Source organism: Ixodes scapularis, unplaced genomic scaffold (genome assembly GCF_016920785.2).
Source record: "Ixodes scapularis isolate PalLabHiFi unplaced genomic scaffold, ASM1692078v2 PGA_scaffold9__187_contigs__length_104089568, whole genome shotgun sequence".
NCBI lineage: Eukaryota > Metazoa > Arthropoda > Arachnida > Ixodida > Ixodidae > Ixodes > Ixodes scapularis.
This window is the reverse complement of record NW_024609884.1, coordinates 59,722,653-60,009,802: the sequence shown is the minus strand read 5'-3', so window position 1 is coordinate 60,009,802 and position 287,150 is coordinate 59,722,653. Positions and strand designations below refer to the sequence as shown.

The following is a 287,150-nucleotide window of genomic DNA, read 5'->3' as shown; positions in this document are numbered from 1 at the left end:
ATTACTGTATAAAATACTGAGCAAGCACCCAATCTAAATTGGAAGATGATCGTGGACAACTGGGGGATGGGCGCTTGCTAGGTCCGAGAGCAAAAATACGGAAGGTGCACGCTGTCGGGTGGGCCCTTGCTTGGTCCGACCACTAAATTAAAAAGCGCCGTCATTTGCCAAGCTAATCGATTGTGCCAACGTGTAAAAACAGAATGTCACCGTTATTGTCACCGAACAAAAGGGTAACCCATCCACCAATATTTATCTCCTTTCGTCTCTGCACACCTCATCCACCATCTCCTGCTTTGCCGTTTCACCCGTGCTATTAATTCTCACGCTGTCCGCCGGTCGTGGAGATAACTGCCGCCCACGGCGACTGGCCGCTTGATGTCTCTTTCGAATATTTTTGAACTTGCTTAAAATAAGGAAGTGGGCATTTGATATGTCCTTTGATAAGTTTTGAAATGTTTCAAAAGTAGGGGATGGGTACATACTGTGACATGGGTGCACGCTCGGTATTTTACGCTACCACAATGAGTGAACAATCCGATGAGCCGGTCGTTCATCTCGCGATGAGAGCAAGGTCATTCAGCACACCTGAAAGTACTCTGGCATATTTCCTTCAGTAAATGTCGTTGAAAAGCTTCAGAGGTTGCTTCACAAAATAAATCGTAAAACACTAGAAAATACCTTACACTGTGTATAGACATCAATAGCCCCACTTTTCTACATTCTTTACATAGACTTCTATGTGTAGCCTGGTATCAAGCCAGGCTACACATTTAGATTGAATGTTAGCAATCCAGTCAATCATAATAGAGTGTGAGGGCCACACAGAGCAAGCATATTTCTTATCCAAATGGCATAAAAAGGTGGTAGTTGCCCGCTACTTGCCTGGTTTCAGCAGCAACAGATGACAAGCTTTATGTGGACTTCATTTAGTAGACAGTTCAAGCATATTTCAAAACTAGTGCAGAGTTAGGTGTAGGATGTGCAGAGTTTGCACATGGGAATTGCAAAGCAAAGTCAGCATCACACAGAAGTGTGCCCAACAGGAGTGCAATATTTAATTTTGTAATAAAATGCATAATTTATTCAAAGAGTGGCAATATATTTTTATTTCAGTATGAAGTAAATACACGTGATTACTTGCTCGTGTAACACAATATCTGAGCATTGTCCCCATGTCTCTGCTGGCACATTCTTCATGTTTGTACGTAACTCTCAACGACATCTCCGCACACCTGCAGCTCAATTTTGCCAACGACACGTTGGGTTTTCGCTTTGAGCTTAAGAATCGCTTGTGGTTTGTCGACATAGACATGAGATTTCACAAACCCCCAAAGGAAAAGGTCACACTTAGTCAAATCACACGACGCTGGTGGCCAATTCTGGTCCCCACTGCGTGACATGACACAGCCAGGACATTATTCTCGCAACAGAAAACGCATGTCGGCAGGGTCGGGGACATTTTGACGAATACCGTGTTGCACATGTTCATAAGCTCGAATATCGACACCTTTTTCATAAGTTATGCGTTTTCTTGTGAAAGTGAACCCGTCATTGGTGAAGCCCACACTCGAGCTCGTTGGCAGTCCACACCCCAAGCGTGATTCCCCGGCCAGCCGAGACGGGCACTCACCAGGCTCTCGTGCAGTTGTGCAAGCACACGCAGCTGGGCCACATCTGCCAGGATCTCGTGCTGGGGGATGAGCGTGCCACTGGCCAGGTTCCCAATCAGGATCTCGGACTCCTTCTTGTTGCGCAGCCGCACCTCCTCGGGCGACTCCTGCACGTCGCTCTCCTTGGGCTGCTGCAGGTTGGCCCAGTTGGGCAGAGACCTGCACGCCACAAACCCAGAGGAAGCTTGCCAGCCGATGGGAGCTAGTGGACAACCAACTGACGGCAAACCTTCTCCTCAAGCTCTGCTGCTTGTCGGCTGCAAACCACTTTACCAGCCGGCTCGCTGGACTGGCACAGTAAAACGCCTTTAGAACTAAGGGTTTGTTTTTTCCGTGTACACCAACAAACAGCGAAAGTAAAGTCCCAGCTAGTTTTACTAAAATCGAGGAAAGCCAAAAAACCTTGAATAGGAAAAGCCCAAGCTTCGTGGAACGAAATCTTCATTTGCACGTTTATTTTGTGTTACCCGGAACAGAGTCCCCCATTGGACTGTCCATAAGGATGCTACTTTCATTGGGAACCCCTTACGTCATTTCCTTTTCTCATCAGTACTGGGAAGTTTTCTAACTATTTGGGCGACGCGCAAGTTTCCCGGAGGTTGAGGAATCTCACGCCCGTGTCATGCCTGCGGCCCGTTTTCTTCAACGTACGCCCCGATAAATGTAATTTTTTTGACAGACACCGAAAGCTGACACTGAAAAACATCAAATATGGGAGGGGAGAGGGGGGAATTACACTCCCCCGAAACACCTTAAAACTCGAAGAAAAATAAACCCTGAAAACGCAGAACCCTATTTATATCTAGGGTTTCCTGCTTTCAGGGTTTATTTTCTTTCACATTCGGGCCTGTTCTCTCTTTTTTTTTGCCGTGCATTAATTTGCGTGACATCAGAGTGCCACAACAGGAGTGCGCGTGCCGCTACAGCACACGACATGGGAGCGTGAAACCAGTTGAGCGCGAGACATTTGAATGCATGTGTGCGCTGTGGAAAGTTTCAAGAATATTCGCCACTCCAGCAACCTAAAGGTGTTATTACAATCCGTTTAATTCTTAGCGTGTAACGCTGTTAAAGCTGCTTGCACCGAAGTGCGGCTTTGTGTTGCGGTCCATTTGCATGTGCTCTCACACAAATGAGACGCTAGATGAAGCCCCATGCTTGCACCGTAAGCTTTGGCACTATTATAGAAGAAGTATGAAAGTTAGCATTCAATAAAAAAGGTAGCTTTTAAGAGGTCGTGATTTGCCGGTTCAACAAAATATTCCAGGCTTTTGACTCATTCGGGGCTGGAACTGCTTATACTCTGTTTCACTTTATGTGCGAGTGAAGCCGAAGCTACAAGCACAAGCAGGTTGCTCTGAACAATGCATACACCGCACGAGTGAATGTGCCTGGCAGAGAATCTATGTGCGAACGAAGCTGAAGCCACAAGAGCAAGGCTAGAGCTTGCTCTTGTAGCTTCAGCTATGCTCAAACTTTAAGTAACTAACCGCTCCTTGTTTTTAAGGGGGGACATGGCCTCGGAATTCAAAATTTTCAGAAAAAAACCTTTTTTTCAAAAATGATATGTTTATGCTTATTAACTTCCAAAGAAGGGTTTCAGAAACCTTCATTTATAAACATGCAGGATTTATCTCAGAATAAAATATTTTCGACATGTTGGCAGCCCTCAGAGTCAGCAGGGAGCAAGTTTTTTGAGTTTTTTATTTACCGCTGCTTCATACTCGTTTAACCTAGCCAGAACATCTTACCCTCATTGGAAGTGCCATTTACTCCAGATTTAGCCCGTAGGAGCTTTCCAAGTTTACAAGTATCAATGGCCAGGAGAACCCAATACATTGAAATAGAAAAAATTCAGAAAATTTGGTATGAGCAATCTTATTGGTTGAGACCTGAAACAGGGTTTACGATTGGTCCTTCCCGGTGACGTGATATTGTGTCATCTACAGTAACGCCCCTTTACAGTATTTTCCACTTCAGATCCTATTCCTGCTTTGCTGCTCTTTCTCAGTGTGATTTGCCTCTTAGTTCTTGCCAGTTTATCTGTCAGGGAAGGCCCGCTACAAAAGTTAGCGTGCCTACAAACAACAGAAACTGGTAGCTATTGCCAGGGGAACAGGGAAGTCTCAAAGAGGAAGGTGCTAACAATGCGTCGGGTGAATTTTGCCTACCTCGGACTCACAGAAAAGAGAGAAACCTAAAGTTGAAACTTCAAATGCATTTTTCTCAGTTTCACTTTTTGGCAGGAAATGTGGTATGAGGAAATGTATCATCGGACATTTTGAAAGTGTAAAGATTTCATACAGTGGTGTCCTGGACTGAAATTTTCTGAGGAACAAGTTAACGTACTCATATTCTGAAAAAGCTAAATTCTTCATGACAAAAATTGAATATTTTAGAACGCAGAAATTTGTTAAAATTGTTTGCTCTTTTTGGGTGTGATTGTTTTTCTCTAGAATTGCATTTTCTACAATTAATTTTTACCTTAACTTGCACTACGGGTAATCTACTTCACATTAGACCAAACATTTTGTGGATTGCAATTATTATTTTTCGTTAATACATTTCCTAATAAAGTAACTTTTTTCTGGAGCTTGTTAAGCATAGTATGTTGTAGAATTGGCCTATAAGACTGCAACTTTAGGTGTCATCAATCCTAATGGGGTTCAATTCACCCTGAAAGTTTGAATCAATTTAAGACATTGGTTCAAAAGTTGACCCTCCCAGGCCATGTCCCCCCTTAAGACATTGCTCGTAGAAACTGTACATTTGATGATATTTTTTGCATTTTGCAAAACAGCCGTTTTTGCTTTTTATCATCCAAAATTGATTAGGTGATATCAAATTTAGGGGTTTTAAGAGCCAAACCAACAAAGGGCATCGGAACGTCCCAGCAGAGGACTGAGGATTAATGCCGACCACCTAGGAATATTTTTGACGGGCAACCGAGGTATCAGCTGCACGTCAAGAAGCCTTGCAATAAGCCTAAATCAGATTGCAGGCACCTCGGCCAGGATTCGAACCTGCCACCTGGGAATCCGCAGGCCGGCGCTTTGCCTCAGAGCCACCGAGGCGGCTGTTGGGGGATATGTGCTGCCACTTCCAAACGAGAACTGAAAAGGGCCTAAAAGTATTGCCATAGGCAATGGCCACCCAGGTCCGAACATAAATCAGGGGTGGAAGCAAGCTTCAGCCTTTTGCAGCAGGTCTGGGAGCAGCAAAGGTGCCCCTTTGGAGCAGCTTTGGAGCAGTCGAATTTCTGCTGTGGAGCAGCTCAAAAGCCACGAAAGTCGAGTTTTGTAGCAGTATTAAGTAAACCTTGGAGCTGCTCCCGCAGGTCAAACTTGGGGCTATAAGCGCAAAGATGTTTTGCTAAATACAAACATATATCACAACGAAAAAGCCTCTCCACGTGACGTTCCCGAACCATTTCCAAACGTACCCTTTCCTTAAATATATTCCAGCCCATAGCATAAAAAGTAAACAGTGTAATTGCAATTTATCTGAAAAGCAGCTATTGAGAATATGGATTTCCAATAAAAGGCATGAAGCGAAAAATAGGGACTCTAACCAAAAATTTAATAAACATTTACCCGACGTTTCGAGACCAGTTCGGTCCCTTGTTCATGGGCGAGCGACGAAAAGAAACACTGAAATGCCAGTTGTGGAACTACAAAAACCGTAGCAGAGTTAACAGTTACCATTGACAACACTGAACACAGGAGCCGACATAACAATCTTATTATTCATGGATTACACGAGGCAGAATCGGAAAGAGAAGATATCCTAGCTAGGTATGTTACGGAGGAAATCTTCCTGAAACAACTAGGTGAAGAGATCAAGAGCATCAAAAGGTTGCACAGGCTTGGAAAAAAACTACAAGGAAAAACAAGACCTATTATTATTAAATTCATCGACTACAGAGAAAAAATTGCAATATTAAGGAACTGCTCAAGCTAAGGGGAACGGCTTTACTAATTTCTGAGGATTATTCTAAACTTGTCAGGACGGCACAAAATGTCTTTGGGAAAGTTCTCAGCAGGAAAGAGATAACGGTGTTCAAATTACCGTAGAATACCGTGCATCCGCCCATACCACATTAAGCGCCCATACCCAAATTTATAAAATCTGAGAAAATATGCACAGTACATTGATATGTAGAATTGATGACCGGACAAGCACCCATCCCCCATTTTTTCATGATTATCTCAAAATTTTTAGTGGGCACTTGTTCAGTATTTTACGGTAAGTTGAGATTTGATAAAATGATCGTGGGGAATGAAACTTACGGTTGGAATCATGTTAGTGATGAGAGATATAAATGTAATACAGTGCCACCCACTTATAACGATAATGAGAAAACCCACAATTTCAATCGTTATAACCGGTTATCGTAGTATATGAACTAGAAATTGATCATTTCCAGTCTAGAAACTCTAGAAACTGATCATTTCCAGTCTAGAAACTCTAGAAAGTGATCATTATAACAGCTACATCATTATATCTGGTATCGTTATAAGTGGGTTACACTGTAGCCAGAATAATAAATAACATAGCCCACAAAAGACCCAGGGAAAGTTACAGACGTTGAAAGTTATAAAACTAAATGCAAGAAGTATTATAAACAAGGTGTCGGAGCTGGAACACATTCTGTTAACGTACGATCCAGATATAATCGTAATAACTGAAACCTGGCTTAACGGAAATATAGCGAGCAACGAAATCATGCCTCCAGGGTACGAAATTGTTTGAAAAGATAGGCAAACTTTGGGCGGAGGTGTTGCAATAGTATTTAAATCAGGAATTTCTTTTGTTGAAATGGAAGAACCAAAACAGGCCGAAGCACTTTGGTGCAAGGTAAAAATACATGGCTCCTGTCTAGTATCGGGAGTGCTATACAGGCCTCCTAATGTGCCTCTTTCAATCTTAGATAACACAAAGTCATATCTTTTAAAGCACTGTAAAAGTGACAGTAAAATTCTGCTAGCAGGAGACTTTAATCTGTTATCGATAAGTTGGGACTCCTTATCGGCCGGTTCTAAAGAAAGTGACAGCGTGGAATGCCTTTTAGATATCATGCTCACGTTCTACCTAGTGCAGATAGTGCAATCTTATACTAGAATTCAGGGAAATTCAATGTCTATACTTGACTACATACTGCTTAGTAGTGAATACAAAGAGTTTACCGTTTAAGTACTAGACGGAATCTCTGATCATAGACTAGTGCTGCTAGAGCTACCCTTACATTTCCCCGGACCTCAAATTACGAAGACTAAGGTGCTTGATTTCAATAGTGCAGATGACGTTAGTATTATAGATACATTGGATTGATCCCTTGAGAAGTTCATTGATCATTCAGAGCATTGTAACGTGAATATAGATGAGCTTTGGCATCATTTTAAAACTATTGTGGAGAGGTGTCTAACTACAAAATGAAGATTATTAAGCGTGAATGGCCTTGGATTATTCGGGAAATAATACATTTGAAACGTAGGATTGCGCGTGCTTGTAAAAAGGCCAAAGCCACTGGATCAGAGATAAGAAAACAAGCTGTAACAACTCTGTCCCGGGAACTAAAACATATGTTATCTGAGGCAAGGTTTCGCTATCATAATACAGTCAAACTTCGATGTAACGAAGTCGGTAAAATTCGGAATTTACTTCGTTACATTGAAATTTCGCTACATAGAAATTTGAGGCTAGCGTTAAAGAAAGTTTCCACAAATGTTTCTTGGGTGAACAAAACTCAACGAGGACGCCTCTATTTCAGTTGAAAGTAGTCCATCACCTTTGTCTGAGCCACTCTTGGCATTATTATCGGCATCACACGACGTTTGCATTGCCAGACGGCCTGCATTGCGTCTTCGTCTTGGTGTGGGATCTCGAACCGCCTCAAGACATTCATCGCGTTCACCACTTCACGGTTACTGGGCACATCGCAGGTGCCTTGCTCATCAGGCTCGAAGTCGTCCCAGTCTTGCGAATTCACACGAACATCGCTAGCTATCGCCTCGTCGGTCACCTTCTCCGTCGCAATGACAGCAGAGTCGGCGTATAGAAAGTCGTCGTAATCGACGTTGTCAGGGGCGGCTCAATCGCCTTCGAGGCTCCATCGCCCAGGACAACGAGAAACGCACGCTTTTAGTTAGGCCTCGAAACAAACTACTCAGCGCGAACGAAGCCGACGGACCAAACGGCGGTGGCTCTAGTGTCCTCTCGTAGCCATTCTGTACACCACACTCGCCAGATTCGGCCCGTTTCACCCTTTGCGCTTTATCGGGGGCCCATTTCAGCCCATGTGCTTCCCAAAATCTCCTTTGGGACCCCTAATTTGTGACAAATTGTCCACGAAATTTCGTTCTATCGAAATTTCGGCAAACGGGATTTTGTTACATAGAGGTCAAAAATACATGGCGTGCATACACTTGCGGCTAGAAAAAGTTATGTACTTCGTTACATCGGGGGTTTCGTTGCACAGAAGTTCGCTACATCGAGGTCTGACTGTAAATACAACTCTGGAGAGATTCCTTAAATCGTCTCCAGCGAAGTTTTGGAAATATTTATCAGCCAAACAAGCCCAAAAAGATGGCCGCCAGTTTTAATGAACATTTTAAATCTGTTTTTACTCGTTATGATGGACACTTGGGAAATTACACTGTTGATCAGGCTCTGCTAGAGTTGTATGACCTTATTGTAACTGAAGAAGGCATCCTTAATCTGCTTCTTAACGTCGATCCTAAAAAGTCAATGGGGCCAGATTTAATTCCAAATGCTTTTCTGGTGCGTTACTCTGAGTGGATGGCTATAATGACTGTTGATAATATTCCGAAAATCATTAGAATGGAGCGCTGTTCCTAAAGAATGGAAAATAGCTAAAATTCTACCCGTTTTTAAATCGGGCGACAAAAAAATGTTGCAAACTATAGGCCCATTTCTATAACTTGTCAGTGTTGTAAACTGCTAGAACATATAATTTCTAGGCACATTTTCGATTATGTTCAAAAGGTAAATATCTTAGCGGCAAGTCAGCATGGATTTAGAAGAGGCCTGTCTACAGTAACCCAGTTGATAGAAATAACGCATGATCTTGGTAAGGTAATGAATAGCAGAAGTCAGGCAGATGTTTTATTCCTGGATATTAGTAAAGCCTTCGATAAAGTTCCTCACAACAAGCTTCTTCTAAAACTGAATACCATACTTAACTCAAACAAATTAGTGAAATGGTTAATCTCATACCTAGAAGGAAGAGAACAGTATGTTTGTTTTAAAGGTTATGAATCTGATTCCCTTCCCGTTGACTCCGGCATGCCCCAGGGCTCTGTCTTGGGGCCCTTACTTTTCCTATTATATATCAACGATATCACTACAAACATAGATGTCAACGTAAGATTATTCGCAGACAATTGCGTTTTATACAAAGAAGTTAAGTCCTATAAAGACCAAATAGTTCTAAATAACTGCTTAGAGAGGATACAGTCTTGGTGTTAGGAATGGCAAATGAAGCTGAATACCTCAAAAACTGTTTCAATGTCCATTATGTGGAAAAAGTGCCCTCTGGAGTTTTCCTATCGCCATTGATGGTCAACCTATTCAACGTGTCTAAGAATATAAGTACTTGGGGTTATATTTTAGTAATAAACTATTATGGGACAAACACATTGATTACATTACAACAAAAGCGACCCAACGGCTTTGGGCCTTGAAACGTCTCTTGAAGCACTCTTCCCCCATTGCAAAACTATGACCCGTTCACTAAAATTAATATTAATAAGCTAGAAGGTGTACAAAGGAAGGCAATACAGTTTGTTTACAACAAATATGAAAAGCAAAGCTACCCTTCAGAAATGTTGCAACAAGCTAACCTGCTAACATTAAGCGAAAGAGCGCGAATAGATAGATTAAAGATGTTATTTTTAACGATTCAGGGTAAATTAAATATCGACACTTCCAGATACTTTACATTTTCAGGCAGATTAAACACCAGATCATCTCATGCACGTTCAATACTGGACTGTCAAGCATAGCCGTAGACTACGGGGGGGCAACGGGGCTCGTGCCCCCCCTGGTGCCCCCCCCCCCCCCCCGGGCCATGATCCTTACGTGCCATGTAACGAGCTTTTAGAAGTGACAGGTAAACAAAATAACACCCACGTTGCCTTTATTGACAAAATACATGGGAAGTGGAATCCCAGCATGCTTTCGTTACCTTCAATCTCCAGTTCTGGCGAGAAGGTAAATAATGTACCCCCTAAAATAAACTACTGATAACTGACGGTGTGAAAAAAAATTGTGCGAAAAAACACCCCCCCCCCCCCCCTTCCCGGGAAAATGGAAAGTCTACGCCGCTGCTGTCAAGTATGATTGGACACCTTCAAATACTCCTTTTTCCCTAGGACCATTGTTGAATGGAACAAGCTGCCCGCTGATGTCGCCAATTCAGACTCGGTTGACTATTTTATCGATAAAGCAACTCTCTTCTTTTCAAAATAGACTGAAATTGATTTTTCTCATGTTTAGATGACTTGTTAATAGTATTGTTTTGTATGCTGGGTGCTATATATATTGCATAATGTTTTAAGCCACATTTCTGCACGCTGATGTCACCAATTCAGACTCTGTCTTATTAATATTTATTGTTTTGTATGCTGGGTGCTATTTATATTGTATAATGTTTTGGGCCGCATTATCCCTGGTGTGCAACTGTATTCTTCTTATCATTTGTATTTTTGTGCCTCTCCTACCACGGCCCTTGGGGCCAGGTAGTATTGATAAATAATAAAAAAAAAGAAAAAAAAAAAAGAAAAAGAATTTGCGTAGCTCAGCAGGACATTCCCACTGTTCTTCATGCCCTCCCACCGGCTTGCTGTTTGTGTGCCACCACGTGTATTCGCCACGCACGTCACACCACCGAGATACAAAGCCTATGCGCTGATGCTTCTGGGTCACCAAGAGAAGGGAAGCGCACTATCCTGCCCTTTCCATTTTTCCTCATTCCGCACTCTCTTTCTCACACCACCTGCTTTTGCCTCCCGTTCCTACAAGCTGGGTCCATAGCTCAGTCAGCAGTGCATTTGGCTTCCACGGCGGTGACTGGGGTTCGATCCCTGGCACCGGTTGGGCGGTGACTGGGGTTCGATCTCTGGTACCGGTTGCCGTTCTTTTCAAGATCATTAGCGATTATGGACTGACCAACTTACACATCTCGTGCTTACACGGTTCCTGAGGTGGGTTGGCCCTATAAAGCTATTGCTAACATTTCTGACAACGCTCCAACTCACCCAACAGCACTCTTGTTTCGCAAGCTCAACTGGTTGTGCACTCTCTTGACACATGCTCCAATGGCAAGCGCTCCCGTGACACGGCGCTTTTGTGTCGCATCCTTTCCCATTGGCGCTCTCCTGTTGTGCGCTCTCTAAGCGTTCTCCCTTTTTTATCGAGGTAGATTTACTACACACTCTGTGTTTGTCAGTGCCAATTTTTGGCGCCGGACAAAAAATTGGCGTTTATCAGAGCTCATGTTGAAGAAAACGGGACACAAGCATGATATTCCCCAACCTCCATGCAACATGCGCATGAACCGAATGCTTTGAAAACGTCCCAATGCCGATAAGATAAAGAAACAAGATAGGGGTGCTGTTCCCAAAAATGAAGCAGCAGCCTCGCAAGCAGTTTCATGGAGGCTGTGTTCTGGGTGAACGCAAAATAAAGCTGTAGATAAAGGTTTCTTTCCGTGAAGCTAGTGTCTCCTTTTATTCGAGGACAGCTCCAATTTGGGGTTTTTCGGTTTGCCCCAATTTTCATAAAACCGGCTCGGGGACTATTTTTCCGGGTTCATCGGTACACACTGAAAAGACGGAACTCCATCTATAACAAATGTATATATTTTTCTAAACTAACGAATGAGTACTCATCTAAGATGCAGCTTGAATTTCAACTATGTTTTCGAACCTAAAATAAATTTTACACAGAATTAACAGTCCTCCATTTGCAAATGCCAAGGAAGGCAAGTGGGTCTTAGATGAGTGGTAAACCACTTCTCAACAAGGTTGGAAGGAGGTTTTTTTTTTAATCTTTCAAACTTCTGAAGAAAAATGACATGAACATCTCAATCATCTTTATGTCTTCCCAGATAACCTCAAGATGCGTTCAACCCGACCGCCCCTTTCAGCAGTGACCTCATGTAGCTACGGTGGAATGGACGGGTGTTTTCTTATCTATTTGTTGCAACTGAATAGAGAAACTCAACTCTACCCCTGCCCATGCATATGGAAAGAAAATGTTATGCCTCTAAAACTCGTGCCGCTGGCACTTTCAACTTTGGGAATCTATATGAACAGACGACCACCGTAAGTGGTGGGGGAAACATCCATTAGCTTTGCAGAATACAGAAGGGGGTCACGTATGGTCAGAAACAAAAGTTCCAAAGAAACCTTGGTCTGCACAGTAATAAAGTCTCAATGTCCCCTTCATGGCAACCTCTATCCCTTTCGAGCAAAAAAAAAAAAAAAAATTGCCGGAACTTTTATTTGAAGGGCGGCAACAACTCCACAAAATTTGTAACGAGATACCTCGACCCGATGGTGTTGCAATATCAGGAATGAAGTGAAAATTGTATTTTGACACAAAAATGAAAATAGTACTGTTGAAAAATTGCATCACAATACAAAAATTAATAAAAGAAAAACTGAATTTCTGAAATGCTATTCCGATACTGCTCAATCCTGATCTACAATATGATAAGCATATTCTTGATCGATAAGCATATTCTTGATCGACTGATAACCCCCCTCCCGAGATGCCAAAATCTAAGCGAAAACAACAGAACCGTACAGAAACAGCCTCAGTGTCGTGAAGGTATGCCGCTACGCAACTTCCCTGCGCGACTCCCATAACAAAGCGACTTGACCAACAAATATCTTAGCCGCTTCCGCAGAGTTTGTTACAAAGCCGTTTGACTGCACCCTTCTGGCAACTCGAATAAAGGTATGCAGCCTCCGAGATTCCTTTGGATGCCAGTCCATGTGCAGCTGCCTCTCCAGCTCTAGAGTGGAGGCATGTGCCAGTGGTTCTGTTGCCTCACACTACTCCGCAACAAGTGACTGCGACACACTTCGACCGAATGCCTCGTAGGACTGGGAGAGTTGTTCAGTCCAAACAATGATGCTACTTTTGCCAGTAACTCTGGCCCACTCACATGAGGAATCGGCTGATGTCCTCATCCTTGGCCCAGGTGGCACTGATGATCCGCTTATCCTCAGACTCAGGCTGAACAATGCCTGTAACCCAGGCAACGTATCAGCAAGCAGACATTGGGTCAGCCCAATGGCAGAAACACTACTCCAGCCCTAGGGTGCCGCGCGACAAAGAAGCTTCCGAATCAGTGACGGTCCGTGCAAGTATACTAGGGCCAGACTAGGACCAGTATGCCTTAGTAAAGTCCTGAACATTCCAACCCGATATCGTTTTATGACACCTTTAAGGTATCGGCATTTATCGAAGTCACACATGTGTGCAGCTTTTGTCGTGGGACAAATTAGTATTGCCAATGGCAATGGCACCAACACAAAGTCCAGCTGAAGAAATATTAATTGATACACGCGCGTTTAAATTTTTTTTTCTAGCTTATGTTTACGGCCGGATATCATATATTTATTTATTTATTTTTCACAGAAAACGCTGCGAAATTAAACTCAGAATTTCGGAGAATTGGGAATCAAACAAAAATAAACTCCGATAAACTCAGAGTTTTCAGCAAAAAATAAACTCCGAAAAACACGGAATCCTATGTATACACTACAGTGGAGACACTAGAAAAATGCTAGCTGCGGGCCACTACTAAGTATACAGCAATTTGTAGAATTTTCCCTTTGTTTTCACTAACTTCGTAACATTGCTGGTGGGCGAAATTGAAACTAGAGCACGACGGCCCCATAGCGGGTAAAGGAACATATTCTAAATGTTGGCTATATCCTTGGTACCCCGAACTTGTTTTTTCGTTTTTATCCATACAAACTCAGAAATCACCATTCTTGGGGCGACAAAAGCTTCACCTGTCCACAACACAAAATTGGGTCCCACAACAGCAGCGTGTGCTGAGGCATCGCAGCTTGGGTGAAGTGGAGCCAATTAGCTCCTCCTACGCTGTCAAACAATTTCCCCTCCTGCCAGTTGCGATAAGAAGCAGCAGCAGTATGAGCGTGTCGTCACTACTGAGTGATGTCAAGGACTGCACCAAGCTCGACACCCCTCTACAGTGCACGTCTTTCCAGGAAGGTCCTGCCCAGCAGCCCCATGTAGTGTGCCCACCTCGGTAAGCCACCTGGCTCGTCTCCTTGTAGTTGTGCAGAATGGTGCATGCGAGGCCCAGAAAGTGCTCCACATACATGGGCAGGGCCTGCATCAGTTCCTCCAGGCCCTGCAGGCTATGGTCCACGCACACGGTGCTCTGCAGTGTGAGGCAAATGCATTCACAACATTCACTCGCAGATAAGGCCAACGCGGCTATAAGAATGACACCAGGGAAGAGCTCACATCCTTTGGCAGGATTTGTGCAGCAACGTTACCATTTATAAACCAAGGACAAAAGAAGTGACATCTCAATGTGCTACTTTCAACCCCGGTGCAAGAAGGCTCAGGTGGAGTAACGTCGTCTTTTGGCTATATGCAAACACCCTTGCATCAATCTAGAATTTGAAAACCAAAATAGAAAATCTTGAATAATGAATGCAGGTTGTCAGGGCATCTCTGCCTAACATATATTCTTGTATAATAGTCAGTTTAGTTTTGAAACTTTTACTGTTATCAACATTCATAAGTTTCCGTTTCTTTCTGAATACACCAGGCGCGTATGTGCGCCACCTCACTTTGGAAGTGTGCTTTTCTACTAAGTATGCGAGCGTGATATTTCTACTTTTTTAAGACCGCGGTGAGTTAGCCTTGTTGAACGCACTTCTTGCTTAGAACCGATGCACTGCAGAGAAGCAACACCCACAGAAGCAAGCTCCACGGCTGCTGCTTCTCCGCAGTGCACCGCTGCTCGGTAAGAAGCGTGCTCAACAGGGCTGACCCACTGCGATCAAAACTTCGAAAAATACCAATATTTCAGTTAACCTCAAAACTAACATCGAATAGCATATTTTTCGGAGCTACTAGTCAAAAGTTTGCAAAATCCTAGCGGTGAACCTTCTTTTATCGGGTTTTGCCGGCGTTTTTCGTTTGTAAGTCATCTCCCCACTAGCCCACCTACCGTATTTGCACGAATATAACGCGAGTTTTTTTCCGAAATTACGTGCTCCAAAACGCACCTCGCGTTATATTCGGAATCGAGTTCAGCCACGAGGCGCGCGAGTCTGGAGAAAGCCAGAGGAGAAAACCATCCCTTCGGCTCAATGCAAAATATCCGGTGGGAAAAGAAGTGGGAGTGTGGAAGAGAATTTATTAGCTATTGGGCCACGTGAAGGGACGAATAGAAAACATAAAAAAGCATTTTTATCATTTTTGTGTTTGTACAACGCGCGCACGCCGCAGAAACTCAGCGCGCGCGCGCGCGCACACACACCATGCGGGAATGCGGGCACCGGCCAATTCGAGCCAAGCCAAGCCGGGCCAAGTCAAGTCAACACAAGCCAAGCCAAGACCACTAACCGCGTTTACGCCAAGGTTTACGCAATCGTGCAACACGAGGCATTTGTTTATGCAGAGCACGTGATGCAGAGGGACCAGAACAAGAAGTATGATCGTGTATCGGATTCAGCAGTCTTTTTTTCTGCTGCGCATTGTTTAGTTTCTGCTCCAGAGTGATCCGGTGTTTGTGTGTTGGTAACTTGGTGCTTCTGCTTCGTGCCTTGTTTGGATTGTGGGCTGCCGACGAGCTCGCACGGAAGAAAAATGAATTACCAGACAAGCAGGTGCCGTGCTGCTGCTTATCTGCGTAGTCGCCAAGTGGATTGTAAACGGAAGGACCTGAACTGTGAGGATGAGTGCAGTCAAAACATAAACTGATATTTCTTCTATTTCCATTGACTTTTCACATCTGCTATGTCCCCGAGTGCGAGAAATAGACGCGGCCTCGGTTCGCGTTATAATAGTAATAATATTTTTTTTTTCTTTTTGAGGGCATCAAAACCTGCCCTCGCGTTATATTCGTGGTCGCGTTATATTCGTGCAAATACGGTATTTGTTTTACTGCAACACTAGCATTTTTTTTTTTCAATAACACCACACAAACTTGCAAGCAGTTGCAACCTGTGCCTTGTGATGCTAAATGGGAATAAATCCCGTGGATCTAGAATATGTCACTTGTGCTATGTAAAAGGTATCTGGTTTTCGGTGAAATTGAATGTCCTATTCTTATGCAATATTATTTACACTTTACCAGCTACCCCTAACTTTGGCAACACTGGGCATATGAACTTCACTCTACTCACCTTGCTGAGAAAAAGTGAGCAAGATTTGCAGCAAGGTTTATAAAAGTGATGAAGCCATAAAATCATTTCTGAATACTCGCATAAACTTAACTGGGTTTCCAGGACATCAGGGGGCTGCCCAGAGCACCCTCAGAGGTTCCACAACCATCAGTACGCATGAGGGAAGCGTTGCTCTAGTTTAAGCAGACTTGATGTATACCGATGAGCCAAACAGCCTTTTCTGCACCATGCGCAGTATTGCTAAGGGACCTCTGACATGCTATTTATGCGTGCCTAGATTTCCACACAAACACAGCCCTGCAGCGGCCCAACTCTATCGAGAAAACAAAGGCAGTGGTAACAAAGAATGTGTTATAAGTTGCTTCGTGGTGATGTAGCACAGATAAACCTGATACACACTTTGTGCCTCAACGATGCAAACATTGTCATATGTAGCGTAGAGTTTCTGAAAGAAAGCACTGCCAAAGCCAGTGCTCGAGCGGGAGCGGAAAGTGAATTTTGTGTCTTTTGTGGTAGCCACGGCTTGGACCCTGCCACTTGACATCTTCCCATTCCCTCCAAAGCACATGTTCCAAAGCTCGCGCCCGCTGCTGAAAAATTCTACCTGCTCTGGACTTCAATCTTGAGACCTCTCCAAGAGCAGCAGAGCACTCTACATGTGTTTGGTCTACTGAAGCCTAAAGGTCCGTTCACACTCTTGCAACCGAGTACGACCGAGAGAGACTAGACCTGTTTTTAAGCCTTTTGCGACCTCTTAGAACCGGATGCGCGGCAGCGGAGCTGGTCCTAAGCGATCGCAAGAGGCTTAAAAACCGGTCTGGTCTATCTCGGTCGTACTCGGTTGCAAGAGTGTGAACGGGCCTTAATGCCTGGTTAGAACGGTTGGTAGAGCACTATGCTTGCAAGGGATGCAAGTCAGGTGAGAAGAAAGAGAGGGAGTGGTCAACCAGACACCAGTGACAAGTCTATCAATGGTAGACTCATCGGAATTCATTGAGTCTACCATTTGAAAAGGGCTTACCTAATGGTGGCACTAATGGCAGACAGCTGTAACCGAATGGGGGGCCTTACCAATCAAAGTGTAGAAGAGAAAATCAAGGCAAAGGTAAAAGGTAAGAAGGTTTCAGACTTTAAGCAGAAAGGAGCTTTAGCTTTTGACCAACTTGCCCGCTGTCCCCTGATGCATTACCTGAAGCAAAGGCCGAAGAACTCCCAATGACTTCAAAATCTCGGGTTCTGAAGTCACTTTCCATGTCTCCAAACCTGGGAGACAAACAAAAACCGACCTTGAGCTGACACCCTCTAGGGCTTGCTGCCAATCAGGACTCCCTTTCATAGCTAGTAGTGCACGGTGATGTCCGAGCTACCGGTGAGAGCGCATGGCTTCATTTGGCGTCTCACTTGCACAAGAGTGCGTGCAAACCAAGCACTAAATCCTGACACTTGCTCGGACCAGCAGCTTTGACAAATGTACACCAACTAGAAAACAGAGTAGATAGTGGTAAGCATGTCCTGGTGTAGTCCCGTTTGGCTAAGCAATAACAGCGCCAAAAACCAGCGAGTCAAAACACTCCTCCACACGTGCCCCAGCCGGCATCCCCGAGCCTCCCAGGCACATCACCTAGGCTCAAATAAACCACCGTTGACGGGCGAGTTCTTTGCTCCAACGCTGGTGCTGCCAGAGAGCTGAGCTCCTGGACAGCACTTCCAATCCCAGGCACCTAGCCAAGTGGCTGGACTGCAGCTCTAAAATTGAAGCATGTCTTCATCATACCCGACAAGAGACACAAAGAATGTGTTGCGAATGACCTGGGACGTGTAGATTAGGGCCCCATGAGGTCGCATGACGTCATGAGACCAGATGGCATTCATTGTTAGGTCACGTGATCCCACGACGCCATGAGACACCGTGACATCATGTGACTTGGCAAATTCAGATGTCAAGTGCCGTCACGCTGTCAGGGGATTGTGTGACACGCTATTATCATGGTCATATAAGCAATATAGCCCCATAGGAGCTATATTTAGGGTTCCGTGTTTTCGGGGTTTGTCTCTCCAAATTCTAGGGTGTTTTTTTGGGGGTTTATTTTTTTTTCCCCACAAATTCAGTGTTTCTCGGTGGCAATTTTCGACATACAAAAAATGGGCGTTTGTCGGGGCTCCCGTTGAAGAAAACACGACACGGACATGGGATTCTCCAACCTCCAAGTAACATTTATACGACCCAAATACTGGGAAAATGTTTCGGTACTCGGAAACGGAACAATGGGCGTGGTTCTTGAAGAAAGTACCGTATTTACTCGCATAATGAACACACTTTTTTTTCCCGAAAAATCGATGCAAATTTGGGAGGAGCGTTCATTAAGCGGGGTAAAAATTTTTGCGTCTGTATTTACTCGCATAATGAACAGACCTTTTATCGCGAAAAATCTATGCAACTTTGGGGGAATGCGGGGTAAAATTGCAAGCAAGTATTTTGGAAAGCTGAAATGGGAAATACGTTAACCGAAACGCTGCATCTTAAGACTCACCTTTATGATAAAAAGACAGGTACCTCTCGGCCAGAATTGACGCTTTCAATTTATAGTTTTTTTTTACTTTCACTTCACTCCGAGTCGGAAAGCTCAGCGATGTCACTAGCCGCGTCTTTATGATGTCACTGGCAGCGTCCTCGTCCTGGTGGTACCAAAGCAGAGGGTCCTCAGTACCGTCAAGCTTGTTGGAAATCCCAGTCTTCTTAAAACTCTTGACGGTGATATTCCCGAGAATCATGTTCCATGCCTCCAAGACCCACTCGCAAAGCATTTCCATTGATGGCCTTTTGATTTTGACCCCCGGGTGTCAGTGCATAGTTGCCAGCTGCCATCCACTCAGTGTAGAGCCTCCTCGCATTGTCTTTAAATGGCTTGCTGAAAGAAACATCCAGAGGCTACAGCACCGAAGTCAGGCCACCCGGAAAGACGGCGATGTCAGTACGGAGCTCCTTCAACTTGCGGCGAACACTGTCCATGAGATGCCCGCGAAAGCTGTCCAGCACAAGAAGCGACGGAAGAAAAAGGGCACCCGGCCGCAGGCCCCACATTGTCGTGGTTCGGTACACCATCAGGTCTGCCGCCAACCACCCCTTCTTTTGCACACAAATGTGAATGCCACTGGGAAACTTGCCCTATGGAATTGTCGTTCTTTTGAAGATCACGTATGGCGGCAGCTTACGGCCATCCGCCATCACTGCTAGCATCACAGTACACCTTTACTTCTCGGCTCCTGTTGTTCTGATGTGGACACTGCGTGCACCCTTCTGCTCCACCGTCATACTTCTTGGCGTGTCAAATTTGAGGGTGGTAAGTCTTTTTCTTGGCGCATCCGTATGAGGTAACGGTGAAAATCAACGATCTTCTCCTCATAGCTTGTGGGGAGCCGCTGGCACATTGTCGCACGCCTTCCGAGACTCAGTCCGTTCCATCGCATAAAGCGTGTCGTCTAGCCATTACTGGCCCTGAAATCCTGCGCTGAGATGCCAGGTCTTCTCGCAACGGCCCGCGCGTGATTCTGTATCGGCTCATGTGACACAGCACACCCCTCCTTCCGAAGGTTTGTCACATAGTCGAGCACTTCCTCCTCAACGCAAGGAAACTTTCCCTGTTTCAGTCCTCGGAAGGCCTGACGCGTCTTGTTTGCGGCTTGCAACTTTTCACGCTGCGGTTTCCCATACCGGACACGCACTTCGTCGACGCCAAAATGTCTTGCGGCCGCGCGGTTGCCATGTTCAATGGCGCGCTCAACAACTTTAAGTTTGAATCCGCACGTGTAGCTGGTGTAATGGCCCATCCCTGTATAGTCAGTCAACACGAAGATGAACATGCCGCCAGAGCCGTTGCAAAATGGTGGAAATGAAAAACTTCCGCAGAAACTTTCTTTCACTTCTTCCCGCTGTCGTCGCGCGCTTTGTGATTGGTTTAATTCTTCTTTTCTCTTCCCTTCTTTTCTTTGTTTACAACACAGCCCTAGAAGTTGCGAGGAGGAGGCAAGGGCAGGGTGCCTTCATTATGCGCTCTGCTTAGGCGAGAAATTTCCGCTTCTCTTTTTTATCTCTTTGCACGCGGCGCGCGACCCCGGCACCAGACTGCACTGCGCAAAAAAAAATGCTCCTCTCCATGTTTTTTTTTCTTGCTTTAGTGGGATTTTTTTTTTTTTTTACTGCCTTTTGCAAGGCGCTTTGTTCACCCACGCTGCCCATGCATTCGTGACCTCGCTGCACCAGAATACAAAGTGCGTTCATTTCGCGCGCGCGGGGGTTGGGATCAGGCACCGACAAGCGGCAAGCGTGGAAAGGTCCCGGATGTAAGCGGCATCCAAGTTGGGGGTGCATTTGATATATGAGGGAAAAAAAGTATAGAAATTTTGAGAGCCGACTTGGGGGATGCATTTATTACGCGAGTGCGTTCATTATGCGAGTAAATACAGTAGAAGTTTTGGGGAATATTTCAGTGTGGGCTGTGTTCTGGATGAACAAGGAATTGAGCTGCAGATAACGATTTCTATCCACAACGCTTCGGTTTTTTATATTCAAATACACTCCGATTCGGGATTCGGTTTTCCCCAAATTCGATAAAACAAGTTCAGCGGTTAATTTTCAGGGGTTTATCGGTATTTACCGAAAACAAGGACCCTAGCTATATTGCCTTCATGTCCTTGAAATGTGTGTCATTCGAGTGTAACGCTCGAGTGTAACCTGTCGCTTTTCTCATGAAACCCAGCCCTATCACGAAAAAAAGAATGTTCTGAATCAGCACAAAGTACTTGATACAGTACACCAACCACCTTCGTTTACACTCCCGAGCGGACAAAAAGGAGCCAAAAGCACAGTCAAAATCGGCCTACTCAACAGCTGTTGTGCTCTCTCCAGGGTCAATTTGGAAAACCAGAATAAAAGCGACTAAAGTTCTTTGTTTTGCTTGGGGGCTGAGCTAACAGGAGGTGCGTACAAAGGCATCAGGACGGCACGGAGGTGAGGTGGTGAAAAGAATGGGGGTCTCAGAGTCATGGTTACCACAGTTGGTATTTGTTATTTTTTACCGACAAAAAGACTGAAAAGTCAGGCGTGCCGATAATGAAACATTCACAAGGTTACCGATCCACAAAGTGGATGAAAGCCGCTGTAATTATGAATCAACACCGATTCTAAGCGTTTTCGACTGAGGAAAAAAGTGCACCCATGACAGGCTTTGTCTGTTGTGGTTTAACATTTAAGCAATGCCCCCGCCAAAAACAAACTATGTCGTACATCTTCGTTTGTCCATGTGCTTCTCACGGCAAAGAGTTGGCAAAAGACACACTGGTCTCTCCCAGCACTGATGCGAGAATAATGCACACTTTTCCTAAAAAACGTTCACTAGAGGTTGGTCTTATTAATAAAAATGCGTTACTGCACGCTTAGAGTAATCCCCCATTCAAACAATCATAAAGGTTCCTTTAGCTAAGGGTCCTTTATGGTCGGTGGCGAATCATCTCGTGATTCTCCATGTGTGGCACCTGCTCGCGACCCAAGAATGCTGGGTGTTTCGCCGATTGCAAAGAAACCTATGTAAAAGGTACCTTTATGCTGGCCGTGTGAATGAGGTGTAAGGTCTTAAAGGAGCTGTGCAACAATTTCAGGGCTTTGCTTAAATAATTGTAGAAGTTGATGCCTGACACCTCTGCAGTGAACTACAGAAAACAGATTTTGCCTGGATACCCTAGTTCTCATTTAAAAAAATGAAAAAGATCCAGGTTTTTGCCACCTCTCAACTCGTACATAGTCTTCCGGATCACGTGCGCAGTGACGTCACTTGACTAGGCGCGGGGTTCCGGAAAAGTTCTCTCTTGAGAGCCATCAGCGAGCAGCGAGAACTCATCCGCTCGCGACCGCGTGACCACGTGCTGGCGGGCGCCCCGCGAAATATACGGTGAAAGGAGGAAAGTCTCATCCAGGTCCGGCCATACCCGTCCTTGCCCTTCCAGCGCTGTCCCCCTCCCCCTCCGGCTTCTGGCGGCTATTCGCGGTTTTGTGGACCTAGGATAGATGGCGCCACTAAAACTCCGTGTAATAAAAGTTTTGTCGATGATACCAGGGTTTTGACGCATTTATATATATGTTGGAATGACAAGATTTATAGAAAAGTTACCTTTTATCGAGCAGGTATTCGCACAACTTGCTATCTTTTTTACAACTACCCAAGTGACGTCACGCCGCTTGTTTCTCATGGCCGCCGCTCGTGGCTGCAGGTCGGGAAATATTCCAAGTTTTACCTCGCTATTACGCGGCGGAATCGCAACATTTCGATGAAAGGATGTGTGTTTTCTGCCATTTATGACACAGTGAACAATATCAAAAGCAGAAAATGCTAATTCTTTCAACGTTAAAATCGTTGCACAGCTTCTTTAAAGTAGGTAGGTCAGATTAGTGAGCACTAGATTAACAAGAGTTCCTTTCAGGTTCACTGTGCCCAAAGCACTTCCGCCAATTTAGGAGGAAAGATCAATTATAGCCCGGCATTCTCCAACAAGTAAATGCTCGTTCATCCCCTAGACGGAAACCAACAAGACTTGACCCCCGTGTTTCCCCCTTCTACTCGGACAAACCTCGGCCACACACAACCAAAAAAACAATCCGACAAGCAAAAAGCAAAAGAGCCACAAACACTTCAAAAGATGCACTGCTGACCACGTTTCGGGCTCGCAAGTCTACAGCTGCCGCGCATTCCCTCAGGCCCCCTCAAAAGAAGACAGGGGCCTCACTTTTGGTGGCTGCGTCGATGGCGTTGTCCAGGTCATTGTTCACATGGGCCAGGAACACGTCCACCCAGTGCAGCAGGTGCCCATAGAGCTGGCAGTGTTGTCTGCCAGAAAACGCCACAGCTCAGAGCCTGGGCCGCAGGACCACGCCACACTCACCCGTTGGGCAGGCCCAGGGCAGCCTCCATCTCACCCACAAAGGCCATCAGTGGCTTGAAGATGTCTGCCGGAGACCCCCCCACCCGCATGTAGGTGTGCAGGGATGCAACTAAGTGTGGGCAGACGATGCGGCCTGCCCCAAATTGCTACCACCAGTCGCACTTTTGTCCCTCGACAATGTTCGCTGCCGCACAAATGAAATGTGGCCCTCCAAACACAAGGTTGACCAAGTTCTAGTTCAAACACACAAGTCCTCACTCCACCAATTGATTCGAAGGTGAAAGGCTTCGTCTCTGTGCCAGGAAAGGGTGAACCTTTCCTCCTTTCTATGGCATCTGGGTGAGGGGCAGAATAGAGGGGAAACCAAGGAAGGATTTCCAGCCTGGCTGAAAAAAAGACATAGTATGTCTGCCTCTACGGTAATGGAGCACAGTCGATGAATGTCGCCCTTTTGCCTCGGGACTTTCAGGCTCTTGCCTGGCAATGATCTCCAGCCCACTTGCAGCCCTGATGGCCACACCAAGTTAAAGGCTTCAGAGCAACAGGCTCGTGGCAGTGCTTGGTGGGTGACCCAAATACAGATGAATTGTGACTTTGGAACAGGAGGTGTAGAAGAAGGTCCGACAGAAATGGCTTCACTTTAAGTTGGAGAACAGTGAGAGGATCAAGGGCACACAAGCACATACCCATAGACAAGGAGTACAAGGTCACATCACACTCTCTGCAGTTCACTAAATTAGCTGGCAGTAGTATGAGCACGAGGATAACAAATGCCATAACATTGCACTTTCAGCGCTGCTTGATTGGGCCCATAGGCTTGTAGCGTCAATTGAGCTAGAACTTGTGCTGGAATGAAGTATAAGCACTTGGGCTTATGCCTTTTTCTTCAGAAAAAGAGTAACACTGCAGCCACAGAGCAGCCATTCTCGCAGCTGCTTTTATTTCTCTCGAGTCATAGGCCTACTTTCAAAAACCCATTTCTGTGAGCGGCGTACGTAAACTGGGATGAAGCGTGTCATCAGGACATGCCTTGGTACACCCTTTTCTCCTTCCCACCATTCGGCGACACTCGGCAGCTTTCAAGTAGCTCTATTAATGATCTAGCCAGCCACAGTTAAGGGGGATATGGACTGGGAGAATCAACTTTTGTATCTTTCACTCAAATTGATTAAAATTTTCAGGGTCAATAGATTTCTATTAGAAATGATGACATCTAAAGTTGCAGCCTCATGGGCTAATTCAACAACATACTATCCTTATCAAGCTCCAGAAAAAAATGACTTCATTAAGAAATGTATTAAAAATATATTAATTGCAATCTATAACATTTTTGTTTTAATGTGCAGTAGAATATCCATAGTGCAAGTTAAGGTAAAAATTAAGTGTAGAAGATGAAATTCAAGAGAAAAACAATAACACCCAAAAAGTACAAAAAAAAATGATCTGCATTTTAAGATATTCAGTTTTCATCATGAAGGAGAGAGATTTTTCAGATTATGAGAAGTACCTTAACTTGTTCCTCAGGAAATTTCAGTGCAGGACAGAACTCAATAAAGTCTTTACACTTTCAAAAGGTCAAATTATACATTTCCTAGTACCACATTTCCTGCCAACAAGTGAAACCCAGAAAAATGCATTTCAAATTTCAACTTTAGATTTCTCTATTTGCTACGAGTACCAGGTACACAAAATTAATGTGGAGCATAGGAAGCACCTTTCTTATTAAGACCTCGTTGTTCCCCTGCAGCAATAGCTACCAGATTGCCTTGTTTGTAGGTGAACTAACTTTGGTAGCAAGCATTTCTCGACAAACTGCTGAGAACTAAGAGGCAAATGATATGAAAGAACGGCAAAGTATGATCTGAAGTGGAAGATATATTGTCAAAAGGGCACTGCTGAAGATAACACACTACCACGCCACCGGGCAGGACTAGAATTAATTTAAGCCTTGTTTTGGGTCTCAACCAATAAGATTAATCGTACCATATTTTCCATATATTTTATGTTTGGGTGTATGGAGTTTTCCTGGCCATTGATACTTTAAAGTTGGGTAGCTTCTACAGGTTAAATCTATAGTAAATGGTGCTTCCAATGAGGGTGAGATATTCTGGTTATGTCAAACGAGCATGGAGCAACCCCAATTTAAAATATTTGAAAATTTGTACCCTGCTGACTTTCCACTCTGGTGAAAACCAAAGTGGAAAGGCTGAAAAGGTTGCTGCCATCTATGAGCGACGGCGGCAACCAAACAACCGGCAAGCCGGTTGTCTGGTTGCCGTCGTCGCTCATAGATGGCAGTAGCTGTCCAGAGTTTTGTGTCGACATATATTTGTCCACGGACATGAAACCGGGGAAATTAGCCCTTAACAGCTCTACTGTAGAAAACTAACGTCAAAGTTGCCCAGTTTTCTGATGGTAGACAACAGCGTACCGACATGGGTCATGAAGAAAAAGCGCTATGGGCGGAACAGAGAGGGGGCATTTCCTCACACGTCACGTTCCTCGAGGCCGGAGTACACACCAGTCCAGGGCCCGTGTCATCGACCTCCACGTAGCCACTCTGCAAGGGACAAGGCCGTCGGTTCAGTAAAGACCAGAGGGGCACCAATGACGCTTTGCATGTCTACATACCTCTTGCATGGGCCCCCAGCTCCGCAGAGCAGTTCTTAGCAATCTCGCAGCTTTCTGCGATCGAGGATGTAAGGCCCGAGCTCCAAAACCACCTACGGCAATCATACTGCCAAGACACTAACTTAGGGGTCTCAAACTCATTAGAGTGTGGGGGCCAGATTGCTCACCCCCCAAAGGGCGGGGGCCAACGGAGAGCCCCCCCCCCCCCTCCCACCTCCCACCCTCTCAGTTGGCCCTCGTCATTTAGGGGCAATCTTTTTCTATTTTGGGACGAAAATATGAACAATGAGCAATCAGCAGTTTTGTTTCACGCTGCAAACGTCGACTGTCCCAGTAACACCCCAGAGATCTTCTAGAGAAGGAACCTTGTGTTTTCTGCTTTTTGCTAAGCTCACCGTTTTGCCATCTTTAGCTTTCATTTGCATACACGACTACTTTGGGCGCACTCCTGATGTAATAAGAAGATTTAAAACATGAACATACTGGCAGTTTTTACTAAATCGAAAAAAAACACACCGTCCTTGACCCATCGCACAATTCACTAAGCTCAACGGCATAAAAAAAAAAATCTTCATATGGCTTTTTTTTTTTTTTTCAAAGGAGAAAATACGTGCATTTCAAATGTTTTTTGTCAGCTAGAAGCCCCAGCTCATAGCTTTATCTTCGGCAGTTGCTTCAGCTCAGCAGCAGTTCATTCAGCCGAAATGCCTCCCTGAGCAAAGAGCTCGCACTTGTGGCCTAGTAGTGGTAGTGCCGTTCCGGTTGATTTACAGGAGAAAAGGCCGAGAAGCAAATATTAAGACGAACTAGTACTCCGTCCAAAAGAAAACAGAATAATACAAAACGTGTGAACATGTTATATGAGCAGAGATTTTTTCGATCGAAAATGAATCGACAGTATAAAACTATTATTAATGGCGCTCGAGGCATGGGAATTGAGGATTGAATCCGTGGAAAGCTTGCGGGCCGCATCCCAGAGAGTCGCGGGCCGCGTGTTCGAGACCCCTGCACTAACTAGACAGAGAATGTTTGAGTGCTATCGTGCATTCTTCCCTACTGCCACTCTCAAATTGTCTCACTACGCAGGAGCGACTAATCACTTCTCGTCGAAAGCAATATTCCACACCTAACTCCCACGATTATGCTGAAAAAATTAATTGAAATGAAAAAAATTAGGATAAAAATATTTAGATTAATTTCATTAAAAAGATTGTAGATTGTTTCCATTTCACGTGAAGATGGAAAACCAGCAAAGCTCTTATCTTTACGACGTCTAGGACGATGCCTAGAGGACAACCTCAAGGACGACTTCTCGGATGACTTCTAGGATGACCTCAAGGACGACATCTAGGACCTCAAGGACAACACCTAGGACTACCTCTCGGACGACATCAAGGACGACTTCTAAGACGACCTCGAGGACAACTTCCAGGGCAACCTCGAGGACAACTTCTATGACGACCTCAAGGACGACGCCTAGAGGACGATGCCTAGGAAGACCTCTCGGACGACCTCGAGGATGATGCCTAGAGATGATAACAAGGGATCAGGACCTCACTATCTAATAATGCCAAGGAAGGCTGACTGACACTGGTTGCTCCCTCTTTTTCTTTTTATTTATTCATACTTGACCCCTCTTTTTGTTTTTATTTATTCATACTTGCCACGACCAAAGGGGAGTTTTCTGTCGACATTTGATTGTCTGCAGACACACTAGTGGGGGAACTAGCCCTTAACAGCTTTGCTGTAAAAATCGCCATCGAAAATGTGACATATTTATTGCCAGCAGTTTAAACGCACTTAAAGGGGCCCTGTAATCATATTTAAGCATCTACCTTTTTTGCAGTTTCCACGTCTCTAGGGGTTCAGGCAAGCCAGCGGGCACGGAGAGAGTAACTAAATATCAGTGTGTCATATTCTAACCGGACGACGCGGAAACCTCCTCACCCTACGAGGGCGACCCGCGTTGCCGAAAGCGCGCGATATGTGACATCTTTGGTCCTGGCCTTACTACTGGTCAGAGCCGCTAAAAGCTTTTTTTTAGTCGCGATAGAAAAAACAAGTGTCGCGAACCGTTTCAATTATGTATGAAAGTAGTTTTTCTTTAGTATTTTAGATCAGAAAAGAAAAAAATGCAGTTTATAAAGTATGGAAACAAGAAATGACCCGTCGACATACCCTCTACCAAGCGGCGGAAAAAACTGCGCATACTAGAAAGAACTAGTGGGATGAGGCACCGACAAACGGTGAGCGTAGAAAGGTTCCGGATGTACGCGGCGGCGCTGCGGTCGTATACCGGCTCGAGGATCCGACCGGTTCCGAGCGTTCCGAAGGCCTTCAGCGCAGGCCCTGCTGGCGGTTTGGCCCTTTGGCGGCATGGCAGCGCGAAGTGGCTCCCATTCTGAATTGATATTTACCCCGTGTTTGCTGTCGTTTTTGGTCAATGAAGTGTTAATGCCGAAATGCAATGCGAGCCGCCCTGGCCGCTCGCTTCATACAGCCTATCCAACACATGCTTTAGTGGCGCCCTCTCGAGCCGTCGACATGGAGTGCGGCAGCCGTGAGCGCTCGATGAGCTCACTACGCCTCCTCTAGTTCATGGCCACTCAAGCCAGGACCTACAACATCACAAAGGAAGTTACTTTTTGCTTGTTTTTGTAATTATAAATTGCCTAACTTTTAAGATAAAGCAAAATTTGAGAAAAGAAAAGTTTCATTAAGTTACTACGTTCAGTGCGCTCAGGTTCGGTGCAAAACCAGTCAAAAAGTTGTTGCAGGGCCCCTTCACAAATTACAAATTAGTGAATTCACAAATTACTTGGAAGAGTAGTTTGTGAATTCAATTACACCGTAAAGAACATTTAAACTACAAACTCTTCCTGGTGAATGTAATCCATACTGTGCATTTTTTTTGTTGCAAGGGGAAAAAGAGAGACATGAACCCGGGCCTTACAACCAAGAAATATTGAAAACGGGTGTCTAAAAAAAGAAAAAAGATAAACAAACTATTCCATCAAACTTATACAGTGATAGGTTGTAGTCATTTTGGAGCAGCTATTGGAGCAGCCGAAAGTTTATTTTGGAGAAGCAAAAAGCTTTTGGAGCATAACCACATACTTCATTTTCATTTATATCACTGCAAATGCGAGGAGGAGAGACGGCAAATATTAGAAGAACAAACACTAGTTGTTTAGTCGCATGTGGAAGCACCAGACATGGTAAAAAGAAGACGCCTGATGAAGGACAGCGGAAACTACCGTGAATGATTATTTTAGGTATGAAATCCCACTGAACAAATGTTAAAATACAATCAATTTGAGCACCTAGATTTATGTGTCCTTCAAGTTCTAGGGCGGGGGTTGTAACAAAACTGCAATTCTTAATTCAGCCAGAAAACAAAGCATAAAAAATAAACCTACAAAAGAATCCATATATACCTTCTTGCACCACGTCTCGCTCTGGAAGAGTACCTTTCCCCTTAGCACGCGGGTGCACTGTGGCGAAACAAGACATGTAACATCGCGATGCCTAGTTCGCAATCGTCGCTTCACTGCAGTACACCAGTTTGCGGTGAGAAGCGCACTTAACAAAGCTAACTAACTCACCAGAATAGACCACGAACACGAGACTTGCTGCGAAACTTTCGAGTACTGTCAGTGCTTGGTGCAAAATCAAATCGAGTAGTATGTTTTTTGAGGCAATTATCAAAAGTCCTGAAAACCTGCACGAGCCTACCCTAACGGTTTGCCCCGGTAGCAAGGTCTGCAGCTGTTATATTTTCCGTATTATTTAATTTTGAACTTAAGTTCTGGCGCAATGTTGGCGCATATTCCTCACATTTTGGTCAAATGTGGCAGAGTGTTGCAGGGTAAGCACTTAGGTGCAAATGTTGCAGCAATCACATCACTGCTTATACTTCGCAAAACCTTGAGAGTACCAGAGACCGAGAGGAACTCCAGCCCAGAATCTAGAAACACTGGGGTAAAGACAATGGAAGCCGAACAAAAAATTATGCAAACTACTCCACAGAACTACACGAGACTTGTATTGACATCTAAACAGCAGTGTTTCACTTCGCCGGCTCAAGACACACTTTCTTCTCTCCATGATGGAGGTGAGGCAGTAGTTGCGAGCTGTGGCCATGGGCAGGTGGTGCAAAAACGCACTCCGATAAAATGCGAAAGCATGAATGTCGTTCTTATGCTCCCTTAGTTCGTCTGCGGCGTATTGGTGTGGACGGCCGCGTTTCACTACTGCTGAGGTAGTGGCCGACAGCCCAGTGTGCGCTCTCGTGAAGTGGCCGCGCTGCAAATAAGCTCGGCCGTGCAGCCTCTCTGGAGTTTGCCCGTGCGGGCGCTGCGGCCAGCAGCTCCCTCTTACCGGCGACCGGGCCACTGCGTGTGCTGCGCCGCCATGGAGGGCTTCTCTGGTGGCGTTCCTTGGAACTATGCCGCGCAAGAGCCAATGGACGCCTCAATCCTTGAAACTATGACGCACGCCAGCCAATGGGAGCCTATCCATCAGATTTTTGCTACAGGCCACAGGCTTTGCTCCATGTCCAAATTGAATGTTTTTTCAGAACACCGCAAAATGCTCTGCATGCCTTGCATCTTTTTAAAGTTGGCCGATTTATTGGCTTTTGATGATGCCCAGGAAGTTTCTAATTGAAGCCATACCATTAACCTTACTAATTAAAAAGTTAATTACTCAAAAGTAATTACTGTAAGAATCTAATTATACCAAACATTATTAATTTTTCGTTGGCACAACCAATAAGACATCAACTTTTTTTTCTCTGTGCGATGCATACTTTTTGCGGGAGCAATTTGATCCGAGTTTCAAAAAAATCCTGTATACTTTGGAGCAGAAATAGCAACTCTACGCAAAGAAATCTGTAAAAACATGCAAAAGAAGGTTCACTGGTAGCGAGTTCCGAGCTGTTGCGGTTCTGGGAAGCAGAAGAGCATGTTTGCAGAAAACTGTTTTCCTCTACCCCATGTTCTCTATTCCATGCCCATTCAAATAGGGAATTTTCGGTCCAATAAAGTTCAGCTCCGCTTGACACGTCAATGAGGTTGTGTTGTCCACTAAGTCATCCCACACTCCTTCACTTTTCACCATATTTAGCCTCCACTAGCTATCCTGCACCATGACAATCTGGTCAGACAGTCTGTAATTCACCTCCTTAACTATATAACAGCCTTTTTTTTTTTTTCTTTCGAAGTAATTTGAGAAGGCATTAGTAATGCCTCCTCGATTTACTTCAGGCGTCACAAGAATACTGCCACTGCCGCAGCACTCCACTTTGTTCCAAAGCAGCCGTAGAATGTTTAGCGTCTCTGCAGTCATCGCTATTTCTCAAGGTGCTTCATACGACGTCTCTTTTGTGTCACCTTGGCCACGCACAAGGTTTACCGTCTCAGAATCCGTGGCAGGACCACTAACGTGAATGTCCGCATCAAGAAGTGCGAACAGATCGAGGTTATCCTCGATAGCTTCACCAACGTGTTTGTGCACACTTCTGTACAGATCGCTGCAGCTCAGAGAATTATGTGCTGGCTCAGTAAGTATGCACGCGTGCAGGAGAAAACTTTGTGTACACAAAGCAGTTGGTGGTCATCAAATCACGGGCAGGCTTTCTCTTGCTTTTAGAAACTCTTCTTGAACCCATCCAGTACATCTTACTTGCTCCGCAAGATGATAGACAGTGTCTATGCTGGGACTGCCAAAATGTTAAATTTCTTAGCGATTCCCAAACTTTGGCAAGTCACCTTTTTCATCACCGGCCAAGGCGACTTTCAATAAACACTTATGTCGTGCATGCGCACGACATACGCGCTTGCATCGAGGCTCCCGGAGGAATGGATTCATTCGGGCTCCTTCATTTCCCGGACACAATTCCGACGGGAGTAAGGGCGCGGCAGTCACGGGTGCAATGTGTAGCGTCAGAATATGAACACTGCTCCCTGGCTGCATCGCCGGATTAAAACATTGGCAAGAAAATAAGAAAAAAAAAAACGGTGCTCCGACGCTTTTATTTAGTCATCCCGTCGCTCTGTGGCTATTTTTTTTTTGTTTGTAGTTTGCCTTAGAGGAGGAGTGAGGAGGAATGCAAGAGTCTCTCATGCGCCTCCATGTAGACTTGCATGCTTTTGCCAGCTTGGCCGCAACCTGTGCTATAAGCATGGTCAGCTGCCGATAACACTTTGAATTATTCGGTTCAAAATACATGCACTTCGGTCAGGACCGCATTGAACTTCGAAAGGAGCGATAACTCAAGTAAAGAGATTTCTTTATAACGAGAGACTACTGTCAGTTCACAAGACCAACTTAAAAAGAACTCGCGACCAAGTGATTGTTAACCTGATATTACCAACTGGGCTAAGCGGCACAGCTGTTTGGAGAGCAGCTGCAGAAAGAGCAAGTGTGTGAGTAACAGCTGAGCTCTGAAGTGTGTGGTTTGCATTTGACAATTTCTGTGCTCCCAGCATAAGCAAGCTCATATATTTTCCTTCTTTCCAGAAGAAGCTTGAGATTGCAATGTGAAAGTCAATTTAAGTTTAAACCGCAATCCCCTCAACTCTTTCGTTTAGAAGAGATCAGTCGTCAGCGTTATCTGCTGTCCGCCTTCTAGGGCCAGTGCATGGACAGGGCCCCCTCCCCTCTCCCTATGGCCCAGGCACCCACCTCGTCCCTGAGCTCCTCCATCTGCTCTTTGAGGTAGGTGCTCATGCTGATGGCGTGCGAGGAGCAGTCGAAGCGGAACAGGGCAAACTGCAAGGCAAGCACAAGCCCTTCAGCACCTGGGGCTACGGCCAGCCCCTGCCCCAGCCAACCTTCTTGGGCTTGGCGTTCCTGCGGCGAGTGAAGCACGACGCCAGGTCGTTGTTCGCCACCAGGTCCGTCAAGGCAGGGGCGGCCACCTGCTGGGCGCCGCTGCTGTTGTGCACATCCAGGTACTTGCCCACAATGTACTCCACCTGGGAAAGCAGACGCACACTGCACCACTCCCCAAGGGGGATGTCCCTTCGCGCTACTGCCCCGGTGTCGATGACCCCCTGTGGCGGCTATTTTTAAAAAGGCAATTTTCTCTGCCATAATGCTCGCTATATTGGTCCATTTCTGCGAAGTAAATAGCACACGGTAGAATCTTGTTGATAGATTGTCCTGATATGCTCATGAACGCTTGTCCCACGAAAGGTATTCATTTCCCATTTGCTGCACGTGCCTTCCTCGTTAGATCCGAACACTGCCACCCGATGCAACTGACTTGATGCATTAGGCAGCCTCCTCGTGGCTGCTCTTTTTTTTCTTTCATCTCTCTGCTGCACTCCTCGCCCAAGTGGGCACGGACTTAGATTAGGCTTCAAAGAGATTCAGGTTCTTGCAAAATCATCTTTTCATTTCTTTCTGCGACACACGTGCATGCTTCTGCTGAGCTCGGTTTTCTTGGTTCTGCTAGTTTCATTGTGCATGGAGATTCAAATTTGTAATCGTACACTGTTCAACTGCTCACAGCACTCACGTGTTAACTGATCATTGTTGTTCTGTACTGATATGTATGCTTTCTTAGGAGCAGTGGCTATTGTGGGGAAGCAACTGGGTTAGCGCGCTGGGCTCAACTTTTGCGCACTCTTACAGCTCAACGTTCTTTGGTTACGGTTAAAGAACACTTTAGAAAAAAGAGTTGACCGCTGTTTTAATATACACAGTAGTTCTTTATAGTCGTGAAAGCCCATATAAAATAAGCATGAAAGTTGCCTTTTCAGTTATGGGTTCTTACATTTTCCTGAATCATGCAATCTCTCACAGCGGTCTCCTGAAAAACCTATCAACAAGGCTCTGCTGTATTACAAGGTCAACTTCATTAATTAACTATATAATGTGAACCTGCAAGGTATTTTTGTTTCGTTTGAATATTGAAAGAAATGAACCTAGCTCCTATACATCCATATCAGCTACTCAGCTAAAATAATTCATTGGCCTTCTGTCACTTTTCACCTTTATCACATGATGCCATTCAGTTATGTCAGAGGTTGGAAGTAGTTCAAGTACATTGTGAAAACTGAAATAGCCGCAGTGAAAACACTGCGGCTATTACTCGAGTAAATACGGTATTTCTTTCATATGTTTTGAAAGCAACTTTACTCCGACTGCAGCAAAGCCAAGCGTCAAAGTAATGCACTTAAATAAGACGCAAGTTTTCTTTTTTGTTTTTTCCTCAGAAAAGGCAACCCTAATGTCACATGATAGTTCATTTTTATTGCACAGCCTTTCTTAACTCAGCATACCGGGTGTTTCAGCAGGCTAAAAGTCCTACCAATAGGGTTGAGAAAAAAATTGACTCATTACGGGACAGCTACAGCAGATGTTAGGGATTGGGAAAAATATGTAAAAAATTAATTAGCCAGGTAATTAAAAAAAATTCCCTAATTAACTTTTTAATTAGTGAAAATACGCATGGTTTCAATTAAAACTTGCCAAGTGTCATTGAAAAACCCCTAAATCACTCAATTTTAAGAGGACTTCATTCTTATGTAAAGCGTTACATGAATGTTACAACTCATGCAGCAGGCACAACGCTGGCGATGCAAAAACGCGGATGACAAGAATATCATCCCCGTTTTCGCAAATGATATTCTCATCAAGTAGTATTCTCAGAAAATAAAATCTTGCAGGAACACTGTAACTCCTTCATTTCGCTTAATAATCTCCCCACGATTATAAGACAGCGTCCCAAGATGTCCAAAAACTGATGTTATAATGGCGACAGAGTTACAAATTGGCAAGTACACCAAAATGTGCTTCCCCATAAAAAAAAAAAAAAAAAAAAATGTAAACCCGCATATTTGAGATGGCAAACACGAGGTCACAGCCCCATAGTGTCAGCCTGACTGCGTGGCTCCACACCGACCGCATCTGCTCCTGAGGTACTATCTGTCGGCGACACCGTCTGCTCGACGAGCCCTCCCCGAGAGGTCTGTCTCCCATTCCGAACGGCTCGAGTCAATCCGGGTCCTTACCACAGACTGCATATGAAACCAGACGTCCGAGACGCCGTAGGCTGCAGCGTCGTACTCCAGGCCTTGACTGGCCTGCACAGTGAGAACAATACGCCTGTGGGGAGGTCCCAGGTGGTGCCGGGAAGGGCACGTCCCCAACCACCGACCACTAGAGCAAAGCTGTCCCGAGAAGGTTCAAAGGTGCCGCACCACCGGGCATTCCTTGCGGCTATCCGCACAATTGGTATAACCGGAGGGCCCTTCTCGGTTCTTTGTGCAGCTCGCCTGTGCGGCTGCTCTCAACCATACTCTATCGCACCCTGAGACTGCAGCCAATGCCACAAGCGCGAGAGCCCGAGATTGTGACTTTCAATTGTTCTTCCGCAGAACAAGTGCTTCCGCTAGAAAGGCACTTTTCAAAGCCGGAAGAGTGGGCAAGCTCGCGCTTGTAGCTTCGGCTGCGGTCTCAACTGAAGGGTGAACGGTGGATGGGGTAACAAAGGCATCTGCTTCTTTGCTCCAGTGCACTAACTTTGCTACGCATTTCCCCATCCTTTCACCCTTTTCCAATGGTCGCTCTTCCCTGAGCAGACCACCAAAGGAAGAACCACTCAGAAAAGGGGGGGGGGGGTTAAGGAAAAACTATGGTTTTGGAACTTTTCTTATTATTATTCGATCAAACCCAATGAGAGTGCACAAGTTTGTTCAGTTTTCCTTGCTGATTGCATATATCTGGTCAGTTTTTCAGTCAGCAGATCAGTCCTCAAGATAATTAAAACTCACCTGCATTTGTTTTCAAGAATAATAAATAGACAAACATCGACTTAACAAAAAAATTGTGTTTAATGCATGGCTAGATACTACAAAGTATAAGAAATACAGTGTTGGGAGTATTTTTGAGATTGAACCATTATTAGGGATTTTACAATGCATTCAATATCAGTGTTCGATGTGTGGCAACAAAGCAATAAAACAAGAGATCAGTTAAAACATTTCCTAGGCTTCTAGTGAAAAATCTGCTCTCAACATTGTATGCTTCACATATTTAGCAACATATTGTAAAAGAGTTATATTTCTATCCGCACCAGATGCAAATCTGCAAGGAACCCAAAATTGGTTCTTTGAAAAAATGACATTTGAACATGAACTTTAGTGCACATTCAACCTGCATAGATATTTTAAATTGATATTATAGCACTAATATTGATCCATAAAATTAGAAACTTAGCAAAATAACTGCAGATATCAAAATCACTATTTAAAAATAAATTAATTCTTAGAAAATTATTAGAAATACCTCGGGGGTCTAACAATGCTTCACAAATTTCTAGAGCCCACCTGACAAGGCAAAGCATGTTTCAAGTGAAAAAAATAGGTGCCAATCCGAAACTACTCTATGATCCGTCCACTTTAATAGCTTCTATCAAAGCCTCGTGAGGAAAAAAAGGAATTCATACTATTCACCACTTTTGCAGACCTTGGCTCAAGGCATAAATGCCCACCCTCACAACCAGAGGCGACCTGCACTACAACCAAAAGGCAAGCCCTCAGCTATGCTCAATGCCTACCAAGACCAGCTGTAGCAGCATTTAGGGGCCATGCCATGTAAAAAAAAAAAAATCAACTTTGGTGTACTAGCATGGCAAAGGCAGTGGTAACACAGAATATGATGTCTGCTTTTTTTTCTCTGCTTTTCTGTTGCCCTCTCTTGCGCTGCGGCAGCGTTCGGTTGGCAGTTGGCCTGTCAATTTCTCTTGCTGGTACCCAACCGGATAAGGTTAGGTGCCAGCTATATAACACATTCTATGTTAAAACAGAATCTAAGATAACTACCATATGCCTCTACAACAGATGAGACAATATATTGCTGGAAACTATTGTTAGATTCCTAAGTACAGAAGGCGGCCATATTTAAAAATGGCTATAACGTAACCTGCCAGAGCTTCTTTAAAATTTTATCAGTGTCAGTTATTACTGGAGCCTGAAAAATCATTAACCTTTACGGGTACATCAACCCTTTGATGGTCGAGTTTTCTTTACAAAAAATGTTTATTTGTGGTCAGGTTTTGTTTCCAAAAGAACATTACAAAGGGCCAATGCACGGGGTTTTCCTTAATTATTTAGTGGGAGTATGTACAGTTCTTGCAAGCTGTTCAGGTTTAGAAACATCAAATGGAAATATTGAAGGCAAAAAGTTGCCACCTTTCTTGCATTCCTTTCCTTTTGGCGTGTCTGCTTCCGCGACATTCCGGCGGTTTCAGATTCGAAAACAGAGGTACTTTACAGAGCTTCTCCATCGTATGGTAAGCTCTCATCCTCTGAATTCATTTTTGAGAAGCGTTAAAAGCCCGAATCGAAAGAGCCGGCACACAAATTCCCACTACCGCCAGAGCAGCCGACATGTGAAGCAACCATCTCACACGTATCACGTGTGCGGAGAGTCTCTAATTTCAGTACTGTTCAAATAACCCCAGCAAAGCGAAACAAGAAAAAACAAATAGCAACACCTCCCACGGTTAGCTCGGTTTTGTGTTTAAGCGGGCAATTTCAAATGTACAATTGACAGCGTAAATGTACAGCAACAACCATCAAAGGGTTAAGCAGCCCACAACTATTTCCTATCGAGGCTAATCTAACTGCTCAATTCTTCTATCGTGATCCCCTTAAACTGGCCGAGTGAGTGCCTCAGAACAGAAACCCCATTTAAAGCAGGAGGCCCACCATGAGTGCCTGCATGCTGCCCAGCGCAGCCCCGTGGGCCGCCACCACCCAGCGGAACTGCTCAAAGAGCAGCTCCAGCAGCTCCACCAGCAGGGCCGGCGTGGGCCGGTTGTTGTCCACCAGGAACTGGCTTGACCGCCACACCATCGACAGGAGCTCCGATTGGCAGCGCTCCTTCATCACCTGCACAATGGCCCGTCACAAGGCCGCTCACACCCAGGGAATGACTGATTGCACCCCCCTATCGCTCGCCGGGAAACCCGAGGCAGAGCGGAAGGAAAAAGGACCTCTTTTTGAAATAGTCAATTCGCTTCCCTTCTCGAGTTGACAGAAATGGCCAACACGTTATATTCTTCTTAGTACAGTCAAGCTCATTTCTAAGTCATGTTTCTTTTTACAGTGTATGCAAAATGCAACATGGATGAAAACGTGATGTATGCAATAAAGGTTAAATCTGGAGAAATAACAAAAACATGCTAAAATTACCCAAAATGAGCAAGTGCTGCAAGAAAGACTTACCTGTAAGCTGTGCAAATGGAGAAAAGAGCAAGCTGTGAGGACAGCGGGTGGGAAGCACTCTCAGCTCGAAAGGAGGCCGACACTACGGGCTGACGCGGAGCGGTGTCACAGGGAGCCTCACCTGTAGAGTGTCCGGAATGCGCTGCAGCAGGGCCAGGCAGTGCACCAGAATGGCCAGGAAGGGCGGCCCCTGGCGTTCGCCCCCTTCGTCCAGCCGCAACAGCTCACCTGGGCACAGCGCCGTCGGCACCGATTGGCGCAAGTCCGCTTGGGTCACGAGAGGCCACATTCTCAAAGACTAGGGCATCTCTTTCAACCGACCCAAAACCAACCGAGCAGGATGCAGAAATGACGAATTTGGGATACCCAGAACCCAAGCCACATTGAAATATTTCGGAAGTATCTTTGCAAGACGAATAAACACAAAGTCTTGCCCCATCTTCTGCAACATTAGTACCAATACGGGACTGCTTGGAGCCCCAACACTTACAAACTTCATGTGCAGTGCTCATTCGACGTCTCCGAAAGCGCAAGTCCGAACATGCCGCGCATCCGTGTGTTTGCCCTGCTTTGTTTCAGAAGAATCAACAAATTTCTTCAGGGAATCTAGTAGGTGCTGGCAACATAAGACTTCTTTTCGCCCATCTCCATGAGCCAAATTATTAAATCTGTTAGCATATATTGCCCTAGTGCATGCAGCCATCTTTCATTTGGACCGTAAAGGTATGGACTCGACTCGTCTGGACTGGATTGAACTGGGCTGAACTGGTCTGGACTGGTTTCGTCGTGCCACGGTCCCGCCGTACTCTTTTGCTCTGGTTATTTGCTTGTTACGTCTACTTTCCCACTCGAGTCTTTCGTAAGCTATGCCATGCTCTTTTCCACAGTTCGTTCCTTCGTTTTTCTTCTCAGTGAATGGTGATGATGCATGCATGGTGTTCATTGCGCATTTACACCGGAAAATCACACCAAACGGAACAACTTTTAGGTCGGCCGCATCTGAACATGGCTTAAACCCCCCCCAAAAAAATTTTTTTGAAAAGAAACCATAAAAAATGGGTTTCATCTTTTTTTCTATTTTTAATATTGAGTGTGTGCCTTCAATGACCTACGACTTTTAATAAATTTGGTGGTTGTGTCTAAACCTTAGAAAACAGCCCGTGACCACAAAGAAGAGAGTGAGCACGACTCAAACCGGCCAGTTCTCGATCGGCGATTTTCGGGCGGGAAGAAACCAAATTTCGAGCCACAAATTCTCTACTGGGTAGGTGGGCTCTCATATGTCCCGTACAACTAAAAACCTCGGAGAGCATGAATACCCTGACAGTGTCCCTTTAGGAGATGCGCCTCTTAAACCAAGACAAAATCAGGGATAAATGCTAACGCATTTTGTCAAGAATCAGCATAACAACAACAACAGTTTCCGCACCTTTCTTTTTTTTTTTTTTAATTTTAATTGCAGAGGTCAACGTTGCTTTCTTTTTGACAGTCACAGTCACAATGATGGGTCATACAATGGCTGACACCACACCAAATGGCCGAATGTGAACGTGCAGACCACGACCGGCCACACTGCTCCGTCCTATGTGGCACTTTTGGTGCCACATGCATGTGCCTCAAGTGCGTGCTAGAGTCACAAGCTACTGTCACACAACCACTATGCACCAGTGTACTGCAGGAAAGCCTATCGCATGTGTCCAGAGCACACACAGAATTTAAACTGCACATAATTTGGACGAGAATTAGGCAAGCATTCAATACAAGCAATAATTCATCTGTCAGTGTTATATATAATTGGATCCAACTGTACAATAGCCAGTAATGACAATTGAAGTGGTTTTTGAGTTTGTCTTTGTATGGCACAAACTCAATCTATGTGCTCTAAGAATCTTAGAAAAACACAAAATTACAAGCATGCATGTCTTTTTTATTTATAAAAATGTAACCAAGTGTCCTAACATGCCCCTATTTCTGAGCTCAGAAGAAGGGCGTGTCAAGATGTTTGGTTGCGTTTTTATATGGAAAGATGTAAATTAAATTGTAAATTAAGATCACACATGATCTTAATTTACATTTTACTTTTTAGGACACTTAGGGCACATAGAATGATCTATTTCAACAGAAAGACGAATGCAAAATCCCCTTCAGTGCCCCTTTCAAAACCAACCTATCTGCAGACTATTTATTCATAATTACAAAAGCCCGAGATTGAGGAACACATAGAAGAGGTGAGAAACTCTGCACACCTGCATTGGCAAAAACTATTAGTTGGTACGACAAGTTTGTACTTCCAGGCAAAATTTCTAGAAACGGAAGCACAATCCCACTGCATAATAAGGTTGCACCTAGAGCGCCTTGGTTGGCTTCATTATGAATAGGGTTCCCCGTTTTGGGGGTTAATCTTTTTGCCCAGATTTATACTGTTCGTTGGTGTCGATTTTCAGCATCCATCAAAACATTGGCATTTGTCGGGGGCTTAAGTTGAAGAAAACAAGACACAGCCAGTACCGATAAGAGAAGGAAACGAAACAGGGGGGCGCTGTTATCCAAAAAAAGTTGCAGACAATTCAGTTGAGGCCGTGATGAGGGTCAATACGTGATAAAGTCATACATATAAATTTCTTTCCGTGACATATATTCAAGAACTTCAATATGTTTTGTTTTGTTTTTTTACCCACAATTTTGATAAAACTGGCTGGGGGGGGGGGGGGGTGTATTTTTTGGGGTTTATCGGTGTACACCGAAACCACGGAACCCTACTTATAAAGTGCTCCGGCAGCATCTCCGGCTCGGACCACAGAGAGTGTCCGACTCTGCCACCCACTGACGAGCACCGTGAATCGGCGCAGCTTGCCAGGTCCCCTCACCGAGCGTGCCAAGGAAAGGCTGAGGGGTGGGAGGCAGGGGCCTGCGGAGCCTGGCCTCCCCACGCATGTACAGCTGGCGGTGCAGCTCCTCCACTAGGTCCTCGTGCAGCCGCTGAAACAGACCCAGCCACCCAGTCAGGGGCGTGCAATGCAGTCATTTCTATAAGCACCCCCAACAGTGCCCCTGGGCCGCGTCAATACCACCTAGAAAGACCAGATCTGCACTTAACGTTTGAATGCAAAGTGGTCTACAAAGCAATTGGCAGTGCACAATGTGAATGCGGAGAGCAAGTCGTCTGCTTCTTGCGCGGTTCTGGTGACGTCAGAACGACGCCGAGCTCTGAATGGCTTTGATTGGAAGGATAGTAGATGGATCTGAATGCTAGATGCCTTGAGGTCCACCCACTCCTTTCAATCAAAGCCAATTGGAGCTCGGCGTCGTTCTGACCACTTGCTCTCTGCATACAGCTACTAGGCATGTGCGAATAGTGGATTTTGAGTTTGAGCCGAATTTGAATTTTGAGTCTGAAGCCAATCTAATAGTTTCCCCAGTCCTTTCACTACTGCAAAAGTGCTTAAATAAAAACCCAGCTGAAGTTGTCAAGGTTCTCTCCAGGCTTTCAGTTGTCCATTTCTAAGCTAAGTTAAAGAGGCACTGACACATCAAAATCTTTTTTTTTTTTATTATCCGAAACGATTGATAACGATGCCGGGACATTGCCTTCAAAATTCGAAACTTGGAAATTCAGTACTTGTGAAGTAAAAAAACAATTTCCAAATACAGAATTTAAAGTTCCCGCATGATCCGCGCCAGTGCGGTGATGTCGAATATTGCGGAGTCCTGCGAGTCGACTTTCTTTCACGCCTCCACTCCAAACCGCCGCTGGCCGTTGCCACCACGACCCGAAGCGAGGAGGTGAGGAGCGGAAGCGAAGGGCGCCAGCTTACCGGGAAAAACCTGTTTGGTTTCCTTCATGCGTGCTACGCCGCCTGCCTATCAGTGCAAGCAGACGACGCTTGACGTCTTAAGGCTGCCCGGCAGAGTCACAACCGAAACTATGATACACAGACACCAAACCCAGTTGTTTTGACCGTTTGACGCTTTCCTTTTCCAAGTCTGAGAGGTCGTCAGGCACCAAAAAAAAACACTGTCCGATACCCCGACTCTCCGATCATCCTCTGCTATGTGCATCATGCGCTGCCATGTTTTCCGAGGGAGGATACAAACCCAGGAGGCGACATCACACTGGACTCCGATTTTTGGTATTTCAAAAAGAAGGGCCGTAGTGCGTTCGCAATTGCATAAAAAAAATATGTTTTACGATTGCCTTTATTAAATGGTATAGACATGTCGCCTACAATGCTTCTCAATTTCATGATTTTTGACGTCACAAATCAAAAGAAGCGAGGAGGCGAGGAGCGGGGAGAAGGGCGCCAAAAAGTAAAAAGGCACGCGCGTATGTGGGAAAATTTTTATGCGCAATGCGGTATTTTTTTGCGTGTCTATGACTACAACTTGCATTGATTTAGACAATAAAAAAAATAGAACCTTCGGGGTGTCAGTGCCCCTTTAATGTTAATCTAACTAAATTTATGAACTGTGGCCTCAGAAAGTACAACACATATATTGGGATGGCAAGTTAACGATACACTTGGCACAAAGTGAAACCTACTAATAGATGCCCAGCTATACTCAATCGAGAGGATTTATAAACCTTTTCTCTTAACGCAAATATCCTTTCTTCAATCATGAATATAAAAAAAGACAATCACGAATGATTAATGCGGGTTGTCAGGACATTTCTGCCTAACGTATATCCAACAGTTTAATTTTAAAAATTTTACTCCAATGTTGATATATCAACATTCGCAAAAGTTTCCGTTTATTTTTGAGTACACCAGGTGCGTGCGTGCACCATCCCACTTCAAAAGTTTTTCCATAAGCATCTAACAGCAATATTTGTACAAAGTGTCCTCCAAATAACTTTACAATTTTTTTTTTGTTGTTGTTGTTAAAAAACCCAAAAACTATGCATTGCCCTATGCTCACACTCTGGCCAAATGTAGCGCTAGCAGTCCGACCCAGACACCAGTTTCAGAACCTCTATTAAAAAGTTGTGTGCTTTTCTTAAATTTTTAATGGGAAATTGGTGGCCAACAGATCCTGCAAATACTTGGAGGTAAATGGTGTTAGTTACTAAGAGCAGGCCCCCTTTTCCCACTGAAATTTTCAGAAAATCACTTATAACTTTTGAATAAGATAAGGGTTAGTTCTGATATTGACTCTGGTTCGAACTGCTAGTGCTACATTTGGGTGGAAACTAAGCATTCAGCAATGAGTCATTTATTTTTGCAGTGAAAAAATGAAAGACGTCTACAATATTTTGTAACGCTGAATTAGAGCGCAGCTCTTGACGAGGGGAGGGTATGGAGGGGAGGGTATGTCCCTCTTCCTTCCTTGCTAAATTTTGCGGGGAAATTTTTCTTCTACTGAATTTATCGGGAAAATTTTACCCTCGTGACGTCACGAGGGTAAATTTAGGGAGAATATTTCTCCGCCAAATTTAGTGGAAAAATTTTCCTGCTAAATTTACCAGGAATATTGGCAATGTTAGATGTGTGTGACGTCACGACATCCTAAGTCACGTGTTTCCTATAATAATGTCGCACGTGACATCACGAGGGTAACATTGTGACGTTACCCTCGTGCGGGTAACCTTCGTAAACCTAACGAGGGTAACCCTCATGACGTCACTATGGGAAACGTCTTATAATGCAACTCGCGGTTCCGCCGACGCTGATGCTCAAGCCGGAAACGGGTGCCTAAAGGCCCGTTCATGCACTTGCAACCAAGTACGACCGAGAGTGACAAGACCTGTTGAAACCTCTTAAAAGCGTGCCAGCGTGCCAGAGTACACACTGGCACGCTGGCGCCCTCAGTGCGGTGACCCTGGAACTGCATTTCACGAGCGAAGGTCTTGTGGGATTTCCAAGATGAAATGTGCTTAATACCTATGAGAAAGGCTTGTTTATAACATTGACAAAAGTTTTTCGAGTCAAGAAAGAAAGGACAATGCACGAGAGAAATAGAAAATATGCCGGACCACCAAGTTTACACTGCTACCCAATAGATGGCGCCAGTGTGTCCTCTCGTCTGTGTCGTCGTAATGGTAAAACAAAATGGCTAGGTGGTGTAAGCTACCGCCCGATCCAAAGGGCTCAGCCGTATTCATCCATCCATCCATCCATCCGTCGTAACAGATATTAAGAGGTTTCAAGGCACCCGGTTCTAAGAGGTTGCAAGAATGTGAACGGGCCTTAAGAGCTGCACTCTAGAAACCCTGTAAATATTTTGGGGGGACACGCTGTGCCGTGGCGGGCTAGCCCCACTGAGTGCGCTTCTTACCGAGCACTGGTGCGCTGCAGAGAAGTAACATCCGCGGAGGCAAGCTCTGCAAGTGCTGCTTTTCCGCAGTGCACCGGTGCTCAGTAAGAAGCGCGCTCAATGGGACTAACGCATTGCGATCAACACTTCGAAAAAGAGGATTATTGCAGTTCAAATAGAAGCAAATATTGAGTAGTGCATTATTTAAAACTACTATATACAATTCGAAAATTTGAATATTGGCGCAATCCTACATGTATAGTGCCAGGAGTGTGCAAAGAATATTAGTTAGTTATATCCAATACGTTGCTCTTTTCGCGCTCATTATGAATGGATTTGACCGTGACGGAAGCAAAGTAGTCTGACAAACTTAAGTGAACTGCATTCTTAAACTTCTCGAACCGAGACGTCACTGGTGGGGTTCTGCAACGAGGGGGCTAGACTGCAGCTCATCAAAATTGGGCAGGCCGACCGCACCCACCTCCTTTTTGAAGAGCAGCTTCGCCCGAACGTCCTTGAGAGCCTCGACCCCTTCCAGGCTGCCCTCCACCAGGTGCACTGCAACCGGACAAACAAGTCCTCAAAAAAGTTTTTTTAATTTTCAAACACACTTTTTAAATTCAAACGTGAGACACTCGTCGCCCGGATACGACTCTGCGACCCCCCCATCCTGCTGCCAGTTTTTGAGATGGGTGTGTTTTCCGAGAAGAGCAGCCGGTGCCTGAAGGGAGTGCTCCAGCATCCACCTACCGGAAGAAACCAGGAGCTGTGTGGCGTGCAGGTACTGCCTCTTCTCCAGGAAAGCGTCCACTTTCTCGGGCACTTCCACCAGTGACTCGCTGAAAGGAAAAACCACATAAATGCAGCTTCCCCCTCACCTGCCTCTAAGGTCACTTAGAAACCCCAGAGTGACTTGACAATTGTTGCGGCACTTGACGGCCACCGCCAATCGCCTGCAACAATTGCCCAAGCGTTGCAGGCGATTGGCGGTGGCTGTCAAGTGCCGCAACAGCCGTTCGACAGACAACAGCAGGTATCCAAACGGTAGAAATTGCCATTCCCCAGTACAGTGACTAACTGGTAGCGTACCTGGTATGAGCAAAGACAAGGCGATCTACAAGACGAGTACATACCAGAAAATCCAGAATCATCTTTCATCCCTGGAAGATTGCTCGTCCCATATATCAGGCTAAAAATCCGTGGCACAAAACTACCCCAATGTCACCCATCCATTCATGCAATGTTCGATGAGACTCCCTCCAGCCACCAAGCTACCAGTTAAAATATAAACTGAGCTGGGATTACAAGCTGGCTCGATTTAAGGAAAATGTGAACCGTGCCTCCAACCAGATTAAGAGCTTCTTTGTTTTATCTCAATGCAGCATAACAAAAAATGCAACGGACTTGTGTGAAATGAACAGGAGTCGCAAGCGAGTCCCCAACATTTTATAGTTATCCGTGCTGTCTTTTTTTTTTTTTTTTTGTTGCCAACCTTCTTTGAATAAAGTTGAGAGATGCAGAATCTGTTGCGTCTTAGCCTCCGATTTTAGAACTTTTTCATATGCATTTCTCTCCAGTGGCATCACTAACAGGAGAGGGGGGGGGGGGGGACACCTTGGCAGCCAGGACTCAGGGGGATGCAACTGGGCAGTGAAAGGAAGGGCTGTCGCGGCAGGCCACTGCCCCAGGTACCACTGACCTTAGTGACGTCACTGCCTCCCTCTTCAACTTTTTGGGGCTTTTAGACTCGTTAGAAAGACTAAGACACACATAATGCATTCTGCATCTCTCAACATTGTGCAGAGAATCAAGGTAAGTTGCAAATTTTCCTTATTAAATCACAATTAGGATCATATAACTTTCTCTTGGTCGATAGGAAGCTATGGCACGGTTTACTGGCCTCCTGGTGCCCACAATAAGCTTTCAAACATTCCACGTCCATTTTCCTAGCAGGAGCCATGTGGGTAGATTGATACAGGCCAGCCTCTATAAGTAGCTGCCTGTCTGACCTGGCAAAAAGTCACATGACGTGATCACCAAACTCTGTTGGATCACATAACACCTACAGTGGCCCGAAGGGACACTACCATTTCTGACCAATGCCTGAAAAGTAATTTTAGAAATTACCCGATGACTAAAAAGTAGCTCAGATGATACCAGTGCATAAGAAGGGACCCAAAGTGGAGTTACAAATGGGAGGCCAATCTCATTAATATCTATTTGTTGTAAGTTAGCATTAGGCACAGTTTATATTTGCCAGATAATGCAGCATCTTAGGTTTCACAATTACTCGACAGACTCAACATAAATTTAAAAAGGGCTATTCACATATCACGCAGTCAATTGAGCTTTATTAAGATAATGTTACGTCCATGAATAGGGTGAACCGGTTTGTTGTGTATTTCTGAGTTGCAAGAATGTTTTTAATACCGTGTTGCATTCACTCTTAAGTTTGCAAATCAGAGTGCTTTGAACATAGACCCCACCATTAAAAAATTGGAGACAGTATATTTGCGTTCGCATCGGCAACACATTTTTATATTGTGACACATCCTATTTTGTTGAAGTAATGTCTGGCGTACCACAGGGTTCGGCAGCAGGACCTTTACAGTCTTAAATATTTTAATGATATTCATGCCATGTAATGTCTTAGATAAGATTATTAGCCAGTGATGTGTTGCTTAAAAATGCAAAAAGAACAAGGAGGGTCCCACGTAGCTGCAAGATGATTTAAGGCTGGTTGTGTGCTTGAGTGTATTTCATTCGCTTGTAACCACTTAACACACTGATGCCACCTATCGAGAAGCCCTGGAACACTTCTGACTTGTGCATAATTAGACTGAAGGTAGCACATCGGTAGTTTTTCCTCATGTTGCAGTAGAAAAAAACTTTGCCCAAATCGCAAGCTAAAAACATACTTTTCATGTAAAGCTCATCTAAATATTAGACACTGGATAAAATCAGCCATCTGGGTGAAGTCCTTGTTTCTAATTCTTCTTGTTCTATTCGTTGAAAGGCACGGCGAAAAAGCCCAAGTAGTCACCTTATCTTGTCACTCCGCTGCCCCCTCCCGCACGATAAAGTCCGTCTGCTACTGTCAGTGTCGCTATGGCAACAAAGTGTCTTCTTTATGAACAAATGCATTAACGAAGCGGCTGAAGCCAGCAATGGCAGACATCATCATTCGAATGTTATCTGCTAAAGTAAATGCAGCAACACTAGCGAAAGTCGGATATGTAGTTATGGAGGTTGACACAAAGAGCGGGGAGTGGTGACCCGGCAACACTTTGTAGCTCCTACGAGGCTTGGTGCCACCGATCTCTATTGTAGCAGGCTGGTTCGTGGATCGGGTCCCCGACAGTGGCACCGGTGGTGGCCCTCGCTTGACACCAGACATTACATTCAAGTCTATGGGAGGAATGAATAAAAATTAACTTTTCGAAGCTTGTGTGAAGTGTGTTGTAGAGAAAATTCTAGGAGGTTTCGCAGGAATAGTAAAACATAATTTGCAGTCGTAAGTAACTGTTGAGAAGGTTATTAAATTACATAAACAGCGTGTCAATCTCTGTCGTCTGCTACCATCGATGGAATTCGTCTGCTCGACTGTTCCGAATCATTGTCGTCATGCTTAGAAACTCCCATTTTTGCTTAAAATAACTCGCAACACAAACACAGTTTCTTATGAGAATGTTCTAAAAAGAGAGGTTACTTTACAAAGCAAGATAAGATTTGACATAAGACAGTGTCTGCTTTGATTTGGAAAAAAAAATGATGCCTCAAATGCAATCTGCAACCCTTCGTAAGTGAAAATATAAGAGTAAGCATCCCAGGCGAAAATCAGTCCACTTCCACCTGGATTATGGAACTGGAAATGAGGCAGTCCAGCTGGATTCCAGCTGGGTCCAGCTGGCTCCAGCTGGGGTCCAGCTGGAATCCAGCTGGACTGCCTCATTTCCAGTTCCATAATCCAGTTAGAAGTGGACCGATTTTCGCCTCGGATGGCATCGAAGCTAACCTTTCTGGCTGGTTTCGTGATGGCGTGCCTCCCACTCGCTGCTCGCGCAGCCCGTGGAGGATGTCAACGGAGGATAGAAAAGGTCATTTCCCCCCCTAGAACTCCAGCATAGGAAGTAATAACATCACAACACTACATTTTTTCACTTTTCCTAGAAAACGTTGTTGAAGTTTGGTCGTCCACAGTATGATAGAAATTTGCTTTTCCCATTTGGTTCAATGCATTTGCTGGTGTCAAGCAATGGCAGCCGGTGGTGCCACTCGACCCCAGAAAAACAAGCCTCGATCTACGATCCAGCCTTCTACAATAGACATCAATGCTTCAAGCACGCTCTGGCCTGATATTATAATCAATAATTAGCTTGGAGCCCAATCGTTAGCATTGCCGCGTTGGCAGCAGACAGCATTCGGGAGATGGCACGGCTGTAGCCGGCTACAGACACTGCGTTCGCGTCAGCATCTATAGGCATTCGGTGTCAGGCAGAAAAAGACAATGGTGTGGTGAAATCAAAAGCATACTTTGGCTTTTTCGTCATGCTTTTCCATGGGCAGAACGTGAACATATCAAAATAAGGACTTAAAGGGACACTGACAGGGTATTTACGCTCACCAAGGTTTTTATTTGTACATGACACATGAAAGCCCAACTATCAAGTAGTTGGGAGAGCCCAACGACCAATTTGCAACTTGAAATTTGTTTTCTTTCCGCCCGAAAACCGCCGATCGAGAACTGGCCGGTTTGAGTCACGCTCACTCTCTTCTGTGTGGTCACGTATGGTTTTCTATAGTTTAGACACAATCACCCAAAGATGACCAAAATTGTGGGTTATCAAAGGCACACATTCAATACTAAAAATAGACAAAAATTAAATACTTATTTTTTGTGGCTTCTAAAAAGCTGCAAATACCTTGACTGAATAAAAAAAAAGTATTCTTCCTCCCCAGTCCGTTACAGTTTCGGTATTGAGCAGTTGCGTTTTATTTACTTAATTAAAAATATTTGTGACGCTGTAGCAAAATATTGATTGGGGAGGGGATTCTTCTGACACCATAATAGATTGCCTGGCAAAAAATAAATACAAATTTTTGGGGGGTGTCAGTGTTTTTTTAGTGCAGATGGGCGATATTCGCAACTAATATTTTGACAAGCCTTACACAAAAAGCATGTTTTTTTGTTGGCTGCTCTTTCCTCCCCGGAACATAGGGCTAGAGTATCAAACTACCTTTAAGGTTTTTGCAGTATTTGCGAGATTAAGTCTACGCACTACTTATGAGAAATAGTTGCTCATAACATCATCAGGATTATTTCAAGATCACAGTGAAAGAATGATGTGCAAAAAATTATAAAAATCTATACACAGATTGCAAATGTCCCAGAGCTACACGAGAGATGCCGCCAGTGTGGCTATGGGAGAACCCAACAGCTCATTCAGATGTCGTCCTATAGACCTTTCCAGTGGAAGTCTCGAACAAAGAGAGTTACAGAGTGCGTCTCTGGTTTTGAGAGTGTATGTCAGTGTTGACCGATTGCACGGGGCTGTGGATTTTCTCGTCGGTGGGGTGTGGCAGCCTGCGTAGGCGCAATTCCGGGCACTGGTGGCGGCTAAGTTGTCTGCTTTTATTTTACAGCAGAGCTGTTAAGGGCTAGTTTCCCCAGGATCGTGTTCACCAGATTAGAAATGATGACACCAAGCTCTGGACATCTACCGCCATCTATGAGCTACCGCAGCAACCAGACAACTGATTGCCGCCGTCACTCAAGAATGGCGGCAACCTTTCTTCGGAGGAAGAAGAGTGGGAGCGGAAGAAGCGGCGATGTGCGCAGCAGCACGAATAGTTTCACAACCTCCGCGAAGCTACTATTGCCTAAAGTTCCACTGCATCAAGCGCTTCAGATTCCCTTGCGAAAAAATAGCAGATCGCTCGCCTGGAAAGCCACCGCCGAGAACAGAAGCTACAGCTCTGCTGCTCTTCCTTCTTCACCAGAGTCGAAAAACTGAAAGTTTTTTCTTTTGTGTTCTATGGCACATACAATTTATTGAGGTGTTATGAAAGCCTTGTGCTATTTTTGGGAACAAAAACAAACAAATGAAAAACATTTTTGGTGAGTTTGTTCTTGACAGAACAAATGCATCTGGAATGCTGGTTTCATTTTATGTTGATTTCTTTTACAGCACCATACACTCACCCATGTCAATCTACAAAGGCCTTAACTACCGAAAATATTTGACCACACCACAGGATAGCTGAACTGCATCAGTATCCCCCGCTCACAACATGAAATTCAACGAGTCTCATCAACTGAGCAACATATATTGTACGTACCCCACAGTGCCACGTTATCCGAACAGGATTTGAGAAAGGTCTGAAATAACACAGCATATCCAACATACACTGCCAACGATAGTCAATTTATGACGATCGAATAGAATCGGGCTTGTTTTGGGGCACGTTTTGAAGAGAGCTGCTGTTTTGCACAGCGCCAAGGCAAATGAACAAACCTATCTCTTCCGTCCCCGTACCCCGGACCCTGTCAGCTATTTTTTGCAAAGACCAGGAACATAGCTGGGAAGGCTTTTCGGAGATTATCTCAACAGAAATATTCCACAAAGAAAGTCGAACGGCCTGAGTCGCGGGCTGCTTGACGTTCACTCTCTTTGTTCATTTCCTGCGAAAGCCGAGCAGGCTATGAGCCCTGGTATTCCCTGGTTCTCACAGTGGAAGATAGCAGAAAGAGGGTAAGCATCCTGAACAGGCAAATAAAGTAAACACTTCCAAGAAAAGCCGGCGAACTCCAAATGCACAATGCAGGTGGGGAGTTGCGCTGACCGGGTTTCCACAGCTCAGGCAGGTGGCATAAATTTCTGGCTGATAGGGGTCGCTCGATTCGCAAAATGGGTGCGGCCAGGGAGCTCTTTTTGCAAAGGTCTATTTATGGCTTGCATTGATGTCACGTCAGCCGCCATTGCTCTGTACCATGTTCCTGTGCCTGTAACTTCTGCAGCATACATTTGGCATCATCGAATCTGTTCTTCTCGGCAAGGCTTGCTAAGAACAAAAAATTTGATGGTGCGAAATGTACGCCGCAGAAGGTACGGGCACAGGAGAATGGCGGCTGGTACAGTGCCATATGACGTCACATGTAAGGCATGTAGAGGACAGCACACACAACCAGACACGATCCATTTATAGATAAGCAGTATATAAACAATGATCTGGTACAAGTTGGCATGTGTACCGACAAGCAGGTACCGAGAAGCAAGACGAAGGGTGTCGGGACCCGGTTCCGTCTGTTGGACAGCGTTTCTGATGAGCGGCCCGAAAGAGAGGAACTACTCACATTTCTTCAAGAAGCTCGAGAACGCGCTTGTGTTCCACAGCCTCGAGCCAGAGCTTCTTCAGTTCGTCCCGCTTACAGTGCAGAAGTATTTTGCAAGTGGTCAGCTTCTCCTTGATGCACTGAATCTTGTCCCGCGACACTGCGGTCGGAAACGGCCATTGGTTCCAGGCGCGGAGGTCGAGGCACGGTCACACTCACCGGTGATCCTCGACGAGATCTTGCTGAACGCCTGCATGGCTCTCGTCAGGTCTTCCTTGTTTTCTGGCGGAAAATGGAGTCGTGAGGCGACGCGCGAAAGTTCAAGTGGGCCTTTAAGTGGGGCTGCACTCACGCGCCACCATGTCGTCCAGTTTCTGGTCGCTCCGCTTGAAGTCCTTCTCGAGCTTGGCCTTCTCGCGGTCCCGGTCGGCGCTGTTCTGGCTGCAAGAAAAACAGGGTGACCAAGGGGCCTCCGACTGCCGTCTCGCTTACCTGGCCGACAGCGACCGGATCACCGAGATCAGCAGGCCGTTCTGCAAAACGAATCAGTTAGCATCGGACCATCGGTGGCAGATCCGCCTACCGAGTCTTTGCTGGTCTTGAAGGTTCGCGGAGGCCGTACGGGCCCACCGGGCCCGCTCGTATAGTTGGCCATGCGATGGCGTGCAGAGGAGCCGACCCGAGGCTCCCAACCACGCACCACGCTTGTCGTGATCGAAGAGCGTCGCGGAAGTCCTGACCCAGGGTAACCGCGGTCGGAATCGCGCCCCACTCTACGAACTTGACACTTTCCCCGCTTTACCACTTTACCCACTTTACCCCACTGCTGCCACTGCCAGCAAATTGGATTGGATTGGATAATTTCGTCCAAAATTCCTTTAGTAGGCTCTAGCCGTAAAGAGTTGTTGCATGGCAGGAGGGCAGCTACGGACAGCTACTTGGTTTTATTTATTTATTTTGCGTTGTGATTGATTACGTTAACCGAAGTAGTCGGCAACATAAAGGAACGTCAACCGGTAATCACTTTTTATGCATGTCGGCTTTTCTAGGCTTTTCAAGGGACGTGGGGACATTGCAGCGTGTTGGTAGGTGGCGCAAGCCACCACCTAACCCACAGGTAACAGTCGTTATGCACGCATCCACCCGAAGCGAACATCTTCCACTTTTTGGCTTTTTCCGGGCGCGCTCCGCGTGCGAACCTAACCCTCTTGGTGCGAACCGTGCGAACTTTCGTGCGAATGCGGAAGCACAGAAGGTCGAGGCGCCTAGGCCGACGCGTGAGCAGTTTCTGGGTTGTGCAGCTTTAAGACGCTGGAAGAAATCGGGAGGCGGTCGCACACTCCCATAATAAAATCCATCGGAACTTTTTTTCAGAAAATTGGCCGAACAAATCGACGGAAGGTGCGACAGTTGGACGTCGAACCTAGTCGAATCAGGCCTCAGGCAGCCTCAGGTTCGGAAAACGCTAGCGACGTCCCTAACCATGGGCCATGGCAGGTCCAAAGTGGACGCAGGGGGACCCGGTTAGGGACGGGCCCCGTTGCTTCGACGTCGGTCGTCCAGCGTGCCTGGCCAGCTAGTCTGCACGACCCCGTGGCACAGCTGATGCACAGCCTCCTTGTGCTGCCAGGGTACCTTGCCCTCGGCTGCCCCCTCTCCCTCGGCGGTGATCCCAATAATGGATGATGGCGACCCGAAGGGTCTCTCCGGATGTGCCACACACCAGCGCCGACGCTGGCCGAGAGCTCTTTGAAGCGTGCAGGAACGGAGACGTGGCCCGCGTCCGAAAACTGGTCACGCCCCAGAACGTCAACTGTCGCGACACGACGGGCAGAAAGTCAACCCCTCTGCACTTCGCTGCAGGTAGGCCTCACTCCGTACGGGCTCCCCTGACCCATCGGGCCCACGGCCGTACCTGCGGCCACGGTCTCGCGACCCTCGCGTGCTGATCGGGCGGCTTGTGCGCAGGCTTCGGGCGTCGCGACGTGGTCGAGCACCTGTTGCAGAGCGGGGCGAGCGTAGACGCTAGGGACGACGGCGGCCTGATCCCCCTGCACAACGCCTGCTCCTTCGGCCACGCAGAGGTGGTGCAGCTGCTGCTGGCGCACGGCGCTGACGCCAACGCTCGGGACAGCTGGAACTACACGCCGCTGCACGAGGCCGCCATCAAGGGCAAGGTGGACGTGTGCATCGGTGCGTGAGCCCACGGCCGGCCAGTGGCTCAGACGCGGGGTGTGCTGGGCCTGGCAGCCACCGTGATCGCACTCTCTAGGGAGAGACTACGGTCGAGCTGTGACTGTTTGTGTGAATGCACGATCACACTACCAGAACGGCAGCTCGCCGCATAAACCTGGTTTTGCCGGAGAACTGCGAGATTTCTGTGCCGCCCAGCAGATCGGTTGGTGCACGATTTAAGCTGCAGCACTCAACAAAAGGGGGCCAATCAGATGCGGCGCCTGTAGTCGTGATTATTGGGATGCCATGGTAACACTCAACACCTGGCAGCCAGCGCATTTGAAAGGAGCATGGCTCAGCGAATTAGTGTGACACCACAATAGTGGAAAGGCTGCTCTCGGGTCTCATGCCATTTGCCTGACACCAGGTGTTGCCAAGATTGTTTTGCCGCAAGATGGCTAGATTTCCCTACCACTGAGAGAATTGTCTGTGCTCAATTTCTGTTTGCCATGCTCCACAAAAAAATGGCACTAATGAGAGGCGATGGCTGTACGATGCAGTGGTGCCATGGCAATGCGCAACTGCCAAGTGTGCCATGCTTTTACTTTCAAAACTAGAGTGACTGCGACCGTTGCTACGAGCCATTTTACCCAACCCAGCGACAAAAGCGTGCCATGTGACCTCACGCACCGCGAGTCGCTAGACCCCACCAGAAAGTTGGGTCTTTGGCGCTAGTTTGGCTTTGATAGCTTGTAGCATCCGTCTTGTGTTAGTAAAGTGCATGCACCACTGCATCGCGCAACATGAGTGTTCAGATCATACTTTGTTTCGTCGTAACTGCATTTAAAGGCAAATGCACGAGCACAGTGATTTTATAGCGCTACTTCATGTTCCTAGTGCACCAACTTGGTCAAACCCAGAACCTACGTTGCCTAACCGTCTGAGCTCGGTGACTTTGAAGAATCAAAAAGCAGAGTAGGATAGTTATACTAACGGTTGTCACGAAATCATCATCAACACCTGCCACGGTTCGGGCAATATATACGAAAAACAGTACGGTACTTCGACGTGGGTAGATGGAGAGCCAACATAAAATGACCCAACGAAGAACAGACGCCAAAGTTTGGTGCCTGGAACATACTAAAAGTGGCAGGAAGTCCTAGGTAAACGGGGCTGTAGTGGTGGGATTTCTGCTTCACCCTCGAAGGCTGTCACAGGGCACACATCTGACACGAGTTGAAGCTGAACACTAGCGCAGCACTCGTGTGATGCTCTTCTGTTGCAGTGAGGGGCTAGGATATACCACTTTCTGCATTAAAGGGGCGATGCAACAATATTAACTTGAAAGAATTTGCCGTTCTAAATTTGTACATTGTTTATCTTACCAAAGGGAATGGAGAAATCGCCTCATTCTTTTGAAATATTGCAATTCCGTTGCATAATAGCAAAGAAAAGAACGGGAATATTTTGCAATTCGCAGCCGCACGGTGGCGCCACGGGAACTAAGGTGTGACGTGCAATGGGAATAATGCAATAGGTTGGCCAAATGTGCCATTATATGTTTAACCTAATGCCATATTTGATAAATAACATAAGTAAATACGTCAAAAACCCCATGTCATCGACAAAGTTGTACTATATTCAGTTTTTGTGGTGCCATCTTCCCGAGGTGAAAGAAACTATTCCTCCCTTGAGCCTCGCCTTGTTGTGCTACTACGTCAGTTGAATTTCCTTACAAAAAGGCAAGCTCTTTGCTCTCCCCCCCCTCCTCCCCCTCTCCACATCGCTTAGTCTCAGACCAACCTTCAAGGTCGCCGTGTGAATTGCAAGCAGAGGCCGCGCGCACTGAAGGCTTTGAAAGAGATCCCAACCGGATACTCTCTATCCGCATTGGGCGTCACTGCGCACGTGCGTCCTTTTGCGTTCGCATACCAAGATGTTTAACCAACATGCTCTCACAATTCTATCTAGGAAAAATCTGGTCCCAACATTGAGTGCTTTAGACATTTATTTATATGTTGCAAAAACATTAGTTCTTACTGCCCTATATATTTCCTTGTCATAAATTTGCACAGTCCAAATTTTGTGTTTGGAGAAAACTTCAGTTCAATGTCATCTTCAATGAAAATTGAGCTTGTGTAAATGTTAAATAAATTAATATTATGGCTCAAATACAGTAGAAGAAAAAAATATTGCGAATTCCAATTTTTCGGGGGGTTATGTCACACTATCATTGAGTGTTTTGGGGCAATAAAAAAATCGGGATTTTGTTTGGGGTGGGGTGCATAAAAGGAAACCTGCACACGTCTGAAAGGGCAATGAAAGTGTAGTCATGTCACATAGGGAGGTGAGCATTTACTTTTACAGCTCAATTTTTCCTAAAATACCCTATTGTCAGATTTCATGTTTTGCGTATGCCATCACTCTGTTCATGTCTGTCATTTGGCACCTCTAAGATATTTAAGATTTCGGGGGTTGAAGGCCTTTCTAGAAATTGCACAAAGCACATATTTTTTCTAAACTTGTTTCAAATCCCCAACTTGTTACCTCGCACAATTTCAGATGAAATCGCGCACTCGGTAAGTTTATATTTGTTCTTGATTCTCTACATCCTCGTAAAGTAGCTGAAAGATAACCGGATTGTCATTTGTAACTACGAGGGGCGATCAGTAAGTTTTGCCTGCTGGGCTGTAATTTTTTTATTCAGTGTTGGAATGGAAAGATATTACATTTGAATGAATGTTTGCAATCTTCTCTTTTCTAGGAGCACATAACTTTTTAATGTAGTCCCCACCAGTGACGATGCACTTCTGCCACCAGTGCACTGTTCTCCACATGCCGTCGTAGATGATCGAGGACGGCTGTTGACAACCCCAATGGTGGACTACATCAGTAACGTCATCGTTGGACGCAAACTTTGTGCCCTTCAGATTTTCTTCTATCCTGAAAAACAGTCAAAAGTCTGAGTGCACGAGGTGCAAGCTGTAAGGTGGATAAGGCAAAACATCTTGGAACTGCAGATCCTCCAGCGTGGCTTCAGTGTCGTCAACAGCCGCCCTCAATCATTGACGACACTAATTCCATTCTTTCAGTTCCATCACTGAATAAAAAAACTACTGCCCAGCAGGCAAAACCTATTGATCGCCCCTCGTATAACGAGCGGTGGATGCACCGGAAGGCAATTGCGCCAGAGGCACCATACACAGATGAGTGTGGGGGAGAAGCCTGCTCAAAAGACGGCCCTTTCCCCCATTTGTGCTGCAGTGCTGCTGCAACACGGAGCAGACGCACTGATCCGCAACACGGACGGCAAGATTGCCCTGGACCTTGCGGACCCCTCAACGCGGTCGGTGCTCACGGGTGACTATCGGAAAGACGAGCTGCTGGAGGCAGCCCGCAGTGGGAACGAGGAGAAGCTGCTCTCCCTGGTGACGTCTGCCAACGTCAACTGCCACGCCAGCGATGGGCGCAAGTCGACGCCCCTGCACTTGGCGGCGGGCTACAACCGGTTGCGCATTGTGCAGCTACTGCTGGAGCACGGCGCGGATGTACACGCCAAGGACAAAGGGTGAGGACCACTTGGGCTGATGCTCTGGCAGGGCCCCACGGGTGTCTCGGAGGCTCGGTCGATGCCACACATCGGGACGACAGGCACTGACAGATGGTGTCTTTTGCAAGGCACGCCCACATGTCGCATTAATTCTCCGGGGTAGTGCAGAATGTGAAACGCGGTCAGGTGGGTTTGATTGTTTACGGGGCCTCGTTGCACAATTACGGAAGTTTTAGAATTCGCTAAAAGTTCCAGTGCTCTGATTTTCAAAAAAATGTCAGAACTAGAGTTATGATTTCACCTAACGAAGCTCAATTTAATCAAATTTATGATGTAACAGATATATTTTCTATTTCTATTGTGCCCTTAGTGAGGACCATCTACCTTTTTTGCAATTTAGCAAAGCGGCAGCATGTGAGCTTATCAACATGCATAATATTCTAACATGCTGCAAAGTTCTGGAGCCACAGTATTTGCTGGAGGATTTTCGACACGGGTGACGATTTCCTATTTTTGTGTCAGATCTCTTACTTATTGATTGTATGTAACATCAACCATTATTGGTGACCCTTAGCTTTTGAGGGACGTGTGGGAAGGCACATTTTTATAGAAACATGAGTTGCTGTCACAGGAATAATTTTAACCGCTTGTTTTATAGGTTGTCTTTGACAATCGCCCAAATTCATATATCATAATTGTTTCTGCTCAATGTCTTTCACAAATACTGCATTTGAATTCTGCCACGAACCTGCAAAGCACGAGCACCGATTGGCAATAGTTTGAACCGGAGTGCACATTTTTCTGGCCTTCTGTGCACCGCAAAGGATCCCCCTTTCAAGCCCCAGTATGACAGCCAAAGTTTTTCTAAGAGACTTTTTGAGGGTGTTCTGTTGAACCAAGCCCTAGTGAAAGTGACCCCCTTGGGCCCCCCTCTTCTTTCTATGTGCGCCGCCTGAACTGGAGGGGGCGAACATGAAGCTCTCTGAAGCAGCACTGACCTGCAGGCCCCTTCTGTTTTGTTTCAGGGGTCTGGTGCCCCTGCACAATGCCTGCTCTTACGGCCACTTTGAGGTAACGGAGATGCTGATCAAGGTAGGCCTCCTGTGGGTTCCAAGTCCCACCCAGTAGGGGGGCACTGGGGGGGCTCCATTTTGAGGTCACTCGACTTCGAGGACAGGCACACTTATAATCGGTGACAGATTAAGAGTTCGTGGAGGCTCCTCCCGCCTCTTTCCGCTTTGGTAGAGCGAACGCTGGCGAGGAGGTTGCCTCCTCTCCAGCGTTTGCTCTGCTAAAGTGGAGAGAGCTGGGAGGAGCTTCTCCTCCACTCTTAATCTCTCACTGATTATAGAGTAGTCTGTTGCAACATAAGATCTGCAAGATAAGCTCCAGCTTCTGCGCATGCTCGTTGCCTTCCGTCGTATTTAGCTGCGAGTGCTTGCAAGACACCAGAGTGTTGTAAAAAGCTGGAAAGCTTGTGCTGGAGGTGGAGCTTTTCCTGCTGATCTCACGCTGCAACAGAATACGGAGTGAAATAGCGCATGGTCTCAAAGCCCTAGAGTTAAAACTCAGCTTTCATTTTTTTTTTTTTTTCTTTATCTGTTTTGCGGGTTTTCCTCGCTGGGGGCAGAGAGAAAGACGTGATGTGTGGCAGAGCCTCTGCCGCCTACAGTTGAGCGGCTCAAAATAAGTTTGGGGTTATGAGTACGCGATATTATATAAACATTACTGGAAAACAAACCATTACAGAAAGGGAAAGTACCATAAGCAAGTAAGAAAATCCTTTGCAGGCAGTCAGTACTAAAAAAAACAATTATAGTAATAAAAAAAAAAAAAAGTTTTGAAAATTTTAGTTGCATAACTGTTCTGCGAGATCACAACCAATGCGACAACCTTGAAATACAGTTATAATATTGTAACACTTTGAGGAAAGTTTAGGAAAAACACCCAATCTCTCACACTTGAACAACAACAAAATACACAAAATTAGAAGAAGAAAAAAAGCTACTATGATGCCTATTTTGAGCATATGGAACACTATCCAAACCACAGATTTGTTGCAGCTATCCTAATCGAGAGGATTTATAAATCTGCTCGCTAGTTGCAAATTATTTTTCTTTTTCAAGTTTGATTCCCAATAAAGCATGAATGATGAATGTGGGCTGTCAATACATTGCTGCCTAACATAACTCCTGCTAATACTTTGCAGTGCACAAAATCGCAGTGGGTTAGCCCCATGTAGTGCGCTTCTCACCGAGCACCTGGTTACTGTGAGGAAGCCATACCCTCAGAGCTCACTGGTTCTGAGGGTTTTGCTTCCCTGCAGTGAACAGGTGCTCGGTGAGAGACATACTCAGTGGGGCTAACCCGCTGCAATTAAGCAGCAATGTCTTGACAGCCCACATTCGTCATTCATTCTTTTCTGGGAGTTAAATTTGAATTAGAAGAAAGAATATTTGCATATAGCAAGCAGATTCATAAACAGGGACTCAAACCGAAAAATATAATGTTTCGGTTACGGTTACTGTTTTCTGTTGACATCGGTTTTGTTTCAGTTTTTTACGGTTTTAATGTTTTAATATGGACTACACTATAAGTAGAACTAGCTTGTAAACATAAATCTTTGCACCTAAAAATTGTGAGAAAACATATCAAGTGATCAATCTGTACATTGTGAGTGCTTTTGAACCTTCTCTTGAACATATGTCCTACTCACGAGAGCAACACGGATGTGAGCCAACATCCGTTCATGCCTGCTCCGAACATTGGCACGGGTTGCATTATTCGAACGCCAAGCGCCGGAGGGATTAAAAGTTCGGTGCCTCATACTTTACGCACCCTCCAGCCATTTAGTGCACTGAGTAACAGCCCAAACGGGAGGCACATAGCCTCCAGTTCTTGTCAGTGTGTGGGCAGGGGTAAGCTTCCTGCGAGTTCCCCTATCAGGAGCGGGAAAAGCGCACGTTCGGCCATTGGGAAAATGCCGACGGTGACGAGCAGAAGGTGCTCTCTGCGACCTCTTACGATGGCGACTGGCGTGCAGCACGGGGCCAACGTGAATGGCACAGACCTGTGGCAGTTCAGCCCGCTGCACGAGGCGGCCTCCAAGAGTCGACTGGAAGTTTGCTCCCTGCTGCTAAGCCACGGGGCCGATGCGGGCCTGCTCAACTGCCACTCCAAGAGCCCCCTGGCGGTGGCGCCCACGCGGGAGCTGCACGATCGCTTGCTCTGTGAGTGCCACGGGAGATTGGCCCGGAAAGTCTCCCGACTTTGACCAGAGAGACGTCTCACTTGTGAGCAATTGGCGACGGGTGTACGAGAAAGCACGAGCCTTGCAGCCCTTTGGGCACTTCGCCAGCTGCCATAAATGCTGAGGAGACGGAGGGAACGAGCGATGTCGCTCTGCAACTGGGAAATGATACCATGATGATTTTAACCCAAGTCTGGGGCACAAGGAGGAAATCTTTTTACAGGGACAGACAGCGTCTCTATTAGAAATGGTGTCTGTCCCTGTTACTTTCTCTTCCACTGTAGAAATTACCGCATCTCCACGTGGTGAATGATATTGAATGGGGCGAAGCTCGGGTGGTGCTGATGATACTGATTTTGGTCTTAGCTGATGGTGCCGTTTTCATTCATGTCAATAGGAGAATGTGTGGTTTTCTTCTTTTTCTTTTTGTAAGAAGACAGATGGGATGGCAACTCAGAAACCCCTACTATTTTTTTTCTTCTTTTTCTTGATACTGATTTTGGTCATGGGTAGTGCTGATGGTGCCGTTTTCATTCATGCCAGTAGAAGAATGTGTGGTTTTCTTCTTTTTCTTTTTGTAAGAAGACAGATGGGATGGCAACTCATTTTTTTTTTTTTTATTTTATTTGATGTAGAGAAAGGAAATCAGAGATGTTAGCCTGGAGTTGATCTCCTGACTGGCTACTCTGAGTGGGGAGGGGAGTTAGGGAATGAAAGATATAAGTATGAAAAGAAGGCGTTCCATCTCAGGCCCACACACACACTCACACGCACGCGCTGTACATAAATTAGAAAATAAAAAAAAAAAGGCGGGCAACGTTTGCGACCTTAGGTCAGAGTCTTTTGTCAAGGCCTGTTGCTGACAGGAACTTTAGAAGGGCATTCGTTGACTTCGCAGCGTGGCTTTCGTCATCCCATGGTCCGAGAAGATGTTGAAGAGTGAGGGCTGATCCAGTTGTCTGATGAATGTCTTTGTAGAGCTGGTGCCGATTATCAGTATACTTAGGGCATTCAAGTAATACGTGTTTGATGTCTTCAATGGTTCCGCATAGGGGACAGTTGGGTGATTCGAGCTTTCCGATGAGATGAAGGTAGTAGTTTGTGTAAGACACTTTTAGGCGCATTCTATGAAGGACTGCCTCCCGTCGCCTCTTGAGACCGCGTGGAACTTGGAACGTTAAATTTGGGTCAATTATTTTTAAGGACGAGCTCTGGTGGGCGACCGCTTTCCAATGACGCGCTGCAGTAGACCTCCCCAGGAGTGCCACAGCTGCACGAATGTCTGATCTTGTAAATGGAGCCATAACTTGCTGAACGTGGTCATGGCCACGTGCAGCCATAGCATCAGCCATTTCATTTCCTTGTAGGCCACAGTGGCTAGGTATCCATTGGAAAGAAATTGAATGTCCTAAAAGGTTAGCATCTGCATGAACTTTCAGAATTTGTAGAACTAATTGCCTATTTGGACTCTTTCTACGTGGAGACTGCAGCGATTGGAGAGCTGACTTAGAGTCAGTAATAACTGTCCAAGTGCGAGGAGACACATCTAATATGTAAGAAAGCGCCTCACGAATGGCTACCAACTCTGCCGCAGTGGAGCACATTCTGTGAGACAACTTGTGGCCCGCGCTCAGACAGAGCGCCGGGGACGCCAATCCAATCGATGATCCTTCATGTGTAGTCGATGCATCTGTGTATAAATGGCAGGAGGAAGAGTGCCGCGTATATAAAACAGACAAAGAAAGCTGACGAAGAACAACTGGAGGGAGCGCTGATTTTTTAATTATTCCTGGGATGTCTGTGTGGAGCACAAGAGGGGGCAACAACCAAGGAGGCGTAGCGAGGATGAGAGAGTCCTGATATGCATCTGGAATGTTCTCTTTGTGATCAATAATGGCCTGTGCAATGCGGCTGTAGAAACACCTCTCCGGTATGTCCGCTAGGTGGTGCGAGTCATGCCGTGTAAGGTGCCTTATGTGATTTCGTAGAGTCTCCTGAACGCGAATGGCTCTGATAGGTAGGCAGTGAGTTTCAGCTATTGTATCAATGGTCGAGGTTGAACGAGGTACCCCAAGGCATACTCTGAGCGCCTGTGCTTGAAGAGATTCAAGCTTTTTCATGTTTGTGGGACTTAAACCATGCATAACTGGCAAGCTGTAGCGGAGAACGCCAACGAATAAGCTGTTATATAAACGCAGAAGTCCAGCTACGGATGTCCCCCAGGTTGTGCCGCTTATAAACCTCCCTAAACTAATAAATGCAGAAAGCTTCGTCTTAAGATGTTTTAGTTGCGGATTCCATGTTAGGCCCTTGTCTATATAAACTCCGAGAAAAAGATGATTTGGAGTGTAAGGAATGTCTGTACCATGGAGGGAAAGAGGGTAACGGCTCATTTTCATCCTCGTGAAAGCTACAGCTGCTGATTTTGTTGGAGCAATTTCAAGCCCCCGATCGTAAAGAAATTGGGATACTTGAAAAAGTGCCTTCTGTAGTTGAGCATGTACCTGCTTAAGAGAGGCAGCGGTTGCCCATAGGCAGATGTCGTCGGCATAAAGTGTAAGGTGCACGGAATCTGGTACAGCCTTCGTAAGCCCGATAAGTGCGATGTTAAAAAGAACCGGACTAAGAACGCCCCCTTGGGGTACGCCCTTCGTTAAAACATGATATGAGGTGTCGCCTTCTTTGGTGTGCATGTAGATGGTTCGATTATGGAGGTAGTCAGCAACCCAGTCAAACAGTCGCCCACTAATTCCAACTGATTGGAGTCCTTGTAGAACGGCTGAATGTCGGATATTGTCGAAAGCTCCACGTACATCGAGAAACACTGCTATAGTAAACTTTCCCCGAAGCTTCTGGTCTTCAACATGGGCTACAAGATCGATGACGTTGTCAATCGAGCTACGGCTTTGCCTGAACCCCGTCATTGTAGCTGGATATGCTGAGCTTGATTCGAGGAACCACTCCAGCCGTGACAGAATTAACCGCTCCATGCATTTGCCGACGCAGCTAGTTAAAGAAATTGGCCGGTAAGACTTCAAATCAAGAGGAGACTTACCCGCTTTGAGTACGGGAACGATGTTCGCAATTTTCCACGCTTGTGGAACACGACAGTTTGTCCATGAGTCATTAAATATCTGAAGCAGCAGCTGGCGAGCTGCTGGTCCTAGGTGGGCAAGTGTACCGTAAGTGATTTTATCTGGACCAGGCGAAGAAGAGTGATCAAGGGAGGCTAAAACTTCATCTAGTTCTGGCGCACTGAAGATGGCATTCATGGGAGCTGAAAAAGAAGTATGTTCAGCGCTTAAATGCAGTGAAACATCGTCGTTTAAGGCTGGTAGAACGAGTGAAGCGCAAAACTCTTCAGCGATGTCACGTGGCGAGCGACCTGTGTGGAGTGATAACGCAAGAAAAGGCGTTTTTTGTTGCGGTTTGGATCTTAGTCCGCGAGCAACGTGCCATATTTTTGACAGTGGAGCACGGGGATCAAATGAGGAAGCACATGTTCTTCTCCACTTCTTCCGACCTAGTTTATCCAAGTTACGGCGGATGTGTTTTTGAGTGCGCCTGTCTACTCTTACGTCAGCAGCTAATTTGGTTCGTCGAGCGCGACGCTCTGCCCGTCGACGAATCGCTCGAAGTTTTTCGTATTCCGCATCCACAACGGTGCGCGAGGCTGGGAGACGGACAGTCCTGGTCGCTTCCGTCGCTGATAGCTCTATCGTTGAGACAAACTTCTCGTAAGTGCTTGTTCCTTGCAGGCGCAGTTCCACATTGTCTCGAAAACATGGCCAATCTATATATGAAGTGAGAACATGATTATAATAATTTGCTTGGAACCCTCTGACCGTTATGTAGGTAGGCATATGGTCACTGCCATGAGTCTCGATATCAACAAGCCAGGAGTTTTGGGACAGGAGCTCGCGCGACATGAACGCAACATCTAAACAACTACTGCAGCGACTACCTCGAATGAACGTAGGTGAACCATCATTCAGGAGACATAGGTCGTATGAGTCCGCCAGATCGAGTAGCTCTCGTCCCCGTGGCGTCGTCCTTACACTGCCCCACGCCACATTATGGGCATTGAAATCACCTACTAACAAAATGTGGGATTTGCATTGTCGAATAATATTATCTAATCTCGAGATATCGAAGCCGCAGGCCGGAGCTATGTATACAGCAATAACGGTGAATGTAACTTTCCCCTTTCGAACTGTGACACTCACATACTCATTGTCCGGATGAGGGGTGATATCATGTGACACATAGGTTAGGTCTTTCCGGAGCGCAAGAAAAACTCTACTAATGCCATTAGGACGAACCGACTGAAATATTTCATATCCCGAAAGTCGAAAGTCGGATGGAACGCGTGATTCGCTGATAGCTAAGATAGGAAAGTGATATTTGAACATGAGCTGTCGGAAGTCGGAAAGCCGAGGACGAAGTCCTCTCGCGTTCCACTGAAAAACCGTCGCATTTTTAAGACTCTCTTGGAATGACGAAACGTCAACCATTATTCTGATGCGAATTTCCTGCCATCGCGATAACTGCGGGTTCGAATACTAGGATTCCTTGCAGAATGCTTTTGAAGGCACATGGTGGTAGTTGTGCCGTGAAACTTCGTAGGGCAGAGAAGACAAGGCAGATGATATCGCCAATTGTCATGGAGCAGAATACGGAAGGTGCAGGTTGCTGGGGACGCTTATCAGCTTTGACAACGTCGCTGTATGTGCGCCTGTTGGTCGTGCGGGAAGATACGTCTGTAGCTTTGAGCTCATCTGTAGAGGTAGCGGGCTTGCGAGGAGGTCCTTGGTTTGGCGTTGGTGGGATTGTTGTAGATGCCCGAGTCTTCTTCTTGGTCTTCTGTGGCGGCCCCTTAGGCTTCGCACCTTGTTCGGCAACGCTAGGCGTTTCTTGGGCATCTGCAGTGTCCGTTGCACTAAAAGTAGCGCTTTTTGGAATTGTGTTCTCGTTCGATGGCGAAGCGAGCTTTGGTCCATGAACAAACTGCTTTGTTCTGGCTAGGGCTCTGAGGCGCACCTTGCAATTTACATAGTCTGCAGGGTGTTCACCACCGCAGTTTGCACACTTGACTGCCGTTTCTCCCGGGCAGTCCCTCGTTAAGTGTGGTTGAGCACACTTCTTGCACTTGGCGTCTCCTTTGCAATATTTTGCAACATGGCCAAGCACTTGACACTTGAAGCACCTGGTCGGCGCTTCGATGTACTCGCTGACCTCGTGTTTGGTGAATCCGAGGCTTATTCTGCATGGGCGTTCTGTGTTGGGGCGGAAAGTTAAGACTGCCTTGTCTGTTGGTTGGGCAGCTTCCCCAGGTTTACCTCGACGTCGGTAGAGTCGACGGGCTGCAATGACCCCGTCTTGCTGCAGGAACGTGGCCAGCTCGGCGTCCGTGTGCCAAAGGGGTACGCCTCTGATTATGCCACAGTTCTGCAGATATGTTCTGGGCACCGTGGCTTGAACGGGAACTCCGCCGAGGCAGCGAACCTTCAAAAGGCGGTCCACGGTGGCGGCTTCAGCGACTTCTACTAGAAGTCCGCCTCTGGCAGTGAAACGATGTCTTATTATGGCAGCCGCCGCCTCTGCGTTTACCTCGGCGCTCAAGCTCAATGGATTTTGATGTTGCAAACGATGTCCTTCATTTGCAGGCACAAAGAGGACAGGGATTCCAGTTGTTCTCTGACGGCGATGCTCAACGAGAACGAACCCCACAAGATCGCCCTCGATGAGCTCTTGTTCCATCGAGTCGCTCTCCGCCGCCAGTTGTTTGGCAGGTGTTAAAGCAGAATTGTCGCCTTCACCGCCGCGTCGTTTACCGAGAGTAGAGCGCGCGGATGGAGTGTCTTGAGTGACGTACGTGTCTTGAGTGACGTACGTGTGGTCTTCGTTTGGAGATGTCTGTGAAAAACATGAAGATCCGGTCGCAGATGCCAGTGCAGAAGTACCGGGTTGAGAGGTCATGTCGTATTTCGGGTTCCCCGAAGGGACCCTGCCGTGAGGAGCTGCAACCGGTTGACCCTGGCCACGGCTGGTGCTTTCGGGTCTCTTCTCCTTATGTCCGAGCGTATCCAAATGTATTCAAAGCTTGAAATACTCAAAAACGTGAGGGCAGAGAAAAGAACGGTAATTACTTCTTGAATCGTCGTCTTCCTCCTGCATTAGTATTATTCTCCTTTCGATGGCAACTCAGAAACCCCTACTCTTTTTTTTCTTCTTTTTCTTGATACTGATTTTGGTCATGGGTAGTGCTGATGGTGCCGTTTTCATTCATGTCAGTAGAAGAATGTGTGGTTTTCTTCTTTTTCTTTTTGTAAGAAGACAGATGGGATGGCAACTCAGAAACCCCTACTCTTTTTTTTTCTTCTTTTTCTTGATACTGATTTTGGTCATGGGTAGTGCTGATGGTGCCGTTTTCATTCATGTCAGTAGAAGAATGTGTGGTTTTCTTCTTTTTCTTTTTGTAAGAAGACAGATGGGATGGCAACTCAGAACCCCCTACTTTTTTTTTCTTCTTTTTCTTGATACTGATTTTGGTCATGGGTAGTGCTGATGGTGCCGTTTTCATTCATGTCATTAGAAGAATGTGTGGTTTTCTTCTTTTTCTTTTTTTAAGAAGACAGATGGGATGGCAACTCAGAACCCCCTACTCTTTTTTTTCCTCTTCTTTTATTTTTTTCTTGCTTTTGCTGCTAAACTCACGAGCAGGGGCACGCCGGACGGTGGACGGACATACGGACATGGCTAGCCCCTAAGGAGCTTCGCCTCTAAAAGATTTCCTCCTTCTGCCCCAGTGTCGGGTTAAAATCATCAGGGTAAACTTCCACTAGCTCCCTTGCATACTGACCGTAATTTCGGAAGTGATGTGAGAGTTGCAGGGCATCGGGATGAAAGACCTTTTGGATACAACAGTCCTCGTCGTTGTTGCGCAATTAAATTCCTTTTGAGGAGACTGGAGTTTGTGGGGTTCCTTCTGAAGTTCTGAGCATATTTTTGAAATGCCCGAAGTTTATTATAAGGACCCTGAGATATCTGTCCATTCATCTCCTTGCAAATGTTGGGTGGGGGATGGCGCCGTACTAGCGACAGACTTGTCAAACCCAAGTTTAGCTTGGGTTCGGCATTTACCGGACTTTCAGAGGGCAGTTTGACAAATGTTGCTGTGGGAGCATTGGATGCCGAAGCAGTTGTTGTGGCGTACCTAATAAAAAATTCCGAGGACACCTAAGCACTTCTTATGAGTTGTGAATGCGAAAGCATCCCTGGCTTGCTGGTGACTGCTGCGCCGCTGGGAGTGCGAAGCTCGGCGCGGCACGTGCTGAAATCCCGGGTCCTTTCATCATCGTCGTTGGTCTAGCTGCGGGTAACGGTTGACGACGTTAGACCTCAAAGCGTAACGTTAGGCCTAATGTCAGGCCAGCGCATACCCGCGTCCCCCCTCTCACGTCGAACAGCTGCGCGTACCGGTTAAGAATTTAGGTCCCGCTTCACTCGGGGGAATTTAGGTGTAGTTTATCGCTGGTACAGACAACGATACCGCCGGCTTTACTCGGATAATGCCGGATCGCTGCATGAGCCATTCAATGCTTTTGCATTAAAAACCATGGTCAGTTTTTACATTCCACATTGCGAACACGGCCAACAGAGGCGTGAGTATCCAGTCGCTGCGGCATAACACGAGACACGCAATGAGGGCCAGCTGGCCCGGCGTTTGGAGCGTCGGGTCCTTGCACCCCTAAAGCATGGGCAGCAGCGTTCATTTCTTGTTAAAGGCTCGGCATTAACTGGGTCCCCATCTCAGGGTCTGGGACTAGGTTTGCCTTCTAGAGGGGCGGCACGTCTAGGCCCCCGTGCAACAGCCGTGTTGCCGTGTGGGCCGCTCGTCACTCTAAGGCCCGAAGTGTCGATGGGGTCCCTGAGCCCGTTTGCTTTGCAGACGAGTCCCGGGGCCACGCCCTGCTGGAGGCTGCCCGACTGGGGGACCTGGCCCGGCTGAAGAAGGCGCTGACGCCCGACCTGGTTGGCTTCAAGCACCCCTTCACGGGGGACACGGTCCTGGTGAGTTTCCGGTCCTCTTCGGGGGCTCTGACGCTCAGACAAGGTTCTCGGCTCCTTCCTGCCAGACAAGGGGAGCCTTTGTTAAAGGGCAACTCCGGCCAAAACTCAAAATGAATTAATTAACTGGTATCGCTTTAGTGACACAAAATACGACCCCAGCCAAAATTTCACGTCCGGGGGATGCCGCATTCTCAACTAATGCCGATAATAAAAACGCGACCCGCCGCGAGCCGCTGCTCCTTAGCGGGCGGCCAGCGGGTTGCCGATCGCTAAAGCAACATTGGGTCGTGATGTCAACATCGTTCTCTTTTTCCTCCGTTCCGGGCGGGAGCACGGCGCAGCCGTCGCGCGCGCTTCTTTGTGCCGCTACCACCGCTACTTCGGCTTGTAATTGCGTGTTTAGCCGTTGCTTTTACCCGTAGCCCGCATAGCTTCGGTATAGCCTTTTGTTTATTTGCTTGTGAGGTCTCCTAGACTCGTTTTAGCGAGCAACTCGGTGCGCCCAAAACTGCCCAGCTGTTCCTCGAAAGATGCCAAGTACAACTTAAGCGCTGTGGGCTGCTCAAACAAGCCGCTGCGCAACCCGGAGGTGCTTTTTTCACAAGTTTCCAATGGATCGGAAATTGGAGAAAGTGTGGGTGAACGCTGTTCGACGAGTGGACTTAGGAAAGCCTTGGACGTCGACCCCCAGATCGAAGCTCTGCTCCGATCATTTTTCGCCGGAGAGTTACGAACGAAACCTACGGGTGTTGGTTGCTTGTGGCTTGTCAGCGAAGGGGTCGAGGCTTAAAAAGGATGCCGTGCCGTCGCTCTTTGCCCATCGTACATGTACAGAAAAGGTAAACATGATAACAGTATCCTGATCAATAAATAAAACAGTCATTGTGAAGTGCAGTGTTGAAGATTGAGCATACATGCTCCATTGAATGTCTGTTGAATGGGGAATGGTGGGCATGTAGAATACAACCACTAACTAGCTCCAAACACTGAAGTTTGTAATGAAAACGAAAACAATGTTCTGCTTTGCGTCACTGCTTGTTTACTACGCAATCTCGTGCGTAGTATTCAGGTCCGTAACGACTACTAGCGAACAGCCGGCGCGTGAAGCTCATGCAATATAAACATTTGCCTCCCAATCGTTCCAACCCGTTACGCAGCAGTATTAATTAACACAGGGGTGGAACGGCTGCGCCACTTGCGCCATTTTGCGCCAGACGCATATGTCTGCGCCATCCTGCGCCATCTTGCAGAAACTGCGCCACAGCCAGTACCTCGCGCCATTATGCGCCAGATCGCAAAACGTGCGCCAAGAAACTTTTTATTTTGTCTTGGTTTCGGTTTTATTGACTCGATTGGCAACAATGAGCGCGTTCAGCCTGGTCGGCCTTGCAATCCTTTGTTCTGTTTATTCTCCCTGTGTATCCCGAGTCGGAAGCGCGCGAAAAAACTCGGATTCTAAGCGCCACGCCACCTGCGACTGGATTGTTATTCTTCAACCATAAGCGGTTAAGCAAGTCGGCTGAGGTGAGGTCGAGTCGTTAAGCGTCAGATTGCCCGAGGCTCTGCGGCCCGGGATCCTGACGTCAGCCAGTTGAAAACAAATGAGCAAGATATTCCTTTTAGTGCTTCATCGTTAGAAGTTGGAACCGCATTCTCGCAAGATAAATCGTGATTTGATTGAACTGAAACGCGGTCCGATCCGAAACCTTTCAGGCCAGCAGCTCTTTTGCGAGTGATAGATCTGCTCGGCGTACCTTGCTCCTGCTTATCGCTTCAAATACGATAACTTCGTTAATCGTAGTCTGCTGCTTCGTAATCGAGTTGCACAATAGGATAAACGCGAAATTTGTTGCCCTGTTCCTCCGTGCAACTGCACGTCCATTGCTTGCGCACGTCATGGGGTTCGCACATATAATTACTATGTCGAGCACGTGTGGGTTGTGCGATAAGCAGTGCTGGTTTGCATTTTGAGCAGCTGAAAGCCGCTCGGAAAATATCAAGGACGCTATCTTGAGAAACAGGGTACTGGCTTTTTGATTCTCATTAAGGCTCACCAAGTTTCAAGTTTTCGCATCTGTTACACTGTTATCCCATCTATCTAGGTCCCTAACCATTCATGTTCATCTGTTCTGCTAAGTATGATTGAAATTGCTCCCGTGCTTGTCTAAGACGCAAGCTGAAGTGCAATGAAAACTGATCTGAGCTGCTCCTAGCCTGCTCCAGAACGTAGTTTTAGCTGCTCCGAACCTGCTCCAAAACAGCTGTTTCAGCTGCTCCCGTGGCTGCTCCCAGGTACATTTCATGAGTTCCACCCCTCTTAACATTGCGCTTGTGAATACCACAAGGAACTTTAAAGAAATCGTGAAAGTTAGGATTTGAAAGTTACAACTCTCTAATTTGCCCGAGTTCGACTGGAGGTAAATATAATATTTAAAAATGCAAAAAAAAAGGAAAAGGAAAAAAAACTTACCTTAGTCAAAAGTTACGAAGGAAAACTTAAAATCCTATGTATTCTAATAAAAAAAAAAAATTGTTGTGGGTGGGGGTGGGAATGCGGAAGGGAAAGAAAGTGTTCTCACCTTGCTAACGTTCTCTGTTTTCCTTTATCACCCACAAAATCTTTTGCTAGCTTTGAGAAGAAAATTACTGCCCAAAGAACTTTTTTTTTTTTTTTTTAGTGCGGCAAGTTTTTTTTTATTTGTACAAAGATTCACTACCTGGACGAACTTATGTGGTGAATTAGTGTCGTAGCTTACAAACTCGGCTTTTGCGCGCCTGAGGAAAAAATAACGAAAAAACGGACGTCTACAGCTTGACACACGTCTGTTCGGTTGTTGCGGAACGCGCCGGAGAGCCTCAAAGCTTCGTGTCTGGGACTGACCCGCCGCGCGAAAGCGCCAGCACTGTACGTCACTGGCAGCGCGGCGTAGAGCAATGCCGCTCCATCTACGGAGCCCCGATGACAATTTAGGCCTAGCGACGAGTGCGGGAGACCGCACGCACGCTGACAGCTGCCGAGTACGGCACCGAACGAGTTCACTCGTTTTCCAGTCGCTAGCTTTTGGGTATACAAGCAACGAGTACGGCACGACATAGAGCACGCGCGGCGGCGGCCGCCGAGTACGCCACCGAACGAGTTGACGGGTTTTCCAGTCGCTAGCTTTTGGGTATACGCACTAACTCTTGCTACATATGCTGGATAACTACCACATATACAGAATTAAAAGAAAATCAGTTTACCTTCTATCTTTAGACGACTAGCGCAACAGAGGTAGGTGCCGCTTGGACTGCGTACTCGCTGAACGAGAACGATCTTGGCGTCACGTCCACATAGCGGCTGATTTCCAGTGTTGCCGGAACCTCGAGCGGCTAGTTTCGGTTTTGTCGGCCGCGCCCCAAACAAAACTTTGAGACGTCGATATCTTTAAAACTACGCACAATAACGAGAAAAAAATTACACCTTGCAACTCAGGGGCGCTAACTGCACTAAAAACAGCCATAATCCCAAAATCGAAAGTATGGACCGGAGTTGCCCTTTAAGGAGCTCCTCAATCGGCACATAAAGTAACTGCTTGTCTGCCAAAGGTGTTTCCTCTCTTTTTTTTTCGTGCATTGGACATTAGATTTTGTGGTGATAGCCAAAAGGTGCTATTTGCACGGGGTCACATTGGTACAATTGAGCCCCATTAGGCCTTCTGTGCGGCGTGCTCTTAGAGGACTGCAGGGTGAGCGAATCATTGCTTCTCGCAAGGCTGACGTGAGTGATGCAGCGTCATCGAGCTCCGATTGGAGGGTCGCTCCGAAAGGGTGCAAGAGGGCAGGATCACGAGCACAAAAATCTTTCTGCTTCTTTAACTGTAGCCACGCTTGTTCGTTGATTTAATAGATGCACACTTGTCATTGGGGTGATATTTTTCAACGCCTTTGCGGGGACATGAAGAAATCTGATCACTCGCAACAAATAATAGGCTTTTTAAATATTGTACCTTATTCTTGATGTTTTTTTTCAATAATCAGCATATGATTATTATATATGTCACAAAATTACAGTATGTATATGTATTCGGCTGTTGTTTTAATTTTTTTTTTTTTCAAAGCCTTTTCGAAGATTTTAAATCTTTTTTAAACTTAAAGGGGCACTGACACCCCAAAGGTAGTATTATTTTTTATTGTCTAAAACGATGCAAGTTATAGTGATAGACACGCAAAAAGAAAACGCAACGCAAAAAAAAATTCCCCGCTCGCGCCTTTTTATTTTTGTTGTTTATATTTCCCACGGTCACCTCCTTGCTTCTTTTGATCGGTGACGTCAAAAACCAGGAAATTTAGAAGTTTTGTAGGCAACATTTGTATAACATTTAATAACGGCAATCGTAAAACATGTTTTTTAACGCAATTGTGAACGCACTACTGCCCATCTTTTTGAAATACCAAAAATCAGATATCAGCGTGATGTCGCTTCCTGGATTTGTATCCTCCCTCGGAAAACTTGGCGGCGCTCGAGCAGAGGCTTATCGGCGAGTCGGAGAAGAAACGGGTTTTTTCCCGTATTGGCGCCCTTCTATCCTGCCTGATCATTTCATCCTCGCTTCGGGTCACGGTGGCAACATGGAGCAAAGGTCCGAAAGAAAGTCGTCGCAGGAGACTGCAAAATTTGACTCACTGCACTAGCACGTATCGCGCGGGAACTTCAAATTCTGCATTTAGAATTTTTTTTTTTAATTCAGAAATACTGAATTCCCAAGTATCGAATTTTGAGGGTAATGTCCCGGCATCGTTTTCAATCGTTGCAGATAATAAAAAAAAATATGATTTTTATGTGTCAGTGCCCCTTTAATTTATTGCACTCATACAGTGCTCTGCCTTGACTCGAGTACAGCATGTTCCCAAAAAAATATTTAGTGTTTTTTAATCGCAAAAATAAACTATGCATTGCCGAATGCTCATTTTCTGCCCAAATGTAGTGCTAGAGGTCTGAACCAGACGCCAAAGTTTCAGCCCTAACCGTTGTCTTAGTTTGAAGTCATAAATGATTTTTAGAAATTGCAATGGAAAGTGGAGCCCATTTTTGTCCGTTTTCGATAACTGGTGCCATAGAGCTTCACATGTTCGAGAGTTTGGTCGGTTGCCATGCCATAGAGCTTCACATGTTCGAGAGTTTGGTCGGTTGCCATTTTTCCATCGAAAATTTGAGAAAATCACTTATAACTTTTAAATAAAATAACGGCTAGTGCTTAAACTCGGGCACCTGGTTCGGACCGCTTGAGCCACATTTGGATGGAGAATGAGCTTTCGGCTGTGCATAGTTTATTGTTGCAATGAAAATAATGTCATAAAAGTTTTTGGGGGACACCCTGTAGTTACCTGAAATCCAATGGTTATTACCTCATTTTTTAAAAGAAAACATGGTTCAGTTAAACAAGTACAGTACAACCTCAGTATTATTTTCGAGGGACCAAGATAAACACCACGTGATCCCAGACGGTGTAACCGACGAAGCAAGTCACACCGAGCAAATTATTTCACATGAACTTTGACAGCACGCAGGACTATTATATTTAATCAAATAGAAGTCTTCCTTTTGTAATGGTAATTTAAAATTAGGAGTCTATCTAAATTGCAATCAAAAAATGTTGACGTATAAGAATGAGCAATATTTCTGAGCCCATTGAGCTAACCCAAATGCTGCCTCGCATTAGCCACTGCTCCTAGCATGCCAATGAAAAGCGGGGAAGCTGAATGCTTGCGCCGCTATGCAGCAGGGAAGTTCGAGGTCTGTGCACTGCATGTGGTGCATGATTATGAACTCGGAACTGAATGCAAAATGAAACTAGCAGCGGGGGAGGGGGGGAACCAAACATAGCATGACTGGGGTAACCAAACCTTCGAGTTCAGCAGAAATGGTCAGCCTCAGTTGTTTCCAAGCCTGATTGAAGGTTATGGCCAAGAATCAGCAAGCGTGGTGCAGAGAGACAAAGAGGTGAAAATAAGGGGAAGCGGAGAAAAAGTAAGAGGGCAGCCGCAGCCTGGCGGCCCAATGCATGATTGTACAAAGGTGATGCTCGACGCGCTCACCGGTGCAGTACGGTGAAGCTTGATGCGATGACGCCGCCCAGGCCCTGACATGAGGATATGTGATTTACATGGTAATCGCAATACTATTAATAGAAATGGAAGACTCTGGCTCTGTCTTACCATAGTATTTGTGAAACAGTCGTTTTGCAGAGTGTGCTTTTGTGACTTCTTACCTCACAACAATGGCAGAGTCATTGTCTCTAAGATCAGACGACGGCACGGCGGTGCGGTCATTGAGTGAGTTTTAGCTAGGGTGACTAGGAACGCTGTGAAATAAATATTTATATGCAACTTTTCCTAAAAATGAGAGCCTCCTTTTTCCATGATGCCTTACTTGCATTGTCATCCAGGATTGTAATGCCGTGGATCAAGTGCAGAGTGACCACATACTTGCGATCATGACAGATGTCATTTCAGAAGTGCGGGTTGTTATTTTTGTTAAATATTCTTACTAGAAAAGTTTTCCGGACCAGACAACATCCCCTGCTAATTTCTTAGGCGATAGGTAAAGTAGGTTGTCCAATATTTCATCATTATATTCAAAGCGTCTCTTTCAAAAGACACTGAACTTCCAAGGTTCCCAGAAACGCTCTTTTTAAAATGCCTGGATAGGATACATGAAAAATAAAAAAAATAATTAATCCCCTCTCTGCAAAGAAAAAACAACAAATTCTCGTTCGCTTGATTATGCTGACAAGGACCGAAAAGCGCAATCTTATCCAGACACATAAAAAAAATATATATATTGTTTTGGGAGTTCAGTTTTTCTAGGAGCGATTCCGAAACATGCTTCTATTTTGGGGTCAATGTCTCAAAATACCTGTGGTCAAAGCTACCCTTTGGAATGTGCAGGTGATGACTGCTGGCATTTTGAGATGTTATTAACACTGAGATGAAAATCCACATGGGGTAGTAAAGCTTAGTCGCAAACATCATCAGCCGCTGTCACTCTTCTGCACGCCGCTTTAAGCCAGAGCGTGTAAATCATCTTCTAATGTTTGATGTGTTTCAAAGTTTGTCAAAAAATTTGCTGTTTTGCAGGTTTTAAGGGTGGAAGTCAAAACTCACACACAGTAAGACTAGAAAGATTAGAAATTTTAGAAGTTTGGTTGTATACTGTGCAACATTATGTTTTGAAAAGGCTCGCACCATCTCTAGTTAGTGTGATCCGCCGTTCACAGTTAATAAAAGAAGAGAAGGTCTGGTGGCTTTGCTGTTTGTGTTGCAAGGTTGTGTCCAGACGCTCCCCAGGGGTCCTTTACGTTGGTGGACCTCAATGGGGCCACTTTGGATGTTCCTGCTAAATGGACTGGGGCCTGTTTGCAGCACTTGGCCGTGTCCTGTGGGAGCCCCAAGCGCAAGCAGGTGGTGGAGCTTCTGCTCCGCCGCAACGTCCCGGTTGATGAGCCAAACAAGCTGTGAGTGCGCTCCCAAGTCCCCTGAACTGCCAACACTAGCAATTTTTGGCTGACCTAAAGTGAATGTTCTGCCTGTTAGCTAAGGTGTCAGCATAATCATATGCTTTCTGCAAGGTTTCCATGCATTCTATACCTGGGACCATTCTTGACCAGTCTCTCCGCGCTTCTTTTATAATGGCCCAAGTCTTGAGGCTTCCTTCAAATATGGCCGACTGTTTTCTTCTTTTCATTCCAATGTTTTACCGCACCTTGTGGTGTGTGTCGTCTTGGGGCTTCTATAACGAAGTCGCACAGAGAAATTGGCACCGACGTTTCCGTTACTTAAAGTGCCAAAACCTTTGATGCCAACGCCTTGGTATTGAGTCCCATCTTTTATGAATGAACAGACGCAGATGGATAATGATGAGTATGTTAACCAGTAGAACATAAGTGAACGTAAAGTGCAATGGGCTAGCTTATTGTCCTGTTTACGTCGTGTCCCTGTCTTTTTTGCATTATTTTATATGTTTAACTATGATGAATCAACTAGCCCAGCAACGTACCTTACTAAGTTATTAAAACATTTTCTCAAAGAAAGTTTTTTGTACTCACTACATTCTGGGCATTGATTCTTGGTGACACATTTAAGCATTTGTTACTTGACTGCGTACTTGACTGTGGTCGAATATTTAAATAGTACCAAACCGGCATCTTTCGGATCAAATGCGAGTGAGTTGCTCGATCTGGTTCGTATTAAAAATTGGGAGTATTTGCTCACCCTACCTTGGAACGGCGTTGAGAGTTGCGTGCCCCCGAGGCTGAGGTGGGGCACGTGGCCGGCTGCAGGTCCCTGACGCCCCTGCATGTGGCCGCGGACAAGGGCCACACGGACGCGGTGGAGCTCCTGGTGAAGAGCGGCGCCAAGGTGGGTGTCTTCGAGATAAGGGCGAGCTTTTCTACAACGGCGCTCTTCCCGGGGGCAGGTGAACGGCGGCCAGGCTGCACTGGACCGGTGCTCTGGAGACGCGTGCCGACTGCTGCTGATGGCGTGTGGCTCCGAGTCGGGCACGGCGGGCTCTCAGCCGGCAGCGCCTGGTGAGCTTTCGGGTTGTCGGAAGTGGGTAGACCTCCTTGGTACGGGCTGCCCCCGAAATTGGAAGACGGATGTGCTTGAGCCTGGAGAGAAACTACAGTGTGCTGTTTCGTTATTTTCTATGTGCCTTCTGGGGACGGGCACTTTCTCTCCGGATGCTCGAAAGCAATTCTAACCTTTCTGCTGCAGCCTTGCCAAACTCCACGAGATGAGGTATTCTTGCTTGTCGTGCCTGCCCCAACAAAAGGTTGGCCCGTGCAACGTAAAAGTGTAACGTAATTTGGTGTTGTGGCCATACTTGGGTAGTAATTCAATTTCAGTAATTGAATTACTCTAATTTAATTACTTTTGCAATTGTAATTAATTACTTTTGGCTAAAAGGAATTGCAATTTAATGGTACTTTCTAGCGTCAGTACTTGGAAAATTTCCAGCAGAATTACAATTACTTTTGTGAGACTTTGCGGTGCCAACGGAACCTCTCTCAAAGCCTTGGCGCTCGCGCAAGTGACCTAGCTTTTGGTGAAACACTCGCACACAGACACGCACTCGCCCAGAAGCACAACAAAAATAGCATCACTTTGTTTGTTGTTTTGTTGCTTACACTGCGGGCTGGGAGAGAATCCTCTTTGGAGCCTACTTCAACAGTGCCGTGTGGCACCGTCTGCAGTGCGAGCAGAAAACAATATCGTAAACATGCCAAAATATTGAAAGAAGCAAAATTGGACTTCAGCTTTCAGCCAAGGTTGGGCATTTTAATTGTCTATTAAGATATTTTTCTTTTTCTGCCACTTTTTTATGTCTCTCTTCCAGTACTGTTGCATATTTGTTTCTTTCTATTATTTTCAAGCTTATTTCCTTCTGGTTTTACTTCGTATATTATTTACTTAAGCATTTCGGAGACTAACCTCACACCCGTGAATATCGTCACCATTAATTCGGGAGCTCCGATTCGGTTCTGATATATTTCTAAGCCATTATAATTTCAACTCAATGTAAATAATTTACAATAACATGAAACATTTGTATGGGAACGTGGTCATATTAGCACTTGTGCATTGTAGTAGTTTTATATTTACACTATTAAAATATTCAGATAGGACTAATTGTTACATTTTTATTTTTCTGGCTAACAAAAGTGTGTCAACCCAATATTATTTTAGCGATCTGGCGTCTTCGAGTAAATGAACTAATTTATTATTATTTATTGAGAATATAAGAATGCAGGACTTCATTACCTCAAACTGTCAAGTTCTATCATCAATTTAACGAAATTCACAAAAGGAAGGTACAATACATGGAAGGTACAATACATATACAATGAACAAATGCGTTGCTTTCTAAACAACTTTTTTAAATTTATATGGCCCAAGTGGGGTCGCTCTCAGAAATGAGTAATTGTAAAGTAACTGCATTACTTTTGAAAAGTAATTTGTAATTGTAATGAATTACTTTTCACATAGTAGTTAGTTGTAATTGTAGTTAAACTACTTTTGGAACAAAGTAATTGTAATTAAATTAAATCTTGGCAGTGCTTTACCCTTGTATCTGTTGTGTGAAGAAAAATGAGTGGCCGGTAGCATGTGCCACCATTTAAACTGAAAGGCTCTAGCTGTGATCACGTATTTGGTCTGGAATAATGGCGTCAATCTGCACATTTGTTAGAAATGCATGTAAAGGTCAGATGTGTAAATTTTTTAAAGTCATTCTAGGCAGAAAGGAAGCCCTGCTATACACCCAACGTTTCACTCGTCTTTTTTTAGGCTTATAGGCTTATGATGGTGTGTCATTGGACTTTGAGAAGGGCACTAGGCTGTTTGTAAGAGGAGCACTAGAGATTTTGGCGACAGATTGAGGCACGTGGCTCGCTTGTCACTTTGACATCGACATGAGGCGGCTCCCCGAATGGGGCAGGCTTTGACGTTGGTGGTAATGGGGCGAGAGCCTCCGAGGGGGCGGTGGGCCTGCCTGCCTGACGCTTGGCACATGTTGCCTGTGCACAGAGCGAGGCCCTGCTGAGATGCAGCTCCTGGAGGCGGCCAAGGCGGGCAATCTTGACCTTGTACGGGTGAGTGCCCCAGTGTGCGGGACCTAGGCTATTCCTAGGCAGGTTCTAGGCTGCCAGGGTGCTTGTGGAATATCCTCAGATATTGTGAGTTTGACTGGGCTTTTGCAGCAGGAGACTGCCTCTTCTTGAAAGTTTTAAAATCTAAACCAGTTAGTACTGATTCACAAAAAAAGAAGAAAAAAAAAAGAAAGACGTTTATAATTCTCTGTAATGCCACATTAGAGCACAGCTCTTGAGGAGGAGGAGGGGAGGGTATGCCCCTCCTTCCCCTCCTCTCCTCTTCTTCTGCACCCCTCCCATTTAGCAGGAAATTTTCGCTAAATTTCCCGCTAAACTTGGCGGGCAAACTTTTCTGCTAAATTCAATAGGAAATTTTTCCTGCTAAAATATTTTTCCATTACATTTATTTGGGAAATTGTTTTGCTAAATTTAGCAGACTTTTTTTTTTCTTTTTTTAAGTTAAGCGGTAAAATTTTTCCTTTAAATTTAGCGGCGAAATTTTACGCTAAATTTAGTGGGGAATTTTTTTTGCTAAATACAACTCAACATTTTTTTCTCCAGCCGGGAAATTTTTTGCTAAATTTAGCAGGGACATTTTTTCGCTAAATTTAGCAGGAAAATTTTTCCACTAAATTTAGCGGGTAAATTTTTTCCTCATTAAGTTTAGTGATGAATTTTTTTTGGTAGATTTAATGAGGCTTTTTCTCTGCTAGATTTAGTGGTAAAAGTTCTCTGTTAGTTTTAGCGGTGAAAGTTTTCCACTAAATTTGGCGGGGGAAATTTTTCCTGCTAAATTTAGCGGTTAATTTTTTCCGCTAGATTTAGCGAGGAAATTTTTCCGCTAGATTTAGTGGGGAAGTTTTTCCTCTAAACTTAGCGGGGAATTTTTTCAATCATTTTTTTACGCTAGATTTAGTGGGCAAATTTTCCCGCTAAATTTAGCGGGGAAATTTTTTCTGTTAAATTTAGTGGAATTTTGAAGTTGGTCGAGACAGTTGGCAACTTCCACGAGATTGGCGGCATCCTGTGGCTAGAACAGAAAGCTGTCGAAACGGTTAGCCCAGCAGTGTGTTTGAGTGCATGAGATATATACGGCATGTGTTGGTGAAAACACACAAAGCCGCAGAAGCAGGTTTGAAAACATGCGTCGAAAATTGCTGATGGTAATATGCCACATGACACAGTCGGCATGAACACGACACTGGTGCTTTTTCTTATTTCATCAATAGCCGTTTATAATCTGAAACTCATTCATTATTTACCGCCTAGGTTAGTGCCCAGTATAAGCACGTTACACTACTATAGTAGTCTTGGTCACAGCTCTCTAGCTGCAAAAAAAAAAATAACAGGAGGACACTCAAGACCGCTTACGTGTGGGAAGGCAAAACGATTATAGTCCCGCAGGAGAAATGCTGTCGAGTAATTTTTCTACACGTATAAAAGTTTAGGATGACGTCCTAGAGATCGACGCCAGGTACGGCGTCTAGGACGACCTCTAGGACGAGGACGTTCTCAATGACGACTTCTAGGACAACCTTAAGGACGACATCGAGAGTGATGCCTAGAGGCAACGTCTAGGACGACCTCTAGGATGACATCAGAAACTATGTTTGGGGCGATTTCTTGGATGACCTCTAGGACGACCTTAAGGAAGACGCCTAGAGGACGTCTAGGACAACATCGAGGGCGACGTCTAGGACGATGTCGAGAACGATGCCTAGAGGACGACGTCTAGAGGACGTCAAGGACGGCGTCGTCCTTGAGTATACGAGTGAGGTTGCGCGTGCTTGATGACATATTTTTATGGCCATCTTTCGTGCACAAAGACACCGCTTTTTCACACAATGGGACAAGTAAGGCTTTCACCTTGAAAAAAGGACAGTTTCTTGTTTGTGCCTTGTCTTCTTCTGTACGTTTCGAGGCTTACCACACTCGGGCTCGAATTGCAAAGAAAAGGCTGGGATGTGGAGAGCTTTGGCTTGTCCGGAGTATCCCCACAGAGTGAGTGTCCCTCGAGAAAGCATGGCACCGAAGCTGTGTAACCTGATCGTGCACTTGCGGTACCTGCAGAGCCTGGTGGAGGCGGACGCGGATGTGGTGAACTGCCGCGACGTGGACGGGCGCCAGTCGACGCCGCTCCATTTTGCGGCAGGGTACAACCGGGTGCCTGTGGTTGAGTTTCTGCTGCAGCGGGGTGCAGACGTCCACGCCAAGGACAAGGGGTGAGCCCGCCTTGCAACAGGCGTACATGTGAGGCAGCCATTGAAGGGGCACCTCCACCTCCGCACTGCGTCGGTTTCCAGAAATTGCATTTCTTGGCTGTTTTTCCAACGGTAGGTACTGTAAATATTGCTTTGCGTGGGTCTGACCAGCCGTTGCAGCTGTTATCTCTCTCGTACTACGTCGTACGGCCAAAACATTCCTGGTACTGGGTGTCGTGCATCGATTGAGTACAGCCTCTTTGATTCATGTCCAGAAACTTAACTGATGTTGTGAATGAGATCTCGCCACGAATCGTCTGCTGTGGCTACGCTTTTTGTTGGCTTGTGTGACATGTGAGGGGTCAGTGGTTTGAGGCCTTGGCCACGGAGGCACATTTTAGACGAGGACAAATACAAATTTCTCCACTTCCATCCTGCTAGGAGTTTGTGACACTCCCCTGCATGGTCCTATGCTCCGTGCAGTTCCAGCTTTGCCTGCAATGACTCTTTGCTGAAATAAAAAAAACTGGTGCAGGACTTCTTCAAGCGCATGAAATTTTAGAGTAAGAGTGCTCATGTACATATCAATTACCAGATTGCACTTCGCAGACACGTGTGAAGCACTTGTATTAGAGTTTTGCTTATCTCTTTAACAAGTCTGGAGGAGTGGACAGACTAGTTGGCTCATGGGAGAGTGTGCCGTCTATGAAGCGCTTGGGAAGGCTCGTCCTGCTGCTTCTCGCTCCTGTATACCATAAAGTCCTGAAAGACAGTAAGAGTGGTTTATGAACAGAATCTGTGGGTTTCCTTCACTGCAGAGTTTGAAAATAACCAATTGCTGTCATTTATGGGAAGAAGCCAGCAAATGGCAAGGCAGAGATAGCATAGAAATCTCAGCAGAAATCCCATTTCTAAGCCAGAATGGTATCAGTGCCTCATTGTTCCCTGCTGTCCTCCCATAAATGCCACCGATAGTTTGCTATGTGCCCTGCGGGAGAGTTAGACACTCGAGAAGGCTCTTTACCCTTTGCATTACTTTACGGTAAGTTGCTCCATATCGGCGTGGTTTTTCTTGATCTTAATCCTCCGTCTTCATAGTGCAAAGATTTTCACGAGTTCCATCAACGTTCACTTCTTGTAAGCAATTCCCTGGTCATCATCATCTATAGCCAGGCAAAATCTCAAAGACTGACTCTGACTGGTGTTGGTTTTAAGGCAACTGACTGGCTAGTGATTAGAGTTGGCAACAGTACGCCCTGCACACTTCCTCGTCGCCGCCTTTACGACTCTTGCAACAAAAGAATTCCTGTCTTCTTTCTTTTTTTTTTTTTCTTTGTATTTCTTGCTGCCAAAAATTCAGTGTCCTCCTCATGCCTATTGTAACTTTACGCCTGCCTAGACAAGAAGCACATGAGAGGCTAGGAGATTAAAAAAAAAGAGGGGTACAAAGCAAAAGAAAGGAGGCTGCCACGGCCAGGCAGCCCAATGTGCCGCGTCAGTTTTATCTTGTAGTTTTTGGACGTAAAAACTAGGAAGGCAGACGCGACGAACGGGAAATTAATTCAAATACAGGCAATCCTCTGCAATTCAAAGTCGCTTTATTCAAATTTTTGGTTAGTTCGACACATAGATGCACTCCCAGCAATCATACATACAAGTCTAAGAGAAAAAAAAAAAGAAAACAAAATGCACGGCAATTCAAAGCTTGACTTCTAGGTCTGGCTAATTTGAAGGATTTTTTTGTGCGGTCCAGAAGTCTCGTAACTTTGGAAGCACAAAAAGGCCTCATGATTATGCCGGCCACTCCTAAAATGCAGCCATGCATGCTTTATTGCTTTATCTACTGTTGGCGTGGTCAAGAAAAGAACAAAGAAATGCGGCCAAGCGAAGCCAACATGGCAGCATGTGCACCTTGGCATCGTCTCTACGTAAAGCATCACCCCCTTGGCCGCACATGCACATGGCCAACAAAGCTGGAATTGAGTTGGCTAGACCTTGGAGGTGTTTAATCCGTCTAATACATTGATGTTAACAAACACGTGGTCTGTGATCTACTTTCGGAGAGTGAAATTGTGCAAGTGGTTAAGCTTCGGAACGATTGTGTTGCTTTTCATGCCGAGTGCCGCTGATGCATGCAGAGGCTGCGTTGGCCATGCTAGAAGTAGAGCGTTTCTATAGAACAGAACTTTGACGACACCCATACATAAAGAGCACTTTTCGTAACACTCCCACATCAACAAAAAAAAAAAAGTCACAGACTTTATATTATAAGTAGGGTGTGTATTTTCCGGTTTTAACCGAAAAACACCGATAAACATCCGTCGGTGACGAAAATATAAAATCGGCTAAAACCGAAAAACACCGGTGGTTGGATATTTTTGCTCTGGTTAAAACCGAAAAACACCGGCCGTTGCTAGTTTCCGACCTAGCGCAACTCTTTCCCCATAGAGGTTTGTCAAACGTGTTATCTCGTGGATCCTGCATTCTTCCAGTGTTTATACATGGCTTGCAGGTGGCGTCAGTCCGCCCTCCTTTCTGGGGGTCAAAAGCGTCTGGTGAACGCAGTGGAAGCTAAGCTCTCATGCGCCTTTCCCTTATTGTGTCTCCCATGGCCCCCTTTTGTGAAAAAATTAACACAGTGGAGGGTAGGCTCTCACGTGCCTTTTCCTTATTGTGTCTGGCCAAGTGATGTCGGTGCAAGCCATATATTCAGAGGTTGCTGTGGTTCCTGGAAGACACTGCCAACGTCCGTGTCGCACAGGAGCGTGCGTTTTCATAATTGCGGGTTGCGAACCGCAAGAAACGTGCTGCCATGACAGCAGCACGTTCCTTGCGTGTAGATGCAAGCATGAAAGTATACTTGCATCTACTATAATAACCAAGTGTGAGAAATAGTTGCTTCCTAGAGAAGAAGCGTATGAACTATGTGAATTAAGTTGGAACTCTCTGTCTGTGATCAATCGCTTTTTTTTTTTCACCGATATTCACCGATTTTAGCCTCGTCGCGAGACGCTTCACCGAAATACACCGGTGTTTTGAAAATAAATAAACACCGAAAAACATCCGCCGATTTTTCTCACAAATAAACACCGGAAAGTACACACCCTAACTATAAGCGAGTACTCCGTAAAAAAAATAAACATGATTTCATAATTTTTTTAAATACTTATTTAATTTAGTTTGAAGCATTTTGGTGTCCATGTCCACTTTGAATTCCCGAGGGTCGACTGTATCCCCATGAATTCCCTATGGAACTTATGGGGATACAGTCCCATGAATTCCCATAGGATGCTGGTCCCATGAATTCCCTATGGGAATTCATGGGACCAGCATTTGTGAACGTAGTGTAACAGGCGGGGAAACGAGTAAACTGATAACATATCAGCGGGAAAGTTTCCTGTTGGGGGCAGACTGGGCATTGGGCCTCGCATGATAGCGACATTACAGATTTTTCACAGTTGCTTCTATTGCAGAGGCCTGGTGCCCCTACACAATGCCTGCTCGTACGGACACTACCAGGTGGCAGACCTGCTCGTCAAGGTGGGTACCTTCTTGTTTGTCAACTTTGGAGCCCTTCACATTCTCTCCCGCAGTCTCCTGTCACTGCTCACCTTGAGTATTTTAGGCACGAGATTGCTGTTCACTCAAGAATCCTTCTCTATACGCACAACTATTCCGGAGAATAACTCAACATTAGGAAGTGTCTCACGTTTAAAAATGAAGCAATGAAGCAAGTCTTCATTGCTTCAACGAACCTTCGTGAAAATACTCTGCAGAAGTTGGCGGATCTAAATGTGCCATTTCCCAGTCTCTAGTTTTTCAGAAAAAGGAAGTAATTTTTGGGGCCAGGTCCCTCCTCAATCTCGCTAAACTTTTGGTGCGGGTAAAACTCCAGGAAAGAACGCACGTGCGCGACTCAGACGTTGGCTGTGGATGGTCGAGACGAGAAAAGCCAGCGGACCGGCTGCACCCCATGTTTCTTTTCCCGATTGGACGTGGGGTGTGCTGCAAGTGGAGGCTTGGTCAGAGTAATCCACATGGGCTGTGCCCTCCTTGCAGCACGGAGCCAGTGTGAACGTGTCGGACCTGTGGAGGTTCACGCCGCTGCACGAGGCGACGGCCAAGGGGAAGTGCGACATTGTAAGGCTGCTGCTGGAGCACGGGGCAGATGCAGCCAAGAAGAACCGGGACGGCAACACGCCCCTTGACCTGGTCCGGGAGGGCGACCAGGATGTAGCAGACCTGCTGCGAGGTGGGTGCCGCTGCACGTTGGATGCACAGTCGGAGCAGTTGCTTCCCCACACTTCATTCCTACCGTCGTGGCTTGGGAACGGGGGCTCTTAAACTGGGCTCTGAGGGACGTTAGCCAACCTCATGGGCCTCCCGAGCTCCCAAATTTTCTCAACCGTCCCTGCCCCTAACTAAAGTGTTTCTCCACTTTAAGTACTATATTAGCATATTTGAGCCACCCATTGATGCATACTAGCCAAACGCATCCCAGTAAGTGCATTACCGTTTACGATATTTGTAGGTTTCTCGGCTGCTTTGCTGCCTCGGTGCCGAAACTGGATGCTTTGGAAAAAACAAAAGGGCTGCATCTTGGTTGGGAGAAAGGGGGCCCCTAACCTTACCCCTACATTTCGGTCGGACGAAGGATACGAGGCTAAAACACAAGAGCCGGGAAAGTTGGAGGTGGCAGCCGGAGATTGGGACGGAGAAAGAACGACGAATCAGGTCAACAGATCTTGTTTCCTAGCCGACCTAGTTGGGAATCTCTCAAACGGGGAAACACGGGAATCAAGTTGGTTTGGTATACTTGTGAGGGTCCATTGTATGCCAGTGTTGTGCATTGAGGTGGTGTTCCTGGGGCATGCACTTCTGAGGCCTCGAGAGCAAACTGATGGGACGTTGCAAATAGCGCTGCCTTGTCCGGTCGTAGTGAGTGGGGGGGTGTGTGTCTAGGCGACGCTGCCCTGCTGGATGCAGCCAAGAAGGGCAACCTGGGCCGGGTGATGCGGCTGGTGACTGCGGACAACATCAACTGCCGGGACGCTCAGGGCAGGAACTCGACACCCCTGCACCTGGCAGGTGAGTTCTTCCTTGTGTGGGGCCAGTGTGCTCGGCACAAACAGCCCTTGCTAGAGCCACCAAAGCGATGCAGTGGAGGAAGTGGTGCTGCCCAGAATTAAAGGAACACATTTTAAATAGCAATTAAATTGTGGTTTACTAAATAGAAGGCATAAATTGGCTACATTTGGGAGACACAGACAGCTGGTCATGTAGTTAAGTGTGAATAGAGGGTACGAAAGAGAAGCGACAGACTTTGGAGCAGCGGTCTCATCCCCCCCAGCGGGCTACAACAACCTGGAGGTGGCGGAGCTGCTGCTGGAGAAGGGGGCCGAGGTGAATGCGCAAGACAAGGGGGGCCTCATCCCACTGCATAATGCCTCCTCGTATGGCCACCTGGACGTAGCTGCCCTGCTCATCAAGCACGGCACGCTGGTCAATGCCACGGACCGCTGGGGCTTCGGCCCACTGCACGAGGCTGCCCAGAAGGGGCGCACCCAGCTATGTGCCTTGCTGGTGAGTGCTGACCTCGGACAGATCAAAGGGCACCCCCGCCGGAACACGCCTGCTCCTCTCTGCAGCTGGCCCACGGTGCAGACCCCACCCTCAAGAACCACGAGGGACACACGCCACTCGACATAGCCGTCGTAAGTGCCCACGCTGGATGACCTGGCTTCTGCTTTCTGTCATGCGTGTCGAAATCTGAGGCAATTATTGGAACCTGATTGCGAACCGTGTTGAGTACTTTGTAGAAATGGGTCTTGCTGTTCGTGTACCTTGGAGGAACACCTTCAGACTATTTTGCTTGCTCGAAGTTAGCTTGTGCTCCTCACGACAATGACCTGCAACTCAGCTTTCTTGTCAAGCGATCGAGGTTTCACGATTAAGAGAAGCATGTGCCGGGGTACTGGCCACATTTGCAAGAATGCCGCCTGCAGTGGGTATTAAATAATATAAAACACTGTGCTCATTGTTGCTAGGCAGATAGGATTCGTACAAGGAATTTGGTCTCGTATTGCGCAAAAAAACTGGATCTCGAGTTTCTATTTGCATCATTATAATCTTGTTCAAAGGCAACTTTTAAAAAGACCAATGACTGAGAGATTTGAAAAAGTATCTTTCTTGACGAAATTTTTTTAATGGACCAACGGCTCGAGCTTTATTTTGTTCTCCTAATTTGGACGCGGGGAATATGCAGTCCGAAAGAAATGACGGCTAATTAATGGGCTTTGCGAATCGTCGGTGGTTGCTGCTGGTCGTGAAAGTATATCCCAAATAAGTTGTGATTTGGGAGCGTGGATGCAGAGCTCTGGGAACCTCGCAGGCGGAGGATGTGCGCTGCCTGCTGACGGACGCCATGCCCGCACCAAGCCCCGTGTGCACCCCGGTGCCTGCCTCCAGGTGGGCCTCGCAGCTCTCCTCTGTCGTTCACTCTGCGGTTTCTGTCAGTACCACCTAGAAGACAAAAAGGCCTTTTTTGACGTCATCACTAGAGGATCCATGCAACTCAACCTTGCTCACGTCTTCATCGCAACGACACCAAGATGCACGCGTTTGCCTCTTGGGTTGGGTCGTGGATCCACTAGCGACGACATAATGCATACTCTCTCCTACATTGGCCCCATCAACAATGTAGGAGAGATTTTTTCTGTTCGGCGGCACCAACTGGTTCGATCTAGATGAAAGCAGCCCTGTGCCACGCCTTGCGGCCTTTCAATGAACTACGGTCTTGGCCCAACGCGATTATGTCCCACGTGGTCGGAGCATGAAGCCTTTCGTTTCCCGACGCATGGGCTGGCAGCGTGGCACCCTCGTTGGAGGGCCTGGAGGCGGAGATCCCTGGGGCACTACAGCTGCTGGTGACGCAGCGGGCTCCGCGTGATTCTCTGGGCCCCCCGCTGGCGGACCTGGCGACGCACCAGCACGACTTCATGCAGTTCCTGGCCACCGTCGGCCTGGGCCACCTCTGCGAGCTCTTTGACAGGGAGCGGGTGAGCGTCCCTCGGACACCCCGCGTGCGGGCCAGAGCGCCAGAGACCCTTTCACATTACCTCATGGCTCGTTGGCGTCGTCGGCGCCCAAAGCTGCCTGCCGAACTTTAGGTGGAGCCAGAATGGCACGGCTCGATGACGGGAGTAAGACTGGCGCAGAATCCTCGTTTCCGAGGACGGAGGCGCCGAGGGGGTTTCGATCTCGAAAAGGTTGGGTCTGTCCTCATTGCAGTTCCCCATGAAATTTTGCTCCTTGACGGTTCTCGGAACAAACGCTACTTGCGTCAAAAGGATCTTAGGGTATGAGGGAAGTGCAAGTTTCGGGGGCCGGGGGTTTGCAGATCACCATGGACATCCTGGCCGAGATGGGTCATGAGGAGCTCAAGCAGATTGGTGTGTCGGCGTACGGCCATCGGCACAAGCTTATGAAGGGCATCGAGAAGCTGGTGACGAGCCGAGGTGAGGAGCAGCCCGGTCTTCGTATGTGGCGCTATAGATAGTTCATAGAGAGGTGCGTTTATTTGACGTGTTTTCTGGCTACAGGGACGTCCAACGCCCCCCTGGCTCCAGGCACGGTGCTGCTCGACCTGTCGCCCCACGACAAGGAGTACCTTGCAGTTGAGGAGGAGGTGGGGCCCGTTGATAACCACCGCGCCCCAATTGCCGTGCACCGGCATAGACTCGGTACTGTCGTGGATAGTCTTGGTGCCCCGTCGCCACAGAAGCGTGGTGGCCGCATCACCGCCACTTGTGAGCGGGCCGAGGCACACCTCGGACGCATTTCTGCACAAAGAGAGTCGTGGCGATGTTGCAAGCGAGGGTGTCTGGTGTGGGAGCCCAGGGACTGACTTCCGTCCTCTCAGTTGCAGGCCACGGTCCGGCAACACCGAGACAACGGCTATGCGGGTGGAGTATTTATGCGCTACAAGATCCTCAAGGTGAGGGCCCCTGGATGCGACTCTGTTTGGCCTGCATTACCTAGGCTTGGCCAACGCCTCATGAGCGCTTGTGGGGAGCACCCCTAGATGGATGCTTACTCAGGCTATGAAGCGGACAATTTACGGTACGTAATCGTGAGCTGAGAAGTGTGAAGGAAGCGCAAGTGGAGAAGAAGCTATGGCTCTGCAACCAGCATATAGCCAAGCTCCAGTTTAGTTCCAGGCAACAAGCAGACTAGAGGCGTCGACTGGAGGGTAGTGCAATGGAGGTACTCGGGGCAATGGTGTTCCTAAATTTGGTGTGGCATTACCAGTGCTCTGTTTTCTGCGAGATTGGACTGGTAAACACTGCACTTCTGAGCCCTTTCCCCTTTGGCAGGCATAGTGCATTCTAGATACTGTAAACAACTAAATTTTTGTGGGCTCGAATTTTCGTGAATCGGGCCAAAGCTGAAAATTTGAAATCTTTTGCAGGCTCAAATTTTCGCAAATTGGGGCGGTGTGCTGTGTGTTTGCTACCATAAAGAAACATATTCGTGGGACCTATTTTTTGCAAATCGTGGGCGATTTGAAGAAATTAGCGAAAATTAGCTCCTCGTGAAAGTTAAGTCGTTTACAGTATCTGATATACTTGGCTGTTGCATTTACAAATGATGATCCCATTGAACTCCCATAGAAATGTGCGTACATAATCAATCTCCCAATTGTTGCATTTGCTTTCCCAGTTATTACGTCCAAAAACTGCCACCTGATACGATCAACACAACGCGTTAGGCTGCAGCCAACCTATTTTTTTTTGCTGTGGTTCCCTTTTCTTCCCTTTACCTTTCTGGGCTGTGCCTCTTGTTTTGCTTACTCGGGCGGGCATGATCTTGGGAAAGGGATTCAGGTTTTTGCAATTGTCCATTTATCTTCATTACAAAAAGAGAATGCACAAAAAAGAAGGAACCCAAGGAAGACTTGTACGACAGACGAGTGGAGTGATTGTGTGTCATGCATGGTTTCCACTGGTCTTTGTTTTTTACAGCGGAGCTGTTAAGGGCTAGTTTCCCCAGTTTCGTGTCCTGTACCAAACAAATGTTGACACAAAACTACACAAAACTCTGGACAGCTACCACCGTCTATGAGCGACGGCAGCAACCAGACAACCAGTCTGGTTGCTGCCGTCGCTCATAGATGGTGGCAACCTTTCCAGCCATCATAGAAGAATGAATAGTTGGGCGGGTTGGTGGGAAATCATCGTAGGAAACAGCGCGCAAAACAGACGAGGACGAAGAAGAACCACACGGGACGAGCGTACAGTTTTGCTGGTCTTCCTTCTTCACCAGAGTGGAAAGCCTGAAAGATTTTTTTGTGTGCTGTTTTTATAATGAATCAGTACCACCTAGCCCAGTTTTTAACACTTCTGTCTGTTTATCTTGTCATCTCTTATCTAGATGCACACTCACGCTTCTGTTGTGCTCGCTCCTCGGTGTTCTGCTGGTTTCGTTCTGCATGTACCGTAAGATACAGAGCATCCGCCCATTCCACAATAAGCGCCCACCCCTCAATTTTGTAATATTCGGAAAGTACCGTACAGAAAGGACATAACATATTGTTAACCTAAGGAGTGTCCATCCCCCAGTTTTTCATGATTATCTCCAAATTTTCAGTGGGCGCTTTCTCAGGGTACAGTGACATATCGTTAATATGGACACCTCCGTTCCCCCCGAAAATTGTCCATAACGTGAGTTGCTCATAATAACAATACAAAAATGCATGTATTTCCCCAGTTAGTCACCAAAAATGGTGTCCATATAGCGGAGTATCCACACTAACAGGGTAAACGAGACATGACTGTATTACGGTAGTTGGGAATTTGTAATTGTTCACCGCACATGCGTCGAGCTTCACTGTTTTTCACCGGCATGCTAGGAGCAGTAGCTGACAGGGGGAGCATCTGCATTAGCTCAGTGAGCTCGGCAATTTTGCTCACTCTTAGTGGTCGGCATTCTTTGATTCTGATTTTTGATGGGTCCCTAGTTTTAAGTAATAGATCCAAAAGAAAATTTGACCTGTGTTTGGATGAATAGCTACTCCACAGCTCTGGAAGTCCACATTAAGTAAATTTCTCTGTGACAGTTGCTTCCTGTCTCATCTATAGGCCCCCCCAAAAGAGTTATTGGTTATGTTTTCTCGGATAATTTTTGTATGATGGTCCGTTAAACGTGTCAATGCGCTCTACAGTACATTGTAGAAAGGCCCGTTGAAAAGATACACCCAATAAACTTTTTGCGCTTTGTTTGTATATAGTATATATACGTTGCAAATGTACTAATCCTTATATAAAAATATTTTTAAAATCTTTTTAATGCGCAGGTTTCTGACCAGGAAAGTGATTGATATTTCCTGATATACTAAAAAGAATCTGCATCACTGAGTGCTCAAAGTCTCTCCATATATTGCACCTTCGGTTGGGACAAGATGCCAAAGTTTCAGAAATCACCATTATCTGATCCCAAGTTCTAAGCAATTTTTTTTAATTATTTTTAATAAGAAAAATGGTACCAGACTTGGGAGGACTAGGAGGGTCAACTTTTGAACCATTGACTAAACTTGATTAGAATTTCCAGGGTGACTTGAATGCTATTAGGAATGATAACATCTGAACTTTCAGCCTTGTATGCCAATTCTACAACATATTACCGTAATATCCCGATAGCCCAACCAAAAATGAATCCAAGTAGGGTGAAAATAAGGTATGGGTTTTCTTTTGGTGGACGATAAAAACAAATTTGAAAAAATGCTAGGTTTAGGTTTTGTGACCTGCAAAACTTGGGATCGCAGGGCCCTCAGCATAAATGGCGTTACTTAGCCGCGACAAGAGCTAAGTGAGCATTGCTGACTGTGAAAGACAGTCATCTTTGGGTCATCGGGGCAATGAACCAAGGACGACTGTCCTTCCCAGTCAGCAAGGCTCGCTTAGCTCCCGTTGTGGCTATGTAACAGCATTTCTGCCAAGGTCACTATTGGCCAGGGCCCTGCAGTTACTAAAAATGGGCTATCTTTCGGCGTTTCTCAAAAAATGGCAAATCGTGCCAAAAATATGGGTGGGTTACCTTTTTGGGGGGTGGGGCATCTCTCGGGATATTATGGTAGGCTTAAGAAGCTCCTGGAAAAAGTTACTTCATTAGGAAATGTGAATGTATTATAAAGAAATAATAATTTCAATCCACTTTCTTTTTTTAAGTTAAAGCAACAACTAATTTTATAAAATGTAATTCTACACCTTTGTTCCCGTAAAAAATTGTCACTAATGCGAGTTGTCCATAATAAGGAGACAAAAATGCATGTATTTTTCCAGTTCGTCCCCGAAAGTGGTGTCCATATACCGGGGTATCCATATTAACAAGGTCCATATCAACGACAGCGAGACATGACTGTACTCAAAAAGAACAAAACTTTTCACATAATTTTTGTGTTTTAAAATATTAAGTTTTCATCATGAAGGAGAGAGATTTTTCAGACTATGAGTAGTACCTTAACTTATTCCTCAGGAAATTTCAGTGCAGCATAGAAGTGAATGAAGTCTTCATACTTTCAAAACGTTAAATGATACATTTCCTCGGCTGTAAGACTATTCATCGAAAGACAATTCGTAGCAGGGCAACTCATAGCAGGGCAATTCGTTGCATAGGGCTATTTGGAATAGGGCAATTGGTCTAGATGACGATTTATTACCCTATTAAAAGCACACTCGCTGAACCACTCAAACTGTCGGCCGTGAGTGATAAGATTGGCCCAGCGAACACGTAGCCTCCCGTGCGCTGTCAGCTTAAAAGCCGACGACGAGACTCGAGATTTTGCAAGGCAGAACATCCTCCTCATTATGGGGAAGGAGGAAACAGGCAACGGTGGACAGGGTTGGGGGGGGGGGGGGGGGGGGGAGAGGAGGGAGCAGGGGAAAAGTGGAAAGCGCGAACTGGTCGGTCGGTCTTTAAGGATGAATAGAGTATAGAAACCGGACATAGGATCGTGAAATATCCAAACAAGATACAACACAGCATGCATGTTTAAAAGAAAAGCCTCTGACCTTTCTGAAACTTCAAAAGAACACAGACAACAAGGCGGTGTTCAAACTTTTCTTGGAAGGCTTCTGAACTTTATACATAGGTACATGTTCCATGCACCCCCCCCCCTTCCCCCCCTTGGCCGAATTCCGGTAAACTGTTAGCCTTGAATAGTTTATTCTAAGCTTTCCTAAAAAAAAGATTACAAAAAAACTTTCAGCCTTTCCACTCTGGTGAAGAAGGAAGACCAGCGAAGCTGTACGCTCGTTCCGCGTGTTTTTTCTTCGTCCTCGTGTGTTTTTCGGGATGAATGATGTCTGCTGCCAAAAACTAATGACATCTTCTCTTTGAAAATTTCTCGAAATTGCTTTAAACTTTGTAATTTAACATTGATATCTGAAACTTTGACAGCCTGCCCCAACCACCGACGCTACATTCGGGCCAAGTCTGAGCTTGCAACGATGCAGAATTAAAAGAGACCTCATGAACGGTGGTGACACTGCCCTCGAGGCTCCCTGGAAGCTAGATTCTTCAGTGTTGTCAAAGAGGGGAATGACATAGTACTTGAATTGGGAGGTATAGCTTCAAAAGCGCACCGTCATGGCGTTCGTCATCTTTCTGTACGTGCTTCATCATCGCTGAACCAATCGTAAAGAGAAAAGGCCCAGTGATTTGCTCTTTGAATTCTGCTTGATTGGTCCCATTATCTCCTGCCTAAGCGACACAAAAGTTTTGCTTTCCTGCTCTATTTCAAGGCACTTGAATCATCTTGTTCTAATGGTGCCAGGAGAGAACTACACCATTTACAATGGGATGAGCACTTCATCGACCTTTCGGGGCAATTAGTGCTTATCCTTGTTTCCGTTCCTCCACCGCCTCGTCAACACATTAGAAGCTTTCTCCTGGACATCAAAATCTGAAGAGGATGAGGGGGATGCAAGAGGCCATGGCTAAGAGCAAATACTTCTGATGTTCAAAGCACCGATTTGGATTTAATGAGGAGCCTTCAATGCACGACTGATAAGCAAACATACCTACTGATATCCGACACATGCAGAATTATTGAAAATTTTTATTTTTGAGTGGTCGATGTTTGACATAACAGCCGACACTCCTTCCATCGCTCAATATCTTCCAGATAAGCATAAGCCTCGGTTGCTTGAAGTGAATATAAATCTAACAGTTCTAACTAGACTGAAGGACAAATAAATTTGGTTAAGGTTAAGTGACGTGAGAGGTGCCTCTTGCAGATTTTGTAGGCCTGCGGGTGTCCGACAGTAGCCCAGGGTGAACCTGTTTTGCCAGTCACGCTGCCCAACTGCGGGGGCAGGCCGATGGCAGCAGCGCTTGATCCCTGCGGACCCCTCTGTGCAGATCCAGCGGGTGCGCAACCGGAAGCTGCTGGAGCGCTACTGCCACCGGCGGAAGGAGGTGGCTGAGGAGAACCATGGCCAGTCGAATGAGCGCATGCTCTTCCACGGCTCGCCCTTCATCAACGCCATTGTGCAGAAGGGCTTTGACGAGCGGCACGCCTACATCGGCGGCATGTTCGGGGCAGGTGGGTCAGGCTTCCTTGCGGGCATGCGCTCATGCAGGCATGAGCTCGTGCGGGTGTGCGCTCATGCAGACCGTGAAGCCTGGGGGCCGCATTTCTTACGGAGTTTCGCCAGAGTTGCTTGGGTTTACTTGTGTCCCCTTTACCGATTGTCTGTCGAGCCAGACACTGTGGGAAAAGGTTGGACACAGGGTCGAGGAATTCACCATCACCGATTTTGCCAGGTACTTGCACCGAAATTTTAGAAACAAAAATGATTAGATGTGAGTGAAGCGATGCATAAACTCTTTAAATATTGTTTTAAGGATAGTTTTTGGGGACTTCTTTTTTCTCTCTTTCATAAAAGACTGAACTTGAAGCAGGTGATTAAATGCAGCAAGTCAGTCTCACAAATAGGCCACACTTCCCAATGAGATCCACCTCGTCACCCAAGATAGCCGCTGTTGCAGCACTGACACACACATATTGAAAGAAGCCTCATTGATTTTCCACAGATTTTAAATATGATAGCATTTATGAAGAAACTACATCCTTTTGCATTCGTGGCTCGCTTTGTAACCAACGAAGCAGGTGGCATGCATCTGTTGTACGGTCAAACCTGTTTATAACACACAGCAGGAAGTGCTACGATCAATTCGATATACCAATAATTTGGTATAGCAAAAACCATTTACAACGAACTTCCATGATACGTTCGTTGTTAGGCGAGAGCTTCTCTTTCTTTCTCATCTCTTTGCCTCCGCCTTGTAACAACGCTCTGGAAAGTTTTTTTGTTTTGTTTTTTTGCATGCGTGCAGAGTTAGTTCTTTTAGCTTATCTCCCCTTGTGAATCACTTCTCTTCGTGGACAACCATTTTGGGATGAAGCTTTTTTTTCTGTGTGTGTGCAGAGGGTATTTTTTTTTAGCTTCTCTGAATTGCGTCTCTTCGCTCAATTTTGTTTGCAACTTGAGCTTTTAGGATTTTCTTTCTCTCCCACTTTTTTTTTTTGGGGGGGGGGGGGGGGGGGGGGGGAGGGAGGGGAAGGGACAGGCTAGAAGACGACTGTTTACGCGTTTTTGAAAGCCTTCCCAAGGGGAAAAGTTCGATATAGCCAATATGTTGTTTGTTACAAAAAGTACTTCTTAAGTGCATTTTTATTTAAATTTTACGTGAGCTCAATATCGACAATAATTCGCTGTACGTGGGTTCGTTCTAAGCGAGTTTCACTGTACATGTTGTCTCTGGAAACACGGGCCAAATCATTCCTGCAAAAAGTGTGCATTGCACCGAAAAAAAGGTTACTGTTGTGGTCCACGCCAAAGGGCCCATTTGGGAAAATTAATGATGTTCAGTATAATTATATTAATAAATTTTAAGTAATTAACTTTTTGATTAGTAACTTTAAAGGTATGGTTTCAATGAGAAACTTGCTGGGCATTCTCGAAAACGTGTAGATCCACTAATTTTAGAAAGATATAAGGTGCGTACTGCACAGCATCTTACGGCGTTCCAAAAAAGCTTGCAATTAGGATGCATTTTAGGTTTCAGTTTTCTATTGGAGCACATCTTTGTGCCATGGTCTTCCCCCCCCCCCCTCCGTGGTCAAGGCATGCGATGCACGTGCCTTGCCACTTCCTTCCCTTGTACAAAGGAGGTGAGGTGGTAGCTGTGCACTTCCTTTCACTCTCTCAGCTGTGTTCTGGAGGTTTTTATTTATTTTTTAGTTAAATTTTTGCATTGATCACTCCCTTCTGGCTGAAGGGAAGACTGGGAGGTGTGTTAACGTCAGCCAGAGCATATTCCCTATCCCTCAGATTCTATGTTTTCAGGGCTCTTCACAGTTCACTGTAGTAGATGTGCTCACCATTAACACTTTGGCATGCCATAAAAACAGAAATACAAGGAAATTCAATTAGGTGTTTTTTTTTGTGACACTCATGAAACTGATACATACGTGCAGTACCGCATCGGTGGCTCTCACGGTGACTAAGTGGATTTCATTAGCAGGTGTGGCACGTTTGTGTGACTTCGAGTTGCTGCATTTGTGGGCGTGGTGTGCGAGGGACAGTGGACCGTCTCTGTTTGATTACCCGGTTCTTGTACTTCATCAGCCATCGCTGTGCGAGTGTGCTTCATTCCTGTTCCTGATTTTTTTTTTTTTTTTGCATAATTTTTACTTTAATTATGCACCAACTAGTCCAATTTCGTGCATTGTTGAAGATTGGAATATCTTTAATATCCATTTTTTTCAGTTTACATTCATGTAGAATTACCTTTCTTGTCAGTTTTTGAGCTTGTGTACCATTTGTGGAGTCAAAAATCAGCTTTTAGTCAATTCATAAATTTGTGTTTCGTTTATGTTAAAAAAAGATGTGATTTGTAAGGGACCATTTTCAGAAATGGCCGGTTTAGGGGTATGAAAATATGTGAGCATGTGCCCAAGCAAGCGCGGTCACTCTCTCGACCAAGGAAGCGTGCAGAGAACGAGATGGCACGTGCACTGCCGCCTACCTCCTGTGAACTAAAGTTATGGTGGCGTCACGCATGCGCTGAACGCTTGGCGAGATCGGTCCATTGTGGCTTATCTTTTTGCCCCGAAGTTCATTCATTCCATGACGCTTCTTCCTTCTCCTTCTTAATCCGCACATTGTTTCATCCTCCAAATCCTCAAACCCCGTTTTCTGCCAGGCGGCACCAATAATTTCTTTGTCATTCGTGAATCTTAGATTTAATATTTCTTCTTATGTCCCAGCGCCTACTATATACTATACAGGGTGTTTGACTTTAATTCAAACTGATTTTTTAAAAATGGGGGGTGAGAGTTAGATGAGTTCTGGTTTTCACCACGTATTTGTCAGGCTCAGCGGACACTAGATGAAGGGGTAATCGTCACGGTAATTTGACTAATTGACTAAAATCTCTCGATTAACTTTTTAGTTATTGGTTTTAAGGGGTCATGCTGAAATTGCAGTATTGACGGCAATTACTATTAAAGGCCAGACCAGTTAACAGAAATTTCGAAAATGTAATGGTTTTTTATTTATTAATTGATCAATTCTCGCGTTTTGCCACCTGATTTAAAAATTGCATCCATAAAGAGTGTTACAAGCCCTGGCCACAATGAAGCTTGAACGAGTGACGTCTTTTCAATCATGCCGTCAATATCTCGGCAGCGTGTCCTTGGGGGGTGCACCAACGACACAACTGAAGATGTGACCTAAGTGACTACATCACTCCCAGTTCTTGATGCACTTTTTTTGCACGCATTTCTTTTAAATGGGTAATAAAGAACTGAAAATTTATTTTAAAAAACTTATTACCTTTTGGCAAATTGTTTAAATTGGTCTGACCTTTAACCCCTTGCCTACTAATAACGAGTGTCACTCGTGCCGCCATTTACGGACCATAAAACCCGACCACGAGTGTGACTCGTGTTTCGGTTTCAGAGCTTGTTTTGTGAGCTCTGCGGCAGATGGCAGCACTACCTATGTTGCTCCTGTTTACCTTGGGTTCTTTTCTTGTTTGCTTTGCCTTTTGACAGAGAGAGGGCGCTCCATTGACAAAAAATAAGCGCGCTATTGTAAGCAAGCGCGCCAAAAACATGTCTTCGGCGCGGAGGTCTGCTTTGGCGGACGAAGATATACAAAGGCTTCTTTTTGAAAGTGATGAATGCGCCAGTATTTCTGACGACGAATCCTGCTGCCTTTCCGATTACTCGGAATTCGATGAGGGTTCAACGGACAGTGAGAAAAGTGTTGAAAACGATGCGAATCCTGGAAGCATTTCATCGACTTCGGCGTCTGCACGTCAGTGGAACTGGGAGAAGAGGGACAACCAGCCTGCTCAGTTCACCTTTGTAGAAACCCCAGGTGTGTCAGCAAGGGTTCAACGCAGTCTTGGTGAGAAGACAAGCGCCTTGTCGACCTTTTCCGTGTTTGCAAGTCATGATTTTTGGGCGTCTGTCTCTGCTGAGACAAATCGCTACGCCGAACAAGAGATGGGCGACGAGGATCGTCCCAAGAAATGCTATGAGGAGCAATGGTTTAACACCACTCCGGATGAGATAAAGGCATACTTTGCCTTGTGCATCATTATGACGCAAGTGAAAAAACACACAGTCAAAATGAACTGGTCCAAGAGGTCCATAGTGGAGACCCCAATTTTCGGCAAAGCGATGTCCTGTGTGAGGTTTCTGCTAATCTCTCGATTTCTATCATACTGTGAAAACTACTGAAGAAGAGGAGACGACCAGAAGTCCTGGTATAGAGCACGATACTACGCCTGAAAGCCAAGGAAACGTTTTTCTTTATTTTGACGCAAATTTCTTGATTTAAATCAAGCTTTCTGTACAATCTTTAAAGAAAAAAAAATGAGTAGGCAAGGGGTTAATAGTAATGGCCATCAATACTGCAATTCCAACATGACGATTATCCCCTGATAAATACATAGTGAAAACAGAACCCGCCCAACTCTCACCCCCTTTTAAAAAAAAAATCTCTGAATTAAAATCAAACACCCAGTATAATCACCAACGTTGGTTGGCACTTTGTAACAGATAAATTGTTGTCAAGGGGTGTGAGTCGTGAGGGCAGTGCACCATCCGAAGAAGTTGTTAGACATCTTCTTTGCAATTTGTGATGCGACTCTGCAGGCATTTACTTTGCGGAGAATTCTTCCAAGAGCAACCAGTATGTGTACGGAACCTGCGGAGGAACCGGCTGCCCCATCCACAAGGACCGTTCCTGCTACATCTGCCACAGGTGAGCTTCTCGGAAGACTGGCAATGGGGACACCTGCCTGGGGTGCACTCACTTTACGAGAACAATTGGTACAGTAAAATCTCAAAAACTTGAATCTGAGGGGGACCAAAACTTTGTTTGAATAATGCAAAGTCTCAATTACTGGGAGCTGACTCCCTAGAAACATATAGGACGGGACCCGCATGTTAGTTTGAATTATCCACGAGTTTGAATTAATGAGATTCCACTGTCGAGTGCTCCACTAGTCTTGGAGAGGTCCCTGGATCGAAGCACGTACCAGATGGATATTTTCCGCAGCACCAGTCACCTAGAGCAGGGGTCAGCAACTGGCGGTCCGCGGGCCGTATACGGCCCTCGAGGCCTTCATTCAGCCTTTGAGCAGGGGGTTACGTGACCCCCCCTGAGGTCACGTGACCCCCGTGAAGTCACGTAACCTCACGGTTACGCCGACGCCGAAGCCGCTTGGAGGGAGGAGTAGCAGGCAGGATGAGGACGTGAGGAGGAGGGAGGAGGGGGTATATGCTCCTCTCAGTACCCTTCCCTCCTCCTCCTCAAGAGCTGCACTCTAATTCGGCGTTACAGGGAGTCGTAAATGGCTTTCATTTTTTAGGGGCAAAGCTCCTTAGGGTCTAGCCTTGTCCGTCCGGCGTTCGTGCTCACATCGATCTTGCTGGTGCTCGTGCTGCTGCTCGTGATCGTGCTCGTGAGCTCACGTGCTCGCATGCTCGTGTAAAGCAAAAAAAAAAAAAAAAATTATAAAAAAAAAAAAAAATGTTTGCACAGTTGACAGGATTCGAACCTGTGTGGGGAGACCCCAATGGATTTCTAGTCCATCGCCTTAACCACTCGGCCACGACTGCGGGACTAGTAGGGGGCTCTGAGATGTGGTAGTAACTCAAGAGCTGGGGATGTCATGGATGAAACGTTGCATGTAGCCGCTCAACGTCTATACAGGAGAGGGCGCTGCGGTCAAATGCATATTTAATCGCGTTAAACTTTGCATGCATTGGCTTAACGTTTATAGACGAGAGGGCGCTGCGGTCAAATGCTCAAGTGCGTATATAATCACGTTCCATACCACACAATCTTTCTGACATGGATGAAAACGAACGAAAGGCTCGGCATGGCTACGGCTCAGCGTCTACACAGACAAGCAGTACCAGAGCTTCGCCCCAATCAACATCATTCACCACGTGAAGATGCGGTCATTCTTCTTTTTTTTTTTAATCTTTTATTGGTATGAATTAATCCCCCCCCCCATCATCTCAATTTCTCCGTCCGTCTCACTCCGTCTCTGCTTTGTGGCAATTTTACCCGCTGCAGCAAAAGGTTGCCGACCCCTGACCTAGAGGGCTTAAGTTGTGCTCTATCTCAGGTGGAGGTCAACTTCTTCGCGTGTAAATCTCCTCCACCTTGGGGCTTCCCCTAAATCATTGACATTTCAGAGATTCACATTCATTTAGAAATGAGTGAGGGCCAATAGACGTTACTTCATGTAATGAGCGTCAAAATCTTGTAGCGCTCCATGCACCACGACAGGGCGGCCAACATGCATAGGATAAAATTAATCTGGAAAAGAAACAGACTAAGGCCTAATTTTCTTCTTAATTTGAGGTAAGTGGCTCACTTTGCATCAAGTGGACAATGCTTCCGAGACAAGCTACCTGCGCTGCCAAGACAAGGGGATGCAACACTGTAACAAAACTAGCTCGACTCGTTCCAAAGTTTATTTATTTAACAGTTTTTGTAATTCATTCCTCTTCTCGAACTTGCACAATTTTAAACACGAACTGATGCTGTAAAGACAAATAATTGTCGCACAATCTTGTCATCAAATCAGGAGGCACCTTTTAAGGCTTGTATGCTGCTTTGACATTTGGTATTGCGGTAATCGAGGGTAAAAGGACTTTGAAAATCAGTTCAAAGTATGTGTTGCACATTTAGACCCCTGTCTGCGTGGTCTGTTTGGCTAAAGAAACAAAATTGAGCTTACAGATACAGACCCGTTAAATGCAAAGAGCACAGTCACGGCGTAAGACAAGACATGAGGAGCACCGTTCGGCGGCAGTTCGGTCTTGCCAGGAAAGAAGTGCAGCGCTTCCCCGACCCCCCGTGTACATAGAGGCATTGGCGATTGGTTTCTGCAGGCAAATGTTGCTGTGCCGGGTGACGCTGGGCAAGTCCTTCCTGCAGTTCAGTGCCATGAAGATGGCCCATGCGCCACCGGGCCACCACTCGGTCATCGGGCGGCCCAGTGTGGGTGGCCTCTCTTACCCAGAGTATGTCGTCTACCGGGGCGAGCAGGTGAGACATCCCACCGCCGACTGGCAGATGCTCTCAGAGGCATGGGTCCCCGGGTCGATTGGGATACCACGCCACACTTGGGGCACATGCGCGGCAGTTAGCGGGGCAAGCCACATTTCTGTCCCAATGCAAATGTCTTTTGTAGTGGGCAGTGCAGAAAAGGCACCATCTACCGTAGACTCCACCTACTGTGGGCATTCAGGCAGGAGAGGTTTTGTACATAAAAATTTTCTGGGCACGCTGGCACGATGCTGAACCTGGCTGTCAAACGAGCGTCGTCGGCAGATCGACAAACTCGTTTGCTCTCTTTCCCGCACTTCCTACCAAATCTCTTTCTCCGACGGTTTCCTTCCTGAATGCGTGCATAGGTTGTCAAGTTGCTTCTCATTCTTTGTTATAGGCATTCGGTCTACTCACAGCCACTGTGTGTAGTGTTCCCGTCACCCCACTGAAGGACACTTGCGCTCTTGTCATACTAACCGGGCTGTTTGTGGAGCTCGAGGGTTTCTTGTGTCACATCGTCAAGACCTGTTGTATTCAGCTTGTGCCCCGCTGTTGTATTCAGTTTGTGCCAGGCCCAGACCCGGCAAGACTTTTTCAACAGCACACCAGTTGCCTCGGGGTGGGAGTTGCACACCAGCTCGGGTGAAAGCATAATTTATCATCTATAAACCTTCACCACCTTGGGGACCTGTAGATTATCATCATCTAAGGATCAGATTTTTTTTTATTCTCTTTCTCATGCAAGTTGAAACGTGGTGGCGCCTGTGTGAAAATAGCCCCTCAACACTTCCGGTCCTGAACTAGACTGCAGATATTGCCGTATTTGCAATATCAAATCCACAGGTTATCTTCGAGAAATGGTTGCTCGTAACATTGCCAGGATTATTTTGTGCCTTTGTTGAAAGAGTAATGCATAAAGGATGATGGAACGTATGAAGACCGGAAGTGTGCCAGGGCTAGTCATTAGATGGCACCACCGAGTTTGTTTACCAAAAACAAAAAGAGGGTGGGGGAGGGGGGGGCAAATACAACGCTTTTGCTCACCTTAGCTCTCGTGTGTCTCAGTGGTTTCTGCCACAGTTTAAGACTACCCATTTTCTCGTGCCTCTCTGTCACGTTTTGATGGCTCCATTTGACATACTATACAGGGTGTTTTACAGAATGCCAGTCAAATAGCACCTGCAAAGACTCTGCATCAGATAGAAAAAAGTTGATGCCGTGTTGGCTTCTGCCAAAGGGCTTGTGGACGCAGCAGATTCGCATTTCACTGGGCAACACACGTGGGAACAACTCGCGTGTTACCGGAGCCGATATTGCGGCCGCGCAGACAAAAGGGAGTTTTCGTAGATAGTTTTCGGCGTCCCGCAACGCTCTCTGCAACCTGCTACGATGCCCAGAACTCTACAGTCAAGGCTATCGGCGCGCAGACGCAGTAGCTGCTTATTCGTTGCGGAGGGGTTAGCGGAGGGGAAAACGCGGTCTACGAAAACTCCCTAAAGACGTGGGAACCCACTATGAACTCGCTTGTCAGACATGCCGGTAACAGCAAATTCCGCGGTTGATGCGATTCCCGTCGGACATCGAGTGACGTCGGCGGGAAACGCGGGGTGGGCGATGTTTCGAAATTTTTATGTTGCAGATATTTAGCCAGAAAAACGGGATGGGCGATCTCTCGGGGGTAGGCGTTCTCTCGGAACTTTACGGTAATTAAAAATATCACTCGGAGGTAATTAGTAAAGCAATTATATCGGACTCTACTAATTTTATGAAACAAGCCCTCTGGCAGTGACCGATAACAGCAATTACCTTTTTTCTGTGCAATGCATACTTATTGCAGGAATGATTTGGCTGTCGTTCTGAGAAACATCCTGTGTAGCACAACTTAGGAGCAGACGAAATGCGCGACCTTGGAGGCCTTGACACGGGGATGCCCCGCCTGTGGATGACCATGTGACGGGGGCTCCCTCTTGTTGCAGGCGTACCCCGAGTACCTCATCTCGTACCAGATCGAGAAGCCCCAAGAGCCACCCTCCTGAGGGCTCCAGGGGGGCCGACTGGCTCCGGCCGCGAGTGTGAGAGAATGTGTGGTGGATTCCTTCTCTGGACTGGTGCCACCCTGCTGGAGTGAACAAGTGCTTTGTACATTCATTGTTTGAGGATGAAAGAATGCCTGCTTGTTGGGCGAACAACGGAGACCTTTTCTCTGCTCTCTTTCGGTTGTGCCAACACCTGCCTTCGAGGTCCAGCTCCTTCGTGCACTCGTGGCACCGTTTCGACCTCGAGGCGAGGTGAACGGTTTGTATCCTGGGTGGTCCCGTCCCCGAGGAACACAGCCTTCATTGCTTTGCAACTATAAGCATTTTTCCTTTTGCCTTCGAGGCTTTATTCTGGACAAGCACTCTGAAAGTGCTTGCCAGTTACGGATTACTCGTTCGAGGGTTCGACCCCAGCCGAGGCGCTCGCTATATGATGGAGGTTTGGCGCAGAGAAGGCGCTATGTAGCCGAGATTTTAGTTGTACATCAAAAGATCCTCGTGCAATCTAAATTAATCTGGTCCTTCGCTGGGAGGAGGCAGATGCCCTGCGTTGGTTTAATGTGTAAACCTGCAAAATTTACTTTTGTTTAGGGTGCTTCCTGACGTAGTATATTAATTTTTATAATATATTTCGAGCATCGATACTGACCTCTTTTTCATGTCAAAATTATTGTTGACCCTAGCTTGTCGGCACGTAGACTTGTAGGATTTTAATCGGGGCTGTTTTTGCCGTTTCTTTTTTGGAAAGGAAGGATAATTGGGAAGCAAAGGGGCGCATTTCAAATTTAAAGGGGATGTGGGGATCAACTTGCAGAAAATGTGGATGATATTTTTCTTCCGGGTTTAATTTTTATATATTTAGGGCCCTTTGCAATCTACAATTTCTTTTTGCTGAAGACTATTTATTTTAGGTGCTACAAATAATAATTTACACCAATTACTTTGAAGATGGTTGTCAGAGCTATATTTTTTGCATTGTATTTTTCTCATGGATCTGATATCTTTGCAACCATTATGATTATTTTCATTCCGTATTTTCTTTTTTCTCCTACTCTTGAGTAACACTATACTTCGTGACATTTCTCTTTTTTTCCCCCAAGTTATTTTTCTGCAATTTATAATGTGGTCCTCCACCTGGCTTGCCATTTGTGTCCCTCCAAACCAGGTGACAAAGGATTCAAAATGAAAATAATTATGCAAGCAAAATAAAAAGCGCCCAAATGTCACGTTGTGTAGCGTACATTTGGGAATATACTGTCCTAGTCTAACGAGCCTTCTATCACATTTTCAGAACTCTGCAGGCTCTACTCTAAGTTCAAAGCAGAGATGTGATTTAAATGAAAGAGTAACTGAGATGTGAATGATATTTTGGTTGTTTCACCATACAGCCATTACCAACATCTTAGCCACATTTTATCAAAATCCTTCGAAAACTTAAAAAAAAAAAAAAAATTTTTGTTGATCCCCACTTTATTCTTTAACCCATTCATTGCCGCGCACAAGTCGCATGCTGCCGGGCCCTCCGTACCGCATGTTTTTCCCCTAAAACGGGGCCACACTAGGCGTGACTGTTTTGCTTGTATAATAAGCTTTTACGGTGAAACTTAGTGCAGAAAACAAGAAACATCTTTATTCACATGCCTAAAAACCGACGACCAGTTCGCGCTTTCCACTTTTCCCTCGCTTCCTCCTCTCCCCCTTCTACCCTGTTGACCGATGCCTGTTTTCTCTTCCCCCATGGTGAGGAGGATCTTCTGCCTTGCAGAATCTCGAGTCTGGTCGTCGGCCTTTAAGTGATAGGTTCAAGTTTATAAATAATAAATCGCTAGGCCCTCACAGATTCTTCCTCGTATGAAAGATCTTGAAGCACTCCATCCTCGGTCGCTTAGGTGTCATACAACCAGTACGCTCTTGTTGTGATTCGGACACCGAACTGCTGACAGAATCTCTCCCGTCATCGACAGAAGTCTTTAAAAACTCGCTATCCTTACCAGACGTCCCGTCATCATCGCTGTCGAAGAGGATATCCATGATTTCATCGTCAGAAAGGCCACACTGGACACTGGCATCTTCTCCAAGCAGGCAGTGGTCGAGCGGGAAAGACGACACACAAAAGAACAAGCTCAAACAAACACAGTGAACAGAACGACCCTCGCCATCTGTTGGTAATGTATCTAACTACACTACCCCAAGTCTACATAGCGTGCCATCTATGAATGGCTCTTTAATACGAAAATGTATGCAGCCCGGCGAATCATCGGCTTTAGCTATCTGGCCCCTGACGGCATGCCCGGCGATTCGCCGGCTTTGGTAGCGAATGGGTTAAGAGTCTAAAAAAACTGCACATATTCACAAAAATTATCTTGGGTTTCAATGTTCCAGGGGCTTTGTGTTGTCCAGGTAAGTACTGTCGAGACCGGTTATAACGAAGTCAACGGAATCATAAATCACTTCGTTATATCCGACATTTCGTTATAACCGACTTCGGTTAACGAAGTGCAAAAGAGAATGGAAAATTGTGATCGCTTCGCTGTAGCCGCTATTTCGTTATGACAGACTTCGTTATAACCGGTCTCGACAGTACTTCAGAAATGGGAACCCTCGACCTTTCAGGTTTTCAGTTGCATTTGTTTCGAGTGGCCATGGATGGTGAAAATGAGCACACTACCCAATGCAGCGCAGGAATGCGAGCAGTACGTGTTGCTTTCAAGAAAGCTTCCAGTAGTGAACTTGAGTGGCAGTTTATGGCAGTAGCCGTAAAATGTGGCCCACCATCTTGACCGAAAGGCGATGTGCGACGCTAAATTTGGGTACTCTGCCACGGCAACGAGCACGCACCACCGTCACAATCCAGCCCACTGCATTACGCTGTGGTGCCTGCAGCGCGTCTCTGACCGCTGCATTTACCATATCCAAAAATGTGGTTTCTCCGTTTCTGCCAGACGACGTCGCAGAAGTGGGACGCTGTTGCCGGCCGTAATCCCGGCGCGGTCGCAGCAGCGGTGGTGGATGTGGCAGACGCCTGTTCTGCCGCAGGTCACTCTCCAGCTTGACAGACCACGGGAGCTTCGGCATCCCAGAGTTGGGACGCCGCAACGATGGCGGCACTTGGGTTTGCTAGTACATTTTGTCGGAACTTCTACAACCAACCACCAGGATCGCGACGTCCCACAACATGACACTCCGGTTTTTGCAATGTCACTTGTTGTCACTTCGAGACCACTTCCGACGCATGAGCAGAATGGGACACTGAACACGCCAGTCAGACACGCATTTCAGACACCCCACCTGTAGTGTACCGCTGGATTGCGATGCAGCACACTCGCGGCGTCGCACGTTTCGTGCGATCGGGGAGGACTGACGTCGAAAAACACTGCGGCTACTGCTACCACATTTTCAATATATACAGCAGTGAGCCTAATTTTTTTGTTGTTTGCGCAGTGCACGCGAGTAGAGTACATTGTGTGCGAGGGATCCTCTCTTCTACGGAGACGAGCAGGAATACCTTGGAATAACAGAGTGCCACCAGCCCATGCCTACATGCAGCTAGATCAGAGGCAACTGTGGTTGGACCAGTGGGCAATGGCAGCTAGGACCTGTATTCTATACTTGCAAAGCTGTTTTCACAGCGGGTTCTACGATCATCATCAAGATACTTAAAACATGACAAAACATTCTTGCTATGTAAAGTTTGAGGTTTGAGCATAGTGACCTCAGATATGCGCTCGAAAAAGATTGCTGCACTTCTGTGCGACGGACTGAAAACGGCTATCAGTTTGTTGAACTTTGCTTTGACAGTTCCTTAGATCAAAAAGCTTCCCGCGTTCGTTGCGACGTTTCGTTGAGCACAAACCTGCTGTTCGCAACAAACTTTTTGCCATGTCAAGAGTTTGGCTTGAGAATGTGTTTTTTGAGTGAATACTATTTGTGAGTAACAATGTATTTTTGAAACTATGTTCTCGTAACTATGGCTCCGGCAAAAATTATGCGAAATGGAGCTAAGTTGATAGTAGTTTCTACAGGCGAGCATTCACATCGTGACTGTGGACACTCACTGGTGACTGACATCAATCTGAGGGCCCTGGTAGCATGGCCTGAACTGCCAGCCCCCGCTTGGTGGATGACATAGAGATCTGCCCAGGTTCGGGCAAGCCTGAACTCATCCCGACTCATGTCAGGCCTGGTTTGGGCCTATATATTTCATGGTCCGTCGGGCTCGGGTCAAACCTGGATTGACGTGTCGGGACCCTACATCCCGCAAAAAGTGTTGGAAAGCGAGAGCAAGTTAATGACAACGCGGGTGACTCACCACAATCATTAGCTTCGTTTGATTTACCCGCACCTCCTGCACCGGTGCAGAAAAGTGTAGGGCGGCGTACTTCCGGTCGTATCTTGATTCAAATACCGGAAGTACACCGCCCTACACTTTTCTGCACCAGTGCAGGAGGTGCAGGTAAATCGAACACAGCTATTATATGCTTCATGCAAATTTTCCATTTACATATTTTCCTTTCCTAAAATATCAATTAAACGTAAAATAAATTACTGTGTGAGGTTGACTCCCCCTTTTAAGGTGAAAGCCTTAATTGTCCCATTACGCAGAAAGGCATCGATGTTGTGCCCGAACGATGGTCAAAAATATGCCATCAAGTTTGCGCCGCTCAAGGTCGAAGCGGACATGCCTCAGAAATAAAAGAAAAGCACAGCAATGCAGACTTTGTCACGGAAGCCCGGCGGGGTTCGTCATGCCGGCACAAGGGAGCCGCGACGCGCTGCTTGTAGGAATGTGCCGCATGTAGGAATGCTTTTACATTCCTACATTTGAGCAGTCTTAAGTGTATCTTCCGAATTTTTTTTATTCACTAGAAGTGATATTTCGCAAACAAATTCTGTCTTCTGATATCCACTCAATCATAAGAAGGTGCCCGAGTGCAAATACAATGTGGCTTCGTCGACATTTTTGTGAAAAGGAATCTAAATATAAGCTTACGAAAATATTGTTGCTGTGAATGGTGCCATGTAAATTGAAGGAAGGCCTAGAGAAATGTCAGTGCTCGAGTGTAAGAATAAAAAAATTGTCAGCCTTTCCACTCTGGTGAAGAAGGAAGACCAGTGAAGCTGTACTATGGTGGGAATGAAGTATTTATAAATGTAAGCATTAATGTGTGATTGGATAATTGGTTATTTAAACGATTAAAAAATCAGACATATATATAACGACCCAGGGTTGTTATTTATTTCGTCGCCACAGTGACCATGGCCTTCCGATCGCTGTGGTACACCGCCATAGGGTGTACGCTAACGGCAGGCACGTTCTTCATGAAGACGAGGTCTACACGTCCGACGCCTGGTCGTGGGCACCGTAGGTTCGTTCATACACGCAAGCCCGAAGCGCTCGAGCATAAACGAAGTGAACCACTTTCCCTCCTGGCGTGCAATGTCAACGTTAAAGTCGCCCGTCACTACAGCAGACGTGCCAAGCATGACCCAGCCGAAAACGTCCATCATGAATGCTTCAGTGTCTCTCTCGGGTGTCGCGGGGGGGACGTACATGACGGCAACCACCGGACCATCGCGCACCTTGACGGAAAGGCCGGAACAGTTGCCCCCATCTATGAGCGACGGCGGCAACCAGATTGGTTGTCTGGTTGCTGCTGTCGCTCATAGATGGCGGTAGCTACCCAGAGTTTTGTATAGTTTTGTGTCGACATTTGTTTGGTACCGGACACGGAACTGGGGAAACTAGCCCTTAACAGCTCTGCTGTAATAATAATTATTATAATAATATTTATTCCGGCTCGGGACAGCCGCAACGTCGCAGACAAGCCAATGGCCCATACCGTAGAGATCCCGCACTATTGTGGCTAAGTCACCCAGGCTAGCAGTGGTCCTGCACTGGCTAAATTTCTCCTATTCAGACCCCATGCCCATTGGGAATGAGGCAAACATTGCGTGCAAACCAACTTTGCAGCCCTGTAATATATGATAATCAATCCTAATCACTCGGTGCACATGGTCTCGTATATTTAGCTATGTGGGACAATAAAAAAACCAGAAAATTGCTGGGCAATTGTGTTGCACGCAAAACGTGTGGCATCTACGCTCTCGGTGCCCTTCATTGGTTAGTTTACCGACTGGCTTAAAGGAACAGACACGCCCCCAAACATTTTTTTACATTTTTGGCCAGCCGATTTATTATGATGTTTGAAGACTACCCAATCAATATTTTGCTACAGCGTCACACATATTTTTAATAAAGTCAAAATCTGCAACTGCTCGAAACTGAAACTGCACTGGGGAGGAAAATGAAATATAGAGGACGAGAAAGTTACCGGAAGTAACGTGACTGTGCCCTTTTTTACAGCGGAGCTGTTTAGGGCTGGTTTCCCCAGGATCGTGTCCCCACACAAAGAAATGTCGACACAAAACTCTGGTTGCCGCCGTCGCTCATAGATGGCGGTAGCTGTCCAGTGTTGTGTTTGCCGGTTATCCAGTGGCGTACCAACTTGTTAGTGAGTGGGGGGGCAATCCAGACCCCCCACAGCCGGGGGGCGGTGCCCTTGGTATCCCTTGGGCATTAGGCAGTGTTTGCCCTGCCCAGTGGCGGCTGTTTCAGGGGGGGCAAAACACATGCCTTGCCCCCCCACTCTGAAAACTGGGGGGCAAGCGCCCCCCGGTTCGTACACCCATGCGGTTGTCCACTTGCCGCCATTGCTCATAGATGGCGCAACCTTTCGAGCCTTTCCACTCAGGCTTGCCGACTTGCGGCCGATGAATACTTCATTCCCACCATAGTACAGCTTCGCTGGTCTTCCTTCACCAAAGTGGAAAGGCTAAAAGTTTTTTTTTTTTTTTGTCAATCAACGTATTTGCAGCTTTTTAGGAGCCACGAAAAAATGGGTGTCATATTTTTTTTTTGTCTAGTTTTAGTAGATTGTGTGCCTTTAATGACCCGTGGTTTTGATCATCTTTGGGGATTCTGTCTAAACCTTAGGAAACGACACGTGATTACGGAGAAGTAAGTGAGCGCGACTCAAACTGGCCAGTTCTTGATCAGCGGTTTTCAGGTGGAAAGAATGAATTTCAAACCCGCAAATTGTGTTCTGGGTAGCTGGGCGTATGTCATGTACAAATAAAAACCTCGGCCACCATAAATATCCGAAATCTAAATTCCACAAAACACGGTGGCAGAAGTGTGCAATGGGACGCTACAAACATCAAAACATCACTCATACAGCGATATCTCAAACGGATAACATATTTTTCTAAAAAAAAAAAGGAGGCGCATTTGACAGATGTGTCGACGTCGTTTCTCTAAGAAGAGTCGAGGCAAGGAAACAGCCTCATGTCTTCTCTGCCTTGAGGTGGCGAAGTGACGAGAGGAGGAAAAGAGATATGGTTGACCTCATGCGCCTCGTCAGCCTCGTTCAATCTCGACCCCTTTTTCCAAAAATATGGCCGTCCGTTCGAGATATTGCCTTACGAGTGGTGTTGTAGGGATTGTAGCATCCCGCCTACAGCTCTTGCATTGTTTTCTGAAATCCAAATTTTGGTTCACCATCCCTTTAACACGTGGCATGTACACTCACTAGCAATTCCTGGAATGGAGACACCGGCGCTAACCCGGGTTTTAAAAATGTAACAGGGTGTCAAGTTGCTACCTGCCAAATGCAGAGTGGATGCCCCACAGGGCTTTCCCACCAAATAGCACCTACCTGTGGTGATGCGTCTTGACATGCTGGAAAGACGGTCACTTAATAACCTAAATGGTGTGGATTCGATTCCCTCCTGGCACAAATGCTTCACTGCAGTGTCGAGCTTCGCGGCCATGCTATTATCCAGGCTTCACTTTTGGGCTTTATGAAATGCTGAACACCTAGCCTAAGAATATTTCACAATAAAAAGTTTTAGTGCTCGACTTGACTGATGGTCTAAGGCTTCGGGGACCCCAAGACCTTCAGGTATCCCCAAGGGTCTGCAGACCTCATTTTAGAACACTACCATGTAAGCCAATACTGGCAACTCCCGCGGAGCACGGGCGAAACGTTATTGCGGCACCCCTGGCGAGCTCAGTTTCCACTAGCAGACGAATTCTCTACAACACATTGCTTTTGCCTATCTCCGAACGAGGTGACCAATTTTTAAAAAATTGTCACGGGTATTTGCTGCTCTGAACGTTAAAAAATAGGTGCCACCTCACGAGTCAAGGATATTTTCTTTGCGTGGGAAAGATGTTACAGCTTTCAAGGTGCAATTTTGGGGGCACTCCTGAAGAAAACACTGCCACAACTTGTCAGACAAAACACGAATGTACCTCTGCACTGTTTTTTTGAAAAAGGGTAATGTACAAAAATTTCAGAACATAACTACGTTTTAATTTTACTGTTGTTATCAATCATGTCGTTTTGTTGCAATTCCCATTTCTTATGAATGTCTTGTTTATATACTAGGTTGTATACTTTCTGGTTCTAACCGAAAAAGACCGATAAGCATCCGCCGGTGTCGAAAAGAAAAAAATCGGTTAAAACCGGAAAACACCGGTTTGTGAATATATTTTCGTACAAGCGGCAGTTTTTTTTGTTTGTTTTTTTTCACAGTAAAAGTCCTGAGTAAATATTCCTCAAACTTGTTCATATTTTTTCTTTTCGGTTGTCGTTTAGGTTTTCTAAGGTCTCTTAGTAATTGAGATGAGTTATTCTGTCGGTGCTCATTACTTTGACCATCAATTTATGTCCCCAAGTTTGTCCTCATTGTGCCCTTTTGTAGATATATCCCCGTTGACGGTTGCCCTCCTCCTCTATGGACCCTAGTTGGGGGGTTTGAAGCGTCTTTCATATTGTGTGGCTCGAAGCGTGTCCGGAAGCTGCATTCGCCGGACTTGCCAGTACTGTCCCAAGGCTCTTTGGACATTTTGCGACTTCTCGCGTCTGCAAATGTTGAACGCGCACTCTTGAAATTGCACGCAGTCAACAGGAAGGAGCAGGCGGGAAGGACAGGTGTAAGCCTTAGAATGTATGCATGCATATATTAGAGTAATGAAGTGTGAAGAATATTGAGTATCAGATGTAAATGAAAACTCAAAACTGTTTCTTGTCTTGACTGCTTGTTTCTATTCGTGATTTCCTCCGTCGATAAAAGTCGTTTCAAGCGTCTGCACGAGACAATTCACTGAAATGCACCGGTATTTTGGAAATAAATAAACACCGAAAAACATACGCCGATTTTTTACATAAATAAACGCCGGAAGGCATACAGCCTACTTACGACCGTTTTGTCGAATGGGCGAGCTGGCTAATCCCGTTAAGATCGTCTCCGGATGAAGGGGCAATTTCGAACCATGTACGTTACTGCAATGTCAGTATGCTCCGAAAGAAGACGATTATGCACATGCAAAATTTGAAGCAATTACTGAAATTAATAAAAGCAGAATTGCAGAAAAAGCAGATTTTTTCGCGCTTACAAAAGAGACTAGCATCGTAGCGCAAATAAAGTTGATTTCGGTCACGTTATATACGGTCCACAAATTCCGATTGTTAGCACCGGGACGACTAATGTCTTCTACGCCTTTTACAATAAAAGCTGGCCACCCGTTTGGCTCTTTGAAACTCATTCATTTTTCAAAATCCCCTTTTTTGTTTGAGGAGACGCTACGCTGGCGCGTTCTCTCTTCCTCCTGCTTTTATGTTGTTTTTTTCCGCTCACTTGACATTGGACGTATTGCATATTTTGCTTTGCCTTGTTTGCCTAGTTTTTACTCTTTCCTTCGCTTCAGCACTCGCTACCACCGGTTTGTCTGCTACGCTATGCTCAGACTGAGGGCCATCTGCAACTTTGTTGCCGTTTTTGTTTTCTATACCGTCGTCTGCGATAACCTCCTATTTTCGGCTTCGATTGAGCTTCTAATCCGAAATATTCATGATTTTTTATATTTATTAAATATATCAATAAGTGTAAACTCGTTATACTTTTCTATTAGGATTTTATTTGTGTACGCGGGGATACCTGCTATGGGTCATTGTTTATCAATCGGCCGCCTCTGGGCATACACCAGTGCAAACTTGGAGATGGCAGGCATGCAATGGGCTGCCTATCACTACAAAAACAAGTTGCTGCGATGTGGTGGAAAATCCTTCAGTTTTCCGAAGACCGAACAAACGTGAGTAATTTTAAGTTGCTGCATCATTCAAATTAAACTGGAAGAGCTATCCAAGTCTGGCTTCAAAATCGCCACTGACGCCTCAACAGACAATTATGACAATTCCGCGGAGAACTTCACAGACGACAGACCAGACGCACAACTGGACACCCTGTTCTATGTAGCCGGGTGGGCAGCCAGTCAGATCTGTCATCATGCTTGCCAAGTCCAACTGCAATCGAAAACATGGTACACCTCGAAAGACATTTCGTTGAAGAACGAGAAATATCTGCATGCGAAAATGATGCCACCTTTCCACTTAGCTCGTTAACTAGCCGGTAACATCTATTGTGCCTTCAACACACCAGACAAGAGTTAATCCGAAGGCGGACTTGAGGCCGCTGATCAACGAAACAAAGACGCAGTGTGCAAAGCTTGCCTGGACACATACGTCAACAAGGTACACTTGAATGTACTTTTGAACTGATTCGCCAAGCGAGCAAACGAAAAACCTGCCAAAGTCACTGGGAAAAGAAATACAAAAGCAAAAAAGGTCACGCACTGCTTGCACATACCAGATTGCAGCGTGCGACTCTTATTTTACGGGCAGTGTGAGCTGGACTACGTTATTCCTTTCTCTTTGTTTTTAGTTCCTAGCAACACCACGAAAGCAAATAAACTAACGTGTAACAAGCAGCTGAAAAAAAAAAAAAAAGTGAAGCTTTCTGTTTTTGATCAGTTTCGTTGTGTTGCTTCTTTGTTGTGGACTCAACACCGACAGCGACCACCACCTGCGCAACGATCGTCGTGGTTGAAGGAGTTTCTTTGCTGGGTGATTTGCATCTTTTTATCATCTGCTAACTTTTATTTTATTTGCGGCTGTGCCCCCTTTTCTTTTTATTTTCGTCTGGGATGGAGACCCCATTTTTCCTGCAAAGTTCGGAAAGTGTTTGCACCGTCATTTTTATCATTACTTTTTTTTTGTTTTTGTGCTGCAATGGCAGATGCACTTGCTCTAGTAATATTAACATGTTGTTAGCACATGTTTTAATGATCACATATTCAAGAAGAAACTGTGACAACTCAGTTTGTAATGGATGAACAGTAACCTCTTGAGACGTAGTTAGAGTAGCTAAACGGCTTTTCTCTGCTTCTCAGACGAGTTTCAAACGAGTGTGATCCCCTGAGAGGCGTTCGAGACCACTAAATAAACTGCTCTATCTTTGTTTATACGCGCATTGTTTGTCATTGCAGTTGCAATCAGTGGATTCCGCTTTGCAAGCAGACCGACCATAATGAATTGTTTCAGCTGCTGGGGTGACGAAACGGGTCTCGCAAAGCTCGAGGACGTCGCAGAGCCTATACTTTTCGATAGGGCCGTCTGCTTGTTAACTCCGAGTCCATTAGAGACGCCACTGTCACATTCGCTGCTGCTCCCATTGGTTTTCGGAGTAGTTTCCAGTATTGGTGAAGCTATATAGTATTTGGCTTTAGTTTGCCAATAATACGAATGTACACAGAGTGGGTCAAGATATAGAAGACATCACTAAAACACGAGTCCCACTAACAGTACTGACTTTTTCGTGGCCAGCACCGTTTTGAATACTGCAGCACCTCTTAAAGTGAGTTGGATTCTGCGGCCACACTGGGTTGAGGCAAAAGCTGAACTTTTTATCTGCCATTGACGTGCAAAAGTGATGGTGTCCGATGGAATAGTTTCATGACCGCCATCTGGGTTTTTCTCCCGTTTGTCCAAACCCAGCAAGGAGAAATGCATGAAGCAACCAAACTCTTCAGTAAAACAGTCTATACCACAGATATTTAAAGTATACTAAGAATATACTTTGTCTGGTTCTTGTTTTACAAGTATAAAACGAGAGTATTTTCATAATATCACTTTTTGGCAAGGGACCTAAATAAAAAGGTCCATGCTACAGCACTTGACAAAATTAAAAACTCGCCTGCTTTTCACACTTTCCTTGTGCATCTCAAGTGGAGTGCCGGACTATCTTCAGACATTTTGTCCATAACAGGTGTTTGATGCTCTTCAGAACATGCAAGATGTGGATTAGTAAGGCAAGTGACAGCAACATTTAACACGGACACTGCAATGCTTGCCAAACCCAGAACCGAATATCCATCAATGCGTTTAGACCACCCTAATTGGATAAACGGTGTAACAAATATCAAATGTGCCGAATGCTTGCGGCAAACGAATTATGCAATATGCAGTCCATAAAACTGAAGCAGAACACTTCATGGCTCCTTTAGAAGGAGACAGAATGATAAAACATCATCTTAGAGACTTCAAACATGCAGCTGAGTGGCCACTAGCAAGACAAGGCACATTCCTTGCCAGTTAACTGCAATGGAAGGTCTTTGGAGGTAGCACCACACGCCCGCCGCAGCATGTCGTACTTGCAGACCCTAGAAGGACCTTCCCAGCTTCTCCATTCAAATGCAAACAAGAACGATGTCCTCTGTCAACATGTTTAATGTGCACCAATCAACACGTTTTAAGCGAAGGTTACATTTCGGACGCATTACGGAGACAATCGGACCGGGCACAGCTTTCCTCGAGGATGCCTTTGAAATTTTGTAGATCACAAATCTCTTGCCAAGGCGGCAAGAAAGGGGACATGCACCGCGCGCCTGGGACGCAAAGCAGTCTCTTCACAGAGAGAGTGCAGACCCCAGCCGGGAAAGAAAGCAACCACTACAAGAGCAAACTCGAGAGTGCACCCCACAGTCGCAACCCTTCTAAGCTTGCAATCCCAAAACAGCTCCTGTCTTCCACGCTAGGAGAGAATTTAACCGCAAAGAACCCAGCCCACTATTCAGCGCAGACGGGAACACCGAGACAATGATGATTGGTTGGCCAGAGGGTGGCCTTGGAGGGTACTCGGGGGACGAAAAGCTAAGCAGGCCCGGATGTGCCACGCGGGCAAGCTCTCTTCTGTACAAGCGGTGCCGGGGGCCGTCGTGTCACCCCACCCTAGCGGTGAACTGGGCCCGCCAGACCGACTGGAGCCGCGCCTGGCTGACCCGCCATGCCGCCGGACGCTGCTGCCGAAGCCGCCGCCTTCTGCTTCAGCATGGTCCAGTCGAAGATGTAGTCGTACTGGTGGTTGAGCGTGCGAAAGAGGATGCGGAAAATCTGCCGCAGGTACTTGTAGTCGGGGGCCTCCTCGAAACGGAGGCCACGGCAGTAGTTGAGGTACATGGTGAACTCGGCCGGAAAGCCCTTGCAGAGCACCTCGACGGGCGTCGACATCTTTTTCTCGCTGATCTTCTCATACTTCTGTTTCTTGGTGGCCGCCTTCAGGCCCTGCCAGGGGAGGCTGCCGCGGTTGAAGTACATGAGGACATAGCCCATCGACTCCATGTCGTCCCGGCGGCTCTGCTCGATGCCCAGGTGGGCATTGATCGACGCATAGCGCGCCGTGCCCGTCAGGTTCTTGTCCTCCCGGTAAGGGATGTGCTGCTTGTTGCGGTTGTCCCGGTACTTTTTGGCCAAGCCGAAGTCGATCAGGAACAGCTGCGTCGGGGGATCGCACGTCAGTGCCCACCATGCTCGGGCCCTGCCCTCGGACCTTTTACCAAGTGATTGTAACACGAACAAGCATGCTGGCTTTCTAGGTATGTGCACCAAACGTGCTTTCCCCGTGGGAAAGATGCAAAGTAAATGACTTAAGATAAAGCAACGACACATCCATGTGCAAAGTGTCATTCATTTTACATTTCTGCTTGAAACATATTGCTGCAGACACCAGCACCTGCGAAGCTCAAAACTACTAACCCAGCAGGCTCCTCGGTGTCCCAATCATTTGAAAAAAGTATGGAGACCACAGTCCGCAAACCAACTAAAGCATGTCTTTAAAACTGAAAACCACATCCAAAAATATTCCATTAGAATGTATGTTTGGAATTTGACCCTCCAATCGAAAAGGGGTAATAGCAGCCTTGGGCAGTACCCAGTTACTTTTTTCGGTAACTTTTAGCTGTAACGCATTATTCTTTAATACCGGTAACTTGTTACTGTAACACTTACTTTTTTTTTTATTGGATAACTAATTGTTTAGGCCGTTACAGTTACTTTTTTTTTTACCATATTAATTAGATCCTACTGCCACGGACATAGTGAAATTGCCATCTTGAAGTATTTTCCTCGAAACTCCTCGCTGACAAAAAAAAAAACAGAACAAAGCGTAGCCATGCATTAAACAAAAAATCGCTTGGTTTAGCCCATGACCGAGACGGACGGACGAGTCAGCACGAAACTGGAAGATAAAGGAAGCGGCCCCCGTGGTGGTAGCGGCGGCAAACGGTCGGTTTCACTGACTTTGGCACACTCTTCTCTTGTGGGGACCACCTGCGGGTGTCGGTGGTCATGCAATATGTCTCCGACTATTCCGTCTGGGCAGTGTCTGCACCCCCCCTCCCTTGCCCCCTTGTCGGATATGTCTGTGCTGTTGTTTTTACACCCAGCCGATCGCCGTTTCCTCTTCCCTATTAGTTTTCATCAAAGCTGTTCCCATATTGTGCAGAAAGCCGGTGCTTGTGTAACTTATTTCTTCTCTTCAAAGCCGCTCGAGTAAACATGAAGGCAGGTTCAAATGTAATTGCCTTTTTCGATGATAGCCTCAAGAAACACCCCAATGGAAGGACACTGTTGTGGAACCTATGCAGTACTCCAGCTGAAGCGATTTCCCAAAAAAAAAACATCTCTTAAGTGAGAGGAACAGCTGTTTTTTATGTATGTATGCGGACTGGTCTTCCACAGTTGGCGTTTCGGACACAGATGCCGTGGAGGTCGTTGTACACTTGTAGAGCACCAGAAGGCCTCGCTTTGTCTCCTTTCCCCCTATATTTTATCGAAGCTGTTTGACCTGCTCTGTTTAGGCCTGCTTCCGAGTATATCCCATAAGGTAATTATGTGACCATCTGCGTCCTCGTTAGTTTCGGAGTGAAAAATAAACGAAAATTATCAATGACGCGGGCCGTCGACAATTTTGAAAGATAGCCGATTCTACGTTATAACAAATATTGCAAATAAATTTACCTTCTCACTATAGTGTAACAAATAAATAATCTATTTTTGGCTTGCGATTTTTTGCATCCAATTTTTGTACTGTAACGAGAAATTAACCGAGTTATTAGTTTTGCAGTAATTAACTGTAACATTACTTTTTGAAGCCAGAAATTCTAACCCTTACTTTTTACTGATAATGTGCCCATGACTGGGTAATAGACAACTTGAAATAATATTTGAACAATAATTAACAAATCTTACAATGATGTATGAATTGCAAACGACTTAAAGGGGCAGTGCGACAACCCCAACGCCGCAAGAAACTGTAAAAAAAAAAAATGTTGACTTGCCCCGGAATACCGCACTTCCACTGTGTAAACAAAAGCAAAAACTTTACAATTTCAATTTCCCAGACTTCCAGCTGCGTGTGGCAGCCATGGGAACCATGGCAGAAAGTCATCACGAGTGCAGTGTAGTGAATTAGCAAGTTGTGTAATTATCAGATTAATTTAAAGGGATACTACAACGAAATTTCAGCGCTTATTTCTTGGTCCATTTCTGTTAAAGGGAGCATTACCACATCAGACACACCAATCTCTTATTGAAAAAAAAAAACAACAAAACATGAAAAGGAATTTTAGAACGAATTATACGATTAGCAAAGAGCACCTGGTGGATGTCGCTAACGCCTCGTTTGTAATGCCTGTCTAGGAACATTGACATGTAGTGAAGATAACTGTCTCGCCTCCGGCCATGATGAGAGAAAAGCTGAAGGAGGAACTCCCCTCTCTTTGAGACTCTTTTGTGTGTTCCAGAGGTTGCTATTGTCCCTCCACAAGATTATAGAAGATTAGCCCGTTACTCAAAATTCGTACAAAGGCAGCTTTGGGGTTACTTGCGGTGGCCCGATCGCTGGTGTGCTTCGCCTGCTTTCAGCGGATGCTATGAGCCATCCGGTCCTATCCAAGGCCGTGTGAATGTCACGTGACCTTGGAGAGGGGGAAGAGCGACGCGCATAAAAGCATATCATGGGCTACGCCCACAGAGCGGGATTGGCTGGGATAGCTCGCAGCGTCCGGACGCAAGGTCTCGAGACAAACTACGTCACGATTGCGGCAGATGCGACGTGCTCTCCGCTGGCCGCCTTCCAAGCGTTTGCCAAAGTGGGCAATTTATAACGAAAAATACAGCCATCAGGCTCAAAATACAAACGTGCGACTGTCATTTACGGGTATTGTGGATCATGTTCAGCCTATTTCTGAACATGACGGGTATATTTCAAATTTTGTTGAAGTATCCCTTTAAAGCTTTTTTCTAAACCTAACCTAATATATCAAAAGCCCTTTAACCTTCCTTGTCAAGTATCATTGGGAGGAGCGTTTGCAGCGCCCTCTACCCAAAGTCAAGAAAACCACCCCCTCTCCACTGCTACCATGAAGAACGGGAAAGATGGACATTAAAACTTGGTTTTTGTGCTCGTCTGAGATTGGATACCGGCCGAGACCATCAGTGATGACGACCGGTAGCAGTGGAAAACGAAGGTAAACAAAGAGTTTGTTGGCGTGCTCGGGAACCAAACCGGAAGCTCTCCATTCCTCGTGGTCATGTCACTGCGCGCGTGACTCGGAAAATTATGCGAGACTTGAGGGGTGCCATAAGCCTCAATTTGTTTTTTGTTTTTTTAATTAAAAACTAGCGCACGCAAGCAAAAATGGTTTTCTGTTCAGTCTACAAAATCTAATGTATGCAAATTTTGCAAAATACTTCAAAAATATGATCGTGCCAAAAAGATAGCTCCAAAAAGATAGCTCCAAAATGCACAAAATGCTGATCCTGCAAAAATAGTCGTTTACGGAATTAGATTTGTCGAGCGCACTTCCCACCACACAATGAGTGTATGGCAGCAAAGTGACAGTCGCAGTGGGAGACGCGGTAGGTCGAGGAAAGGGGGTTTTTAGTGAACTCAAGACTACAATTACACTTTTGAAATGTATGCACATTTCAAAAGTGTAATTTTAGTTGTTCACCATGTTAATAAAATTCTACTTGGCTCTAAAAAGTAAATGCTGAATTGTGGCTATTACTAAAGCGTATGGAGCCTCCATTGCCCCGATGTGCCACTAACAAACTATTTTTCATTTCAAAAGGCCACATACTGATGATAAAACAGCATACTGATACTGTAATTATTTTATTCTAGATTTGTGTCAAATGTTAGTTTAGCTTGCTGTAATTTCAACTAGCTTTCAGTATGAACATGTGGGATGACAGATGTTAAATTGAAACGCAACATTCTTTGTTAGGAATAGCCCTCATGGTTTTGTTTGCATCTTATTTTAGAAAATATTCTTATTGTACCAATTTGCAACAGACTTAGCGAGCTCTTTGATGGTTTCACTGACTTTTCCAGATGCTTTAGAATTCTGACAACTTCTGGTTGGTAGACATTTCCAAAAAGCATAGTTGTACTTCGAGACGATGAGGGTGGTGATGATGGTGTTGTGGCCGTTCCCTTTGCATCAGACAGTTTTGAATCGAATTTGTACCTAGCCAAGGAGTGATGAAACGAAAAAAAGAAAAAAGAAATACTCTCCACTTATACACTGCCATCTGGTGTGTAAATAAAACAACATACAAGAATATTCCAATCTCCGGAAGAGAGAATGACGCCATTGCTCGCACATACCATACAGATTACGGAAAAAAGTCCTGACCCACTGTTTCCTGCCAAAAAGAAAATTCCAATTGCATGCATAACCTCCCAATAAATGTGGAAACAGTCCTTGTATCACGCAAACACATCAATGGTTGACACTCTGTTCATAAAAAAAAAAAAAAAAAAGGAAAGTTATGTACACTCCTGGAGATGAAGGGCGGAATCTACCATACTAATGTTGAAGAAAAGGTGATCCTTTAATGAATGAGCCTCAAGATTTTATACTTTGCACAGAGCACACCACTTGGCTCTCTACATGCCGCACAAGAAAGCAGATACCACAGCCCTCTTCGTGAAAGCCTATTCCGAGGGAAAAGGGTGCAGATCTGTGCATACCCGTCAACAGATGCGAGGAATGGCAGAAACACAATGTTCGTCCTTTGAAAGGTTTCTTTTTTTATGCCTACTGTAATATTCCGAGAGATAGCCAACCTAAAATTGAAAGCCAATAGGGTGAAAATGAGAGGCTTTCAGTGTGCCATTAAAAGAAAAGTAAAAAAAAATGCTAGTTTTAGATTTAGTGACCTGCCAAACTAGTGATCGCAGGGAAGGGGGATGAACCAAAGACTACTGTCCTTCCCTGCCAGCACTGTTCACCTGTCTCCCACCGTGGTTAAGAGCACCGTTTTTGCCAAGATCACCATTGGCCAGGGCCCAACTATTACTAGAAGTGGGCTATCTTTGGCGTTTCTCAAAAGAATGTCAAGTCGTGCCCAAACTAGAGGTGGGTTATCTTTCCGAGGTAGAGAATCTCTAGGGACATTACACTAATACCATTGCCCCAGCTGTCAACGTTGCGTAGCAGTATGCTAGCAGTGGCCCTCACCTTGTTGCAGTGGCCTCCGATCCCCATGAGGAAATTGTCGGGCTTGATGTCTCTGTGAATGAAGTTCTTGTTGTGCACATACTCTATGTGCCCAATCATCTGAAAGACCACAGGCAAAGAATTAGTAATCACACCAGGCACAATAGCTGGAACTTGTGCCCCGTCTCATAATAAAAAAAACAAAAAAACAATTAGCATTGAAAAAAAAAAAAAAATAAGAACTGATGTTTATAAACAATCCACTGAAAATAAAAAGCTGCCAACGGCATTTCCTTTATAGTCCCCGATTTGCCTGAAAATTTGCTACACACCAGCAAACATTGCTGAAATAGTAACCCAAATATTGGGTGAAAACTTTTTTTTTTGCAAAGTCATTGAATTTACCATTTTGGTCCAGACCATGGCCCAGCAAAATGACAGTCTCTACTGACAACAATGAAAGTGACTTCAGTGGAAGGCAGGGGTTCACCCCTTGGATTGTAGACTTTGCTCCCAACTGATTAGAGGCAGTGTCATGGTGTCAAGTGAACGCTTTGAAGCTCACTCCAGAACCCACGCAGCAGCACCAGAAAAATGCTCGGCATAGTCTATTTTTAGACTACCCGCTGGACCTGTAAGCCTGCCTCCCCCCACGTTACGGCACTGAACCTTCTCCAGGGATTATTTTAGTCATTCTTGTCCAGCTCGCATGCACCTTTGCATTTAATGGCATTAAAAGGACAGCTGATTCCGGAGAAATACTTAGTTAAGGCAGCTCAAAAAATTGCCGAAGTATCCCGTAAGCTTTCACTGTTGCAGACATGTTCTGAGAAGGTTACCTTTAAGCTTTATTTTTAAGTTACTGTGTAGAATTTAGCATATAAAAGTTGTAGCTTTGTGACAAGTGAACGAGTGTTTGTGGTGTTGTAATAACAGCTGCATTATTTCTTACACACAAGTAGAAAGGGTCACAGAAATGACATCAGTGGCAAGCAAGGCCCTGCAGAAATCAAATTATTCTTGCTTCCTTGTTTCTCTTTGTAGTTCCTCCATCTTCAATTTTATTTAATTGATGAGGACAGCAGAATACACATTAATATTTGAATTATAGATAGCCCAAAATACCTAGACATCTTTCGAAAAAGGAAGGAGAATGTTCCTGCACGAAAAATTGATCAGCAATAGCACAGTGATCCTTCCAACATATCTTGCATCAACTTAATATGCAACCTGACCTGAGCAAGTGGCAAAGAAGCATTTCATTCTTCTGTCAAATGAAACCATAACATTCAATAAAGCTTTTACTTTAGTACATGAGTTAACTCCAATTGAGCTAATGACAGTTGACTTCAAGGGCAACTCCGCTTAAATTTTGTTCTTGAAAAAACAAGGCAGTCCTCTTCAGTATCACCTAAGACCACACATCAAATATTAATGCCTAGTTCTATCTAAATGTTTTTTAAAAGGTCTGGCAAACTTAGGAATGAGCCAAGTTGCCAAAATCGGCCAACTCTAGCGGGTGAATGGTGGCACAACCAACAGCGCTTGTTCAAGTTTGTGGTGTAGGCGTAGCAAACACTGAGCTAGATGTCACCATTATTGCCCCTTTTTGCTTGTTTTTACTTCTCCGGGCAAGCGCACGGATGACATCAGCAACGCTTCCTTTCGGCACTCAGCAGTGTCCACATGACTGAAGTAACACGTCTGCACAACACACTTCTTGGGAGCCATCCGGCCGTCCCGCCGTTATCGCCGTCTTCCGCATCACAACCGCCATCGTCGCCTTATCGTTTGTGATTATTGTCTCTCGGAGCTTCATTCACACTACTGATGCCGCAGCTGTGCAGATGTCAAAGTGTGAAGAGTGCGGGGCAGACGAAACTTGCACCTGGAACAAGCCTGGCCAAACGGTGCCCCGCCGTCGTTGCGTAGAGGATCACGTGACATTTCGTTCCACGTGATAGCCACCTTTTGGCAGCCTGACGCCAATGTGCCCAGACTGAGCTGAAGTTGCGGTTTTGATTTCTGCTCATGCAAGATTTAACAATATATATCACACGTTTCGCGAAGCATGTGACGTAGTGCCTTTCATAGTGCTTTTTAATAGTGATGGGCCAAACTTTTGCCGAATCTTTGGATTTGGCAAAGCCGAAGTTTTGCCAAACACTTCTTAAGATTCAGCAAAAATATGATGTTGCCAGACTTAAGTTAATATTTCCTTTTTTCGCGCAAAAAAAAAAAAAAGATTCTAGATGTTTTTTTAAATGCATACTGACACAGTCATTATTGAATAAGGTGATATTCTACAGGATAATTGTATCGGTGTCTTGTCTCTTTCCTCACAATTTTACAATGACTTTTTGCAGAAGTGGTGCGATAATAATGTTGGGTAGTACTGGGCGCAGTCACGATACGCAAGTTTCGGTTTTGAGGATTCATCAGTGCAAGCCTGCAAGTCTGTACATTGTTAAAAGAAGGACGGTAACAATGTGTTCTTATTTTCTGTGAGAGTCACCATTTCGTGTGCAAAAATTAATGTAAGGGCTACTGAATGTTCACCGGAAGAGAACATTATCGTAAATATGAATTCCTTTTCAATTTGAGTCACTTGACACCAGCTTTGCGTGAAAGGGTGCGTCCGATATTTGCAATGTCTCGTTTTTAGCTTTTAAAAAGCCGGTTTCTGATGTCAGGATATACATGGGCGTTTAGGAAGATGGGAAAAGTTACAAATGCCGAATGTGCAACGTCAAGCATAATAGTTCTGCATTTATTTACGTGGATAGATGAAAACTGCAAAAACGCTAAAAAAAAGTAATATTATTTTCTTTGGGCACAAACTACTTTTGAGCCGAGAAGTGCTTTGAAGCACTTGTCAGTCAATGCTGCAACTGCCTCGTTGCATCACCGGAAAGATAAAAAAAATCATGTTATTCAGAATGAACTGCATTATTTGTCACTTGCGCAGTGGACTGCCTCAATTTCTGGTCGATCTGTTCTTGAGGCAAAGAATATTGAAGAGAACCACACTCACGAAGGCTGACAAACACACAGTTGCCATGTCGCCTACTCTGCACCTCGCCACAACCGCTACACCGTACGATGGTAACACCTTGGGTAACACCGCACGACAACAAGGCGTCTATTTGCAATCCACGGCCCCGCCGCATTCTCGCGCGTACGCAGACGTTTGCCAAATTTTCGCTGAACTTGCCTTTAAAAGTTTGGCATGTGCTGAACTTTGCCGAATCTGATGTTCAGCAGATTCGGTCCATCACTACTTTTTAATGTGAAACCACTCGTTATCCTAAATTTTCAGAATTGAGCAGAGTTACCTTTTGATCGCAATCTGCGGTGCTCATTGTCATTGAGTCACTAATGACAGCCCAGATGAAATGAGCTTGTTTACATCGGTTGAACAAGCTGCACTTCATTAACGAGTTTCAGGATTGCATTGTCTGTCGCATAGCTACCGACGGCAAATTATAGTACAGCCCCTATTCCCGACATCATGAAGACATCTAGAAAACACTGTAGCAGAAAATATTCTGCCAGGAGCCAAGCTGCCTCAATGTTTGGAGTGATTGCATAACACCAGACCTAATTTTGTTTTGGTTCCAAATGGAAGCAAAACAGCCCATAGCACCAGCTACTAACCACCATTGGTCTAGCAACAAGCAAAACAGCCTGCAAAACTTGGATCCAATAAATAAAACAGTGCCAGAATTTGCAATGAATACAGCATCAAATTGCCACTGACACACAGTTCCTGCCAGTTTCCACGGTCTGTTTTAAGGCCGTCGCAAAGAACACAAGTTCCAGGGTAATTCCTCCCAATGCCATTTTTCCTTACAATAATTACATAATACTAAGCTTACTTAAACATGCAACCAGTTTTCCTCCAAATTTCCGGCATTTCAAAAGATGTCACTTGCAGACCTATAGGTCATTCCGCTGCTTCCGAGGCAACCTATGAGTCTGCAGATTCCCTCACAAACAGTAGGGAATATGCCCAATAACTAGTTACCTCAATTTAAATCAGATACAGATTTACAGCTTTATATTTATTCAGCAGAATCAAAATTAAAGCCAACTTTTACAACTTGCATGTCATTATTAAGGCACTAAGGCATTAAGTTAGTAAGATACAAAGACACAGAAGAGGCTTATTGGGTTCCTTTAAAGCAATTCACAAAAGGATCGAAGTACACCTAAGCACCAAGTTATAAAGGTGAAAACATGAATGACATTCCTGAGCGCGTCCTCGTAAAGTTGCCGTGTCTCGCTGACATCGGCTGTGCTGCCGCTCAGTCGGCGGCATGGAATCTGTTGCAGAAATCAGCTGGCGTGCTCGGGCGGCCGTGGCACCCCCGAGCGTGCCAACCGACTCCTTTTGCCAAGGCGCGTTGGCAAACCACGGGGTGGCGCTAATTGAAACTGACTCGCAACGGCCTACTTCCACTTCATTCAATTGCCGTTTTGCGTGGCTTTTTGCACGGCTTCAAAGCTGCGATGCCTCAGATCGCGGCTTTACAAATTTATCTGCCGTTTGGCGCAGCTGATGACGTCGGCTCGCTCCATGGGACAGTTAATGGCATTCAAAAGACAACCACAGTGCCAGGCACTCCTGAAAACATGAGAGGCAAGGCAAGGCTGCCGGTGCGCCAAAACCACCTTTGGCCGTTTCACTAGTTGGGGAAGACCAACTGCAAAGGACAGCGGCTACTTCCAGCATGCACACTGCTCCAAGAGGGCTCGTGCATGTGATGCACTATGTTTACACTGCCACAGAATTCCAGACAATAGCGGTCACTCCCCGACCGTTGCATTAAGTAGAAAAATTAAGCCAAACAATGAAGGTTTTGCGAAATGGTAACAAGATGTGAGGCACACCATGAGGCACAAAACACTGAACTTTGAATGGTTGGCCCGACAAGAAGCATATGCATTAAACTGCTCGACAAAGGTACTCAAAATTTCTCGGCACTGCAAGAGATCTTAAAGAATCAAATTCTCCTTCATTTTGAAAATCGGCCATAAATCACGGAATATTGGTTGTGCAAACGAACAGAGGAATGTCAAATTTCAAGAGACAATATTAAGGCCGTGATATGTGCAACTTGCAATGTGTGCCATGCGTATTCCACAAACTGAGCATGTGCGAGTGCAGAGACGAGAGGGGGTAGACGACATTCAAATTATTCGGAACGCTATACAACGCCAGAGGCAGTGGGTTGCAGAAGTGAAAGCATAGGACAACGGACCCCAGCACTCCCAACTTGCATTGGTAAGAATAGCAAATAAAAACATTGAACATGAATCATTAAAGATGTACTTTGTTTTCTTTCCGGTGATCAGGAGACTGAAATTGCACGTTATATGCCGCATACACGCTGCCAGGCGTGTAAGCGGCACATAGCCTGGAGTCACTGCCTGGCAACACACCAAGCAGAGTACCAGAGAAACAAAGCAATAGTTTTCAGCCGCTGGGCAGTCGAGGGCTTGAACTAGGCTGGAGAAGTGTACTGCACACAGGGGATCTCGGAGGCCACAAGCAAGGGTAACAACCCCAGTCAGGGAGGACACCCTCCATGCTGGCCGTCACTCACCTGGTCAAAGAGCATCAGCACTGTCTTCATGGTGAAGCGTCTCGAGCAGAAGTTGAACAGGTCCTCCAAGCTCGGACCCAGCAAGTCCATCACCAGGACGTTGTACTCCCGTTCCGTGCCATACCACCTGCAGCCCAGAAAACAACGCTGCCATGCCTAGGATCTCCCATTTTCTAAGGAAACGCCGATCAGACGTCCATTTTGGTGTGTCCACTGATCCAGGTTGCAACAGTTCCAGCTATGCAAAATAAACCCTTCCATTTCTTTTTTTATACAATTATGTAAACGTTGAAATTCAGATGGCTACAGTGAGCACATTGAAAATGAGATCAGAATAGCATTTACAGTTGCCGATGTGTGGGAACCTTGGTTACTGTTGCACCATGAAAGAGTGCTTGAAATTAATTTGTTTTAAAATTCCTTTTTTTGTCTTTTTCAACAAGAGACTGGTGTGTCTGATGTGATACTATTATTATTATTTATTAATCAGATGGATAGAAATGTTTTTATATTAACGGAAGCAATCCGTAGAAATTAAAGATAAGCACTCCGATACGAGTGATGTCAAGTCGGGAGTCCCCCAGGGCACGGTCCTCGGACTGCCATTCTTCCCAATATTTATAAACGACATAGTTAAAAACCTTACCGTCCAGGCTAGATTATTCGCCGATGACTGCATATTGTATACAGAAATTAAGACGCCCATGGACCAACTTAACCTAAATACATGTATTTCGTGCATTGGTAAATGGTGCAATACATGGCAAATGTCGTTAAATTTTGAAAAAAACGTTTGCATGATAGTTACTTGCAAAACTAAACCCAGTGTTTGCATATGAGCTGGAAGGAAACCCAATTGAAAGGGTTAGCAAATACAAATACCTGGGTGTGACCTTTTCTCACGATCTACGCTGGGAAACGCACATAGATAATGTTGTTAAAAAAGCAAACGCCAAATTATGGTACTTAAGATGGTCCCTAAAACTGAGTTCAGCCAACACAACTTTTGGCATATAAAACGCTCGTCAGGCCGGTTATGGAATATGCATGCGAAATCTGGGACCCCTACACTAAGCAAGATGCCCTTAAATTAGAAAGAGTGCAGAGGCTCGCTTTGCGCTTTATACTTTCTAAATATCGTCGATTAGATTCACCAACTGCTTTGTACTCGAGAGCCAAATTTTCGCTACTAAAGGCTAGGCGTAAAGAGAAAAGGTTAAAATTTCTTACATGATTCTTAATGATTATCTACAGATAGACAAGACAGCTTACTTAATTCCCGATGCGTCTAGAATTACATGTAATATAGTCGTGCCCTTCACCAGCCGTGCTGCTTCAAAGACTGTTTTAAGTATTCTTTTTTTTGCCCTAACGATAAGCGAGTGGAACTCCCTCCCAAAACAAGCAGTATCGTGTCAATCACTGGAATCTTTTTGTTCTTATCTTGCATTTGATGACGTGGGCAGCAATCCTTGAAATTGCATGTTTATTTAGTTACTATGCCCTCTCTTTGTCGTGTCATGACTTCCAGCCAGCGTCATTCTTCCATTGTTGTACTGACTTTACATTTCTCCCCAGTGCCAAATGATTCTTCTGTAATATATTTTTAGGACGGGTTTGCAACGAATGCAGTTGTCAAGTTTTTGTTGTGTTCTTTTTATTTTTTCCTTCAGCGTTTATCAAAAATATATAAATAAAATAAAAATACTGCTCCCTTAAACACGAATAAACCAAGAAATAAGCGGCGAAACTTTGTTGTAGTATCACTTTAATGAACAGAACTCCAAAGGAAATGAAGTGCTTCGTGTCAAATCGTTTCTTTGAGACCGGCATTGTGTCACTCACACTTTTTCACTTCAGAAACCCAATCCACAGAATAATAGTTCCTTGTTTGCATAAAACATCCTATTCAACACTTGATTTAAAATTGGCAACTTGCCTGAAGGTTAAAGGAAACATTTACATGGCCTCCAGATGTTTATTGCTCATTAAATTCTGGCCATCTGATGTCTCTATTCAGGAGTTTGCTGTGTGGTACTGTTAAAAGCAAGCAAAAAGGTGGAGAACAATAGACATCTGCAGGTCAGATTAATGTCCTTCAATTTTCATGCAAGTTGCCAATTTTAAACAGCTTCCCAGTCATCAGAGATGTTGCAACTCATCATCAGAAGGATAGAGCTACCATCTCTCAAATAAAAAATTTTGTATTTTTTTTTATCAGCTAAAACAGCTTCCCAAAAATTGACGCTTCCAGCCGTCAATTTTTTCTTTTTATCTTAAAATGATGTTTTTTTTTTTTTCTTTTTGCGAAAATTTGGAATGAACCCAAAAATCACCGTAAGAGGGCAGAGCAATAGTGGTAGCAACGGCATCTGGTGGAGAAAGTGCAAAACAAGCCCCGAAACCAAAACACTAGTCATATCGTGGTCACGCTTTTTGGTCCACAATAGCCCGAGGGACATTCGTGATTAGTTGCCAATGGGTTGACGTGAAAACAAGCAAACATTGCATACGCGACTGGACAAAACAACTGACGAGCCACGAAGCGACGCCTCGAGCAACTGTTATTCAGCCCGAACACCACCCACGTCCCTGCACTTCACTACACATTGTTATGCCACTCTCACTGATCACATTACTTGACTTAGCCAACCTTTCGACGGTTTCCCTGAGAATTCCCCGACTTCCAAGTCTTCCGAAGTTTGGGCACTACAGTACAGCGGCCGCCAGGATGCGTGCCCGATAGGCACGATACAAAAGCCCCGATTACAAAAGGCCACCACCAGAAATGTCCCGGACTCTCCTTGGCCTAGCGCCCACCGCACCCACCACGAAGAGTCGTACACCAACTGCTTCAATGTCCAAGTGTCCGCTCGTCTAACGTCAAGGGTAGCTCCTTGTTTCGGAAGCCCCATCTCCGTGCTGTTCCCCTGGGTTAGGCATGCAGCAACAGAGCCTACCCACATTTTCTAGATTGGTAGGCATGTTTTTGCAAAAAAAAAAGTGCATTTATGAGGCATACATTATTTTTCTTTTCAACCGCCCACATATCTATCAACTGGACAGTCCCCCTCTTCAACAAAAATGCGATGGGCTGCTTGCTCAAGCAGGCTTGCAAGAGGCTGAACGTTGGGACCATAAGACTCAAAATTGGCAAAGCAGGCAGACAATACTCCAACGAAACGCTGCATTAGAACCCTAGGGAACCACACAGAAAGCCAGTGTAAAAATGAAATAATCTCAAGTGAGAGAACAAGGTATGTACCAAAATTATCTTTTCAAATTCTCAGACTTTTCCAGATTTTCCCTATTATCTAAATTCTCTGACTGACTCCTAGGCAGACAGGACTTGACTAAAATGTGCTCTTTTTTGTGAGAACGCTCATATATCTGACTGCTGACAGGGCAGGGCAGAGCAGAGCAGTGGCCAAACACTAAATCACCTCGTCAGTCTCTTATATAGATGCATTTTTTCGCTGGAGAGATGTTTTAAATAAATCACTGGGCAAGCTTATATACTGCGGAGCCAGCCTCTTGACAACATGCTGCATTGCAAATAAAGTCGTCCACTCAAATGATGGGCTGTAGAGAAACATGCTAAGTGAGCCGCTCGCATCGGAAGGTAACTACGCCGCGTGCACGCAGTGGAAGCACGAAGCAGAGCTCCCGCATGCAGTCCTGCGGAATGTCGCAGTACAGAGCTAAGCTCTACTGTCAGCGCTTCGGCAGCGCTGCACACAACGTTCTAGTTGAAGTCCAGGCCCGCCAGGCCAGGAACCGCAAGGCAGGCGGCGCTAGCAAAGCTGCTGACCAGTTGACCTCAATAGAGTAAGGCTTCGCACTTCCCTTTACGCACACGCTGCGGGCAACTTCCAAACACTCGATGCACACAGCTGAGCGAGCAAAAACTGAAAAGCAGATGCGGAAGTTTACCTAGTGTGCGGTATTCCTTCGTTGCCTTGCAGTATTTTGTAGAGCTTGCTTTCGTACAACAGTTGCGGATGTCTCGCCTTTGTCGATTCCAGTTTGACGGCCACTTCCTGAAAACGAGGGAACACACGGTCGCTGTCATGTTGAACGTGCTGGCATGCGTGCGCCACTATCCACTCGGAAGAGTCGCATATCGCGAGCTTGCAACAGCTTCCCGAGCTGACATTCCGAGTCGACGCTCAGCCAGGCTCAACCTCAGTTGCGTCACAGGTTGGCTCGCCAGCTGTAGTTCGGGCGCGACAAAAAACAGAGGCGCCCGGACCGCGCGTGCTGGTGGGTTGCCTCAGCAACGGACGTTTTCGAAGCATGCGAATATAACGTGAGGCTATTAACCCTAATTGTGGCGTACCAACCTCGCCATTCACCATGTTGATTCCAAGGTAGATATCTCCGAACGAACCGCTGCCGACTTTGCGGACCAGTTTGAATTTTCCTCCGACAATGAACTCCGCCCTTGCCGAGCCGCTGGTGCTTGCCATTGCCGTACTCAGTGAGCAGCCTCTACCAGCGAAATTGATCAGGCATAGAACGGTTCCACCGCTCGACCGCAGGCCACTACGCACAGCTCGCCATCACTTTGGCAAATGACGTCAGTAGTAACAAAGAAGGAAGGAAGGAAGGTGAACGGGTGAACAGTGGGGGAGGGGCAGGGAGGGAGGTGTAGAGGGCGTGTAGTGCTAGCCGCTATATTATAATGCAATTAAATGCAAAGGTGCAAGCGAGCTGGACAAGAATTATGAAAATAATCCGTGGAGAAGGGGAACAAGAGGGGCAAAGGACAAACATAAATCTCCAAACACAGCTAGGTGACTGGTGAGCCGCTATAAAAAAACTAGCGCCCTCTGGTTTGGCGCGAGTGCGGCCACTGGACGGCCATCCTGCATGCTGATAAATCGCGTTTCCGAAGCGTTGCGGAGCCTGGTGGCAGTGGGCCCGTAGACATGTTCTCTTAATGTTCGTTGTCATTCGCCCTAGAAGTTCTTTGAAATCCTGTTTAAGCCGTGAGACTTACCGTTGAAAACATGTGAACATTTTTACGGAAGCGCAGTGCCGCAGAAAAGAGGCACAACTCGTCGAAAGCAAGTTTCGCCAGTCTCGCGGCGTGATCAAAGCTTTCTTGGCATGCCGAAGCGCTGCGTCTCTTTGCCTTCGTACAGAGACGCACGGCGGGCCACCGCCCCGGGTGCCGCTGACTCGCCAGTGGTGCCACCCATATCACTTCAAGTGTCCTGACTCCTAAGTGATTCTTCTAATGTGATATCAGAAGTGTTCCTCAAGTGACACTTGAAGTGATATCATTTAACAAGCTAATGGGGTCAATCATGTGAGGTCAGTAAAGCGGCGAAAGGTCACGGCATTCCTCATTTTGTGTGTTGTCAGCGGCTAGGCAGTCAACCGCAGTGACCTCGTGCTTTTAGCATGTGCGTGTATATGCTTGTGAGCGTAAGTGGACGTGACCCCTCTTAAATTCTAGATCTGTGAAAATTTTGGGCAGGGAAACGGGGCTCTTAAACATCCCCCCCCCCCCTTTCCCCTTGGTCCGAAAATACCTGCTGCACCTGGAAACGAACGATATGGTTTCATTTCGCGTGGAATTCAGCAGCTCACGGCTGGCGTCAAGCTTCGCCGCTATGCACCGGTGTGCTAGGAGCAGCGGCTGACGCGGGGGAGCAGCGCGGTGTTGACAAAAAGCTGATTATATGAGCTCGTAAATTTTGCACACCCTCACATGTGAACATTCTTTCGTTAGAGATATAGATCAACCTTTAATTCTAAAAAAATTGTTCCACGAAGAAACTCGGGTTGTTCTGATTGAAGTTGAGGAGGGGTATGATTGAAGGCTAGGTAAACTAGGTGGCGCAAGCTGCAGCCCATTAAAAAAAAGTGCAGCGGTTTTATTTAGATAGTAATGCCAAGGCTCTGATAGTGCTGGCCAGCGGCTTGCCAGCGCAGAGCCTGCGCAGAGCGGCCTACCTCCATGGCCAACAGTGATGGTGACAGTGACACCCGTGACACTTGTTTGCTAATTAGCAGTTTAGTTTTCCGTGCGAGTGAAATCATACGGAATGGCCTGGACAGGCTGGGGCCATGGCAGTGACAGTGGCTCGTAGGCTCGTAGGATCCATGTGTAGGGCCAACGAAGACTGGAGCCTTCCGTATTGACATGACAGGCTCGCTGGACGGCGTGGTTTCCCTCAACGGTACGCTGGCGGTTTCGTCTGTTCACTGCTCTTTCCAGTGCTGCTGGCGTGGGTCTCGGGTTGGGGCCTTCCTCGGAGAAGGCATCGAGGGCGATCGCCGGCCTCTGCTGTCGGCTGCCACTTGGTCGTGCACTTGCTCCGAAGCTGTGTCTTCGCTGCTTGACGCGCGTTGATCGCCTGTGTGTCTGGGCGCCGTCCGTACGGCTGGTCGGCATCGTCGGGGTGCTGCCTTCCTCTTGTGAAATGCAGTGCTTTCACCGCTGCCGTCTGGAGGGCAGAAGTTGGAGGGCCGCGAGAGTTAAGCGCGCGATCGTAAGCAGTGCTGAATTTGGAGGCTTAATTGGTGAAGTTTAGTCGTTAGATCTGTGTCCCGCAGACCCGACCACGGGTGGCACGAAAGCTGTGGGCAGAGAGCTTCCGACAGTTATCACGCTCACATGCGCTCGTGCACTCGCGCGGACCTCCTTAACCCGAGAGTTTTAGGGGGTGCAACGTACGTAAGCTACGAAACGCGCGTTGGTTTTTCTCCGTGAAATAGCAATCCCAGAAAAAAAAAAAAAAAAACCGAGCCTTATAGTCTCTTTCTCCCTTCCCCTTAAACTTGCAATCGTCATCACCTAAATTCCCAGCCAGAACAAGCAGCCGAATGATCTGGGGACGATTATATGGTGTCAGCGTTCAGTATTGCCATGCAGTAGTGTAGCCAGTAACTTTTTTCGGAGGGGAGGGGCTGAGCTGAAGTGGCTGGGACATCCATAAATTGGTTAAAAGGGGGTCAAAGCGCATGTGTATATTATAGGGTCGGCTGGATTTGGAAGGGGGGTTGGGGGGAGTAGGAGGGAGGAGGTTGAAGCCCCATAAGCCTCGCCCCTTGATACGCCGCTGCCTCGCCACGTGCTGGGGTTGGAAAAACACGGGGCACGTGCTATGTTCTATGCATTGCTAGGGTTCAGCTGTTTTTGTATTTGCAGAGATTGAACTCGAGGCTGTTACCCGAATGCCTCTCAGGCCATTGATTGTGTCATAAGGACAAATTGAGTGCTCACACAATGTGTCTCATCTATAAGTCACATCAAAATATTGTTACACGAGGGTCGTTGCCATGGATTAAGTCAACGCTGTGATCCCTATACTAGGTCATCAGGTTTTGGGAGGGAGAGACTGTAAGGAAAAGTCTACTTCTTGAAATCACCCCACGGCGAAGAAGCTCCTTGGTCAGTGGTGTCACATGCGAATACTGTAAAACCCTTAATGTTCGCGAGCCCTTAATTTTCGCGAAATTTCGGTCCTTAGGAGTTTCAATGCAGCCATCTGGAATTCGCAAAGTTTAATGGCCGCGATTGTGCGTCTGTGGCTCATTCGCAAAAAATAGGGGCCGCGAAAATAATGGGTTTTACAGTATTCTTGGGTTCCAAAAGTGCCAGTAAGCTTGTGTAAGGTGAAAATCATTTTAACTCAAAATCGCTACACTGTCTCTTTAAAGGGACACTGACAGGGTATTTATGCTCGCCGAGGTTTTCAGTTGTACGTGACATATGAGAGTTCATCTACCCAGAACAGAATTTGCGGCTCGAAATTCGGTTTCTTTCCGCCCGAAAACCGCCGATCAAGAACTGGCCGGTTCGAGTCTCGCTTACTCTCTTTTTCGCGGTCACGGGCCGTTTTCTAAGGTATCGATGCGACCACCAAATTTAATCAAAGTCATGGGTCACTGAAGGCACACACTCAATATTAAAAATAGAAAAAAATATGAAACCCATTTTTTTGTGGCTTCTAAAAAGCTGTAAATACGTTAATTGAAAAAAAAAAGTTCCACAGACAACCGGAAGCATTCTGTGCGTTCGTCGTTTCGCGTATCGTGGGACTCGCGGGGACGGCGATGCTAGCGGACGACGGGCGTGCGACCTCTATTTCAGAACTGTCGTTCGCGGTACCGGCGAATTCTGTCTACCGTTAAAAGAGAAATTTGGGACTGATCAAAAGAATTGTTATTCATCCCGTACGACACGCCCGGCCACCAAACCGGTTTGCACGAAGACGTCGCCGAGCCGTCGCTTCCTTCTCGTGGCTGAAGACATCGCTCGCGCAAACGTCAAGCACGACGTGTCTACTTCGAGTTGAATATGCACGCGTACGATTTCTTTACTAGGTGCGAATGTCCCCAAAGCGTGGTGCTTCCCGACTTCGACCTGGGAGTGCTTTTGCTAGAGAAAAATCGACAGCAAACTTTCCAACTTACAGTTTACCGGCTGAATTATTACTAAGGAAAGAAATCCACCAGAAAAGAGATGCCTCAGTAGCTCAGTGGGAAAGACGTCTGGTTTACACGCGGTAAGACCGGGTTCGGTCCCCCGTGAAACTTTATTTATTTTTGTTTTTTTTACAATCATCACTGAAGAAACAAAAAAAAAATAACAAACAAATGTTGTGGATGATACTTCGCTGAACTAAATGGTATGGGATTTCCGTTTTGACACCTGCGAACTCAATGTAATCACTTTCCACAAAATGCAAGGAGCATATAAATCAGGTAGCGTCCGCTTTCCGAGGTGCCCGTATATGTTCTACAGGAATTGCAGCCAGCCATTGGTCCCGATCCCGTTGATCTTTCGGAAACTTTGTCGCACAATGCCACTTTTTTTCGGACGCAGGACATGTAAGCCAGCTCTTCACGCAACATCTTGGGTGTATTCTTTTCGGAGCCGATCATGGAAATTCACCACGGGCACTCACTACTCATCTCCAACTCCTCAATGTACAAAACAACTCATCTTGGAGTACAGAACAACGAGCGGAACAAACATAACTGCAAAAGAATCGCACGGCGAGCAGTTCCCGCACGCCGCATCGCGCGCCGCATGTCTGTCGTTTGCTACCGAAAAGGAGAAAAGAAAAAAAAACGCACGGTCGGGTGTAGCCACATGACTTCCGCCACTCACTCTCTTCTCTCCACTTCTGCGACCTCCGTCGGGTTTCGGTTTCGAGCAGTTGCGTCTTTTGGCTTTATTAAAAAAATACGCTACTCTGTTGCAAAATATTAATTGGGTAGTCCTCCGACACCATAATGATGCGCCTGGCAAAAAATAAAAAAAATTTTTGGGGGGGTGTCAGTGTCCCTTTAAAAGGACACTGACAGGGTATTTATGCTCACCAAGGTTTTTATTTGTGCATGACATGAGAGCCCAACTGCCCACAACACAATTTGCGGCTCGAAATTCGTTTTCTTTCCGCCGAAAACCACCGATCGAGAATCGGCGGTTTCGAGTCGCGCTCACTACCTTCTCTATGGTAACGTGCCGTTTTTGTATGGTTTAGACACAACCACCGAAGATAATCAAAGTGGTGGGTCATCAAAGGCACACACTCAATACTAAAAATAGATTGAAAATATGACACCCATTTTTTGTGCCTTCTAAAAAGTTGCAAATACATTGATTAAATAAAAAAAAAGTTGCACAGCCACGTGATTTTGGTAACTTTCTCCTCCTCTATATCTCTTCTTCCTCCCCAGTTCAGTTTCGGTTTCGAGCAGTTGTGTTTTTTTACTTTATTAAAAATATATGTGACGCTGTAGCAAAATATTGATTGGGGGCGTCAGTGTCCCTTGAAGGGTTGTCTTTCTTTTCTTACTTTCAAACACAAGTTTGAAACACAACTAGAACATCAACCTTCAGACTCGTGAAAATGGAGCATGCTGGTAAAGTTACGGTGTTAGAGGAGAGTTTGTTTAGGTAATTCTCTAGCACCATAACCTTCATTCCAGTCATTAGAGAGTTTTAGAATAATGTACGCAATTTTAGCACACACTAGCTTTAAATTTAGCGCTTGCGTTAGCGCGCGCTACTCAAGATAGTTTTAGAATAGTGTTTCTCCACCACGACGCAAAAGCATTTCATGCTTGCAACGCCACCAAGATACAGTCGCAACTTTTATTTCACGCACGCAATGCTGTAACTTAAGAAAAAAGACAAGTTGTTTTGGTCCAGAGCAACATTTTAGATTTGTTTAAAGGAGCTGTGCAACAATTTCTTTGCTTTGCTTAAATAATTTGGGAGTTGGTGTCTCGACCTTTCTGAAGTAAAGAACAAAAAACCGCTTTTGCCTGCATGTCCTAGTTTTTATTTTAAAAATGGACAAAGATTGAGGTTTTCGGCACCTCTCAACTCCTTCACCATCTTCCAAGTCACGTGCGCTGTGACGTCAATGCGGGTCGCGCGGGGTTCCGGTGAAGCTATCTCTCTAGAGCTATCAGTGAGCAGCGAGAACTCATCCGCTCGTGACCGCTTGACCACGTGCTGGTGAAAGGAGGAAAGTCTCATCCAGGTCCGGCCATCCCCGTCCGGCTCTGGCCCCGTCCCCCTCCGGCTTCTGGCGGCTGTTCGCGGTAGCAGATAGAGCTGACGGTTTTGTGGACCTAGGATAGATGGCGCCACTAAAACTCCGTATAATAAAAGTTTTGTCGATGATACCAGGTTTTCGACGCATTTATACTTATGTTGGAACGACAAGATTTATAAAAAAGTTACCTTTTATCGAGCAAGTATTCGCACAACTTGCTATCTTTCTACAAGACTCCCATTGACGTCATGCCGCGTGGTTCTTATGGCCACCGCTCGCGGCTGCAGCTGGGGGAATATTCTCATTTTTGCCTCGCAATTACGTGGCGGAATCGCAACATTTTGAAGGAAGGAAGTGTGTTTTCTGTCCTTTGTGACAAGATGAACAATGTCAAAAGTAGAAGATGCAAATTCTTTCAACGTTAAAATCGTTGCACAGCTCCTTTAAACATGAAAATGCGACGCAGGCGGTTGACCGGTCGTGTTCTCTTGCATCGCCTCTGCGAGAGAGTTCTTGTGTACTGACCTTCGCACACCGTATTTTCGCCGAGAAATGTTGGTGCATTGCAAGCATAAAGTTGCCGGCGATTGTTACCAAACCGAGCGCAATGTCGTCCCGTATTGAAAATCGCAGTCGCAAGGATGCCGCCGACGTCACCTTCACGATGCCGCCAAAGCGGCTGCAGCCATGGTCCTGGGGGTCACCATTTTTTAACTGTGCTCGTCTGAGCTTTAGCCAACTTCTCATCACGAGTCCTCCTTGGAGGAGTGCAAAAACTCTGCGTACACACACAATTTCTGAAAAATAGCATGCACAAAGCGCAAAACGTGGTTAGGGTTCGGCGCACTCACAGTGGTGACGACGCTATTCTTTGTGTACGCAAAGCTTTAGCGTGCACTAGCTAAAACCTTTATTTCTGGTTCAGTTTGGATCCATCGGCAGCTTTGTATTTAGTTCCGGTTCGGTTCCGGTTCTTCATGCAAACTTTAGGTTTGGTTAGTGGTTACACCAAGTACGAACCAGTTCAAACAGGTCGTTTCGTAACTACCTTAGATCGTGGCTAGCCACACATTTTCTGCGTTCAACAAAAAAGAAACTTCATAATTCCCAATCGCTAAGAAAAAATAGTGTGTTTAAATCGCGTCATCTGCTTTAAAGAATACTAAATTTTGTTTTGTGATCTTGACTTTTAATCACAAACATCACTATGCTAATAATACGGTGGCGCTCAGGTGCTCAAAAACAGTACTCGCATGCAAAGTCAATCGGCCAGCATGCACCGTGCACCATACACCACACTTGCAAATTACTATTAAATAATTACTAATTATTAATCATTGGGTTGAAACAATGTTGAAGACCAGAAAGACAACAAAGGGCAGTCAGAGGATGATTAAAGCAAAAAGGGAGAGAAAAAGAAAAACTGCATTTGAAAAATGTGAAGAACAACTTATTTCCTAAGCAGTGCCCAAAGCTACGGGGCGGTCAGAGTCGTAGTGCTCCTGTCAGGCACGTAGCCAGGATTTTGGTTCGTGGGGGGCCCGCCCATGACAAATTGCTGTATGAGGGGGAGGGGGGGAGAGGAGGTCCCGGCAAAATCGAAGATTTCGGGGCGGGGGGGGGGGGGGGGGGGGGGGGGCCGGGCCCCATGGGCCTCCCCCCTGGCTACGTGCCTGGCTCCCGTGTTGTGCTTCCCTCTCCAGCCATGTCAGTGGCATCTGGCAGCTTTAGTTTTTGCCATCGCAGAAGACGTGTGACAGCTCGTAGATGTCTTTATTTTGGATCTTTATGCTCTCTTTTTTTGGAGAGTATTGTTTAGCAGTGAGTCATCGGAGCCAATCCAATGCCGTGCAATTGTCGCATGACCTCCACGCAGCAAGGCCAGTGCATGCAGCGATGAGTGTCATCACATAATATGTTCACAGCTCTGGATTCACTGGGATGACTGTGATTCCTCGTAAGGGGAAATGGAGGATAGAGGTGCACGCCTCCTTTCGGACTCGAAGTCGTGTTGTACCTAGAAGGGCAATTTATTTATTTGTTGCATTGTTATTAAGCTATCTCCACATTGCTGCCGTTTATTTAGGCAGCACAACGCTGCTGCCACCACTGCCGTGAATGCTAAAATGGACCTTGTGCCAAAATATGAGCCCACTCGGCTCACATTTTATTGTGCTGAACCTTTTTCCAGTGAACCGGTAACCGCCACATTATATTGTGCTCTCACTCCGGTTTGGGTTCAATAACAAATTTTTCATTTCTGTTTTGGTTTGCTTCCTGTTTAGTAAAAAATAATGGTTTTAATCCGGTTTTTGGTTCGGGTTCAGTTCGACACTCTGCAAAGACTGCCAAAGCTGCAAACTTTGTGAATTCGTGCCTCAGTAAACTGTTTCAAGTCAAAAACCTTGAGCAGTTGACACATTTCTGAAAACAATTCAAATAGTGCGCAGCGGCTGTGGTGAGACAGGCATTCTTCACATCTCCAGGAGTTACTCGGGATCTTGGGTCTCTCAAAATGAAATGCACGAAATGAAAATCTTTCTTTTTTTTTTTTCTGTTCCGGAAATTATTGTTTTGAGGAGCAAATGGTAGACAAAAATATTTATTTATTATTAAACAATATTGCCAGCCACCTGCTTGGTGGCCAAGGCAAAGGTGAACACTACTTCACAGGCTGTACAAAAGGACAGGAGATACAATAAAAATAAAAACAACATGGAATATGATTAGTTTAAACCTATATTAACTGAAAGGTGAAGGTGAACGTTTGGCGGCTCTCTGCCTGGTTAGGAATAGGCATTAGACAAAAAATAGTGTCTCTAACCAAAAGTTACCAATCACTTAGTACCAGCAGTGCACTGTGCAAACGAAATTAAATGCAATACATTCTCGGATATCAATGGTTAGGTGTGAAATGACACAAAAAACAATGGCATGAAACATGATTGTCATCAGCAAATATTAAAGTAAACATTAACATTTTTATGATACTAAGTGTTCTGTGAGTGCAGTGACAAAGGCAAGAGTCGTTGGCTGATTTATGATACGTCGTGGTAAATTGTTTCATTCATCTATGGTACGAGAAAGGAAGCAGTATTTGAAGGAATCTTTCTTAGTTAGGGGCATTATTTTGGTTGCCATTGATTACTTGATTTTGGTTGCCCTTGCCATTGATGATACAGTAGTCTAAAGTGGTTGATTTTTCCATAGATTCCGAGCTCGAAAGTTTGCACAGTTGTGAAATAGAAGCCAACCTATCACACTGGTTCAATGCAAATTGTAGATCTTTTTTCTGAATTCCTTCTCAGCAGTTTATGTTAATTTTTGTGTATGGGTCCCATACCAGGTCGGCATATTCTAGTAATGGCCTGATGACTGTGGTGTAGGCCGCTAATTTGATTTTGGGCATGAAGTAGCAAACCTTTCTTCTTAAGCCTTTGACTGCCATACTTGAGTATAATTGGGTGCGTCCCCTTGTGGTTTCAGTTTCGGTTTGCTCCCTGCCCCTCCCAACTGGGCTGCAATTTTTTCATTTTTTTTTTTATATGAGTGGCATGTATGGGCAAGCGATGAAAACAATGTTCTATTTTGTAGCGTCACATTCTGATGGCATGTCATTTTTTTTTTTTTTTTTTTTTCTTTAGGCAACTTCTGTTTTGGTATGCTTCTTCATGGTTACAGAATGGCAAATCTATGTCAATCAATCTCGCATTTCGCGACGAACACCGAGAGCTATAAATTTCCGATGAACTCGGTATTAGACAACTGCGGAAACAAGGAAGTTGCAGTTCCAAATAAAAAAAAGGCAGAGTAAAGCCGCTCGAATGAATGACCTCGATGTGCAAGGTTGAGGTGCCACTACATAGTACCATATCTCATAAAGTACAATACAAGAAATAGGTTATAGGTTGGAGACATAAGTTAATTTTTGCCCATAAAATAGTGTGTATTCACAGAGCATAGTATGGTGTTACTGAGACAAAAATTTGCGTACAGTATTCGTGGGGAAAAAAATAACAAAAACAGCGCTCAAGTAGTTAAAATACAGAGCTTCTGTGATGCTTTAGCTAATAAATAGTTAATGTATGTGTTCCACATAAGGATTTGATGTGAGACAATTAGGTATTTATATTTGTTGACAGCTTGCAGTGGGACGTTATTCACTAAGTAACGAAAGGACAAAGGAGTTTTTTTTTTTGTATTATAGTCATTTGCACAAATTATAGCAGTTTAATGCCATTTTCCAATTAGCCACTGTTGTAGATTGAAGAAAGACGTTGTTAAGCATGTGTTGCTCTCCTGCATTACTTTTTTTTGAGAATAATACACAATGCCACAAAGAAATATCCTGATTAAATGATGCCACCCCTGTTGGGTGAATAGGAATCGGAGTGAAATTCCATATTCCTGCCTGCGTGGGTGTGGATTGCATTAATTCGTGCTAGGTATTTTCGTGGGTTATTCAAACGAATCAGCTCTTGGCTGGCTTTGCACACATGCAGATTGGGGGGGGGGGGGGGGGGGGGGGGGGGGGAGATACTTGTTCAAGGACTGAACTCCACTCAACCCCAAAGGGATTGTAGTGCAAGAGCAGTTGAAATGAATGGTGCCGGCTGCAATTTGGAAAACAAGGACAAACAGCAGGGGTTCCCAGTGGTCGAAATGGAAGAGCAGGAATTCCTCGCTCCTCAATTTTTTGGACAAGTGGGCCAAAGGAGTGAGTGCTAGGCAGACAAGACTTGACTGGGCTCCAGTGCTGGCGGCTCGAGTGACGCTGAAGGACATTTGCAGAGGGGGCTTTCTGATCCTTGGAACGGGCAGAACCAAAACCATGGGTCGGGCTGGAAAAGTTTAAACATTCCTCATCTGTGTAATAAAGTTCCTGGTATCCTGCCTAAGTTCTGAGCTCTCCTATGAGGTTAGTGCCAGCAAGATACTGAGTACTGAGTAGTGAATTGTAAAAAACACGAATCTTGGCAAAGATAGAACTGAATTTGAAGGTCCAACGTTCCATGCAAAGTCGGATTGGAGACTCGGTGTGTGGGTATCAATAAACAGGTTTCAGGTTTTAAAATTTGTACTATGGCGAGGATATCTAGACGTTTCGAGTTACGTGGGTCATGTTGGTCTGGTGTATAATTTGCAAGGTCGGAAAAAAACTACAGTTTTTTTATTTATTCGCCCGCTCAGGGCCCGAAGGCATTACAGAGGGGGAGAGCAAATTCGGGATCAAAACAGTCTAATGTATAGTTACACTGTTTTTACTCTCAACAAAAAAATGACTCTCAAAGTACTTGGTTTGAAAGTAGGCTGTATTAAATTCTTTTCATTTCCACAGCAAATGTCATGCAAGTTTTAGAAACTTTAAAATGTTTCAGATGGGGCCAAGTTAAAAAAAAAAAAAATCTTTTCATTTATTTGAAAATATTTGTATGTTTTAGGTGACTAATATTCCTGGATGAAATGAGCTTATTTAGAAAGCTTCCAGCGTATCTTCACAGTATTATTTCGACTGAGATTGAAGTTGTTTCATCTCAACCAGCGTATATGTGTTCGTGTGAAACGTGGAAATGTGTGACCCGATACAGAATTCGTGGTGAATCGCGTGGCATTGGTGGCAACCGTTTCGGATAAGGTCTATGAGTCTGCCACCACCGGACCTTTTGTGCATCTTCCTTGGGCCAGGGCAAGAGTGAGGCTGGGATGGAGGGTGCCACGGCAGCCGAGGCGGGCAGCACCGTGGTGGCACCAGCAACCGGTGGGGCATTGTCTGTGGCAGCCTTGCCTTGGGCAGACTCCCTTGTGGCGACCTCTCCTGCGCCGGCTTCCCCTGCGCCGGCCTCCCCTGCGCCGGCCTCCCCTGCGCTGGCCTCCCCTGCGCTGGCCTCCCCTGCGCCGGCCACCCCTGTGCCGGCCACCCCTGTGCCGACCTCTCCTGCGCTGACCTCCCCTGCAGTGGCGTCCCCTGCACCGGCGTCCCCTGCGCCGGCCTCCCCTGCGCCGGCCTCTCCTGCGCCGGCGTCCCCTGCATCGGCATCCCCTGCACTGGCGTCCCCTGCACCAGCCTCCCCTGCACCGGCGTCCCTTGCGCCGGCGTCCCCTGCGTCGGCGTCCCCTGCGCCGGCGTCCCCTGCGCCGGCGTCTCCTGCGCCGGCGTCCCCTGCGTCGGCCTCCCCTGCACCTGCCTCCCCTGCACCGGCATCTCCTACGTCGGCCTCCCCTGCGCCTGCTTCCCCTGTGCCGGATTCCCCTGCGCCAGCCTCCCCTGTGGTGGCCACGCCTCGAGGGAGTACGCCCGACATGGCCACACCAGACGGCCAGGCCTCGGAGCGTGCACGGCTGTGCCCATCATCGTGCAGTGATGACAGCGATGCCCTCCTCTCGGAATCAGATGGAGAGTTTCTCCCGATGCAGAATGGTGCCAGGGGGGGCTTCAGGTGGGTGCTCGCCTCTCTTCTTGAAGGGGTCCAAAAGAAACTGTTCTTGTGGGGGTCATCAAATTACTGAGGAATTCCTCTCTGAAGGAGGACCAACACTTTCCTCATTCTCTGGCAAGAGCTTTCCTGTCTGCAGACTTCTTGACTGCGCAGGTGCGCTAACTGATGAAGGGCTTCTTGGGGAAACTAGTGGTGAGGCTAATATAGTCTCAGACGCTCGATTGCCGAACCGTTTCAAGCCACTTAACGAGGAGGCTTGACCACCTTTGATCCTTAATGAACGGGAAGTAGACGTGCACTGCACTGCATTTCCACTGTTAGTGGGTACGCAATATTGTCACTCTTTCTAATTTCACTTTGAAATGGTCTTTGTAGGTGCCGAAAGTTTCCACTTATGTTTGGGCCGTAACTGAGCACTTTCTACTACGCTGGTAATTTTAGAAAAATTCTTTGAATTTTAAGAAAAAAAAAATTAATAAATAAAATGGCAGTCACTTGTTGCGCTAACAGTGACACGCTATGCATGCATCAGTTTATTTCTTTATGTACCCTGAGGGCCTTTTGGTCATTATGTAGACAGTTTGTACAAGCCTAGACACGCAGAGAGGTGTGAAGAAACACGTAGGAGGTGCCGCAACACGCTTAAATGCAGAAACCCAATATGAGACTACAATTTCCTTACTGGTTATTGGCATGCTGGATTAGTAAGAACAATAAAAGCCACACGAGATTCAGTTATAATAAAACTTGGGTTGTATTTTTCTTGCATAAAAAATAAAGAAAATGAAGTGAAAAAAGTTTGGTAAGTACTATGACGTAGGAATATTTCTGGACAAGGCATTATTTGACTTAAACTTCAATAGATTGGTTAAAAATATTTTTGTTGGAGGGTAATCTTCATATGGGGGGCATCAACGAGCAAGAAATAAACTTTACACTGATTATAATCTTTTTTTAAAAAGGTATCAGTAGTGTTGTCCTACAAAGTTACAATATTACTAGCAGTAAAAAAAAAAAGAAAGAAAGTTGGCGACAGTCTAGAACAAATTATGTTGTATGTCACATTTTTAGCCCTTTGCCTCTATTGGAATATATGAGTAATTTTCAAAATAATTTTTTTTTCTTCTGTACCGTCTGCATGGTTCCAGCGCAGCATCTCGCTCAGGGTTGAGGAGCATCGCCACTACCTAACATAAGTGCGTTGGTGCCTCGACTAAAGTGGACTTTCCAATATAAACTAGACTTTTCCGTTGGATGGTAGTCATTGCAAGAGGCTAAGTGTGCTGGCAAGGTGTTTAGGAAACATCATTCTCTAAACCCTGAGACATGGAGGGTTTAGATTATGGCAAAATCATGTCCTGTCCATGATGCAGTGTTGCAAAATATGACTTTAGGCACTACCTTGTCAGGAACATTTTCTTACTCCTTAATGTTAAAGGACACAGATGACAATACTGAGGCAGTGCTTCTCTATTTCATCATCTGTGGTTTTGCTATAAATGCTCCAAAGTCTAGGCCAGTGGTTCTCAAATGGGGGTTCACGGGCCCTTTGGGGTCCCTGAAGGTCTCCTTAGGATCTCCGAAGCCCTCGAATGTCAACTAAGCCAAGCAATTAAACCTTTTTTTTTTTATTGATTCGGGCTATCCCACAAAGCCAAATAATAGACTGAACCATGCGTGCCAAGTGTCTAGGGCTGATTATTCTCTGCTTCAGACCTTCAAAGTTGCTTCAAAGTTGTCTTTTGTCATTGTAATCATTCAGTACCCCCCTTTTCCCACTGTCGATGGGTTCCCCTATCACTTCTGCCGACCCAGAAGGGGTCTCTGAAACATTAGTGGTTGAGAATCACTGGTCTAGGTTCACAGTGTGAAAAAAAGAGATCACTACATGACTAATGTATGATGCCGGAGGGCAACTATAATTATGCACCCCGTGTAATTAAGAGATGCTGACTGCACAAGAAAGGAACTGTAAGCCTAGAATGTAGAGAATGGAGCAGACTTGTCATTTAAATTGAAAATACCATATGTGTCTATGAAAAGCCTGAACTTTTTTTTCAGAATTTTGAAGTTAAGTTTTGTGGCATGGCTTTTGTGTGAATTAGAAAGAGAGAGAAAAAAAAAAAAAAGAAAAGAAAAGATCCGTGAGTGTTGTACAACTTTTATACTGGTTGACCGACACTAGCATGTGCCAATGAATTAAAATTATTTTTTATTTATTTATTTTATTTTGAGTGACCCATCAACAGCTTAACGCCTCCTTAGTGGTACACTTATCAAGGAGTCAATTAGTAGTCAAATTTTAAACAGGATAAAAATGAAATGTTAGGACAAAACAATAGTCTCAACACACTTTCGAAATTTACGCTCTTCATCAAAAATATCAAGACTAACATTCCCACATATCTGTTCTAAATGGTTATACATCAGTTGTAGGTGTGTAATGGGTGCAGCGTGGTAAAAATCGGTAGGGTAAAACAAAGTATAAAGTCTACGAGACCTACGAGGAACGTGCCTGTAGATGTGACTGAGTAGCTCTGGTGAATCAATTATACCATTTACAATCTTATACAAATATGTTAGTCCACGAATTGTTCTCCTGTTGTACAACGAGTCTAACTTCACGAGTTTACAAATCCTCTCATAACTATAGAAATAATTTGGTTGAAAATAACGATCAAACAAAGCACGAATGAATCTCCGTTGAACACTTTCAATTAAACCTGAATTTGTCACTCCAATACAGTCCTCGTGTAATGGCCCCCAGCACTCTAAAGGAAGCATTCGCAATTGTAGTCACGTGATGACTGAAATTAATTGCAGGATCCATAAAAACGTCTAGATCACGGATGACCTCAATGCGAAATATAATAATATCAGTGGAATCTAATACATACGAAAACTCAAAATTGCAGGCTTCCTAGAAAAGGGCATAACTTTCATCTTTGACTCATTTAAGAGTAGGTCATTTGAAAAACACCACGTCGAAATAGAATCTATATCACACTGAAGACATTCACAATCGTCAACTGTTTTAACCGCCGTAAACAACTTAATATCATCAGCGAATGACAACTGCATGTGTTTAATACAGGAAGCTAGATCATTTACAAAAATTAAAAACAGCAAAGGACCGAGGTTACTGCCTTGAGAAACCCCAGAAGTAGATAAAAAAGGAGCAGATAATTGGCTGGATACTCGCACAAAGTTCAGCCGGTGAGATGGGTAATTATCGTGGAGACGACAGTACTTAAGAGACAGACCAGAGTTTACTCGATAGTAGTCAATGACTAACTTTGTCAAAAGCTTTGCTCATATCAAAGTACACTACTTCCGCTTGTCCTCCGCTATGGACGGATGGTACAATCTGATGCAGGAAGGAATACAGGTTTGCTTCTGTGGAGAGGCCTTTCATGAATCCATGTTGCCCAGGAATAATAGTGGGACAAAAATATGCATAAAGGCGGGTGTGCAAAGCAATTTCGTAAACTTTAGACAAACTACAAACTCAATTATGCACATGTCTTGGGGAGTTCTGTGTGCTGTTCAGCTTTTATCCTAACTGACCGATGAGCACCGATGGCTTTATTATAGCCACATCTCGGCGACCTTTGCATATTGTGCAACCGACAGACTCCTTGTATGTGCCAATGGCTTTATTTTAAATGCATCTCCCAACAAAAAGAAAAGACACTTGAACTTGGTGGTTCATGTTGTGACCACTTGGATGCATGTTTCTATTTTGGCCGTTTTGTCTCCGAGGCCTAACACGCTATTTATTTATTTATTTATTTATTGTACCCTCAGGGCCCGAGGGCATTACAGAGGGGAGTGGGTTACAAAGTAAAATCACTAAAAAACAAAATGACAACCTAAGAATAGAAACACGAACATAAGAAATTTTAACTTAGAAAAGTGGTTAAACAACGCTTAAACATGATGGCATCTGTTACAGACACAACTGACGATGGAAGGTGGTTCCACGTGATTGTTGTTTTGGGGATGAATGAATTATAAAAAGTAGTGGTTTTACAAACAGGTATACCGATTTTGTGTTGGTGATCGACGCGTGGCGAGACATATGAGGGAGGGGTTAGTAATTTTTGATGCAAGGAAGAATTGTGATGATAAATTTTATGAAACAGACAAAGACGGGATAACTCACGACGTGAAGAAAGGTTAGGTAGGTTTAAAAACGTTTTCATAGATGTTACGCTTGCACTACGGTGATAGTTAGTAAGAATGAAGCGAACAGATCTATTTTGAATAGCTTCGACTGCTGTTGTAAGTAAGTCAGTACCGGGATCCCATATAGGGGAGGCGTATTCCAATTTTGAGCGGACAAGGGTTTTGTATAGTAGTAGCTTGAGAGATACAGGGACAGATGGAAAATTACGTTTGAGAAAGCCAAGCATGCGGTTAGCATTGTTAGTTATGTAGCGAATATGAGGCTCCCAAGACAGGTTCGATGAAATATGGATCCCCAAGTACTTATACGATGATACGCCTTCCAACAAAACACCGTTTAGATAGTAGAAAGTAGAGTGCGAGTTAAGACGAGAAACAGTCATTACTTTACATTTGTCAGTGTTGAGCTGCATGTTCCATTTGTTACACCAATTAGAAACACAATCAAGGTCAGACTGAAGGATAGCAACATCAGAGGTGTTAGTTATTTCTCGGTAAAGAACGCAATCATCTGCAAATAAGCTAATAGAGGACGATACGCAGGAAGGTAAGTCGTTGATAAAAATAAGAAAGAGCAGGGGACCTAACACTGAGCCTTGAGGTACGCCTGATGTCACGGGAGCTGGACTTGAAGAGGTATTATTCACAGACACAAATTGAGATCGGTTATTAAGGAAAGCGCGAATCCATGAAAGTACATCCTGATCAATGTTAAGTTGGCGGCACGTCTGTGGTACGTGAAATATTTTGTCCTCTCAATTTCTGCTTGTTTATGTTGCAAGTGTGTAATGGCACGATCGTTGCAGCGCAATCCTGGTGGTAACGCAGCAGGGGAGCCGGATACGGCAGGGACATTTTCTGCTAGCTCTCGCTCCGCAGCCGGCGAGTTGACAGAAACTCGAGCAGCTTCGGGTCGAGAACCAGTAACATCGATAAGCCTAAGAAAATAGGCACGCGACTGGTCTCCGAACAAAATGGATGGTCGTCCAAATTAGAGGCAGTAATGTCAAAGGTTATAGAAAAAAGTGTTGCCAAATCGGGACCACCACCAGCCGAGAAACCTGGTGCAGTCTGCATGGGGCTCTTGGGGGGATCGTGACCGGGCCAGAGGGCAGGAAAACAACTCTGGGCTCTGCCTACGCAGCTGCCTGAGGTGCAACCACGAAGAGATGAGGCAGGCGGAACGCCAGTTGGTGCTGCTGCACGAGAGGCTGGCTGCACGGGAGGCAGAGCACCGGCACGCCCTGGCCGAGACGAGGGCCCAACTGCTGGCCAGGAACGAGAAGGTGCGCCGTCTCCGTCGTGGGTCGGGGGCAGCGTGTGGGCACTGGGCAGGCACCGGGTCCTGTCGCGCCTTGTGTCCGACGTTTGCGGCGGTGCCACAAATTTCTCCTTTCCCGAAGCAAACTAATGGCTCGGTGCCCCACCGCGTTGCCTGGTCGTTAGGTTGAGCGAGAACAGTCAATCGCAACTCGAGGCTGGTTCACTCACTCGCATCGGGTAAACGACCCTTGCGTTGTAAACGACCATATCTCATGGATCTTGCAGAATAGTGCGAGACTTTCACTCGAATTAAAGAAGTGTTTGAGTGCTACTTTCACACTGGTACCACCTCGTTTCAACTCCGCACAATGCATTCCTGTGGAATGCGAGGAGTCGTAGTGCAGTCGGTCGTAGTCAAATGCGAACGTGCGAACCAGCCTTTAGGGATCGAGATAGCAAAGCCTTTGATTTAACCCTATATCGAAGACTGCCACTGGAACATTAACTCCGAGGTCCATTTAAGTGCTCTTGTTGGCAGAGCACTTTCGCCTTGCAAGGAAGTTCTACCCACGGAGCAAACCTGCGGCAGAAAACAGTTTTCACCCTGGCTGTACCTCTTGTATGAACATATTTGTTGGTGGGAAAGTGAAGGAGGCCTTCTTGTACAGTGCAAACCTGGGGGACACGCTGGGTACCAAAGCGACGTCCAGTACAGGGCTGATGGGAAGAGGGCGAGAGTCTTTCTTTCCCCTCCTTCGGAGCTGATGAATGAATGGCACACCTTTCTATTGCCCCTTTTTTTGCTTGTATCATATTGATCTTGGGTATTTGCCAAATGAATGGGTGACAGGGTAGGAAATTTTGTGAACTTAACCCCTTTTGTGTTTTTTTTTATTAGTATCTCATGCGAACACGTACAGTGCTTGCAAGCTGTACAGATTGAGAAGCATTGAAAGAAAATATTGAGTGTGAAAAGTTATCGCCTTTTAATAAAGACTCGGCAAGACATCACTCGCAAGGTCGTTACCTAGTGTTTTTTAGGTTCATTTTGCGAGGAAACACGTCAGCGTCATACATGCTGTAAAGAAAAAAACCAAAAGTTGACGAGCAGTGAAATAACGAGTGCATTGTGGCAAGACGAAGGTGCCTAACCCGTGGTCTGCTCTCCTTTTGGTTGGTTCCCGACCGACGTGAGCGCTTGGGATTTGCTTTCATCTTGAGCCCCCGGGTGGGGTGTGGCTGCAGCTGTCGCAGCAGCTGGAGGCGGTGACCCGAGAGAAAGACGGCATGGTGGTGCGCTACGCGACGAGCGAGAAGGAGGTGATTGTGGCCCGCAAGGCCCTGGAGGAGGCGGACAAGCGGCTGCGAGACCTGGCCAAGGAGCGGGACCAGTACTTCAGCCGGGTGCGCTCGCTCAGCCAGGAGCGCAGCCGCCTCTGCACCAACCTCGACACCAAGGTGGGCGGCCCCGGGAACAGGTCTGCTTTGGTTCGTTGGAAGTGCCACGAGGCTTCGTTTGAGCTGCATGTGCTTCGGCTTAGCTTCCGTCTTTGGCATCTGATGGGAGCGTGATAGGGATGCTCAAAAGTGTGCTGCTGCGTCTGTGCGGGTACGGCCACTCAGGGACCACTTTGAATGCGGGATGGGACGCTGAGCAGCCAGTTGAAAACCCGTCCTGGGTAGCCTGGTTTGGGTGCCGTGTGGATGCAGTTCGGGCGGGTCTTTGCAGTTGGCCGAGCTGGCCCGGCTGCACAAGGAGCAGGAGCGGCTGCGAGATGACCTGGCCTCACGCGACATCAAGATCAAGTGGGCCCAGAACAAGCTTCGCACCGAGGTGGATGCTCACAAGGTAGGCCCTGCTCGAGCTGCTGCTTTTCTGGCAAAGTCCTCGTTTTAGTATAAGACTGCTTTTAAAAGGGAGGTTCCCAGAGTGGAGTAGGCTTTTAGCGGGAAAACAAATACTCTCGCCTCTGACGAAGAGCTTGTGTACTCGGTGTTCCAAACGTACGCAAGCGATGCTCCACTCCATTAAGGCTTTACGAATTCTTTAACCCTTTGCCTACCGTAAAAATTTTGAAAAAGAACAATTTGAAAATATGGATTTTTTTATGTGCCCCATAAATTTCATATGCAATACAAAGGCCAAAAACAAATGCCAAAAATAATTATTATATGAGAGATGTTTGAACACACTGCAAAAGAAAAGGAGGCTAAAGTTCGGCTTCACTGCATTACCGCAGACAGTTCACATCACCTTGCAAGCAAAGTGAGCACAAAACGTGGAGGGGCTGGAGGGGGATTTTTTGCGTTGATTCTAGTCCAATGCCGACAGGCCGACACAATGTCCTCACCGAAATCGAAGTCATCTAAGATAAAATCCAATAACTCAGATGCATCACTCTTGCTGTCCGATGAAAGATTCATTTCCTCGTCTTCTGAATCTGAAGAGACGCCACAATTTCTTCGTTTTTGCCCCAATTTTGAAGCAAAATAGTCACTACGAGCGATGCGACCAGAAGTTGACGCCGCCATTTTAAATCCCCGGTTGCCCGCGTTGGAGCACTTTTCCACCAAATTCAGAAATTTATTATGTTTTTATTTTCCGTAAAGCGCCATCTGTCCACAACAAAGCTCACTAGAAACACATTGACTAGCCCAGTTCGTCCATGGTAGCGTATTGGAGCCCGAATCAACGTGGGCGAGCCCAGCTCCTCTTTGGGGGGGAGCGGTACAAACAGTGTGGACGAACCCAGGTCGTCCATGGGAGGTAAAGGGTTAATAGCGGGTTGCAGACACGCAGAACAATGCCACTGGCATTGTTCTGTGTGTCTGTGGGCTAGTGAAAAAATTTTAAAAAGTTAACTTTTAGTTACATTATAAGTTATTCAAGACTTGCTTTTTGTCCCATCTTCCATGTAAAAAGAAAATGTTCTTCCCTGATTGACAAAATATTTTCAAACTACAAACTACTTTATTTTTAAGGGATGAGACAGCACTTCAGGAAAATGCATTTAAAATTCTTTATTCCTTGTAATTGTTGCACCAAAATTGCCCCGTTCGGTATGCCATTGTTCAGTGGCTTGTTTCCATTATGCCAAATGCAGAAAACAAGTCATCTGGTGACCTCCTCTGAAAATGTCAGGTTCGCTGTCTACTAAGGTAGTTTATAAAATGTGAATGGAAGACGTTGGAGCGATCTTCTGCTGCGTCTTCCTGAACCTGAACCTAGTCGCCAATGCCGTGTCTAGTCAGGATAATACCAATCACGCGTTTGAGAAATGAAGCATGTGCTTCTCATTTTTTTCTCGTGGTTCTCTAGAGTAAAACATAAGAAGTAATTCTAGCCTTGACTGCATATTTCAGTGACTCACTGGCAGACTGATACCTTTCGTGGAGCAAAATTTTCTTCCAGGTTGACAACCCAGGCAAAAGTAATTTATTTATTTATACCTTGACCCGTTTCCAGGCATTGTGCGAGGGAGAATGTAAAATACACTTTGTGAATTCTATAGAAACATAACAAAAACACTGGAGAACAATGTGTGACATGTGGCCACAATTACAACAATAACAGGCTTACAGTTGTTGATAAAGATCATTACAATATGAATATATATAAAGGCACTGAACATTTCATAAAATCTAGTGGTATTAGTTTTTGTGACAGTGTCATTTGACAATAGATTCCATTCTGCAGTTGCAAGCGGTAGTGTGGAATTAATTCATAAAGCATGAATGAATTGGATTTTGCACGTACTGTCAACGCTGGCAGGAACTCGGTTGGGGGTTGAGAAGGGCCGTTGCGGCTGAATTTGAAGTCGGATAGGGATTTTTGATGATTCCAGGTGGCATGGGGGTGCTGCCTTTTTGCCCCATTGGACTCTGTGTTTCGCAAGAGAGTTTTTTCTTTCCATGGACAAATGAAAAAAAAAAAAAAGTTGCCTCTTTGCCGTACTAGGTAGCGTGGCAAAGCCAGTGATAACACAAAATGTGATGCGTTATGGCCAATTCGTCTGGGCCCGCACCGCACCGGTGCAGTGCGGTTTGTGGTACACGGAAGGCTATAGGGGAGAGGGAAGCGTCCTTCTCTCCCCGCCAGCCTTTCGTGTATAAAGTGGAAAGAGGTTACTGCACTGGACGGGTGCGGTGCAGGCCCAGACGAATTGGCCACTAGTGTGGAGGAACTGTGCACATATGTGGAGACTGAATGATGCGAAGTGGCTCTGTCGTGCAAAATTAGCGCTACATGGACGTCTTACTTGTGGATGCCATCTTATGCGCTTGCAGTGTAACTGCGACTTTCTCAGAGCCTCTTGGAGCGTGAGATGCTGTAGATGGAACGTGTGGAAAACAGAGCAGTTGGAATGCGGCAGCGTTGAGCAGAACCCTAGCACCAGCTCGCAGCAAAAGCGAACGAAACACTTGTGGCAAAGTGAGCGTCTGCTTTCTTTTCTCTTCTTTTCTGCCGCTCTCTCGCATTCTTTCTCTGGGGAAGCCCGAAGTGCGCTCGTTTCACGAAACAGAGCGCCGCTGTACGTTCGAACATGTGATGTTTCAACCCCGCCGGGAGTAACACGGAGTCATCTAGGAAGGGGTTTGACTTGCACTGGTGCCCAATCGGTGAGGAGACGAGCGCTGCATCAGTGTTCGGTTGGCAGTCAGCCTGTGGACTTCCATTGCAGACACCTAACCGGATATGGTTAGGTACGTGCCAGCCATATAACACGTTCTGTGTTAAAAAAAATTGGCTGCATGTTTGGTCATTCTGCCAAATGCGTTTTGATGTGTTAGCTTTATTGGGTGGGTGGTGCCGAGGGCAGGATGACCTTTAGTCTTTCAGTGCTCGGGTGGGTGCTGCTCTTAATTCAGGTGGTACCTAGGGAAGGGTTTTGTGTAAAAACAGATTACGTCACACCATTGTCTCTTTGTGACGCTGCGCACGCTTCCCTTCAGCACCCCCCGGTCACAAAGCCTTTGCACTGAATTTGCTGGGCCCCCAAGAGAGGGGAAGCGCGCTTCCTTGCCCTTTCCACTCCTTGTTCTGCGTGCTTTTCCTACACCACCTGTTTCTGCTCTTCTCTTTCTTGCTCTTTCCAGCCTTCTCCACTCTATGCACTTTGTCATGCCACCTGCTTCTGCTCCTCCCATTCCCGCATGCTGGGTCCGTAGCTCAGTCATCAGTGCACTCAACTTCCATGCCGGTGACTGGGGCTCAATCCCTGGCACCAGTTGCCTTTTTTTTTTCTAAGCTAGTTTAGTGGTTACGAACTGACCGACCTGCACATTTCTTGCTTACGCGACTGCTGAGGTTGGTTGGCCCTATAAAGCTACCGCTTTAAAACAAATCAGTCTGTTGTACAAGTTATTTTTGAACTCTCTACCTGGGAATGGAAAGGCTCAGTCTATGAGGGGTGGCTCCATGATTAGGCAGAAACAACAGGACAGGTTCGAGGTTTCCTAGAAGTAGATCTTGCCGCTTGCATTCTGTCTATGTAAAGGCTCTCGTTCAAGCTGTTCCATTAGTGATTCAAGATTTTTGGTTCAAAGGATCAAAACTGCCGAAGATGGGAATATTGAAGGGTTACAAAACTATAATAAAATGTAATTTGTCAGGATAATCGGTTACTTGTATCGCATTGCATACGAGTCTTGACAGCCACCTCAACCATTTTAGAGGCAAAGGGTTGATGCTGGGAGGTACCATCCCAAAGTGTCCTTAAACCTAGGTGGAAGGGTCATGCCAGTCTTGGGTGAATGCAGAGCAATTGTGCTCTTAGCTATCCTTTTGCAATGAGCACCGTCACGTGCGAAAGAGGGGCACACTCACGAGGGCAGGCCTTGAAGGCTGGGGTCCATATGCCGCCGGGTTCCCCTGACGTCTGGGGCCAATGCAGGAAACGCAGGGCCGGCTAGAGCAGGCTCAGCTGCGGCTGCGCGACTTGCGAGAGGAGGCAGACCAGGTGCGCAGGGACTGCCACGAGATGCTCCGCCGCGAGGGCAGCCCCGACAGCCGCCGGGACGAGCTCGACCAGCTCCGGCTTCGGCTGGAGGCCAGCCTGAACCAGGAGCATGCCCTCACGGCCAAGGTCTGTCAGTTACCCGCACTAATTTCCTTTAGTGCCGACTATGCGCATATTTGGGTCTTGAGTGGAATCACTTCGATGTGTGGTCCTGTTGAAGTGGGAGCCAGGACTGCGCAGCAAGTGCAGGCTGAGTGTGAGCTGACCCACGTGCAGGTGGAGCAGCTGGAGCGGGAGCGGTCTGAGCAGGAGCAGACGCTGGCCAGGCTGAAGCAGGAGCTGGACGACAAGAGCGGCCTCGAGCTACAGCTGGCCAGGTACGTCATTCGGGCCACCTAGAAAGGCCGCCAGGTGGATGGCAGCAGGCCAAAAGGCATTTCAAACTGGCCGCTTTGACTTCGCCGGCCGCCTGCCTCTGAAAGTTTTTCTTGAACCAACATGCCACTTCTGTACTATGCCAATTAAATGTGCATCCTGGAGCTGTACATAATTTGCATTTAAAGTGGGATAAGCAACGTTTCGCTGCATAAGCATGTAGCTTTCTAAAGTAACTGAAAACAGTGAAACCCTAACATAACCTCACATTATACTCTTGTGGCAAGCAAAACTGTTGTTTCGTTTTCTTTGGAGGGTGATGTTTTGAACTTGCCTCTAGCTTCCTCCTTGTTTTCTTATCCAAAAGACCAAAAAAGAAAAAAAAAGAAAAAAAAAATTTTTTTGTTTGTCTAGCAAGTTGCACTTTTTTCTGGGGGTGAAGGGGGGGGGGGGGTCAACATTGGTTTGTTAAATGAAACAAAAAGGTTATGTGACATGCGGAAGCTAGGGACGAATTGAAGTGGACCTGAGGTATTTTTTGTCGACAGACTTTTTAAATTCTATAAGTCTTCCCATTAGACATCAACCGACTGCCATCCTTCTATTGGATGTTGGCAAACCGAAACGATGCTCTTGCTTGTGACTACTTTGTCACTTAGTCGCGAGGAGAAATTCAAGAATGTCGTGGCACTAAGGAGAACTTCCAAGCAGCTCGAGGTATGAGCAGTAAATGGTGCAGAATATCCCCCCATTACCACGGGGACTGGAAAACTGCAACCGGTTAGAGAGACAATTTTTTATGAAAGAGTTGCACATAAAAGACAGGACGCCGACATTGCTGTCCGTGTTCTGTCTTTTACGTTTAAAGAGGTGGCGAAAGGGTTTGGATTGGTTTAGCTAGCAGTTGTCTTCCCGCTCGAGTGCGTGGGGCCATGCGACAGAAGGGGCGAGGTGAGGTGGTTGCACGCTGAGCAAGCGGGTGTGCAGGGAGCGGGAGAAGGCGGACGCGAGCCAGGCGGAGGCGGAGCGGCTGGGGCAGGCGGCGGCAGAAGCACAGGCAGACCTGGAGGCATGCCACACGAAGGAGGCAGAGCTGCTGCTGTTCACCCAACAGCTGACAAGTCGCAGCGTCCAGCTCCAGTCGGACCACAGCCTCCTCAGCCTCAAGGTGACTGGGGAGGCCGCGCTGGGGGAGGCCGCGCTCAAAACAGCCTCACTCGCTTGCTGTCTGAGGCCACCGAGGGTACGGGCCTTCGAGAAAAGAGACCCGTCCCTCCACTCTCCCGCTGAGCGAGCACAGGGCCCGTCTTTGCAACTTGTGCGAGGTCGACCAATGAGGGTGTACCAGTAATATTTGGACGAGGGTTGGGCATTATTCTGACACAAATGTATTGTGGCAGTAAAGAGTGCATTTTTTAACCATAACTGCTTGTAGTCTGCTGAAGTTAATTGCAAATTGATAAATAGCGTGGGTAGAAGTCTTCAAAATGATAATGCGGTTGTGTAGTAAAGAAAAGCCCCATTGTGCCTTTTCAGGGATTGCTCATTAAGGCTGACAAGATGCCCTGTGGTTTCCAATGCCATTTTGGGACCATTAAACCTTGGAAGTCATTCTGTGTCAGCCACGCCTTGATTGCAGTGATGTGCGATCGCCCTGAAAGCATTTCTCATCAATTTGGTATCTTTAGCTCTCTACGCTCAATCGACTGATATGCACCCTAGGTTGTCTGCATCGATCTCTTATAATTATATAATCCTCCATACATTTTCATTAATGCGAAAGCATTAACTGTCCCATGGAGCGAGCCGACGTCATCACCCGCGCCAAACAGCAGATAAATTCCTGAAGCCGCGATCTGAGGCATCCCAGCCTTGAAACCATGCAGAAAGCCATGCAAAGCGGCAGTGATATGAAGCTGCTGCGCATCAGTTTCAATTAGTTCCACCCCATGGTGCTGCGTGTCCGTGTGGGAGCGGCTGCACCACTCCATGCCCAAAATCAGTGCGGCGAGGATCGCGCATGCTCTCGATTGTTGCGCAAGCATGCCGCAGATGAAATAAGGGAACGGAGGAACGGCATGCATTCACAACTCATTAGAAGTGCTTAGGTGTACTTCGAGCCTTTTTGACACAAAAATTATTTGCACTTTGTTGCCTAGCTCTTTCTTTGTTACGGTAGGTTCGTGTGTTTTTAAAACTTTCCATTGTCGCTTTGAATGGCATACGTAATACTATTTGACTGTATCTTCATATCAAACTACAGTACTATTAGGAAGTTCCACTATATTTCTCATTGTTCGTGGTCTCTGAGTGTGCCAGTTAGCTTTGTTGAGTTTTCATCCTCACTGCACACTACTGTAAAATACCGGGCAAGCGCCCACTCAAAATTTAGAGATAATCGCGAAAAAAATGGGCGATGGGCACTTGTCTGGTCATCAATTTTACATATCAATGTATACTGTGCATATTTTCTCAGATCTTACAAATTTGGGTATGGGCGCTTAGTGTGGTATGAGCGGATGCACGGTATTCTACGGTAGTGTACTGCGGAGAAACGGCACCCATGGACGAGACGTTTCAATCCTTTTATATCTTGCTGCGGCACTGTACGCTTCCCTCTTTTTGTATACTAGTGAGAGGATTTCTAAATAACCTCGATTAGGTATAGCTGGGTGGCACTACAGGTTTAATCTTTATGTCAAATCACTCGTTTAGTTATCACCTTTATGTGGCCTTCAGCTGTTTGAGGGCACTATCAATGAAGTACATTAAAACATAATGAGCCTTAGCATTGGACAAATGGAATTTTGAATATAACCTTCACGAGCTGAGGCCATCTCACCTAGAAGAGAAGACCTGCGCCTTTCCTACCCTAACTTCGTCACTTGCGGATCCATGCAGCGCTGCCTAGCTCGCGTTTGCGTCGCCGCGGGCATCTATGCAGCGTCTCACAATGAGCATCATGGCAGCGCACAGCGACACGAAGATACCCATGTCTGCTGCTTTGCCACTGACTTTCATCAAGGTTCAGTCCCACTTTGGGGTGGGTTGGTAATCCACTAACGATGATGAAATGTGCCGACTTTGTCTTCTAAAATAATGTTGGTTAAGATTTTTTTTTTTTTAAGACATATTTATTATTTTGGCATCATCATAAACTAGTGCATAATTAAACGATGGAGGTTTTTGTTTTGTTAGCTGAATTAATGATTGCAGTTCTATTGCAACCTTAAGAATTTAAAGGAAACATCTAATTTTGTGTAAAGTGTAACATGATTTCATTGGAATATTATTTGTCTTGTTTTTCGATTCCATACCTAAATAACAATTCAGGGATGTTCATGATGTGCCCTTCGATCAGTGTGTGTTTCCAAAGTGGTTGCTGCACTTGGCCTTTTAAAACAAAAGGAAAGGCTCTCGTCACAATGTTCTCGTTGCCACGTCTGGTGCTTCTAAGTGCAACTAAACTGCTGGCTTATTGTGTTAGGGAATCAAACTGCTTGCCGTGCGATGAACAATAATGAGCGTTTGCGGAGGAATGGGAAAGGAAAGAAGCCATTGTCGTTTAGCTGGACTGACAAAATGAACGAGGATGAAGTTCAAAGCTTGTGCTTCAAAAGAGACTATCAACTGCTCCAGAAGGTGCTCTGGAATATCTCAGACTAGACACGTCACCGTACCTAACGTCTATGATCGAGGAAAACTTGCAGACAGTTCTTGATTTAGAAGAAGGAGCAAGGAGGAGGGTCGAACAGCTGATGCCGGAATGTTGAATTCCTTGGCGATTAGGGACTTGGGCCGGCCACTTTTCTCAACCTCGAGCGACTTTCAGTAAACACTTCCAATCTTCTATTCGCGACTCCAGCAAAACGGACGCCACCAAGCGGGAAAACCGGGAACCAGCCGGTCCAGGTCGCTCCGCGCCCCTCCGCGTCTCTGGTGGCTTTCGCGGACACGTGTTGTCGGCGCGATGGTGAACAATGTAATTTAACGAAGGTCCGGGAATTTCTTAAGTTTGCCTGAGTGTTCATTAGTGCGACGAAGCCTCAGTAGATTGTTTCCTTCCATCACGTGTTTTCGATGTCTTGAATGGGGAGGAATCGCGGAAAAAACGTTTTGATTTCTTGTTTGTCTCGAATCACATTCAAAATGACGACTACTTGGTAACTGATAAGGGGTTTCTTTATGAGGATGTAGAACAGTTAGAGGACGACAGACAAGGCATTTCACTGGAGGGAACACCAATGCTGCAGTCAAGTGAATGGGAAGGTTCGATGGCTGCTTTTCTTGAGTTTGGTTGTGTTCGATTAGCTTCAAGTTTGAGCCACCCACGCCGGTCGGTGCGTTGGCTATTCATCTTGGCTGATTTTCGCTGAAAAATCCTCTGGACCACTTTGAAGGAGTTGGGCTGATTTTGCAATTACTTGATTCAGGAAACCCTGCTCGCTGCAAATGATGAATGAGGGAAATTATGTTTTCAAAAGGTGGGGGACGCGTCTCGCAACGTTAGAAGCTGTCACGGCATTATGATCTATCGCGCCTCCAATATTTATATTATACCCCCGTTGAATTAAGCCAGCGGCAATATACGTCTACATTGGTCAGGTTGACCGACCACAAAAATACTCATTTTTTCTGTTCAGGATTCGAAGTCAAGTTCAATGCAGAGAGGTTCTGCGTGAATCTCCATTGAAGACTCTCTTCAGTTTGTCCGCATTCGTCTCCGTGCTACCGGCTAGAACCATTTGGTTAAGTTTAACTTAGTATCTCTCTGTCTGTCAAATATATTTTTATTCAGCAGTTCACCTAATAGCTAGTTAACTAAGCTCATATTTCAAACCGAAGAATATACTAATATCGCTTTAGTGGGACATAGTACGTAATATAATACATAACCCGCTCGTCAAAATAACTTCTCGATTGCTACTAAAACCTGAATTGAAATACGAGTATCAGCTGCTTAGTGGGGTGCCGGCGGGTTAACATGCTCCTTGGCTCAAGAAGCGCTTGCTTAATTTTCGTAATTTTCCTGCAGCCGGTGTTGTTGACTGAGCATACGACTGAAGCTGTTTCTTAAACGCGGATACGCACAAAAGCTCGATTTCGCGGACAGATAAGTCACATGGTCGAGGCATGCGAGTTGGCTGAAAATTACTGTCGGTGGGAGAATTCTGCATTTATTGCCGCTTTCCTTAGATGATCAAAACTGATTAGTACATTACCGTCTCTCTAGAGCCCATAGTTTCGGTTTCGAACGAAATCTCCGAAACGAAAGTTTGACATGAAAAGAACAAAAAGCACAATTGGAAAACAAAACTATGCTCTGCAAGTTTATGTGCACCGGCTACACTTAACCGTCTCAGTTCAAATACCTATAAAATTGGGCATTAAACAAAAGAAAATCTGTTAAATTGAACGCGCCACCTGTTCAGGCGGCCCGGTCGAGCTGACGCGACCTGGACTCAGCCGCCATGTTTGTTTGGTGGTGGCGCCCCCTGTAGGTCGCTGGAGTCGCGAATACGATGCACGTGTGCGTCTGGTACGCCGCAGGCTCGCGTGTCGGGGCTCCCGAAGGGATAATCTCCTTCAGGCTCCATCGCTCCCTTGACCCAATTCCGACAGGAGTCGGGCAGCGTCGGCCGCGGGCGCTGTAAGTAGTGTCGGAACGTTGATGCTGCTCCCTGTCCGCGTCCCTGCGCCGGCGCAGTGGCATCGGAAGCGGCGCTCTGCCAGCTCTGCGCGCTCTGCCCTCCGTCACCCATTTACTCTGTTTTCCCAGTTGTCTGTTGGCCTTGAGGGAGAAGGGAAAGGGAATGCAAAGGTCTCCCGTGCGCCTTTGTGTAGGCTTGCATGCTTTCGGCACCTCGGCCTTCGTAATGAGCGTGGTCGGCCGCCGATACACTTCTTCAAAAAATCCGGTTAACAATGCTTGCTCTTTAATTGGGACCATGTTGAACTTCAAGGAAAGCGATAATTCGTAAAAAGCAATTTCATTATAACGAGGGATTACTGTATGCCGTTGAGCCAACTTGGCTTATTACGGATTCTGTTATAACATACATTTGGATGTGTATTAGGGAGTTTGTAAGTAGCTCACTATTCCGTTATAGCAGACTCTTGGACAGCAGTCATTATTTGTGACTTTAGGCGACTGGTACGGTAGTAGTACTACTAAAGTATTTATGTATGTAGTGGTGGCGTCCATTTTGCAAACTGCTGTCATCGCGATTGGTACCTTGCGAGCCTCGTATGACCCAAGGCATGCAGTGATAACGATCATTGGTGCAGCTCAATAAAAAAATTGCCGCATTTTCAAGTCCAGAAGTTTCAATAAACCCATACTTTTCTAATATCCATTCTCATTTTGTGAGTCTCGCTGGTTAGAACAGACTCCAGTCTTAATCCCCGTCAAAGTGTAGTAAAAGTAATTGCGTCCTTTTACTTTAGACTAAAATCCTCGTCACTCTCGGTCTGTTATAATGAGTTTATACTGTATTTTCAAACATGTTGCATATGGTATGGTTCCACGTGACATGCTTCCGTTTCGATGCCTCACGGGAATTCATGCTGGGGACGTTTGCCCCACGAGTTTTATGCATGGAGGCAGTGTTCCAGCTTGCTCGAGAATTAATTTTCATTGTAATCATTTGCACCAGCTTAGGTAGTCAGAAACAAAGGAACATTGGCTGGTAGTCGATTTTTATATATATCGGTCTTCATTCTGAGTTAAGACGAGCAGGCAAGAGTCTGCTCTGCAATGGTCAAGGTGGCCCCGGTGAGTGCCTCTGAGGTGACTCTGAAGCGTGGATTGGTGCGACTAGAACATGTCCCTGGCTCTACTTCTTCAGTTCTGTTGTATACGGAGCCACTCTGCATTTTACCAGCATCAAAAATTACTTGTATGAACAATAGGGGCAATGGCAGAAAAGGTTTACCAGCATGCTTGTAAATTATGTACCAGAAATAAATAAGTTTGTTGTGAAACTGCCCTATTTTTTTTTTTTTTTTTTTTTCAATATTTTTAAATTGTTTTGAGCAAGTGAAGAGTTCCAAGACAGGACCTAGTACTGTCCCAAACCTCGTGATCTGTTGGGGACAAGACCCAACAGAACTCTGTCCTGATACACAGCTGAAAAACGTTGGGAGAGATGCAAGTTTGCTCTCAGTGTTCACTCCAGGCAGTAAGGATGATGAGAAGCTACAAATAAATGTGAGATTTTCTCATTTTAATTTTTTTTTATCAAGTGCTAGCTACAGGTTTTAGCCATGCTCTCATAAATAAGTTTCAAAGTGTTTTTTTTTTTTTAACAAGTATATTTGCTTTTGGTCCATATTTTCTAAAATCCATGTGTAAAAATAACACTGTTGCAAACTCACAGAATTATTGTCAGATTGTCTGGTCATATTTATTTTTCTTATCACTATCTCATTATAGGAGGTCATTAGTCTGTAATGGACTGTAGCGGATTGCTCTGTTCAATTAAAATCATGCTTTTTTGGAAGAAATAATTTCGAAGGGGGTGGAAGTAATGACCTGCATATGACTTTTATTGCATATTAACCCCTTAACCGTTTTTGATTTTTGACAATTTTTAACCCTAAGCCACCTTTTTTATATCTTCTTATCTTATGATTTCAGTTTCTCCAAGCATAAAGTCCTAATATGATTGAACGACAGAGCAAACAGAAACATTTTATTGAAGTTGATTGTAATTGCTTTGTTTTTGGGACATGTTCAACTAACTCGTGCTAAGAAAAAGCTTCCTCATGATTGAGCTGGTACCGGTTACCGCTCATCACTTCTCGAAAGATGGGCGTGTGCAGAAGCTTGTTCTTCGACCAGCACCACACTTGCTCTGGTTTTTGCACAATTCCTTGCAACAGCAGGACCGACAAGAATACCTGCATCTCCTCTGTTGTTGTTGGTACCCATTTCTTGAGGTGAGGATGCTCGCTGAGTTGGCTTGCGTTGAGTTTTTGCTCAGCGTATCGACCAAGCCGTTGTCCAGAAAAGCTTCAAAGTACTCAAGCACGTCAGTGGTTGATTGGACCGAACATATCTTATCCGGGCTGCCAAGAAAAGGGAACCGAGGGGGTGCTGGTGGAACATTGCTCATATCGATTTTCGACCCTGCCAAGCATTGGCAATAGCGCAATCTGGATCGTCGTTGTCCTCCGCTTCGTCCGAGGAGCTGCTGAGTTCGACGACATAATCACTGTCTTCTTCACTTGAAGAACAGAAGTAGACGTCAGTATCCATGTCGCTATCGAAGTCTTCCTCAAAAGAAGCATTTCTTTTCCCTTTGAATGGGCCTGGGCCACACGTGTCACCACCCCCGGACGTTATTTTTCAATCTTGTCTTCTAAAGAAGAAAAAGACAAAACACAAACAAAACAGACGCAAAATTGCCGTTCCTGTGCTGCCATCTGTCGGCAGCATCACAAACAGCTTTATGAACGAGCCTGGGTCGTCTAAAATGGCGAAGGGACGAACGATGCAGGACAGACGAGCTACACTAGTCCTAAACGGTTTGGGGACGGCTCGAGATGGACGAGCTAGGCTCGTCCAAAACGGTTAAGGGATTAACCTTTTAACTGCCAAAATAATTTCCGGCATGCTGAACCAAATTTTTGTCTCTGTAACATTGTAGCATGCTCTGACGAATATTATTTTATAAAAGACGCACTGTTTTATGGGCAAAAACACTGTTTTATGGGCAAAAAGTTTTTTGATGTCTGCATGCTGCAGGCATGCAGACATATTTCTTGTATTCTACTTTTTGAAACACGGTACTACTTTGTAATGGCACCTCGACCTCGCACCCTGAGGTCACTCTTTTGGCTGTCTAACTCAGCTTTTGTATATTTCAAACTCTAACTTTCTTATTTTTGCAGTCGTCAAATACCGAGTCTATTAGTAATTTCTAGATCTCAGTGTTCGCCATGAAGCGCAAGGTTTGAACGACATAAATTTGCCATTCTGTAACAATGAGGGAGCATGCCGAAACAGAAGTCGCCTAAACAAGAAGAAAATGACATGCCATCAAAACGTGACACTACAAGATACAGTAGAGTCCCATTAATTCAAACTCCAGGATGCCACAAATTTTGTTTGAATTATCAGAAATTCATCTAAATATGAGGAAAAATAAAATAATGATTTCCCATATGAATGGCTACAAGCTATACAAATCAGATATTTGATGATTTCCTTTGGATAGGCCTACTCATATGCAAGTATGCCACACATAAAACATTTGTGAAATATATAACATAAGTTTATCTCTCAAAAATGTTGTTTATTGTGCACTCTTTAGACAGCACATGACAACTCAAAACAAAATTAAGTTTGTTCATCAGGCCAAGAAGTTGTCTAATCTGGACTTTAAAGGGGCCATGAAACAATTTTTCAACTACTTTTTACTTAGCTCTCCTCCTCAACTCACAATTCGCGTAGCGTTACCAAACAGTTCAAGAGGATGGAAAGGAGGAACTTTCTTCTTGCTTGAACCCTCGTTTGTGTGTACCTGGACGTCCCCATTCTTCCCCTAGAAGATTAGTGAAGGTTAGTCCATCGCTCAAACTCTGAACAAAAGTTGCCCCCCCTCCCCTCCCCCCTCCGTACCACCCGTGGCTATGGAAGCTACATGCTCGTTGGGCCAGCCACATGATCACGCTCCCTCGAACAACCCTTTGTGCAGAGGATTGGGTCAGGTGATGAAAGGGAGGCGGCTGATTACTCCGGCAAGCACGTAACTCGCACTGCACTTTCAGCTCGGGGGTGAACGGACTAGAGTGAGGCTGGGTGTCGTGTTTGGGGACGGGTGACATCCTTTGGGTACCGCAGATGTATCACAGTGAAAGGGCAGAGAGTATTCGAAGGAAAGGAGGTACAAAATAGTTTGCTATGTTTTCAAATTTTTGTACCTTCTGACTTTCTTCCTTTTGGCCCACTAAATGATATGCTATTCGTAAAATCCCAATCTAAATTCATTTATCCGACCCCAAAATTCATTTCATGCAGAATCCTCTTTAGTGCCCCTTTAAGCAGGGACACATGAACAGTGAAAACTGGGCACTGCACGGCAGTTTTTATAGCAATTTGCATGGACGCTGCGACATGGACCTATGCCACGCCGCCGCGTTGAGTGCGCATCTTACCGAGCACTGGTGCACTGCAAAGAAGCGACACCTGCAAAAGCAGTTGCCCTTCTGCGGTGTACCGGTGCTCGGAAAGAAGCACACTCAATGGGGCTGCGAGAAGAAAAAGTATGAATTACACGAAAATACTGTTTGAAATGAGCGGGTTATGAATACACTAAAAAAATAGGAGGACAGACAACAAAAATTTAAAAATTTGTTTGAATTAATTAGAAGTAGGAAATATCGAAATATGAATTATCGCGAGCCTACTGTAAAACATTGTTTTTATCGCTTGTTCATACATGCTGCTACACATTAACAACAACAACAAAAAAAAAAAGTGACAGCCCAGTTGGGAGGGGCAGGGAGCAAACCAAAACCACACGGGAGCACGACCGAGTATACTCGGGCGCAGCACTCAAAGGGTTAAAGAGCAAGCGGAAGAAAGGTGCATATCTGGCCGTCTCCCCCTCCCACCGGTGAGTTATGTGGCATGTCCGAGAGAACTGCCCTCTAGCAGTTTAGTCGCTTGAAGGCACCGGGAGGTGGGGTCGGGAAACTGGCCTTCCCAGGGAGATGGAAGCATGCCAGGGAATCTGGTGTAGTTGCAGGGCCTGGAGGAGGAGAAGGTGCAGCTGGAGCAGCAGCTGGCTTGTGTGCAACGTGACAAGGCAGAGCTGGTGAGTGGACGACGCCTTCACCACGTGACATCATGGCCGTTTAGCAACTCTCGTACGAAATATACGACTGAATCGTAGCAAAAGGTGCCTCTTGCCCGCGACTACAAATAGAAAACTCCATTCTCCAAAACCTTTGATAGTTTTAATGCAGAATCTGTTAAAAGGGCTGGATTTCATGTGAAAAGCATTACACGTGCATAACGAAAAACGATCACATGTAGTCTGAGGCAACATAATGCATATGTGGCATATAACAGGCAATGCATAAGCACACAAAGCACGTAGAGGGCGTATTTAGCCTCAACTAGAATTAAGCTTAATTAATCTTAATTAGCAGTATGTATCGAGCAGCCGAGCGGAAATTGAACCCCGGACCATGCGATCCGTGGCACCAACGTTGTGCAAGCAGCTGAACTAAGTATGACTCACGAGAGTCTGCAGTAGCAACAACAATTGGCGCTCGCAGCTGGCTCTCAAATGACGAAGCGTAGCTCCCCTTGCGGTCTCATGACGCCACAGGGTGGATCGTAACGCACCAACGGATAGTGCAGTGGGTGTCCAATGTCATTATTTCGCAGCAGCCATTGGTTAGCGTAGTGGGTCCAACAAATCTCTTCTCCTCCCCGATAAGGCTTCACATGACATACTTGATACCACTGCCTGCAGAATGAAACACATCCCACTCCAGGCAGAACATCGCACAATCTTGACCATGTCGACGTCTTGGATCCCAAGAGCTTGTGATTCCCAGAGCTCATGTACGAGCGATTCGAGCTCATCACGCAAAACCGACCCAGCATGTCCACAACCAAGGGCAAAAGTTCTATAGACGTAGTTGGACATTATGACTTAAGTAAATTATTTCAGTTACCACGAGGGGCCTGGTAACCCAAGAGCACGAAGATCTCAATGTGCTATACACACCTTCAAGAGAAGCAGGACTCGTGGAGACTTCTCATTAAAGCACACTCCTCACACCCTCCACTCCTGAATAAATAAAAACTCGACGAGTTTTGATAAATCTGGGGAGCACATGAGTGTCATGTGTGCAACGCATCCGAAACCACCGAAAGCTCCCCATAACCAAGCATAATAAAATTGTAACACAAGCATAATGCATGCAACACACATTCTGTGCTCGCCAAGATTATCGGAATAATCGAGACAAGTTTAATTTTTTTTTTTTTTTTTGCAAAATGGATACGGTTATTTTACAAACTGACGGAAGACCAGTATGTGCTACCAAATGAAGACAGAGAATGCCATATTCAGCGGAGCAATGGCTTGCTCGGTGATGCTGTTCGCAGGAGGCCAGCCTGGAGCGGGAACAACGCCAGCGGCACCACGAAACGCAGCTGTTGACCCGCAAGCTGGCGGACAAGTGCCGGGCAGGTAAGGTTGCCCGGGGCTCGCCGGGCGGGACCGTGACTCGCTCTCGTTGCAGCGGATAAGCTGACTGTGCGGCTAGAGGAGGCAGACAACGAGCAGCGGGTGATGCAGCGCAGGCACCTGTCGAGCGTCAAGGTGCGTCTCGCACCTCTCCGCGGTTGACAGCCAGTGCCGGCGGGGCATCTGGTGCTGTCGATTGCTTCCTTAGCTGCATCGACTCTGCCGAGGCAGAAGTGCTACTGCTAAAGCTAGGGCCTTTGTTTTTGCTCCGGCTCGAGGAAGAAACAAAGCGCGCCCCTTGGGCTTTGGCCTCGAGCGACTGGGGCGACACTTTGGCGGCACTTTGGGAGCGGTGTCCCAATTGCAGGAGCTGGCACGGGAGCTGCAGCACGTCAAGCGGCAGCTGGAGCGGCAGCAGGAAGCGGCTTCGACGCAAGATGCCTCGTCCCCAGAGCCAAGTAGCCAGCCCAGCAGTCAGCCCAGCAGCCAGCCGCTGGTGGGCTTTGTGAACACGGGCCGCCACGATCTCCCGGTGCGTGCCTGCGGCCACTCTCTTGCTGGCTTTGTCGGGAATAGACTTTGCATGGCAGATGCGCCATCCTGGCATCCAAGCTCGAGATATCCAAGCAGCTACACCCAAAGGGAGAAAGTTTGGAGTGTATCTGGGCAATACCGGGATGGAACTGCTGCGCCAATTGCACCACTGCGCACCTAATGACTTTTCATGCACCACACTGATACAAAAGTATAAATAAGAACAAAATTGTGCCAAGGTGCGCCCTAATGGAAATTATAAACCGAGCTTTGTCGAAATTAGCCATCTCGCAGTTTCTGTTGGCAACATTGACACCGGAGCTTCCGGCCCAAATAAGACGCCAGTGGATCCGAATAAAAAAAAAATATCACTATGTGAAGGTTGCTGCCGCCAATGTGAGCTGCCTTTGCTGCATGCTCACCGTGCTTTTTTGAAGCCCTGGAGTCACCTCATCTGAAGATCTGAGTAGTAGAGCAAACGTGTGCCGCGGCCCCGTGTAGAGAACTTGGGAACAGAGGCGAGCAAGCAGTGAGGCGTATGACGGAGCAAGGTACGAGCTGCCAGATGACTTTGAAGCGATTTGACGGTGATGTCACGAAAGTACCTTTGACAGCTGATTTGCTGCAAGCTGGGAAGAAGTCTCATAAAGTTTACACAGAAAGGCTAGAGGTCGAAAAGCAAGACGACGAGAGGAATAATAGGAAGAACAGTGATGCGAGTACGAAGAGAGCTCGTCTCCAGGAAGAAGAGCAACAGCTTGAACATGCATCATCTGTTCGCGCAAACTATGCTTGAGCTTGCGCAGTCATTGATTGAGTCAAGTCTAAAAAAAATGAAAAGGAAAAGGTGATGGAGAGGATTGAGTCTGGACAAGTGCTGTTAGCGGAGGCTAATGCGAAATTGGCTCAGAATCTCGAAAAAGAGAAGTGTATCCGTGAGTAGTAATTGACGAAGTTCCAATAGGTTTATATGTACAAGGGCATTTATTATCTTATTCTATACCCGTTTTCTCCTCAAGAACCTTAGTAAAAAAAGTATGGCTTCTCGCAGAGCATTACTAATTTCCCTCTTTATGCTGAAAATTGAGGTATGTGTAGGTGCATTTTAGATAAGATATATGTTACCTTATCAAGACATACATGTTTCAAACGCCAAAAGCATTGCTTCTGCCTCCGGCAACCAAATCTTGTGAGAACTGCTTTGCGCAACGTATGAACATTGAGCAAAACTTCTTTTTTTCTTCAGGTGAAAACGGATATAGTCACTGAAAAATGAAAGATAATTTTTGTGCCTGTATTTTTAATTTTCGGTACACCTTACTAGTCAGTGCTGAGCAATGAAAGCTATTTGTACTTGTTTATATTTCTCTCTTTGCAAGTTGGTTTTGTCACGTGTCACACTGTCATGTCCAGTTTTGCCTCATATGTTTTGTGTAATTTGCACGTAATTTTGTGAAAAATATTTGCAACAAAAAGTTTGTTCAAACTGCCGTTAAGTTCACATGAAATTACTTGCATGCCATATTTTCTTTAGTATTAAAAACCAGGTGACATTTAGCTTTTATTTTAACATTCTTAAAACTCGTATGCTGCTCCCAGCCTGCTCCAAAATTTTTCTGCTCCCAAGATTGCTCCAAAGCTGCTTTGCCCGGTTCCATCCCTGGACATACGTGTCAATTATGTCATGAGCTGACGATGTACAGATTGATAAATAAGGAATCTTATTAGCGCGTTGATAGCATTATTTATTTTTGTGCGTGTTTATGACTATCGTAATTTACCGTCAAAGTGCCAATTTTGTGTCCGTACGGGCGTCTGCTATAAACATTTTGGAGATTGCATGACGTACACATCAAGCGCTCACTCCCGCAGAAGCGTACAGGCCATATTCACGGCCAAATTTTTACTGTTCGACTGTTTTTGTTTTGTTTTTTTCCTTTCTTAGAAGTCCTTCTTAAAATTCTTTCAGGTTTTGGATACCTTTTTTTATTTTATTTCATTAATTTTTTTAAGTTAAGGGGTAAGAGATCAAGGAACACGAGGCCTGTGGAGCGTGAACCCAGTGGCGCGTTGGTCTGAACGGACTGCGTAAATCGGTTCTTTAAAGTATCGTGCAACGATTTATTACGGAGGTGCCCGTTCGAAAGCATAAAAACATAAGCTTGCCTCAGTTAAAAAAAAAATTTTTTTTTGTAGTTACTGATGAGATGAGAACGGCAGAGGGGGGGGGGGAGGAGGGGGTTTCAAATGTCTCGCCTCCAGCGTGTGTTTGTTTTCTGCCTTCGATAACGCTTTGGCGACTCGTGGACCGATGCATGCGGAGCCAAAGGACGGCAGAAGGCAATGCCCTGCCACTACGTGGTGGCAATCAGTTCATCGAACGACATTTCATTGGCAGATCGTTTCGTCGACATGCGACATTTCATTGACAGTTTGTTTCATCAAAAGGCTGCCCGCCTCGCCTTCGTTTCATCGACAGACCTTGCGACGTTCCGTCGAACACAACCAGCTGCCATTTTAGCAACAAAGTTTTTGCATTTTGTCTGGTTCACAAGGGAGAGAGAGAGAGGAGGGGAGGTGCCCGAGGCTTGGGTAAACACTGGTGATCGACTGAATCTGCCGAACTTCGGATTCGGCAAAGTTCGGCATATGCCAAACTTTTGAGGGAAAGTTCAGCGAAAATTTGGCATATGTCCGAACACGCACGAGAACGCGACGGGGCCATGGACCGCAAATAGACGCCGTGTGGTCGTGGAGTTACCATCGTACAATGTAGTAGTACAACCAGCGGTTAAGGCGAGGTGTGGAGTTGGCAACACGGTAACTGTGCTTTTGTGAGCCTTTGTGAGTGAAATGATGCGGTATATTCTGGATAATGTGATCTTCCTTTGACCTTTTTAGCGATGCAACGGGGTAGTTGAAGCATGGACTGACAATTACTTTAAAGCACTCGTTGCGATTATAACAATCCTCTTTTCGGCTCACAAGAGCTTGTGCCCCAAAAAATAATATTGATTTTTAATTAGTGTTATTTCGCAGTTTTCATGTATCTGCATAAAAATAAACAGAGAACTATCATGCTCAACGTTACACATCCGACATTCCTAACTTTTCCCATCTTTCTAAATGTCAGTGTGTGTCCTAACACTAGAAACTGGCATTTTAAAGGTTAAAAACGAGACGTTGCGAATATGGGACACACACTTTCATGCTAAGCTGACGTCATGCGACTCAAATCGAAAAACATGCTTATTGACAATAATATTGTTATCTTTTCTGGTGAACGCTCAGTAACCGTTGCATTCGTTTTTGCGCACGAAACGGTGACTTCCACAGAAAGTAAGAACGCAGCCTTTGCATTAACAATGTACACCACGCACACTTGCAGGCTTGCGTGATGAGGCGTCAAAACCGGAACTCTTGTAGCATGATTCGTGACTGCGCTCGCTACTACCCAACCTCATTGTTACGCCGCTTCTGCAAGAAGTCACTAAAATTGCCAGTAAACACACAAATACAACACCGATGCAGTTATCTTGTCGTATATCACCTTACTTAGTATTAACTGTGTCAATATGCATTACATGTTGCATTTAAGTTAAGAAAAATACAACATAAAACCTTTTTTCGCCAGAAAAAACAAAATATCAGCATTAAGTCTGGTAACAATGTATTTTTGCCGAATCTTTGCTGAATCTCTAGAAAAGTTTGGCTTTGTTGAACCCCAAGATTCGTCCGCCGAATTTTCGATTCAGCAAACATTCGGCCTATCACTAGTAAACACGCCTCAGTGAATAGCGCGCTAGCTTTTAGCGGCTTAGTTTAAAAAAAAATAATAAAGTTGTTGACTAAACATACAGTGTCGACGAACCTTGTATCCACGAAAAATTGTCCAGAAAGCGTGTTTCCACGAAACGATGGGGACCCGTACTACAGTGACGGACATTTAGCTAAGCATTCTTTTTTTTTTTTTTTTTTTTATGAAATTATCAAATAGTGGTGCGGTCCAGTATGACGGAGAAACGGGTGGTGGAAGAAGGAAATAACATTAGCTCCCATTTGTCTTCTTGCTGCTTCGCACCCGCTAAAGAGCATCTGGTTGCATTTTAAAATCGGTTTTAGTGGAGTATGCGGCTTCACTTTGACGTAATATTCCGGTTGCGATCATAATTCGTGCCACTACAGCGATGCCAGTAATTTATTTTGGTTTCGCTTTCGACAGGAGTTGCCTTTTAAAGGGCCCCTGAAACGAAGAAACTTTTTTTTTAAACAGTTCGGTTGGGACACACGCATGTCAAAAATAAAATTTATGCAAAAAAAAAAAAAAATTTAGAGCAACATTGACAGTAAATATTTACAATTCTGCGCGCAAAGTCGATGACGCCACGGAATGGTCATTTGTTCAACGAGATGGTCATTCGGTCTTTCCACCTCAACGTGAAGGCAAAACCGATCCACCTCCTCCATGCACCTGAAATACCGAGAGAGAAAACAAGTGGAAAGGGGGGAGGTGACTACCAACTAAATCGTGTCTGGCGCCGTCAATATTAATCTAAAAAAAAAAAAAAAAAAAATTTCATGTAAAAATGCATTTTGTGACATGCGTGTCCCAACCAGATTGTTTAAAAAAAAAACTTTTTTTTTCATTTCAGGGGCCTTTAAGTAACTAATTTATTTATTTTGTGTACAAGAAAATCTGAGACTTGCCTCTCTTGATTGTTGGTTTTCTCTTTGGTCAGATGTTGTTCCTTTAGTCGGTCCTGTTTGTTTTTATTTTGTCTTCACCCTTTTTTTTTTTTTCAAAAGTTCATGAATTCTATAAGTGTACACTTTTGTTCTCTGCTACTGTTGATTGCCTCAAACAACATTCTACTACGCAAATTTCGAATTTTGGCATTTGATTGTAGCACATGAGGAAGGATAGCCTTCCTCAGACATCTTAATCACACAATCTCCAGTGCAAGGGATAAAATCAACATCAGCATAGCTGATGGCGAAAAAATTGTGAGGCCAGAAGGGGGGCATCGTAAGAGCTGATTCGCTTCCTCCCGTACAAGTGGAGTTAGTCGCCTGAGGGTTTTCAAAACTTTGCGCGACTAACACGGTCATGGGACCAACTGGAGCGATATTTGCAACTCTTAAGTGGGAATTGCATGAATTTGCACGCTCGTTTTATCTGATCACTGGGTGAGTCTTTAGGATAGATTGCACACAAGGCACCCAGTGGCGGGGTCCAGAGGTCTGAAGGGCGCATCCTCCGGGACAGGCCAGTACAGGGTCCGAGGTGCAGCCAGACGTGCAGATGCTGCTGGAGCGCATAGTGCGGCTGCAGAAGAGCCTGGCCCGAAAGAAGGACAAGCTGGACTTCCTCGAGGAGCATGTGGGGCACCTGCTACTTGAGCTCAAGAACAAGTCCAGGTAGGCCAGGTCCCACCTTCCTCGGGGCACCAATGGTGCATGTTCCCCAAAGCGTTCGGAGCACCAGTGGCAGACATCTCTCAACTTGCCTGCATTCAGCTATGCTTTTTTACGGCACGACCCGTTCGCGTAGGTGGTGTCTACCACGAGCATGATTTGCGGCATCCATTAGCACGGTCCTCTTTCCTCGATCGCGCACCGCCGCTCTCATCGTCGTTTGACGGAACAATAATTTCCGGATGCTCGCTTGAGTTCCTTTGCACTTGCATCCATAAGGAAGGGTGAAGATGCATTTAGAAAAATTAATGCATCCTTTCCAACGGAGACGAGTCTTCCTCCGTCCGCTCGTTTAGCGAGAACATTGAGCGACTGCGGTGGACGGCAGACGCACAGCCAGCCTTGGAGCCAGAGGCTGAGGCATGCTCTCATTGCACCACAGGATCATCCAGAACTATGTGGCCCGGGAGGAGGCGGGTGCCCTGATCCCTAGCAGCATGGACTGCAACAAGGTGAGGCTGTGGGCCGGCATCGGCCCCCTAAGGCCACAAACTCCTTTGTCTCTCCACATGCCCTCTGTGGGGACGCACAGCAGGTAATGGGGGGGACTGGGGCGAGCGGGCAGGGACGCCCCAGGCGACACGGTTCCCTCTCGCAGGAGGAGCTGGCACGCCGCGGCGGCATCATGGCATCGGTCTTTGGCAGCCAACCCCTGGACGCCGGCATGACGCTGGAACTCTCGCTTGAGATGAACCGCAAGCTGCAGCTGGTGCTCGAGGACACCCTGCTTAAGAACATCACGCTCAAGGAGAGCATGGACACCCTCGGCCAGGAGATTGCCCGCCTCACCCGGGCAAGCTCGGCCCCTGACCGACCACGCTGAGCAGTTGTTGCATGGCGGTGCCGCCGCTTCTCTCACGACGGTGTTTCTGGACCTCACTGAAGGGTGGAGATTGTGGGGGACGTCCAACGCGGGTCTCTCTGCTAGCTCCAAGGCACCTGGGCTTTGCAGCAATTTGTGCGGCTCTAGCGACAGCAAGTTTGTGGACGATGCAGACGCGCTCCCGTTTTGTCTTGTTAAGACTGGAGAAGTTCGCAGTTGCATGATCATTGAGCTCGTTTTCTCCTAAAGTGTTGAAAGATGCCCGGCTCAAAGGGGGTGCCAAACTGGAGTTTTCTGTGAACATTGAAAACCTGTAAAAAAGAATGCACGGGTGCAAACAACGTACAAAGCATGGACTGCTCTGTTCACCTGCTCTTCATAGTCCGCAAAATTGTTTTTGTTATGATTCTCTCGAGAAACAGTAGCGTTGTTAAAGTTGTGTCAACTCGGACCGACAAATTTGTTTGTACTAGTCCGGTAAATTTTCAGTGGGGACTGATAATGCCGAATATTTAAATCAGTTTGCGACACACTTTTATGTTATTCTTCTTGCAAAATTTGTAACCGCGGTTTGAAAAGTATTTTGGAAGCGTGGCATTAATCATAGCGATTTGCATTCTACCAGTACATTGTTATTAGACATGTTTTTAAAGTGTTTACCGGAAGTGCATTCTTGCGAGACGTTGGTCAAGTGCACAATACGGCGGTATTCCACACACCTGGATAAAAGTAACGACGTGAAGGCCACAGTGTGTGTTGAGAAGGGGCCGTGTGGCATGCCACCTGCCTTTGGAGGCAGTGTGGAAAGAAAAGCACCTTCCCTTCCTTGGGACATCTCGTCAATGACGGGCAGAAGACGCCGTGAAGAAGCTTGGACTGTGACGAACAAGTTTCCAAGTTCTTGTTCACAAAACATTCTTAGTACTAGCATACATTTCCATAACCATTAAATCTACATTGAAGTATGGAAGTTGCATGGAAATGAGAATTATTTCATTGCATCAGTTATTTTGTTCTGTGGGCCCAGTTCAAGTGGGCTTCAATGCTTGCTTTTAAGAGTCCATAAAATACTGTGATGCAGTCTACTCCATCTCAAAGAAGTTGGGTGCAGCCTTGCAGAAGGCACAGGTACAAGTGGACAGTTTTAAAAAACCGCCTTCCTTCCACGAGTGCTTGCAAAGCATTGCATTTGGCAGGGCAATGTTGTCGTTGCTGGAGCTTTTGATTGTGCTGCACATAACTTTAGGTGGAGTACCAGGGTGTGTTGACCTCTTTTTTGCCCGAAATGCTGTGGTGGAGTCGTGCCCATGGGAAATAGATACAAATAAAATGCTGGATTGTGCAAAGAGAATTGTCGTGTCAAAACCTGTCAAACACGAATTCCGAGTACGAAGAAAAAAAAAATTGCGGTGGCTTAGCTCGGCTATGCCAGAATATACGTAGCGTGAGCTTATGCGCACAAAATGAGGCGTTATCAAGCGGCTCCGGTGCAGCATCAGACTTAGCTACTGCGCAATGGAGGCGCATAGCTGGGCACGCAGCGGCGGCAGCTCCGGCGCGCTAGCTGTGCGCCGTGTGACGTCGCTGCTCCTCATGCATGCGGAGCACGGCTCTTTGGGAGCCACACGAAAGTGCTCAACCTCGGCCAGTGTAGCTCACGCTACAAAAAAAAGACTGCTATTTGTTTTAGCAGAATTGGTAGTGGCGGGTGTGGATAGCAGAATGTACTATGCTGTTCTTAGTTACTGTGATATGCCCATGATGCCACGTATATCCATGTGGGCTAAGTGAATTGAATACACTTTAAATTAATCGCAAGACACCTGTCTCATATGGTATGACATTGCAATGTGCCATTGAGGTGTGGTATAAAATTGCATAAAACTCACTTTTTTAAAGTGAGGATAAAACAACATGATTCATGCTAAAGGTCCCAGGTTAGCAGGCTTACTGCACTGGCCAAACATTTCATGAACAGTGGGCATAGGAGACGTAATTTAAGCAAAAAATAGAAAAGAGCACTTCCCACTCTGTAATCAAATAATCGAAGCAGCAATATTGCCGCATGCGGCCGGAGGCATGCGGTTTGGAGAAGCTTGTTTTAGCGAACACCGTTTTACCGATCCCAGTTTATCGAATTCCTTTATAGAGAAACAGTTTAGGAAAAAAGTCGACGAGCCTCCTTTGAGTGAATTCTGCCGTCACGAAGCAGCGTGTATCGATGGTTCAGGTTAGAGTTCCTGTATAAGCTCCCTACGGGAGCCAGAGCTGCGCGTTCATCTCCGTAGCGCCGTCTTTCCTGCACGGCATGTTGATACTGCTCCTCACGTGACTGAATTCGGCGAATAGCGGCGCGTTCAAAAGCAGGAGAACGATCCACAATTGCCCCCCCCCCCTCTCTCTCTCCCACACACACACACAATATCTTCACTCACAACGCTTAGTAGTCGGGGTTGGGCAGTATCGCGATACAAATGTATCGCGATAGTGTTTTAGGAATACATTTCGTATCTATATTTCTGTATCGCGATAATTTTTTTCACCAGTATCTGTATTCCTGTATCGAAATACATTTTGAATGTTCCTTTGTATCGCGATACAATCGGGGTGGAATGTATTTCGTAACATTTCTTAAAAAATACTCCCCCCCTCCCCACAAAAAAAAAAATAAATAAATAAGAGGTCTGCCCACTATCCTACTATCACAGCCAATCAGAGCTTTTTTTTTACTTTTGAGGGTACTAGGGTCAATGAGATGCTAGGGCATGTTAGCATGCTGACCAAGGTTCCTTCGGATTCTCCAAACTATTTTTCTATGCGTCCTCTTCTCACTTCTGAGAACTGTTGCGCAGTCGGGCAATCGAACCAGGTGGCGTGCCAGTAGTGGAGTCGGACACGGCTCTGGGAGTTGGGGTGTCGCGAACCGGTCGCGGTTCGAGTTCGACCAGGTTCGACTTTTTCGAACTTTTAATGAAAGGTTCGACGAACCTTGTATTGAGGTTCGACTCGTGTGCACATGCGCCACAGGCTGGCCAGTTGGCTTCGGATTGAATGGTAATGGCTGAGAGATGAATTAAGTGCAGAGCTGATTGGCTATTTCAGTCAATACAGTACTAAAAATTAAGTTATTAACTTCTTCAGTGATTAGAATTAGTTTCTTTTAGTTGCAGCTGTTCACAAAATAAAATAACCCCTTGCATAAAAAAAAAAAAAAATTCTCCAAACCTAGACATGCTTGTATTAAGGTCTGGCCACACTGTCCATAAAGTCGAACCGGTCGAATCTGGTGAAAAGTTCGAAGGTTCGTCGAACCGGTTCGACTCAGTCGAACCCCGGAAGTTCGACCAAAAAATCTGGTTCGACAAAAGTTCGCGACACCCCTATCTGGGAGTCGGATCATCTTGTGTCGCAGGTGCTTATGTAGGGGTTTCTTGAGTCATTGTTTGCGGGCTTCCAAAGCGCGCTGCTAACCGTCTCTCTTGCCTTAGCGTACACAGTATACACCCATCTGACAAAGCTGAGTCACAGTCTGTTGCAGCACGAGCCTGGCGGTGGCGCAACAGACTGCACGAGAATTCAAACTCGTGCAGTGAAGTTCAACAGATATTTGAATGCGGCTGCGGCTGCGCCCGTAATATTGCACGGCTCAAGGGTATGTCATCAGCCGACGTGAAAATGACCCGCTGCTTTGGTGATCCAAAACCCAGGAAGATGGTCAGACGTAGCCTCGCTGTGCCAACCCAGACATCGTACACCTGCGACTTGTCTCGAGTGCGCTGTTTTTCGGAGAATGCGCACCTGTGCAGGCAATATCAGGTCGCAATCCACGAGGTCTCTATTTGGAGTATGCAAGGCAAAACTTGGTGACTGCAATTCATGCGTCGGTGGCGGAGGGTCAGCAGGAAGGACCTTCACAACAGGGATGCCACCGTATCGTTTTTTCAACCGTAACAGAAGATAAGACGTGTTCCAGGATGCTTCAGGTGGTCCACCATTCTCGAAAATCCTGCACGATCTTCAACGAGGTAACCTACAACGTAAATGTGTATTGTTCTTTCATATAGCAGCGTGTTAAAGTTTCATGGTCAAGGCCACCACCTACAGATAAAGGATACCAGTTCATTCCACCGTGACGTCATGTGATAAATGTGGGTGTTCTTATTTGACAGGCATGGTGATGTTTTGATGGGATTTAGGATGACGGAGAATTTATTTAGAGGTCGAAGTCTTTTCGCATCCCTCATCAGGCAGACAGGATGTCAGGGAAGGGACCACATTCAGTCCTTGATGGAACATTTTTCTGAGCCCATTGAAGACTCCTCGTCGATCGAAATCACTGCCTTCAAGGCAAAGTGCCAAGCTTACGGGAAAGTAATTTCAGGATCAAAAACTTCCACTTCCAACTCCAAGCTTCATGTAATTTTGTCTCAAATAAATTTGAAAAATGTATTGCAGTATCAGTATTTGTATTTCTGCCCTCCCTAAAATGTATTTCTGTATTTGTATTTCCAAATACTTCTTGCCTCTATTTAAAATGTATTTCCGATACGTATCGCGATACACTTTTACAGATATATTTCAGTATCAGTATTTTTTGAGTATTTCTGCCCAACCCTGTTAGTAGCAGTAGTCGCCGCCCCGTCGACGACTACTATGCCGTTCAGGTAGTTCAGGAAAGCCACCTCGCTGAGGAAAGCAGACGTTGCACGCGCCCCGCGTGCAACGTCTGCTTTCCTGAAAACTGCGCTTGATCCGGCTCCCGCGGCGGCGCGTGGAAAACAGACGCGCAACAACTCCAGTTCAGTTCAGAGGTTCAGGTGAGCTAACAGTTTTGCAATGAGCCGCCGCAGACTGCCGCTGCCGCCGCGAAGCCAGCGAAGCGGCGTGAACAGTAAACGCGGGGGCAGGGGGAGGGGAGGGGGGGGGGGGGGGGGGGGGGGGAGATTTAAAGTGGTGCTGGTGGCGCCGTTCTTTGAATTAGCCGCCGCGCGTACTATTGACCCAGAGTTGACCAGTCGTCCAGTTACATCTGGCTTTCGGTTTTGGACTTCCGGTCGACATGAATTTTCCGGTCGCCATGAATTTCCCAAGATGTTTCTTTCTATGCCGCAGCTGACGGGCTGCTGCGCCTGTAAAAAAAGTCGGCCAGAACCAGAAAGCTTTTCAGTGTTCCCCCATTTAAACCTCCTTGCGGAACGGGGATGAGCGCGCGATCCCGCCCACATTCCGCCTCTGCCACAAACCGGAAGTTAGAGGTTGGGTAAGGAAGAGGAGGGAAGAGTTTCCCAGTTGGTATGCATAAAGATAATTATTTATGCGGCGCTTGCTCTTTGCAACGAGCGTCTGCAAAACAAACACGCCCCCCCCCCCTCCCCCCCCCCCCCAAAAAAAAAAAAAAAAAATTGGAGTATTGTCGCTGGAGTGTCGCGCTGGTCACGCGCAGGTCACGCGCTGGTCAGAGCGCTGGCTGGTAGCCTAGTAGCGCCACATTTTGGCCAACCTGGAAACTTTGGAACTGTTCGTGCTGGTGTGTGTGTGTGTGTGTGTGTTTTTGTGTGGTGCTGTTTGGGCGGTTTGGCGGGTCATACTTTGGTCATATTATACGGCTCTGGGTCATATCATACACGTGCGACGCTGCGCGTGGAAAATCACGTGATGTCAAATTAACCGCAGGTTGAGTTGGTACCCGCCAAGCCCGCTCACTCCCCCCAAACAACCTAATCATGGCCCAGCAAGAGCGGTATCAAAGCCTGGTGAAGTTTCGTCAGGCGGTGTTTTCGAAGGACAAGATTGCGAGTGAGAGTTCCCAGTTTCACTACTCGGATGTTGTGAAGGTGGGAAAACCGAGAGGTGCCCCTTTCAAAACACCTTTCGGGTTCATTGATCTCCCGTGCATTTCAGGCCTTAATGAACGATCGTGCTGAAGAGCAGCTTCAAATCAACCTGATGCTTATGCTACAGGAGGGTAGCAACGATTTCCTGACGAAGATGACGTGAGCGCTCATTTCTGTTCCCTTCGAGTAGATGACACCGTTGATTACCTCTCGGTAACGTTCCAGTACTTACGAGGCTGTGGAGTCACTGAAGAGCTGCTTCTCCCAACTGAAGAGAACGAGCAGATACAACCTACAGAGCCACATCCTAGTCACAGTGACGTCCATTCTTCTTAATGCGGACGCATCGGTGAGTGTCTCAGTACTAGACAACGACCCACAAGCTAAAGGAGCCTGGTGTAGGCAATGTTACAAACGGACAAACACAAACTACGTGAGCAGCACTCCGAAAAAAGGACAGACGTAGGACTGGATCCCAGATCAGTAATCTTGTCGATAACACTAAGCCGCTAAGCGATCATTAAAAAAAATTTTTGAGTATGGTGATCATACAAGTCATTCACTTACTTTTGAGCCATATACATATGTTTCATGCAATTCCTGTTGACAAAATGATTACTACTGGATGATCAGTGGCAGTCAGAGGAAAAGGGGGGAGGGTGGGGGGGGATCAGGATGTCCTGACCCTCCTCTTGAATTCTTCACGTGTAAAAGTTTATGTTGTAACACGACTTTTGATTGGGCTAGTTGGTTCGTATTAGACACAATTAAAATAGCACAAACTAGAGAGGGACAAAAAGGGCACATACGACAGTCCTGTCGTACGTGTCCCTTTTTTCGTCCCTGTCCAATTCGTGCTATTTTAATAATTTAAAAATTTGGGGCAAGGAAATGGGCCGGGGGGTGCGGATTCTCAAACATAAAACGCTGACCCCCCCCCCCCCGGTGTCGTGAATGTATATGATGGTCTTCTGGTCATTGCGGAGAATGGCTTCTTGAATCTGGGAAGTTAGGTGCTGGTTAATTGAGGTGGGCTGACCAGTAAGCCAAGGGAACCTGTGAATACATGAAGCAGATTGTTTATTTTATATATTTATCTATTTGTTTGTTTAGACTGCTATGAGCCATTTAAGGCCCAACTAGGAGTTGGGTCAAAAAATGGGCAAGTACAGGTATAACAATAATACAAGTAACACAACCATATAATACAAGTAAAAAAAAGGTAAACAATCATCTATGCAAGCATCCAAGAAGGACCAATCAAAATGTCGAGCCCTGACAGCAGGGTGGTACAGCTATGGCAACAGGCTCCAGCTCTGCTACCAACCCCACTGCATCGATGGCCTTGACACAGTATCGCCATTGCCCGCTTCTTGTCATCATTGTCATTTTGCTGCACTCAGTTCACCATCAATGACCCTTGTGCCCTTTTGTTGCCATCTTTAAAGCACTCCAAAAGTTTATGGTTATGGTTTCTCAGTTTTATGCAAGAGAGGAGCTGAGCACCCGACGGTGGGATTGAGGTTGATTAACATATGCGAACGAAATAAGATTGGTTGCAACAATTGTGGGATTAATATTAAAGGGAAACACTCAAACCCTGGGACAAGAAAAATTAAAATTGTGAACAACACCCCACATTAAATTGGACCATGAAAAGGAACTTGGCGATTGGGTACTGCAGTGGTTCTCAACCATTAACCTTTCGCGGACCCCTTGTAGATCAGGGGAGATGATAGAGGACCCCGTTTGTGGTGAGGGGAAGGAAAAGGTAGAGGTTAATTATGATAATGATTTAATAAATGAATATAAGTAAGTGACTATGTGAAGTATACTTCTCTCGTTGACATACGATAAAACTCTCACGAGATTAAAAATGTTTCTTCTCGATTTTAAAAAATACAACTTTTATTGCTGGCTTTGACTGATAATTCACAGTTTTGCGGACCCCTAAGATGCCTTTGCGGACCTCCATTGGAGAACCACTGGGGTACTGAATTATCCTTTTCTTCCTCATATATATTTACCTTGTTGGAACATCATTGGGCCCTGTGTGTGTGACGTGTATGTATTCGAAGTGCTTATTAGCAGCAGTTCCTTTTTGTTTTCCTTTTTCTCTCTCGGTACTTGCGAGACTGGCGGCCTTATGGTGTTCAGCATCCAGCGAGCCCGACTAAGTGTTGCGATATAAGGGGTTTGAATATTCACCAATGAGTGACTGAATGTTCATGATGCATTGCAAAGTTGCAGGCCATCTCTGGTCACAAACGATTCGGTGGAGAAAGGGAATAGAGTTTTGGAAAACCTATGCTTTGCAATGTCTGATCTTGCAACAAACGACCTTGAAGCTTCAAAATTGTTTCAGAACGCTTCAGTAGCTTAAATTGTTTTCATGTGGATGCCAACAGTGCTGGCTCAAGTCTCGGACGAGAGGCTTCTATGAGGAGGGAATCCAGAAACTTGTGCCATGATACGGAAACACCTAATCATCGAAGGGGTTATGTTGAAAAATATATTGAGGGATTCAGAATTCATTGAAAATAAGGCAAACAATGTTGTGTAAATTTTTTTTTTTTTTTCTCCAAAGGAAGTTGTTTGTTGGATGTGCCTCATATCTGCGCAACATGTGTTGTTTTGTTTAGCGCATGTGCCTACACCCTCTCGAGCCGTTAGGTGGTTGACTGGGTCCTATTTTTCTGCTTCGTAGGTGAGCAGCGGAGAGCAGTTAGGAGGGCCTCGTGTTTACTCTTCTCGTTTTCAGGACGACACTCAGCTGTCGGAGTTTGTGGAACTGCTAGTGGAGAGCGTCGTCCAGGTGAAGCGAAACCACCCTTTGGTGCGGTCCACGGGATGCAACTGCCTCAGGGAAATTGAGTTTTTCTTCCCCGTGAGTCAAACTGCATTCCTCAACAGAAGCAGCTGGCATTGTGAGATGCTCTGTGCTCTCAGTACTGTCCCAGGCAAGGCACTGGATTGTGTGAGCTATGATTTGTTTGGGGGTGTTGGGTTGCCCTAATCTTTGGGGTAGAAAATGGTGGCATCCTTGCCGGGATCAAACAAGCAAAAAGAAGGAAACCCTTTCTCGATTTCTCCTTTTCTCGAAAAACCCCCTTTCTTTTCCGTGGGTAATAGCTGCCGGACCCACTCCTTTTGGGTGAGGAGGAGGGAGGAGCAGGAATGGAAAGAAGCACATAAAGGTTTTCTGCTTGACAGAAAGCGTTCAAGGGTCTTGTTGTCAATCCACTTTATGCGCGTCAGAAACACCTGGTTTCGCAAAGTACTCTGATGCCACTTATTGTCGGCGAAGCATCAAGTTACGTAGTGTTTCAGGAACTCCGTGTATACCTTTTCTTAAAAGTGTTTGCCAATGATGAATGCAGCCAGTCATCAAATTCAATGGGTAGTATGTTTGTCATTGTGATATCTCCAAAATACAAAATGACAACAGACAGCATTGGCATTAGTGACTAAAAATACCTGGAGCTGCAAGCCATTGGATGAAGGATAAAATTTCTTACCTCAGCTCGTGTATATGCGAAATGTCGGCCTAGACAAGTGATTATAATTTTTTTATTCCGGAGTTTTTGGCCTATTACCTTTTTTTCTAAAGTATTGGCTGAAACCACCCGAACCAAAACTTGTGCCAAGAATCCAATAGATATGTTGCCCTCAGGGAAAGCGGCTCTGGGCAACGAGCGTGTCGCAAATGGTACCACTGCTACAGCCACCTCCCTTAGATCGTTCCATGAACTGCCCTTCGAGGGGGAGGAAGCTGAGAGCTGACACCTTGAACTTGACTTTGGACGGCACGTCTCCCGGACCCTCTGTCGGCAGGGCACCATAGCCAAGCACCTGGATGAGCTGTGGGGTGCACTGGCCAAGGATACCTCGTGGGCCTCGCAGGCGTTGGCCCAGCTTGTGGCACTGGCCTTGGGCACATTGGTGAGCTTCCTCTTGGCATCCCTTTTGCCTCCGCTGGCTTCACTAGTGCAACCTATCTTCTGCTAAAGTAGCAGTGGAGGTTCTGTTCTTCTCCGGCCTATTTTGCCACGTTGTGGGGTCTGTATACACTCACATTTGAAGGTGACTCAAATGGAAAGTGCAGTTGGTGCATTTTGCCTTTTTTTCTCGGTGTTGTGCTCCTGTGCTATGCTGTGGTGCACAACTTGGCAATTGCCCCTTAACCCTTTGGGATCATCTGTCAGGTATTTCCTGACAAGTAAATATTCCCGTTCTGGACAAGTGTCGGGGTACGCCCGACAGGTCCATTTCTCCTTTGCGATCAAACGTCAAGCACCTCATGACAATTTCAACTTGCGCCATCTCTTATTGGGTATGTAAAGTATGCATACTTAGTTTTTTGTCCCTCCAACTAATTTCGTAAGAGGGGCGACACATTTTTTCTTTTACTAGATGCAAAGGCGGACATTTTACATGCATTTCTGGAGGTTCAAGATGGCAGCCTTTACTTCATCAGCATTTTACAGACTGTGCAGTCTCCAGTGATAGGAACGTCAAAGGGCAAAGACGTGAAACTGTTTTCTACTGTAAAACCTGTGCTCGATACCCTGGCGTGCACCCCAGTATTTGCTTTGAAAAGTATCATATGCTGTGCAAATCCCGCTAGTATAGTTCAGTAATTAAAATGAAAACATTCAGGACAATGCAAAGTTATTTCGAACTGAACATATTGATCGTAGTATATTAAGGAGCTGAGTTTGAAGTCACTCATTGATTTGATCTTTTTTCGCTTAAACTAATTCTGACTTGGGGCCTGCAAGGAGAAAACTCACATGACCCCTAAAGGTTAATGTACTGAAAGTGTGCACATTGGCATTTTGTAGACAATGTTCTCTACTTAGTTCCTTATACCATGTTAATGACAATCCTCTACAAATTCCTTTTGCATACTATTTCTTAAGGGTGCATTTTTTGGACAATCTGAAGTGAAATGTACACGCTGACTACATTGTTTGCAAGGCTCGTAATAAACTTGGGTATTTGTGGCACAATCTTAACCACACTTTTGTATAAAAATCACTGGCAAAACCTTGGTTTAGCCTGCGATTTAACTCCCAGGTATGGGAACCTCATATGGCTCTAAACCAGGTGTCTCCAAACTCCAGCCCGCAGGGGTCTTCTGACCGGCCCACGGCAGGCCGCGGTCCTGCCAATAAAACCCGGCCTGATGCCCACGGCCCGCTTCCAGCAGGCCCGCTGCTATTGGCGCAAAAATAAGCTCGCCTAAAGGAACGACACTGCAACACGCACCAACCACATAAACTTAGATACCAGGAGACTGGGCTGGGCAGGGGTACTCCAAAACGTATTCTGGAATACAAAGACTGAGATACATGTATTTTAGAGCCAAGGTACAGATGCTAAAATACATTTGCCTTTTATGTAATGGGATATCCGTGAGGTACTTGCGCAAAACTGTCAAAAAGTACTCTGAAATACAGATACAGATACGTAAATAAATTTTTTCCCGAACAGTGGTAGGTGCGGAGGGTGCAGTTTGTAGTGAATGCAAATGGCACAGCTGGTATTCCTCAAATTTATGTCAATTTATGCACCTCCCCTTACCTCAAACTTTTCATCTATTCACAGCTACCATCCCAAATGCCACTAAAAACATTGTTGCCCCCAGTGACCCAGATAGGTACTGGAGACAAACTGGAGGCTAAAGTTTTTGTACCCATTACTAAACAGCGATTTTAACAGAGACACTTCAGGGCATTTAATGCCACGCATTAATTTGAACTAACCTCCCCTGCCACAACCTCCCAAAGGAGGTTATCACTATTTATAAATAAATTTATCAATAAATCGCTAAATTTGACGAAAAGTATAAATTAATTGTCTTTGAATTTTTCATAGGTGTTTGTTTGGCTCAGTTTGTCGTTAAATCCCTTCTAAAAGCCTACCGGTATATAGGCTCTGCTAGCTTGACAGTTGGCCTTGCTGTGGTCTGGATCTACCCATCCCTTGAAAGGGGGGGGGGGGGGGGGGGGGGGGGGAGGAGGGGAGGGGGAGGGGGAGGGGAAGGAGGGAGGGAGGGAAGTAAGCGAGAGTGAGAGGAGGATTCTTGTGCTTGAGTGTTAATGCGGCGCTGCATTTAAAAACTTGACCATGGTGCCGTGCCGTGTGCCCGAGCTTTCCGTTGCTGCCTTTTTTAATATTTTTATCAGTGAAGATGTGCCTCAGATGGCTTATTACCTTCATACTATTTAAGAAATATGCGTCATTATCGTGCGTGAAGGACAAAAAGAGAGACGGGAGGGGGACGAAGACGTAAACAGTCAGCTTGGTTCTTAACTGGCAAAGTTCTTGAGGTTAAAAGCCCGGCTCTATGTCGCGAGTGTTTTTTTTTTTCAGTTGTCGTGCTCTTGTCGATGGTGTTACTGTAGAACTCTAGTTGTGCATACCCTATGCCGTATCGGAGCTCTTTTATAGACAGCAGATTGTCATACAGCGCTGGTCCAATCGTCCCTCTAGAGGAGAGGCACACGTGGCTATTCTTGGCATTGTGTACACATTTCCGAGGCTAATTCAGCCCCTTTGTCCACTCGCAGGAAGGTTCGTGTAGGAGCGGCTTACACGATGTGCCTGTGCTTTTGAGCCAGTTGCCCCTGATGACACCCATGACTGCTGGAACTCTGCTGCGCAGCCTCCTCGCTGTTGCTCAGGACACAAATGCACTTCCCCCCGGGGTGAGTGCTTTTGAGTTGGTTTGGAGCTCACCGGATATCCGTGCGTGCTTTTGCGGTTGAGCCACGAGCTGCTAGTTGGCTGTATATATCTACAAGGACTCTTCGATGAGCCTCCTGCAAATTTTGTTCCCGCCCTAGAATTTGCAAAAAGAGAGTTTTTTTCCTTCTTTCATTGACGAGCCCAGGGAAACAAAGGGCTAAATTCTCAGCCCTGCCAAAGAGGTTTTGTAGGCCAGCCTCTGAGCAGCGAGCAACATGCTGTGCCTTTAAGTTCGAGTGGTAGGGTAGAGGAGCAGTGGCAGAGAGGTCATTGTCAAGTGGCGTGGAATTGCTCCTCTTAGCTTATCAATACTTTTTTATTGTCTCAAATACTTCAAAAACTTATAATCTATAACTAAAAAAGAATGTATAGCAAAGAAAACAAATTTTTGTCTGTAATAGAGCCTGTCTAAAATCTGCATCCTCCTCCCCCAATCCGGGCTGCTCCTCGGTTTTTTTATGACATAGAAAGCGAAGGCATTTTTTAGAAATTTACAGATGGTCGCAAATTATTCTTCCTTCGAACGAACATCACGTGGCTGACCCATCGGGAGTCCAAAGGGCAACTTATAAGAGCGCTAGTGCAATCTTGACGTCACGGGACACAGGTCACACACGATTGGTAGGTGAGATGATGACATTTTATTCTAGTAGGGCTGCGCCAATCACGGGGCGTGCTCAATGGCACGAGCGCAAGTGGCCGCTGACGCGGATGCCGGGGAAGAAGGTGAAGCTGCGTGACAGCACAATGGACCGGCTAGCCTCCGTTGCCGACAACCTTGGGGGAGAGAGGGCACGAAACACAATGGGCGACTCTCCTCATCGTACGCGTGTGAGGGTGACAGTGAACTGGCTGAGTTTCAATGCGAAAGCTTAACTGTCTCATGGAGCGAGCCGACGTAATCAGCTTTGAAACTGCACCAAACGGCTCCTTAAATCCTTCAAGTGAAGCCAGCTCCCATGTATGAAACCACGCAAAAAGCTAGCCAACGGCACCTAAATTCCCCGATCCCAAAGGAGCGGAATAAATTTGCTGATGGATTTTCGGCTTCAGTCCCATTGGCTGGCGCGCATCGACGAGGCTCCCATTGGCCGCTGCACGTCAGTTTCAACGACGGCCACCCAAGGCGCTGCGTGTCCGTCAGCGCGCCGCTAACACGAAACGTCCAAGGTCAAAGCGGCGAGGAGAGGCACCCTCTCCTTGCCGGCAGAGCCCGCCGCTCTGCTGTCGAAGTAAATATGCTGCTGACGAAATAAGGAAGCGGAAGAATATAGCGTACATGCTTTCGCATTCACAACTCATAAGAAGTGCTTAGGTGTTGTGTGTATCTTGAGCCTTTGTGACGACACGCCGCTTGTCCGCGGACACGATAGTGGGGGAACTAGCCCTTAACAGCTTCGCTGTAAAAAACTATAAGCAGCTTAACTGGTTCCCAGCCCCCTAACAGGTAAACAGAGGTGACATAAGTATACTGGAAACTTTTACAAAAACGAAGCAAGGCAGTTCCTTGGGGAAAATCAAAAACAAAACATCAATACAGAGTAAACTGGAAACACAACATTGATTGGGAATTACACTCTCATATATATATAAATCAGTGTCTCAAATATGCTGAATTATGCATGCAATAGGACAACATTCAAATTTAAAGAATTAAAACAAATACAAACAAGTAAGCAGGAGATTATTTTTAATACTTTTTAATAATATATATTTTATATCATTTTTAGTTTCGTCAGAGTCATTATTTCGTTAGAATTGACAAACCAGCATTTTGCGATACAAATTTAACAATACCAAATTCAGGGAACATACTTTGAATTCGGGGATTGTACTTTCCTCAGAAAGTACCAGAAAAAAATACTTTAAGTAAAGTAGAAGGACATACTCGGAGAATGTACTTCAAGTGAAGTACAAGTTTTCTAAACCTACTTGAAGTTGTACTATAAGTACAATGCGCTTAAAAAATCCCTCTATTCCAGCGTTGTACCGGCTGATTGGAAAACGCTTATGGTTATCCCGGTTTTTAAAGACTGTTCCAACTGTGATCTTTCTAATTGTACGGGCCTATTTCTTCTATGTCAGTGTGATGTAAAATGATGGAACATGTTGTCTATTCTACTTTAAGAATTAGTTACGTGTCAGCAATTTACTTTTCACTAACCAGCACGGCTTCTGGTGGTCCCTCTCCTGTGAATCTCAGCTGTATAAATTTGTAACTCATATCCACCAAAACCTACATCTTGAAAATAAGACTTCATCGATTTTCAAAAAAATGATTGCATCTCCACGTGGTGAATGATGTTGATTGGGGCGAAGCTCTGGTGGTGCTGATGATACTGATTTTGTTCATAGGTAGTGCTGATGGTGCTGATTTTTTTTTATTGCTCATAGGTAGTGCTGAGTTCCGGGTTGCGTTTCGACTTCATTATTACTGCTTTATGGTCGGTGAAATGCAGAGCCAGTGGTTCTTCTAGCGGATCAGCTTGGGTCCGCTAGAAGCCGTGGGAACGCATCTCCACCGCTTAAGTCAACGGTCCATGTCAGAAAGAGAATGTGTGGTATGGATCGGGGTTATGTATGCAGTTGAGCATTTGACCGCAGCACCCTCTCGTCTATAAACGTCGAGCCAATGCATGCAAAGTTTAATGTGATTATATACACATTTGACCGCAGCGCCCTCTCCTGTATAGACGTTGAGCGGCTACATGCAACGTTTCATCCATGACATCCCCAGCTCTTCAGTTACTACCACATCTCAGAGCCCCCTACTTGTCCCACAGTCGTGGCCATGTGGTTAAGGCGATGAACTAGAAATCCACTGGGGTCTCCCCGCACAGGTTCGAATCCTGTCGACTGCGCAAACATTTTTTCTTTTTTTAAGAAGACAGATGGGATGGCAATCGATGTGAGCACGGACGCCGGATGGACAAGGCTAGACCCTAAGGAGCTTCGCCGCTAAAAGCTTTTGTCGAAGTCCCGCATAGTTGTCTCATTCGAAAACTTAACGCCCTCCAAATAGAGGCATTGATTATAAATTTTATAATGAACTTCCTCTTAAATCAAACTCATAATGTTACAATAGGTAATATTGCCGCTCGCCAAGTAGGCAGCGCGGCCGTAGCCTAACGGTTATCGCGCTTGCCTCCCACGCGAAGGGCCAGGGTTCGATTCCTGGCCGCGACTATGCATTTTTGTTTTGTACACACGTTGGCTTCTGGAGCATTCGAACCTACCACCACTCCACCATAAACCTACCACCACTCGACCACCATAAACCTACCACCACTCGACCGCGGTGGTAGGTTTACGTGGTTTGCGGCGCGTCTGCCGGGGTGGCGGGGGGTGGCACCCCTGTAACCTCTTCCGCTGTATCTGTTTCGGCGGCAAAAAAAATTTTGTACACACGTTGGCTTCTGGAGCATTCGACGTAGAAGGTTCGAAGCGTAGAACATTCTGACCTCGAATCAGCTAGACGGTTCTCGATTTCACCAGAACATCACATTACAGAGTTAACAAAAATGCATAGTCGCGGCCAGGAATCGAACCCTGGCCCTTCGCATGGGAGGCAAGCGCGATAACCGTTAGGCTACGGCCGCGCTGCCTACTTGGCGCGCGGCATTACTCCCCCCTTAAAGGCGCCCTGCAATGACTTTTTGACTGGTTTTTAATTTGCACTGAACCTGAGCGTACTGAACATAGTAACTTAATCCAACTTTTCTTTTCTCAAATTTCGTTTTATTTTAAAAGTTATAGGCAAATTAGAATTACAAAAACAAGCAAAAAATAACCTCCTTCATGACGTCGTAGGTCCTGCCTCGAGTGGCCTTGAACTAGAGGAGGAGTAGTGAGCTCATCGAGCGCACACGGCTGCCGCACTCCGTGTCGACGGCTCGAGAGGGCGCCACTAAAGCACGTGTTGGATAGGCTGTATGAAGCGGGCGGCCAGGGCAGCTCGTATTGCATTTGCAGCGCGACTAAACACTAATTCGGCATAACATTTCATTGGCCACAAACGACCGCAAACGCGGGGTGAAGATCAGTTCAGAACGGGAGCCACTTCGCGCTGACGCACCGCCAAATGGCCAAATCGCCAACAGTGCCCGCGCCGAAGGCCTTCGGAACGCTCGGAACCGGTCCGATTCTTGAGCCGGTAAACGACCACAGCGCCGCCGCGTACATCCGGGACCTTTTTACGCTTATCGTTTGTCGTAGCTCATCCCACTAGCCTTTTCTAGTATGCGCCGTTTTTTTTTCGCCGCTTGGTGGCGGGTATGTCGACGGGTCATTTCTCGTTTCCGTACTTTCTAAACTGCATTTGTTTCTTTTCTGATCTAAAATTGTGAACATAAACTACTTTCATACATAATTGAAACGGTTCGCGACACTTATATTTTGTATCTCGACTAAAAAAAAGCTCTTAGCGACTTTGACCAGTGACAAGCCCAGGACCAAAGACGTCACATTTTGCGCGCTTTCGGTACCGCGGGTCGCCCTCGTCGGTGGAGGGGGTTTTCGCGTCGTCCGGTTAAAATATGACGCACTGATAATTAGTTGCTCTCTCCGTGCCCGCTGGCTTGCCCCAACCCCAAGAGAGGTGGAAACCGCGAAAAAGGTAGACGCTGAAATATGATTGCAGGGCCCCTTTAAAAAGTGCATCGCCCCGATGCATCCCAAAATAAAACAAAGCACATAAAAAGAACGGCAAACTAAAGAGTCACTTGAAACACATAAGATCCACAGTCCTATCGAGCGTAGTACGGCTTCAGGCGCACGACGTGGACGACTTCAGGTCGTGGTGGGCGGCGTGATGATGTTCTTGTTCCGTCGGGCATCACCTCGTAGTTCAGCTCGCCGAGGCGACGAAGTACCTTGTATGGTCCAAAGTACCGTTTCAGCAGTTTCTCACTGAGGCTGCGGCGACGGATGGGCGTCCACACCCACACCCTGTCTCCGGGCTGGAAGTGAACGTCCCTGCGACGAAGGTTGTAGCGGCCAGCGTCGACGCGTTGCTGGTCTTGAATCATGAGTCGGGCGAGCTGGCGGACTTCTTCGGCGCGTTGAGCAACCGCCTGGGCGTCGTCGCTCTCATTGTCAGATGGCTCATGGGGCAGCATTGCGTCCAGCATGGTCGTTACCTTCCGACCATGTACCAGCTGGAAAGGGGTGAATCCAGTGGTCTCCTGAACCGCCGTATTGTAGGCAAACGTGACGTAGGGCAACACCTCGTCCCACGTCTTGTGCTCTACGTCGACGTACATAGAGATCATATCGGCGATTGTCTTGTTGAGTCGCTCGGTCAGCCCGTTGGTCTGCGGGTGGTATGCAGTGGTTCGACGATGGCCGGTGCCACTGAGACAAAGAATCTCTTGCGTCAGCTGGGCCATGAACGAAGATCCGCGATCTGTAACCAGAACTTCGGGAGCGCCGTGCCGGAGGACGATGGACTCGATGAAAAACTTGGCGACTTCCACAGCAGTCCCTGAAGGAAGAGCTTTCGTTTCGGCGTACCGCGTGAGATAATCTGTGGCGACGATGATCCAGCGGTTCCCCGACGTCGAAGGCGGAAAAGAACCAAGTAGATCCATTCCGATCTGCTGGAAGGGTGTAGTTGGAGGAGAAATGGGCTGCAGAAGTCCGGCCGGCCTCGTCGGCGGTTTCTTGCGTCGCTGGCACTCGTGGCATGATCGTGTGTATAGGTGGATGGTCTTGGGGAGCTTCGGCCAGTAATACTTTTCACGAATACGGGCCAGTGTCCGGCTGTAACCAAGGTGTCCGGATGTCGGGTCGTCGTGGCAGGCTTGGAAGATCTCTTCTCGAAGGTCACCAGGGATTACCAGTGACCACGGTGTGTTGTTGTCGCCGAAGTTCTCTTTGTAGAGTACACCTTGTCGGATGGCGAAGGTCGGCAGTACTCGTGAGAAGACACGTGGCACGGTACTCCTGCCCCCTTCCAGGTGCCCGATTAATGCGCGCAGCTCAGGATCGTCCCGTTGACGTCGTGCCATATCGTCGGTGTTCACTGCTCCTAGGAAGCACTCGTCGTCATTGTCGTCGCTGCAGCCGGAAGGGGTTTCGACGGGGGCTCTGGACAGGCAGTCGGCGTCGCTGTGCTTGCGGCCTGACTTATAGACCACTGTCATGTTGAACTCTTGTAGTCGAAGACTCCATCGAGCGAGGCGTCCTGACGGGTCCTTCAGGTTCGCAAGCCAGCAGAGCGAGTGGTGGTCCGTGACTACACGGAACGGGCTCCCGTACAAGTACGGACGAAACTTCGTTATTGCCCAGACGACCGCAAGGCATTCTTTCTCAGTCGTGGAGTAATTTTTCTCCGCCTTGGACAATGTCCGACTTGCGTAGGCGATGACTCGCTCGATGCCTTCTTGCACTTGGACTAGTACTGCGCCCAGTCCCGCGTTACTTGCGTCCGTGTGAATTTCTGTTTCCGCATCCTGGTCGAAATGTCCAAGCACAGGAGGAGTCTGGAGTCGTTGTTTCAGTTCGTCGAATGCCTGCTGTTGCTCCTCGGCCCATTCAAACTTCTCGGCGTCCTTCGTGAGATTCGTAAGTGGTGCGGAAATCCTTGCGAAATCCCGAACGAAGCGTCGATAATAGGCACAAAGTCCAAGGAATCTTCGCACGGCCTTCTTATCTGTCGGCGCTGGAAATGCCGCGACGGCGCGAGTCTTCTCGGGGTCTGGGCGGACGCCTTCGTTACTAACCACGTGGCCAAGGAACTTCAGTTCGTCATAGGCGAACCGGCACTTTGACGGCTTGAGTGTGAGTCCGGCGGTCTGAATGGCTTGAAGAACAGCTCGGAGTCGTCTCAAGTGCTCGTCGAAGTCAGCTGAAAATACTACGACGTCGTCAAGGTAGACGAGACAACTCTGCCACTTCAGCCCTGCCAGTACGGTGTCCATGACACGCTGGAAAGTTGCTGGCGCAGTGCATAGTCCGAAGGGCATCACCTTGAACTCGTGCAGTCCATCCGGCGTGACGAAGGCTGTCTTCTCTCGGTCCCGTTCGTCGACCTCGATTTGCCAGTAGCCGCTCTTCAGATCCATCGAGGAAAAGTATCGAGAGTGGCGCAGCCGGTCTAGAGTGTCGTCGATGCGGGGGAGTGGGTAGACGTCTTTCTTCGTAACCGTGTTGAGCTGCCGGTAGTCCACGCAGAACCGAAGAGTTCCGTCCTTCTTCTTAACCAGCACGACTGGAGAGGCCCATGGACTGCTTGAAGGTTGGATTATGTCGTCATTCAGCATCTCTTGAACTTGCTGATGGATCACCTCCCTTTCCTTAGCGGAGACTCTGTACGGCAATCGATGCACAGGGCGCGCGTTGTCCTCGGTAACAATGCGGTGCTTGGCAACCGCGGTCTGGCGCATCTTCGACAACGTCGCAAAGCAGTCGCGGTATTCGGCGAGGAGCTTAGCCAGCTGACGCCGTTTAGGGTCCGGAAGCTTAGGGTCAATGTCGAGCTGCGCTGGCGATGTACTGTCTTGCTGGGGCGGCGAGGATTCGTCAGTAATCGCCGTGATTTCGGCGGGGTTTCGGAGTTTCTCGACGTGGCCCACGGCTGCACCTTTCGTGAGGTGTTGCGTTTCGTTTCGGAAGTTCGTCACGAGAGCCACAGTCCGCCCATCCTCAAGTTGAGCTACTCCCCTTGCGACGCCTATGCCTCTTCCCAGGAGCAATTGGAGGCTTCCCTCGCGAAGAACTTCGCCACAGGAAGCTTCATCGATCCCGACAAGTACGAAAACACTCGACCGCGGTGGTAGGTTTACGTGGTTTGCGAGGACTCGGACCATCGTCGAGAACCGTCTAGCTGATTCGACGTAGAAGGTTCGAAGCGTAGAACATTCTGACCTCGAATCAGCTAGACTGTTCTCGATTTCACCAGAACATCACATTACAGAGTTAACAAAAATGCATAGTCGCGGCCAGGAATCGAACCCTGGCCCTTCGCGTGGGAGGCAAGCGCGATAACCGTTAGGCTACGGCCGCGCTGCCTACTTGGCGCGCGGCAGTATTTCCTCTTCACAGGAAAGTGTCATTTAAATCAGGAGTACCGCAGAGAGCTGTGCTGGGCTTGCTACTATTTTTACTATACCTAAACGACCTCCCAGATATTCTTAATTCAACTGTTAGGCTATATGCAGATGACTGTGTGATAAAAAAAAATAAATAAATAACCAATGTGTCCTATTGTACCCTTTTGCAAACTGATTTGTATCATGTTGAATTGTGGTGTCGACATTGGCAGATGGAAATCAATGTTAACAAAACTAAATTCCTTAACTTCTCTAAAAAAAAAAGTACTAGGGAGTACCCAGTTTGATTATTCACTTTCTAGCATACTACTTGAATCTGTAACAACATAAATATTTCGGCATCAACTTCAATCTTTCCCGCAGAATCCACGGAGTTCAATCATTGAGACTTACGAAAGGAGTCATCGAATGACGAAGCAGAGATAACGTTTGGAATATTTTGAAAAATGTGATCCACCCAGAGCTCCTTTCTGTGCTCCGACGTTATCGGTACCTCTTCATTCGCTGGGCGTCTTCGGTAAATCGCAATGATAGGCTCTTCTTGAGTGTTAGAGAAAAACACGCACAGGCATTGTTCATAAAGAGGTCGGCCTATATTCAAATAAATACGGTATGTATATTATAATTATATGACTCGAGCAAGTACCCACCCTTAAGTTCCATTGCAAAGATATAGTGATTATGGGTGGGTGCTTGTCTCGTATACTCAGTGGTAGACTTGTGGCACATGGGCATCTTCGACACCGTACAGGACTAGGCCAAGTAGAGTTGCATTCATAATTTGCGAACAAGGTATGAGAGAAATTTATTATCAATAATAAATATAGCTCATTCATTTTCAAATAAATTATTTTACATCTGAGAGGGGGGGAGGGGGGGGGGGGGAACTGAACAAAAAAGAAGCACTTTTTAGATCAGTGGTTCTAAACCATTGATGTGCCGGGGGCCCCTTGGGGACTCGCCAAAGTGATGGGGGACCCCAAGAAAGTGGGAGAGGAGGGTGTGTACAATAAGTCAACTAACTGCTGCGTGAAAAGGGCATCCTTTACTGTTATAGACGTAAGTGAGAGGCATCAAGAAAAAGGATGAATGGATGAATAGATGGTAATGGCTGTACCCCTTAAAACAGTCTGTAGCTTGCACCTCCTAGCCAGGGTCAACAAATAAAGCTTTTATTTTTTTTTTTCAAGAAAAGAAGGGGGGGGGGGGGTTTAGAGTTAAGGCGAGGACTTTGCAGACCCCAAAAATGGCTTTGTGGAGGCCCAGCAGGCCTGCGGAACCCCATTTGAGAACCACTGCTCTACATGTAGCTTCCTTGTTTCTACATCCCATCGTTCCAGCACTCTGCCATTCCATTTACATGCACGCGTGAAAACATCTCAAGTTATGTCGCGTACGAGCTACACCGCATCAGTACCCAACTGGCTAGAGTCCCAAGTGTTGATGTGGGCGATGGAGCTTCGCCTTATGAATCCTTTGTTGCTCCGTCGCAGGTGGTGAAGATGTGTTCCTCGCAGTACACACTCTGTTACGAGCTGCCCCTGGCACATTTTGTGCTGACAGCCGAGGTAAGTTTTGCCCAGGATGATGGTACAAAAGGCTCGAGCGTCGTCCGTGCTGTCTGCAGGAGCAGCCCCCCATGGAAGCTCTGGAGCATCTGCGCAGGGCCCTGACCAGTGCACATGCCGGCTGCCGCGGGCTTGTCTTGAGCTGGCTCGGCTCGTCGCTGCGGCGTCTGGTGCGTTACGTGATTAGCGCCGCTTGTCTGGCTTCTTGAGCCGCTTGAGTCGTCTATAAGTACTACATGTTTAGTTCCAGGGCCAGATTAAAGACTGCCTATTGAGAAGTTTCAAACAGTCTACCAAAATGCCATAAGCGTGTAGTAAAACGCGGAGATTTTCCGATTAAAAATTTTACCACGTTGGTATAATTAGCGGCACGATTGTGACGGTTGCAAGCTTCCTTACTTTGTCAAAACCACGATGTGCCACCCCCAATGATGTTAAAACCGAAACGAAAAAAAGCAAAAGAAAAAATTACACTCGCGAATCTTTCAGTTAGGTAAGGCAGTTTTAACGACGGCTGTCGCGCTATTCATTGCTGTTGCTAAATGAAAGACCGGTGAGTGTCCATTTTTGGCCCTTTAAACACATTTTGTTTTCTCAGCTTTAACATTGCCCTCTCCAACATCCTCTCTGTTGACCATATATTTGGGGCAAACTTTTTCTCAGCTTCGTTGTTCACCAAAACTCCTTCCGTGGATCGTAACGATTGGCCGTGCGCATTCTCTTTCATAAAGTAGATTCACGTGCCCCGCTCAAAAACGTGCGACCTCTTTGAGTTGCTAGGAATCATTGTTTTCGCTGTCCCTTGGATCAACTAGTTTATTGTGTGTTCGGAAGCTCGTCCCACACATGGTGCGAGAATGCTCACGTTTGCGTCTCTCTGTAGGGGACACACGAATTGGCACAGGGCTCCCGGTGGAGCCTGGCTTTACTGCCTGCACCCGGAGCAGACGCACAGCTGCAGGGCCTTCAGCTTCAGGCAGCTCTGGCTGATGGTCTGGCGACCGCATCAGCTCCAGGTATAGCTGCAAAGGAGCCGTCTTTCTGGTGCAGGCTTGCTTTTTGTTTTCTGCTATAGTCGCATTTTACCTCAGAACGATTGTCGCAATTGTCACCAAAGCTGGCCGAAGTGAAAATAATTGGAGGGCACGCCTTTGTTCGCAACGGGTCTGCAGACTTGCAAAGTGCCCCGAACTACCAATATCGTCCCTTTTTATTTTTTTAAATGTGATAGGCATTTCTTTCGGTAATCTCCTCTTCCCCCTCCCCCCTTCCAGGAAAATTCTGCTCTGTAGCACAAACCGAATGTGCATGTACGGGAGAGTGGTACTACGTGGTTAAATTGACACAGTACAAAACTGCGAATATTTCAAACTTTTGCACCCGCTACACGGGAGCTCGTGCAGCCGAAGCGCAATCAAATGCAAGGAGCTCGCATTTGTGCCCACCATCGTGGGAGGAGGACACAACTTCCAACAGAGGACATACTTTCCAAAGGGGTCATAGCGTGTAGTGCTCGTGGCAAACATCCTAAATATGTTGCAGGAGCTGACTGGGACGTGGGGAGTGGAAAAGCACATCTTGGGCCTGAGTTTTAGTAGTGAAATGTCTGGAGTAATGGTGTTTAATGAGGAAAAGAGGGAAGCGCTGAAAATATGAAACACTGAACAGACTATAGAAAAAAATTAAAATGCATGAAGGTAATCTCTAGAGCAGTGGCTCTCAACCACAGATGCTTTGGGGACCCCTTCTGGATCGACGGAAGTGATGGGGGACCCCATCTACCGGGGAGTGGGAGGGGGGGAATAAATGAAGAAAACTAAATGCATGCAAATCAACTTTGCAGCCCTAAAATATATAATAATCAACCCTACTCCCTCAGTGCGCATGGTTTTGTCTATTTAGCTTTGTGAGGCAACCAGCATCAATAAAAAAAAAAGTTTTAGTGCATGGCTTGATTGATGGTCTAAAGGCCCGTTCACACTCTTGCGATCTCTTAAACCTGGGTTCCTTAAAACTTCTTAAACCAGAGGACACACTGACGCCATCTACTGGGTAGCAGTATAAACTCGGTGTTATGGCATATTTTTTTATTTCTCTCGCGCATTATCCTTTTTTTCTTGGCTCAAAAAACTTTTTTCAATGTTATAAACGAGCCTTTCTATGAGTATTACGCACATTTGACCTCGGAAATCCCGCAAAACCTTTGCTCTTATGAAATGCAGTTCCAGGGTCACCGCATAGATGGCGCCACAATGCCAGTGTGTTCTCTCGTCCTAAAAAAATTTAAGAAGTTGTAACAGATCTCGTCTCTCTCAGTCGTACTCGGTCGCAAGAGTGTGACTGGGCCTTAAGGCGGTGGTTCTCAAATGGGGGTCTGTGGACCCTTTGGGGTCTTTGAAGGCCTTCTTGGGGTCCCTAAAGCCTTAGACCGTCAGTCAAGCCGAGCCAAGTCAAGCCACAAAGCTAAATAGACCCTACCATATGCACTGAGTGAGAAGGGTTCGAAGTTGGTTTGCATGCATTTAGTTTTCTTCATTTACACTTTTATTATTGTAATCATCCATTACCCTCTCCTCCCTCCCAGTTAATGGGGTCTCCCATCATTTCTGTTGATCCAAAAGGGGCCCCCAAAACATTTGTGGTTGAGAACCACTGGTCTAAGGCTTCAGGGTCCGCAGACCCCCCATTTGAGAACCACCGATCTAGAGGAACATGGAGTAGCAAATATAACTAGGAAAAAGAAAAGAAATTCAGCCATATGACACTCAAGGCACTGTGGAATCATAATAGATGGCAAGTGGTCACAGGTAAATGGAAAGGAGTGATTGTGTCTGGATTATCTTTTGGCAGTGGTGTGCTATACACGAGGTCAGAGGTTCAATCAGGATTGGAAATTCGACAGAAGAGAGTGAGCAGATTGGCACTGGGAATGTATGGGAACACACCAAATGAGGGGGTACGGAGGGACATGGGCGGTTTGTCCTTCGAGCACAAAGAGGCATTTAGTAAATTGAAATTTGAACAAAAGATTAACTGAAATGGAGGATACATGGTGTGCATGGAAAGTATACAAGCAATTATACATGAAAACACAAAATGAATGAACCGAACCCGAAAGCTGACATCTAAATACCTGTGCACTGTAATGGGAGTGAGCAAACTACCGTAAAGTTTGCACCCGCCTCCATTGCAGTCATGTCAATAATGGGGGGCAGAGCAAGTATGCTGATCTTTTTTTTTTCTTATCACATTTTACCAGTGTTGGGTAAAGTACATATAAAAGGTACAGTATAGACCACTTATAACGTAACTGCTTATAGTGCAGGACCGGATATAATGCGGCTTTCTTCAACCACCAGTCTGCCTCCCATACAACTCCATGTATACATACCGCTTAAAATGCAGGCACGTGAAGGGAAATACCGGTTATAGTGCGGTTTCTGGAACAGCTCGCGGACCAACCGGCGCAGCAAGCACACTTCCCTGTGCGACACCAGATAACGGCACAAGCGGCATTCGCGGGGCCAAGGATGGCAAAGATGTTGCACGGAAGAAGTAAGGAGAAGCAAAGAGAGAGGCGAGAAACAAATGACGACACAGCGAGTTACAACGCAGCGAGGTGTGACACATGCACGCGCGTGCTCAACTACGAAAGTCCCAATGAGTCAGCCAAGCCTTTCGCCCCGCAGTTTTTCGCCCTTTCGATTTCACCCCCTCGCTCGAGTGACGCAAAACCAACCTCCTTTCTTACACTGCACACAAAACGAAGCCTGGCTAGGGGAGCTGGATAGTTTCTAGTTTCGCTTCTTCCAGCTTGTTGGCTTGCTCCACGTCTCTTTTGGACTGCGTCAAGCATATCATACGGAAATCGACGGTTCATCGCTGATCTCCCTGTCTCCCAAGCCCAAGATGGCCAATAAACGACAAGCCCTGTCTCTCGAAACCAAACAGAGCATCGTCAAAGATATGAAGGTGGCATGAAAAAAAGCTTCCGTTGCGGCCAAGTACACGTCAATGACACAACGGTTTCTACTATGGAAGAACCGGGAGCAAGTACCGTATTTACTCGAGTAATAGCCGCACTGTTTATAAAGAAAACCTGAGGGTTCGCTTTTCCGCGGAGCAAGCGGCTTGCCACTTGCCGCGATTGGCAGCATGATTCCAGCGGTTTATAGGACAGAGATAACGTCTTCGCACGAAGATACCATCTGTGAAGATTGCATTTGTATGAAGAATCGTGCTCTCAACCTAGTTATTCGCTATGTTTTTTTTTTGCGCGACGCGATGATTGGCTGTATAATCTGTTCTGCGGAAAAGCAGACGCAAAGGCCTTGTTCATAACTAGTGCGGCTGTTACTTGAGTACCTAAATACGGTACGGAAGCAGCTACAGCAAGATCCTGCGTCACTCTCAAGAAAGGGGATTCGTACGTCAAAGTATGAGAACGTCGACGAAGCCTTGTTCAGGTGGTTTCGCGAAGTGCAAGCCAAGAACGTCCCAGTGAGTGGCCCGATGCTACAAGGGAAAGCGAAGTCCTTTTGACATTTGTTCTAACACGAAGGCTTCAGCCCCCCTCAGCAGATGGATCCAGCGGTTTAAAGACCGCCATGGGATTAGCTGCAAACTTATCGCGGGCGAAAGTGGGGAAATCGACGACGCCAGCATTCAGGCGTGGTTTCGCATTCATGTCGAGACGATGCTTTCTGCGTACACGAACAAAGACATCTATAATTCCGATGAAGGTGGTCTGCGCTACAAGATGCTTCCTCATCACACTTTTGCGATGAGAGCTGAACCCTGTTCCGGCCATAAAGTCTCAAAGGAACGTGTCAACGGTTTTGTTTTGTGCAAACATGGACGGGTCCGACAAGCGGCACTTGTTTATCATCAAGAAATCAAAACAAAGCCGTTGCTTCACGAAGCGAGAGTGTCTGCCTGGGGTGTACACAGCAAATGGAAAGGTCTTGATAACCCAAGAGTTTTTGGTAGTTGGCTGAAAAGTTTCGATGAGGCCATGGTCGCAGAAAAACGGCGCGTCGTTCTTATCCTGGACAACTGCAACACTCACAATGTGCAGCCGCAATTAAGCGCAGTCAGTTTGAAGTTCCTGCCGGCAAACACCACTGCTAAAAGCCAGCCTCTCGATCAGGGCGTCATCGCTACAGTCACGGCGCTCTACAAGAAGCGCATGTGCGAAAGAGTCGTCTCGAAATTGCAACGAGAAGAACTCATCAAGATGAACTTGAGGGGCGCCATCGACATCATCACTGCGTCGTGCTGGCAAGTAACAGCCACAACCATCCAGGAGTGTTTTCGCAACGCAGGGTTTGTGCGCGATGCCGGGAATTCGGAGGACGCCAATCAGCGCAGTGATGAGATTGGCGAGGCGATTCGCACGGATGACTTGTGGTCCGACCCTGTGGAAAACCACTTTATTCCTGCAAACGATTTCAAAACTATGTAGATGAGGATGGTGATGACTGTTTTCTGTGAGGAAGCAACCACCGATGAAGCTATTGTTGCAGCGGTGTGAGGCTCTGGGGAGAGTCCACCCGAAGATCAGTCGGACGACGATGAAGAGAGCACGCCGGGGAAATTACAAGTAAAGACGCACTGGAATTTTTTACAGAGACTGAAGGTTCGCTGTGAGCAGAACTTCTTCAGCGATGAGGTCTTCCAATGTGTTAGTGTTATCAAAGACCAGGTCGTCCGCAACGCCGTTAAAAGGCAATGCCAGGCAAAGACCACTAATATCTTTCAAAATGTGTGACACGCTTGAGAGAGAAGTGTACTAGTCTAGTGATGTAAGAACTTTCCTCAGACTGAGCTTTATTTTTCATGTAACATAAAATAAATTGTTTTACAAAGGTAACTTGTCTCGTGGCATGCATTTTGTCCTGAAAAATTGATGTTTTGGTTGTAGCTTCGTACCGCTTATAGTGCGGATTTTCGCGACTCCCGGGACATACATTATATGCGGTCTATACTGTACTTGAAGTAAAGTACAAAGTAAATTAGAGGTTATGTACTTAAAGTAACAAATACACCGAGCACAGTGTACTTGAAGTAAAGTACTGTTAGAAAAATAAATATTAATTGCGCTGGCTGTTGACAGGTGGCACAGACGACACATAAGGTATAGTGTAGTTATACTCCATGTTATTAGTTGTATGCAGTGCAGGTGAAGGCAACGCCAGGCAAAGATAGGAAGGGCAAGCTCTAGGAACGCGGGATGGGAGAGGAGGGCAATGGAGGGCGAGGGGAGAAAGGGAGAGCACTACAAAAGTTAAAGAGGAAAGGAGGTTTCTCTTTTCCTCCCCAGCCCTCCTAGTGCTTTCTCTTTCTCCCCTCGCCTGGCGTTGCCTTCGCCTGTACTGCACGCAACTGGTGACACGGAGTATAGTACCGTATTTTCTGGACTATAGTCTGCACCCACTGCGTAGTGCACAGGGGCAAATTTCGGGTCAGAAATAAAAGTTCTTGCTTAGATAATTTGCACCCGATGCATAGTCTGCATGCCATGCATAGTGTGCACTTAGTGCCTACTCTGAACGTAAAAATTATTATAGAAAGCACACCTTGCCAAATGCCTGCTGTATTTGCTCACAAGCAAGCTTGTGTCATATGTAAATCAACATTGATATGCCTTATTATTCATAAAATCCTTCACTTCTTTTCACAGTGAACAATCTAGAAAAAACAAATCCTTGTATAGTCTGCACCTGTAGATAGTCTGCATGGGGTAAAACTTCAACTTTTAAACATGTAGGTATAGTTCGAAAAATATGGTAGGTACTAGATGGCGCAAGAGGCGACTCCTTCTCTCCCCTCCTTCAGCTACTCTTTGTCCCCAAGGTGTGACTTTTGGGGAAGACCTACTTTTGGGACGAAAGAGCCCTTATAAGGAGATGCCTGTTGCTAAAACGACGGTCAGCTATAGTCCATTGTAACTCAAGAAGGTAGGGCGAGGGTAAGACGTGCCAGGGAGAAGGAAGCAGACGGAACGCTGGAGAAGAGAGGTGGAAACCTTCTCTCTTTAGCTTTCCATCTGCTTCCTCCTCCCCAACCCATTCTTACCCTCGCCCTATCTTCTTGAGTTGCAACAGACTATAGCAAGTTGGCTCTCGGGAGGAAAGTCAAGGCACGACCGGCCAGTTGATTCAACCGAGTGCAGGCGTAGCTATGCGAGGCCTCCGTAGGGAGTAGCTGGCGCCACCTTCACTGGACGCCTGGGCAGTATTGTCCCACGAGCCGTTGTCAACTCTGTCAGTTTCCTTTGGGTTGTCCCGATCGCGGGTAGCTTTGCGGGGGCACGACCCGCAAAGCTTGGCTCCCCGATCGGGCCACCCGACCCACGACCAGTTACGGTTGTAACAGTACTATATATGCAATGTACTTTCAAAGTAAAGTACAAGTACTTTTTAACACAATCTGTGTTTCGTCCTCTTCCCGGTTTATTATCTTATTTCTGCTAGATGAATACTTAAACCAACACGCTCATTACAAATATTATTTTATGATGCCCTTTCATTCCCCTATGCAGTGCTTTTAAATGGGTATGCATTGCCTCAGGAGTAATCAGGGGCGCATGAGTTATTTTCGGAAATGGCGGCGAATATAGATAGAGTCAAGTGGCCACAGTGTAGATGTTTTACTCTCGTTGACAAACTATTTAACTCAATGAACTTGTAAGGCACTTATTTGTTGACAAAGCATCATTTTGCGATACAAATTTAACAAGACCAAATTTGGGGAATGTACTTTGAAGTCGGGGGTTCTACTTTCATCAAAAAGTATCAGAAAAAATACTCGTAAGTAAAGTACAATTACATATACTAAGAGAATGTACTTAAATTAAAGTCCAAGTTTTTTAAACATACTAAGTACTTTAAAGGGATGGTGAACCGAAATTTGGATTTCAGAAAAAATAATGCAGGAGATGTAGGCGGGACGCTACAATCCCTACAACACAACTCGTAAGACAATATCTCAAATGGACGGCCGTATTTTTGGAAAAAAAGGTCGAGATTGAACCAGGTCGACGAGGCGCGTGACCTGAAGATACCTAGTTTCCTCCTCTCTTCGCTTTGCTCCCTCAAGGCGAAGACGCGAAAACGTTCCCTCCTCTTCTCAAAGAAACGTGACGTGAACATTTTGTGTCAAATGCGCCCCCTTTCTTTGAAAAATATGGTCATTCGTTCGAGATATCACTGTATGAGTGATGTTTTGACGTTTGTAGCATCCCGCTGCACGCTTTTGCCACGTGTTTTGTGGAATCCAGATTTCGATTCAGCATCCCTTAAAGTACAATATACTTGAAGGGGAACTTCGGCGATTTTTTGAGCTACCTGATCCAAAGCCATAATCTGAATGTAGATGGCTTCCTGATTACAAAATGCTATCTTGTTTCCCCTGATTCACTCTAGAAAAAGTGATATTTTGTTCGCTGCCAAAACTGAAACATCGTTCTTCCTAGTTTTTTCCCAGTTTTCCCCGCCATCCAAACGTGACGTCATGGGCGGGTATGCTCGTGCCCGTCTTTCTCCTATCTAACATTGAGAAAACAGGGGCATTTGTGCTATCTGAAGTTGATAATAATCTCTATTTGCGCATAGTATGACCTTAGGCTACGAGAAAGTAAAAAAACGGAAGCAATTGAAATCTTGAGAAAACCGTTTTTGCAACTCAGTACGCTCAAGCCGCGGCTCGCTAGTATTGTAAAATTGCTAGCAAATCCGTTCTCTTTCTATGAGAAGCTGGCAGTTACACTGGCGAAGAAAGGTCGAAGAGTCACGCAATACATTTTTTGACAAATTGCCAAAGCACCACAAAGAATGCTCGGAATGTGGGTACAGGTGCCCCGCACGCTCGTCTTACCGGAAAGAATGTGCCATTGCTTTTAGATTTTCTTGAGAAAAGTTACTGTTGCAGACGCCAGCATGTGTAACTAGTCTTGTAGCATGCATATGCGCCTTGGTCATTGATTAATTTAGCAAAATATCTATAAACCATGCCAGAAAAGCGCTTCTGGCTGGTTCTATTTTTAGTATTCGTGCACGTGGTGCATACTTTGCTCGCCTTCTAAAGCGACGAACATGCACGTGCTGGGTTGTGACCTAACACATGTTGAATCTGATTCTCGTAAACATTGAGCGCCCGGCTGCTGCCCCATGCGTGCAAGCATGTGCAGCTTGCTCGTAAACATAGCTTTAGCAAGCTTGCACTTGCATGGGTTTGTCCGCATGAGCAGAGACATGGCGGTGGCCAGTCGCCTTGCTTGCAATCGTCTAAAGAATGGAATGAATTGCATTCATGTAGGCCAAGTTTCTGCTCATAAAGATTGTGTTAAAATGAAAATTAAAAGAACTCCGCAACCACCAAGCCAAACATCAAGGTGCAATGAATGGCGTATAAAATAAACATACACTATTCATATTCAAATCAAGAATATTTTCTTGGAAATGGAATAGTGTGAAAAGTACAGAAATGCATCATAACATTTTTAATTCAAAATAAGTTAACAAAAGTTAAGCCCTCCCCCCTCCCCTAAAAAAAAAGCGTACTTATATTTCTTTTTTCTTTTTTTTTTTACTGTTGGAGTAGAATGCAGCACGCTCATCAAACACTCATCCATGAGAGCTCATGGGGAAGAGTAATTCTATATAAATTTTTTTTAAATTAAGTTTTGGTTTTGCGCAGCCTCCATCATCTGTAAATTTGCATGCCTCTCCTCAGCAATATTAATATTTTTATAGTTTAAAAAAACTTTCTGCTCTATATAGCATTTCTCCGCAACAGAATAAAATAAAGGCGTTTTCACTACCTCTTCTGTGAGAGAAAATTGCATGTCAACCATTTGACAAACCAAGCAATGATTCTATCGTATATTAATGGAGCTCAACATTTGCTTCCTAAACCTCTGTAATACAAGACACGACTAGCAGTATGTCGAAAGTCATGTCTAAACTCAAAATTGAACTTTGTTTAGACGTTTCACCTCCCGTGTTTAACAGATCGGCCGCTTGAGTGGAACTCCGAGACTAGCCCGTGCTAGATTCAGTGTTGTTCAAAACTAATGAAGTTTTTATTGAAAAAAAGAAATAAAATGATTGAGGCAATTGTGAACAACAAATGTGGCTGCGCCATATGTCGACTACAGTGCTAGAAAGCGCACAATTTTTTCTCAGCGTTATTAGTGCTCCTCTTTGGACGGATGTCGTAGTGGTCACTGCCAGCTTCAGTCTGCGCTTGCCGCTCTTGAAGCTGTTCCAACTATCCAGGGACTTTAGTTCCAGCTGAAGAAGGCTGCTCAACTTGCAGCACACAGCTAGCAGCTTGCGGCAAGCATAAAGTATTCCGAGCTTAAGTGAGAATGTTTTATATGACACTAGTTCTCTCGGCAAACACTTCGCGCAAGAGCACCTCGACGTGGCCGGCACCCATTGCTTCCGGGAAGTGCATTTTTTTCTCCGTGGAAAAAAGGGTAAAAAAGAAGCTTTTCCTGACATTGCTTCCTGGCACTCTACCGCTGAGCATAGAATACTACCCATTGCAAAGGAACTTTCAACCTTGAAGCTATGGAAAAAACATCTTGATCGCTGGCGCCCAGAAATCCGCTTTGCGGCTGCCCGAGTCGCTCATCTGCCTGCCCACTGGTGACATTTACGGGTAGGGAAAAATACCATATTTACTCAAGTAATAGCCGCACTGTTTATGAAAAAAACCTGAGGTTTCGCTTTTCCGCGGAGCACGCAGATTGCCAATCACCGCGATCGACAGCATGATTCCAGCTGTTTAATAAATGGAGATAACGTCTTCGCTCGAAGATACCATTTGTGAAGATTGCATTTGTATGGAGAATCGTGTTCTCGATCTGGTTATTTGCTATGTTATTTATGCGTAACGCAATGATTGGCTCTATATGTGTTCTGTGGGAAAGTAGACGCAAGGGCCTTGTTCATAAATAGTAGTGCGGCTATTACTCGAGTAAATACGGCAGGGATTTTTCACTGTTGCCAGTAGAGAGTCGCCTCCTGGAAACCTCGCTGCCGGTGTAACTTAAAAATTCAATAACTTCACGGAAAATTTTTATTTTTATAAAATATTTTAGTTATTAGTTGAGAAATGGTTATCGATGCAATCTGACAATTTTCAGCGAAATCGAAGATTATAAAAAAAATCGGCAGAGTTTCTCTTTAAAGTACTTCCCAACACTGCATTCCTCCAGGAACTGCTTAGTGTAGTTAGTTCTTACTGGCACTTGTAGGTGTGTGGCCCAAGGGTTTGTTGAGCTTCTTGTAAAAGCATTCTTCCTCAAACGATATATATATATTTTTGAATGGATAGTTAACTTAGTACTATTAATGTCTGCTGCAGTAGTCAAGTCTCAAGGAACTGCCTTATGTGCTTACATCAACGTGTTGAGCCAACTCTCGGACCAGCTCTTTCGAGATCTGTTGGCACCTTGCCCCGCTCAAACTCTAGTTACACATCCTCCAGAAACTTGCAATCTGTGCCTCGTGTGTTGTTTTCATATATGTCCCACTCTATGGCTTTGCCTGCAGAAGAGGCCCTAGCCACGGTGGTGGTCCACCTCCGGAGCTTTGGGCGATGGGCCGCTGCCGTGCCCAGCCGCTTCCCGCTGCAGCTGCTGCTTCATATCTTGTACCGGCTGTATGCGGACTCGAGGGAATCTGCCCTGGCTTCCAGTGTGGATGAGTAAAGGCCCCCGAGCTTGCACACTGAAGGCTGTGGTAAAAGCTAATCCCCCCATTTCTTTTTTCTTTTTTTTTCAGGGAGCTGTCACGTCTTGTTGTAAACATGACCATGTTGCCACCGTTCTATTGCCGGAGCCTTCTGAGCTTCCTCAGCTGCATTGAAGTCAAGTTTCCTGACAGGCAAGCACTTTAAGTCTCCCGCCTGCTCTCAGATCGAGGGGTTCCTTTGGCACTCTGGTTCTCTCGAGGATAGTGTTCTATTTGAAGTGCAATTGAAATGCAGCTGAGACTATGACTAAGAATGGGATACTTGACCCTTCCTCCCTGGTATGTGCAGGGTTGTTCTTCCTAAGCCTCCCAACTGTTACAAAAATGTTGCAAAAGGGAGGATGCCTTGGACGTATTTCAAGCTAGCTAGGGTATCGAGTACAAACTCTGGGTAAAAGGGAGGCTGTTTTTATGAGAAGTCAGCCAGTAATTGAGTGCATATTTTGTACTGCAGTGTACTAAACCTTTTGAATGAATTCGCCGCATTTAAAGGGGTAGGGAAACAAAATTTCAGCGCTCATTTTTTAGCTTTAATGTGTTGCATGTTGCACCCTAACCTCAAAAACACCAGTCTTCCGTTGAAAAGCACGAGAAAACTAATTTTAAAGCTAAATAAACAATCTTTCAATGTGCACCTGGTGGATGCATGCGGAGCCTATTTGGGAGGTAGTCTAGCAAGGTTGTGGAATCTGCTACGTAGCCGTGACGTAGCAGATTCCTTCGGAGCAGCGCCGCCTTTTGGAATTTCAACATTATCCTTTTTAGCTTTCCTCCTAGCTCAACTCACAAATCGCGCATTGTACCAAACGGTCCAAGAAGACGGAAAGGAAGGACTCCCCTCTTTCTCGGACCCTCGTTCGTGCAACCAGAAACAGCCATTTTCCCTCTAGAAGATTAGCACGTCCCTCAAAACTCGAACAAAAGTTGCTTTCTCCTCGCCGTTCAGCCCTAAGCTGACAATGTTGTGGAAGCTACGTGCTCCTTGGGCCAGTCACATGCTCGTCACCCCACGGGTACTTCGAACGGCTCGGTTGTAATGCGCTGACGCTATTGACACCACCACAACGCTGACAACGCCACCAAGGGCAAAGCTCATAAGTACGCCTGCCTTGCTACTCCACGAACGCGGGAAATCTTTTCTTTCTGTTTTTGTTTGCGCCGGACATCCCATGACGCATCGGGCTCTCCGCTCGCTTCTCTTCGAGCGCTCGCTCGAGTGCACCGTTTGGAACGAAAAATATAGCCAATCCTTCAAAATAGAAACGTGCGATTATCATTTACGGTAATTATCCGTCATGCTTGACTCATTTCCGAACGAAATTTGAATATTTAAATTTTTGTTTCCGTACCCCTTTAAGGAGGGACAAATAGGATGTTTTATCTTGCATAAGTGCGCTTTGTATCACAGAAAGCCTAAATTCTTTCCAAAGCTAAGGGTAGCGGTGTTGATCTATGGAATGCATGTGTTTTGACCACCTTTAAACAGCTGAAAAGAACAACACAGCGCGGCAGGTGTTCAGTCTCGGGTCATTTGCAGCTTGATTGGTTATGGGCATCCAATGTTGCGTGGCATCAACATTAAAACTTGTGATCTTGTTAGATGTCAGACATGTCAAGGCAGTGGTGGCTTTGGCTGTCAGTAGCACAATGTATACTTTGAGCCATGAGATGACATGGCGCCACAACGGTTATCTTGATTTTGTGTGTGAGGCTCCCTTTTATCTTTCTTTTTATTTAAATGAAAATAGAAAGTTTGTTGCTTGATCAATTTTGTAACTGCCTTTGTGAACATCTTGTAAAAATATTTGTGTTGCCATGCAGGTGTTATTAAACCACGTGAGAAAATATTTGCTCACTGAGAGGTTGCATATTACATTAACATTATTACTTTAACCTTTCTTTCAAACATGCTTGATGAGGCAGCTCTTTGTTCTACTGTCTCACTTCTTCATTTTGTTAAGGTAGTTTTTCTTTTTAGAACGAGGCAAACATTTTGCAAAAGCTATTTCATTTTTAAAAACTCATTTAAAATTGAGAATTGTAAAAAAAAAGGGGTCATGAAATCTGTACTAAGGTAGTGTTACCTATGCCTACCTAAAATCAAACAATAAATTAGATGCGAATGTTTAGACAGTGTGAGGTAGGTCTGCCTTGTAATTGTTTGTTTGAACACAAGGTCTCGGGAGAAAGGGCGGAGCGCACTCTGTAATGGTTTCCATGGCATTCCGTCGCACCCCCCCTGTGGATCCCACACCTTAAACATATTCTGCGTTAAAAAGAAGGTGGCCATGGTGTCCACAAAGAAGTCAACCATAAAAGGGTTTAAAAATGTGATACTAAGTGTGCTAATTTCTAAATGCCATAGATTGTCCTAAGCCATGGTATCCTGTAGGATTCGTGTCTCAAATTATGTTGCAATATGACAGCACTGGTTCGTGCTGTAGACGAGGAATTTCGCCAGCGCAACAGGACTGCTAAGCTGGGGTCTTTCGATGGGAGCTGGAACACTTTGAAACAAAAACTGTGTTAGGAGTGGTTCATTATAGTTTTTTTGTCTCTTGAATTCGGTCATTGCTTTGAAATCGGGCAGGGTTCAGCATAAATCGGATTTATTTTGGAAAAGTGCAGTACCCATCGCTGGGCGTACGGCGGACTTACCTACCTACCTACCCGTTATCTGCCAAAGGCGTTGTGACATCACCGGAGGCATCTACGAGCCAATTTAGAAACGTCGCCTGACACGGCCGATGACGTCCCTTTTTGCTAGATTCCCTTCCTCCCTTCTTCTCCGGCAGGCAGCAAAATTTTAATTTGCCAGCATACATTAAAAAATTGTATATTAAAAAAAAAAAACTTCCGTTATTTTTTTTATTTTTTTTTTAATATAAGGGTGCTTGCGTTGCAACTCTTCAAGCTTTTTTGAATACTAAAACCTCTATAGTGTAACACTATGGTGCCTGGGAAGTGCGTCCACCTGACGTATTTATATAATGAAAATACTGTAAGTGCGCAGGCGAGCTGGTGGTAGCTAATCATGTCGTTTAACGCCCGAGACGTTCCCTCCTGTGTCTGTTCCTTCGACTAGAAGATTTTTTTTCCTTTTCTGCACTACAGTCTCGGGTGTTAAATGACATGATGTTTATTATGTCCTCATTTTTGGTTTCTCGATTTTCACTCGATAAAATTACATTTGTGTCGCACTGTTGCCTGCCTTGATCCTGGCGGCGGCATGGCAGCGAAGGGGGTGGCGCAGATGCCTTTTCTGCTGCACTTAGTTCTGCAGCCAGACAATGGACGGTAACTAAAGAAGATGCGAGATGAAATGCTGCAACGACAGTGACCCTTGTGTCTGCTCCTTTTATCATTTCTACAACCAAGTGCCAAGATCACAATGTCCGACAGCATGGCATGCCGGCTCCTGCGACACAATTTGCTGCCACTTTGGAACCACTTTTGATGCATGGGCGGTATAAGGTGATAAACACACCGATCGAAGACGTGTTCTGGATGCCGCAGGCTCGTACGACGCTTCTCCAGATTAAAATGCGCCAAAGCGATAATTGAACCCGGGGTCCTCGAGTTTTGGGTGCGAGTTTCCTCTCCATGCGATCGTGTGCATCACCCGATATTTCTAATACAAAAAAAAAAGAAAAAAAGAAAAAAAAGGTAGTTTTGTGGGTCAAGTACACCAGCGTTACAAGTTAATGTGCACAATCTTAACGTTTTATGTGTGGTTGGTTCCTTTTTGACAGTTTCTGACGTAACGGGGATATGCTCGTCTGCACCTGGTAAGAGTTTGGATTAAAGGGGGACCCCAACCAGAAAAAAATATTTCTGCAAAAGGTTGTATTTGAAGACTTTGACGAGCATGTTGGGACAGATGTAACAGTAAGAAAGCACAAAACAAAAAGAGGGACGAAAACAGACATGTACAAGCTTTCAGTTTACAACAACATATATTTCACGCCAGCTAAGCTTGCACCAACAACCGTCGGTGGGGAAGGGGGGAACGAGCAAGAAGGAGAAAAGAAGGGGGAGAAGGTTGAGAGGGAAGAAAAGGGGGAGGGAAGGGAAGATAGCGTTTCCGCATCCGCTTGTTTTCGTACCTCTGTTCGTTTTGTGCTTTCTTACTGTTACACTTGTATTTGAAAAATGCCATATTTACACCCACCAACATCTAGAGAGTATTCCCAGAAAGTTTCATTAGTTTACACTGCAGAGTTATTTTTTATAATTAATTTTCGGTCTGCTGATGCCAAAGAAAAGGTAGAGGTTGGAGCTCTTTCAACGCCTTTTTTTTCCTTTCCACTTTTTGGCGTAAATTTCACTTTTGGAAAACTATTGTTAATTGGACAAAAGGAAAGACTCATTCATGGTTTTTCCTAACAAGAATTTTATGGGCAATGCAGCTGTGGAATTTTTTTTTACTTTGTGGATGTCGTTTATAAAAGATGTTAAGATTTTGGCGACAACATAGAAGGCAAAAAATTTATTTGATTTTTCACTGCCAATGTTAGCATAAAATAAATTACTTTTTGGAAATTTTGTTTTCACAGTTGCACTCTCCAGGCATTCCGCTGCAGGCCTAGTGAAGAAAAACGTTGGGTATTACATTACTTTTCTAACGATAGTTTTCCTAAACAAAGTCAGTGTGTTCCTGATAAAAACGACTATAATTTCTTTTACAATTCATGTACACAGATGAAAGTTAGCACTGCATTCTGCCTTGCAACTGCTATAGTCAGTTACAGGTTAAGAAGGTAGCGGCAAATGCCCCTCAAAGGGAATCAGATATCCCTCCGCCACCTCCGCATCCAATAGCGTCCCACCGTTTCCGTGACGTCGCGGCCAACGCGCGAGGAGGGTCTTGCCTTTCTGTACATATTTGCTTTATCTTTCGACTCTGACTTAGCATTGTGGAAGCCACGAGAGGGAGATTAGAGTTCTCCCCCACCGACGGAAACAAATACGACTTTCGGGGATTAGCTTCCCCCCCGATGGATACAAAGGCTGCTTTCAGGGGCTCGGTTCCCTCTCCGATGAATACAAAGGTCGCTTTCTTAAAAAGTGGGATCGGAGACGAGTTGGAATCCATTGAAGCGGAACAAGGAGCGTTTCCAGTGAACTCTTCTTTCGACTGCGGAGAGATTTGAAACGGGCGCATCACACTTGTGGGAGGAGCTTCTCCTACCTTCTTGACTTGTAACCGACTATAGTACATAGTGTAAATTTAATTCATATTAAGCCAAGGGTTCAAAAGTTGACCCTTTTGGGTAGTGTCTCCCTCCCCTTAATGGTATTCATCAGTTACTTTGGTGCACTTAAACTATGAGATGGCCGTTTTGTAGTATACAAATGCACTGGTGTTTTTGGTCGATGCATATTATCAAACTTTTAGGGAGACACAGATGACAATGTTATAGTAGTTTGCATATCATTGTCTTTTGATTATGAATGTGTCAAAAAATAGTCTTTGCAAAATGTTTGTCTTCTTTTTTAAACATCTTAAGAATATTTTTTAAAAAACAAGACCGCAGCGCCATGTGCTGTCACATCAAGTTTGATGGAAAAACATTTTGTAGTCAATACCATAATATCCCGAGAGATAGCCCACCTAAAATCGAGTGCAAATTGGGTGAAAAAAAAGGAGTGGGCTAGCTTTCGATGTGTAATCAAGAAAAGTCAAAGAAATGCTATTTTTAGATTGTGTGTCCCTGCCGCATTTGTTATCGTGGCAAGGGCCAATGAAGTTACAATGACTGTACTTTCCAGTCAGCAGTGTTTGCTTATATCTCTTCATAGCTAACTAAACGCATTCACGCCAAGGTCATCATTGATCCTAACACTATGATTGCTAGAAGTGAGCTATCTTTCGGTGTTCAAAAGATAATAGCAAATCAAGCCAAAATTAAGGATGGGTTACCTTTCGGGGGTGGGGCATTTCTCGGTATTTTACGCTAATCTAAATAATATGGGCAAAATGAGATGAGCGAATTTCACTTTGTAAAGTTCTCTTTATCTCGCTAAACATTATCTATGTAACAGCTTTTTGCAAGATGCTCACAAGGGCTATTGCAAAATCGACTGAGCAAAGGGTTTCTAATATATCTTTGTTTAACTTAAATCAAATAAAGACGAAAACCACATTCAGACAAATTCAAGATAGCTACCAAAGTCCCCGCGGTGGCAAGCTTTGAAGAAAAAAAAGGCATTCAAACATTTTTGGCAAGGTAAGAAAGCACGAAGAGCGAGACCTTATCGCTTTTCCGTGTGAATACCTGCCCAGGTTTATGAAAATCCTCTTTCTCCTCCTGGCGGCTCGTCCTCCTCGCAGCTTTCTGTCACGTACGGCACTCTGTTTCCTCTGCAGGAATGTGGCTCTCGCGTGAATGGGCAATAACTTGTGGTTAGAGAAGCGTGGACGGAAACTTCCGCAGCAGCGTCTCCACACCGGTGGCCTAATCTCGAGTCAAAGCTTAGAGTTTGCGGGCTCGTGTTTGGTTGATGGGACGCAACAATGTTTCTTCCCGGAAGCGCCTGGTACTCTGGCACTGAGGGAGCGTCCTTGTGCAGCATGCTGCCGGAGAGTGTGCTGGCACAGGCGGTGGAGACAGTGGCGCAGCCCAGCCGAGCACAGTGCCTGGAAGCTGGTCTCGAGAGTTCCCTGCTGGTCCTAGGTGTGGCGGTGCAGCGGCCGGTGCACGTTTTCAAGCCCAAGGTGCCAAGGGGTGCAGCCGCACCTTACGCTTGTGAAACCAGAGGCAGTTGTATGGTGAAGACAGATATTTTGGGGGGCAATTTTTTCTCTTTTAGACTCGGGGGGGGGGGGGGGGGGGAAACTTTCTGTGGCATTTCCGAGGAGAGGATGAGAGCATGTGCGCAGCTTTACTCGGCGCTCAGTCTGGGAGAGGGCACACATGCCCGTACCTTCAACTGCATTGGCACAGGAAGTTGCCCCCGAGTATAGTGCTATTAGTACGCTTTTGGGTATCGTTTTGATATTGCCCTTAGTCCTATGGCATAACTGAAAACTGAGTTGTTTGAGTGTACCCATAATGCATGAAAACAAAAACAGTAGAACAATGAATTATGCAGTGCCTGTAGATGTATACCCAAACAATTAATAGTACAGTGGTAGCCACTATCATAAGCACTTCTAAGGGGTAATCACACAGGGGTGAAATCCCTCCCTTTGCACCTCGGGATAGGCATCATTTGGTAAAAGCGTCGCGCCTTTGTGCAGAGCCGTGCTGATGTAGACATCCCAGGGGGTTAAGGGGACCTTTTGCTTGGGCTGCACCAACAGTCTCCGCCTTGGCGTGGGATCTCTTCACAATTCGCGGCATTTTGTTCACATGTCCGGCAACTTTACCGATTTTGCTCAGCAGAATGCCGGCGGTGGCATCGGGATCACCTGACTTGTTGTGGCTTACGCTGTTGCGCATGTCGTCCGAGGCGCCCGAAGGAGTCTTCGATATTCATCAATGCCTTCCCCAAGCCGCTCCTTATGCAACTGGTTTTAGATTCCATGTTCTTTGTGTTTCATCCACCCATTCAAGAGGCATCTTTTTTAGCAGGAAGCAGTTGGTTGTCTTCTGCATCTAACAGCACTGCTGCCATAATCACCTATCGTCGTTTTCATGGACTCGGCTCCCTGCCATTCATGTGTATTCTGGAGTTGGGGGGAGAATCTTGCTGGTTCCGCCGACCACTGGTGTCACTTATATCCCTCAATGAAAAGCATCCCCCATGTGAATACCCCTTAAAGCGCAACAAAATGTGTTTGTCATTATTACCGCGACATTTTATTATCTCTTACGAAATAATAAATACAGTAGACTCTCGGTAATTCGAAGCTCACAGGGACAGCAAAATGCTTCGAATTAAGCGAACTTCGAATTAAAAAAGCACATATAAAACTGAGTTTATTTTATTCAGTACTCACTTAGAAGAACTGGTCGATCTTAGATGGTTTTCGCTGACGCATCCGCGCCACCGTCACTCGGCTCTGCAAGTTACGTATGCATCGTAAGGCGTCTTCGGCATTCTCTTCGCCCGAGAAAAAACGTTCTACGACGCCCAATGCAGTTTCCGCATCAGCGGCACTCGGCATGGGAATCGACGGCGGCGAGAGTTCCTCGTCGTCAGAGTCATCGTCACTTCCTTGCACCACCACACCAGGCCTAACCACTTTGATTATTTCGACGTCCGAAAGCGGACCAGAGACCTCGACGTGCTTGTCAACATCGACATCTGCTTTGACGACGCACTCTCTTCGACTTCTTGCAGCACCTTAACTTTGGTAGCGAGGTCCAGTGCACGGTACTTACACTGTTGAGCCATCGGGATAGTACCAAAGCAGCGCGACGGAGCGATTGTTGGGCTGTGCGAAAGCACGTACGAACGAGCCAACACACTTTCGGATCTTCGTTGTCAAAACTCCCGCTCGCGCCGTTCCGCCGAACACAGCCCAGCCTTCTCGCCACCCTACTCTCTCCTCTCGAGGGGAGAGCGCAGAGTGGGAGAGCCCAAAGCAGATAAGCAAAGAGCCGCGCGCGCAAGGCTGTTTGTTTGCTTCCTCGCCGCCGAGCCGCAGCGCACCGTGGCGCCGTCACACATTGCATCAGATTGCATCATCCCTAGTGCGGCGACGCCAGTGACGCGGCCGCGGGTCATGGCGTTGCGTATTCGCGCTTTGCATTTGTTTTTTTCGCTCCCGGGGTTTCCGGACTTTAGGCGCAGACAAAAAAATCCTGCGAATTAACCAGCTCCCAACATTTAGCCTTCGAATTACCGCGTGTTTTTCTCCATAGCATTGTACATGCGATTGCCGGGACCAGGCCCATGCTTCGAACTAACCGAAAATTTGAATTATGCGACTTTGAATTACCGAGAGTCGACTGTATAATAAATGTTTTCGCAAGCTCCACAGGCTTTGAGGTGAATGTCAGCTTGCCGATTATTTTCTGTTATATTTAGCCTTTCAGGGCTCAAAAGATTTTGATTGCGTCTTGAAAATTCCACAAATCGTAACGAATCTCCGGTACCAAAGTTTTTTTCTTTTTTCCTCCGGTTAAATTTTTATTTCTCCCGCTTCGTACGTTATCGAGGTTTTCTCTGGTTCTTGCATTGTCTTCAGGAGCAATGAACGCTATAAGCGCGAGGAAGCTATGAGAGTGAAGCAACAGGTGGCACCTAACCTGGTTGTAACGAGTTTCTTACTGGAGCCATGGCACGGGCGTCAGCTTGGGTCGCCAAAGACGTGGTGACTCTTCCCTGTGCAGCTGGTGTTCAGATACATCCAGAGGCTTGTCTCGAGCCGGGGGCTTTCTGCACGTCGCACCTGGCTGTTGGGCAACCAACTGATTGACCTGTGCTGCAGCATCATGCTCTACCAGGCCCCAGATTCACTCAGCTCAGGTAGGCTGATCAAGAGACGTGCCCAATGCTAGCAGCAGTTTTAAGCAAAGTATTCTTTCTATATTTCTAGGGAAGTTCACAGTCCTTTTGCAAGTCTGGAACAGAACCTGTCTCTCTTGTCTTAGTTTTGGTCTTGGTGCAATGGGTTGACTAGTTGGAAACATGGAAAGTTTGCCATCCTTGACATTTGAGCTTGAGGAGGAGGTGGTCATAAGAAACACAAGTAAGGGCTCTGCTCGCCCGGCACGACAGATTGGGAGCGACGTGTGACGAGCGGAACCAGATGCGCGGTAGTTTGGCCGTACTGGAGTTGGAAGGATGGTTATCAACGGTCAGGATTAAGCTGTGGTGTAGCGAAAAGAATAAAATTGGTTGACCGACCCCGTTATTTTTTTCTCGAATGTTAGAAAGCAGGAAAAGGACACCTATTTATTCATTAAACTCTCACAGCGCATTTGTGTCATTATTGCGAGAAGCAAACAGTAGTGAAAATAAACTCATCCACGTTTACAGCACTACCGTAATATCCCGAGTCATCGCCCATCCCCGAGCCATCGCCCACCCCATTTTATGGGCAAATATCGATTTCCGGAAAAACACCGAGTCATCGCCCACCCCTTCAAATACCCCAGCGCGGACTCTGGGATCCGCGAACACTCATCCTACCCGAATGACGCGGCCGCGGACCTTACAGTTGGAGGACGTCCGTGACAAAGTAAAACGAAGGAGGGAAAGACACTTTTTTTGTTTACGCATTTCCTCCGTGAGCGACCCCAAAGTGGTCGTGTATCCGTGCGAAAAGAAAAAGAAGGAGATAACAAAATAAGAGTTTGTTAACGTAACCGCGGAGTGTTAGGTCAAAGTCTGTCTCCGCCGAAGTAAGGTCACCGCGAACCCGCTCCTTCTTCCCGCCCGTCGCGACCGCTGTTGTGCAATATTTTAGGCAAAGCCAAAGCGTAAATAAAGCTTTGCTGGAACGTCCTACACAGACGTTTACAGAGCGTCCCAACCGTGCATTGATAGCCCGCCGTGCACGGACGCACGTATGTACGCACCAAACAAGAAAGTTGCGCAAGAGCTTGCAATTGACAAGGCGCCCGACTTGGCCCAACGCCAAAGTATTTGCCAACGCGACCACCGGCGTTCCCGCTTTCCCAGCATTGCTCTTGGTCGCTTCTTTGGTCCGCTCGCTCGCTCGTTGCGCCTGATCGGTTTTTCTATTTTCTTGTAGACTTTTCTTTCTTTTTTTTTTTACTAACTGGGAGAACATAATGGTGACATTCTTTCACGGAACAAACGTTCGTGCTATATGCAGATCGGCGGTGTTTCTAGCGCGTATGCAAGCAACGGACTTCGCTATAGTAAAATATTCTTTCGTGAGCATTTTTTTTCTATAAAACAATGAAACTAAATCGAGTTTTGAGTTTGATGTATCTCTTGTGCATCAGCGCTAGGTACGCAGAGAAAAATGGGCGTTTTTTTCCGTTTTTTTTTCAAGTGTTTGTGCTCACCCACCGAGACATGGCCCACCCCACTTTTTTAACAAATTTCAGGCGGTTGGGGGGTGGGCGATGACTCGGGATATTACGGTAATTATTGATTTGTCTAATGCGTTCCAGTCCTTGACTGTCTTGCCAAAACAGGAATTCTTGCATAGCTCGACCATTTACTTTTCATTTGACTATGGTTCCACCAGTCACATACCAAATGTTTGTTCCTGGGTCAGAGTTGCGAGGTGTGCTCTGCTACCTGATGGAGTCGTCGGAGGACGTGGACGTGCAGAGTCGCGCCAAGCTCCTGTATGCAGCCCTGTACGCCCTGTCAGAGTCCAAGGTGGGTCTGTGGAGGCCCGTGCGGGGCACCAGTCTCTGAGCCGTTGCCTTGTTGCAGGCGAGGCAGCTGCTGCAGCTGTGCTCCAACGGCCCGGTGAGGGACAGGGAGCTGGACTGCAGCACCCTCTGTGAGTGGCCAACGTCTGTACTTCTCTTCGCGAGTGGGCTTCAGTTCGATTCCGCTCGGCAGCTAGGAAAGCTATGAGTGTGCACTAACGCAGTCGCCTACCAAGCTTCTGGACTTCATGGGGGTCAATCGAAGTTCCAAAGAATCGAACAATAGACCTTACTCAGATTTGCATGCCATCTGATGAATGTGACAACCTTCTTCAGTGGCCTGAAACATGGCTACCCACGCTTGAGGTTTACGGGCAAAGCACTGTCGTGGGAAGTGATGCCGCACTGCTGCTGTGTCTCGCTGTGCAACCACCGGAGAAATAGGAGAATAGCAGAATTAACCATACGGATTGCATTGTTTTTCTTTTCAATCTCAAGTTTTCAAGCTAATCTTGGAATATTTGTAGCGTTTTACTAGAACTATCTGATTGACCAAATGGCAGGGCCCGCATTGCCTACTTCGACTCTGTCAAATTTTTTTTAATCTAAGGAGCACTACTGTATTAATGGCTGGTTAAAGGGACACTGACAGGGTATCTATGCTCGCTGAGGTTTTTAGCTGTACGGGACATATATGAGAGCCCAACTACCCAGAACAGAATTTGCGGCTCGAAATTTGGTTTCTTTCCGCCCGAAAACCGCCGATCGAGCACTGACCAATTTGAGTTGCGCTCACTCTCTTCTCCGTTGTTGCGAGCCGTTTTCTAAGGTTTAGACACAACCACCAAATTTAATCAAAGTCGTGGATCATTGAGGCACACACTTAATATTAAAAATAGAAAAAAAAAAATGCAACCCATTTTTTGTGGCTTCTAAAAAGCTGCAAATACGTTGATTGAAAAAAAAAAAAAAAAAAAAGTTCCACAGAGAATTGGAAGCATTCTGTGCGTTCCCTGCATAATTCTCAGCGTGGCGTCGTCAGTCTTGGGTAGTAACGCGTTACTAGTAACGCGTTACTGTAACTTCGTTACTTTTTTAGTAACTTGTAACTGTAACGAGTTACTTTTTTAAAATGTAACTTGTAACTGTAGTTCTATTACTTTTTTCTGAGGTAACGATGAAAGTAACGACGTTACTTTTGTCATTACTTTCCAGAGTTTTATGAATAATATATCACTGAACGAGGGTACAATTTAGATATTCCTAGCACTTTTCAAATCGTCTATTCCGAAATTTCGAGTGTGAAGTCGGCCTTAAACAAACTTGTTAATACGTTTTTTCTCACGAGTCACGACCCGAATATAGCCACGTGTAGATTTCATGAAAAATAAATCTAGTTATCTTTACGCAGGAGCTTGTACTTTGTGACTGAACACTTACATTTTCGTGTCTTGAAGCACTATCTGTGGTTTAATTGTGGCTTTTTTTTTCTTTTTTCTTGTGAAAACGCTTTTTAATTGGGGGAATCAACCGTGAAACAACAATACACGCGGAGGGCACTGCGCATGTTTCGTATTTTGATTGGCGCCAGTACTCCGCACTGCGCATGTTTCGGATTTTGATTTGCGCCACTACTCTGGCGTGGAAATTTTCAGACACTAATTTCGAGAAGCAATTTCTGGTAAGTTACAATATGAAGTAAAAAGCGTACTCTTTAATTTTATGCAATAAAACTTGGTGAGGGGCGTTTTCTAGTTTTTCCTAATTTTTTGTGTTATAGAAAAGTAACTGAAAGGTAACGTCGTTACTTTTTAAAAGGAACTGTAACTGTAACGAGTTACTTTTTTCTTGCGGTAACTGTAACGGTAACTTCGCTACTTTTTTCTGAAAGTAACTGTAACTGTAACGAATTACTTTTTAAAAGTAACTTACCCAAGACTGGGCGTCGTATTGCGTATCATAGGTCTCGCAGGCTGGACAGTGATGGCAGCGGACGACGGGCGTGGGATCTTTACTTTACAACTGTCGTTCGCGGTACCAGCGAATTCTGTCTTACTTCGAAAGAGAAATTTCAGACCGATCAAAAGAATCGGTATTCATCCCGTTCGACACGCCCGACCAGCAAGCCGATTGCACGAAGACGTTGCCGACCAGTTGCCCCATTCTCGTGGCTGAAGACAATGCTAAACGTCAAGCACGAAGTGCGTACCTCAAGTTGAATATGCGCGTGTATGATTTCTTTACTAGGTGCGAATGTAGCCAGTGCGTGGTGCTGCCCGACTTCAAGCCGGGAGTGCTTTTGCTGGAGGGAAATAGGCAGCAAACTTTCCAACTTACTGTCAACCGGCTGCATTACTACGAAGAGTTCCCCCAGTAGCTCAGTGGTAAGATGTCCGCTTCACACACAGCGGACCCAGGTTCAATCCCAAGTGTGGGCTAACCATTTTTTTTTTTTTTGTAAAACATTTGGCGATATTTACATTTCTTTTTTTTACAATTATCACTGAAAGAAACAAATGTTGTGGACGAAACATCGCTGAACTAAATGATTTGGGATTTCATTTTTGACACCTGCGAACTCAATGTAGTCACTTTCCACAAAATGCAAGGAGCATATAAATCAGAAAGCGTCCGCTTTCCGGGGTGCCCATAAATGTTCTACAGGAATGGCAGCCAGCCATTGGTCCCGATCCCGTTGATCTATCGGAAACTTGTGCAGACTCTGCCGCACATTGCCACTTTCAGATGCAGGACATGTGAGGCAGCTCTTCACGCAACATCTAGGAGTATTCATTTCGGAGCTGATCGCGGGAATTCACCACAGGCACTCATTACTCATTTCCAACTCTTTAATGTACAAAACAACTCATCTTGAAGTGCAGAATAGTGAGTGGAACAAACAACTCCAAAGTAATTGCACGGCAAACCGCTCCCGCAACACGTCACCGGCTCCGTGCAGCAAAAAAAAAGAAAAACACGGAGGGGGGAAAAAACACCTAAGCACTTCTTATGATTTGTGAATGCGAAAGCATGTACATCATTCTTGCTGTACGGGTGTTGGCGCGCTGACTGGCGCTGACAGACATGCAGCGCCATGAGGTGGCCAGTCGTCGAAACTGACGCGCGGCGTCCGTTTGAACAACCGGCCACCCCATGGCGCTGCGTGTCCGGCGAATGCAGAGCCGTGTATTGGGAGAGTTTGGCCAATAGGCGGAGCAAAGGCTGCCACCAGCGCCGAATATTCCCCCCACGCTTAGAGCGTAAACTAAATTTGTGACACAGCGTGAACCAATCAGGAGACCGCGACGTCACAATATTGCAAACAACATTTATAGCGTGAAATAGGAGCGTTCAATCTCGGCCCCTCTACTCCATCTCACAAATGTCGGCAGTGAAGACAAAGGTACAGGCGCGTGAGCCTACTCAGCAAAACGCTTTTGTTTGTACGAGAACTCGTGCATAGGAGGCACTTTCCAGAGCAGCGCGTTCGTGCCCATGTCTCTGTCTGCAGTGCTGATGTTTGTTTGCTCTGGGCCGGCTTGCTAGAACAGCGTCCTGAGACTGGCTGAAAGAAAACAGTGCAAAGGGTGGGGTGCGCGAGCGTCTTGAGACGCGGAGTCCCGCTCGGCTCGTGCGCTCACTTTGGCAGTGCTTTTCTTCCCCATCTCAGCTGAGATGCTGTTTCTAGCAAGTCGGCCCTGGTTTGGAGCGAACGTTCGTTTATTCTACACTTGAATATTGGCGTGACTAAAACCTCACATGCACAAAGTTTTCAGTCACCAAAAGTTAAACCTTATCACTCTAGCGACGCGAAAACGACTTAAATTAGTCGTGTCACAAATCTAGAGCTCACGACCACCGCTAGGGGCTGTTTCAAGGCCTGTGGTTGGCCCCGAGATGCTCGCCTATTCAAACCAATGTATGGCCAAACTCTCTCAATAAACGGCTCTGGGCGAATGGGAGCCTGGTTGACGCGATCCAATGGGATCGAAGCGGTGTAAAAGGTGCCATGGCTAACCGGCGAATGGGAGCTGGCTTAACTTGGAGAAGGATTCAAGAGCCGTTTGGCGTGGTTTCAAAGCTGATGACGTCGGCTCGCTCCATGAGACAGGTAATGTTTTCGCATAAAAAAAAGCACACGGTCTGGTGTAGCCACGTGACTTCCGCCACTCACTCTCTCCTCTATATTTCTCCGACCTCCATGCGCAGGTTTCGGTTTTGAGCAGTTGCGTTTTTTTCGCTTTATTAAATATATACGTGACTCTGTAGCAAAATATTCATTGGGTAGTCTTCCGACACCATAATAAATCGCCAGGCAAAAAATTTAAAAACAATTTTGGGGGTGTCAGTGTCCCTGGCTGCTTCACACATTTGTGTCGGTTGCGTCCACAACAACCAAAACGACAGCAATGATAAAGACACTGGGACAACTGCGACTCATGATTGTTTCACGAGGCTAGTTCTTGCATTGCTTGTCACATTGTGCGAAGAACAGTTTTTTCGGTGACTATATTGTTGGTGTCGTTTTGGTCATTCTGAATGAAACCTATGCATTGTTCTGAACCAGGCTTGCTGGTATAATCTGTTTCGAAATACCTAACGCCACCACCACATCCGAAAAAAGGACATCATAAGAACTAGCACGCAAAACGTAAGTGGGGATGTTGGAGGAGCCTCAAAGATGGCGCGGAGACTCCATAGCGCGCATGGCCGCCGAGAGATGGTGCTAATAATCAATAAGGTCTATGTGAAAAAACAATTTTGGCCAAACTACTGTGAAGTGCCAAGCAAGTGCCCACCTAAACGTTGAAGATAAACTTAAAAAACTGGGGAATGGGCAGTTGTGAGATTAGAGAACTAAAGTGCAGAAGGGGCACAAGGTAGGGTGGGTCCACGTCAAGTTTCGTTGCATTGCACCGGCATGCTGATGCAAAGGAGCATCTCGGTTAGCAGGTGTGGTCTAAAGTCTGGGGTAAGCGCTTGATATGTTTTTGCTTATTTTTTTAACGTTTCCAAAGTAGTGGGTAGACGCTTATTGTGATGTGGGCACATGCTCAGTATTTTATGGTATTAAATTCCCACGCAATTTCCACTTGCTGTTGGGCATTGTCATTAGGCTGTATTTGCCGCATTTGTCTAGGCCTTCATTGGCACACACAGCGAAGATGCAGTTGGTACCATTTGGCACTGCCTAGAGGCAATGTTCAGTCAAGCAAGGTTGCTTCACTACTAGGTCTATCGACAGAAAGCAATTGCACTCATGGAATGCAAGAACAGCGGTTGTGCCTTGGCAGCAGTGGCGGCTATGGCGTCAGCTTCTCTATTGAATAGGATGTTGTAGTGCCACTACGACTCGGAACCAAAATGATGGCAACTAGTAATTTCTCGGAGCTCGCGGTGGCAGCCTTGTGGATACAAACACCAGTTCCGAAAAATCTAGCAACAAGTCGAATGGTGTCTGAAATTTCATTCTCTGTTATACATTAATTCTGGGTGAGTCGCGGTTCTGCAAAACCATCCGAATAATCAAGCATGTCCGAAATTTCAGCATCTGAAAAATCGGTTGGGAGCATTGTTGCGCAGCAACGTTGTTGGCACACATTTTGTGGCACATGCCAAAATGAGAACGAAACAATGGAGCATCTTGTTTTAGAATGTACGGGGCTTCGTCCTGCTTTCCCGAAGGGGTCAGCGGATTTGACGGGAGTGCTCGGGTTGGCGGATGAGAATGAAAGAATGGAGGAAAAAAGCGTTACGATCACAAAGAGGAGATTGGAAAACTGGTGAATACAGTTTAGGGAAAATGAAACAAGGACAAACAATTAGCACAGCTGGGGGACAGAAGGGACAGAGGAATATTGGGACTCCCTCCTCTGCGTGGCTCCGGCCCAAAGTCTTACACCTGTCCCCCAGTGGGTCTGGTTCAAGGGGGAACACCGACGAGGTTCACCAGAGGAAAATTGGCGACTCCCTCGCCTGGGGGAGGAGGTGGGGGGGCGGTGTTTAATTTTTTCTTTTTTTGCCCTATCCCCCAAAGGTATTCCTGGAAAGTACTCTACCTGCCCGGTTATAGTTGCAAGGAGGTAACGGGAGTATATTATTAAGTATGGAAGAGAAAGAACAGAAAAAAAAGGAAACAAATTTTTGAATTAATTAATTTAAGGCTAGGTGACGCGAGCTACCGCCCGGTATAAAGGGAAGAGCCAATATCTAATCCATCCATCCATCCTAAAGGAGATGCAAGCACTTGCGATGTGCTCACAAACAACTTGGCACATGAACATGCCTTGCTCTGTCCTGCCACTAGCATCCAAAAGGGGAGAGGCAGTTAGCATTGTATACTCATACATTTCAAATCTGACAGACAACTGGACGTTCCGAGGCTCCTAAAGTCTTGGAAGGTTCTTTCAGGTTAGGTGCAGCAGTCAAGGAGACAGCACTGTGGCCCCTGATAGAGAAAACCTTGAGATGGTGTACTCAAGCTGGATGACATGCACACGCACCAATATCTGTGTGACCTTGGTGTGTGTACATTGTCCTGTACTTACACTTTGTTTATGGCCCCTGGTTTTCAAGCATTGGCAACTTTTCCGGTGGCTACCATGGTGGCCAGCCCTCCGGTAGAAGTGGTGCGCCTCTCGAGACTGGATCGACCGCACTCTTCACCCACGTCCACGGTCGAGGACGGCATGTTAAAGTGTTCCGACGAGAAGGCGTTGACCCTGGAGCCAGGTGAGTTACTGGGCGGCGCAGAAGGCGTTGTTCGCAATGGACATCTTGACTTGTCTTCCCAGGAGCACTGGTGCACTACAGGGCTTTTCTGGAGAAGCACTTCATTCACAGTGTCAGCATCGCATGTCTGCTCTCACTGGTGAGTGAGCGGATGGTACCTAGCACATCTGGCACCTTCTTAGGGAGATCATACTTAATCGGCATTTTTGATGGGCATGATTAATGATACAAGTGATATACTAGTTTTCTCCTCAAGAAAGAGATTGGCTTTTTGCAGAGTGTTGCTGTTTTCCCTCTTTTATGATACTTGCATGCGCATTTATTTGTTATTTTTATCAAAGCATACACATTTAGAGTGCAAAATATGTTTTGTTTCAGGGCTCACCGAATCCGCAGTTGAACTGCCTGCTTGGACTGCGACTCAGCCTAAGCGCTCCGGCAGATTGGGGCGTCGCTCAAGGTATTGGCTTCAACGCACTAGCCAATTTCCTCGTAAGCTAGAAGCCCACTATAAAGCTTCTTTTGGCCAGGTCTGGAAATGCCCGTCTTTTGGGGGGAGGAAAACGGTAGGTGCCGGAGCAGAAGTTCACTTTTGAAGCACCTTATCGGTTGCCTCTTGTTTTTTGTTGTTTCAAAAGGTACCACCGTGGCCGTCTCGCTGTCACCTAAAGTGGCAGCATCCTGTACCATCACCGTCACGTAGGTGTTTCTTCACTGCATCCCCCTCTCCTCCCGACTTTGGCAGCGGCCCGCAAACACTGCTGGAGTCGGCTATGGGAAGCCATGCTTTTACGAGAGGGTGCGAAGTCTTGCCGGGAGTTAGGAGGCTTTCGTCAGAGCCTTCGAAAGAAAACTCTTTAAAAAAGCCTCAAGATTGGCCATTTAAAAAATGCAGGTTTTGCTTTTCATTTTTTTTAACAAAATGTTTTTGAAAACACAATCCAAAACAACCCCCCCCCCCCCCCAAAATTTTTTTTTTTTTTTTTGTGAGCATTGCAAGGTTATGTTGTTGAGACAGCATTAAAAACACTTTTGTCACAGAGTTGCATATTTGCTGAGAAAGAGATACAAAGTCAAAGACGAAACTAGTGGACCAGTGCGTCTGAAGAGAGTTTCTCAAGCCGTTTCAGTGAAATCAATGCGATTTCAATCTTTTGGTGATCACAAAACTTGTCCTGTGTATTTTGTTATTTGTAATAAAAAACATATGCAAAGGAAAAAAAAAAATTTAGACAGCCTGGAGGGAAAGGATATCAAAACAAATTTACCACCAAAACAATTTTTTTTTCTAGAGCTATATTTACGGCGTGGAATAAATTTCTAGTTGGCTCCTGCGTGCCAATCAGCGCAAGCTGATTGGCAAGTTACGCCAATCAGTACCGCCGCTGAAGTTTCCACAACCCTCGTGCCACCACCGCACGCCTAGTGTGTCATGCGGTGGTGGCTGAACATGCTTTCCACGCCACCGTCGTTAATTTCTAACTGGCGCACCGGTCTATCACGTGGTGCTTGTGCTTTTTCGGGAGCTTCCTATGGGCTCTAAAAGTTGCTTATTATTCTTCCTTTTTTGTTGCACTTAAAACAAAGATTAACAAGTAACTTTGAGAGCCCATAGGGAGCTCCCGAAGGACCGCAAGCACCACGTGATTATAGTGGCCACTTTTCCGCGGGCTCCCGTGGGCGTGCCAACTACAGATTTGTTTCGCGCCGTAAATATAGCTCTAAAAATGTTTTTTTTTTTTTTTTTTTTTTTTATATATATTTATAACATTCTTTTTTTATAGAGGCTGTTTTCAAAACTTGATTTTTTTCCTTTGCATACCGTATTTACTCCCATAATGAGTCCCATATTGGTACCCCCCACAACGGATACCAATATTTGGACTTTTTTTTTTCCTCGTGTAATCAATGCACCTCCAATTTTTAGCTCCACGAATCTCGAATAGCATCCAATTTAGCTTGCCATCAAGCCAATTCTCTCTTGCCGCCAAGCGGTCGGGCCAAGTCAAGCCAAGACAAGCCACTTTCGTAATGGCCGCAAGTGCGTAGTTGCAGAAATGATCAACCGTGAAACTGAGTGGTGCACACACTTGCCGAAGCTTGGGTCAAGGAATTGCCCAGCCTCAGACATTCTTCGCCTATCAGATGCATTGATGTCAACAAACGCGCCGTCGTCTGTGGTCCGCTTTCGGACAGTGAAATCGTGAGAGTGGTTAGGCCTTATTTCACATACTTCAGGTAAATGTGTTTATTCAATCCGTAACAGAACAGCGCAGCGAGGTGCATGCTACGTCGTAGGTTGAGAGCGTCCGGCAGCAGCCGTCTTCATGAACGAAACTTGATCCGTGGGAGCGGGCCTTGGTGGTCGGACTTCGTAGGAGTTCTTATACGCGTAGTTGCGGTATATACCTGAGCGTGCCGCCAGATACTAGCAATACATATAACCTAAGAACGGTTGTGTTGCTTTCCGTGCTGAATGAGCTTCATGAGGCACTTTTCTTGCCGCAAAAGGCACGCCGAAAGTGCCGTAAAAAGAAAAAAAATCGTAAGGGTGCAGGCGAGCTGGTGAATATTAAGCATGTTTAAATTAACCCGAGACTGGGGTAGAGAAGGAGCGTCAAAACGTAGAAGGGACAGAAAATAGACAGGACGACGTCTCAAACTCGGCTAACTCTTTTATTTAGTCCACCTCCTTATATAGTCTCAATCTCAAGGTCATCTCCACCAACACAAAAGGTGGAGATGACCTTGAGATTGAGACTAGATAAGGAGGTGGACTAAATAAATGAAGTTAGCTGAGTTTGAGATGTTGTCCTGTCTATTTTCTGTCCCTTCTGCGTTTTGATGTTTCTTCTCTACCCCAGTCTCAGGTTAATTTAAACATGCCCTAAAAAGGTTTGCAATCTATAAAGGATGGTTATGTGGCGCGCTCCCAACCAGTTGTGGGTGCGCCTCGATCAGTGGAGACGTGCCACAGTACCTTGCTGTGTCATATTGGCAGCTAATATAACATTTGCACGAAGTGTGTAAATGCAAAAATTTTACCCTGCATAATGAATGCCCCCCCCCCCCCCCCCCCCCCCCCAAATATGTCATATTTTCGGGAAAAAAAAAGTGTGTTCATTATGTGAGTAAATACGGTATGTCCTTTGATGAAGATGTGCCATACACATTCTGTTACTTCTCACATTTCACACGACTGAGGAAAAGAGTGAGAGAAGTCTCGAGATGCCGATTCCCGACCGGCTGCTGTCTCGCGGAAATAAGCTGGATTTTGAATCACAGATATTTCTTTTTGATTCTTGGGCCCTCATAGGTCCACGAAATTTTAGTTATGCATAAAATTGTTAAATTGATTGATGCGAGAAATTGGAGTTCACATACGCTGCCCTTTTGTAACCACCCTAAAGCACCGGGCATGTGCCCGTGTCGCAGTAAGCGCCCACCCCCTATTGTTGGAACATTTGAAATATTCGCAAAGGACATATCGAGTGCTTACCCCAGCAAACTTTGAACCACCAAGCTAACCGAGATGCTTCACGAAACACACGGGTGCAAAGCAGTGAAGCTTTGCATGCATGTGTCCATGCAAAGCGGTAACGTTCGACAAGAGAAGCAGGTTTGATGAGCGTGGTACAGTTGTTTTAATACTAAGAAGAAGGGCGTCCGCACGAGACATTGTGTATACCTCCCTGTCCACATATTTTTTCGAGGAGCACAACCATATTACTTGCAATTACGTGTTTTGGCTCGTTGTGCTCGGCAGCACCCCCATTCTCTTGGATACTTCCACTAGATACCTATACTGCTTCCATATTGTTAAGAGTCCAAGTAATTTAAGTGAATCCTCAGTCTTTCGCTGAAAAATCTTGGATGACCTTCATTAATCTGGAACGTAAAACCCCCAGAATTTATTTTCTTAATGAGACTTGTTAGGCTGGTTTTTGCATGATGCTCAGGAAACTTGCAAGTGCAAATAGAAATGGACACAAACGAGGGGGCACGGACAGGCACCACTTTCAACTAGTCTTAATCGTGGCCAGACAGCAGCATACCATGTCTGACGGAACATGCGCAGTGTCCATCTCTTTTTACTCTTGCACGTGTCCGTTTAATTTCCTTGACTTTTACCTGCGGGACTGCATGCAAGTTTGCGCGGTTTACTGATACTAGTTGGCAGCATATTTGCAAGCGTTTGACTGGCAGGGCGGAGTTCACGGCGTTGGACCTGAGCAGCTACAGGTGTCTCTTGGACCCCCTGCAAGTGCACTTTGAGGACCTGTTGCTTCCAATGCCCGTGCCCGAACCTGTATCCCCACAGCTCTGGAGGGGGCTCGTCTTCGACACGCTGTGGCAAGAGTATGTCTTCCCCAGTTTGCCCAAGTTTGTTTTTCAGAGTAATATTGCATACCTTTCTTTGTGCAAAGATGGCATTTCTGTTTGGGGTTGTGAGCTGGTTACATGGGTTATATATGTTGGAGTTTTGCTTTTATGGGTTATATGTTGACATTGCAAAGTTTATGGTTGCTTTGGATTCCTTCCAATTGGTCTTTCTGTTTTCTGATAAGTGGAGCTCATCGTGCATAATTGTGACATGAAGGCTAGCGAGGGGAAGAAATGTAAAAGAATACGTAATACTATGCTTAGATGGGCCAGTTGGTACGGTGCTTTATACCCTTTGGAAAACATAATACATTTTATTAAAGTAAGTATACTATAAAAAATTTACCTCCCATAGAGTAAATTTGGAGCTGCTTCGGGCAGCGGCGTCACGAGGGTCAGCGGCACCTGGGGCGCTAGCCCGCCTTGACAACCCCCTGCGACGCCCCTCTCTCCCCTCCCCGCTTTCGCGTGGCCCGCCGCGACACCCCCCTGAGCCCTGCACCCGGGGTGGTCCGCCCTCCCCTTGTGACGCCACTGGCTTCTGGGGTTCCATGTGTCAATACAATCTGTTCACACGGGCGTTTGTTCGGGGCACTTTTCCATATTACTATATTTGGAAGGCTTCGGTTTTGTTTAAAAACGAAGAATGGTGGTTGTGTACTCAACTAAATGAAGAACTTCAGAAAAGTGTGCATTTGTACAGCAAACTAAATACAGTGGAACCTCATTGATACATTCCCGGTTTTCGCGTTTTCCCGGCTTTCACGTTCAGAAGCGCCGGTCCCGCAAAGCTCTCACAGGAACACTTGTATTTATTTCATGCTTAGTGTGTTTGCTTTCCCGCTTCTTACGTCCAAAAAGCTGCCAGCCGATTCATACACGATGGACCGATCTGTGGATGGATTGATCACGTAACGGCATGTCTGCAGATCGTCCGCATTCCAAGCACATTCACACAGGTAATGACTGCGTAGTGGCACTGTCGTCCAAGAGCTAATGCGACGTTTGTCGCTATGGTTGTGGCACTATCACATTAATACGAAAAAGAATTGGTGTGTGCTGCTGTTACGTGCCACGTGAGACAGACCACCGTGAGAGGCTTAGGACGAAGTGCCAGTACCTTTACTAACCCAATGCATAACGCAGGTGTGGTGCTGCTTGAGGAGGGTTGGAGTAGAAGCGACGGAGTCCTGGGCTTGCTGAGGGGCGTTTGCCCATGTCCTCGTCCCCACGCACTCGCGTGTAACATTTCAATACACCGCAGACACAAAAAGGTCTTTCCCAACCACGTTGGGTCTTCGTCTTGCCTGAAGAGAGGCTGCATGGATGTGCTGGACAGAGTGCAGTGTGCTAGACGAGTTTTGACGGAAGCTTCTTGACAGAAACCTCTAGGAGTACCGGAACCTGCAGTGCGTCATCTGGGAACCGTTTCTGCAGCTTTCTTCATGAGTGGAACCAAGAATCGCACTACAAAACAAACAAGCAAATGGACGTAACGGACAAAAGGAAACAATGCGTCATCTTTGTTCTGCTTAGATGGATGGATCCTGCATCCTTTATAACGGGCCGTAGCTTGTGCCACCTAACCTAAAAACAACAACGAAAACCTGGTTTCTCCTTTCCCCCTCCCAAGCCAATGCGTTTTTGTAACTTTGGATCGGGCAAAAACTTTGTTTTGTAACTTTGGATCGGGCAAAAAAACTTAAAACATCACCCCATGCCTACTTCTGTCAAAAAAAGGTGTTTTTTTGCCAGACGAAACTTTCAGTCGACCCCCACCAAAAATTTGTGAAAATCACGGACCGAATAAGCCAAGCACCTTTTCACTGGTGGATTTTTTACTTCAAACCACGCTTCAAACACGTTTACCATAATATCCCGAAAGATAACCCACCTAAAATTGAAAGCAAATCGGATGAAAATAAGAAGTGAGCCATATTTCGGTGTGCAATAAAAAAAAAAAAAAAAAGTTGCAAAATTTGTAGTTTTAGATTTTGTGACCTGCGAAACTTGCGGTTGTAGGGAGGGGTAACGAACCAGAGACGACTATCCTTCCCATTCAGCTATGTTCGCTTATCTCCCACCGCGGCTAAGTAATTCATTTCTGCCGAGGTCACCATTGGCCACGGCCCTGCAGTAACTGGGCTCTCTTTCTGTGTTTTGGAAAAAATAGCAAATCATGCCAAGATAGGGGTGGGTTTCGTTTGGGGGGGTGGGGCATCTCGGGATATTACGGTAGTCTGACAACGAAACTTTTGTCTTTCTTTAAAGAGCAACATGAAGATGGTGCGTCATTGTGCTTTGTTCTGTTTTTGTTTGTTTGCTGGTCTGTGTTTCTTGCGGTTCTTAGTTCCACGTGTGAGAGAAGCTGCAAGAACTTCGCCCGACTGATGTGCTGCAGGTTCTTGTACTTTTCCCTCTCCTTGTAAAGAAGCTTCTGTGAAAACTCGTCTAGCATGCCGCGATCTCTCCTGCACGTTCACTACAGCCTGTCATCCAGCAAGACCTTTTTTGTGGCTTTGGTGTACCGAAGTGTTGTACACGATTGCATGGAGCTGATCCGATGACGACATCAGCAAATGCTCCTCCGGCAGCCCAGGAGTCTATCGCTCGCCAGCGTTTCAGTCAACCACAGCGCCAGGTTGAAACTACAAGCTTTTAATGCGAAAGCATTAACAGTCCCATGAAGCGAGCCGATGTCATCAGCCGCGCCAAACGGCAGACAAATTCCCGAAGCCGCGATCTGAGGCATCCCAGCTTTGAAACCACGCAAAAAGCCACTCAAGACGGCCGCGAAATGAAGCCGCCATGCGTCAGTTTCGATTCCAGCGCTGCGTGCGTGCACCGGAGCATAAGCGCCGAGAGGATCAGAAGCGGCATCGGCGCGAAGAATGACATTCATGTTTTCGCGTTCACAACTCATAAGAAGTGCTTAGGTGTACCTCGAGCCTTTTTTTTTTTTATCGTATTCGAGCACACCGACGAATGTATACAAACTTTTCCTGAACGTATTTGAGAACATGCCTACAAACTTTTACAGTATACAGTCAAACCTCGATGTAACAAACTTCTAAGTAACGAAACCCCCAACGTAACAAAGTACTTAACTTTTTCTAACCGCAAGTGTATGCACGCCATGTATTTTTTCCTCTATGTAACAAAGTTCCGTTTGCCGAAATTTCTGTGTAACGAAGTTTCATGGACAACTCGTCACAAACTTTTGGGTCCCAAAGGGGACTTTCAGAAGCACATGCGCTGAGACGGGCCCCTGATAAAGGGGAAAGGGTGAAACAGGCCGAATCTGGCGAGCGTAGTGTACAGAACGGCCACTAAAGGACACTAGAGCCGTCGCCATTTCGTCCGTCGGCTTTGTTTGCGCTGCATAGTTTGTTTCGAGGCCTAACTAAAAGCATACGTTTCTCGTTGTCCTGGGCGATGGAGCCTTGAAGGCGATGGAGCCGCCCCTGGCCCAGAAAAAGGTGATGGACTACTTTCAACCGAAATAAAGGCATCCTCGGTGAGTTTTCTGTACGCGAGAAACATTCGTGGAAACTTTCTTTAACGTTAGCCCCGAATTTCTATGTGGCAAAATTTCAATGTAACGAAGTAAATTCCAAATTTTACCGACTTCGTTACATTGACATTTGACTGTAGGGTATGTTTATTTCATTTTATACCTACAAATGTTTACAAACATTTTCTAAGCTAATTTGACTTCACACCTAAGAATGTTTGCGTAAAATTAATTGTTTCGTGACAGTTGCTATCTCTCTCATCTCTAGCACCCCCCTTAATGGCGTACTCGTTCTTTACGTTTTCCCGGATCATGCATTTTATTTCCCCCATCCCCTGAAAAATGTATCAACGAGATTCTACTAATAATAAAGCTTTTTTTTTTTTCCTTTTTTTTTTTTTTTTTTTATGCTGTAGATCAGCAATTCTCAAATGGGCTTCCGAAGACCTCCCTGGGGCCCCTAAAGCCCCCAACCGTCAGTCAACCCAAGCAATAAACCTTCTTTTTAATTGTTGCTGGCTGTCCCACAAAGCTAGACAGACTAGATAGTGTGTTCCGAGCAAGTAGGGTTCACTACTTTCCGTTTCAGAGCTTCAAAGTTGGTTTGCACATAATTAGTTTTCTTCATTTACCATTTTTTCATTGTAATCGCCTTCCTTCCTTCCCCCCCCCCCCTCTTTAGCTTGTTATAACCGGGGGTACCAAGCCACCGATACCTAGCATGACGGAACAGCACACGCGCGCCGGTGAAAGGGGTGGAAAGATGAGCAGCGTGTTCTGAAAACCTTGCTCCCTTCCGAACCTTGTTCAAAGTCACGGTGCAGTTCGAAAAGCTCTGTAAAAAGCACGGTGCAAAGATACAAAAGTGGTGAAAAAGAGCGGAGCAAAATAAAGGGGGTGGCCACCGCGGCTGACTGGCGGCCGAATGTGTCATGCCGGTGTGTTGGATGGCAATTTGTGGATGTAACAGCTGGAAAGGTGAATATACACGTCCCCCATGGGTGCTCGATGGGACCGGCATTTGTGAACATGAGATCTTGGAAAACGTAGGAAAACAGCCGAGAATATATCGAGGTTCTAGCGTACCCGTCTAGTGTAACACAGATCTCATACTTTAGCTGGTGCATCAATAATGCTATCCCAGCTGCAATGCCTTGCAATTCAATAGGGCTGTGCGAATATTCGAGTTTTGAGTTTGAATCAAATGATTATTGTCCAAATATTTCGATTGCAGTTTCGGATTCCTAATATATTCAAGTTTTCAAATAAATCAACTAGGATTATGCAAATATTCTAATGTTCGAATAGTAGTTTAAAATAACACGCTATTCGATGTGAACTGCGATATTTATACTTTCCTATACTCCGCGACAACTTTTCTTGGCAATGCAGTGGAAGGTACAGGCCCGCGTCCCCTCTCCCATTTTGAGTGTACGCGGGCTCTCCTCCTCCCCGGAAATGGGGGAGGAGGAGAGCCTGCGTACACTCAAAATGGGAGAGGGGACGCGGGCCTGTATCTTCCACTGCATTGCCAAGAAAAGTTGTCGCGGAGTACAGTGTTGAGCGCGACGGGTTAGCTTTGGTGAGCACGCTTCTTACTGAGCACAGGTGCGCTGCGGAGAAGCAACGCATACGGAAGTGAGCTCCGTGGGTGTTTCTTCTCTGCAGTGCACCCGTGCTCGGTAAGAAGCGCGCTCAACGGGACTGGCCTGCCGCAATGTACGCTGGGAAAAAGTATGAATATCGCAGCTGCGCACTTTGGAAAACAAACTTTCTACGCGGGATGGTGCACGCACATGCCTGGTGTATTTAAAAAGCAACGGAAACTTTGTGAATGTTGCTATGCACATTGCAGTAAAATTTTCAAAAATAAACTGGCTATTATGCAAAGGTATATGTTAGGCAGAGACGTCGACAACCTACATTATTCATTGGTCATTGTTTTTTTTTGTTTTTTTTAAATTTGACATTGAAAAAATTATACTTGCAGATAGCAAGAAGATTGATAAATCCCCTTGATCAGGTATTGCTGGACATCTCTATAGGTTTAATTTTATGTCAAATCAGTCGTTCACTTGTCATCCCAATGTAGGCATTGAGCTTTCTGAGGCTACAGTTCATAAATATAGTTGGATTGAAATTAACTCGGCTTAGAAGTGGACAAGTGGAAGCTTGGGAACAACCTTCACTACAGTTGGATTTTCGTTTATTCAACATTCCAGTAGAAAATATTCAGCTGAAACCACTATTCACCTCGAATTCGCTTAGAAATCAAAATTCACTATTTGCACATGCCTAAATTTAATGCATTGAATATTAGTACTGTTACTGAAAATTCGGGTTCGTTAACCCCTGGATGGTCGTGGCCATACATGTACGGCAGCGGTTCCACATTTGAAAGTGCCCGCCCGAACGGGGAACCGTGTGCACCGCAGAAGGTGTTGCTGTTTCTATGTCTTAGGAAGAGAGTCGTGTTTTTTGGCCTGAGTAAATAAACTGTGCATCGCAGAGAGCTCAAACTCCGTGTGACGCTAGCGGTTGGGATAGAACACAAAATTTTGAGAGCATGAAGTAACCTGGATCAAAAGATAATTAGAAAAAGACGAAATCTCTCTATGAGCCGACGTCCACCAAAGCCAAATACAGTCTAAGCTCGTTATAACAGACCTTGATTTTGACCAAGATTTCGGTCTGTTGTAAAAGCAGTATGTTGTATGCAGATATGAAGTTGAGTCAATGGTATGTAGAGGAAAACCAACCAAACTTCACAAATCAGTATGTTATACCCAAATGTCTGTTGTAACCAGGTCTGTTATAAGGAGCTTGGACTGTATTTTCAAAACCAGAAATAACATTCTGGGTGCATGTAACATCTGCTCTAGTGTAAAAAAAAAAAAAAAAAAAAAAAAAAAAAAAGCTTGTCAGCAAGAAAGATAGCAATACCTTCTTTCTCACTGGCAAGTGTTTTCCGCTGATACAAATCCCACAAGCATCCACAACGTTGAGTTCTGTTTTGATGACATAGGGCGTAGGTAAACGTGGGCTCATAGAGAAATTTTTTCTCGATGATCTTGTGATTCAAGTAACGTCATGTTGTCTATCTTTTGTGTTCTATCCTAACCGCTTGCGTCACATTCTCTCAGAATTTGAGCTTTCTGCAGTGCATACTTTATTTACCGGGGCTGAAAAGCACGGTTCTCATTTCTCGGGAACTCCCCTGGGCCGTGTACTATATATTCACGTTTTGCTTTGCTGCGAATATTTATTGTTTTGAAACTAGACGCTCGGGGCGCGTGATACGCACGAGATGGTCGCTTCGGATGTCGGCTGCTCTGGCGCTTGTCACAATTTAAGCACCGTGATGCTTTTTCCTCATCTATGCGGCATTCTTGTTTCATCTTGTGAACATTGTAAATAAAATTCTTGGTGTTCATACTCGATTTGACATTAAACTTTTTGGCCATTGTTTGGCACTATTCAATTTGAGTTGAACTTTCACTATTCATACACCTCTATGATTTACCATTTTACCTGGATGACAGCTGCAGTTGCCTCGAAACGATAAATCCTTTATGAGGAGAAATGGGCTTTGCATTGCTAATTTTGGTATTAGGGTCTACTCCCCTCGTATGCGGTCTAATTGACTAAACATTTACCGGTTCTGTAAACGCCGTAGGTTCTTTTGCAGGCCAGACGGGGAGAGCCTGCAGGCTCGATGCGACCTGTAAACCCTCCACTTTGACACCTCTGATATGCACAATCTTGGCATCAAGAATGGGTATACATATGCGGAGAGCGATGTTCCCTGCTAGTAAAAATAAGGTACCCCAGCGCCTTTTGATCTGGATGAGCATCGTACCGGCGTGCGGTCGTGTATCACTACTGCGTGGTGCACAAAGGCTAGCGGTTGTACCGCACTGGCTCAATTGCTCATCTACAGCTGGGAGACAAGTCGCCCGTTGAGGCAGACTAAGTTCTAGGCTGTATAGACATACATACAACCCAATGTTTTTTTGAATGATGTGACTAAATTACGACTATGACGATGGCATGTATGGAATACGAGCGCAAGAATGGCTCTGGTTGAATAGGGTAGAACATACACCGAGGCAATGTCAAATATAGATCACTGTGTCAAAACCAAAACACTAGAGTTTGCTTTTCTTCGTTTTGGTTTAAGTCAGTTGGGGGACAATAGTTGGGTGCTTTTCCTGCCGCAGATGCAGCGCAGCACCAGAAGCCCAGCAGTCGGTGCTCCGACTGGCGTCGCTAGTGCCTGGCCCGGAGCTGTTGAAGCAGCTGTCCGAGCGCCTGGCCCCCTGGCTGGTGTGCCGAGAGCCCAGGAAGGGCAGCCTGCACGCCATCTTCCTGGCCCCTCAGCGGAGGCACATCCTGCTGGCAGTGGACAGCCTGGCTGGTCAGCTGGTGGCGTCGCTCCTGGTCGAGTCCTGGCAGCTGCTGGCCCCTGTGCAAGTTTTTTTGGAGAAGCTTTGCTCACCAGAGAGCCGATGCTAGGCCGGCCTCCAGAACCTCGGCCTGATTTTTCTCTCGAACAGCCCCGTGCCTCAACACCAGACTTTCTCGGGTGTTTTGTGCTCGCCTGACTGCCAATGTGCCTTCCGACGTCTGCTGGGGGGACTACAGGTCCCAGGTGTGCAGGTGCCTGGACTAGCCAATTTAGACAAAGATGTAAAAATGTTTCCCATTGCTATATGCAGAATTATTTTCCTATTACGAGGTGCGTGGAGAAAGTAGGTTCCGTTCTCGCGTGTGCCCCCGCAAGCGTGTTGACTTTTGTGTCATGCATGCACGGTTGTGCTCCTTTATGTGTTGGTCACACACTAATGCTAATTTGTGACATGGATTTTTTTTTATCTTTTGTTTTTTGCATCAATTCCGTTTAAGTTGTAGAACGGCCTGCCCACTCTGAAGTCCGGTCTGTAGTAAGATTTTTAAATTCCACAAATGTCGGACCACATAGGTCGTGAACAAATTATCGATAGATTTTCAATATTTTAGATTAAATGCAATGAGCGAACGAATGGTACAGTATCAAGTATGAATGTTTCATGAAGGGCAACAGAGCATTCGCAGCACAACACAATGCAGATCAATAAGTGTTAAATTGTTGCAAAAACTTTATTACAAATAGTCAATAAAAATCATTTTGGAGAACCGGTGTTTTACAACTTCTGATCTCGCAACACGTCCCCAAAGTTCTGGAATCATTGCTTCACATAATGGTTAGAAAAAACTTGAGTAGCACAAATGATCTTCTAGGTGAGGGCTAAAGATGTTGGCTCGGGACTCGGGTGGCAGACCTCTGCGAGGAGGATATCCCAAAACTTGTTCACAATATGACAGAGGTCTTAACATTGAATGGGATTACGTCAAATCCTTGATTAAGGTATGCAGAATTTAGTGAAAATAAAGCATTTCACAATGTTGCCTATAGTTTCTGATCCTAAAACGGTACTTACTTTCTGGACATGCCTTACATTACTTTTGTATTTTTTACTCCTTAGTGACACTGCGGACTGCTTCGTAATAGTCTGCTGGGCCCACATACAAACATGACGAGTAAAACGCTATGGAAATACATGATTCATATACTAATCCTATACAGTTTGGTGAAAGTAAATGAGAAGTGATAGATCCAGTTGCGTACAAAAGATTCAAGGGTTAGAGCCGCCTAAAAAGAAAAGTTTTTTTTTTTAATCAGTTTACATTTGGTTTTGGCTATAAAGCATGGACAATATACCAAGGTTGGCTGTGATAAATATCTGGAGGCAATGCAAGTGGGAAATGCTCGACCGAATTTGTAAGAGGGTGTTACCGAGCTCTACCCCTTCTTTGCTGATGGTAGGACCATGACCTACTGTTATTTATTGCAATGTAGATCATGGGTAGGTTAGTTTTATCAAATGCGGCCTAGTTTTGCAAAGGCCCTAGATAATTGTGTTCCAAATGACCTGCGAGAGTTCACAAAAAGAGCCGGCATAATTTCAGAATTGGTGTGTGTATGGTCAAGTCGATTCCGAATTGTGGTGTGCCCAAGTGCGAGTGTTGTGGAAAGGGTTTGGGACTCCACTAGTCATGTGCGAATAGTGGATCTTGAGCTCGAAGTGAATAGTGATTTTGGCCGAATATTTTCGAAGCGAATATAGAATATTTTCTCCATGCTTTTCACTAGTGCACCACGAATTTAAACAAAAGCCCAGATAAACTTGAGAAGGTTGTTCCCAAGCTTCCACTTGTTCATTTCTAAGCTAATTTTAATCCACTTATATTTATAGACTGCAGCCTCAGGAAGTCCAATGCCTACATTGGGATAGCAAGTAAATGAACACATTTTACATAAAATTAAACCTAGAGATGCTCACCTATACCTAATATTGAGACTTGGAAACTATCTTGCTGTATACAAGCATCCTCTTTTATATCTAGAATTTGAGAAAATAAAGCGAGTGAATGATGAACGCAGATTGTCAGGACATCTCTGCCTATCATATACTCTCGCATAATAGCGTTTAATTTTGAAACTTTTACTGTTGTGTAGATATCAACTTTCACAAAGTTTCCATTCCTTTTTAAATACACCAGACATGCATGTTCACCATCCTGCTTTGAAAGTGTGCTTTCCTCCTGAGCACACAACTGCAATATTTGTACTTTTCGAAGTGATTATCACGGTGCCCCGTTGAGTGCGCATCTTGCCGAGCACCCTTGCACCGCGGAAAAGTAACACTCGCGAAGGCGAGCTCCACGGGTGTTGCTTCTACGCAGTTCACCAGTGCTTCATAAGAAGCGCACTCAACGGTGCTAAACCACGAATCTGTGATGAATCTCTGTAGAAGCGGGTGCATTAAAAAAAACCTTGACTGCTGCAGCCCATATTGAGCCCCCTTCCAATAAACACATGCTACAAGAACGCAGTACTTTTAAATTTTGACAAGAATTCTAATGCCCGCGTCCCACTAGAGAGACAGACAGAGACAAAAGACAGCGACAAGCCTCAAACCCATGCAGCATGTTCGTGATGGTACCATTGGCAGGCGTTTAGTCGTTCGGTGCTTACGAAGTAAGCACGAGCGACTGCAAGCCTGCCAAAGATACCCTCGCGTGCATGATGCTCGTGTTGGAGCATAGCCTCCGTTACTCTACAAAGCGTCTCAAATCGCGAAAGACTCTGGTTTGAGGCTTGTCTTTGTCTTTTGTTTCTGTATGTCGCTCTAGTGGGATACGGGTATAAGAGGAACCAGGCAGACAAGCAATCTGTTCTGGGCTGCAAGCTATAGTGAGACGGGGATAGCAGACTCGAGGACGATGCAGCTGTGGCACTAACTTCAGCTGCCCACTCGCACGCTTGTCTCAATCTTGTTCATAATGACTTATCAAAACTTTGTTGGACAGCCTGCCTGCCAGCATCTTGGCCATTACAGCAGGCTCGGCCACTCGATCCGACGAGCAGGCAATATGGGGGAAACTATATGCTTGCGGAGCAGAGTACCGTAGTGGTTCATTTATGTCTGCCATGTGATGTGATGTGCATGCAAGTATTGTGGGAAGTGTCTTCTATTCTTGCAAGAGATGCAGTAGTGTGCAGCTAGTGCAGCAGTGCCCCGAGTGCCCCTGCAGTACATGCCCAATTGCGCATTTGCCATCGTGCCTCTCTCTCAGAAGAATGTGTTCGGTCGGCAGCAGCATGGTCCACTTTAATGACCAGTATCGTTTGCATGTCGGAACTCCGAGACGGCACCTGCATTATAAAAACGCAATTATACACAATCGAAAGCTGAGGCTTCCAGCTAGTCGGGCTTCAATGCAAGATATACATTTTGTTAATGCTAAGCGAAGAATGGCTTCTGCCCAGAATTCTTTGCTCTTCAAGACTGCAGTACTTGGACAATTTTTCTGCTCATTCCCTTTTCTTCACCAACAAAAAGTTGCTGGAAAAGGGAAAACAAATGCAGTACTCTGACTCCGCCATATCTATTTAGTTGCTCTTGGGTTGCCAACAGCAACTAAATAGATATGTATAGATAGACTGGTCAACCTTTCCTGGCGGTGCAAAATGGCAATTTTTTCAACTTGTCCCATTTTCAAAGCTCTTGTAGAAATTCTGTGGTGACCTAGAGTATTCCTTGTTCAATATCTTGTTCATGCATTTTATCACTTGCATATGTTCTGCAGCTTAGGGTTCATGGGGATCATAAATCTTGACAAGCATCTTGTGCCATCCTCATGGCCTAGTCCAGGTGTCTCAAACACTCGGCTCGCGACTCTGTATAGATAGACTGGTCAACCTTCCTGGCAGTGCAAAATGGCAATTTTTTCAACTTGTCCCATTTTCAAAGCTCTTGTAGAAATTCTGTGGTGACCTAGAGTATTCCTTGTTCAATATCTTGTTCATGCATTTTATCACTTGCATATGTTCTGCAGCTTAGGGTTCATGGGGATCATAAATCTTGACAAGCATCTTGTGCCATCCTCATGGCCTAGTCCAGGTGTCTCAAACACTCGGCTCGCGACTCTGTATAGATAGACTGGTCAACCTTTCCTGGCAGTGCAAAATGGCAATTTTTTCAACTTGTCCCATTTTCAAAGCTCTTGTAGAAATTCTGTGGTGACCTAGAGTATTCCTTGTTCAATATCTTGTTCATGCATTTTATCACTTGCATATGTTCTGCAGCTTAGGGTTCATGGGGATCATAAATCTTGACAAGCATCTTGTGCCATCCTCATGGCCTAGTCCAGGGGTCTCAAACACTCGGCTCGCGACTCTGTATAGATAGACTGGTCAACCTTTCCTGGCAGTGCAAAATGGCAATTTTTTCAACTTATCCCATTTTCAAAGCTCTTGTAGAAATTCTGTGGTGACCTACAGTATTCCTTGTTCAATATCTTGTTCATGCATTTTATCACTTGCATATGTTCTGCAGCTTAGGGTTCATGGGGATCATAAATCTTGACAAGCATCTTGTGCCATCCTCATGGCCTAGTCCAGGTGTCTCAAACACTCGGCTCGCGACTCTGTATAGATAGACTGGTCAACCTTTCCTGGCAGTGCAAAATGGCAATTTTTTCAACTTGTCCCATTTTCAAAGCTCTTGTAGAAATTCTGTGGTGACCTAGAGTATTCCTTGTTCAATATCTTGTTCATGCATTTTATCACTTGCATATGTTCTGCAGCTTAGGGTTCATGGGGATCATAAATCTTGACAAGCATCTTGTGCCATCCTCATGGCCTAGTCCAGGGGTCTCAAACACTCGGCTCGCGACTCTGTATAGATAGACTGGTCAACCTTTCCTGGCAGTGCAAAATGGCAATTTTTTCAACTTGTCCCATTTTCAAAGCTCTTGTAGAAATTCTGTGGTGACCTACAGTATTCCTTGTTCAATATCTTGTTCATGCATTTTATCACTTGCATATGTTCTGCAGCTTAGGGTTCATGGGGATCATAAATCTTGACAAGCATCTTGTGCCATCCTCATGGCCTAGTCCAGGTGTCTCAAACACTCGGCTCGCGACTCTGTATAGATAGACTGGTCAACCTTTCCTGGCAGTGCAAAATGGCAATTTTTTCAACTTGTCCCATTTTCAAAGCTCTTGTAGAAATTCTGTGGTGACCTAGAGTATTCCTTGTTCAATATCTTGTTCATGCATTTTATCACTTGCATATGTTCTGCAGCTTAGGGTTCATGGGGATCATAAATCTTGACAAGCATCTTGTGCCATCCTCATGGCCTAGTCCAGGTGTCTCAAACACTCGGCTCGCGACTCTGTATAGATAGACTGGTCAACCTTTCCTGGCAGTGCAAAATGGCAATTTTTTCAACTTGTCCCATTTTCAAAGCTCTTGTAGAAATTCTGTGGTGACCTAGAGTATTCCTTGTTCAATATCTTGTTCATGCATTTTATCACTTGCATATGTTCTGCAGCTTAGGGTTCATGGGGATCATAAATCTTGACAAGCATCTTGTGCCATCCTCATGGCCTAGTCCAGGTGTCTCAAACACTCGGCTCGCGACTCTGTATAGATAGACTGGTCAACCTTTCCTGGCAGTGCAAAATGGCAATTTTTTCAACTTGTCCCATTTTCAAAGCTCTTGTAGAAATTCTGTGGTGACCTAGAGTATTCCTTGTTCAATATCTTGTTCATGCATTTTATCACTTGCATATGTTCTGCAGCTTAGGGTTCATGGGGATCATAAATCTTGACAAGCATCTTGTGCCATCCTCATGGCCTAGTCCAGGTGTCTCAAACACTCGGCTCGCGACTCTGTATAGATAGACTGGTCAACCTTTCCTGGCAGTGCAAAATGGCAATTTTTTCAACTTGTCCCATTTTCAAAGCTCTTGTAGAAATTCTGTGGTGACCTAGAGTATTCCTTGTTCAATATCTTGTTCATGCATTTTATCACTTGCATATGTTCTGCAGCTTAGGGTTCATGGGGATCATAAATCTTGACAAGCATCTTGTGCCATCCTCATGGCCTAGTCCAGGTGTCTCAAACACTCGGCTCGCGACTCTGTATAGATAGACTGGTCAACCTTTCCTGGCAGTGCAAAATGGCAATTTTTTCAACTTGTCCCATTTTCAAAGCTCTTGTAGAAATTCTGTGGTGACCTAGAGTATTCCTTGTTCAATATCTTGTTCATGCATTTTATCACTTGCATATGTTCTGCAGCTTAGGGTTCATGGGGATCATAAATCTTGACAAGCATCTTGTGCCATCCTCATGGCCTAGTCCAGGGGTCTCAAACACTCGGCTCGCGACTCTGTATAGATAGACTGGTCAACCTTTCCTGGCAGTGCAAAATGGCAATTTTTTCAACTTGTCCCATTTTCAAAGCTCTTGTAGAAATTCTGTGGTGACCTAGAGTATTCCTTGTTCAATATCTTGTTCATGCATTTTATCACTTGCATATGTTCTGCAGCTTAGGGTTCATGGGGATCATAAATCTTGACAAGCATCTTGTGCCATCCTCATGGCCTAGTCCAGGTGTCTCAAACACTCGGCTCGCGACTCTGTATAGATAGACTGGTCAACCTTTCCTGGCAGTGCAAAATGGCAATTTTTTCAACTTGTCCCATTTTCAAAGCTCTTGTAGAAATTCTGTGGTGACCTAGAGTATTCCTTGTTCAATATCTTGTTCATGCATTTTATCACTTGCATATGTTCTGCAGCTTAGGGTTCATGGGGATCATAAATCTTGACAAGCATCTTGTGCCATCCTCATGGCCTAGTCCAGGTGTCTCAAACACTCGGCTCGCGACTCTTTATAGATAGACTGGTCAACCTTTCCTGGCAGTGCAAAATGGCAATTTTTTCAACTTGTCCCATTTTCAAAGCTCTTGTAGAAATTCTGTGGTGACCTAGAGTATTCCTTGTTCAATATCTTGTTCATGCATTTTATCAGTTGCATATGTTCTGCAGCTTAGGGTTCATGGGGATCATAAATCTTGACAAGCATCTTGTGCCATCCTCATGGCCTAGTCCAGGTGTCTCAAACACTCGGCTCGCGACTCTGTATAGATAGACTGGTCAACCTTTCCTGGCAGTGCAAAATGGCAATTTTTTCAACTTGTCCCATTTTCAAAGCTCTTGTAGAAATTCTGTGGTGACCTAGAGTATTCCTTGTTCAATATCTTGTTCATGCATTTTATCACTTGCATATGTTCTGCAGCTTAGGGTTCATGGGGATCATAAATCTTGACAAGCATCTTGTGCCATCCTCATGGCCTAGTCCAGGTGTCTCAAACACTCGGCTCGCGACTCTGTATAGATAGACTGGTCAACCTTTCCTGGCAGTGCAAAATGGCAATTTTTTCAACTTGTCCCATTTTCAAAGCTCTTGTAGAAATTCTGTGGTGACCTAGAGTATTCCTTGTTCAATATCTTGTTCATGCATTTTATCACTTGCATATGTTCTGCAGCTTAGGGTTCATGGGGATCATAAATCTTGACAAGCATCTTGTGCCATCCTCATGGCCTAGTCCAGGTGTCTCAAACACTCGGCTCGCGACTCTGTATAGATAGACTGGTCAACCTTTCCTGGCAGTGCAAAATGGCAATTTTTTCAACTTGTCCCATTTTCAAAGCTCTTGTAGAAATTCTGTGGTGACCTAGAGTATTCCTTGTTCAATATCTTGTTCATGCATTTTATCACTTGCATATGTTCTGCAGCTTAGGGTTCATGGGGATCATAAATCTTGACAAGCATCTTGTGCCATCCTCATGGCCTAGTCCAGGTGTCTCAAACACTCGGCTCGCGACTCTGTATAGATAGACTGGTCAACCTTTCCTGGCAGTGCAAAATGGCAATTTTTTCAACTTGTCCCATTTTCAAAGCTCTTGTAGAAATTCTGTGGTGACCTAGAGTATTCCTTGTTCAATATCTTGTTCATGCATTTTATCACTTGCATATGTTCTGCAGCTTAGGGTTCATGGGGATCATAAATCTTGACAAGCATCTTGTGCCATCCTCATGGCCTAGTCCAGGTGTCTCAAACACTCGGCTCGCGACTCTGTATAGATAGACTGGTCAACCTTTCCTGGCAGTGCAAAATGGCAATTTTTTCAACTTGTCCCATTTTCAAAGCTCTTGTAGAAATTCTGTGGTGACCTAGAGTATTCCTTGTTCAATATCTTGTTCATGCATTTTATCACTTGCATATGTTCTGCAGCTTAGGGTTCATGGGGATCATAAATCTTGACAAGCATCTTGTGCCATCCTCATGGCCTAGTCCAGGTGTCTCAAACACTCGGCTCGCGACTCTGTATAGATAGACTGGTCAACCTTTCCTGGCAGTGCAAAATGGCAATTTTTTCAACTTGTCCCATTTTCAAAGCTCTTGTAGAAATTCTGTGGTGACCTAGAGTATTCCTTGTTCAATATCTTGTTCATGCATTTTATCAGTTGCATATGTTCTGCAGCTTAGGGTTCATGGGGATCATAAATCTTGACAAGCATCTTGTGCCATCCTCATGGCCTAGTCCAGGTGTCTCAAACACTCGGCTCGCGACTCTGTATAGATAGACTGGTCAACCTTTCCTGGCAGTGCAAAATGGCAATTTTTTCAACTTGTCCCATTTTCAAAGCTCTTGTAGAAATTCTGTGGTGACCTAGAGTATCCCTTGTTCAATATCTTGTTCATGCATTTTATCACTTGCATATGTTCTGCAGCTTAGGGTTCATGGGGATCATAAATCTTGACAAGCATCTTGTGCCATCCTCATGGCCTAGTCCAGGTGTCTCAAACACTCGGCTCGCGACTCTGTATAGATAGACTGGTCAACCTTTCCTGGCAGTGCAAAATGGCAATTTTTTCAACTTGTCCCATTTTCAAAGCTCTTGTAGAAATTCTGTGGTGACCTAGAGTATTCCTTGTTCAATATCTTGTTCATGCATTTTATCACTTGCATATGTTCTGCAGCTTAGGGTTCATGGGGATCATAAATCTTGACAAGCATCTTGTGCCATCCTCATGGCCTAGTCCAGGTGTCTCAAACACTCGGCTCGCGACTCTGTATAGATAGACTGGTCAACCTTTCCTGGCAGTGCAAAATGGCAATTTTTTCAACTTGTCCCATTTTCAAAGCTCTTGTAGAAATTCTGTGGTGACCTAGAGTATTCCTTGTTCAATATCTTGTTCATGCATTTTATCACTTGCATATGTTCTGCAGCTTAGGGTTCATGGGGATCATAAATCTTGACAAGCATCTTGTGCCATCCTCATGGCCTAGTCCAGGTGTCTCAAACACTCGGCTCGCGACTCTGTATAGATAGACTGGTCAACCTTTCCTGGCAGTGCAAAATGGCAATTTTTTCAACTTGTCCCATTTTCAAAGCTCTTGTAGAAATTCTGTGGTGACCTAGAGTATCCCTTGTTCAATATCTTGTTCATGCATTTTATCACTTGCATATGTTCTGCAGCTTAGGGTTCATGGGGATCATAAATCTTGACAAGCATCTTGTGCCATCCTCATGGCCTAGTCCAGGTGTCTCAAACACTCGGCTCGCGACTCTGTATAGATAGACTGGTCAACCTTTCCTGGCAGTGCAAAATGGCAATTTTTTCAACTTGTCCCATTTTCAAAGCTCTTGTAGAAATTCTGTGGTGACCTAGAGTATTCCTTGTTCAATATCTTGTTCATGCATTTTATCACTTGCATATGTTCTGCAGCTTAGGGTTCATGGGGATCATAAATCTTGACAAGCATCTTGTGCCATCCTCATGGCCTAGTCCAGGTGTCTCAAACACTCGGCTCGCGACTCTGTATAGATAGACTGGTCAACCTTTCCTGGCAGTGCAAAATGGCAATTTTTTCAACTTGTCCCATTTTCAAAGCTCTTGTAGAAATTCTGTGGTGACCTAGAGTATTCCTTGTTCAATATCTTGTTCATGCATTTTATCACTTGCATATGTTCTGCAGCTTAGGGTTCATGGGGATCATAAATCTTGACAAGCATCTTGTGCCATCCTCATGGCCTAGTCCAGGTGTCTCAAACACTCGGCTCGCGACTCTGTATAGATAGACTGGTCAACCTTTCCTGGCAGTGCAAAATGGCAATTTTTTCAACTTGTCCCATTTTCAAAGCTCTTGTAGAAATTCTGTGGTGACCTAGAGTATTCCTTGTTCAATATCTTGTTCATGCATTTTATCACTTGCATATGTTCTGCAGCTTAGGGTTCATGGGGATCATAAATCTTGACAAGCATCTTGTGCCATCCTCATGGCCTAGTCCAGGTGTCTCAAACACTCGGCTCGCGACTCTGTATAGATAGACTGGTCAACCTTTCCTGGCAGTGCAAAATGGCAATTTTTTCAACTTGTCCCATTTTCAAAGCTCTTGTAGAAATTCTGTGGTGACCTAGAGTATTCCTTGTTCAATATCTTGTTCATGCATTTTATCACTTGCATATGTTCTGCAGCTTAGGGTTCATGGGGATCATAAATCTTGACAAGCATCTTGTGCCATCCTCATGGCCTAGTCCAGGTGTCTCAAACACTCGGCTCGCGACTCTGTATAGATAGACTGGTCAACCTTTCCTGGCGGTGCAAAATGGCAATTTTTTCAACTTGTCCCATTTTCAAAGCTCTTGTAGAAATTCTGTGGTGACCTAGAGTATTCCTTGTTCAATATCTTGTTCATGCATTTTATCACTTGCATATGTTCTGCAGCTTAGGGTTCATGGGGATCATAAATCTTGACAAGCATCTTGTGCCATCCTCATGGCCTAGTCCAGGTGTCTCAAACACTCGGCTCGCGACTCTGTATAGATAGACTGGTCAACCTTTCCTGGCAGTGCAAAATGGCAATTTTTTCAACTTGTCCCATTTTCAAAGCTCTTGTAGAAATTCTGTGGTGACCTAGAGTATTCCTTGTTCAATATCTTGTTCATGCATTTATCACTTGCATATGTTCTGCAGCTTAGGGTTCATGGGGATCATAAATCTTGACAAGCATCTTGTGCCATCCTCATGGCCTAGTCCAGGTGTCTCAAACACTCGGCTCGCGACTCTCTGGGATGCGGCCCTCAAGCATCCCGCAGCTGCAAGCCCTTGTTCCCATGCCTCAGGCGTCACATGCGACATAAATAATAGTTCTATGTTGTCGATTCATTTCCGCTCAAAAAAACAGCTCTGAGCCCCTGCACAATGGCGGAACTGCATCGTGGAACGTGCAAGTCATTCCATAAGATAACGAACGTCGGAGCACGGACAGCACTATGAGCCGACAAGCCAATCCAACAGCGTAGAAAGTGCAACATCACTGCCGTCATCACCTTTTTCTGTGGGTGCGTTTTTTCCAGTGTGCCGCGACGTTGAGGTTTGTCCGCCATTGTGCAGCGACCTAACAGCTGCCAACAGGGGGCAGTATATTGAAGGGGTGTACAACATTTATTTTTTTACCAATTGGTATTGCTTCGTTTGAATATTGGCCTCTCAGCCCTTTCTCATGTAAATCAACCGGAATGGCTATACCACTATTAGGGTATACAAGTGCGAGTTCTTTGCTCATGGAGGCACCTCAGCTGCGTGAACTCTTGCACAGCAGGAGCAACGGCCAAAGACAAAGCTACGAGCTGTGGCTTCTAGCTGTCGGGTAATAAATTTGAATAGAAAGTATTTTTTTTTATAATGCTGCCATAAAAATTGTCAGAAAATCAAACACTGCCATACGAAGAGATATGTTCTCTATGCCTGTTGAGCCTAGTGAATTGTGCATAGGACAAGCCAAGTATGGTGTGCCTACTCATTCTATTGAAAACTGCCAGTACTGTTATGATGGTGTCTGCAAAGCTGAAGAGGGCAAAAGTATGAGCTTGAAAAAACCATAAAGCATAAGGTTCCTTGTTTAAAAAATCTCTAGGGTGTCGCTGGTACAGTCAGCTGCCTTGCAAGATGAAGCATGAATGCTGTTCAATAGTTTATTTGTTTGTCCCAAAATAGCAAAAGATTGCCCCCACCTCTGTTGGCCCTCGCCGTTCCAGGGGTAGGCTATCTGGCCCTCACATTCAAATGAGTTTGAGACCCCTGGCCTAGTGCATGGTCAATCTTTGCGGTGCAGAGTCATGTTGTACAGTGGTGTCATTAGGGACATTTTAATGTATAATTTGCAGGAGCATACCAGGGACTTCATGCCGATGCTTGCCGACATAAAAAAAGACCTTGTTGCTGAAGCGCATGACAGTGAGGCTATGAGACAAGTTTTCAAAGAAGAAATTAGGCCTGCATATTTTATTCTACAGGGTGTTCTTGAGCGGTATCCGGGCGTAAAGAAATTTGTATAAACGAATGAATGGAGTGCATTTAAACTTTTTACAAAAGTGTCTTTAGATGGGGCACTTATATACTAAAACCAAGCGTACGAAGGCAGGGACGGAGCACTCTGGCATGCCAAGGCATAGGCTTTGATGACACCGCGTTGATTACGCCGCAAGACTTTCGTTCAATGAGCTGTGCCTTTTTCCTGCGGTGCTGCGCTTTTGTAAAAATTTACATGTTTTCAAAGGCAACTATGACCGCTTACACAAGGTTTTATAAAACTTCTTCAGCGAAGGACGGAGAATGAGCAGAAAACATGTCGTTCAGCACGCATCCGCCCAGCCTCTGCGACGCTCCAAAAGCTAGACTTCCGGTACCTCAAAGATGTCCGATACGGAAATTTACATGATGCCACCATAACTGTAGTTCACAGGGGACAGGCGCCACCAGTGCATGGCACGGTTCGTACTGGGCTCGCATTAGCTCCAGTGGGGTTGTCGCATGTGCAGTAAGACTAGTTCCCATGACCCATGCTGGCAGTGGCGGTGTAACAAGACTGCTTCAAGTCTTCCTAAAATTGACTGATTTAGGTGTATTCGATGCCGCTCAGCAAGTTTTTGACCACGTTTATTTTAACCATGTTTACCATGTTTATTTTAACAGAACCATGTTTATTTTAACAAATTAAAAAATTGGTATATGTTAGGTAATTTGGCTTTATTTTTTTCCTGACATTCACCGTAGCTGGCAGTTTGTTGGCATTTTTTTTTTCTGCACCACCTTTTTTGTAAGGATGAAAGTATTTGCAGAAACACCCAGTATAGATAAAAAAAAAAAGTCACCTGCAATGGGAACAGTGGATTCTGAAAGTAGCCCAATTCAGCATGGTTCAAACTGCGCTTTAACCATCTTTATTTCCAATCTCTTGCTGGAACAGCTGTCAACCTTCAAGCCTTATTAACAAGCCATATGCACAACCAGATCACAATATGATCAATAAACAGGTGGAGATGGCCAAGATCCTGTTTGGTATGAAACTGCAGCTAAGTAACAGTACTCACATTGAAAATCAAGCTAAAATGCTTGTTAATCCTTAAGGAAACTGAGTTTCCTTAAACGTTTAAGGAAACTGAGTTTCCTTAAACGAGTCTTAAAATTTGCATCTCCTGCCACTAAATTACTAGCCTACAAAACTTTAATACGTCCTATGCTCGAGTACGCCAACGTCGTCTGGTTTCCCCACACAGTCTCCGGCATCAATAAGATAGAAAGAGTTCAGAGAATGGCCGCGAGGTTTATTTGCAATAAGTATAGTAGGCACGTCTCTCCCTCTGAACTTTGCAGGCAACTGGGTCTCTCCTCTTTAGAAAAAAGAGCAAAAACAGCTAGACTTAAATTTCTATACGAATTAGCCAACGATCATTTCAACCTACCAAAAGAAAATTATCTTATCCATACAAGCAAACGATTAACACGGTACAACCATGGCAAGCTTTACGAGGAAGACGTCGCTCATAATAACTGCTTTAAATTCTCTTTTTTTCCCCGAACCATTAACGAATGGAACCACCTGCCTCAAAACGTTGTTCATTCCTCTTCTATTGAAATCTTCCTCGATTACGTAGATGCCCACTTTTCATCATAAACTAACATTTTATGCTGTTTTTAAAAGTGCAGTGTATCTATTGTATTGAAGTTGTTTACTAATTTTTCATTCGCGACTTCTATATTTGCTTTGAATATTTACCTGCAAATTGTGTGTTGAATATTATTTTTCTGCTTGTAATATCTCAAACTGTACCACCCTACAACAACCCCGAATGGGGTTAGTAGTATTGGAAATAAATAAATAAATAAAAATATTGTTTTTGGGTTGAACGGGTCGTTCTTTTTAAATACCCTCATTCTTCCCAATATAGCAAGATGTCTTCCAGTTTAGTATCTCGAAGATCACTCGGCCGATAAAGGCAGACCTTCAGTTTCCAAGGTGTATTTAGTGGTATGTTCAAAACGTGTTTATTTTCTTCCACGTCACTTTGACGTGGCAAGGTAAAAAAATGCTCAACACAAGTCGAGCATGAGGCAATGCTCTACACCCAATTCACAAACGTTGGCAGGATTGGCCTGGCTGTCCGTTCTTCCTAGACTGGCCAATGAGTGCTCAATAAAGTCCAGTAGAAGTTGATAGCTCAGCGATGACCACTGGTGGAATTTGCAGATCTCGAGGTGGCTCGTGTTCACCAGGAAGAAATCGCCGAGCCCAGGGTCTGAAAGCAAGCCAGGTTGAGAACGTCACTGGCTTTGCACAATTGTTTCCAAGCAAAACAACATGCGAGCACAGACTGCGTCACACATATCTAACCAGGGTTAGGGAATCTCGCAAAAAATATTGCCAAATAAAAAAATCTGATCTGTAAATAGAAGACATGCATGCTCAAACAACATTTTCCGAGGAGCAACTTGCCCCGTAGAGGAGGCCCACATACCTTCTGGCTTCCCCTTTTCTCTAGACGTCATTATAAGCACATTTAATAGAGGGCTCTGTGTCGGTTGTGGCCTGCCTGGCATAATACAACTTAGGTGTACTCAATAGATGAATTATATGACCTATCTGTCATAATTCAATGTAGGTACTATAAGTATACTAGTTTCATGAACCAACATATAATGCAAAGTAGCTTAGTAAAAAGGTAGAACGCTGCTATGTTCCTTTAGAAGACATAGTACAAAACTTACGATCGGGGAAAACGTAACAACTGAAAGCGCTCTTGGGGACGCTGTATATGAGGGGGGAAGCAACTTGTATCCAATAGCATTACATACACAGACTTTCACAGCTGTGGAGAGCTACTGTATTTATTCAGATACAAGCAAACATTTGTTTCTAGGCACAGTTCTTTAACCCCTTGCCTACTAATAATGCGTGTCACTCGTGCCGCCCCTTACGGACCATAAAGCCTGACCACCAAGTGTGACTCGCGTTTCGCTTTCGGCGCTTATTTAGAGCACTCTCTGGCAGATGGCAAAACCACCTTTAATGCTCCAGTTGCCTTGGGCAGTTTGCTCGTTTGTGTTCCTGTTTGACAGAAAAGGAACGCTTCATTTAGCCAAGAAAAAAAAAGCAGTCGCCTGTGGGCGTTCAAGCTAAAACAACATGTCTTTGACGCGGAGGCCCGCTTTAGCCGACAGAGATACAAAACCTTCTTTTTAAAAGGGATTAATGCTTGGGCGTATGTGACGACGAATCCTTCGGCCTTTCCAATTTTTAGGAATCGGATGATAGTTGTATGGGCAGTGACAGGAGTGATGAAACTGATGTGAATCCTGCAAGCATTCCATCAACTTCGGTGTCTGCACGTCGGTGGGACTTGGACCAGAAGTTCTGATTTAGAGCAAGATATGACACCTGAAAGTCGAGGAAATATGTTTGTCTTATTTTAATGCAAATTGCCTGTTTAAAATACGATTATGCTGTACGTTCCTTAAGAAAAAAAAGATGAGGAGGTAAGGGGTTAGGGGGCCGACCATCCTACATTCGTAAAAAAAAAAACGTCGACTCGCAAAAGTTTGGAAGCAGCACCCTCGGAAGTTTCGTGAGAATGTTTAGAGGCGTACGCATGCTTCGGCATTACAATTGCCAATAACTTGTCTCGAGACCCCCCAAATTGCCTTTGTTACCTCAAAAGCTACAAACAAACTCTGGTAGTTAAAACAAACACCGAAACATCTGAAATTAAATTACTGCCGTATAAATATGCTTAATTTTATGCAGTTTAATAAAACATTAATTATTGTTTTATATGGTTACGGCATTAGCATATTGCAGTTCTAAACTGCCATACGGGCGGCACAATTTATCTTTAATAAATCTGGATGACATGACTCGATTAATGAAACACAAATTTAACTCCTGTTACACACTGCGCAAGAATTTATAGTTTGAAACCCTCTGCCAAGTCCTGACGGGCAGTCACCATACCAACACCAAGAGCCTGCGAGGCTGCTTCTCCACAAGAACTAATGCTAGGGCTTCCCACTCAAGAAACGTAAACAACTTTCAGCTTCGCATCGATTGATTAAAAAAAGTGTTTTTTCCTCATACAGTACGAGAGGAATAACCTATACATACCAGTATCACTCATTCAATTAACAAGACATTTTCCTACACCAGCTGGCCGCATCATAGTTAAATTACTTAAAATTCACTCTGGTAGCATGTATTTAGTACTTGTACCAGTGTTATTCAATTGTCTCTACTACTCCCCTACTACAGTGAAACCCGTTTAGAACAAACCCACGTACAGCATATTATTGTTGATATCGAACTCACGAAAAATTTAAATAAAAATGTATGTAAAAAGTACTTTTTATAATGAACAACATATTGGCTATATCATACTTTTTCTCCCGGAAAGGCTTCTAAAAACGCGCAAACAATCGTCTTCTAGCCTGTCCCTCCCTCCCTCCCTCCCTCCCTCCAAGAGAGCAAGAGGAGGTCAACATGGTACAGAGCCTTCCCCGAAAGTTACGCAGAAGCTTCCCCCCTTAAAGAACACATGCAAAGGAAAAAAACATTTTTTTTAGACAGCTTAGATGGAAAAAGGATCTCATAAAACGATTTTACAATGAAGAAAAAAAATTTTTAGAGCTATATTTACGGCGCTATACGAATTTGTAGTTGGCGCTCGTGGGAGCCGCCGCTGGTCACGTGGTAGGCCCGCGCGCCGCCGCGCTGCGTCGCCGCCGCACGCTGAGCGTTGTGCGAACGCCGCTTCAACGCGTTTCTCCACGCCGCCGTCGCCGCCGCCGCACAAGTTTGCCTGCTTCGGGGCGCCGCCGCTGTCGTCTGACCGGTGCACAGGTCTATCACGTCTGCTTGCGCTTTTTCAGGAGTTTCCTTTGGGCTCTAAAAGTTACTTAGTCATCTTAGTTTTTTGTTATACTTCAAACAAAGATGAATAAGTTACTTTTAGAGGCCATAGGAAGCTTCCGAAAGAACGCAAGCACCACGTGATAAATAAGGACCAGTCACGTGATAAATACGGACCACTTTTACACGGTACCCGCGGGCGCCGACTACAAATTCATTTTGCGCCGTAAATATAGCTCTAAAATTTTTTTTTCTTCGTTGTAAAATCGTTTTATGGCGTCCTTTTTCCATCTAAGCTGTTTAAAAAAAATGTTTTTTTCCTTTGCATGTGTCCTTTAAGAAAGGTGCAAAAGTGCACGCTCACCTGCAGACTCCTTGGGTACCAGCACTTTACCCATTCGCAATCCTAAGACTGTCTGCACGCATTCTCCGAAGCTCAGGCAAGGGATTTTCAAACGGTCCACCAGGAGCTCGAACTTGCGGTGCATTTCCAGGAGCTTTGGAGAGTCTGCAAGCATGGGTCAAAGTCAGCAACCCGGGACGCGTGCCAGGCGCCACCGGGCACTACGACAAACTCGGTTAGAAGGGGGGCCTCTGTAACTCGGTGGTTTAATGCTGCAAGCCTAAAGAAACTTCTTCCTGCGGTGCATTGTAAGCACATGGCAGGGCCGTGCCTATGACCCCGGGGCTTTGGAAGGTCACTGACAAGATGAGAGCAGCAGAGCGGCCCTTTCGAACGTCCAGCACGTTGCCTTTCGCACTGCCTTGGCTGGGGGAGAAAGCTCGAGGCGATAGGCCTCAGCCTGGGAGTGATCTGACCCGAGCCCTCGGGCACACCTTTGCGCAGCTCCTGCAGTTCGACCGAGGGCAGCAGCAGCAGCTGGAGGCTGGCACTCAGGTCCGTCAGGGAAGCCCCTCGGTGGGGGACCGCGTAGAAGACCATGCCCGCCGTCTGCCGGGCTACTGCCTCGTTCCTCTCCATCGCCTGGCACAGCATCTGCTTTACCAGCAACCCTGCACCATATGCTGCACTGTGCAACAGGCTTCGCAGCCCACATGTCTCTGCTAATGCGAGGCACGACTCCCAGTCTGACCCACGCCCAAAGCTCAACGAGAAACTCGAGTCATAAATCGAACCTCTTTAAAATTTTATATCGTGATGTGTAGCTCTTACTATGTAGAACAATACTGCTTTCCTATCGACTCTTACGGGCTTTTCAGGCTTTTTCTGTGCCAAAGCGAGAAAAATGCAGGTTATGCCAAAAGCTGTTGTGGTACCCGAGTTAGGACAGACAAGAAAGGAGGTTCAAATGAAGTATGAGGGTAGCAGGAGTTGGTAGCAAGAACTGAGAAAGGTTTACCCGCAGTCTCGGGGTTTTTTCAACCATGAGAAAGGAACTTCCTGGAAACTGTAAGCTGGTAGCTATGCCCGATACTAAAACGTCGACTGCAATCTGAGGCTTCCAGGAGGTTCTTTTTTGAGAAGGAAGGTGACCGTTCCAACTTCATTCCCAATCCCTGGTGCGTAACATTAAACATTCCCATTGCCCACAGCGAAGTCTCACTGCATGCCATTATTTAATGTTCGACCGAGGCAATGTATACACTGCGACAATGTTAGTGCAAGCAAGCCATCACTGATTTTTTTGGTTTTTCTCTCAGTATTGTAGGAGTCATAAAAACTACTATAGTGCTGGAAAGTGCTCAGGTGGGGTACCAACTTAGGTAAGTAGTAAATTTTGATGCCTGCCAGTATCCTTCGAAGTAAAATGCGAAAAAGCACAGAAGTCGTGTGGATGCCAACAGTGAGTAACATTGTCTACATTAAAGGGACACTGACACCCCCCAAAATTTTTTTTTAATTTTTTTGCCAGGCGCTTCATTATGGTGTCGGAGGACTACCCAATTAATATTTTGCAACAGAGTAGCGTATTTTTTTAATAAAACCAAAAGACGCAACTGCTCGAAACCGAAACCGAAACCCGACGGAGGTCGGAGAAGTGGAGAGAAGAGAGTGAGTGGCGGAAGTCACGTGGCTACACCCGACCGTGTGTTTTTTTTTTTTTGTTTTTTTTCTCCTTCCCGGTAGCAGACGACATGCGGCGTATGGGAACTGCTCGCCGTCGGATTCTTTTGCAGTTATGTATGTTCCGCTCGTTGTTCTCTACTGCAAGATGAGTTGTTTTGTACATTGAGGAGTTGGAGAAGAGTAGTGAGCGCCCGTGGTGAATTTTGATCGGCTCCGAAAAGAATACACCCAAGATGTTGCGTGAAGAGCTGGCTCACATGTCCCGCGTCCGAAAGAGAAGTGGCATTGTGCGACAGAGTTTCCGAAAGATTAACGGGATCGGGACCAATGGCTGGCTGCAATTCCTGTAGACCATTTACGGGCACCTCGGAAAGCGGACGCTACCTGATTTATATGCTCCTTGCATTTTGTGGAAAGTGATTACATTGAGTTCGCAGGTGTCAAAAAGGATATCCCATACCATTTAATTCAGCGAAGTATCGTCCACAACATTTGTTTCTTATTTTCTTTTGTTTCTTCAGTAATAATTGTAAAAAAAAAAAAAGAAATGTAGACATCAGAAAATATTTTGAAAAAAAAAAAAAAAAAGTTTCACAGGGGATTGAACCCGGCTCTATCGGGTGTGAAGGAGACGTCTTTCCCACTGAGCTACTGGGGCATATCGAAAGTGGGGTACCTTTTTCCTTGGTAATAATTCAGCCGATAAACTAAGTTGGAAAGTTTGCTGTCGATTTTCCTCTAGCAAAAGCACTCCCGGGTCGAAGTCGGGATGCACCATGCATTGGCGACATTCTCACCTAGTAAAGAAATCGTACGCGTGCATATTCCACTCGAAGTAGACACGTCGCGCTTGACGTTTGCGCGAGCGATGTCTTCAGCCACAAGAAGGGAGCGACGGCTCGGCGACGTCTTCGTGCAAATCGGCTTGGTGGTCGGGCGTGTCGTACGGGATGAATACCAATTCTTTTGACCAGTCCCAAATTTCTCTTTTAAAGGCAGACAAAATTCGCCGGTACAGCGAACGACAGTTCTGAAATAGAGGTCCCACGCCCGTCGTCCGCTGCCATCGCCGTCCCTGCGAGTCCCACAATACGCGAAACGACGCACGCACAGAATGCTTCCGGTTGTCTGTGGAGCTTTTTTTTCAATCAACGTATTTGCAGCTTTTTAGAAGCCACAAAAAATGGGTTTTATATTTTTTTCTATTTTTAATATTGAGTGCGTGCTTTCAGTGACCCACGACTTTGATTAAATTTGGTGGTCGCATCGATACCTTAGAAAACGGCCCGTGACCGTGGAAAAGAGAGTGAGCGAGACTCGAACCGGCCAGTTCTTGATCGGCGGTTTTCGGGCGGAAAGAAACCGAATTTCGAGCCGCAAATTCTGTTCTGGGTAGTTGAGCTCTCATATGTCACGTACAACTAAAAACCTCGGCGAGCATAAATACCCTGTCAGTGTCCCTTTAAGCCTTATGGTATGGCCTTGTACTAAGGCGTGCCATGCTACGAGAGAGGGAGGGGAAGATATGGGATCAAGAGGGGGTTAAACGGGATGAAGCTAAATGAAATTGTGAAGCTTCGCTTTCCGAACGTATTCCAGAAGCAGATCTAACATGCCCTTTCCGTGCTGTGGAATGCCCCTAGAATGAATCCATTCCTCCAACGTCGTGGGTCTGGTTGACAAACCAGACAGTGGCATGCAGTGTACCTTGCTTTTCAAAACAAATCTATCGTATATGTAACACCAAAGAGCAGCATAAAACTTTGCAAAGAAGTTTTTGCTTTAATTAACCTCAAGTCAGTTTGATCCGTCCACCTCACCTTGCATTTGGCCACAGGGTCAAGTTTCTACTCTTCGACAGACTAAAGTGCAGCAGCAGATGCAAACGAACCAACTCTAGCTGGTGGAGAGAGGGCCATTCAGATTTGAAATGTGGTTCTTGTAAAACTGCCAGCGAGGAAGCCGAATGCTAACATCTCTAGGTTACCTGCAGTGCTGCAATCAAGTCTTCCTGTCCCACGAGTCCTCGATGGTATAAAAATGGGGCCCTTAGGTGCTTACCTCCCATGGAGTGGGAGATCCAGATGATGGGTCTATCTCCGACCCCAGCCTGGTGCAGCTTGGACAGCATCTCGGCTGCGCGGGACTCGAGGGTTCGCCTGCGGAAGGACACGTCAAGGCGTTTCCGGCGTCCAGGGCACAAAACACCCACCTGTCTGGTTCTAAGGGGCAGTGGAGTCCCCACTGGCTCAGGTAGGTGTCATAGTCCAGGGCCAGTATCCGCATTCGAGGAAGGTCCTCAGAAAGCCAGCTCTGAAATGGAAGACATTCAAACTTGTGTACACTGGCATTTCATAATGGGGCATAATCGGTTAATGTAAACTGCCCTAGTGGCAACAGTGATCAGTCTTTCTTCTTTTCTATTTTTTTTTTTTTTGTCATAGCGATCTGGAATATTGAAGTTTTTCAAATAAACTTGAAATAAGAAAAATTTTACAGGCAAATGTTTCTCAGATTTTTTTTCAGTTTTATCCAAAAACATGGAACCCCAATCATCAGCAATGGTGATAATCCCTTTCTGTTGTTTAGATAAGGGAAAAAATTAGCACTTAATGAAGAGAACTGAAAAACTTGTAAATGTTTTGCAAAAGCCTACAAGTCAACAAGAACCGATATCTGTACCACGCTCTGTGGACATGGTAAGAGTATTCGTAGTGCTCAACATCTCAAACAAAAAATAGCTGCCAAAATGACTGCATGTTGTTGAAATGCGATAGCAATTCGCACCGTTTTATACCACCTAAATGTTTCACTATCAAACTGCTTAGGAACTGCTGTGGGAAATCTAGGAAAGTTTTGTTGACGTCCTTGAAGTCTTTTATGATATTTAAGGTAAATTCACATACTTTTCTGACCAAACTCTATACTTCCCACAGATGAGCCCGCTCATACCTACCAAAGAATTTTGCTGTAGCATTATGGCAATTAAAATGTTCCTCTCCTAGGTAAACAAACATCAAAGTTGAAGCTACCCACTTGCACTATCTGCATGTTCTGCAGTGTCGATTGGTGAAAGAAATGTTATTACATTCAATACCTACCGCTGCACAAGTCTCCCCTCAGTAGTTAAGTGTCAAGATCACAATCTTGGGGTACTGGGTTTGGTTCTCCTCGGGGAACATTCGGAATTTTGATCCTTCCTCTTAATTTATTGCCTCATCACTCTTCCGCACACGCGTGTGTGCTCTCCGCCGACTCGACGAAACTGGCTTGTTGGTGTCCCGAGCGATCTTCTGTGAAACCTTTTGCTCACACATGCCCTTTTTCAAGACCAGCTGGCAACGCTCAAGCATAGAAAAGGTTGCTATAGTCGATGCCAAGGTGAAAACAGCAGGGCACCTTTTTCGAACAGCCAACCTCCAACGCATATGCTTGTTGTCTTCTGCTGTGCTTTGGCTGCGCGTGCACCCTCGAGGCTCGCGAGATGCCGAAGCATTGTCGAAGGTTGGAAACGCACCCTGGAGGCGGCACACCTGAAACTACTCCCTGCCGTTCTCATGCTTCATACTTTATTGCATTAAAAAGAAGAAAAAGAAAAAAGGAAGCATTGCTGCGAGCAACTATAACACCAAGTACTACGTGCGCTTGCAAACAGCACTCGTTGGTCATTCTAGCCAGACGATTCCCTTAGTGAATGTGCCTCAAACAAACACAAAGCACAACGGTCATGGAATGCCATCCACCAAACTTCATTTTGAACAAATAATAATGAGTCAAATTGTGTGCCACAATTCCCTAGGTAAAGGAACTATAGTCAGGGAGAGGTCAAGTGTAAGTGGAAGCTCCTCCCACCTCGCTCCACTTTGGCAGAGCGAACGCTGGAGAGGAGGTTGCCTCCTCTCCAGCATTCGCTCTGCGAAAGTGGAAAGAGGTGGGAGGAGCTTCCACTTCACTCTTGACCTGTCGCCGATCATAGCTGAATGCTCGAAAAAAACCACAACAGCACAGGATTCGGAGGGAACCGCATTAAACCGTGCTGCAGAGTCGACGAAAAAAAGAGGGCCTAACACCTGCGCACCTTGGTACGGCGAAGCAAAGGACATAAATACCTTGGGCCACGAAGTGGTGTAACGGGGGTGTACGGTTCCTGCCCTCACGCGGTCGGCAGTGACTCGGTGCTCGCCACCGCGCACAGCCACGAGGGGAGGCTCCACGGTGTCGTTGCCCTCGCACGCCTGGCTGTCGTGCTGTCGCCAAGTCTTGAAGACGCTGCCCAGCAAGCCATGCACCAGGACCACATCTGCCAAGGGTTCCACGGGACTAGACCTGCCCACCGCATAGAAAAAGAGCCTTACGCATAATTTCTCAAATTGTTTTTTTTTTTTTTTTCAGAGTGTAGATTAGATAAATCTACTCATAATCACACAAAACTTGATCTGCTATGGTCAGTTTGGCATAAACATGCTGGAGGGGGGTGGCAATCATTTTGTCGAACAACGATTCGTCGACATGCGACATTTCATCAACAGATCTTGGGACGTTTTGTTGGACACAACCCTGCTGTTTTCGCAACAAACTTTTCGCATCTCCTGGTTCATGGGGGGCGAGAGAGGAGTAAGGGTCCCAAGTGTTGGGTAAACATACCTTCCTGAATCACACACTAATTTTTAGCAGCTTAACGTAAAATATTGTAGAAACGCCCACTTCATTCAAGTGCCCATTTTTTACATTTCCCAAACTTGGGAATTCTGCAAACCATATGTTAAGTGCTCAATTTGACCAGAGAAGCGCCCGTCTAGATTAACCCCGTTTTCAGTGAAAGTGGGGTGGGCACTCCCCCAGTACTTTACGGGAGTAAAAAAAAAAAAAAAAAAATGTTATCGACAAAACATTGCAGAGGCATGTGTCCACGAAATGAGTTTCCGCGAAACGTAGTGTAAGTGAACCATGTCCATGAAACGTGTTTTGACAAAATGGTAAGGGCCCGAAGGAAGAGGGGGGGGGCAGGCACTTTTTTTATTAAAGGGCTTGTCCCAATTGCCCCTTTCTCGGAGGTGGGAAAAGCATACGGAAAAACTTTTCATATAGCCGAAAATGAGCAACTGGGAATGTGTGGTTGAGGCCAAACGTTATTCCACTCCTCACCGGGAGTGGAGGTACTTACCCTCAAAAGGCTGTTGAAAAAAAAAAAAAGATTGTGTGGCTTGTATGTTTAGACAGCCTCGAAGTTGGTACGCCTCAACGAGTGATCCGTCCCTCAGCTGTAGATGAGAAATTTAGCCAGTGCAGTACCACCGCTAACGTGGGGTACAAGCAAAATGGCTGCTTTGCATGTCAACCGCTTTCGTGGCACTGGCACTCGGAGCGCCGACTCTTACAATTGAGAGTTTTCACGCTTCTCAGAATTTAATTCTGAGGGTCAGGTCTCATCATCTGGTTGAGAACTTCTGTAATGTGCCTCCGGTTCGGAGTCAGAGACTGCCAGTTTGTCACGGAAGCGAGCAGGTCAAAATGAAACCTAATAGAAAAAAGACAAAACCTTTTCATCCTCAGTATTTTCCTTCTATGCTTCTCAACCTGAACAGCTGGCAAGCACTGCAAGTGCTCCCGTTAGTTAATCTAGAAAAAAAGCTTGCGCATTCTTTGCTTAAGGATGTGCAATTGGAGTACAACCGAACCACTGGGGCACATCTTTCGAAAAAAAGATTAAAAAAAAAAAAAAACGATTTTGAAAGGGTGAAAATAAAACAAAAACACACCAGACATAAGCGGAGGTCAGTCTGTACACACGAATTGCAAGTGTCGCGAGGAACCAGTAGCATCATCCTTTCTAGCCTACAGGGAGAGAGAGAGAGAAACATGTTTTTATTTGATGAGGGGTTCACCCGCTATGGAGTTGTGCTCCTGTAGCCTACAGGGAAACGGGACACCACTGAGGGGTGAATGCAGCACGCGTCTATATTGGCGCGCCATCACCTCGGATGCCCGAGGACCACCTCAGTCAACTCCCCAAAGGCCTGGAACACGACCTGCAGCCTCCAACAAGCAAGCTCTTGATGCGGCCAATGCAACCTGCCATCCCTCAAAAGTTTGACCCACCATTTTCATGTTCTGAGCAAAAAGGCAATGGGGCACACCTGTACTCGGGATGCAAGAGGTAAACGCCGTCGCCGTAGCCCATCGGCCACGAAGAGTCGGTGTCCATGTTGGCCAGAGCCCGGCTGGCTGGGAACGACAGCAGGGTCTCGGGGTTGCGCAACCAGCGGGCCAGGATGCCCACCCAACCTGGAGCCAGCCGCAACATGAGGGGCAGACCAAAACAAACTGCGCTCGGAAAACCCCGCCTCAGGTTTCGAGAGACCCCGCATTCCGTACCGCGACCGGCTAAGAAGCCGCACGTAAGAGCTCGACTCCGTAATGCGAAGGTACGCCTAAGCAGTCTTCCAAAGCTCTGTGTTGAGCCTACTCACAAAAAGATCAGACAATGGATGGAACGTTCTACAGAAAACGGCTTTTTGTGGGGCTCTCAACTGATGCCACTGCAGAAAGTTGCTGTGCAGTTAAGTAAAAATAAAACACATTTTAACAAAAAGATCTGTTAGACATTTGAAAAGTTCAATCTTTGCTCGTAAAAGCCTTATTACGTTGCTCAGGAGCTAAAGGAGACACCCTTTTTTTTTCTTCTAAGAACTATCAACTCCTCTGAAAAAACATGGGGTTAAAATGACTAAGTCTCGAACTAATTAAACCAACAATAGAGTTTATTCTCATCCAGGTTATTAAAAAAAATGCTGTAAATAAGGAATATTCCAAAACAAAACAAAATCACACATACACGAGGTTTCTGTTTTGCAATCATTTCGTGTCACTCACTTATAAATTATAATATACCATAAAATACAAAGCATGCACCCATTTCGCAATAAGTGGACACCTCTACTTTTAAAATGTTTGAAATGTAAGCAAAGGACATATCAGCGAACTTCTGAGCCAACCGAGGTGTTCCTTCATGTCAGTTGCTCCTCTGAGAAGCCAGTGCAGAGCAGTGAAGCTTGATATGAGAGCACCAGTGCGAAGCAAGCTTAAGTCGTGTATCTTAAAAATCAGGGGTACCGCCATATTGCTATACCGTTCTGTCGGATCAAACAAGAGCCTGCTCTACCATAAGCACCTTTTGCTTTTCTGCTCTTAAACATAACAAGATCCCATCCCCCCATCCCTCCCCCCCCCCCCCCCCCTTTTTTTTGTGTGATTATTTCCAATTTTTGGGTGTGCACTTGCTTGGTATTTTACGGTATATAGCGGCGGTTCTCAAATGGGGTTCGGCGGACCCACCAAGGTCCACGAAGCCATTTTTTTTTTATTTACGAAGCCCTCGGCTCAACCCTCAACCATCCCACCCTTCCCCTTTCTTCTCGAAACAAAAAATTTTCTTTGTTGACCTTGGCTAGGTGGAGCGAGCCACTGCCCGTTATTAAAGTTCCTCGATACTTTCTTTTAGAAACGACAACTGGCACGAATTTGGAAGCTTATTCCGTTGGAACAAAATGGAGCCTTTCAGTTCATTTTGCTGCTGTGTGCCGCCATTCGCTTCCTAAAAGCTGCACCGTCACGTAGTCGGCGCTCCAAGAGTGACATTACTTGTAGGAAGCTCAAAGTGCATCTCTTATCGAGGAACTTTACCGATTATAAAGGGTACAGTCGTTACCATCTATCCATTTATTTACCCTTTAACTTAATGCTTCACGCTTCTCCTGTCTAGAACAGTGAAGGAAGCCCTTTTCACACTGCAATTAGTTGGCTTATTTGATATCCTCCTCCCCTCCCTTTCTTCTTCCCCTGCTGGCATGGGGCCCCCAGCACTCTGGCGGGTCCCCAAGGGGTGTCCGACACATCCATGCTACAGGAACAGATTTGTTTAAAAAAGTCGTGAAGGCTACAGTTATGTGGTTTGTGCAAGTGGGTTACACGGCCAGGGGGACATGGTTTAGGGGGATAATCGTAATGATCAGTCAGCTCATTAACTAAAATGTGTTAATTAATGCTTTAATTATTGAAAATAAATGGTCCTAATTACAAGCTTGCTAAGCGTCACCGAAAACCACTAAATCAGTCAATATTAGGAAGACTTGGAGCACGTGGGAAGCACGGTGAAGTGCTAAAGTTACCAATCATGCAGCAGGAGCAAGGCTATCGGTGCAATTATGCGCCTGTGTGGCTTTTTGCATCTCTCATCCTAGCCACAGCCTTGTACCGGTTGCTCGAGTGGTAACTGTGGCGCACTACTGCGTTTCCCATGTGCTTAAAGTATTTCTAAAAATTACAGGTTCAGTGGTTTTCGATGATGCTCAATAGGTTTCTAATTGGAACCATATGTCTATTCTCACTAATTAAAGAGTAGATTAACACATCTTAGTTAATTATTCTATCCATCTTGACGATTCGCCCCTTATATTATGTTCCCCTGGCCCTATAACGCAACTGCACAAACCGAATTAGTGGGGCTTTCCCGGCTATTTTTTTTAGCAAATCTGTCAAGCTTAAATAGAAACACCCTATATAGCATTAATCCATTTTTTAACCCCATTTATACGCGGTGTGCATTTTCACGCAAGGGAAAGAATCGCATACCTCTGTCGTGAACACGTACTGATCTTTGCAACACATTTGGACGAAAAAAGCTATTATAAAAATGAAAAAACTGACACCTCTTTAGCTTCCCCTTTCATACAAAAATACTCACACCTTTCAATTAGCATCAAATTTTCTACAGCCAAAGTGAAAATGAAGTTTCATGACTAGAGCAACTCAAAAGAGTCAACACCAGGCACTCACTACACTGACTCTTTTAACAATGCCAGGGTACTTTCACAACAAGCATGTTTGAGCCCTGCATAGGTTCATAAATAAGCGGAGCAAAGCCCAAGTTATCAACTATGCACTTCAGATCAAGGTTCAACGACGTTAAAGAAACACACAAAATAGATGGGACAGAGTAAGAGAAGCAGATAGGACAGGTGTTAACTCACAACTAAATGTTTCTTGAAAGATTTTAATGTCACATATCATATCTGCACACACCGGCTCATCTTGTAGTGAAAAAACAAACAAGTGTGGCACTGCATTAACAATAGAGGTGACGTTGTCTCCTTTGATGAACTGCTCGTCAGAAAGGGAGAGACAAGTGCGCAATGCAAGCACACAACACAACCAGGCGGAAACCAAAATTGTGTACATTTGCTAAGATTGATTTGTCTACCACTAATTATGAGGAAAGCCGTGTAAGATCTGGAGCGCTAAGTTATGACCTTAGTGATCATCAAGTAAATGTTGAAAATCTAATTTAAGTATTTTCAGCAACCTTGTTGGTAACTTTGCAAAGAGCTAGCCATAGTCTTTCCGGTTTTAACCGATAAACACCAAGAAAGATCCTCCAGGATCAAGATACAAAATCTGTTAAAATTAACAAAAAAAAGAACCCACCAATTTACAAAAATGTTTGCTCAAAGCGTGAAATATTTTTGTTGAAGCTCTTTCTTAGATTTTCGTTGGGCGTGTAATCTTACCTAGAATCAGGCACCTTGCCAGTCTCAAATCAGTAGAATCTCTGACCTTGGAGGACAGTGGCACGAGAGTTAGGTTGGTCAGTCGGTCATCACAAATTATCACAGTGTGTTTGTTCTATTCGGGTCAGAACTGGATGACAGTGTTCGAAACTGCACTGGTGGTCGTTACCGGCTGAATCTTGGGAATGAAGCAGGAGCGACTTGCTTTTGTTGTAGCAGAAACATTTTTCTTGAGAATATTTTAATTTTGTTGTTACACGAAGCAGAAGGGTGGCAGGATAAGAAAACTAGAAGTTCTGTGTGATTACATTACAGTGTACCCGGAATTGGACCCACGCTGAGCTCTTTGTTCGTCATTTGCAAGCATTGTCACATTACGGTAAGCATGAAGCGTTATAAGGTTGTCCACAAATTGTGAATTAAAGGGGCGGTGCAACGATTTTATGATTAAAAGAATTTGCATCTCGTCATTTTTACGTTGTTTATCGTGTCCCGGAGAATAAGGAAAACATCTCCTTAATTAAAAATGTTGCGATTCAGCTGCATAATCGCAAAGCAAAAGTCGAGCTTTTTCCCCCACCTGCAGCCCCAAGTGGCAGCCAAAGGAACTACGGCGAAAAGATTACGTGACCTCGCTCGGCTCTAAGCTGCAGCATAACGCCTGCTAATGTCAGCAGAGAGAGGGAGAGGAAGCGTCCTCCGAGATAGCACACGGGAAGCTACACGGCACTCCGAATTACGTCACTAGGAGGGGGACCAGGTGTGACCTGAAGGCTGGGAGTGAGTTGAGGGGTGTCCGAAATGCCAATATTTATCTTTTTTTTACGCAACAACTAGGACACGCAGGCGAAATCGGTTTTCGGTTCTCTACTTCAGAAGTGTCGGAGGGCAACTTCCAGAAATCTTTGACCGAAGTCCGGAAATCGTTGCACCCTCCCTTTAAATTAGAACATTTTTTTTTTATTTATGAGCTTTGTTCTGTGTTTATTGGCATTTCACTTATAATACCTGTTTTTAGCGTCGGCACAAAATAAATTGCCAAAAGACCAAACATTTTTTTAAATAAATACCTATGCCGCAAAACACAACTGCACATTTTTCTTATAAATCTGCAGGCTAGTTACCGTTTATTCTATAGACGTTGTGGTATTCTCACACATTGTCTGTCTGGAAAAGGGGACCAGGTCATAATGGAGACATCTTTAATCTTAGAGCCTGGTGTTCGGCGACTTGGGCTGCTATGGCTGAACTGTCTCGTCTCTAGCCACGCGCCTTGCGCCCCATGCCTGCCCCACGCTCGCTTCTCGCACGCCCGCCTCGTCGTCGCCAAAGTTCTCGGTGTCCAAAAGCCCCACATCTTCCGCCCCTTCTAGATTGCACATGTTCCACAAAATCAGCAGGCACTGTTCATTAATGCAGACGTTTGCATCAACCCTTCTTTGTTAGGCAGAACACCTCATAAAAATTATTGACTTCTCGTAGCCAATAATTGGGCCCTCATCTTAAAATTAAAAAAAAAGTGAGACTAAAAAAGTATTTGCCTGCTTTCCCACCGGTCTCTCCCTCCAACCAAGCGTAATCAATAGCTCCGCTTAACTTTAAGAAGTCTTCCATTTCACGCCCTGACTAGCTCGGGTGAAAAGAGAGAACGCACATCAAAGCCAGGCACATTCATTTTCAAATAAACACAGATATAATATTAAGGCGAAAAGTAACAATAACAAACGCTTTGCCTGCTTTCTGACCAGTCTCCGCCCAGCCGAGCTTCATCACCAGTGCCGCTTGACTTAAGAAGTCTTCCGGCTTGCACCAGAACTAGCTCAAGTGAAAATGAAGAAACAGAACCGCTGGCATTATCGCTTTAAAATAAATTAAACTCCAGTGATAAGGCTTGCACTCTACAGTCTATCTATCCTCCTGCGCGATTCGCTGCAAGCATGACTGGAGGAGCAAGGCGGGAGCACTGGACAGCTGAATCACAACGCGGACAATTTGACGCCTCACGTGATCGTCTCAACATCTTCCTACTGGTTCTTGGCACTCCCAAAGACTCCTTGGCATCTTTGATCTCCTCAGCATCGCCCTTAAGAGTGCTCTACCGAGATGGTGTAGCACAGCATCGAGTGGACATCCACCGGGCCCATCATCTTGAAGATCAGGGCGTCCCGCAGTCAGGGGTCCCTCGCGTAGCCGCCCGCAGACAACTTGAGGATCTCGGGCGCTCCTGCCGTCAGGTCTGCCAGAGCGTTTGACGGGCTGCACAACTGCTGCTGCTCGAAGCAGCGCATGTACCTGGCGTGGGCCTTTCCAGCAGGGGTCCCCAGAACTTGCCCTTGGCCCATGAGCGGCATCCGAACAGGTGTCGGTCGCGGATGATGTTCTTCTCAACCATCGTGACAGGCCCCAGACGAGTGGCGAGCCCCATGCTGGTGCACCATTTGTGGTATTCTCACTCACCACTTGTCCAGAGAAAGGGACCAAGTCATGATGGAGACATCTTTAATCTTCGAGCCCAGTGTTCAGCGGCTTGTGCCGCCATGGCTGAACTGTCCCGTCTCTAGCCACGCGCCTCGCTCCACGTGCCTGCCCTGCGCTCGCGCGCCCGCCCCATCGTCGCCACAGTTCTCGGTGTCCAAAATCCCCACATTGTTTCAATGCTCAGAAACATATTCTAATACAAAGTGCAGTTATGTAAACAGGTCATTACCAAGCATAGTATGGGCCTGAAGAAATTTTAATATATAGTAAATTCTTTAATTCTAGCAAATCAATACATACATGAGAACAAAAGACTGAATTGCATTATCTTTCCAGGATTGTGGCTTTAGGCTCTTCAGTTTGCACAGAACCTATGCTCTCTGGAGCTGCATGCTCTCCGTCGTGACCTTGTCAAGTTATATATGACCAGACTTCCTTTCAATGAAAAGAGAGATTTCATTTCTTTATTACATTACATTTTCTAAGGCTGCACATATGAAGTGAATGATCATTTTCTTTATTATAAACATTTCGTTTTTTAACGCTATATATTATTTGTAGCCAAATGTCAATTTTCTTTATTACAAACATTACGTTTTCAAACTCAATTTATTTGCAGCGTTCATCAATTGTCTCCTCGTTCAAATAAAAGCGAGACTCGAGATTGGCACATTTTAAACATTCGAAGCGAAATGCAGGTATGCGCACCCGCAACATTGGGAGTAATCTTGAGAATGTGTTCCTTTTGGCATTGCTCTAATCACGGTCTGTTGGTGTACGAGTTGTCGTTCGTCCACCGACTGGTCTTGTCCAAAACACTCCACTTGAAAGCAGTTGGAATCTCAGAGCCGAAACTATGGGGCCTGGCACGTGCCTCCGACTGGTCTGTTTACCGCGTTCAAAAAAGCGGTCCCTCAATTTCCACTCGACGTCGCTGTAAAAGTGTCGCGTTGTCGCCGGCCGCGATGCTGCCAGTGTTACAGCAGCAATGGTGGATGTGCCAGACGCCTGTTCCACTGCAGGCCGCTTTCAAGCTTGACAATTCACGAAGGCTTGAACAGCCAGGAGTTGGGCTGCCGCGACATGGCGAAACTTGCATCCCCTCGGTTTTTTTCCCGGCACTTCCGCGTTCAACCGCCAGGACGGTGACATCCGACAGCGTGACACTCCGGCTTTCACAACGTCATTTGTTGCCACTCGGGGACCACTTTGGATGTATGGGCGGATGCTAACCACACCAATCGGAGACGCACTCAGGCACCGCACCTACACGTCCCTGGCGGACTTACCTGAGCGGAAGAGCACCTGGTGTAGGTCGGGCTCCAGGGAGAGGTTAGCCAGGGCCTGCGCAGCGAGGCTGTGCAGGCGCACATCATCGGGGTGCTCGAGCAGCAGCCGTTGGAGCAGGGGGAGCAGGCCGGCGTGCACCAGCCGGTGCCGGTGCTCCGCCACGCTGCAGTGGCGCACCAGAGCCTGCAGTGCCAGGTCCAGCTCAGTCTCGACGGAGCCGTGCCAGGGCTCCTCCACCTGGGACAGAACGGGCGACCCACGCTGTACTGCCACAGATCGAACCCGGGGCGCGCGACGATGCGAGGGGGGCGCCAGTGGTGCCACTGACGATTCGGTCGCTCGGTCAAACGAATGGCAGCGCAACTACACGCGGGACCCAGCTCGCGACTTCCCTTTTTGGTTCTCCCTGGAACCTTCCACCTTTCACTACATTCCAGCCTCGTGCGGGTGGACAGTGCACGTAGATTATTCCGAGGTTGCAGAAAGGAGCTAATTGACACTTCACACCCGACCATACCAATTATTCCCGACCTTGGCACGGGGCTGGGAAGACTTTGTTTTCTGCCGATTAAAATTTGTCTACATTCGGTGGTAAAACGGAGATGGTATTAATTATGTTTCGGTACAAATCACGCAATAAATTATTTTTTGGTAGGAGTAATTAAAATTAATTACTTTTCTGGGCTGGCAGATTAATAATTTTACGATAGGGCAGTAATTTATAGAAAATTACTCATTACTTTCACAATTTTGTCCATATTGCACTAGTAGTCTCTCCCTTTTCGACCTTTGGGAAAAGTTATTTTGCATTTTTTAGTTATTTTGATCTTTGGGAAAAATTATTTTGCAAGGCAGATTTTTGCAAGAGGGAAGCTACATCTTCCCTCTCACAACAATTTTCCATGCATAATAATTTAAAACTTTTCCTAAAGATCAGCCAAAGAGAAACTTATTTTAACTGTAATTAAAATAAAACAGAACCTAAATGAGGATCAATTTGAAGATGTCACTGAGAGGCTACAGGTTGATGATGCCATGTCGTCGGAGGCATACTGGCCCTACAATATGGGTGGCGCAGCAACCTTTTAAAACCTGAGGCAACGGACTCAAAACAGGACATGCAGGTTTTAACGGTGCGACATTTAACCACATCACCAGCCTACTTGCTCTTTTGTCAAGCGAGATCAAGCTTCAAGGCAGGAACACTTCCGAGTGATGCAACAAAACAGCGCTGGATCATCGTCGCAGTGGCTTTGCTGCTATTTGATAAATACTGACAAGGAAAGGAGTGGGGTACCAATCACTCACCATTACAGCACTCAGAAACCATTGCAAACATTCATTTTTGATCTATCAAACAAGAGGAGGCAAGCAACTGCCTTTCCGAGCAAATGTTAAAATTGTTTATGCAACACGCTGCTTCTTTCAAAATATCAAAAACAGACCCCGGACACGGCAGAATGACTAGATATCAGTGGTAGCTCTGTTGATAAGACTTTTTCTGTGCAGGGTGACCTTTGCACTTCGACGAAGATGTTACCGAGTGCTCGGCTTTGTGTTTGCTGCCAAACAATGATGTTTGATCCAAACGACCTACAAAGATGAAGATGGAAAAACAGACTGCGCAAGAATCAGAAGAAGCGCACATGTCATCGCTTTACGACACTTCCGTTTTGGAGCAGCAAGGAGCAGCAAGGAACGGCAAGGGGGCAAGGTGACACCAGTTCACCATTACATCACTGACTTGCGTGGGAACTTAATCTGTGTTTTTTAAGCTTTTCATTCACTTCGTAACTACACTGTTTCCAATTTTCTAAATTTTGAGTGTGATGTCTAGGTATCATATCCAGTTGTTTGGAACAATAAACAAAATATGTATTTTGGGTTGTCATTGACCCCTTACCTGTTCCACGTCTAGGCAAACATAAGGAACTAATTGGCTCATCATTTGTGGGAATTTTCTCAACATACTGTAAAACTCTTCATATTTGCAAGCCCTGAATTTTCGCAAATTTCACGAATTGAAAAACTAGTGAAATTTAAGGGCATGCAAAAATTTCGGTGCTTAAGTTTCAATGCAGGCGTCTGGAATTCACAAAATTTAGTGGCCGCGATTATTTCCTCCTTGACCGATTAAAAAAAAATAGGGGCTGCAAAAATAAAGGGTTTTACAGTTCTTCAGATGCCAATTGGAATTTATTTAAAGGTAGAGTGGCTCTGTTTTTAGTCAACATGTCCCCAAACAACAAAGCTTTCCTTCAAACCTTTTTTGAAGATGATTTCAACAACACAAAAAAATAACAAGTGAACAAGTGGGGCAAGGTGAAACTTGTACTTCTTTGTGCATGATTTTTGTACCCTGTCCTGTTGTTTCGTTTGAATGTGGTGAAAGCTGTGGTATAGTCCAGTACCAAGCTATTCCTTGGGGTTGAAGAAGAGGAAATTTAAAATACAAATCAGGTGATAGTTCAGCACTGTGTGAGCGTATTTTTCTGTGTGTTTGGATTCTGAGTAACTGTCTACCTGTGCGCTGGTTCACAATTATGCCTGACCAACTCGCCCAATCTACAGTATTAACAGGTTTTATAGTCCAGTAAGAAGTTTTGAAGAAATTTATGAAGAAGAAAATATCTAATTTTGGAGCACCCTTAAAGAGACAAATCCACATTTTGGGGCAGCTCTCGTGCAACACAAGCATACTTTTGTAGCACAGCGGAGCAGTTCTCCTCCACGCCTGCAAAACAATGCTCAACCGTATTGCGGTCTAGCCTCACATAGGTCAAATAAACTTATCACCCAATTTGTATTCTGTTTCCTCCCATTAGTAGTACCATAGTAAATAAAAGTTAGCAGGCTTTTCACAAGTTCAATATTATCAAAAAGAAATTGGTTTATAATGCCATTTTAACCTTCTATGTACATAACATATAAAGGGTTAAATTGGAGCCACACACCCCGTAATGATACCTCCTTAGTAAATCCCATCTTCCCCTCGCTACGGGGTTTACTATATCATGTAAAACCAGCTATATTTTAAATGTGTATTTTTTTTCCCCTTAATTTTTGTAATTATATCAGCTTAATATGATTTGTCCCTTTCTGGATTTTTTGTCTATTGAAGCACAACACACACACACTTGGTTTCGAATCGGCAAGATGGTAAGCCCAGCAGGCTGGCTTCCCTGCAATGTCATTGGTAGCTACAGTTGTCAGCCCCAAAATGCTATAGACCGACACGCTGTTTACAAACAAGCCCGCGTTTGCCCACACCAGGTGTGGGCACTGCGCGTGCGCAGAAACCGAATTCGAGTGAAGCGTCGCATCTGCGCATGAGCAGTGTCGTCGACAGCGCCACTGCAGCTGCGTGACATCAGGGCCGCGTGTTGTTCTATAACCACGGCATCATGTCAACGAGTGTCTCGTCAATAAGCGAGAGAACTGGAGCACTTCTCCCACCCCACACCACCCCTACACAAAAAAAAAAAAAAAGATGCCTGCCCCCACCTTTGCACATTTCCTCTTCCTTCTTTCCTTTCCCCTCCTCCCCCCATTTCCACTGCAATTGTTTTGTGAGGATGGTTCTTTCAACTCCCGTGAAGAGGAGACGGCGAGGGAAGCTACCCAAAGCTGAAGGCAGGCGTTGTGCTTCGTGAACGAATTCCATGGCCCGATCAGCCTACCTGCCAGCAGCAATGAGATTTCTGTGAGAAAACCTCTTCTCGGTGAACGTACATGATGGCTCCGCGGCCGTCCAGCTTGAAGCGCGTGGTATGTGACAAAGCTGGTGCAAGACCCCCTGTCCGTGGCAGGCAGTTGGACGAGCAACAGCCGCAATTTGTCCGGCAGGGCACCCTAGAGAAGAGGCCAGGATGTAGCGCACGCTGGTATGGTACCTTCCAGCGTGTCTCCGACGGGCATGTTTGCCGCAACTTCAAAAGTGGTTCCTCCCTTTCTACCCGACAACGCCATAAAAGTGTCATGCCGTTGACTGCCGCGAGCTTGGCGGTGACACTGCAGTCACATTGGATGTGACAGATGCCTGTTCTGTCGCAGGCAGGGAGAATATGAATCAATATAACTTAAACCACAATTTGAATAGGACCAGTCTTACTGCCACAATTTAAATCAAAACCTTTCCCGCGAAAAGAATACCGACAATATGTGTTATTTAATGTTCGTTTATCAATCCATGTTTTCTATGTGCATTTGTTTCATATTTAAATTGAAGAATCATCGAGCAAGGTTTATATGAAACTGAACGTGAGCGAGAAAGAAGCTCTTTTGAGAAAATCAAAGTGTTGAGTTTGATTTCCACCTTACGCTTTGTTCGTCGACTACGTCGCGTCCTACTGCAACAAGATCAGAATGCAAAAAAAAAATGGGAACTAGAAAAGTAATGTCCTACTGCAATCAAATAAGAACGCACAAAAAAAAAAAAAAGCTTTATAACTATTTAGTAGAATCAAGCTACTTTTGTTCTAGTAGAGGATTCGAGTAATAAAACATTGTTAAAGGGACACTGCCAGGGTATTTATGCTCGCCAAGGTTTTTATTTGTACATGATACCCAAGTACCCAGATTTGTTTCCTTTCCACCCGAAAATCGCCGATCAAGAACTGTGGCGGTTTGAGTCGCGCTCACTCTCTTCTCCGTGGTCATGTGTCGTTTTCTATGGTATAGACACAACCGCCAAATATAATCAAAGTCGTGGGCCATCAAAGGCTCACACACAATATTAAAAAAAATATATGATATACATTTTTTGTGGCTTCTAAAAAGGTGCAAATACGTTGACTGGAAAAAAAAAAAGTTGCATAGCCACGTGACTTCTGCCAACTCTCTCCTCTATAGTATTTCTTCCTCCTCCCCAGTCCAGTTTCGGTTTCGACCAGTTGCGTTTTTTACTTTATTAAAAATATGCAACGCTGTAGCAAAATATTCATTAGGTAGTCTTCTGATACCATAATGAATTGCCTGGCAAAATATAAAAAAATTAATTTTGGGGGGTGTCAGTGTCCCTTTAATTAAACCATACTTTACATTCACAGTAATTCTTTTCTCCACATCGATATCAGCAACCAAATGAAGGGGAATATATCAACCTGCCATGTTGAAAAATATATCTAGTGGTAAAAAATCAACATCTCCTAGCTACGGCGATTTGAATGAGATTAATCCAATTTAAATACAAAATTTTTTTCGCGAAAATTTTTATTTTTTTATTTTTTTTCCCTGGTTACAGGTTGCTTTGTGACCAGAAAGTCGACGGAAACCCAAACAGACACCAGATGGGACGCCGCCAACAATGGGAACCCTCTACTTTTTTCGCCGGCACTTCTACGACTTCTCGTCGGGATTGTGACATTCGACAGGGTGACACATGGGCTCCTGTAACGCAATTCGCTGCCACTTCGGAACCACTTTTGATGCACAGGCAGGACAGAAGGGTAAACACGCCGGTCGAAAGACTCTTTCCAGGCACCGTACCGCCGGTCCTCCCTCGCGGTCGCACTCTACCTGAGACAGGTGCGCTGGCACGGGCGGCGGGGGCAGGAAAAACCTCATGTCGGCAGATGCAGTCCTTGCGAGTCCGACGCCGGTCCGAACGTCACAGGCCTGCGCAATCTCGCGGAACTGAGCGTCTGCAAGGTAGGCGCGGCGCCGTCAGGGTCGGGGGTCAGGGCAAGCCGAGACGCGCATACCGGTCAGGTGCCTCAGGTCTGCCAACGCCCGCACAGCATCCAGGCGCACCTGGCGGCGGTGGGAGCATGCCCACGACAGGTAGTACCAGTGGCGGTGTGCTCGACGCCAGAAGACGGAGGCCCAGCTGCGCGCCGTCGGGGACTCCACCGCCGCTCGGGACTCTGCAATCAACAACAAATGGTTCGGACAATACAAAAAAAAAAAGCGAGGAAAAACCTAGCTTCGAATCGAGGGAGTTTGAACCGATCCCCCCCCCCCTGCTCCTCCTCTCCCCTCTCTCTCTCTCTCCCCCCCCCCCCCACTTGGAGCAAAAATGTCACGAGCTACATGACGCTAGAGTCACCGACGAGGTGAGAATGACAGGGAGGAGCTTCAGTTGTCCCGCCTCCAGCGCAAGCTTCCTGCCTTCGATGACGCTTCGGTGTCTCGTGCACCCCGAGTGCGAATAAACCAAAGCTCGACGAAATGCATGAAGTGGGAGCTGGAGGCCGGGCACTCCAAAGACACGCCCTGCCATTCTCATACTGTCCGCGACTATAAATGAGCAAATGTTATCAATATTTACCTTCAATCGTGCAACAAAAGAGAATAATTTGGTTTCTGAGCGGATGACAAAGTCCTTCGAATCGCCACCAAATTAAACTTCAAGAGCATTTAACTTTTCGATGGTCGAGTTTATTTTCCCAGATGTTTCCTGGTGGTCCAGTTTCGTTTGCAAAGGAGTAGCATGAAGGATCAATGCGCAGGTTTTTTGTTAATTATTTAGCGGGAGCACGTACGGTGCTAGCAAGCTGTTTAGGTTTAGAAGCATCAAATTAAAATATTGAAGGTAAAAAGTTGTCACTTTCCTTCCATTCGGTTTCCTTTCATGTCCGGTACCGCGACGTTCCAACGGCTTCAGATTCTTACCTGAAGATACTTTACAGAACTTCTGCGTCGGATGATGAGCTCTCATCCTCTAAACTTAATTCCGAAAAGCGTTCGAAGACTGAATCGAAAGAGTCAGTGCTCCCATTGGCACTACCGCCAGAGCGGTCATCATGCGAAGTGAGCATCACGTGTACAGAGTGTCTAATTTGGGAACTATAAATAGGTTAACGGGAAACAAAACAATGTGCCAATATGAAGTTTATAGTTCACCAAAGACGTAGTAAATAGCAACACTTCCTGCAGTGTGCACAGTTTTGTGTTTAGGCAGGCACCTTCAAATGTGTAATCCCCGCCGTCATGTACGGCGATGACCGTCAAGTGGTTAAAGACGCAGACACCTCACCCAAATACAAAATTATTTTTCTGCGGCTGTTTCACACGCGACAGCACGTTTTCATGGCTTATGTGCTATTTTTACTTCATAGCTTGTTAATTCAAGAAATCCCAAAATTGGCACCCACGATGATAATTAGCCAATTTTGGAATTGTGACGTGCGTTTGCATGTTTAAGATTATGCCATAAGCAATACATTGCTCGAGACTTTTGTCAGATCTGGCTGCTCCCTAACCTCGGGCGATGGCGCTCTTGCCCATGACGTTATGGCGGGCTAGAAGAGAAGGCGCAACGATCACACAGGCAAGAGCAGTCCCGCAATGCCACCTACAGTGCAAAGCACCACATGGGAAAGAACCGCAAAACCACAACTGCGCTCCTCTTGAGGGGGCCAGTGTGCAGTTGAGTGAAAAAACAGGAGTAGCTCACGACTGTGGATGCAGCGCAGAGCACAGCTGAAGCACTGCTATTAAACTACAGATGACGCCTCACTCTGCAGGCTGAATTATGGGACCACCCACGCCCATTGGGCAAAGCGAGCTATCACCACACCCCCCCTTTTAGCTCACCATAGGGACGTACAAAGTGAGCCAACCTAAAACACTGCAGCTGTTATAGCTGACTAAATGGAATTACAAATAAAGAAAACCTAAACAAGTTTATTAAAGGAAGAAAGGAGACTAGCGAAACGGCAATCGAGAATGTTGAAAACAATGTCCCCGTATGTACATGCCAAGCTCATTGCCACACAGCCCCTCCAATCCGCGCACACACCCTAGCTCGAGAGGTGTCGACACTCTATGAATTGCGCAGTTCATGCTCTGTAGCAGTGAGATCTACCTGCGAGATAAATGTAAGAAGAGTCGTCAGATGCACTGGCCACCTCATCTTGAAATGTTGCTCGGTGAACCATGTATCCAGTCCTGGAATAGAGGAGCAACAAGTTTTATGCCTCAAGTGAGAAATTACTTACTTCAATAATGATAATAATAATAAAGAAATAATAATAATGATTTTATTTGACATGAAAATGCATGCAGAAACGAGCTGGCATACGAGAGCAAAAATGCTTTTATGTGGGACCAGGTAGCCAACAAAGCACAAAGACGTAAGCAAAGCAAATCACAATATAACAGAATGACTATAATGAAGTAACAATGATTATTGTGAGAACATATGACACAATTCAGACATATACTTTTTGATCACTCGAATGGATGATAAATTAAACAAGGACTCTGGTAAAGTGTTAAAATATGAGGCTATCTAGTGCAGTCTTTCGTTTTTATTGCAAATAGTTGATATTTTTAAGTTGTGAGCAAATAGTGGATTTTCAGTTCAAAGTATATAGTGATTTTGACCGAATATTTTCTAATAGATTATCAAATAGTCCCTCCAAGTCTTTCCCTACTGCATCATGCCTAATTTAAACTAAAGCCCAGATAAAGTTATAAAGGTTGTTCCCAAGCTTCCACTTGTCCAATTCTAAGCTAAGTTAATTTCAATCTAACTATATTTATGAACTGTAGCCTCAGAAAGTCCAATGCCTACATTGGTATAGCAAGTAAATGACGCATTTGATATAAAATTAAACCTATAAAGATTCCCAGCTATACCTAATCGAGAAGATTTACAAATCTTCTTGCTATATGCAAATATCCTTTCTTATATCTAGAAAAAAAAAAGACAATCATAAATGATGAACGCAGCTTGTCAGGACATCTCTGCCTAACATATAACTTTGCATAACAGTCACAGTTTAGCTTTTAAAATTTTACTGTAGTGTAGATATCAACACCTACAAAGTTCCCATTTCCTTTAAATACACTAGGCACGCGTGTGCAACACCTCCCTTTGAAAGCGTGTTTTCCTCCTGAGCATGCGACTGCAATATTTGTACTTTTCTGTAGTCCACCGAGCACCGGTGCACTACAGAAAAGAAACACCCGAGGAAGGACGGCCAGATCCTCCGCCGTAACAGACAGCAGCTTCGAAAGACATCGGAACGATTCTCCATCTCCATCAACGACAGCGACTCAGAGGATGGCAACGACGATTGCTTGCCACCATCAAGAGATGAATCACAGCCCCCCTCATCGCCAGAACCTCCTCGAAACCAAGCGTCGCCTCACCCACCAACCTTACCCGTCCTTGAGCAGGACGTCAGTCCAAGAGACCTAGAAGGCTACCACAACTCCTGGGCTACATACAAGGCTTCCAACAGGCAGAACTAATCTAAACGAGTACAGCCCGCTCCACGCGCTGCTCGTGGTTGTTGTGTATAACTTTGTTTTGTTTGTTTACTACTTTCCCTTTTTAAGTTCTGCCTTTGTTTTTTGTTCTTTGTTCCTTCAAAGAAAGGGGGATGTACCATATTTTAGCGGGAGCAACACTGCGTGCACGCGAAGAGACCAAAGGAGCGCGTGCTCAAAAATAAAGAAGTTGTCCTTGTTGCTGGCACTGATCGTGAACATACTACCCTTACAGACCCTATGTCTGAGGCAAACACAAGTAAAGTAGCTGCTCTTCAAAAAAAAAAAAAAAAAAACTTCTCGACTCCTGTTTGGGCTGTTCCTGGCCTCCAAAAGCACCACCTAAGTCTGCGAGCTGAGAGTGCACTGGAACTTTGGTAGTTTTTGGGAGGAAAATGAGGGGAGGGCTCAACAATTGTTAGAAACCACGGTGGAAGAAACATTTAGGTGATGACTCTGTCCGACGCGGGGACCACATTATGTTTTGTGCACCGAGCGCTTCACTTATACGGGGATAGATGGCGCCCAAGCATGGGGTCCCTTCCAAACTGACCGCTCCGGTTGTTTCTCCCAGCAATGGTCCCGCATTCCCTCGCTCACCGCTTCTTGTACCTCACCACCGCAACAGCACCACCAAGCCGTCAGACTCCGAAAATCTGTGTTCTCTTCCTTCTTTTTCGGGTTAGGGCTCACCTTCGTGCACGATGGTGGCACCTGTTATCGACACAGCACCAAAGCCAAACACGAGGCCAGCCACTGGCCAAACACCACAACTACACCACCACACCGCGAAAAAGGCGAGCACGCTACGCCGCCGACACCGTGGCCGCCAAAGAGAGACCTCAAACCTCAGCAACCTCCGCGGCGGTGCAGAACTAACTACTCCTGGTTCGAGGCTAGCTCCGAACACGATGTGGTAGCTTGCTCCCCGTGGGAAGAGCGGCCAGAGTTATCACCTAAATGTGTTTCTTCCACCAAAATAAAAAGACAAAAAAAAAAAAGTTTTACTTTTTTTTTAGGGAAAGGGGGTAAGTTAACGTTTGATATCGAAAGTGAGGCTAAACCAGAAAAATATCAAACTTTTTTTTTTTTTCCGGTGCGTTTTGCAGCGTGTTTTCTTTTAAAACTTTTTTGTAATGGAGAGGTCCCGGGTTCGATACCCAGACCAGGCGGATTTTTTCGGCCGCGCACCAGTCACCTAGCTGTGTTTAGAGATTTGTGTTTGTCCTTTGTCCCTTCTTGTTACCCTTCTCCAGGGATTATTTTCGTCGATATTTTCTCTTGAACTTTTTCGTTTTGAAAAAACAGGTGCCTTCCACGTTTGAAAACCGCGGTTACTTCAAAGATTCAGTAAAACGTGGAGTACTACACGCGGGCGCCGAAGGAAGCTCGCGCTGAAACCGGCTGAAACACGCACCGCGATCGGAGAGTGCTTCGCCAGGCTTCGCTGATAGAGCGCACCCAGTGCACCTCTGACAAGGGGGCAGTGGCTCTCCCAAACCCGGAACCAAATCATCCCCGACGAATTTTTCATGGCGCTCCTTTCCTTGAGCCTTCTACTCACCCAAGAGCAGCAGCAACGCAGCTAGCAACGACGCCCTTCCGATATGTTCTCCTCACACCGCCTGGGAGCAAACGCCACATATTCGCACCGCTCGTACCCATTCAGCACGATCAACGGCAAGTATCACGTACTACTACACACACAGGCCAGGCGCGAAGTAGTGACTCTGGGTCATGGTTCGTAGTCGTGTAGTTAGTCACGATAGTCAAGACACCCAAGACACCGACGGTCGAGTAGTAGGCGCTGGTGGAGTTTGAGCTTGAGCGCTTGAGCAGTTCGCCGCGTTCGCCGGTTCGACCAGGTTTGACTTTTGCGAACTTACTTGAACGCAAAAGCGCAAATTTGTCCGAAGTTATTATCACCACTGGCCAGAGATCAATCGGAGAAAGACGAATCTTTATCCGAATCGAGATTCGCGTCCGGAAAAGATAAATGGATGAGAGTTCGGAAAAGATAGATGGATGGATAGACGTTAATAGCTATACCCTTATAACGGGTGGTAGCTTGCGCCGCCTAGCCTAACTCTAAAAAGACATCCGCTGTTTTAAAACCATGGAGAATAGAAGGGTAGGAGAGGGCATGACGTCAGCCGCGTAGCCTCCACAAGCCAAGCTCCCTTGACGACTCGCCTCTTTCTCATTTTCCGCCTTACCCTCCTCACTTATCGGCCCAGCACGTGACCTCCCGGACAAAGCTGCTTGCTTCACGTCTAGCCTTCGATCTGATAAAACGTACCGGACGGAGCGCGCCAAGGAGGTTGGAGCGCGCGCAAGCCTGCAAGGAATGATCCTACAATCAACCATCCATCTCGCACGTGACATGTCACGTGCACCAATCGCCAGGGAGATATGCGATCACACTGGGCACAAGACACATTCGACACTCGATTCGACACCCGATAGAGCTAAATTAATACCCTTGCGCTCCTCCGGCTTGGCCCACTCCCTCCCCTTCTACAAACGATCTCTATCTCCTCCTATCCCCCAACTTTTCTCCCACTCCCCCCCTCCCCCCTGAGAGCCAGTGACAAAAGCGCCCGGTGCGCATCCACAATTGGCCCTCTCCTCCCCCCCACTTTTATTCTCTTCCAACATAACAACGCGATCTCTCTCACTCTCGTTTAAACTGGAGCCAGTGACAAGCGCTCCCGGTGGGTTGCGCGAATATTCGAAATTTCGAATATTAGTTCCGAATAATACACTATTTGATATTCGTTTCGGAACGAACTGCACTATTCGCGTTTTTCAAAGTGTTGATTTCGGCGGGTTAGCCTCGTTGAGTACGCTTCTTACCAAGCACCGGTGCGCTGCGGAGAAGCCAAAGCCGTGCAAGTGAGCTCCCCGGGTGTTGCTTTTCTGCATTACAGCGGTGCTCGGTAAGAAGCACACTTAACGGGGTAACCCGCCGCGATGAACAATGTCGTAATTGCGTGCTCGGAAGAAAAGCATACATCCAAAGCGGGATAGTGCACCCGTGCCAACTGTATTTGAAAATAAATGGAAACTTTGTGAATGTGTATATCTACATTGTAGTAAAAGTTTCAAAATTAAACTTTTATGCAAGAGTATATATACTATGTTAGGCAGAGATGCTTTCATAACCTGTGTTCATCATGCGCTATTCATTCTTTTTTTAACTCGATATTAAAGAAAGAATATTTTATATAGCAAGATTTGTAAATTCACTCAATTGGTATAGTTGGCCGTCTCTATAGGATTCATTTTATGTCAAATCCTTCATTTACTTGTCATCCCAACACATCACACCTTCCGAGGTCACAGTTCATAAATATAGATTAAACTTAGCTTATAAATGAACAAGTGGAATAACCTTCACAGTTTAGCTGGGTTTTGGTCTAAGCATTATGCAATAGTAGTGAATGGCATGGAAAAACTATTCGATATTCGAATCGAAAATATTCGGCCAAAACCACTATTTGCTTCGAACTCAAAATCCACTATTCGCACAAGACTACAATTGGCCCTCTCCTCCCCCCTTTTATTATCTTCATACATAACAACGCTTAGTAGTAGTAGTCGTTTAAACTTCTAACCTCCTTGTTTAAAACCAATTTTCTCCCCCTAACTGCCCTAACTATCACCAGGCAGTGTGGAATATTACCAGGATGACCTTCGGGGAATCGGGCAAAAAAAAAAAGTGAAAGCCGTTTACAACTCCCTGTAACGCCGAATAAGAGCGCAGCTCTTGAGGAGGAGGATGGAAGGGTACTGAAGGGAGGGTATACCCGTCCTCCCTCCTCCACACCTCCTTATCCTCCTCCTCCCTCATTCTTGAATCTCCTCCGGGGGGGGGGGGGGGGGGGGGGGGGGGGGGTTAGTGACCTCGAGGGGGGGGGATCACGTGACTTTTGGGGGTCACATGACTTTTGGGGGGTTACGTGTCCTCGAGGAGGGGGATCACGTGACCTCGGGGGAGTCACGTGACGCCGGGGGGGGAGGGGGGTCGCGCGGTGCATTATGGGACATTTCCCATAATGCACCGCGCAGTTACGCCGACGCCGCTCAAGCCGGAAACGGGCGCCTAAAAACTGCGCCCTAAAAAAAAAAAAAAAAAACTAAAAAACATCATTATTATTGGTGTCTCTTCCCCCCAATACAGTTGTACCCTTGTACCCCCGGCGAGGGAGTCGCCAATTTTCCTCTGGTCAAACCTTGGCGGCGTTACCCCAGCACCGGACCCACTGGGAGACAGGGTTGAGACTTTGGGCCGGAGCCACGCGGGAGGGAGTCCCAATTTCCCTCTGTCCCACCTGTCCCCAGCTGTGCTAGTTGGTTGTCTACCATTTAATTTTCCCTAGATAACTTTCACCAATCATGGTAATGAGTGTTTCACGTTTTCGTGATATTAAATTCATAAATTCTACAAAGCGCACAAAATGTTCCGCTTCGTTTATATTATTTTGAATGTTTGTCGAGAACGGTAGCCAGACATCGCGGGAAAATTGGTTTCGGTTCCGGATTACAACCAAAATAGGCATGTTTTCATCGCCGCAAGAGGTCGATGCCGTACGTGCCGCTCGGTACAGACACAAATTACGGTCATATTGGCACATACCACGCAAGTATGTTCGATTCGATTATCTCCAACGTGTGTCCACCGAGGTGTTGTTATCGGAACACCGGAAACAATCTGAAACTCCTTGCGCCGTACTATTACAGTCTGCTGTAGTGTATTTGTACCTTTCTGGTTAATGACATTCGATTTAGTTACAGTAACGTTTCACGGCCGACTTGCTGCCGAGAATGGAGAAACCGGTGCCGGTACGCGGTTGAAGTTATGACGAGCAACATTCATCTCGCTCTCGCGCCTTTCAGGTAAAGACATACGCAGCTCTAGAG

At 45.8% G+C, this 287,150-nt stretch overlaps 6 protein-coding genes across 11 annotated transcripts in view; 3 read left to right on the top strand and 3 right to left on the bottom strand.

The window, feature by feature from the left end:
- Positions 1 to 52,354, bottom strand: part of LOC8023320 (exocyst complex component 4) — a 63,831-nt gene extending 11,477 nt beyond the window's left edge. The window contains exons 1-20 of one of the 2 annotated variants that reach the window (XR_006076891.1): positions 52,074 to 52,332; positions 51,983 to 52,023; positions 51,843 to 51,931; positions 51,710 to 51,772; positions 51,512 to 51,650; positions 44,908 to 44,996; positions 44,639 to 44,715; positions 40,773 to 40,884; positions 38,027 to 38,133; positions 37,387 to 37,569; positions 34,687 to 34,758; positions 32,500 to 32,643; positions 32,351 to 32,437; positions 25,523 to 25,592; positions 23,033 to 23,096; positions 22,877 to 22,977; positions 17,289 to 17,362; positions 13,980 to 14,118; positions 12,868 to 12,949; positions 1,634 to 1,832 (exon numbers count right to left, since the gene is read on the bottom strand). Coding sequence is in view for 1 of the 2 variants with exons in the window: in XM_029986428.4 (XP_029842288.3) it covers positions 1,634 to 1,832; positions 12,868 to 12,949; positions 13,980 to 14,118; positions 17,289 to 17,362; positions 22,877 to 22,977; positions 23,033 to 23,096; positions 25,523 to 25,592; positions 32,351 to 32,437; positions 32,500 to 32,643; positions 34,687 to 34,758; positions 37,387 to 37,569; positions 38,027 to 38,133; positions 40,773 to 40,884; positions 44,639 to 44,715; positions 44,908 to 44,996; positions 51,512 to 51,650; positions 51,710 to 51,772; positions 51,843 to 51,931; positions 51,983 to 52,023; positions 52,074 to 52,145 (2,004 nt within the window). In the remaining variant the exon portion in view is untranslated. Of the gene's footprint in view, positions 1 to 1,633; positions 1,833 to 12,867; positions 12,950 to 13,979; positions 14,119 to 17,288; positions 17,363 to 22,876; positions 22,978 to 23,032; positions 23,097 to 25,522; positions 25,593 to 32,350; positions 32,438 to 32,499; positions 32,644 to 34,686; positions 34,759 to 37,386; positions 37,570 to 38,026; positions 38,134 to 40,772; positions 40,885 to 44,638; positions 44,716 to 44,907; positions 44,997 to 51,511; positions 51,651 to 51,709; positions 51,773 to 51,842; positions 51,932 to 51,982; positions 52,024 to 52,073 lie in introns of both variants that reach the window. The other variant, XM_029986428.4, reaches the window with a different exon arrangement.
- A 35-nt stretch (positions 52,355 to 52,389) lies between these two features.
- LOC8023319 (poly [ADP-ribose] polymerase tankyrase-1) lies at positions 52,390 to 104,211 on the top strand. Its single transcript, XM_029986427.4, has 25 exons — positions 52,390 to 53,353; positions 53,459 to 53,683; positions 56,930 to 57,233; positions 58,241 to 58,307; positions 60,259 to 60,445; positions 68,417 to 68,538; positions 75,940 to 76,031; positions 76,857 to 76,935; positions 76,994 to 77,105; positions 79,105 to 79,169; positions 81,240 to 81,391; positions 84,844 to 84,910; positions 85,430 to 85,622; positions 86,333 to 86,458; positions 86,721 to 86,953; positions 87,019 to 87,084; positions 87,762 to 87,838; positions 88,239 to 88,428; positions 88,770 to 88,887; positions 88,972 to 89,057; positions 89,292 to 89,366; positions 94,790 to 94,973; positions 99,603 to 99,711; positions 101,859 to 102,015; positions 103,995 to 104,211. Exons 1-25 carry the CDS (start codon positions 53,173 to 53,175, stop codon positions 104,052 to 104,054), a joined length of 3,327 nt encoding a protein of 1,108 aa, XP_029842287.2. The 5' UTR covers positions 52,390 to 53,172; the 3' UTR covers positions 104,055 to 104,211.
- A 12,454-nt stretch (positions 104,212 to 116,665) lies between these two features.
- LOC8023317 (casein kinase I) lies at positions 116,666 to 133,162 on the bottom strand. Its single transcript, XM_002400117.5, has 5 exons — positions 132,695 to 133,162; positions 132,285 to 132,391; positions 128,352 to 128,478; positions 122,764 to 122,862; positions 116,666 to 117,727 (listed from the first exon to the last, which is right to left on the bottom strand). The coding sequence occupies exons 1-5, from the start codon at positions 132,818 to 132,820 to the stop codon at positions 117,185 to 117,187; spliced, it is 1,002 nt and encodes a 333-aa protein (XP_002400161.1). The 5' UTR covers positions 132,821 to 133,162; the 3' UTR covers positions 116,666 to 117,184.
- A 1,131-nt stretch (positions 133,163 to 134,293) lies between these two features.
- Positions 134,294 to 177,493, top strand: LOC8023316 (coiled-coil domain-containing protein 186). Its single transcript, XM_029986426.4, has 15 exons — positions 134,294 to 134,542; positions 144,566 to 145,317; positions 150,650 to 150,791; positions 152,014 to 152,226; positions 152,498 to 152,617; positions 156,663 to 156,854; positions 157,005 to 157,105; positions 158,091 to 158,271; positions 167,852 to 167,926; positions 169,234 to 169,318; positions 169,371 to 169,450; positions 169,683 to 169,847; positions 175,116 to 175,267; positions 175,707 to 175,776; positions 175,923 to 177,493. The coding sequence occupies exons 2-15, from the start codon at positions 144,584 to 144,586 to the stop codon at positions 176,145 to 176,147; spliced, it is 2,535 nt and encodes an 844-aa protein (XP_029842286.3). The 5' UTR covers positions 134,294 to 134,542; positions 144,566 to 144,583; the 3' UTR covers positions 176,148 to 177,493.
- Positions 177,494 to 181,600: 4,107 nt separating this feature from the next.
- Positions 181,601 to 242,475, top strand: LOC8023313 (AP-5 complex subunit beta-1). 3 transcript variants are annotated; one of them, XM_040220346.3, is made up of 23 exons: positions 181,601 to 181,674; positions 181,821 to 181,981; positions 182,049 to 182,140; positions 182,207 to 182,330; positions 184,743 to 184,868; positions 185,816 to 185,923; positions 188,557 to 188,694; positions 198,279 to 198,353; positions 198,413 to 198,523; positions 199,237 to 199,369; positions 209,918 to 210,071; positions 210,149 to 210,250; positions 216,692 to 216,836; positions 219,403 to 219,538; positions 221,265 to 221,371; positions 221,429 to 221,498; positions 227,944 to 228,099; positions 228,162 to 228,238; positions 228,478 to 228,559; positions 228,630 to 228,665; positions 228,738 to 228,798; positions 232,306 to 232,458; positions 240,217 to 242,475. In XM_040220346.3, exons 2-23 carry the CDS (start codon positions 181,871 to 181,873, stop codon positions 240,509 to 240,511), a joined length of 2,592 nt encoding a protein of 863 aa, XP_040076280.2. In that variant the 5' UTR covers positions 181,601 to 181,674; positions 181,821 to 181,870; the 3' UTR covers positions 240,512 to 242,475. The 3 variants fall into 3 exon arrangements, with proteins under 3 accessions (XP_040076280.2, XP_042143474.1, XP_042143475.1); XM_042287540.1 differs by having other exon boundaries at positions 181,636 to 181,981; XM_042287541.1 differs by lacking the exons at positions 181,601 to 181,674; positions 240,217 to 242,475 and having other exon boundaries at positions 181,684 to 181,981; positions 221,265 to 221,375; positions 232,306 to 232,428.
- A 12,297-nt stretch (positions 242,476 to 254,772) lies between these two features.
- Positions 254,773 to 284,260, bottom strand: LOC8023323 (protein SERAC1). 3 transcript variants are annotated; one of them, XM_029970044.4, is made up of 13 exons: positions 283,792 to 284,260; positions 280,816 to 280,898; positions 278,711 to 278,872; positions 278,526 to 278,650; positions 276,741 to 276,860; positions 273,008 to 273,245; positions 265,812 to 265,959; positions 263,784 to 263,943; positions 261,887 to 261,987; positions 261,736 to 261,833; positions 258,483 to 258,659; positions 258,010 to 258,153; positions 254,773 to 255,042 (listed from the first exon to the last, which is right to left on the bottom strand). In XM_029970044.4, the coding sequence occupies exons 1-13, from the start codon at positions 283,890 to 283,892 to the stop codon at positions 254,837 to 254,839; spliced, it is 1,863 nt and encodes a 620-aa protein (XP_029825904.3). In that variant the 5' UTR covers positions 283,893 to 284,260; the 3' UTR covers positions 254,773 to 254,836. The 3 variants fall into 3 exon arrangements, with proteins under 3 accessions (XP_029825904.3, XP_029825903.3, XP_029825905.2); XM_029970043.4 differs by having other exon boundaries at positions 263,784 to 264,000; positions 283,792 to 284,259; XM_029970045.4 differs by lacking the exon at positions 283,792 to 284,260 and adding an exon at positions 282,828 to 282,931 and having other exon boundaries at positions 263,784 to 264,000.
- Positions 284,261 to 287,150: the final 2,890 nt, after the last annotated feature.

What these genes read in the sequence shown, in the direction of transcription:
- LOC8023319 (XM_029986427.4), top strand. Translation starts at nt 53,173, where the DNA reads ATGATGGCGACCCGAAGGGTCTCTCCGGATGTGCCACACACCAGCGCC. An exon ending in TGTAGCAGACCTGCTGCGAG is followed by an intron (nt 85,623 to 86,332) that starts GTGGGTGCCGCT and finishes GTGTGTGTCTAG; the next exon opens with GCGACGCTGCCCTGCTGGAT. An exon ending in ACCTTGCAGTTGAGGAGGAG is followed by an intron (nt 89,058 to 89,291) that starts GTGGGGCCCGTT and finishes CCGTCCTCTCAG; the next exon opens with TTGCAGGCCACGGTCCGGCA.
- LOC8023317 (XM_002400117.5), bottom strand. Translation starts at nt 132,820, where the DNA reads ATGGCAAGCACCAGCGGCTCGGCAAGGGCGGAGTTCATTGTCGGAGGA. An exon ending in TGCTGATGCTCTTTGACCAG is followed by an intron (nt 122,863 to 128,351) that starts GTGAGTGACGGC and finishes GTGGTCTTTCAG; the next exon opens with ATGATTGGGCACATAGAGTA. An exon ending in TCGGAGGCCACTGCAACAAG is followed by an intron (nt 117,728 to 122,763) that starts GTGAGGGCCACT and finishes CCCCCGACGCAG; the next exon opens with CTGTTCCTGATCGACTTCGG.
- LOC8023316 (XM_029986426.4), top strand. Translation starts at nt 144,584, where the DNA reads ATGGAGGGTGCCACGGCAGCCGAGGCGGGCAGCACCGTGGTGGCACCA. An exon ending in AGCATGCCCTCACGGCCAAG is followed by an intron (nt 156,855 to 157,004) that starts GTCTGTCAGTTA and finishes ACCCACGTGCAG; the next exon opens with GTGGAGCAGCTGGAGCGGGA. An exon ending in CGGGCCGCCACGATCTCCCG is followed by an intron (nt 169,848 to 175,115) that starts GTGCGTGCCTGC and finishes CCTCCGGGACAG; the next exon opens with GCCAGTACAGGGTCCGAGGT.
- LOC8023313 (XM_040220346.3), top strand. Translation starts at nt 181,871, where the DNA reads ATGGCCCAGCAAGAGCGGTATCAAAGCCTGGTGAAGTTTCGTCAGGCG. An exon ending in ACTACTCGGATGTTGTGAAG is followed by an intron (nt 181,982 to 182,048) that starts GTGGGAAAACCG and finishes CGTGCATTTCAG; the next exon opens with GCCTTAATGAACGATCGTGC. An exon ending in ATTTTGTGCTGACAGCCGAG is followed by an intron (nt 198,354 to 198,412) that starts GTAAGTTTTGCC and finishes TGCTGTCTGCAG; the next exon opens with GAGCAGCCCCCCATGGAAGC.
- LOC8023323 (XM_029970043.4), bottom strand. Translation starts at nt 283,892, where the DNA reads ATGGGTACGAGCGGTGCGAATATGTGGCGTTTGCTCCCAGGCGGTGTG. An exon ending in CCAGGTGCTCTTCCGCTCAG is followed by an intron (nt 265,960 to 273,007) that starts GTAAGTCCGCCA and finishes GGCTGGCTCCAG; the next exon opens with GTTGGGTGGGCATCCTGGCC. An exon ending in CTCTTGCATCCCGAGTACAG is followed by an intron (nt 264,001 to 265,811) that starts GTGTGCCCCATT and finishes TGCGGTGGGCAG; the next exon opens with GTCTAGTCCCGTGGAACCCT.